The sequence below is a fragment of the Histomonas meleagridis genome, assembly GCF_020186115.1.
Source record: "Histomonas meleagridis strain 2922-C6/04-10x chromosome Unknown contig_20, whole genome shotgun sequence".
NCBI lineage: Eukaryota > Parabasalia > Tritrichomonadida > Dientamoebidae > Histomonas > Histomonas meleagridis.
In genome coordinates this window covers 2,665,536-2,904,602 of record NW_027150805.1, presented here as the reverse complement: position 1 = coordinate 2,904,602, position 239,067 = coordinate 2,665,536, and the positions used below count along the sequence as shown (strand labels likewise).

Here is a 239,067-nt window from a genome sequence, read left to right as displayed (position 1 = left end):
ATCGACTCTTTCCAATTTTTGTTCTTCCGTCAAATCATGGGGGACCCATTTCCTAGTGAAGCGCCTCAACCCCATGTCCTCATAAAGAACTTTTAATACAGTATTTGGAGTCACTGATAATTGCTTTGCAATTAAGCGGGCTGAAATAAATGGTTGCTTTTGAAGAATTTTTGAAATTGGATGAACAAGATCAGATGGGGGTCTCCCCGTACGTTCCTCATCAAGGCATGAAAAGTCACCATTTTTGAATTTTCTACACCACCTTTTGACTGTACTTATATGAACTGTATTATTTCCCAAGACAGTGAACATTTCTCTGTATATGGCTTTGTATCTTTTTTCCTGAGAGGAAGAGAAATTTAATAATGAATCTTTGTTCGACGGCATCCATGAAAAAAAAGTGACGGTTCTTCTCAAATTTTTTGCGTCACCAAAATTTAAATTAAATTTTTCTCGATATGCAATTAATCAAAAAATCACATATTTCACATATATAAGATCTTCATTAACTATATTTTAATATTATATGAATATTTTATTTATAAACTAATCACAGCCCATAATAGGAGGGGGGGTCAGGACTTTTTGAACACCCTATATTTTAATATCAAATATTATATTTGAGGATAAATCAGTTTGGAATATTAATCCTTATATCGAATTACTTGAAAATGAAAAAATACATTTAAACCAAATAATAAATACAATAACTAATCAAAATGAAGTTTTAAAACTTCAGCAAAAATTCTATAATCTTAGAAATGAATTAATGCAAATCAAAGTAAATAAATGTGATATAATTCGTCATCAAATTATAAACTATTTAAGTGAAATTTCTAAAAATAATCCAACCGAAGAACATTATAATTTGTGCTTACAAAAGGTTAATGAATTTTTAGATTATATCCAAAATATAAATTCTTCAAATCAATCTAATTCAATTAATTGGCCAATTAATTATTCAAAATATATCATAAGTAACATAAGTACAGATTCAATTAAAATCTATGATCATCTTATTTGGTATTCTAAAATTTCAAATATTTTCGAAAGAATTATAGACAAAAATAATACAAAAATAATCCATACGATACTTGATTTAAATGAATTCCCAGAAATAGAAAGTATATATAAATTGTTAATAAGTCGTATAATGAATAATCTATCAACAAATGAAATAGGACTTCAAGGAGATGATTATGATATTATGTATGCAACTTTAAACGCAGCTTTTATATACAAAATGCATCAAGATAAACTTGATAATTATATTTTTGAACTTGATGAATTGTTAAATCAATTAATGGAAAGAAATGAAAAAGGTCAAAATGAAATTATATGGGCTTATGATCATGCAAATAAATTTCATCCTAATTTCTCAATTACTTTACCAAAATTTAAACCTAAAGATTTTATATTTATGTTCATTAATCTTTCAGGAGATAATATAGCAAGAAATGGAATTTTTATAAAAAATTATGACTATCCTACTATTTTTAGTGAATTAAAGAATCTCAATTATAACTCAAGATTTAATACAATGTATGAATGCTCAATAGAAATTGCCAGAATAATATATCGAAATTTATATGATATAAAATATGATCCTACAACTCAATTAGAAGATATTAATGTATTAATTCAAAAAAAATATAAAGAAAAGAATGATAATAACAAAGAACTTTTATCTTCTATAATTTATATGCTTCAAATTGCAGAAAAATTTGATAAATTTAAATCACATGAACTTAAATATAACGATGTTGAATTCTTAAAATTAAATTGGAAAAACAATAATGAATTTATCAAAAGATATCCATCATTAGTTTATTGGTTGTGTAAAAATCATAAATGTGCTCAACAAATGCAAACCATTTATTCATCACAAATATTCGAGAAAGATAAACTACCTTTTTGGATTCTTATATTAAGAATTATTTCTTCAATTAATTTTGTTGTTTTCAATATTAATGAACATACATACATTAATCAAATTCTTAATGAGGAAATAAGTAATACAATTAAAGAAAAATTATTAAATAATGAAGATATAGGAACTAAATGGTTAAATCTTTTATTACCAACAGTACCACCTGAATTTGTTGATAAAAACACGAAATTAATGTATGGATTTTTATTTTCTTTATCTGAAGATAAAGAATTTGAAAATAATCGATTTATAACAAATAATTATATTCAATCATTTATTAAAGAAATTGTTAAATTAGTGTTTAATTCGAATTTAGAAGAAATATTTAATAAAAAACCCTCTGAATCAAATGTCTTACGATTTATTATTGACCCCAACAAATTTATTCATGATAAAATTCAATCACTTATTAAAGAAAATTGTAAAAAGGTTATAAATTCAGATGAAATAAAAGAACTAATAACATTTCTTGAAACAATGAAGAAAAAATATACAAATAATACCAATTTTTCTGAAATGATTAAAAATATCCAAACAAATAAAACAGATGAATATGTTAAAATTGAAATGGCAAAAAGTGAAATGACAAGAAAAGAAAAAATCAATGAATTAAAAATGATGATAGAAAAATATAAAAAATATATAAATGAGATCGAGAAAAATGAAAAAGTATCTGACAAAACATTAAAACAAATTGAGGAATATAAAAAATATTTTGAAGAAAATTATCCAAATCTGGATGAAAATAATTCAAAAATAATACAACGGAAAAAAGAAAATTCTTTTACACATGTTGAACTTATAAGTTATTCTAGTGATGTGAATATAAAATTTTATTTATTTCCTGATAATATTGATTTGGAAGAATTGATTTCAAATGAAGAAAAAAGATTTTATGAAAATAATGCACCAAAAATATTGTTTGGTAAACATTCTTCCGAAGAGTTCTTATCTTCACTCGATAAAATGTATACAAATCTTGATACAGGAATAAAGCTTATAATTAAAACATTAGAAAATTCAGATGATTTAAAACAAGAAATTTTTAAAATTCCTAAAGAATTATTGAAGGATATAACCAGTCTTCAAAACGATTTAACTCCAAAATTTACAGATGATTCAAGTTTTCCAGATAATAATGACATTTCTTATTTACCAAAAAACTTAGAAAATATAAAAAATTCTCTTGGAAAATTTAATTCTGAAATTAAAGATAATATTAAAAGCATTTGGAAGCAATATATCAATTTAAAAGAAAATCTATTTTCATATACATATAAAATTCCATATCCTTCAATAACACCAAAAAATTTGTATGATCTTCCATCATTTAGTCAAATAAATGATACAAATATCTTATCCACACCAATATTAAATATATCATCTGAAGGAGCTATTCAATGTTGTTATAAATCACTTTATTGTCCAATTGGTCCAATTATACCATCATTATATGAAGGAAATATTTCAATCAATTTTATTTCATTTATTGATGAACCATTTTCAATAGATATTAAAACAGAACAGGAAGAATATTTAAATATTTTTTATACTGAACATAATATTAATCCAGGTGATATTATCCAATTACTTGTTTCATTTCCGCCTATTTTAAATAATGACATTACTTTATTAAATATTTCAACACAAATTCATTTTACATCTCAATCATATAAAGAATTAATACTTCCATGTGAATTTAATTTCAAATTGATTCCATTATCATTACTTCTTGTATGTGAAGAATATAATTTATTATATGAAGATGGAATGTATAATTTATGTTGTCAAGAAATTTTATCAAAATCAACAATTACATTTAAACTTAAAAATTATTATATTAATGAAGATTTAAGGTTTATTACAGATATTATAAGTCTTGATGATAATGGATCCAATAAACCGCTTATGGATATATTCAATGATCGTGTGGTTATTAATATACCTTCGGTTGATGAAATGACTAGACTTCATTGTAATTTATGTTTAACATTCACGCCGAATTTCATGATTTTAATTCATATTGATACAAAAATATTACCATTCGATTTTAAATTTGAAATATATGATTTTTCAATAAAAAGCTTTACTAACAACGTAAATATTTATTATTCTGATCAGAAAAATGTATGGAAAGTTCCATTATATTTCAAAATACATGGAATCCCAGGAATTAAGAAACAACAGGCAAAAATTATTCAAAATTTACCAGTGAACTCAAAATTTATGGAAGATATAAATGAAATAAATATTCAAGAATATTATATATTCAAATTAACTCTTAAATTTGATTTGTTGTTTTGTGATTCAACTAAAAATTATTCAATTCAAATTGTTTCAAATAATTTGATTAAAAAGGTTAGTATTAATTTTATCAAAATAAATTTACAACATGCAAATTCATATCCTATTATGATTTTTAATTATTCAACAAATAATTGGGAAAGGTATGAAATAAATTCAACTGACATAAAAACTACATTAGTTACTTTAGCTACTCCATTTAATTTTGTTGAAGCATCAGATAAAGTTTTTTATGAAGAAAATACAATTAATATACATAACCGAAGTGTGAAGTATATATCTGGATGTGAAAATGGAGAGTTTAATATAGTGAATGATATACCATTGTGTTATACTTCCAACAATTCAAATGATTCTCAATATTATATACCAATAATAGGAATTTTTGAAGATGACCAATGGTTTCCTGCATTTTCAATATATCCAGAAATTGATGTTGATAAATTCAATGAATTAGAAATCACAAATCAAAATATTAAATGTGCTAAAGATAATATAAATTGTATATGTAGTACTTCTTCTTATGATATAAAACATAGTAATGATCGAGATTTTATGCTTTTCGTTTTACTGTTAAGTAATGACATAGTAATTATAAAAATTAAAGATTTAATTAATATTTTACCACAAGAACTCCAAGATAAAACAAAAGATTTAATTCCAAATGATGAGATTAAAATTGATGATCCAATATTAGGTATTTATAAATATAATATTATTATTAGGTTTTACAAATTATTTAAACAAAATTATAATTATTTAAATATTTCTTCAATGAAACAAAATGAAATATCATCACAAGCGAAAATGAAAGAATTATATGAAGAATACATCCAATTTGATAAAAATAAATATAAGAGAAAAACAGATGAAACCACGAATAGAAAAGACAAAGAAAACTTTGAAAATTTAAAAAAGCAAACTCAAAATGATCCTAATGAAAAAGGTTCAAAATGTTATCTCATAAATGAATTCAAGCAACCAAAGAAAAAGGATTATTTTACTAAGCAAAAAATTATTAAACAAGAGAATATTAAACGAGATATATCACCTGATTCAATTAATTTTAATTTTGATTTATTTTCAATATTAATTCCAGAAGAACCTCAAAAAGAATCTATTTCATCATTAATTCAATTTTATTCTTTATGTATTCAAGGCACAAGAGTACTTCCTATTTATATTCATAATTTGATTATTTCTAAACAAAGTTTTAAACCAGCAGAAGAATATTATTCAAAATTACTTCAAATATATCGTATATTACCTAATGATGATCATTCATTTTTATCTACTTATATAAATTCATTTTGTAAATCATTTAAATTACTCACAAGTAAATTAAATAAAGCAGGTGTTGATTTTAATGGTTTAAAATTACCAATTATTATTTCTCAAAAACTATATGAAGATTTCATTCAAATTCCTCATGTATGTAATATATATTCACAAAATAAGAATTGGAAAACAATTCATGATGAAAATAATGTGAAACCTAATCAATATGAATTATTTAATCAATCGAATAATCAAATTCTTTCAAATGATCTTTTTGAAAATGTTAATGATCAATTACCTTATATTCCAAAAGAAAAAGAAACTGAAGAAACTCAAATAGTCATTGAGCAACACCATATCAATAAAATTGATGAAGTACTATATCGAAATACAGTTACAAATATGCAAAATATTATTCAAAATGAAAATGAAATTGAAAATGAAGTTGATGACAATGAAGAAAAACCTCTTTTATTAACTAAAGATGAAGCTTTAATAGTTCAAGTTAATAATAAACAATTTGATGGAATTATATCTGAATTTACTGAATTTGATGGAATTAAAAGAGCAATTCAACGTATGAAAGAAATGGGTTATAGAAAAGATGATAATATAATATTAAAACAAGAAGGATATACAATTGACCGCAAAATAAGCAAACCAAACACAAACAATTTCCCAATTACAAAACTCATTCAACAAAGCTATTGTCTTAGTGCATCATTTATTAAAGTTGCTACAAATTCAACTGTTCCATATTCTAATATTTGTTCATGTATTTTAGTTGATTGTAGTTCATTTATTTCAGATGAAAATAAAATGTTTAATATGTTAATAATTTGTGCTCTAACTTATGCACTTTCTTCATTAGAAATTCCTTATTCAGTATTATTAATTGCTGATGAAAGATTTAAATGTATTATTAAACCTTTTGAAGAAGAACATTCATATATTGTATTACAAAGAATTCTTGATTGTTTATTAATTAAAAGATATAGAACTAATTTATTACATTCAATAAAATTTGCAATGGATTCAATTCCTGAATCTATTTTAAAAATTAGACCAAATGTTTCATTTTTCACATTTACTGATGGGTTAGATGAAAATTTAATACGAACACAAGTATGGTCAAATCTTTTAACTAATCCTCATTATTCATTTGGATTTATATTTATTAAATCTAATAAATTAATTGAAGAAAACTTAACATTTGTTGAAAATGTATGGAATAATTTTGAATCTGAAGTAAAACAACTTGGAGCCAAGTCAATCATAAATGTATCATCAATTCAAGCAGAAATTAATAACCAAACAACTAAAACTCTTATTGAAATGTTTAGAAATATAATTAAACGTGAAGAAAATCAAGATTTATTACCACAATACAAAGAAATTACACTTGCAGAATTTTCAGAAAATATACCAAAAATTAATAAATTAAAATACTTTAAAGAAATTCTGAAATTAAATTATAGTCATTTTAAAGGTATTTATTCAGGAAGAACAAATGTTTTAAGCACTATATCTAATTCTAATCGATCAAGTAAATTAGAAATGTTACATTATCGTAATAAAATAAATAAAATTAATTCGAATATTAGAAAAAATGAGAATCAAGAATTAGAAATATTTATTCATACATTTATTCAAAATAAAAAGAATTTTAATTTTAATTCTTCTTTAGATACAATATTTAAGCCAAATAAAGCATCACAAACAATATTATCATCAACAGGTACTAATTTTGATATTACTGCATTAATATTAAACATATTAAATCCAGTACCAGATCCTCTGATTTATTTAGCAGAAAAAGGAGGATTAATACGTAATTATGGTGTAACAATTATTATTGATCCATCAATTTCATGTTTTAATGAACTTTCTTCAGCTCATTCACTTCAAACAATTCAAAATCTTTTATCTGTTTTTACAATTTTAGATTTACCAAGTTTTGATTTAATTATTGCAGGTTCGCCAACGCCAAATATATTATGTTCTGGTATCAATACATTTAAAGCATTAAGTGCGAAATCAACACTTTGGGAATCTTTATTTGGGTTTTTACAAAATCAAGAAACTAATGTTGATTTAGCTTCAGCTATCCATACAGCTTTAGATCTAAAAAGAATAAGGTCAACAGATTATTCAAATATTTTGTTTGTGATTACAGATGGTTTATATCAAAAAAATGAACAAAAGCGTATTCTTGAGCAAGTTAATTCATGTGTTCAATATGGTATAAATACAATTGGTATTGGCGTTGGTATTTATCCAAAAGGAATTATCAATTTATTCCCACAAGTTGTTTATTCACCAAATCCTTCGTATTTAATTAATGGTATTGCATCCATTTTTGGTGATGATATATCTGGAAAACTTGATGAAATTCCTTTAATTCAAAATCCAGCGCCAAATTTAGAAACATTAAATAAAATATTTAAAGAATTAATATTAAATCAAAATAACCCAACATTTATTGATCTTAAAAACGAATTACATAATATCCCTCCATCACTTGATGCATTTTCTGATTTTTATAATGAAGAACAAGATGTAGGAAGTATCGAAAAAGAATTTGTTAATCCAAGTGGAAAAAACACAGAAATGTATACAAAAGATTTCTTAAAAGGTCAAAAAATATTAATTGTCATGTTATGGACATGTGAATTAAGTAATAATGAATCTGAATTTGTTCATCCTGATTATATATTTAAATCAAATGAACCAGGTCATACAGAATGTATTAAAACTGCTGTTGATCATTTCGGTATCGAAATCAAAGTTGTTTTAAATTATTATGATGCAAATTAATTCATTTTAACAAAACAAACTAAACAAAATTATTGTGATTATTATTCTACATGGATAATGTGCGGTCCACCATATGAAATTTTACCTAAACAAGATAATCCTCATGCAGATCCAAATCTGATTGGACAGTTCATTGAAGTATTAATCCAATATTGGCAAAATGGTGGCTCAATTGTATTTTGGGCTGAAGGCGATCCACTTTTTTATCAAGTTAATTTATTCCTCGAAAAAGCTCCTTTTAAAGAACTCGGAAATAAATGTTCTGAGTTAAGAATATGTGGAGATCATAAAGGAGAAAATATATTATTAGGAGATGAAACAGGAAATTTATTAAAGCCAAAAACTTTTAATCGGAAAAAACAAAAATTTGATAAATGCCAAAGAACTTCTCTTTCTCATAATCTTGGGAAAATTTTCGAAGGAATTACAATATCATATGCACAAAACCCGGATAAAATGAAACCATTTATACCTTTTTCTCGTGATTCAGAAGGTGGTATTAGTTCAATGTATTATCCAAGTGATACTACAAATGGTGATATAATAATTGATTGTGGTTATTCCAAATGTTTTACACAAATGAGAAAAGATGGAACTTTTAGATATGTACAAAACATTGCTGCATGGACTGCACGACCTGAAGTCCATAAATGGATCGATAAATATGATAAACCGAATGAATGGCGTCCTAAAGCTATAAAATATGAAATCCAATTAGGTATTAAGTGGAATAATTTTTTGGAGCAACCTATTCATATTAGGAACAGAGTATTTGCTATTGATACTTCTGGATCTGTAAGTGGTAAATATTATTATTATAAAGAAGTTGATAAAATAATTAAAAAATTTTATAAACCTGGTGACAAAATTTTTACATGGAGTTCAGATTATAAAGAACAAACTTATGAAGAAATGATGGAAATAATTTCAGAAAGACATGGAGAAGGAATTACAGCATCTGATCTTATTGCTGATATTTCTCGAAAAGTAGGTGAAAAACTTCATGATCATTTAATCATAATAACAGATGGAATGGTTGGTTTTAAAACAGTTAATGATAGTGATAAAAAAATGGAAAATTATAATATTAAATATAAATATGTTACAACATTTGTTATTAATGATACTGATACTACTGTTGATTTATCTGTTGGCGCTGCTTATAGTAGAGGTTGCCCAAATGAAACTTATCATATTACTCCCCTAGAAACAAAAAAAGTTAGTGTTTTGTTCCCAAAAGATTTAGTAGCTTTATGTAAAATTAAATTAATTGAAACATTAGAACAATTTAATAAAAATTATCAAGCTCTTGAAAGAGCTGTTCAAGCAAAAACGATTGGTACTGTCGGTGATGAACTTTTGAAGGATGATTTGTTAAAAATGAAAAAGAAAATCAACAATGATAATAATAATGATTTCTTACAGAAATGGAATGTTTTGTACAAATTGGCTTCTGGAGCTCTAAAGTATACATTTAAATTTAACGATATTGCTGCAGCTAAAAAAGAGGTTGCCCAAAGATTTGCATTGAATAGTATTTAATTCAACTTTTTTGTTCATGAAATTTTTGAAAATCTTTTACAGAGGTTGACAATTGGAAAGCGATTAAAGGGGCCCGTTCTAATAAACTACTCAATTAAATTTTTGTCACTTTTTATTCTGCTAACAATTTTAATGAAAATAATGAACTGGATCGAAGAAATATATTTATTAGATTTGTCATCATATCGAATTGTCCGTTGAAAATAATTCGACCAAATATATATTGAATTTTAAAGAAACAATATCTTAAATTTCAGTCGGTTGAGTTTTTTAATTGATAAATTTAGTCGAAGTTAGTATGTATATCAAATTTGATTCTATTAGGATTAAAAAAAATAGCGAATTTTGAGAAAAAAAAAATGATTTTTATTATTCCATATATTTTTTAACGGTTTTTAACTATGAATTAAGCCTCAGTATTACTTTTAGTTTCTTTTTCCTTAATTAATAATTCAACTATTTCCGTATGCCCATTTTTATATGCAAATTTACGTGCCGTATAAAATAATCTGAATAATTACCAAATATTATTTTGAAATACCAAATTATTAAAATAAATTTTAAATAAAATAAATAAATAGTATTAGCATTAATATCAATTCCTTTTTGTTCAAGAAGTAATTTAACTATTTCTTTATGACCTTTTTCAGATGCATAAATAAGTGCTGTTTTAAATAATTTATATAATTTCCAAATATTATTTTGATATTAAAAATTATTTATATGAATATCATATAAAATAAATCAACATCTTTAGCATTAATATCAATTCCTTCATGTTCAAGAAGTAATTTAACAATTTCTGTATAGCCAAAATAAGATGCTTCCATAAGTGAAGTTTCAAATATTTTAAATAATTTCCAAATATTATATTGAAATACTACATAATTAAAATAAAATATAAATAAAACATATAAATATCTTTAGAATTAATATCGATTTCTTTATGATCAAGAAGTAATTTAACTATATCTGTATAACCATTTTCAGATGCTAAAACAAGAGCTGTACCAAATATTAAAAATAATTACTAAATATTATTTTTTAACAAAAAATTGTAAAAACAAAATATAAATAAAACAAATAAATAGTTTTAACATTTACATCAATTCCTTTTTGTTCAAGAAGTAACTTAACTATTTCTCTTTGTCCATTTTTAGATGCTTTCATAAGGGCTGTTTCAAATGACTTTTATTAATTCCATATTTTATTTTGGAATTTTAATAAATTAAAATAAAGTTTAAATAAAATAAATAAATATCTTTGGCATTAATGTTAATCTCTTTACGTTCAAGAAGTAATTTAACGATTTCTATGTGACCTTTTTTAGATGCATGATTAAGTATGATAATAAATATTTTAAATAATTTCCAAACATTATTTTAAAATATCAAATTTTCAATATAAAATAGAAAAAATAAATATCTTTAGCAGTAATATCAATATCTTTTTGTTCAAGAAGTAATTCAATAATTTCTGGATGACCATTTTTAGTTGCTGAAATTAGTGCTGTTTCAAATTATTTAAATAATTTTCAAATATTATTTTAAAACATCAAATTATCAATATAAATATAAAAAAGAACAAAAAAATATCCTCAGCATTAATATCAATATCTTTTTGTTCAAGAAGTAATTTAACTATTTCTGTATGTCCTTTTTCAGAACCAATTATAAGTGGCGTTTTAAATATTTTAAATAATTTCCAAATATCAATTTGAAATTAGAAAATATTAAAATAAAATACAAATAAAACAAATAAATAGTTTTAGCATTGATATTAATTTTTTCTTTTTGCTCAAAAATATATTTAACAAGTTCAAAATTTCCTGATCTTGAAGAGAAAATCAAAATATTTTCAGGAAGATGATTAAATATATGGATGTATTTGAGGAGAAATATATTTCCTATGCTTGCTGATTTCTTAATATGAGATTCATCAATTTTCATTCCACCTTTTTGTAAGAATGTGAAAATTTCATAATTATGATATAAAATACATTTCTTTCCTAATTCACTTAAATTATTTTGCGGAACTTTCATTTCATAAAGATATTTAAAGATATCATTTCGATGGAATTCAATTGCTATTTCATATACATCTTCAAATGTTGAATGATTTTGTTCACATAAATGAATTATCTCAAGATTTCCACCTGCAACAGCATATTTACCAACATTTACTAATCTTGCATTATTCATAAGCAAATATTTGAAACATTTAACAGATCCGAAATATGATGCATAAGCAATTAACGAAACATTTTCTTTATTAATAAATGAACATCTTTCATAAAGTGATGGTTCAATTGTTTGATTAAAATCAAATTTTGTTGGTGATGATATTTCTTGAAGTTTTTCAATATCATCATTTCGAATTATTTTGGCAATTTCATTTGGATTAACTCCTTCTTTAATTAATTGCTTATGAAGTTTCCAATCATTTTTTGAAAGTTCTTTATAATATTCTATGGATAAATTAAGTTTTTGCTGTGTACTTTTTTCTTTTCCCAAATAATGTGCAAAATATTGTTTTGCTTTGAGATTTAATTTCATTTCATTGAGAAATTTTGGATCTATATATTTATCGTCAATCATTTTAGCAATAAGATAATTCGATTCATTTGTGTTCTTTCTTAAAATAAAACATTTGAAAACATCAAACATTTCAAATTTCTTCATAAAATTAAAATATGTTTCATAATCGTGATTACATATAATAAATGATAAATATACCATTTGGCAAACAATTAATTTAAATGAATATTGATGTTCATTAATATCTTGAATAAACATATTCATTACTTTTTGAGCGCAATGTGAAATGTTTTCCTTATTTATATCAAAAATTATTTTTTGAATTTTTTTGATTGTTTCAAGATCTTTAAGGATTTTTTCACTCATTATTTGAAGTGACTTAACGTCTTTTTGCATTGAAAAAACAACCCTCGAATAATCGAAGAAATTTCTTATAATCATGAAAAAAAATGATCTAATGATATATAAACAAAATTTAAAAAATTCTTTGTATGGACGTAAGCAATGAAGCAAGTAAAGGAATTGAATAAATTATATAAATCCCGAATTCATCTTATGAATTTTAATTAAAATAAACACCTTGAGTGTAAGGAACATGTTTCAAACAGTAATATGCTATGTATACATATAAATAACTGATTTACAAAAAAAATTGAAATTTCGAATCAAATTGTCATTTTTGTCACGTTATGGTGATAAAAAAAATTATCTTTGAAATATTACTAATTAACATCTTAAATAACCAAAACATATTCATCAATATTATTCATCAAAAATGAAACTATAAAAAATTAATCACATATGAAGGTCAACCTCCAAAAAAAACATTTCCGTTGTTTTGGTTAAAGACGATAGTTATTCAAAACAGGTCATTCAAAAGAGTGATAATTCAATAGTTAACTCAAAAAACGACAAGAAATTTGAAATCACTTGATTGCATCGTAAAGCTTTTAAATTCTTGTCGTTGGCTATCTTAAATGTTTTTTGCTTTGTTTTCTCTTGTAATTTCAGATGTTTGCGAAGATTTGGGCGAAACTAATTGCCCATTGTGTCTTTACACACAAGGGTGTGGATACTGCAGAGATGATAAGCGTTGTTACAACTCAACATCAAGTAATTTCATTAGGTGCAAAGATAAATCATCTAAAAAGGATGTTAAATGTGTTAGAGACCTAGGAGGTGATGCAATACCCATGAAACGATATATTATAGGTGCTGTTATAATTGTTCTTACAATTATTATTGATTTATCAGTAAGATGTTCATGTAAAGGTTGTATGAGACAGCAACCGATTCCTTTCGGTGGAACCAATGGAGCTGTTTGGGAACAACAAAATGAAGAAAACAATAAGGCTGCAGCAGATAATTATACATAAACTCGTTTATGAATAAACTCTCATTATTATAAGCAAACAAGCTGGCATTCGAACTTAGAGCTCATTGCAATCAAAATTTAAGAATATTTTTTATAATGATAGTTAAATTCATGCTTACCTCATTATAAATGGAATATGTCACATGTTCAAATTAACTTTTTACCGCTTATATATGCACTTTACAAAAATAGTAATGAATAGTAATATTTTTCTTAAAACTCTTACCATTCAAGAGAGCTCCATTTTTCGTAATTTCGCTTTTTCTCCAAAACGCACAGAAGAAAACACAAAAAATGTGTTCATAGATATATAGGTTTTTCTCTATCTACTGTAGAAGTTTCGAGAAATTTTTTTTGACAGCAAAACATGAAAAAAATTGAAAGAAAAAATCATTGGCAAAAATAATTATGAGAAAATAAAGCGTCAAATAAAAAGACGATTTATAAAGGATCTTCTGTCCCACAAGTTGATTTATTCTCGATTTCTGATGAACACATTTCTTTTATAAGTGAAGGCGAAGAACAAGATATTGAATCTATATGCCTTCCAATCTCAGCACTTAGTTATAATTTTTCAAAAATGTCAGATTTACAGCATTTACTTCATGTTCTAAAAACAAACCCATTTGTTATACTCGACACCGAAGTTGTTTTAGGTGATTTCATAAATAACATTTTGGAATCAGCCATGATTGATCCTGTTTATTGTTCATTATCCATGTCAATTTTATTATTTATTCACATTCAAATTCCTCAAGCTAATTATTTTTTAATAAACCAAATTCCAAAAATCATGATTGTATTTCAAAAGTTTAATCATATCTCTAAAACGATTGAATTAATCTCTTCAATTATATTAATTAATCCTTTTACTATTTCCCATTTTCTCGGGTGTGGTCTTACTCAAGTTCTTCATCGTACAATTGAATATCTTCGACAGCCACAAATCATAATTTCGATTTCCAATTTATTATTATTCATATCAATGCATTCTATGTGTTATGCTGACATTACATTTAATATGTTTTATAAGTTTTTTAATAATTCCAAAGTTAATTTAACGTTATTACAAGCGCTTGAAAATTTACTTAAATTTAATGATGAAAACATCGAAAACGAATTTGTTAATAAATGTCTTCAACCATTACTTATATTACTTTTACATCAACAACGAATTGTTGAAGTATTTAAACTATTTAACCAAATAATAAATCCGAATTTTATTTTAGTTTTGGAAGAATTACAATTTCCAAATGTAATCGACGAGTTATTAAATGAAGAAATTTCATTATGTTATCCATCGATATTGTTCCTATATAATCAAATATTAATGAACCCAAACATAATACATGACTATTTCCCTTTTGTTGAAAGAATTTTCGAGAAAACGATAAACGCGAATTTCGAGTATAAAAAAATTGGTTTGGATTTGTTTAGTCAATGTTTGATGTATTGTTTCGATGATGTGCGGTATAAAGAATATTTCGATGTTATGTTTTTGGATTCGATTGAGTTGTGCGAATGTTTTGATGAGCCTGAAATAGTTTTTTTGTTGAGTTGTATAAGAAATAATTTGGAATCATTGGCCGAATTGTTTATGCAAAATGATGACGCTGTGGATACTTTAAACGCATTGGCTAATGAAAGTACAAATGAAGATATACAAATGCTTTCTATGAGCATCGTAGAGGCTATAGAAGGTGGTAAATAAAATGTTTTTTATCGTAATGAATTTGTATGTAAATTAAAAAGTTTAAAACAAAAATTTTTTTGTAAATTTCAAATATAGGGTGTTCCACCCCTACCGTAGTATCTCTTTATATAGAATAGATACAATAATATTTTATATATAAATAAAAACACTAAATTTAATGGGTTTTGTTTTTTATTTAAAAATAATTTTTGTCAAGTCTATCATTAACTAATAATCGATTTTTCTTTAATTGAATGCAAAAAAAATGACGTTTAAAATTTTTACCCCTCCATTATGGAGCTTGATCAAAAATCAATCACAATATATCTCGCGATAAAGGGAATGTCAGCAAAAGCGATTCATACCGAAATGGAGATCATATTGGGCGAAAAATGTATTTCATATTCAACAGTATGTAAATACCTCAGACAAAGAAGTTTTAATCAAACAATGTCACCTAACATTAGTGAACCGATTACCCCTATTGACGAAAATGTTGATTTAAAAATTTCGAAAATTTTAGATAAATTTCCATATTTTTCGATAAGACAAATAGCTAAGTTAACAGAGATTCCAAACACTACTGTATATAGGCATCTTACTCAAAAGCTTGGCTATGAAAATAAACTTTTAAAGTGGGTTCCACATTTACTGACGGAAGATATTAAAAAACAAAGAGTCACTAAATCAATTCAACTTTTAAAGACATTAGAGATTGCAAGACATAACAGTTATAAATATTTTATAACAGGTGGCGAGTCCTGGTTTATTTATGATTATTATTATGTTCGACAATGGATACCACGAGGAACACCACGAGGTACAATAAGCAAAAGGACTATTACGCAAAAAAAAGTAATGTTGACGGTTTTTTGGAATACCCACGGATTTAAAGTTATTGACTTTCTTTCAAAGGGAGAAACATTTAATTCACAATATTATGTAAAATATATTTTATCAAAACTTTCCAAAAAGAATGGTACAAATCTTAAAAATGACACAAGAAAAATAACTGTACATGCCGACAATGCAAAACCGCATACGTCGAGATATACAATCTTATACATGGACTCCAACAAGCTCAAAATAGCACCTCATCCCCCCTACTCCCCAGATATAGCTCCTTCAGACTTTTTCCTATTTGGGTATGTAAAAGGAATAATGGAAGGATTTCAATATGAGAGTAGAGAAAAGGTTGAAGAAAAAGTGACTTCAATATTATTAAATATACCGAAAGAAAATTTGCAAAGCGTTTTTGACGTATTGGAAAAAGACTTAAAAAAGTTATCGAAACAAATGGAGAGTATATTTAATAAACATTTCATTTTTATTAATAAATTTAAAAAAACTTAAAAAATGAGTGAGATACTACAGTTGGGGTGGAACACCCTATATTAACAATTGTTCGTTTTAAATTAATGAATTTCTTTATTTTATTGCTACTTGAGCAAAATATTTATTGCAGTTATCTATTTAGATCATCATGTTACACAGATTATTCGATGATTTAATAAAAAAGAAATCCAAAAACTGCACATTTTATTCATCAAATATTATTTTCAGGAATTTATCAAAATAAATTGCCATTTTGTTTGCATGCTCGCTTCCATTCTCTTTTGCCTTTTCTAAGAACTGGAATCCGCGTTGTCTCTTATCTGTATCATTTGTTCCACTTGAAACGATATCAAACAACAACGAAATTCCTAAATCGATGATTGCCTCGTCAGAACCGTTTTCAGCCGCCGCCGTTAGCACTTTTTGATAGTTTTTCTGGCCTAAAATAAACATAAAAGTGCCACAAATTGTTATGGATTCAAGTGTTCCAATTTGAGCCAAAGTTTCGAAGTTTTCAGTCAAATTCTTGTTTTTATAACATCCCAAAACAACCTTAAGTTGATCTTTGATTGTAGTTTTTGGACCTCGTAAAATTTTGGATTCGTTTAAAAGAATATAAAAATGATACTTAAAGAATCGTGATAAAATATATTCATTGACAGAACAAACAAGCTTATAACGAATTGGGCTTAAAGAATTAAGAGTGAATTTGTTGACACTAGAAGCAAAATTACGAACAAGACAATTTGTAAGACCACTAACAAGCTGTGGAGGTGTAAGCTCAATTCGATACCTTCGGGAGAAATGGAATAAACTGCTGAGTGCAGATGATAGTTCTTCATAATTTGAAATATCTTCCTTCTGGATAAATCTTGCAAATTGAATGTTTCGCTTCTCGCAAATATATTTCATAATAGCGACAAGAGACTGTATATCTGTTTTTGGATCTTCTTCTTTGATGAATGGCCGTATTAGGTTAATACCAAATCCTGTGATATATGGATCTCTTGAAAGTGATAATAACTTGTCAATAGTTAAATCTCCATGTTCTATGCCATACGTGGTATTCATTCTTTTGAGAACAGATACAAGTTCAAAAAATATATTTCGAATTCTGAACTCTCGAATGTTATTAGAACAGATATCTTTTGTAAATGGCAGGTATACTCCTTCTTTTCGATTCAAATTTGTACATGTGATAAAAAGTGGGCAAATTGGATCTGGGATTATTGTCCATGATGAAATTGGTATAACATATTCGCATTCAAATGTTAATATACGGATTGCTTTTGACATTGCAATAGAAAATGCTTCGAGTATTGAAGGTTGAAATATTTTCTTTTTTAATCTAATTATGTTATAGAGTACGTTTTCGTTCTCTACATACACAGTTCCTTCTTTGTTGTTGGTGTAAATTTCGGTAAAATTACTTGGATCTTTGTAAAAAGGAAGAGAACAAGAGAACATCCGTTTTGCTGAACTGTAAATTCTGAAAAAGTTAACAGACTGACGGTTTTTATTGCGCCATTTTTTTAACGTTCGACATCGAAGCCGTTTAAATGACCACAATTCCAATGTTCATTCTTTTTATTCATTTCCTTACTGCAATTAATCAATCCCCATACTATGATTCTGGAATTTATTACACAGAAAACGAACTCACAATTTCAGGAACAATTGTACATCTTTCTTATTCTTCTCTCCAAAACCTTCAGTTTAAATATAAAAAATGTACCAAAGTTACAGTAATGGAAGGAGTTGAAACAATTGGTCCTAAAACATTTCTTGGTTGCAAGAATCTTTTTTCAATTTCACTCCCTTCTTCTATTTTTTCAATCAATTCAAGTGCTTTTATCGGATGCAAACGACTTTCATTTATTCATGTTAACCCCAACAATCCCAATTATTCCAATTTTAATTCTGATGGAATTCTTTATTCAAAAGATCTCAAGATATTATATATTCTTCCACCAGGCAAAGGTTCTAAATATACATTGCCATCATTTGTGGAATCAATTTCCCAATATGCTTTTATCATCTCCAAATTATCTTCATTTCAAGTTGATCCAAATAATCAAAATTTCACATCTTCTGATGGCATTCTTTATAGCAAAGATCAATCCATTCTTGTATCATGTCCACAAAGACATAAAGGCGATTTTTATGTTTCTTCACAAGTTCGATCGCTTTCAAATTTCTCTTTTTATAACTGTCGACGACTTGAATCCATAAATCTTCCAACTTTTTTACAATCCATTGGAGATTATTCCTTTTATAGTTGTGTTCGTCTTACATCTATTGTTCTTCCATCATCAATTTCTATTATTCCCAAATATTTATTTGCGAAATGTGTTCGATTACAAACAATTTCTATTCCTTCATCCATAACAACCATTGGTTCATATTCATTTTCTGAATGTACGTCACTTAATTCTATTAACATTCCAACATATGTAAAATATATTGAAGATAATGCATTCGAATTCACAGGATTAAAAACAATTCGACTTCCAAATCGAATTATTACAATTGGAAAAAATATATTTTCTAATTGTAATAATTTGGAATCGATAATTGTTGATCTTAACAATGAGAAATTTTCTAATTATGAAAAAGATGGAATCCTTTATGATAAGGAATGTAAAACACTTATCAAATATCCATGTGGAAGAGTTGGTAATTTTACAGTTCCATCGACAGTAAGTACAATTCATGAAAACGCATTTGAAAATGCAAATAAACTGACATATATATCACTTAAAAACGTGAAAAGAATTAATGGAATTGCTCCATTTAAAAACTGTTTATCACTTGAAGCAATCCAAATTTCATTTAGTTTTAGTTTCTCTGATTTAAAGGGATCCGGAGTACTCTTTAATAATGATAAAACTATTTTAATTTCTTATCCTTGTGCTAAGAAAGATGTAAATTATACAGTCCCAAACTCCGTGAAAAAAATAGCTCCTTTCGCTTTCTATAGATGTAATAAGTTAAGGAAAATTGTTTTCCCTTCGTCTTTAAGCATTATAGATAAAGAAGCTTTCGCTTATTGTAACTCGTTACAAAAAGTGAAGTTTCAGCCTTCTTTAAGTGTTATTGAAGAAAAGGCTTTCTATAATTGCATAAAATTAAACTCAATCGTTATCCCTTCATCAATTGAAAAAATTGGTACGGAAGCTTTCGCTAATTGTAATGATATTAGAAAGTTCGTCTTTTGCGGAATGAAAGACTTCAACGATAGGTCGATTTTGATCGGCGCTAAAAGAAATTTGAACGTTTCAGTGAATTTTGAATATGATTCGGCTGTTTTTTCAGGGTACCCCGTCGAACGTTTAGATATTTCAAATAAATGTCCAAGATCATTCATAAAGACAAAAGATGAATCAACAAATGGTTCATACCTTTTAATGATCACAATCGCACTTGTAATTGGTATCAATGTTGGATTATTGTTTATTAAATAAATTATAATTTATATTTAAATTTCATATTAAAAAAAATCTTGTAAGAAGAATTAGAAGCTCACAACAATAATAAGTATTTCCGAAGTCATATGGCCATGTCCTTAAATACTTAGAGAAAAACAAAGAATGGGTTTTTGGTTAACCAAAGTTTCCGAAAAAAAATTAAAAATTTTGGTTCCACCAGGAGTCGAACCTGGGTCTCGGGATTCAGAGTCCCAAGTGATAGCCGTTACACTATGGAACCTTTTGTAATTAATTCAATTATAGTATATTAAATATTATTTTATATTACAATCTTAAAATTTTAATGATTCCTAATTTAATAATGTTTTGGCAAATCTTTGCATTTTGTTGTTAGATTTATATATAAATCTATTTATATAAAGATTTTATTTATCGGAGTTTAAACGGTTTCTTATCTGTTTGGTCAGTCAAGCAAAATTTTAGAACTGCTTTTTCGCAATCATGTTATTTCGTAAAAAAAATCAACTAACTACGAACCAACTCCACCTTTTTGAAATTTTTAGTAATATTTTTTCAAACCCTTTTTAATGATATTGGTATCTTCGAAAAATTTATCAATGAGTTGACATCAAAAAACCGCATTTGATAACACTAATCAGTGCTCAAACATTTATTAAGCATGATAAATGAATTATGTTATACTATTGAATTTTATTGTTAGATTTATATATAAATCTATTTATATAAAGATTTTATTTATTAACATTTATTCATTCATGCATTTCATATAATAATCTTGCAACTGCATCTTGTGTAGTTTGATTTTCTCCTGCATGCAATAATCTTCTAATAGTTCGATTCGTTTCTTCAAGTGTTTGAAGATTTGCTTTGACTGTTAAAATAAGTTCTTTGAATAATTTCTCATTAATTTGTTCCCCTGGACGATAATAACCTCGAAATGCTTCAATTGTAAATGAATATAAATTAGAAATTCGTTTTTGGATATTGTTCTTTTCTTCTTCAAGTTTGTTTTGAAATTCTGTTTCCATTGTTATACTTTTCGTTTTAATAATACTATTACTTAATGATTTTTCTCGTTCAAGCATTTCTTGGAGTGTTCGATTTTGTTTCTTAAGTTTATGTTGTTGTGATTTCATTTTATTAATAATGTTCCGAAATTCTTCATTCTTTTTTTCTGTTTCTGTAAGTTGGTTCATGAGTTCTTCCATATCTTTCCTCGTGGTTTCACTTGATTTTTGAAGTTCATTAATCGTTTCATTATATGTATTGATAATTCGTTCTTTTTCATTAGAATTCTTCTTTTGATATCGTTTCTCAAGGTCATCCTTCGCTTGTAAAAGTTCTTGATATTCTTTGTTTTGTTTGTTTTGTTCACTACGTTGATGTATTAATAAATTCCTTGTTTGTGTAAGTTGTGTAGAACATTTTTCATATTCTTTTCGAAGTTTTTCATATTCATTTTGAAGTGTTTGAAGTTGAGTTTTATATTGTTCAATGATATTCGAAATATCTTCTTTAGTTTCTTCATCATAAATAGAAAATTGTGTTTTGGTATTATAACTTTTATTAAATATGGAATCAATTCGTTCTTGAAGTTGTGAATTTTCTTCTTGAAGTGTTTTAATAATATTATTTAATTCATTATTATCTGCTTCAAGTATTGATATTTGTTTTTGTTTTGTTTCATTTTCTTCTTGATAATTTTCTTTTTTACGTTGATAATGATTTTTAAGCGTTTTAATAATATTTTGTGATTTTTTAAGTTTTTTATTGTTTTCTTGATGATTATTAATAAGATTTTTAATATGTTTAAATATATTTTGAAGAGTTTCTTTGTTAGTATTTAACGCTTTGATTTCAAGAATTTCACTAATTTCTTTAAGAATTATTTTGATTTGTTCTTCTTCTTTTTCATATTTATTCATTTTAAAAATTATATTAGAAATTTGACTTAATATATTATTTTGAATTTCTTCTTCTTGAATAAATTCTTTAATCGTAATGAGATTTTTATCATTTTGAAGATTAATCATTAAATCATTCAAAAATTCTTGGATTTTTATGAAAATTTTGTTGTTTTCTTTCGTTTCTTGTTCGCGTTCTTTGTGATTTTCGTTAATTTTATTTTCATAAAATTCTTGAATTATTTGATATATCTTTTGAAGTTTAAATGTTTTATGAAGAACTTCATTATTCGCAATATTACTGATTTTTGGTATTAAAATTTGGTTACCTTTAAATATTAAATCTTCATTAGTAATTTCTTGTTCTTTGTCTTTTTGCTTTTCTTGAAGTTTAATTTCATGTCGTTGTTGAATTATTTCATTTTGAAGATTTTCTATTTCTTCTTCTTTATCATTTAATTTCTTTTTAAGTTCACAATTTTCTTTGTTTTGTTTATCTTTTATTTCTTCTAATGTATTATTCTTTTGTTGAAGTTCTTGAAGACGTTGTTGATATATTTCTTTTTGATTTTTGTTCTTATTTTGCTTTTTGGATTTTTTGATTCATTTCTTCGTTTTCTTTAGGTTCAATGTTTTGTTTTTTCTTTAAGAATTTTGCGAAGACTGTCAAGTTGTAATTGTGCTTCTTTATAAAGAAAATCAATAGATTCATTTTGTTGTTTTAATTTATCATTCTCTTCTTTTAAGTTTTCTTCATTATTTTCAATCTCTTGAATTCGTTGTTGAAGTTTCTCTCGTGTACTTTCTAAATATGAATTTCGATTTTTAAGTTCATGTATTTTTTCATGAAAATGAACTTCTAAATTATTTTGTTCATTCGTTTTAGGTTGTTGAATAATAATTCGTGGAATATCATTTGATTCTGATTTAATATTTGGTTCATTCTTAAAATTTGAATTTTCTTTATTTAATTGTTTGATTTTATCTTCTAAATTTTGAATTTTATTTTCATAATCTTTAGTCATTTGTTCTTTTTCTTGTGAAAGTATTAAATATTGTTTGGAATTCATTTCTTCTTGTTTTTCATGTTTTTGTTGAATTTCTTTGATTTCTCTTTTGACTTTATTGAATTCATTCACGTAATTGTTCATTTTTAATTTTCATACTTTTTGATTTTGTTTTTATATTTCTTTAAAAAGATTTCGTTGAATTTCTTTCGAGTTATCTTTGTCTTTCATTATTTGATGTGTTTCTTGTGTTAATTTATCTTTTGGTTGTTCAAGAAATGTGATTAATTCTTCAATATTTTGAAATCTTATATTAAAATATATGTTTGAATTAGAAAGAACTCGTTCAATTTTGTTATTAATGACTTTTGTTGAAATAGAAAGTTTATTGTTGTTTTCTTTTTCTTCTTGAAGTGCTTGTTTTAATATTTTGTCTTCTTCTTGATGTTTTTTTGAAAGTTTATCAAGTTCTTCTTGAAATTGTAAATTCGTTTGATGAAGTTGTTCTTCATATAAATGTTTTTCTTTTCGTTTTTCTTCTTTGATTTCTTCAACAGTTTGTAAACTAAGTTCAAGACGTCGTGAAAGATCTTCTTTCTCTGCTTGTAAATTCCTTATGTTTGCTTTAAGTTGATTGTTTTGTGAATGTAATGTTTCAACTTGTTCTGAAAGTAAAATCGTTTTATCTAATTGTTCTTTAAGATATGAATTTTCTTCCTTAAGTTCTTCATTTTTCTGCTCGAAGGTTTTGTTGAACTTCATCAATTTCACTTTGAAAGCTTGAATCTGAATCAAGCATGAAAATTTTTTATTTATTGACTTTTGGCGGGATATATAACCGTTAAAATTAACGTATCGTTCTCAAAATATCGTCACTTTTCTTCTTTTTGATTTATGTAAAAAAAGATATTTTCCTTTTACTTGGTGATTGAAATATTTTAAAATTTAAAATTTAAAAAATCATGAATATATATTTTAATTAAACATGAGAAATTAAAAAAAAAAAAATTATTTAATCATTTTTAGTTTTTTGAATCTTTTCTTGAAATGCATAATGAAAGATTTTATCTGAAAATTCTGAATAATCAATATTCGAACTTAAACATTTGACGAATTCGAGTAATTCGTTGAATTTAATTTTAGACTTATAAATACTTAAATCACCATAACTAAATCCAAGAAGTAATCCTTTATCTTCACCTTCTGCTATTTCATAAATAGGTGTTGAACTATCTGTCCCCTCCCAAATAATACCGATCGGAAACGCTTTTTTACCAACAATTTCTTCATAATTTTCATAATCATATTCATCTTTTGAAAATGTATGAAGTTGACCAACATCACTCACAGCAACTCCTAAAGATTCAATAAAACCTGAACCAACATTTTTCCAAAAATTAATAAGTTCTTCTGATGGTTGGATTTCAAGATTTTTGAGAATCTCATTTAACTTCTCTTCAGATATTGGTGCATTAACCTTAAGGCTTTTATCTTTGAATGCATCATAAATTGTTTTTGATGACATGAGAAATGAAAAAATTTAAACGGACAATACGATTATCGATGATTTTAGCAACTTTTTGGTCAAATCTCATTCATTCTACCGAAACCAAAAAAATTTCTATGAAACCAGCAATCAAAATAGCGTTTGTTTTTGTTTTCAAAGAAATAATTACATTATTGTAATTGATCATTTATAATAATGATCATTGGATGTAATTAATATTTTTTATCGAAAAAATGAATAGGAAATATAGGCTCTAAACTTCATTATAAGGTGTTGAAGAAATTAGATGGATTTCTTTATTTATTCAGAGATTTTTGGAAGAAAGTAACTACATAGCCAGACAACTTTGTAATGTTCTGAATTTTCTATCGTATAGTAAAAATGGAACTGGAAACAGCTTTTGGGACAAAATATCAAGTAAATATTCCCAAAGAGCAATCATCGGCTCTCTACACAGATTCAACTCCAATTTATGTTGCGCCAAATGGTGATGTTTTGTCTAAATTTTATGATGTTTTACAAGAACACTCGAGTGTTCAAAGACAAAAAATCCCAAATCCAATAGACTATAATTCAAAACAAGAATATGAAAATGCTACATGGGATTATTACTTTCAGTTTTCTGATTTAACAGAATCACGTCTTCTTCCTGTCCCTGTTGGGTTTTCTTTTCAAAGGCCTTCAAATTGTCATGTTCCAACAATTCAAGAAAAAACACCCAAAACATATGAAAATAGACTTGCTGCAAAAACATTTTCTATTATTAATACACCTCTTTATCCGCAAAATCACCTTGCTCTTTGTTCCTCTCTTATATCTGGCGCTCACATCACAGATGAATATTTTCCTTCAAAGGGCCCCCGAGGAGAGAATATTCCAATCAAATATCATTTTCAAGAAGAAGTTCCTTGGAAAAGCAAGCTAATTCCTCAAAAACCATTGCCACAATTATTCAAAACTTATGATGAATATGCCTATGCTATGCGAAAATGGTATGAAATTTCATCAAAGTATATCACCATACCACTCCATTCGAGAGACCTAGAGCAAATCATCAACATCGATGCGGCGCCTCCTATACCCATAGAAGCCATTCAACCCGTTGAACAACCAAATCTCATTAAATTTGATTTCTCGGAAAAAACTTTTGCTGAAAAGAAACTCAAAGAAACCACTGAAATGCTTCTCAAAGAGTATACTGCCTTTACACAGCCTTCACTAGGCGATAGAACTGATCAACATTTTCCACAATTCTTCGAATCATGTCTTATGGTTGTTGTTAATTGCATTGACTATGGCATTGAAGAGCCACTTCATAACAATATGCTATATAAAGGCCTTTCTTTATTCAATTTCGACGAGGTGCCCCAAGAAATCATGAATCTATCGTTGTCAAAACCGCGCCTTGAAATTCTTATTGAAACATGTGAGTCATCCAACTCATTTGAAATACGGTATTTTTCTTTTTGTGCTTTATCCAAGTTATTTTCTCAGGGCAATTCATTTGTTGATTCTATTCTTAATGACCTTCCACTTTTATACCGTATTTACATCATCTTTTCGGAATTTACAGATTCTTGTAAAGACATTGTTCCATATTATATCATTAATAAGAATACATTTGGTGAACATTCTGACTTTTTATCTACTGTGCAAAACATTTTTATGAGTTTTCATGTTTGTTCACATTTGAAAGCAGTTTATGATAATCCAATTTTTGAGACCAAAAACGCGTTAAATTTTTTTGAGCACCATTTAACATTATTAACTAATTCCATGCAAACGTTTTTAAAAACAAATTCGAGGAAAATCCCACAAATACTTTCAGACATCGAGAACGACGAATTTCTATGTGACATTTTGTATTTAATATTATCATCTGGTATCAAAGAAGCTATGAACATATTAAATGAGTTCACTCCACCGATTTTTATATATTTTTGTCGACTATATAAACGATCACGAAAAACATTTATTAAGATCACAAATAAAATTATCGAAAGTTCATCATTAAAACTTTTGTTTTTCGAACAATTCACGCGAACTGTTGCGAAAATCCGATTTTCGGACATGAACAACTTAAACTATATTCGTTTTTTAGAGAATTTATTACTTATTAAAGTTAATCCTAACTCAACAACGAATGACATTAATTGGATTTTATTTTTTGTTTCTAATACAATTAATAACATTTCGAATTGTATTAACTTGTTACAATTGTTTCCATTAGTTTTTAAGTTCTGTAAAACGATTTTAATATCACATCCAACAATAAATTATAAAAATGAAATATCACAACTTGAATCAGTTGTATTTTCATCATTATTCATTACGCATAATGTTAATGATAAAGTTTATATACTTAAAAGCTTAAAACAATTAATATTTCATAATTCTTCAATTCTCTTTCTAAATGAATATTTAAGTGTTATTCCAATATTAACAAATTTAATCGATAAAGATATCGATATAAAAGTCCAATTAGCTTCATTTAGATTATTACGAAATATTATCATTTATCACCCAAATATTTTCGCTAAAATTGTTAATGATCAATCAACTTTAGGTCCTATGGCTAAAATATTAATTACAAGAAATTGGGAAATGTTAATACAAATATTTAAACTCATTTTGTACTTCTTTAAGTTAAATAAAGACTCAACAAATTTGGAAATATTATTCTACGCAGCAAACTTCAAAATAAATTTATCATTAAAACTTTGTCAAAGAAATACCGATAATAGACATCAGCACATATTGAATAACATGGAAAAGTTCTTAAACCAAAGAAATTCTCCGGCTGCGTTCTTGATTCGATTAGAAAAAGGTGAAAAAAGAAGATTTTCTTCATTTAGGAATCTGAGAAACTTAACTGTTTTTGATACTGTTTAATCATTTAATCCTGTAATAAAATAAGTTGCGAATATATTATTTTTTCTATTTCTTTTGGTATATTTGGTTTTTTATATTTTGAAAATTTTAAATTTTTTTTTTGTTTCGCATCATTTTTTCGAGCGAAAATCTTTCAATTTTGAATACTTTACAGAATGATTATTACTTCGACGGTTATCGACTCAAAATATAAAAAACCGTTGGCAATAATTGTTAATGTCTTTTATTAAAGGAAAGGTTGCTTTCGTTGGAGATACTAATGTCGGTAAAACAAGCTTAATCTATAAATATAATAACTGTACTGAAACAATTGAAAATACAATTGCTTCAACTTCAATTCCTTGTACAGTTGATTACAAAGGAACACCTGTTACATTTAATGTATGGGATACTGCTGGCCAAGATGATTACCGTTGCCTTGTTCCAATGTTTGTCAAAGGAGCTCAAATTGCTGTTATTGTATTTGATATTACAAATCCGACATCATTTGAACATGTAAATGACTGGCTGGGATTTCTTGATGAAAATTGTAATGTAAACAAAATTTTTTTGGTTTCCAATAAGGTTGATTTACCTTCAAATGTTTCTCTAGAAACAATTACTGAATATGCAAAAGAACACCAAATGAAGCACTTCATGACGTCTGCACTAAATGGGCAAAATGTGGATGTTCTCTTTTATTCCATTGCTGAACAAATTCAAACTGGAAATCAACCACAACCAAGTCCTGATCAGAAACAAGATGCGCAAGTTGAAATCAAACCTGCTAATACTGAAAAAAAGCATTGCAGCTGCTAATTTTATCAATTGCATTTTCATCAAAAATAAATCGTCTTATTTTTTTATCAAACTTATTTACCATAAAATGCCGAATTCCTTTGATAAGTTTTTCACGATATAAGTATCATAGATTACTTTTAATCATTTCTTGAATGTAATTCGTTGGATTTATATTTCATATAAAGATTTGTGTCATGAAGGAATTTAAGTCCAATAAGATAAAAGTAAACAAAGTATATGTGACTTTGGATCTAAAAGTCAAAATTTTCAAATTTGAATATGCAATATAGAAGAATTTAATTTCATTGAAAGCAATAAAATGAATTTTGATTTAATTCCGAATTTTCATAAAAATATACATGAAACATAAGACAAAAAAGTTGATCTTCTTCATTTAGCCATACGTTTACAAATTGAATCAATTTTTATCGTTTTTGTACGTTATTTGCAGAATGAAAAGTAGATCATGCAAAATCAACAAGGAAAGTCTTCAAGATAACGCTGGTCCTCGTGATATATGTGGTGTCGACATCAATGATCCAATTGGTAATCATCTTGTTAATTTTACTTTTCAGATAATTGCAAAAGAAGATCCAACAAAACCTTATGATGGCGATGTTGATTTAATTTTACCACACTCTCTTCCAAGAGCAGCTAAACCACCAAAGGTTGAAATAACAAATCCAGAAACAAATTGGTCTTCAAAATTAACAATTCAAATTGATGATTCGTTCATTAATAATATACGCGAAAAGCAACTTATTTATCGCATTGAGTTTTCGTCTAAATCTACTACATCAGGAAGAGGGAAAGTTGGAACAAAAAGATCTGTTTCTATTCCAAACCATATATTTTTTGTTGATGCTTCCTGTTTACTTGTTCGTGGTGGTAAATTTACAAAATTTTTATCATATTCTGCTTCATGTAAGCCACCAGGATTTTCTGAATTTTCATTTAATATTTCAATTGATCATCCTTTACTTAGCGATTCGCAAATATATCGTCACCGCCCATTTGTTTGTTTTATAAAAAGTATTCATCAAATCCCAGAAACTAATAATGAATCTTATATAGCACCATATCTAAATATTATTGTTGACACACAAAAATATACGACAATTCCTCAAGGAAAGTCAAGTGATCTCAAAATTAATTCAGCTCTTGTTTTGTTCAACACAAAAATTGAAGAAATTCAAGTTGAACTTCATGACCAAGAAACAGATCCTCCAGATTTAAGTAAAACCATTGGTTCTGGGCTTGTGGATTTATCTTTCCAAAAACAGATAAAACATGAACAAATTTCAATCGATCAAATTCTTGGAATTCAGGGCACCTCGAGTCGACCGTTTGGCAAAGCGACCGTTAAATTGGAATCATCTCGATGTAACACATTTTTCCAAGCAATAAATCCAAGAAATTCACTTTCCTCCGGTAATTATACTGAAAATGGTACATATGCAAGTTTTGTACTTGAAAATCTTAGTGATTTTGTATCACCACCAAAAGAAATTTTCACACGAACAAGTACACCTGCAACACCTAAACGATCTAGTATCAATCAACAATTACCTGTTGAAGCAGCTCCACCTATGTATTTCAATAGATATGTAATTTATGGTTATTATTCTGATTTACATGATCTTGAAAAGAGTTTTATTGAAAGTTTACTTAATCAAATTAACATTATAAACTCAGAGGTATTTGGTGTTGATGATTTAAATATTGTTACTACATTAAAAGTTGAAAGTGATGATTCATCAGCCATTTCAGGGTTTTATCTCATTAGTTCAGACATACATATTATGGTATTCGAAGTTATCAAAGGTTCTAATTCGCAAATATCACTTGATAAATTTCTTTCTACACAAGTTGGTACACATTTAAAAATTCTTTCTGATCAAACTGTATTATATCCTTCACCACGCTTATATAAAAACTTCGATAGTGCAATAAAGCGAATTCATTTAAGCGAATCATTAAGTTCTCTTATATGTGAACCACAACTTTATGTAAAACATTCGACAACATCAAATCTAAGTAAAGTATTGAATCAGCTTCACTTGATGACAAAAGTGACGAATTTTAACGAAATGAATACAAATGAATTATGGCCTCATTCACATGATCTTGAAATCCTTAATATCAAGAAAGGAATTCAACCACAAAACAATGTGAATGAAACCAAATCACAAACAAATTATAATAATAATGATAATACAACAAATAATGAAATACCAAAAACTAAAATAAATAATAATTTTATATATGTACCAATTTCTAATAATAATAAAAATGTTAATAATAATAATAAAATAAAAAATTTTAATTATTACCAAAAGCGTAATAAAAAAATTATAAAAAATCTCGAAAATAAAAAACATATAAATCGAAATATAATTCATTCTGATAATGAATATGAAATATGGTATACAAATGATCCGAATTCACTTCGTGATAAAGAATGGACAATTGAATATCCCGAAGAAAACTATAATACATTAGCTGAACTTGTCAGTGATAACATGAACTTAAAACGTTTCCGTGAAGAAAATGGGAAAGAAATCAAAAATGGAAAACGTTTTAATTGTAATGTAACTAATAAAACATATTTAGAGCCATTACTCGAATTAAAATCGGGTAAAAATAATGTTCCTTGGAACAACAAAGACTTATCATTAGCAAATGCTAGTGAAAGATGGCTTAAAGAATCTCGTGGGCCTATTTATAGTAAATATAATTCAAGTGTTCACCCAAATGAAACATTTGATCAAGTAAAGCCTATTTTTATTGATGAGGAATATAATGACCCAATTCCTTTAAGTAAAATGATCGAAAAGAAATATTATAATAACAATATAAAAAATGATGTTATAAAGGAAAATGAAAATGTTTCGTTAAGAATTCAGGAGCCTTATAAAGATTTAATAAAAATGAAAAACGAAAGATTGGAGCCTTCTGTAAAAGGTAAGCCTTTGTTTCATACAATGTTTCAAACAAGTGTGAAAAAAGGTTATACTGATAGTGAAACAGTAAAAAAGTTAACTACAACTTTCCCTGGACAAACAGAGATGAAATGAAATCTTATAACAGTTACTTAATAAAATGTTTTTATATGTGTGAAAATTTCTATTTTTAAATATTCGACTTGATAATTTTATAATTATTTATCTTATAATTTCATTAGCTATATTTTAGAAATGGATATTCTATTTAGATATGGAAATTCATATCATATATATGTTAAAAAAAATTAAAAAAACTGAACAGAAGAGATAAACGGTAACTCATTTCACTTTTTACGCTATATTATTTGATGGGAGGAATTCAAAGTCACACAAGAAAAAATAAATATAAGGAAAATCTCCAAATGTTGCAAGAGCTTAAACAATTTATTTTTGATTTAAACGAAGAAAATCTAGAACAAACAGTTAAAACTCTACTAAATTACTTTTCTGTCGAATATTCATATTCATTATTTTATATCATTTGCAGAATTATTTATTCATATTTTATTTCCAAAGATGATGAAAAATTATGTTTAGAATTTTTACAAAAAATTGAAATAAAATCTAATAATAATGTTATCGATATGTTTATCCAATTTTTATTAAATATTAATAGTCAAGGATCATATTACCTTGTTGACAAAATTATTGAAAATGAAATAGTGAAGCAAAAATAAACAAAAGTAAAATGATTCCTTATTTAGCACATTATGCACATATAACAAAAAAACAAATTACATGTTTAATAGCTGATATTTCTCCCAGATTAATGGAACAACTCCAAGAAAATTATGATGAACTTTCAAAAGATAATTGGGAGCTTCATAAACATTTAATTAAAGAAGGTGTTAACCCAAATAAACTAGCGAAAACAATACGAAATGATGAATCAGATAAACTTCAAGAAATATCATCACAAACAAATTTTAATTTTAACCAAACAATAGAAAAAGGGAATTAATGTTAATACTAAAAATGTTTATTTATTCGATTTAGAATTTATTTTAATAATTTTATATTTCAAAATAATAATTGGAAATTGAAAAATATAGTTTATCAGAGATAGACGCTTTGAATCAGGTTTTCTTACTAATTTTAATATAAATTTTTAAAACATATTTTTTTTATGATAGTAATATATTAGATAAATATGAATCAATATAAAATTTTATATTTAAAAAATAGAATTCTATTATCATTCTGACTGACGAGTGAAACTATTAAGAGATAGTTTAAACCAATAATTTTGGTTTTTTTTAATTATAATTTTTTTTATTATGAAAATAATTTATCATTTTCAATTTTGCTGAAAAAAAGATTTCAATAAAACGTTTATTTCTATACAAACAAACAAATTAAATATTTTTGTTATTAAATTTAGACAACCTGTATGTAACGAGTGCATATGTATCTTCCATTCCAAGTTCATTAAATATCATTTGTGACTCTTTATAATATTTAATTGCTTTTTCATTTTCACTTAATTCATCGGCAACCTTAGCCATTTCGAAAAGTATATGACCGCATTCAATGCAGCATTTGTTTTGTTTTATTTTAATCAATTCATTATATGCCATTTCGTACATTTTTAGCGATTCTTCAAATTTCCTTTTTGTTGCTAAAACTTTGGCAACAACATAATCACGCTTATAACTTAACTCAAGATCTTCTATATTAACATTTAATATGAGCTGCATTTCTTCACTCGCTTTGGCAATCGTTTTTTGTGCTTCAACTCGATCTTCTTTATTTCGAAGAATAAGATAAGAATTAATCATCTCAATAGAAATTGAAATTCTTTCAGAAGAAGTGATGTTAATATTATCTTGGATGGCCTTTGCTTTGGTTAAATGACGAAGAGCACTTTCTGGTCGATTATTTTCATTATAAAAAAGACCAAGATCGTAATGCGATTGAAGTGCTTCATAGGATTCAGTTCCGTAAGCAATTTCAACAAGAGTCATCTTTTGTAAAAGTGCTTTGTATTTTTCTTGTATGTCAAGATCAAAGTTTTGAAGTTGATAATTAATATCATAAAGTTTTTCTTCTGGAGAGCGGAGGTCAAGAGAAATATTTGGATTAGCTTTGAAATATGCTTTAGCAAAATCTTCATCATTCGTCTGATTTGAAAAAAACTGTTTTTTTGGTTGTGAAAGCCTGCGTGCAGAAGATTCGATTTGATTTCGTGAAAAGCGCGTTTGGTTCGTAAAACGCTTTTGGCTTTCCATTTGGAGAAAAAACGTTTTTTTACTTTGTTGAAGTTTCGAGTTCAAAGGAAATAAATCATGAAAACTAAAAACCAGCACGAGCGATTAGGGAGAAATTTATTCACAAAAGCTTATATCATTTTCACAAAGTTTTAAGTGTAATGCTCATGTCAAATGTATTTTATATTATGAATTTGCAAACAAATCAATAGATTATTTTAATTTTTCATCCTTATTATATTTTTTGATAGTGAAGTTTCTAAAGTATATCTTTTTATATTATTTGCTCATTGAATGATAAAATAAAATGTCATTATGCAGACAGCAAAATCAAAAGAAAAAAATTAAATAGTTGTAATCTTATTCACTGACACTTTTCGTGTTAAAATTTTCGCGGGTTTTTTTCCAGAATTTGTATCGTTGGAAATAACCTCTTTGTGGGTATGGTTCCTCCACTTTTTTGTTTAGGTGAAAAACCGAAATTTCTGTTGAAAAAGCACTAGAAGGAAAATGGACAGAAGGCAAAGCGACTACAGCGAGGCGCCTGCGATTGGGCGCGCTGTTGAAACTGATTCCAAAAGCTATGATCGTGTATATGGAATGCTCCTTGGTATTCGCGTTCATGTTAGTAGAATATCTGCACAACCTCTTGCTAAACTACAAGGTTTCCATTTTAATGAATATGAAAAAATTGATATCCCACGTGAAGGTAATCACTATGCTCCTGCTCATCATGGTAATTACGATTATAAATTCAAAACATACGCACCAGTTGTTTTCATGCATTTGCGCCATCTTTTTGGAATAACTGATGATGAATATCTTGTTTCTCTTACAGCTGATTATATGATGTCCGAATTAAAAACAATTGGCCGAAGTGGCGCTATGTTTTTCTATACCTGGGATGGCCGCTATGTACTCAAGACATTAACCAAAGATGAATTAGCGGTTCTACGTCGAATTTTACCAAAGTATTATCAATATGTTTCTACTCATCCAGATACTCTAGTTAATCAATTCTTTGGAGTTTACCGTTCACAAACATCCATGGGCCGTCCGATCCGGTTTGTTATTATGAACAATGTTTTTCCAATTGGATTCCAACTTAAATATAAATTTGATCTTAAAGGCTCAACTGTTAATCGGCATGTAGCACCAGAGAAGAAAGATAAGCCTGGAGTCACCATGAAAGATACGGAATTTGCTGAGAAGCGATATCTTTCGATCGGCCCACGCGATTGGACTCTTTTACGTACCCAATTACTTGATGACACCAACTTCTTATCATCCTGTGGCCTAATGGACTATTCTTTACTTATTGGAATTCATCAATTTAATCCCGATTCACCGATTATGCATCCAGCTCCTGGCGAAAAGATCGAAATCTTAAGTATCTTCACTCCGAACATTTCCAGCCAGTCACGTTATAATGGTAACTCAGTTATTGTCCGAAAGAAATTACAAAAGCATGGCGCCAAAAAGAAGAAACTGGAGCCGACAGTCAAAGGTGTTGTCAGCATTGCCGAAAGCTCCAAACAAACGTTAGCAGTTATGCCATTTGCCCCTACAGATAAGCAAAAATTATTATCATATTGCGGCGGCTTACGAGGAAGTACTGAGTTAGACGAGCCGATCTCAGAGGTCTATTTCATCGGTATCATCGACTTCTTACAGAGCTATAACTCTCGTAAAAAGGCTGAGCATGCGTTCAAATCAATTGTTTATGCGCATGATCAAATGAGCTGTGTTCCACCCGATCGATATGCTGCACGAATGTTCGATTATTTAGTGCAAACAATTGGACCAGAAGTGCCGCTAACACAAGAGCAAGAGATGAAAATGTTACGAAGAAGAGAACGTCTTAAAGAAATGGCGAAACCTGTGCAACATTCCATTAACTCTGTCTCGTTAGATCAGCCGATTCGTTTCAATGACGTAATGCGATATTCGAATCCGAACGAACTTAAAAACGAGAACGAAAACGAAAACAAAAGAAAGGCGCCTTTGCCGAAGCCGCCAATGAAGGTAACGTCAAAGAAAGAAAAAAGTGGAAGCGACACAAGCGATGAGTCATCGTCGAAGAACAAGAAGAAGAAAGTACCGATTCCAAAGCCTCCAACGCCAAAGAAGGAAAACAGTGAAAGCAGCGACACAAGTGATGAGTCGTCAAAGAAGAAGAAAGTACCGATTCCAAAGCCTCCAACGCCAAAGAAGGAAAACAGCGAAAGCAGCGACACAAGTGATGAGTCGTCAAATAATAAGAATAAGAAACAAACGAATGATAAGTCATCGTCCGATAATGAGGAAATGTCAAAGAGCGAAAGCGCCGAAACAAGTAGCGAAACGCCGGAGAGAAAGAAGCCGCTGAAGTCGCCTACGCCAAAGAAGGAGAGCAGCGAAACAAGTAGCGATGCGTCATCGTCGAAGAAAATGGAAGCGACGACTGCACTACCGCCGACGCTAAAGAGCGAAAGTAGCGAAACAAGTGAAGGAGCATCTTCAGAAGAGAAGAAGGAGAATGAAGACAAGAAGAAAAGCGATTCGTCATCGTCAGATTCAAGCGAGTCAAGCGATACTTCGTATGAAACAGAGGCTGAGACTTCGTCAGTTTATTCAACTTCTTATGAAACTGAAACTGAAACATATGAAACTGATACATCGTCTGTATGAGCCGAATAAACGGTTTTGTTTGAAAATATTTCGCAACGTTTTGTTAACGGTTTCATTGTTCGCATCGCTGAGGAACGAAGTGTTCGAACACTTTGAGTTACAACGGTTCATTCAATTATTTCCATGTTTGTTTTTAGTTGTCCTTATTCTTTTAATATAGTTATAACAGTTATAACTATGACTTAATTTGAGTCATATTAAGTCAATTTATTTTTATCTGTATTGTTATGCAAAAGAATGATTTTGAAATATATTTAAATTTTATGAAAGAATTAAAGACATTTGTTCATTTTAATTGTTGTTAATATTTATGATTTAAAATTATATTGAATAATTATGCTTGCTTGTAAACAAAGTCATGTGGAAATAGTTAAATTATTTCATGAATAAAACAGAAATGATATTAATTCTAAAGAAACTTACTTTTTTTATTTAATAATTATTTTGTTGATATAATGTTTTAAAATAATATTTGGAAATTATTTAATTTATTTAAAACATCACATATGAAAGCATCTTTTAATGTTCATACAAAAATAATTAATTTTTTAGAAAATTAATGATCAAAAACACGAGGTAAGAGGGACGTTATTAGAAGCTTCCCCAAATGGTCATATACCCAATTTTCTTTTGTTTTAAAGGCAAACAAGCTTTGTAAACAATTGTTTCCCTAAACAAACATGATTTCATGATAAAAATGATAACATGCTATTAAAAATTCTTTCATATTGTTGTTTTAAAAGGCTATGAAGTATAAAAATTGTTAAAGTTAAATGAAATTCCGATTAATGACGACCGTTAAAAGACGTTAAATATGTTTTGTGATAAAATGCTTGGAAATGAAAAAAAGCCGAATCAAATTCAAGAAAAGCTAAACTCAAAATCAAACATTATCCAAGAAGATAAATCACAAGTTTCATCTTATATTTCACATGAAGTAATGATTGATTTATTGTCTCGATTAAATTTTGAAAAAAGTAATAAATATTATATATTGCTATCATTGCTCGATGGATTTTCACATGTTTTTCATATCATTCCTTTTTCTTACTTTGAACCATTTCTTATTCTTCTTGATCCCCAATCAGGACAATCACTTGATATTATACAGATTCTTTTACGTATTATTTACGAACTCGTTTCATATGGAGATTCAAATTATTATCTTGAGTTTTTTTCACAACCTCATTTTCTTCAATTAGTTTATTTTTATTTTGAAAATGAATTTTCACTTAAAATTCTCAAGCACATCATCAAATTAAAGCCTCATTATATTACATTATTACCAAATTTAACAGAACGAATCATATCTACCAAACCATCACATAATTTAATTGATTTCACAACCACTGTTCTTTTTATTAATCCTAATGCCATTGATTCAAATGCTTTTATTACCTTTCTTTTCAACATTATAACCAACGGAACAGATACCAATTTGTCCATTTCATCTATGGAATCATTAATTCAAATTATTCCTCAACTTCCACAGTTTCCAATTGAAATCATCCAATGTCTTTCGAATTATATACGTCCAAATCTCGATGATGTTGAAAAATATGTTCTTATGCATCTTCTTGTAGTTTGCATCAAAGGTCTTGGATCCTTTGAATTATTAACGAAAACACCTTTTTTAGAAATATTTTTTTATGCGTTGAAAAAAAATGATAAATATGCGTTTTTACTTTTAACATTTAATATTTCTGTTGAGCCATTTGTAAAAATGAGAGATTTTCACATGCTGTTGTTAAGTATTTTAGATAAATCTTCGTTTAAAAATAGGTTAATTGCTTTGAATCTTATTTGCAAATTGATTCTTTTCGCACCAAATGAAGTTCTGGGGTTTTTCTTGGAAAACAATATTTTAGAAATTTTTCCACTATTTTTTGAAGGTGGTTCTGCCTGCATACAATTAATGTTATTAAAGGTTGTAATATTATTACAACAAAATAAAGAATTTACATTTGAACAGACATTAATAAATTGCGTTCTCGATTTAACAATTTCAGAAAATGAAGAAATATCAAATCTCGCAAATGCAGCTGTTTCTAATTTCTCTGATGACTAAAATAAAATAATTGCACTTTATGTTAATAAAAAATTTAAAATATTGCAATTTTATTTATAATATCTGGTAAAATGATCGCCACCGCGCTTGTAAATTCGACATTTTGTGTTTGATTCCTTTGTCATTTAACAAAAGAATATTTTAAAAAGTTCCATTATATTATAATAATTATAATATTACCTCTACACTAATTACAATGTTTATTGAAAAAAAGGTTCTGCAACACTTGATGCATCAATGAACAAAATTATTACATTCGAAATTGAAACTACTAATTTACAAATTATAATAGCAAGGTTAAAAACTTCTAAATGTGGTTACAAATAAGAAATTTGACCATTGTTCAGCAAAGTTGAAAAATTATTTGAATGTTAAGATAGGACCGCACTTTTTAGTCATCTGCAACAAACTAATGGTTCTAATCTATCTTATTATTAGCTTTTACTTGATAATGTATGTTCTAAGGTTTATTTCAAATTTATTCACAATCAGATTTGTTCTTGTGATAAAAAGTGGTTTTGACAGTTTCTGTCAATTTTTTGAGATTCCGTACGTTTAGCATATGACGTTAATCAAAATGAATTTTGCAAGAACTTCTTCCTCTCCTATCCGCGGATCATTCCCACTTCCCCAATTTGACGAATCTCCTAGGCCACCAAGAAATATGCAAGAGATTTTGTTTGGTTCTCCTAATTCTCCAAGAAGACAACATTTCATTCCAACTCTTCCACATTCAGATGCTATCTTAAGGATCACTGGTGACACGCTTTGTGATCTTTTAGATGGTGTTTATGATAATTATTTCGATCAATTATACATAATTGATGCTCGATTTTCATATGAATATAATGGAGGTCATATTCAAGGAGCAATGAACGCAAATTCGCCAGAGATGATCATGAGTATGTTCTTCAACAAAATAATTCCAAATTCCGTCATAGTATTTCATTGCGAATTTTCTCATAATAGAGGACCAGAAGTAGCACAAATGTTCCGTGAAATAGACCGTAACATGAACATTCATCCTAATTTATTCTATCCACATATTTATGTTCTTGATGGTGGTTATCGTGGTTTTTACAGCCAACATCAAGAATATTGCGAAGGAGGATATGTTAGAATGCTTGATGATACTTACCGTAAAAATGGTGAGCTTGTCAGAGAAACTGCGCTGTATAAGCAAAATTTCGAAGAATTTAGAGCACGCCAAAGAGTCCTTCGTCCACTTCCAAACGCACTATCTAATGCTTCCTTGAAAAGCCCAACACCAAGTAAGGGTTATATGACTTATTCGCCAATGGTATCCAAAATGTTGAATTTTGTAACTCAACAATAAGAAATGATCATGTTTTTGCGTCATTGTGAATGAAGTAAACAAGTTAACTTTTGTTTTTCATCTGAACTTTTAAGTTAATCTTTAATAGTATGTGGGATCTCTGATTATATTTGAGGCAAAAAAAATGGATTTTAAAACAAAAAAAAATTGAAGTTAACTATTAATAGTATGAAACAAAACATTTGTTAAGCAAAATCTTAATTTTTTTGTTCAAACAAAGCTTCTCAAATAAAACAAAAATTTTTTTCAGTTGTTGCACACCACAAATAAAAACGATTGGTTCAAAGATGTTTTTGGTTTTACCGAAACACTTGAAAATATTGACAAATGGCTGCTTGATCAAGAAGAAGAAGAAAATGTAATGATCATTTTTAAATCAACAAATTTTCAAATACAAGCTGGTATATTTAAAGAAAGAACACTATCATCATTTCAAGGACTAGCTATTAGAGGAAATGGATCATTTAACATTGTTAAAAATAGCTCACTCAAAACAAACAATTTAAATTTATCAAACATTACGATTCTTCAATCAATGAAAGAATTTCAAGGAGCAACATTCCAAATTGATTCTCAGTTTAATTGTCTTCACTTCATAAGCCCATCTCAAAGTGCAGTAAATGGAATTTCATGTTATTCATATGACAAACTTCGTGGAACCCAAGCCTCTCTTTCTACATGTGCATCATTACTTTATCGTAATTACTATGTTCACTCAGCAGGCCAACTTGGAGAAGAAATTAATTTGTTATCCAATACACCAATCCGAGTTCAACATGGGTATGCATTTATCGATGAAGCAGAATCCAAAGATTTTGAAAATACTGAGTTTAATTGGGGTGATCTTGATAATTATCAAGTTGGTGTTCATCAAAATTGTCAAGTTATTTTAAAATCCATAAAAAATGGCTATTTGTTTTTGGATCAACCACAGTTTGTACACCATGTTTTTGCATCAGCTTTTTCATTTCAAGATAATGTTGTTTCAAATAATTTCACATTTCAACTTTCCCAGTTCCTACTTTCAGCAGAATACAAAGCAACCATTCTAGCAGCTTGGGAAAACTCTGTTTTGTTTCCTGGATACGACGGTTCAAATGTTTGTTTTCTTACTCTATTGGGAAGCGGCACTTTTTGTAATCCGAAGCAAATTATTTTTGATGCAATTTTATCAGCAGAAAAAGAAATTGTTGAATCGGGTTTGACTGTGTATTTAATTGTTGAGGATGATATTGATTTTTCTCATGCATGTGGTAAGCTTAGAGGGATGGTTGAAAGAACACAAGGAAGAATAATTACTGATCCAAGCCAATTACTGAGTTAACTTAAATTTCAAAACGAAAAATGCTTAATCGTTTTCAACAATGTGTTAATAAATAAACATAAAATAAATTTTTATTTTTCCATTTGTTAAATGGAAACCTTTAAATAATGCCATAATTAATTTTTAAGAAAATTGTTGGCATAAAAAGTTTCTGAATTTAAAATTTTTTATTGAATTTTATGTAAGAGCTTGATAGCTTTCGCCTTTTATGTAGAAAACGCCTTCAACTAAAACAAACAAAATAAAGCAAGTGACTGAAAGTCCAAGAACGATTTCTCCTGCATCATGAAGCCTGTTATTAAAGTAAGTTAGGCAAGATTTTCTTCTTTCAAGATCACTTGTAGCAAGTTCATACTTTGTTGCCTCTTTAAAGTAATCGGTTCGAGATTCTTTTGGATGGGTTGAAGCATATGTCATTGCTTTTTCATAATATTTATCAAAAACTTGAGAACCTGCGAAACTTACTGCGTATGATATTGATAACACTAATATTATAACTGCAAATACAGAAAATCCGATCAATCCATAAACTTTGTATTGGCCAAACTTAAATGCATAAATTGGATACAGAATGCAAATAAGAAGTAAAAAGATTGTTATTGTTATAGCAATGTTTCTTGGTGTTCCAGTACATGCAACTGGGAAAAATACATCATTTACCATAACATCAAGAATAATCAGATATATAAGGAAAGCTCCTGAAATAATTCCACAAACTATTTTCAGAAAGAATGTTGGTTTCAAGTACCATGAAGAAATCCCAAAGTCAGGATCGAAAACCATTTTTAGCTGAAAGGGTGTTTTGGGCTATAGGCAGTAGCGTTTCAGTCACATCACATCAAAAAACGGGGTGCACCGCAATTGAATACTTTATAAATAAACAGAAGTTAAAGTCCAAATTTGTTTTATTGCTTGTTCTGTTTGGCTTCGGCACGTTGCTTCAAGAAAAATGGAACACGGACATGACGAAGGTTGGCATTACGAACACGAACGATACGACGATGGCAAGCACATGAAACACAATAGAAGCACTTTTGGTATGTCTTTGGGAATTCGTATTCCTTGTAAATGGAAGCATCCATAACATCTTTGGCAGATGAACTATCAACCATATTCTTTGTCAAAAAACGTTTGATGGCCTTATCACGTGGAACCATACGACCGCAGTTCATGCAGTTAACAATCTTCTTGCGACCGGCGTTCATCTTTGAACGTCCACAGTTCCTTCTTTTTTGAGGCATTCACTAAAAGGCCAAAACAAACCTTCTCAATTTTCTATATCGCATTTTGAGCGCTTTACTTAGTTCAATTTTCCCCTATCGTCTATTTCAGTTATTTCATGCGTGTGTTTGTGTGATTCTACAGTTTTTGCGAAAAACTAAAGCACTTGAAAAATTAAGTAAGATTATGTGCTGTTTAAAGATTTTATATAAGAGGATTATTTAATCCATTTTAATTATTGGTTAAACATTTTTACATATCTATAATGATACATATATCAAATAAACACTCATGCAATAAATTTGTTTTAATGGTGCTACAGTAATCAATTTTTTTTTTTTTAAATTTTACTTAAAATATCTATTGATTAAAGGAAGTTAAGGTTACAAATGCAAAAACAAACAACAAATTTTCAGTTTATTTCGAATAATCAAAAAAGTTATCCCCTTAAAATAATTTATAGATTTATTAATAAATGAAATAAATAAAATATATTTAACTAAATGTATTAAAGAATTTTTATGATTTGGGTGAAAATTGTTTTCTTTTTTGTTATTTTCATTGATAAATTGAAATAATAAAAGTATGTGTATTTTTAATTAACTTTTTTTTTAATTCATGATATCAAAAATGATTTTTAATAAAATACGATTTTATTTAATGAAATGCTTCAGTTTGTTTAAGTTTTTAGAAAGTAATTTTATCTTGGAAATAGAACGAAGAATAAATTTAATCGAATTATTTATGATATGGACATTGTTCTATTTTATTACATCCAACACAATTTATGATGCATTCAAAGATAAAAGCCTTAAGGTTAATGCACCAATATCTGAAGAGAAGTTAAATGAGATTCTCAAAAATCTTGAAATCCAACCATCAGAAGAACTTATTAATTTTTGGAAAAATGTTGGTTCAGGTTTTATTGAATCTTTAGGAGTTGCTGTGAGTGATGTTGGTCAACTTCATACATTTTCAAAAGATGAATATGATTATGAAAATTATGAAGAAAATGAAGAAAAAAAAGCGTTTCCGATCGGTATTATTTGGGAGGGGGACAGATAGTTCAACACCTATTTATGAAATAGCAGAAGGTGAAGATAAAGGATTACTTCTTGGATTTAGTTATGGTGATTTAAGTATTTATAAGTCTAAAATTAAATTCAACGAATTACTCGAATTCGTCAAATGTTTAAGTTCGAATATTGATTATTCAGAATTTTCAGATAAAATCTTTCATTATGCATTTCAAGAAAAGATTCAAAAAACTAAAAATGATTAAATAATAATTTCTCATGTTTAATTAAAATATATGTTCATGATTTTTTAAATTTTAAATTTTAAAATATTTCAATGACCAAGTAAAAGGAAAATATCTTTTTTTTTTTTTTTCAAAAAGAAGAAAAGTGACGATATTTTGAGAACGATACGTTAATTTTAACGGTTATATATCCCGCCAAAAGTCAATAAATAAAAAATTTTCATGCTTGATTCAGATTCAAGCTTTCAAAGTGAAATTGATGAAGTTCAACAAAACCTTCGAGCAGAAAATGAAGAACTTAAGGAAGAAAATTCATATCTTAAAGAACAATTAGATAAAACGATTTTACTTTCAGAACAAGTTGAAACATTACATTCACAAAACAATCAACTTAAAGCAAACATAAGGAATTTACAAGCAGAGAAAGAAGATCTTTCACGACGTCTTGAACTTAGTTTACAAACTGTTGAAGAAATCAAAGAAGAAAAAACGAAAAGAAAAACATTTATATGAAGAACAACTTCATCAAACGAATTTACAATTTCAAGAAGAACTTGATAAACTTTCAAAAAAACATCAAGAAGAAGACAAAATATTAAAACAAGCACTTCAAGAAGAAAAAGAAAACAACAATAAACTTTCTATTTCAACAAAAGTCATTAATAACAAAATTGAACGAGTTCTTTCTAATTCAAACATATATTTTAATATAAGATTTCAAAATATTGAAGAATTAATCACATTTCTTGAACAACCAAAAGATAAATTAACACAAGAAACACATCAAATAATGAAAGACAAAGATAACTCGAAAGAAATTCAACGAAATCTTTTAAAGAAATATAAAAACAAAATCAAAAGTATGAAAATTAAAAATGAAGAATTACGGAATGAATTCAATAAAGTCAAAAGAGAAATCAAAGAAATTCAACAAAAACATGAAAAACAAGAAGAAATGAATTCCAAACAATATTTAATACTTTCACAAGAAAAAGAACAAATGACTAAAGATTATGAAAATAAAATTCAAAATTTAGAAGATAAAATCAAACAATTAAATAAAGAAAATTCAAATTTTAAGAATGAACCAAATATTAAATCAGAATCAAATGATATTCCACGAATTATTATTCAACAACCTAAAACGAATGAACAAAATAATTTAGAAGTTCATTTTCATGAAAAAATACATGAACTTAAAAATCGAAATTCATATTTAGAAAGTACACGAGAGAAACTTCAACAACGAATTCAAGAGATTGAAAATAATGAAGAAAACTTAAAAGAAGAGAATGATAAATTAAAACAACAAAATGAATCTATTGATTTTCTTTATAAAGAAGCACAATTACAACTTGACAGTCTTCGCAAAATTCTTAAAGAAAAACAAAACATTGAACCTAAAGAAAACGAAGAAATGAATCAAAAATCCAAAAAGCAAAATAAGAACAAAAATCAAAAAGAAATATATCAACAACGTCTTCAAGAACTTCAACAAAAGAATAATACATTAGAAGAAATAAAAGATAAACAAAACAAAGAAAATTGTGAACTTAAAAAGAAATTAAATGATAAAGAAGAAGAAATAGAAAATCTTCAAAATGAAATAATTCAACAACGACATGAAATTAAACTTCAAGAAAAGCAAAAAGACAAAGAACAAGAAATTACTAATGAAGATTTAATATTTAAAGGTAACCAAATTTTAATACCAAAAATCAGTAATATTGCGAATAATGAAGTTCTTCATAAAACATTTAAACTTCAAAAGATATATCAAATAATTCAAGAATTTTATGAAAATAAAATTAACGAAAATCACAAAGAACGCGAACAAGAAACGAAAGAAAACAACAAAATTTTCATAAAAAATCCAAGAATTTTTTGAATGATTTAATGATTAATCTTCAAAATGATAAAAAATCTCATTACGATTAAAGAATTTATTCAAGAAGAAGAAATTCAAAATAATATATTAAGTCAAATTTCTAATATAATTTTTAAAATGAATAAATATGAAAAAAGAAGAAGAACAAATCAAAATAATTCTTAAAGAAATTAGTGAAATTCTTGAAATCAAAGCGTTAAATACTAACAAAGAAACTCTTCAAAATATATTTAAACATATTAAAAATCTTATTAATAATCATCAAGAAAACAATAAAAAAATTCAAAAATCACAAAATATTATTAAAACGCTTAAAAATCATTATCAACGTAAAAAAGAAAATTATCAAGAAGAAAATGAAACAAAACAAAAACAAATATCAATACTTGAAGCAGATAATAATGAATTAAATAATATTATTAAAACACTTCAAGAAGAAAATTCACAACTTCAAGAACGAATTGATTCCATATTTAATAAAAGTTATAATACCAAAACACAATTTTCTATTTATGATGAAGAAACTAAAGAAGATATTTCGAATATCATTGAACAATATAAAACTCAACTTCAAACACTTCAAAATGAATATGAAAAACTTCGAAAAGAATATGAAAAATGTTCTACACAACTTACACAAACAAGGAATTTATTAATACATCAACGTAGTGAACAAAACAAACAAAACAAAGAATATCAAGAACTTTTACAAGCGAAGGATGACCTTGAGAAACGATATCAAAAGAAGAATTCTAATGAAAAAGAACGAATTATCAATACATATAATGAAACGATTAATGAACTTCAAAAATCAAGTGAAACCACGAGGAAAGATATGGAAGAACTCATGAACCAACTTACAGAAACAGAAAAAAAAAGAATGAAGAATTTCGGAACATTATTAATAAAATGAAATCACAACAACATAAACTTAAGAAACAAAATCGAACACTCCAAGAAATGCTTGAACGAGAAAAAATCATTAAGTAATAGTATTATTAAAACGAAAAGTATAACAATGGAAACAGAATTTCAAAACAAACTTGAAGAAGAAAAGAACAATATCCAAAAACGAATTTCTAATTTATATTCATTTACTAATTGAAAGCATTTTCGAGGTTATTATCGTCCAGGGGAACAAATTAATGAGAAATTATTCAAAGAACTTATTTTAACAGTCAAAGCAAATCTTCAAACACTTGAAGAAACGAATCGAACTATTAGAAGATTATTGCATGAAGGAGAAAAATCAAACTACACAAGATGCAGTTGCAAGATTATTATATGAAATGCATGAATGAATAAATGTTAATAAATAAAAATCTTTATATAAATAGATTTATATATAAATCTAACAATAAAATTCAATAGTATAACATAATTCATTTATCATGCTTAATAAATGTTTGAGCACTGATTAGTGTTATCAAATGCGGTTTTTTGATGTCAACTCATTGATAAATTTTTCGAAGATACCAATATCATTACATAGGGTTTGAAAAAATATTACTAAAAATTTCAAAAAGGTGGAGTTGGTTCGTAGTTAGTTGATTTTTTTTACGAAATAACATGATTGCGAAAAAGCAGTTCTAAAATTTTGCTTGACTGACCAAACAGATAAGAAACCGTTTAAACTCCGATCACACCCATTGCTTTTTGAACTTGATGATCTGTAAAATCCTTGCAATCGCAATTTAAAAAGCTGATTTGTTTGGCCATAATTTTTTGTATGACAAACAAAATTTATTTCTAAGTTCCCGGTGGAACATAACCGTTTGCTCATTGAATTTCATTCATTTTTTTGAATTGGTTAAAGCCCAAAATGCTTTCAAATTATGATTCCATTTCGAGCAATCGTGTTTTTTTGCAATAAAACATAATTATCTTTATAACTACATATTGTTTAAATAAATTAATTAATATTTATCTATAATAAATGAATTGTAATATAAATATATAATAGATTTATAATAAAATAGAAAATATATAAATATATTTATATTTTTTTGATTTATGGGTTCAAAATGATTTTCGTTTTCCTTTTTGCGATTCTTGGATCATCAATAGAGATCGTAGATGTGATTGGTTTTCTTACAAGGGAAGATACTATTTCTAATTTTATTGATTTTACAACGAAAAATTACACTATTGATGAATTTGTCAGCATGGTAAATTCATTTGCAGCTGATAATCGAAATCTAATTCCTACAACTCTTTTCAAGCAAACGCAATCTTCTATGTTGATAGCGTCAATGTTTTTAGGAGGTATTCCTTTAAATCTTGAATCAATGATTGGATTTCCTATTCAAGGACTCATATTGGACATTGTTTCTCCAATAGTAAAAGAGGTTCTTGATGGCGAAACAGAAAAATATGTGAATGATCTTTTGATTTATTTATACAATAATTTTGATTCATTGAACATACAAGATTTTGTCGATTTTGCTTTAGGGTTCCACATGCCGCTCGACAACATCGTTCATTTATTATCACTATTTTCGAATCCATCATATACATTCAAACAATTTCACCAAGATTTAGGAATTCCCCAACAAATAATTGATCAAATCTGTTACCATGCATCCATATTTACTAAAGATACTGTTATTGATTATCAATCAATAATGATTGTATTAACTTCTGGATATGCATCACAATTATTACAAAAATTCTTAGGTCCTTATGCTGATGCAATTTATAACAAGATCCAACTTGTCAAAGCTGATCTTGAATTTAGGAACATGACAATTCAAGATGATTTGAACATTGCACATTCTGAATTTTATGCGTTCACCTCCATGCTTGAGTTTTATAAGGATGTTCTCTTATTTGTTGCTAACCTCATTCCAAACGACAGTGCCAAATTAGCTTTACAATTCTTTATTTACTTCCTAACAGACTCATTCAATTTTGGCAGTTATTTAGAAAAAGTTGGTGTTCCATCATCTCTTACTAAAGCATATCTCGGGAACATTACTGAAATCCTTGATGTCAAGAATTCAATTAGTGAAATTGTAAGGATCTCATCTGTCATGGAAAGAAATGAATCAATATATGAACAATACCAAAGAGTTGTTCAGACTATCCAAGAATTCGCTGATGATTTTAACAATGGAAGTACTAATGTGGATGAATTATTTAATAAGATACTCGATATCTTTGGAATTGATCTATTCGGCTTAAATTTAACAACAATTTTAGGCTTATTACAATTGCTTACTCTCGATATTCTTGAAGGATTTTTAACAGGAGGATATTTTGTTACTGTTGGTTCATATTATAATCAAGATGTTCAATATCGTGAATTTTTGAATTATTTAAGCATTAGTGAAACTGAATATAAAGAAATTAATATAACTAAAATTGATTCTATAATCAATGATCCATTCCAAACTATAATGAAAGAATCAATTAACTTAAACTTATTAAATGATATCTTAAATTCTACAGCAAATACATTAACAAAATGGGTCAATAAAATAAATTCGACAGAATCAAAATTAAAGAATTTCTTAAACTCAACAAAAGAAATACTTATAAAACTTCAAACAGAAGATTATACAATTTCTAATTTATTTGATGATATTGTCTCTAATTCATCACTAATTTTAACAGTATTTAGAAATATTTCTGTTAAATTAAATGAAGGATGTCCATTACGAGAAATAGCTGAAAGTGTTGATCCAAACTTTTGGGATCTTAATACTTCACTTTATAACTTATATAACTTAACAGCACCAAATCCACCAATTACACAATTTTTGACACATCTTGATACTTTCTTTATTGTTTCTGATACACATTATGATTATAGTGTATATGGAATTAGTCAATCATTAAAGAATTTTGGTGAAATAATGAATGAAACATTCATACAACTTACATTAGGTTTTAATAATATCAGTGGATTATCATTATTTAATAGTATTTCACCAACAATTGCTAAAGTACTTTATAAGGTTGTTGAATTATTAGATTGTTCACCATATGATATAATATATAATTTAACCAGTGGATTAATTGATCTTAATAATTTATATAACAAATTACATGATTTATCAGTTAAATGTTATAATGATGAAGATATTGGAATTACGGATTTAATCCAATTATTATTTAATAAAGAAATTCCAGAATATAAACATTACTTTAATATACCAATTGGTTTAATATTAGGAAAATTAACATTAACAGATATATTAAGAATGAATACAACTGAATTTACTCTTGAACAATTTATTGATTTAATACATTCATTTGCTAGTGAAACAGAGAATTTAATACCTAATTTCATACCAGAAAATGATAAACTTGGTACACAATATGCAATATCGAATCTTACAAATGAAATTAATTTAGGAAGTACATTAGGATTACCAGATTTAAGTAGTATGATAACAATTATTTCACCAATTATTAATAATCTTATTAATGATGATTTAACTATAATCTTTAATTGGAATTCAGAAACAGTTAAAAATGTAATAAATTATTTCTTGGGACATTTAAATAACTTCAAAATTACTGATCTATTTTCAACACTTGGAATTAATATAGATTTTTCAAATATTGTTAATTTACTTAATTTATTAATTAATACACAATATCCAATTAATAGTTTTAATAAAGATATTGGTGTAGAAGATGTATATTATCAAACAATTAAAGTTTTAGCTCAAACATTTAATGAAAACACTAAATTCGATAAAGATTTAATATTACCAATATTAACATCAGGTTATATAACAGAAGTAATTGATCAATTTATTAAACCTTATATATTACCAATTCAACAAGTAATACAAATCATAATGAAATTCCTTGATTTTAATGAAGCACCACCATATTTAAGAATTGAAAAAGCACAAACTAATTTAATGAATTTAATTAATTCTATAATACGTATGTTACCAGCAGATATTCAATCAATTGTTAATATTATTTCATCAATATTAGGTGATAAAATGAATTTATATACTGTACTTGAACAATATAATATCCCAAGAACTTATACAGAATCAATAATGAAAATCTTTTCTACATGTTTCGAAGGTTCACTTGATAATGTTATCAATGTAGCATCACAACTTCAAATGGCTAATTATACATTATATTTACAAATTAAAATGACATTACTTGAATTAACTCAAACAATACCAACACAATCATTAACAGGTTTAATTGAGAATTTATTATCACAATTTGATTTATCAATTAATGTTAAATCTATTTTAGATTCAGTATTATCATTACTTGTCAATAATACACAATTTTTATCATTAATTGATTCAATTACAAATATTATAACATCATTAAAGATATTATATGAAACTGAATTACCACTTAAAGATATATATGAAGCTGATTGGAATGTTTATACATTAGTATCACAAATGATACAAAATTTACCATTCCAACAAATATTAACACAAGTTCAGTTATCAAATGCATTTAATTCAGCATTAGAACTTGTATATAATTTAATAAATATCTTTAATCAAATTATTCCAGAAGATAAACTTCAACAAATTAATTCGAATATTGAAAAACTTCAAAGTCAAACAACAAAACTTTCGGAAGTATTTGAAATGATAACAATTGGTTCATCAAAGATATTAGATATATATCAAAAAGCAATTAATGATATTAATCAAGGCGAATCATTTAAGACAATTATTAATAATATTGATAAACAATTTTGGAATGCAACTTATACATTAGAGAAAATCTTTTATGATGAATTATCATTTACTTCATTTTCACAAATATTTATTACTAATGATGAACCATATTCATTTAGTATAATTAATATGACTAAAGTATTATATGTTATCTCTGATTATTTAATTAAATTATATGAACAAAGTTCTACTAATTATACAATACAAAACTTACCATATTATGAAAAGTTTGTACCATTTATTACAATGATACAACAAGTATTAGGTAATACTATGATGACAGTTCAAGATTTACTTAATTATATTACATCATATAAATATCAATATAATATCGAAGGTATTCGTATAGCTGTATATCGAATTGTTAATCAACTTGGTATTGGATTAACAGATTTATCGAATATATTAAGTGGAGAAATATTATATCGACCAACAGATCAAATCATTACATTAAATAAACAATATGAAACTAATACAATCGAATTAGCAAATACTTCTACAAAGACAATTTTATCAATTAAAGATAATAATAATAATGAAGTACCAATATTAACAAATCATTTAATAGTTAGAAGACAAGCTAAAGTTGAAACAGTTCAATTAAATATCTTAAATACATTAAAATTAGAACCTTCTTCTACATTATCACCAAGAGATACAACTGATAGTATAACATTAAATGAAAATGTTAATATTAATATGGAAGTATCATCATTAGGTATACCATTACTTAACTTAGGTAATGTTGGTAATACTCCAAATCAATTAAATGTTACTGTCGATGCAAATGGTATTGAATCACTTGGTAATATGTTCGCTGGAGGTATTGTAATTGTTAACGCTTCATCTATGAATGTTAATGATTGGAATGTTAACTTACAAATAATTAACTTGAACGTTACTAATGATATTAATGAAACAAATGATAACGAAATTTTCATCGTAAAAGGTAATAATAGTATTTTAATATCGTCAAACGTATTGCCTTCAAGTACAAATACTTCAACTTCGGCTACTGGTGATGAAGATAATAGTCATTCGTTGGGAACTGGACCAATCGTAGGTATAGTAATTGCATGCGTTTTGGTGGTTGTCGGCGTTGTGTTGTTGGTTATCTTCATGGTGAAGCGTAATAAGAGGAACCAGTTCACTAGCGATGATAGCCAGAAGAAGGAAGCGAAATACAATATAGAAGGCTCTGATGATGATGTATTTGTCTAGACAATAAAAATTTAATCTTTTCCAAAATTTATCCTATTAATATGGCAAAAGTATTGATACGATTCTTTAATTGCATGCAGCGGTCAAACGCTTCGTATGAGTGTGATAGCTTCAAATTGTAATAATAGGAAATGATAAAGAAATCAGAAATTTTACAAATCATTTGATAGAAAAAAATGATTATCTTTTTCTTAAATATTGAATCTCTAGTTAAAAAAAAATCATTAATAATAAAAAAATTTGGGAACAATAATTAAATTCTCTGTAAATAATTTGGAGTAATCGTGCTTTAGCATCACGATAATTTTCTCTTCTTTGGTGGAAACAAGTGTTCTTTAACTTCATTCATAAGTTGGATATTTAAAATGATAAAGCAGTAAGCTTACTCTACATGAGAACGTTAATTTTTATAGGATAGTAACTCTAAAATATTAATTAATCGGAAATACAAGGAAACTTTCTGGATAAAAAATTCGAATCAATATAATATTAATTAACATATATTTTAATTATATAATTTTATAGTAGAATGATGTTATAAACGATTTAAAATTATGACAATCTTTTTTTTCATTTTTATGAATCATATATTTTAATTTGTTGTTCATTTTTGCTGGCTTCTTAGAAAGATCCAACAGAATCTTACAATTTGATTCAAGAAGTATAAGGACAGTTCCTTCATACGTACATGAAAATTCTCAAAAATCATTCAATTTTGATGTAAATTATTCAATCACATTCCAACCCACCCCTGCGCCTGTGATCGTATTTTACTGAAAAAGCCCGGCGGGGCCATTATCCCCCTTCGCGAAGGATCCGTGCGAAGAGAAATAGCAAGTTCCAATTGATAAGTTTTATAAATATGATTGGTGACCGTTAATAATAGGACAGAAATTTCCGGCTGATGGACATATTTTCGTGTACATTACTGTATTAAAAAAATAAAAATAACAATTTTTTGGAAATTTTCTGAATTTTTTTCATTTAATGAGAATTTTCGGGATTGATAAGGTTTATCCAAATGTCATCCACATTGACATTTCCCCATGAAATATCATCATTTGTTTTTAGCATTATTATCAATTCCTTCTTGTTCATGAAGTAATTTAAATTTCTGTACGACCATTTCTAGGTGCTAATATAAGTGTTGTTTTAAATAATGAAAATAATTTCCAAATATTATTTTAAAACTTCAAATTATTAAAATAAATTTCAAATATAATAATTAAATATTTTTAGCATTAATATCAATTCCTTTTTGTTTAAGAAGTACTTTAACAATTTCTGTTTGACCAATATCAGATGCAAACATAAGAGCTGTTTTAAATAATTTAAATAATTTCCAAATATTATTTTGAAATACTAAATTATTAAAATAAATATCAAATAAAACAAATAAATACTTTTAGCATTAATATCAATTCCTTCTTGTTCAAGAAGTAATTTAACTATTTCTGTACGACCATTTAAAGATGCTTTCATAAGTGGTGTATTAAATATTTAAAATTATTTCCAAATATTATTTTGAATGATATTCAAACCAATCCGAACAGACATGCTGAATTTTTAGTACCACCCGCAAGAGGGCAAAAAATTAGCCCAAAATTCGGCTTCTCAACTGATGAAAATTTTCAAATCTCTGACGGTTATATAAAAGTGCCAACATTCGAAATGTCTCTCCTTACTGCAACAGTAGCAATTCCAAGGCAACAACCAAATGATGAAGCAAAAGCTTTAATTAGCAGGCAACTCGAACAATCTGTCGCAGAAGTGTTGATGGCAAAAACAGGACCAGTCAAAAAGAATGGTGGAATCACAACGATTAAATATCATAATAACGAAAAAGAAGAATACGTAGTACGAGTTGCTGAGAAAAGAGTTGATCCTCTTGATCCATCTCGATTCAGGAACCGTAAACCAATTTCACTTCAAAAAGAAGATCCTGCTCCAATATTAACAGCGCCCACTGAAAAACTTACAGAAGATGAACAGCGTTATTGGGCCATTCCAGTTTGTGTTTCCAATTGGAGAAACCCAGAAGGTTATGTTATCCCTATGGATAAACGTGTTGGTGCCGATGCACGTCGATTTGAGCAACCTCAAATGTCTGACAAGTTCACGGTTTTCACTAAAGCCCTTGAAGCTGCATCAATGTCAATCAATGAATCAATTGCTCAACGAAATCTTGCTCAACGACAACTTGCTCAAAAGCTCCAACGTGAAGAAGAAGAAAAAATGGTTGAAGAAGCGCGTCGTCTTAACGAAGAGAAGCGCCAAATTAATCGCAGTAAAACATCCGAAGAAAAAAGAGTAGATCGAATTCTCGAAGAAACTAAAGAACAACGCCGTAGAATGAAAAGGCAAAGACAAGGATTGGCTCATCGCGATACTGCAGCGCAAGCGGCGCTTGGACTTCCGATTTTGGCGCAAACCGTCGATGATGAATTTGATCCACAATTATTCAACAAAAGCAGTGGAGTTGACACAGGATATGGCACAGAGGATTCATATGATGTATACGATCGTCCTATCACTGGAATGGGAGCAACTGATAATTATGTTCCATTTGCTGGTGATCGTGCCTTCAGTAGCGCTTCATACTCTGTTGCTGTTGAGGGTGGAAAGACGCTTTCTGATAGAGGAAGTGGATATACTGTTAAGTTTAAGCCTGGAGAGAAACAAATGCCAGACCAAAGAAGTGGTTTATATTTCCCGAACAAAGCGGACGCTTCTGATTCAGATTGAAAAGGTATTGTTACTTTTAAAAGTTTTTATTCAAAAAAAAATTAATTATAATTTTGTGGCAAGATATATTGGAAATCCAAGAACAAAAGCTGAGGTACCTATAACCCAAAGAGCTTCTGTGGCAACGCGTTTTGCCTTTTGGAGTTTTGTTTCTTTGCTTTGCATAGCACCAATGTTCATCTGCATTTGTTAATTTGGTCATGGAGACCGTTAATCTGATGATTTTGATTGAAATTTGGAATTGTGTGTTCTCATAGAAAATATTAAATTGAACGTGTCATTTTATAAACGGAAATTTTGTTTGATTTTTCAGTACTAATAAAATTTTATTTGAGAAAAACCGTTTTGTCGTTTCGTTCATCTGACCAAAATTTTATAATGAGTGCAAGTGAATTCTTCGAAGAACACATTAACAAATGCATCGAAAACATCGAATTAAATTTAAAGCAATACAATGAAAATGAATCAATGTCAAAACTTCATAATGCAGAAGATCAATTAGATTCTGCAAAAGTTGCATATGAAGAATTAGAAAGATGCTTGTTTTTATTACCAACAAATGAGCAATCAGCAGTTAAAAGAAAATATCAAAAAATTAAAGAAAAAATTTCAGATTTAGAATTAGAAATAATATCAGTCAAAAAAGAGCAACTAGTTGGCATGAAAACGATACCAAAAACATCTGTTGATACAGATATATCACTTCTTGAGGCACATAAAAATTGTGAAGAATCTGTTTCAATTGGAATTGAAATTCTGAAAAATTTGGCTTCACAAAAAGAAAGCCTTCAGCATGCAAGCAAGAACGTGAATTTGATTCACTCATCTGTTGAAAACTCGACATCAATAGTCGGAAAAATGAGGCAAATCCAAATTAATAATAAGTTAATCAGCTATGCTATTTCAGGGCTTTTAGTTATTGCAATATTAATTGTGTTGTACATTAAAATTTTTTGAAACTTTTATTCTTAAAAAATATTTCTTTCCGCAAAAGATTTTTTTTTCTTTTTTTGTATCCAAGTTTTCATAAAGACTTTGGTTTATTGTTAAGTAACAATGTAAATTTGGAATATTCCAAAATGTATTTTAAATGTTATTGTTAAATTTTCAAGTGGCAATATTAAGTAATCAGATTTTTATACTCTTTGTTGAATTTTGATCATCCCTTCACCTGTTTGCCGCAGAAGAATAACCCCTTTTTTATATGAACGTTTAAAATTATTTGATAAGTTTATTTACAGTAAAATGACTGTGGGAGGTTAAATATTGATATAAAAGCACCCACGTCAAAGTTTTATGTAAATCTAATACTTACTTTGACCAACTAATGAATAAGGATGAAAAGCATATTGCGATAACATCTAAAAAATATCAACAAATTTAAAAAAAGAACTTTTCAGCAATCCGATATTAATTTTGACTTTTTGAGCTTTTGAATTCTTTCATATGAATCACAAAAAAGTTAACTGTTCTTATCAAAAATTAAATAAAACCGTCTTGAGCGAAGACCTGGCGACCCAGAAAGTTTTTGAGCCCAGTTGTAATGAACCGTTATTTCTGAAAATATCTGTGTGTAAGCTATTCAAAAATTCAATGAAAAACACCTTCACAACCCTCCACCAAATGTTCAATCGATTCCGAAAAATTCATGCAATCATTAAACTATCATTTGACCACGTTTCTATAGGCAGAAATATCACTAGTAACTTTAGCCTTTCCTATTCTAGAGGAAATCAAAATGGAACTACAAAATTGATGAAGCCAAATGAAAAAGGCATAATCAATTTTAATAGTTCTTTTGAGATAAAGTCAACGTTTTACATCTCTAAATCAGATGAAACTCCACGTCCAAAACTCATACAGATTAAACTTCATCGATACCAAAAAGATCAAACTCCAAAAATTTACGGAAAAATTGCCATAGATGCATCAGAACACCTTAGTAGTGTAGGTCCTGTGACTAGAGATCTTGAAATGGAAAGTGGACGATCAATTTTTCCAGTTTTAACATTATCAATTACTGTTAACAAAATTAGTAACACAGTTGACACCTCTTCAGACTCTAGTGATGGTCCTTCGATTGATGAAGAACTACAAAAAGATTCATTTTCAGATTGGGATCAATCATCCGAAATCAGTCAAAATACTGCAAGTAGTTCTCCACCAGATTCACCTAAGCAAAAGCCACAAGAGATTAAACGACGTCATAAATCCAAAGTACGTCGTTCTCCACATCGAAAAAATCTTGGACTTCCACATTCATCATCTACTGACATCAAATCCATTCCACTTGTTGTTATGGACGATGAGCCACTACAAAACTTTTCCAATATATGTAGTGAAAGTAATGGCAGTACATTTTCAGATGAAGATATTCCGGAACTTGAAGAGTCGCAATTTGCCCAACAAATGCGTTTAATGAGCAGTATTATGACCACCGACTTCAAGCAAAAGCGAGAAGTTCCATTTGTATGTAATAATTATGAATTTCCATCATCGATATTTCCGATTTATGGCTTTATTCTTCATTCGGAGTTTCTCTCCAGCAAAACTCTGTCAACAGATTTTGATGAATTTTTAGCTGAATTTATCACTAATTATGAAACTTCACCATTTTACACCAAAATTACCACCGAAAACAAATTCATCACAACGATAATTCTATATTCACTTATCAAATCGAATCCTAAGAAAGCTAATCAAAGCACAAAATACAAAACAACATTTCTCGAACGATTACTTAAAATCATAAGCAAATTATCCAAAGAAATACTTTCGCCATTTATCCGAAACTTTGATATATTACGTAATCGATTTCTTTCATCGAAATTTGAAGTTGATGATTTGATATTAGATTTCCAACAATTATTTTCTGTTGTTAAAATCAGTTTACAATTTCCCGAATCGATCAATAATTTCCTTATCAATGAATTCATAAATGATTTAGACGTAAAGATTTCAAATCGTATTTTATCGAACACGAATAATTTCGTGTTCATGAAAGCGATTTTATGGAATTCATTTCTTTCGACACTTGAACAAACAGATGGAATTCGATTTAAACATTTACGAGAAATTGTTTTAGTGATTTTAATGTCTCCGAACATATCTAAGGCGGAAGATAAAGTCGAAATGATAAATGGAATCGCGCCTGATTTGGATAAACAATTAGTGATGTACATATTACAAAACATTAAACCAGACGAATTAATGCCTGACGCAATTGATGTGGAATCAATTACAAAGGCATTGGAAAATGATTTGGGCAAAAATAAAGAGAAAAAACAATTGGAAGAACAAAAGCTGAAGTCATTGGATATACCAAAAAATGATATAAAATTGGACTTATGGAATAAGGTGTTCGTGGCTGAAACTGTAAGGAAATTCCCCTTCTTGAGAACTTACATAACAAGAGAAAAACAAAAGTAAAAATGAAAAAATAAAAAACAAAACTATCGAATGTTTTAATGATTTGTATAATAGTTTAAACATTAAATGTAAAATATTTTAATTAAATTTGATGTTTGTTATTTATGTTTCTAAGTGTTCTTAAGATTTAAAAAATGTATCAAATCAAATGAAATTTAAAATATCAATTTTCACATCGCAGAATTGTAAATAATAATATTACAAAATTATGATGTTTGATATTTGGTCAATTACTTCATATTATGTTTCTAAATGTTCTTAAGATTTAATAAATGTGTCAAATCAAATGAAATTTTTGTTTTATCTGTTAATAATCAATTTTTGCATTGCAGAATTGTAAAAAACTCTTTAAAAGAAATTGATACTTAAATATTTGGAAACTATTGTTCCATATCATTTTATAGAAAATAAATGCAACAAAACGAATGAACTTGTTGTTTAATAACGAATTTGATCAAATTTTGGAACTTATAACCCATTTAATTTTAGAAAAAAAATACAAAATTTAAATGTTTAGAATATATTGTTCAATGTTATTTTTGTTTTTTACTAAAGCAAATCAAATGAGAAAATGTGATTTGACTTAGGCGTTAGGAAAAGTGCAGTGCCGGTGGGGATTGAAAGGCCATTCAATATTGAATTTTATGAAAACCGACAGTTTATGGAACGATAACACTGCAGTGCTTTGAAAAAGTTATTGGTTTGTAAATAACCGATGATTACACTTGAAAACGGTCAAAAGTTTTAATGGCAGGAGCAATACCTTTAATTGCTTTCACTGTTGCTGTTGTTCTTGGAACAGTCATGTACATAGTCGGGTGCTCCCTTACGAATAATTGGTACCCAATGTTTGTCATTTTCCCGGCTTTACTTATAATATTCTTTGCATACATGTTTATCAGAAGAATTGACGAGGATAATATGGTGGAAGGAGGATGGGGATCAGCAGATGCTTGGCTGTTCTTATCTGTTTTCGCACTCGCTTCATTCATTGCACTGCCCCTGGTGTTCTTCCATTGTGATATAATTAATGGGACAGGGCTTGGATGTCATTTTGCGGGTGATGTCTTGTTTGGAATTGGCTTCGGTCTTTTCATTTGGTTAAGCAGAAGAGAATCATCAATATAAAACAATTTCTCACTTAAATAAACAATCCCATTGGAAAAGATAAGTATGGAAGGTCTTGAGTTTGGATTAAATTTTTTTTATGTGTTAATTGAGAAGATAATTAATTTCAAAAATAATTTGAATCTTTTTTTTATATTATATTCATATTATAAAAGAAGAAGTGTTTTTAATTTGTGTTAAAAAAAGAATCTTCACTGATCTTTGATAAGATACAAGAAAAACTAAAATAGAGACCGTTAACAGTAATTTGACACTTTGGCGGTTAAAATAATTTTATTGATTCAATGAGCTGTTTCTTTCTTCCAACAGGTTTCAGCGCTGAATCATTAAGTGCTGCTTTAACTGATATTTTTGGTGATCCCTCATCAACAACAAAAGAACCAGAATTAAATCCTGATTATTCAACGCCACCATTATTTGTCGATCCACTACCATTCAATAAAATCACCATTTCTTCCAATGACAATATCGAAGATAAATATTTCCTTTCATTCTATACCAGTTCTAAACGAAAGCATCATGAACTTGAGAAACAAGTTTATGAATTTCGTGATACCTTTGAGCCATCAATATTTGATAGCTCTAGTTCTAGCATCTCCCAAAGTGGACAAAAGAAGAAGATTATGCGTGCGCCAATGCTGAATCCTCCACCTGTTCAAAAGCCTGTTCATGCCAAAACCATGCAACCTAAAGAAACCACAGCTTCCTCTAAGCCATCTGCTCCATCTGCCTCAACTTCCGCAAAATCTCCAACTCCTTCAAAACCTTCAAAAGCCGAAACGTCAACGAAGCAACCAGAGAAACAACACTCACACAAGTCAACAACGAAGGCTCCAACGAAAGTCGCCAAAGCTCCGCCCAAAGTCACCATTCAGCAGCCTCCTTCGAAGCTTGCGCAAAAACCGGCGCCAACTTCACCGGTGAAACCGACCGCATCAAAAGTTGTCGGAAAGTTGTCGAGCGACAGGCTGAGTATGCTGAGTGGCCTCCAAGTCGGCGCACCGATGCCAGTGCGTACACGTCCCGTCAGAGTGCAGAACACGGAATACACTGCGCCACAAATGCAACAGCAACAAGAAGAACAAACACAAGTCACAAGGCCGCCACAACAAATCACAAGATGCACAAGAAAGAAAGGCGCAAGGCCGCCATCAAGAGCAACGCAGCCGCTTTAGTAAAGAGAATGAATTTTATGATTTTGTTAAGGTGCAAACGTAACGGATTGGAATCTTCTTTATGTATATTGTGTTATTAGTGACAAAGCAAATGACGCATAAAGATTTATTAATGTCAGAAATTATTTGATATCATTTAAAAAAATATATTTTCTCTTGGTATAACCAATGTTAAATGAACATTGTTTCAATTTTAGTCTTCGGATTTGGGATTCTTTAAAGAATTTAGGGATAAAAAATAATGGAAGTTTCAGTCAAGTTTTCAACAAACACAACTACTGATATTTTGAAGCACGAATTCGTTCCAATAGAATGATAATTTCTTTAAAAATCTCGTTGATATAAATTTTTTTATATTTTATTTTTGGTATCCATAGTAAGCTTTGAAATTTTACTTAATTTCAAATATTATAGATTTTTTATTCATAGATATGATCATAGATGATTTTAATTTATTGGAAAAAAATCTGATTTCCACAATTTAAAAAAGAAATGTGACGTGAAACATTGCATAAAAAATGGCTATCGGAGCTCGTTGAAAAAATGAAATTCTCTTTCAATTTTTCTATCGTTGGCACATTCAAATTACGACAAAATAACTTCACTTCATTTCTAAATAAAATCAGTTTATTTATACGAAGTTCTTATTGCATCTTAATTGTCTGTAATTGCACTATCAAATGATCCTTTTCCTTATCTAGTTCTTGATCTTGATTGCTTTGTAGTAAATCGTGGATATATTCAATCAGCTTGTCAGCATTTGTACGAAGAATTCTTATAATTGCTTCTGTTTTATGATCATAGAGAACAAACAACTTAAACACATTAAATGCCTCAAGTGAAATGTTTTGATATGTTGAAGACATGAGTTTCATGATCTTAATGAGATTTTGATCATTTGATAGATATGTATTTTTGAAACTGTCATACTCATTCACAAGTTCGCCAATGAGTTTAAGGCATTGGCGACATGTGGCGTAATTTGTTTCGTCCAAAACTTTATGAAGCCGATCAATAATATTTTGACAATTTTTTTGTAAATATTCTTTAGCTTGTGGGGCTTTCAACATAAGCTCCCTAAAGGTTGCAAACGAATCGGCAGAAACATCGAAATGCGAAACGGAGAAGAATGAAAATAATGTATTCAAACATTCATCTGTTAGAAGGTGATTGGCTAATGGCTCATATCTTACACATAGCCTAAGCATTTCGCCTGCACATATAGCAAGTTCAGGATGTTGATAGAAATCAATGAGAAGTTTTAATGTTTTAGGTTTTCGTTGAATCCAAACTACTAGTGGATAATCTGAACCCGTTTGATGAGTAATTGAACCGGTAAATATAATTGTAAATTGTTTTCTTTCTTCTACAGGCAAATTAATCATACATTTTAAACCCAGTGTTATAAAGTTTGTATGAGTAATGTCAACAACAAGTTGTAATGCTCTGGCACTAGCTTCATCTCCTTCTTTCTTTTTATAAAGTATTTCTGTCATTCTTGTAAAATTTTTATTGATGATTTTTAAAATTTCTTCATGTTTTGCTTCTGTTTGTTGAGGCTTACGAAACTCTTTAAGTGCGTTAATTGCTTTTGAGACAATTACTGAAGGACGCATCTTCCCAAAGAAACTCATTTGGGTGTGAATGTTAACCGTTTACGAAACATCACTTTTCCGCAAAACCATTCTTTAGCAAAACACCAAAAGCATAAAAAATATAAAAGCATAACCAGTAAATAATGAAAGAATCTATACGAGCTAATCTAAATTTTGGCTATAAAACAAAAATTTTAAATTAGAAATGAAATGTTTAAATTTCTATGTTTTTAACATTCAACAAGGGATACAAACTGGAAATACTGGATATCCTATGTTGATGTAATTTAAATTTTGATTCATATATCATCCTTGTTGTTTTGTCTGTAAATGTTACAGGCTGTTTTTATATTTTGTGTAGAACAATTTCAACATATTGAAAAAGTTATTATTTCTGAACATTATTCAACAATAATAATGAGCCAAAACTGTGTTTGTATCACAAAGCTAAAAGATTCAACAAAAACTTACAGTCTAGATACAATCACAGGCAAAACAGTCGAAGAACTCGATAAAATGCTTGTTAAACAAAGTCGAAAAACAGAATCAGAAATCCTTTCAATTTCAACACCAGAATATCGTATGGCCCTTCAACCCAATGACAAGCCACTTGAATTGTTTCCACAACTTGTCAAAGAGAAAAAGCCTATGAAATATGGACGTCCTGATTACTTTATTGCAATTGTAGATAAAACAGAAAAAGATAAAGTCTTTTATTATGTAGATGCAAGCGTTCAGGAAGGTAGCGAAGTTCCATATTGGGAACTTCAGGTAATACCTCAAGATTTTGCAAATAAAACTGCTTCAGATTTACTCCAATACATGAGTCAAAACTTTCCATATGAACACGAAGAAGGATCAGTATCTTTAGTTTGTGATGGAAACACCATTACCAATGGTTCTGCCCAAGAAATTCTTGAAGACATGAAAAAACACAGATATACATTCAAGTGTACTTTAACAGACAAAGCAATCAAAAAGATGAACCTAAGAAGTCAAATTGTTCAAGAAGTTATTTCAACAGAGAAAACATATCTCGATGGATTAAATGAACTAATCACATTTTGGAAACCAAACCTAATTTCCGAGAAAATCTTAAACGAGGAAGAAGCTATCTTTGTTTTCCGTGACTTTTCCAATATTGTTCCATGCCATACAAATTTCCTAACAGAAATCGAAAAAAGAGGCGATTCCATTACAGCAACTCTTTCTGATGTATTTTTAGACTTCAGTGCTTTCTTTAAAGTTTCTAATCTTTACATTTCCAATTATGCAAATATCATTCAAATTATACAACAAAAGAGCAAAGATGCATCTGTTAGTGAAAAGCTTAAGAAACTCCAATTTTCTACACCAAGCAATTCAAATCGTGATATCTTTTCATATCTGATTACACCTGTCCAAAGAATGCCTCGTTATATCCTTTTCATTCGTGAACTTATTAAGCATACTCCTGATGGTCATCCAGACAAGCGTATGTTAGAATATGCGGCAGATCAAATTCAACTTGTTACACATCAAATTGATGAGTCCACACAAAAATCAGAAAGTATGGCAAAGTTGGTTTCCATTCGTAATAATCTTACCAACAAATTTGACCTTCTGATCCCAACTCGTACTTACATCAGAGAGGCCAAAGTTAACGTTCTCAAGCCAGTTAACGGTCCCGGTATATTTTACATGTTTAATGATATTCTTTTTTTAACAACAATCGAACGTAGAGGTGAAACGTATATATTTGATAAAAAGATTGAAGAATTTCGATATTGGGATGGAATGCCAACTAATGATTGCATTACATTTATCTCGAAACCTGTTGCAAAGTCATTCTTTTCATCATCACGAAAACAAGAAATAACAATTTCATTTAATGATAAGAATGAAAAGTCTGTCTTTTTAAGTAATATTGAACAATGTCAATTTTCATCAATACAAAATAACAAAGAAGATGAAATATTCCTATTCCAAAACCATCAAATTAAGAAACCTTTTCCATCAACATTTCTTAATGATTTTGTATTTTGTAATCAAAATGCTTATGCATATGGAGGTAAAGTTAATGGTGCTCCTTCTTCAATAACAAGTATTTATAGAATATCGAAAGGTACTTCTGCAAATATTAGTAACAGTGCACCAGGTGAACGTTATGGTCATACATTAACCGTAGTCGATAGCAAAATTTATTTGTTCGGTGGATCAAATGGAAGTGAATGTTTCAATGATTTATGGTCATTTGACACTACATCAAATACAAACCGTTGGGAAAAGGAAAACGCTGAGGACCCCCCTGAACCAAGGGCGGGCCATTCGACCGTTTACTTTGAAGGAAAACTTTTTGTTTTTGGAGGTCGTAATAAGAAGAAAACAATACTGAATGATATTGCCGTTTATACATTTTCAAATGAAAGATGGACAACTCTTACATTACCACAAACACCTAAAGGTAGATATTATCATACTGCCTCATTATTTGGACCATTAATGCTAATTTTCGGAGGAAAAGAAAGAGGTCCTTTGAATGACATTGCTGTATTTGATCTATTAAAGTTATTATGGCTTCCAACTCCCAAACTTAACTTTAATGATCCATCTATCAAAGAATTTAAACCTCGTTATGGTCATCGATCCATATTTATAGGTGGTTGGGTCATTATACTTGGAGGTAAGACCAACAAATCAATGCTTCCAGTCGACCCAATAGCATTACATATCCGTAACTATTATAACTCCAAATGTTCAGATCCCATTGACATCTATTCCTTTGTCACTGGTGGTAATGATCCATCATCATTATTCCAATTTGGTTTTTCATATGAATCCGGATCACATTTCCTTGTATATGGTGGGAAAGAAATTGAAACTAAAATTGGCACGTGTTCGTTATTCTCCGTAATCCTTCCAAAAGTTATCACAACAAATCTATGCGATGATTTCAACAAGCCAACATCGCGCAAGCCTAAGACAGAAGCACTTTCGACAATGATCAAAGAAATGCCAGTGAACAAGGCGCCAAACAAGCCCGTAGCGCCTGCATTAGGGCGCGCAATGGGCAAGAACTTACGCAGTGTCAAGACAATGGGCTCCGTCAAAATCAAGCCCAAGTCCATATCTGAGGCAGAAGAAGCAGAGCAGCCGCCGAAGCAAGTTCAATCGATGCCTGCGAAGAGCGAGCCAGAGCCACCACTTGAGCAACTACAGTCAGTTCCATTACCGGAAGAAGCCGAGCAGCCGCCGGAGCAAGAGAAGCCAGCTCCAGCTCCAGCTCCACAAGCTCAACCAAAGCCAATAGTGAAGCCAATGACAGCGCAAACAGCGCAAGCGCCAATGAAGGTGCAGCTGAAGCCCGTTCCAGCGCCCGCGCCAACAGCATCGCAAGTGCAAAAGCCGCAGCTGAAGCCCGTCCAACAGAAGGCAGTGCCGGCACCTGCAGCGCCGCCGAAGCCGCAAGTGCAGCTGAAGCCAGTTGCGCCACCTGCGCAGCCTAAGCTCACTCCGGCTCCTCCAGCGCCATCTAAACCAGCGCCGCCAGCGCCAGCGAAGCCGACACTTACACCGGCGCCGACAGCAGCACAAACGAAGCCCGCGCCGCCAGCGCCATCTAAACCAGCGCCACAAGCAAAGCCCGCACCAGCGCCAGCACAACAACCAGCACAGACTCCTGACGCGCAACAAGCGCAGACACTGCTCGCAGCATACGACGAGGACGCGTTCATTTCGGAACTTCATCTGGACGTGTCGCGCGTCGTTGCATTCCAAAAGAAAATACTTTCGCGTAACCTGCGCAAGCTATATGACCTTATGTTAGAGAACGCGGAACTTACGAAGCAGTTGACCGAGACGAAGAATACCAATGGAAATGATAGCGACGCAAGTGCTGTAGCTGATTCATTCATTAAGGTTAAGGATAAAAGAACAAACAAATGTATAATATTCGACGCTGCACAACTGCAATCATTTGCTGATTTGGAAAGTCAAATAACAAAAGTATTAAGAAGAAAACCACGAATGACAGTGGGCAACACAACAGTGAATGCAAGTAACTACGATAAAATTGTGCGTGGAAATGTCGACTTTCACATTACATTTGATGCATTCTAAAGGCTTTGATAATAATTTTTTTTGTTTATTTTGAGCCCCGGAAATTAGTGCAATTAATTCTTAATGAAAATGAATTTGTTAATGCAAAAAATAAATGAAATTACTTTAATGATTTGAAGGGTTTTGTTATTCGGAAGGATTTTCAAAAATTTTAGATCGAGATCTCAAAATTCAGCAGTTGGATTTGCTTAAAAATTTATATTTAAACTCAACCCCCGAAGTTGTTTATATATTTTTGATTTTCAACGAGAAACTATTGTGGAATTTAGAGTTGAAATAGCTCTTGATTTGATACAAACAGAAAGAGAACAATTATAAAAAGTGGCAATATGGCGCGTGAATTATCGTAAAAAAGTGACATACCTAAGATAAATATACCATATCATCTCCCACAACAAGTTCGGCCTCCTACAGTCGAAGAAAAGCTTGAAGAAAAATGCTTATATTGTACTTTCAATGCTAACGAGATTATTGAATGCTTTCATCAAGTTATGGTGACAAATCTCAAATCCCAAAAAATGAGAGACAGAATCATACAGGAAATTACAAACGAACTTATTAGACATGTTTGGGAAATTCGTATGAACCAAATTATTAATTCCATCCAAAAAGCTGCCTCAGTTCCAAACGATACTATGAAGAAAACATCAGAAACTCAAAAGAACGAAGATGAAAATGACGTTTTTCGTGATATTATTTCACTTTTACAAATGCTTGGAGGTATCAATCCCGAAGGTGCAGCAGAATTTAAAATCAGACATGATTTTAAATCAGCCATTAGCTTTCTTAGCACAATGGTTCGACAAATTGTCAAACAATGGAATCGATTAAATACAAATAATTCAGTTCGTTTAGCCCGGAGTCGAATATTAACCAAATGTTTTGAAACCTTAGCAGAAATAATGAATGCCAACATACAATATTTTGACTCGGTTGATTCTGTTCATAGTTGTTTACTTCCAACCATTGATATCGAGAATGGAATTATTGGAAATAAGTTATCATCAGATTTACAACAAGTATATGATTTTATGGTTATTGACACATATAAATCGAAACTCATGCCGTCTTTGCTTGGCTTAGCGTTAAAAGCATCCAAACGTTTAAACATTGACATCAAAGATACACTTCCATATCTTCCCAACCACCCTCGCAAATATGCCATTTTATCACAGTATACCAAAATTGATGAAGATTTCATTCCGTATGCAGTTAAATGTGCCACTGAATCGAATGATGTTGATACAATTGTTCATTGTTTAATGACATTTCCTGACTCAAAAAACACCGAATTAAAATCACACTATTTTAATGTGTTAGCTGAGGTCCTTAGTACATGGCTAAATGAATTTCTCCTTGCACATTCGCCAGGAGGACAAATCATGACAAACGAACAAAATCTGGCCAAAGCATATCAAAACTTCCAAAAGTGCATCAAACCATTTTCAAACGAAAATGATCGTAAAAAGCTGTTTTCTATCGTCGGGGGTACCGACGTTGGACAAGCATTGTTCTCTTTGGTGAAAAGAGGAACAATCGACTTAAATAGAGATGAACCAATGATGAATGACTTGAGGGAAATTCTTTCACATTTTTATTAAGTTAATAAATAAAAAAATGTAAATGTAAATTATAGTGAAATGATTTGTTGTTTAAAATATGGATTACGAATTATTATAAATGTTTTGATATTATTTGTTGAATTTTTGTTATGTAATTAACAAGAAATATTTTAGTGAGCTGATGATAAAATAAACTATCGAAATTTTAACGGTTTTGTTCCATTAATGAATGAAGCTATAAGAAAAACAAAAAATGATTTTACATATCAACCTGTATATATAAAAACACTTGTTACATTAGAAAAAATAATATTTAATTTAGACGAAGAAAATATTGATTTAGCAGTCCAACAAACAATAAAATTATATGATTCATATCCATATTCATTCAATAATGTAATAAACAATTTAATTTACTTTGCTTTTTGCTCACGAAAAACTATAATTGAAATTTACTTAAAATATTTAGAAACAATACAAACAAAAGAAAATGAAATCACTAAAAGTAATATCCAAAATATTTTATTTTTTATAAATTATGTTTCTAAAATTAATTCACAAGAATCACATTATTTAATTGATAAAATGATTAAGCTAAATATAATTAAAGGAAATATTACGGAAAACATTCCGTCATATTATTTTGCTCATTACAAAACAAAAAAAGAAAATATCAATGATCAATTTTCCCAATATTTTACTGAAAATTATGATGACCTTTCAAAGAATGATTGGGAACTTCATAAACAATTAATTGAAAATGGAGTAAATCCAAATAAGATCTCAAGTATAATTCGAAATGATAACATTAAAAAACTTCAAGAAATATCATCACAAAATGATTTTGATTTTAACAAGAAAATTGAGCCATCACTTTATGAAAGATGTTCATTTATTAATGAAGAAAATGTTACATTAATTGATTATGCAGCATTTTTTTCTTCAGTTAAATGTTTTAAATATTTACTTATGAATGGAGCAAAAGTAGTAAATACAGCCAAATTTGCAATTGCAGGTGGAAATGCAGAAATTATTTATTTATGTGAACAATATCATTCATCATTTGAAGGTGCATATGAGTCAGCAATTGAATTCCATCGAAATGATATTTTTAAATATATTTATGAAAACAGAATTAAAAAATTGGATGATAACATTAATGATTTGGTATATAAATGTATCAAATGCGGAAATTATGAAATACTTTGGTTTTTGGAAGAAGAAGTTATTGAAATCAATAAATCTTTTATTAATGAATCAGCAAAACATGGAAACTTATATCTTGTTAAGCATTTTCTTCAATAATCATATTCCTAAAGATATATTATGTATTGCTTCAGCTTCAGGAAATTATGAACTTGTTGAATACATTCTTGAACAGGAAGAAGTTTCTGTTAATTATAAAGATGTTTATTTGTTTTATTTGATAATTTTTTTAATAATTTGAAATTATAACATAATATTTGGAAATTATTTATATTATTTGAAACAGCACTCATGCACGCATCTCATAATGGGCACGTAGAAATAGTTAAATTACTTCTTAAACAAAAAGAAATAAATGTTAATTCCAAAAGTTTTTGTTTATGTGATTTAATATTTTGTTTGATATTATGAAATTTCAAAATTGTGTTTGGAAATTGTTTAAATTATTTGAAACAGCACTTATTTATGCATCTCATAATGGAAACATAGAAACAGTTAAGTTACTTCTTGAACAAGAAGGAATCAATATTAATGCTAAAGATATTTATTTGTTTTGTATGATATTTTTTATAATCTTTTTATATTATAATATAATATACGGAAATTACTTAAGTAATTTAGAACTGCACTTATGATTGGATCTTTTTATGGTCATACAGAAATAGTTAAATTACTTCTCGAACAAAAAGGAATTAATTACAATGTTAAAACTGTTGATTTGTTTTGTTTTATATTTAATATTATAATTTAGGATTTGCAAATAATTCTTAATAATAATTTCAATTACTTAAAACAGCGCTTATTTATGCATCTCAAAATGGCCATATAGACATAGTTAAATTACTTCTTAAACAAAAAGAAATTGATCTTAATGTTCAATCTTATGGTATTTATTTTTAAAATTTAGTATTTTAATTAATTTTTTGGAAATTATTCAAATCATTTTTGACAGCACTTGCGAATGCATTTCAAAATGGAAACATTGAAATTGTTAAATTACTTCTTAAACAAAAAGCAATAATGATCAATACCAAAGATGTATAAATATTTTAATCGGTATATACTTTAATAATTTGCAATTTTATACTATTTTTTGGTGATTATTTTTGTAACTTCACTCAATATTTTTTTCAGCAATCATAAAATGCGAAATAGAAATGGTAAAATTACTTCTAGAACAAAAAGGAATTAATATAAATGTAAAAAATATTTAAATATTTTATTTGAAATTATTTCTTATATTGATTTGATATTTCAAAATAATATTTGGAAATCATTGAAAATATTTGATACACCACTAATATATGCATCTGATAAAGGTAGCATTGAATTAGTCAAATTGCTTCTCAAACAAAAAGGAATTTTTATTAATTCTCGAAATATTTGTTTGTTTTGTTTAATGTTTGCTTTGACAATTTAATATTTCTAAGTGATATTTGGAAATTATTCAAATCATTTCAAACAGCGCTTATTCGTGCATGTATAAATAATCACATTGAAATAGTTAAATTACTTCTCGAACAGAAAGGAATTGATATTAATATTAAAGACATTTGTTTCGATTGTTTACTATTTATTTCAATTATTTCGGTATGTTTTATATCAATATTCAAAATTTATACAAAATATTTTGTACTGCAATTATTTATGCATCTATAAAAGGTAATGTAGAAATAGTTAAATTACTTCTTGAACATAAAGGAATTGATATTAATGCTAAAAATATTTATTTGTTTTATTTAATATTTATTTTAATAATTTTATATTTCCAAATAATAATTGGAAATTATTTAAATTATTTAGAACAGCACTTATTAAAGCATCTATATATGGTCATACAGAAATAGTTAAATTACTTCTTGAACAAGAAGGAATTGATATTAATGCTAAAAATATTTATTTGTTTTATTTAATATTTATTTTAATAATTTTATATTTCAAAGTAATATTTGGAAATTATTTAAATTATTTGAAACAGCACTTACTTGGGCATCACAAAAAGGTTATACAGAAATAGTTAAAATACTTCTTGAACAAGAAGGAATTGATAGTGATACTGGAAATTCATATAAATAAATTGAAATAACGTTTTAAATTTATATGTGCATATTGTTATTATTTAATAATAATAATAATAAAAAATTATGAAGAAATATTTTATTCATGAATAATTAAATAAATATGATTAACAACAAATATTTTATCCAAGAAGTTTATCAAGCCATTCATCAAGACTTTTTTCTTGTTTTATTTCTTCTTGTTGAGTGTTTATTTCTTCTTGTCAATATTTTTAATTTGATGAAGCTTGTATCAAAGTTTAGTTAAATTTTAACAATAATTTCAGAATTTTGTGTTCGGCAGAACTTGTGTCTTAACTAACATTTGCATAGTTAGAAGAATTAAATCACAACCTACATAGAGTTGAAAACAAAAATTTCTCCAGAGGATTTGTCACTTTTCCAGCCAATTTTTGAAACGCCATTATTAAAGCTATATTAATTGATGGGAGGAATTCAAAGTCACACAAGAAAAAATAAATATAAGGAAAATCTTCAAGTGTTACAAGAGCTTGAACAATTTATTTTTGATTTAAACGAAGAAAATCTAGAACAAACAGTAGAAACTTTACTAAATTCCTTTTCTGTCGAATATTCATATTCATTTTTTTATATCATTTGCAGAATTATTTATTCATATTTTATTTCCAAAGGTGATGAAAAATTATGTTTAGAATTTTTACAAAAAATTGAAATAAAATCTAATAATAATGTTATTGATATGTTTACCCAATTTTTATTAAATATTAATAGTCAAGAATCATATTACCTTGTTGAAAAAATGATTGAAAATGAATTAATCGAAGAAAAAATATTCAAAAGTAAAATGATTCCTTATTTTGCACATTATGCACATATAACAAAAAAACAAATTACATGTTTAATATCTGATATTTCTCCCAGATTAATGGAACAACTCCAAGAAAATTATGATGAACTTTCAAAAGATAATTGGGAGCTTCATAAACATTTAATTAAAGAAGGTGTTAACCCAAATAAACTAGCGAAAATAATACGAAATGATGAAATAGAAAAACTTCAAGAAATATCATCACAAAATGATTTTAAATTTAATCAATATATTATACCATCACTTTATGAAAGATGTTCTTTTATTAATAAAGAAAATGTTACATTAATTGATTATGCAGCATTTTTTGGATCAGTTAAATGTTTTAAATATTTACTTATAAATGGTGCAAAAGTAAATAACACAGGTAAATATGCAATTGCAGGTGGAAATGAAGAAATCGTTCATTTATGTGAACAGAATCATTCATCATTTGAAGGTGCATATAAAACAGCAATTGAGTTTCATCGAAACGATGTCTTTAAATATGTTTATGAAAATAAATTCGAAGAAATTTATAGATTAGATTTATCAGGAAGAATGTGTATAACATATTATAACTTTGAAATTTTTGAATATTTGATAAAAGAAGGAATGACAATTGATAATTTCATTGTTATCGAAGCAGCACGAATGGGAAATATATACTTAATAAAACATTTTTTAGAAGATAATTATCAAGTTCCATCTTATTTTTTAGTTTTTGCAACAGAGTCAGGAAATATTGAACTTGTTAATTACATTTTAGAACAAAAGGGAATTGATGTCAATGGAAGATATTTCAATTGTAATCATTTGATATATCAAAATGTTATTTGGAATTTGCTTTAAACATTTAGAACACCACTTACAATTGCATCCGAACATGGATACATAAAAATAGTTAAGTTACTTCTTGAGCAAAAAGGAATTGACATTAATATTAGAGATGTTTCCTTTGTTTTATTTAATGAATGATTCTATAATTTTGGTATATTTTAAAATAATATTTAGAATTTTTTTAACACTTATAGTTCAGCTATTATAAATGCAACTTTGAATGGTCACGTTGAAATGGTAAAATTACTTTTAGATCAAAATGGAATCGATATTAATATGAATAATTTTTATTTGTTTTATTTAATGTTTTTTTTAAAGCATTTAAAGTTTCATAATATTATTTACAATTTATTCTATTTATATAAAACTTCTCTTATTATCGCTTCTTCAAAAGGTTATACTGAAATAGTGAAATTACTTCTTGAAAAAAGGGGAATTGATATCAATTATAAAACTTTTGTTTAATTGCTTTATTTCATATTCTTCAAATTTATTTAAGGTTTTGAAAGAATACTTGAAATTTATTCTAAATTTATAAAACAGCACTAATGATAGCATCTAAAAAAGGATATACTAAAATAGTGAAATTACTTCTAAAACAAGAAGAAATTATTGTCAATGATAAAGATATTTTTTATTTATTTTTTACGTTTTTAAGTATAATTCAATGTACAAAAATAATATTTGGAAAATATTTATAAAATTTTGGACAGCTCTTATATATGCATCTAAAAATAACAGAAAAGATATAGTCAAATTACTTCTTAATCAAAAAGGAATCGATATTAATATAATTAATATATAAACATTTTATTTAAAATATGTTCAAATCAAATAAAATTCAAAAATGATATTTGGAAATTATTTAAATTATGTGAAACAGCACTTACTTTGGCATCCAATTTTGATCACACTGAAATAGTTCATTTGTTAAATCATTCATTAGAATAATCTTCATGTTATGTTAATTAAAACACATATCAACATTTTTTATGTGATGATAAAAAAGCTTTTTATGAAGTTTGCTATTTTAATATATATATATATATATATATATAATTATCTTTTAATTGCTAAATTTATTGAATAATTAATAGTTTTTCAATTTTTTTGTAAAAAATTCTGAAAGTTGTTTAACAAGATATTCGTTGTCTTTTCTGGTTTTTGATTTTTGAAGTGCATTAATTATTTTATGATCAAAAAGTATGTAGTAAGACAAAAATGGTCAAAACAAATTGATCTTCGGAAATTGGTGGGAACTAGCGCCTCTCCTCTTAGGAACATTAAGGACTCCAAGTCAGCTTGAGCTTAGGTATCTCCTTGTAATCAATTTCATTTACGCATCGAACTATAGATCTATTTCCTCCTCTTCTAATTTATCCCCTCCTTTATTATCTTCTATTGAAGAACTTACGATTAAATTAGGGATATTTTCCCAAGTATCAATTGGTTTATTACCAAAGGTTAATTTAACTTCATTATTAATTAGGAATATTTTATTAAAATATTTTTTTTCTGGTCCTTGATGTAATTCAAATAAATGTTTAATAGTTAAAAATCTTCGAGTTTTTGAATGTGAATGATATAGATTATTAAGTTTTTCTGGTGAATTTAATTCTTCTGTAAAGAATTGGACCCAATATTGATATAATAATATTAATTTATTTTTATCATCTTGAATTAAATTTTTAAAGAAATTAATAAAGAATATGGCATTTTCCCATGACATAGATATGCCATTAAATATTAATTTTAGATGTTCTGGGATATTTTTTGGTAGCCATTTATTAATTTCTTTATTATTTTCCAAATACTCTTTATTCATTTCAAATAAACTTTGAATATCATAATTTTCAATATTAATCATAAAATATCTTTCATTATAGCCTTCTAATAATTGAGGACTAAATTCTGGAATAATTTCTAAATAATTTGAATAAATAGTATTTGTTAATAAATTTTGAATAAAATAATTTTTATCATTCGTGTTATATAAAACAAATTTTAAATTATATTGAATCTTTGTATATTTATTTCTAGTAATAATTATTTTAGGCATTACTGAAGGTTGTTTAATAATTATTTTATTTTTATTTGGATCATAATAATAATCTTTATTAATTTTAAATAATTTAGAATCAATTTTTTGTTCTGCTTCAATTGTACATTTATAATATAAAAATAAAAAAATTTTAAAAATATGGACAAATAATGCATCTGTATCATAATATAATTCTTTTAATTCATCAGGAATATCTTCATCATCTTGTTTATTTTTATCAAAATTTAGAATTATTTTAATTGAAGGTTCTTCTTTCATATACCCTAAGTAATAATTAAACCAATCTTGAAATAATGAAATTAAATAATTCTTATCATACCCATTTAAAGTTTTAAGGTAAAAATTCAAATAAAACAAAGTCAATCTATAATCATATGTTATATTATTAAATATATCAAAAATATAAAATGGATAATTTTTCTTGGCATCAACGAAATTTAAATTAAGAAATCCATTAATTTTATTATTATCATTTCGAATAAAATCTAAATAATCATACTCTTTTTCTTCATTTTTCTTATAAATATTAAAACCTATAAATAATCTTTCATTTTCAGGTATTATTAATTTGTTTTGATCAGGTAAATATTGTTCTTTTAACATTTCTTGGTCAGTTAAATAACCAATATATTTTGAATCTTCTAATGATTCTTTTAATTTGAGCATAAAATCTTTGTGTTCATAATCGATATTTGTTATACCTTTTTCTATATATCCATTATCATATCTTCTAACATACTTATAATTAATTAGATTATATTTGAATATTGTAATCTCTTTTTTGATTTTATTATTTTTTTCTTTATTTTTTCGCTCTTTTATATTTATAAACATTTGTAAATGTTTATTTGTTTTATATATTTTTTTATTATAATTTTTCATAATTTTACGATTTGGGATTATTGTTATTTTGAAATATACTTCAGGATAATCTTGTTTTAATATCCCGATACGTGTTTCCATTGGGTTTAATAAATCATATTGATTTTCATCTTCTGAATTGAAATAAATTTGTTTATTAACTAAAAATATTATAGATAAATAACAATCCAATACTGTTAAAAATACATTTTTAGAAGGAGTATCGTTAAATATTATTTTCTTATCAATGTAATGTCTACACCATTCAATTAAAATATTAATCAAATATATTTTATCTTTCTCTGATTATTCATCAAAATAATTAACAATAAATAAAGCAATTCTAAAATCTTTCCCAATCCCATTAACAATATTATAAATATAATTGGGATAATAATTTTTTACATAATTAATTAATAATTGTTGATGAAATAAAATTTGATAATGTTTTTTCAATAATTGATTTATATCTATTTGGAATTGTAATATGAAATTTGTACTATTTGATTGTCGTCTTAAGGAAGGGAAATATTTATTATTTTCTTCTTGATTTATAATTTTTTCATAATGAGAATTTTTAAAAATAAATGTTTTTTCTTTTTCGAATAAAATATCAGAAAGATGAATATCATATAAATTATTTTTATCTTCATTTAAATAAAAAATTAAATCATAATAAGTTTTTTGATCATTTGTTTGATTTTTGGTTTCTGTTCTTGAAACCTTACCGGGTTGAATTTTTGAGGGTTCTTTGTACCCTGTTTTAGATTTGAAGTCAGTCTCCATTTATAAAATGAAGTGAAAAAATAACTGTCTAACATTATATCAAAATATTCTGTGAAAAATGTTTAAGTCAATTTTGATAATATTTTAAGGATTAAATTATATCAAATAAGTTTGCCACAGAGGTTTTAGTCAAAATTTGATAATATTTTATAAATATAAATGTTTATTTAATAACCGTCTGGTGTACCATTAGCATGGTATTTCAAACCATTGTGTAAATCTAATGTAAAATAAGTATCACGACAAATGAATAATTGTGGTGGTGGTGGATGATTTCCAGCATCATCAACATTATAATATGTATCATTAGCTTGTGTATAAATAGGTTGACCTTTAATTTGTATTGGTATATTTTGTCCATTAGAATCTAAACCATCAAATACGTAACCACCACGTGAACGTTCACATTGTATATTAAGCATAAATGAAGTAGCATCACTTAATGTATTATTATATCTTGTACCATTTGAAGCATTCCTATCCATAGTTAAAGAATCTTCAAATTCTTTAGTACATTGTATACCACCATCTAAATCAGAAGCAACTAATTGATATTGTAAAAATCTAGCACCTAAAGTACTTACTGGTTCATCAGGATAATTTTGACCTGCAATAGTTAATTGTACATTATTATAAATAGGATTATCAAAACAAGTATAATCATTAGCATGTTTTGGAAATACAACTGTAATAGTTGTAACATTAAATAAAGGCATATTAATAGTAGACTGTATACCAGATTCTGTAGCAGCTAAAGCAAATGCATTATAATCTAATTGTTGTGAAGGAATTACTAAACCTCCAGGTTGTTGAAGTATTTGAGCTATTTTATTTAAAGTTTCTTCTTTAACTCCAAATCCAAACATATTAGATTTACATGAAACTACTGTTAAACCTGTACAATATAAAGAAACATTCTCAGTTGCAGTATCAATAGTATGATTAGTTTCAGTATCACATTTAAATGTAGTAGTTATATTAGCAGAATTACCAATTTGAGTAAAACCATGAGTAAATAAAGGTAAATTATTAAATGTAGCATTAATAGAAGAATCTTCTAAAAATTCTTTAACTTCTTTAATTTTACGTGGATCTACTTGACACCAAACTAAACCATTTTGTTTAACATAAAACTTTAATTCAATATCACCAACTAATCTATTTGGATATAAATCAAATGCTTGTAAAGCTAATATATCTTCAAATGGAAGATTCATTTCAAATTCGATATCATGTTTATTTCCATCTGCAATTGTATTTAAATCAACATAAGTACCACAAACAGATTGAGAATATTCTGAAACATTTTCATATAAAGAATGTGTATATTTCCTAGTTTTCTTTTCAGCATAGGGTTTAATTGTAGAATAACAATAACCTTCTCGACAACATTCATTTTGTTGATAACCAGTAGAAATATTATTAGACATAATTTGTAATTGATCTAATAATTGATTAGAACTCTTAAAACCTATACATATTTTAACTAAATTTTCAGGATCTTGTAAATTACCAGATGAAATAGCTTTTGATAATTGTACAGTTATTCTAAGTTTAAAATTAATAAAACCTTCAGTTATTTGTGAAATCATATGATCACCATGAGTAATTCTTAATCTAGTTTCTTGTGATTGATTAAAATGTGCATTTTGATCATGACAATCTTCAGTTCTTAAAATAAAAGAACGAGTACCATCATTTTTAGCAATTAAATCTTTAAGACGATTAAAATAAGCTCCAACATTACCTTGATCATTTTGTTCATTTTTAGATTGGGTATTATTATAATACATTAATAAAAATGAAAAATATTTTTCATAATTTGGGGGTTGTGGAATAAATTTAAAAACGGTATAAAGAAAATAGGACTTTTACTTAAAAAAGTGAAAGAAGGATTCGCAAAAATTAGTCCTCATATTGCAAAAGGTTATGAATTTGCAAAACAACATAAAGAAGATATTAAAAAGATAGGACCTTTAAAGAAATTACCTGTAGATAAAATATTTGAAGTAGGTGATAGAATAGCTCCTATATTCAAACCAGTAGGTATGGAAGCAAATGATAAGATCCTGTCTAATTTACATCCTGCATATTATAAATAAAGAAATAATTATTTATTTTTATTATTATTTATGGCGTGAAGTCTTTGGAACAAAATTAAAAATGGATTTAAAAAAGCTGGTGCTTGGATTAAAAATAAAATTATTAAACCAGTCGGAAGATTTATTGGTAATGTATGGAATAAAGTAGCTAAACCTGTTGTAAATACAGTAGGTAAAATACCTGGAATTGAAAATTAACCTGGTCTTGCAGGTGCTATTGCAAAAGGAATTAAAATAGCAGATAAATTCTCACCTGTTATAGATGGTGTAGCAAATGCACTAGTTGGTCAAAAGAAATAATAAAATATTATTTATATATATTGTTTTGAATTTTTTTGAAACTAAACTATGCCAAATCCCAGGCGTCCTTTAAGGACGCCTGCGTCCCATTTGTCATAGTTTAGTTTCAAAAATTCATTGTAATTTAATAAAATTTAAATCATTTTTATAAATGTCGAATTATAAACCTGAGGTTATAGAAACCTATTACAACAAAAATAGGTTAGATATTCCTGAAATTACAAATTTAAAAGATATAGTAAAATAGAGAAGAGTATCATTTACGAATGCAATTATATTTGAGAAACCAATACCATTTTCAGCTTTAAGACAAAATAGTGAAATATATGTTATACCTTATGAAAAAGAAAATAAATAAAATAAACATTATTTATTTGTTTATTTAATTTATTAACATTTTGTTCTACTGACCATAATGAAGAAAAAACATTAGTAACATAAATTGTCTTTTTCGTATTGCTTTGCACAATGTCATTAGATGAAGTGTCAAAATTATTAAAATAATCATTATAGAAATCGAATGTAAAAAGAAATTCATCCTCAGACATTAAAAAAATGAAGTGATTATTGTTTTTTATTCAAACTAGAGCTTTAAAATTATCAGGATCGATTGAATTCATGTCAAATACTGTTTGGAATTCATTATTATCAGGTATTTTATTTGAAATGAGTATATTATTAACTTCAGTGTTCGTTGATTCATATAGAAATGCATGATACCATCTTCCAAAAATTACTCTCTAATAGAGTTAAATGAATCTCTAAATAATGAATATTATTAGTAAGTGGTGGCTTTTTGTTATCAGTTATTGGTACTGAAACTTTGATATTTCTTTGTTTGAAGAATTCGATCAACTCTTCATGAACAAAATAAAAAATCTTGGAAATTTCTATGTTTGATGATCATGCCAATTGGCTTGATTATAAAATTGTTAAAATTACCAAGTTTGTCATCTTTGGGTTCAAAAAATAAAGCAACCGCTGTAGCATCTGGATCTTTTTCTTTCATAAAATCTGCAAGTTTTGTAACTGAATAGTAATCTGTATTCATACAGAGTGAAGTGATGATGTGACATTCTTATAATTGTGTATACTGACCATTGGTGTATTGAAATAAGTTTGCCATGCGACCAAACAATACCCGTCACTTTTTGATAACTAACCTCCGACCAAAGATAAATTGAATAGGATATTTGTCCGACCGAACATAACCGGGGACAATTCGTGTTGGTTATACGAGGTTTTTGATGGGTTTATGTGAAAAGTGGCGTGAAAAGTGCTATCGTTCCTCTCAAAAAGTTTCGTGTTATCTCAAAATTGAATGCTCATTCAAATTTTCAGATAAACAGGGTACCCCAAAAGTACAGCCGATGCCACTTTTTGAGGCTACTCAAAAAGTGGTATCGGCCCGTTTTCATGTGACGACATTAATATATATCTCGAAGTGCAAGCAACACAGATACGATAAGCCGAACTCAAACCTAGAAATCAAGCAATCATTGGGCATATTGATACTGAGCTTAAAATATACGATATTATCATTCGTAAAAAAATTAAATTATATGAGATGTAATTATTTAATCATCTCAATATCAGCGTCTTGTTGACCTGAATATTTAACCATGCTATTCAATGCTTCACATGGAGTGGTCTTTTGATGAGTTAATATTTTTAAACTGCGATGAGGCCAAAAGTTATTATATACATAAACGAGTTCGCTTATTTTCAGAAGGCTCCAAGGAACATTTGGACCTTTAGCTCGTTCAATCGTAAGCCAAAATCTTTCGATCTTCCCATTTTGCTGTGGGGTATTTGGATGGGTACGAAATTGTTCGATTTGGTATGATGAAAGAACTTGCTGAAATGATTCTCCCACGAACTTTCCTCCATTGTCAATCGTCAGCATCTTTGGTCGAATTGGTACCTTGTTCAGTGCTCGTATCAATACCATACCGCAGAGATCAGAGGTTTTCATTGGAAGTACCTCATAGTGCAAAAGTAAGCGTGAACGATCATCAATGAAACCTAGGAGGTAGTACTGAGCTTCATCAATTGTGACATAATGAATATCGGCGTGCCAAAGTTGCCCAGCATAACGTGCAACAAACAGATGGGGGTGTGGATTGGGCTTCTTCTTTGGTTTGGCGAAGCAAAACAGTTTTTGTTCCATGAAAGCTCTTTTCATCTTTTATTCGATTGTGAATACGCCTTTTCTAATAGCAGCCTCTGCAGCCCTTTGATAACCAACATTGAACTTGGCCCTGTAGTCCTGACTAATCTGAAGAGTAGCTAGCGAGGTTTCCTTCGTAGGTCCTCCCCGTGCCCTAATGTCAATTCCTTCCAATTGACAAATAGCCTTGAATTGTTTGCGACCCATAAAAAATGTTCTCATTGTTTCTTCGGCTTTTTGTTCCTGAACTGACTGCCGAAATGCAGCTAAATCGATTCCATCTCTTGGATCTTGAGGTCTTCGTATCATCAAATGTGAGGTAAACCTATGAAAAAGCCACGCCCACTTTTTGACTGAGCTCATACAAAAAATTCTTATATTTATTTTATGACCCACTTTTTGTTAAATCTCATACATAAAATTCTTATATTTATTTAATTACCCACTTTTTGATAGATGTCATACAAAAAATTGTTTCGATCATTGTTAAATCCACTTTTTGTATTAGCTTATACAATATATTCTATGAGTTCATTCAAAAAGTGGGGAAAGTGAAGTCATACGGATTTCCTCGTGCAACAGATTTCTTATTGAATGTTCTCTCATAAAAGTAGATATTAATCAAAAAAATTCCATAAACCGAACAAGTTATTCCCAAAAAATTCATGTTTATTTTGGTAAATTCCAATATTATACCAAGATCACAAAGGAAAGTGTAATAGGATGATTAGAATTTGATTGTGGTATTAAAATTAGGTAAAATTCAAAAGTGTACATCAGGAAAAATAACTGATAAAGATTGAGTTTTATAGATTGAGCAGTATATTCGGTATTTTAGTTCAAATATTCCTTATATACGTAAAGTAGTCATTATTATATTTAAAAATTTAAAAAACTACCTAATCAATTTTTAGATTTTTACTTTTCGTATGCATCTTCATGTGTACATGCAGTTTAAAACTTTTTGAATATAATTTGATCAAATATTTAACTTTTTGGATATTACAGTACCGGACACCAAAATCGTGGTGTGCATTAAGAATGGATAAATATATATTTATAATAAGGTTTTCCTATATTTAATATATATTATAAAATCGAAATAAGATGTTTATTAATCAGAAAAAAATTGTGTATCACAAAGGGATATGTGAAATTTTCATTACATAATCAAACGATAAATTTTTTGATGAAATTAAAATATAGATTTCATGTCCTATATATGTCTGTTAAAATTATATGAAAAAAATTGGGAGTTAGGTTCCTTTTTGGGAATTGACATCCTTATTCAGGGAATAAGTTCTAATTGATATATTCCCAAAAATTAATAGGATATGTCTAAAACATTTTTTCCCCATCCATTACAAATAAAAATTATATCAAGTTGTTGATAACACATGCCATCTTTTAATATATTAAAAGATCCGAATCAATACTCAAATGAGAGCGCTTTAGGTTAATGGTATTGCATTACTGGTGATTGTTAAATTTACAATGATGAAGTTAAAAATTTTGTGCTGAATGTGTACATGTGGTTGCATGTGATGTTTACATGTTTAAATGTTTTCGATATAAAAATGTTCGTTGAAATCTTTTTCAAATGGATCTACTTCAATATCTTTGAAGTTAATAAGATTATTATTACTCATCGTTTCTATTTCTTTGCTGACACTTCCTTCTTTCGTATTGTCTTCTTTAATACTTTCTTCTATTATACTATCTTCTTTATTATGTTTATGATGAATACGAATAATTAAAATTATCAGAATTATGATAATAATAATTATAATAGCACAAACACATATAATAATGATTGTATTTATTTTGTTGTCGTTATTATTATTATTTGTCTCATTTTGATTAAGAATTGTATAAAATCCAGTATAATATGATATATATGAGAAATATTTTATGGTTATATATTCATAATAAATAAATATTGTTTCTGTATAATAATATAATGAATCAAATATAGAAAGAGTAATGCTATTAGTGAAAATAGATTTATGGATAATTGTTTGAGTAATTGATTGTGTAAAAATTATGGTATTAATATATGTAACACTTGGTTGTATTGCATTTGTAAATGTAGTTAAAGGTTTGTCAATTTGCGTGAATGTATTTGAAAGTGTATTTGCCTCAGCATGTGTATTACTTTGTGTAAATGTGTTTGATTTGGAATATGTATTATTTTGTGTATATAAATTCGATTGTGTAAATGTAAGTGTTGGCCATAAATATATGTCACATTCTTTAACCAAATTATACGAAACATTAAGAGAGCCAAATGTTGTGTCGTGATGTAAATATGATGTCATAACATATTTCGTGCCAATATCAGAAAATGCTGTTGAACTTATATATACAGGTGATTCAATACCTTTGAAATAAATACATTTAAGTTTGGTACATGATTGAAACGCAGAATCTCCAATCGTTGCAACATTCCCTCCAATAATAACTGTTTCTAAATAATTACATTGATAAAATGCTGAATTCCCAATCATTTCGACTTTTTCTCCAATAATAACTGTTTCTAAATCATAACATTGATAAAATGTATAATTTCCAATTGATGTAACTGAATTCGGAATTGTAATATTTTTCAATGATGAACATGAATAAAATGCATGATCACCAATTTTTTCGACTTTTTCTCCAATAATAACTGTTGTTAAATTTTTACATTGATAAAATGCATAATTTCCAATTGATGTAATTGAATTCGGAATTGTAATATTTTTCAATGATGAACATAAATAAAATGAATATTGATCAATCGTTGTTACATTTTCTCCAATAATAACTGTTTCTAAATCATAACATTGATAAAATGTATAATTTCCAATTGATGTAACTGAATTCGGAATTGTAATATTTTTCAATGATGAACATAAATAAAATGCATGATCACCAATTTTTTCGACTTTTTCTCCAATAATAACTGTTGTTAAATTTTTACATGAATAAAATGCTGAATTTCCAATTGATGTAACTGAATTCGGAATTGTAATATTTTTTAATGATGAACATAAATAAAATGTATAATCAAGAATTTCTCCTAAATTTTCAGAAATATTAATTGTTTCTAAATTACGACATGATTCAAATGCATGTGTTCCAATCATTGTAACTGAATTCGGAATTATAATGTTTTTTAATGATAAACATGAATAAAATCCATAACTTTCAATACTTATAATTGATGTTAAAAGTTCAATAGTTTCATTCGGCATTTTTGAAGGATAACAAATAATTTTAGTACAAGTTTTATCATAAAGAATTCCATCTTTTCCGAAATAATTCACATTTTCTGTTGAAACTTGAATATATTCAAGATTTTTACACATACTAAATACTCCTTTTCCTATTGTTATAACTGATTTTGGAATCATGATATTTATTAATGATGAACATGATTGAAATGCATATTCTTCAATTGATGTAACTGAATTAGGAATTGTAATGTTTTTTAATGATAAACAAAAATAAAACGTATAACTGCTAATTGATTCTACATTTTCACTAAGAATAATCGTTGTTAAATTATCACATGAATTAAATGCAGAAGTACCAATCGTTGTAACTGAATTCGGAATCGTAATATTTTTCAATGATGAACATGCTCGAAATGCAGAAGTACCAATCGTTGTTACACTTTCACCGAGAAGAACCGTCGCTAAATTTCGACATGATGAAAACGCATATTCCCCAATACTCATAATCGTTGAACCAATTTCAACTGAAATCATTGATTCCCATGAACTAAAATCATATGAATTCGATTGAAGTAATCCCTTCATGAATAATAATATATTTCGCTTGATATTTATATTCATCTTTATTTGAATATTCACTAGAATTATTGATAATAAGAGTTCCTGTATTAAAATTAAATATTTCATTCGTTTCCATAAAAAAGATAATAATAAAAAATGAAATAATTTTGTAATCAATTTTTTTTAGATGATGACATTTTGAGTTTATTAATGAATAAAATATTTTAAGAAAAAACAAAAGAATTAAAATATTTTTATATATAAAAATTAAGATAATAGAAAAAATTAACATAATAATTTCAAAAATTTTAATAAAATTAAATGAAAAATAATGAAATTCAAAGAATCGTACATTCATGATTTTTTGTTGTAAAATGTTTATAAAAAAAGTTGAATTAAGAAAAGATGGTGAAGTATTTCGTTTTAACTTCGAAAATGAAGGAATAAAATGAATGAAGTTTAAATGGTTTGAAAAGATGAGATTTAAGAAATCTTTAATATGAAATAACATGAAATCTTCGATACAAGACAAATTTTTTTCATGAAACATGCCTGGTTTAATATTTTTGTATGATTGAAAAATATATTTGGTCATTGTTACTTCTTATGACCACGCACGTTTATACTAACAAAAAACGAAGAGAAATTTTGTTTCTATTGTTTATATTATTTTTTGATGAAATTTCAATGCGCGCCAAAAAAAAGGAAAGAAATTTAACCACTAAATTAAATTTTATAACTGCAATGAATTGAATCGTCATGACAAAATAACTTTTTAAAAAGTTATACCGGTCCATCTAAAGGCGCTTTCTTGGAGAAGTAAAAAAACGCTTACAAATTATATTGAAGTAAAACGACATTTATTATATGTGGACATTTAAATAATCAAAAAGTCAAAACTAGAAATTAGTCTAATTTCACTGAGTTTGTTTGTTAATGCCTATCATTTTTAGATCTCTGCTGGTGCTATAATTGGGCTTAAGAGCCAAAATTTTGTGGACTTAGATATATCTTTTAATACTATCGTTTAAATTTTTTCCTTATATATATTCAAATTAACTTTATAAATAATTTATTAATTCATTTTCCGATAAGCTTCATGAAACTCTAAAACAGATATAAGTTTTCTTCCTAACTGATTGGCAACATTATCAAATATTTCGTTTGCTTCGTCTGTCCTTAATCCAAGAGCAGCTACCATCACAGGTACCACATGTGCTTTATCTCTTAACTTCATGAAATCTTCATTTGTCAACCCCAAATTCTCATATCTTCCATTCCCAGAAAGAGGATTTGGGAAAGGATTTGGTTTTGTTGAAACTCCATGTGTAATGTGATCTGCTGGATTATAATCGCGCACTTTTGTATCGTAATTTTCTCCAAAAGAATCCATTGCGCCCATTCCAGCGAGTGTATCACCAACTGTAAATTCAGATGACACAGTAGAAATACCAGCCGGTGGTAATTCGCATGGGTCTCTACGTGTTCTGTAACGAGTGGAATTCATTTTGTATTCTTTCATGTTAGTATATGGATTTCCAGGATCAAAATCTGGTTGAATCGCATTGTTTTGGGCTCGGTCAACTGCAAGAGGAACAATACGAGGTGAATTATCATAGTTCATAATTTCGGTTAGATGATCAACGTTGCGCTGAGGTCCTGTTACACCAAAAGTATGCGTTACGGGATTTATTTTACCCCATTGATAGTTTCTACGTGTCTGATATCCAACACCTAATGTTTTGTCATTTGGAATGTCAGTCTTTGAATCTTGTATAACAGTTCCTGCTTTTTCTCCAAATCTAGTGCTTACACCAAAACCTCTCTTCTTGAGATCATCTGGAATTTTTGAAATAGGTTTTGGTCCATGTCCAAGTGGACATTTTGCTCTTTGATATTGCTCTTCCTGTTTATCCAAAAATTCCTGGTATACTTTTGAACAATTTGAAGGTACTTCATGAACACATTCATATGTACTTCCATTTTTTGCCCCCGAATGAATTCCAAAAGCAACGTTATCAGGGAATGTTGTTGGCATAATTCCAGGTGTATGAATTCTTTCACCAGGTTCTCCAAGATGATGACTCCGGAATAATTTTTGTCGCTCAGGCCCTTGATATTTTTCATCATATCTCATACAGCTTGCAACGCCGTCTCCTCCATGTGTTTTAATTCCAGCAGCCGGGACATTTGCAGCGTAATTTCTTGGAAACATTTGATGTAACGTACATTAACCGATAAAATTGTATGTAAGAGAACGTTTATTTTTCCATCACTTTTCAACAACCATTGCTCTTATCTTTGGTAAAGCCCTTTCGTAGACAAGGCGGAGACGGTCATTCAGAACATTTGAAACACGGACCTTGCCTTTTTGACAGATAAGAATTACACCTCCGGCACATGCTGGCGCAGATGGTAAAAATCGTTTATCATCAATTTTGACATTGAAGTCAATGGTTGGATTAAGCTTCTTTGCAATCTCAATGGCACCTGGAAGTATGTTTTCTGCAATTTTTTGGTCGGATTTACGGATCATTAAACGAACTCGTGATTCTTTCAACGTATTAAGTCCTTCAGCTATTAATTTTTTGAGCAACTCAGGATAATCTGGACCTTCTGAGAATTTGTTCAATTCACGAATGGCTTCTTTTAATGCTTCGTGAATTGCTTCTGTTTGTGACTTTAAAATTTCAAGTTTAACGTTGTTCTTGATTTGAGCTTCACGGATCAAGAGTTCTTTTTGAATTTCACTTTGTTCACGAGCAAATTCTTTTTCAAGTTTTTCATTAACATTCTTGATAGTTTTATTATAAAGTTCTTCGGCTCTGCTTTCTGCATTTTGACGTTTTTCTTCAGCTATTTCTTCGGCTAGTTCTTGGAACATTTCGGCCATTTGTTGAACACATTCCTCCGCAGTCAAAGTCATTTTTGGAATATAATTTTCACAGGCTTTGTGAAAAAATTGGCTAACATCATCATAAAAAGTGACAATCTTATCACCGGCCATAAGAAAGTATGGATAAAAAATTATAGATAAACTTTTTTTCATAAACAATATTTTATCCCGCCCCGGGGGTGCCCGATTCACTTTTTGAAATGTGAACAAATTGTTTTTATTGGCTGCATGCGTGTAGCCTACAAAAGTGATATAGTTCATCAAAAAAGATTTGTACTTTATGTGACACAATCAAAAACGCAACAAAAGGTAGTTGATTCATCTTCTTTTGATTATTTATATTATGCTTTATTTTCTAATTCTGAAAGTAGCATAATAAATTCCCTTGAATACTTTGCTAAGCTTTCCAAACAAGGTGGATATGATTTATTTTTTGAGAAAGGGCATTGTTATATAATTGATGATATTATTGATCTTTTTAAAGATGAATCATTTGATATTCTTTATGATATATTAATTTTTTTAAAATTCCTTACCAAATGCGATTTTAATCATATTCAGCAAATGCTTTCGCAACGTTTAATTAATTTTATCAAAGAAATTTACCGACAACCAAGAGCCCAATGCAATCAATGCCAAATATTTCGGATATACGCCAACTTAATGAGCAAGAGTGATGAAGTTGTTGATCAATTTTTGGATGATAATTTTGATAGCATTCTTAAAGATGTTTTTTATAAACATACTGAAGACATTTCCTTAATGACCACGGAAGATGTTTTAATTGCAAAATCAATTCTCAAAGTCTTAAGTAGTATTTTCACCAATTCGAAACTTGTTTTCCAAAAACGAAACGATTTTTTAGAAGAATCGCGTTCAATGATTTTCTCACTTTTATATACCGAAAATGAAGGACTTTTATTGTCATGTTTGAAATGTATTAAAAATGCGACGAGTGTTAATGATATTTCTATTATTCATATGTTTTTTTATGATCGATATTTTAATCGATATAATGAAATATGTATGAGCTCAAACTCATTAATTCGTTTTAATATGATTTCGATTTTGTGTAATTTTTGTGTTTTGGATAAATTAGATTTGAATCGATTTTTAGCTTCCGGATTTTTTGATTTGGATCTTGAAATCGAAAAATTATCTGATGAAGAACATGTTCAACTTTTGGTTTTAATGTATAATCTTGTTCAATTTGATCAAGAGTTTGCGTCGAATGTTATGAATTTGTTCATGTTCGGTTTGTTTTCAAGAAATATACCGAATTTAACTTTTAAGGAAAAGGAATTGTTTAATTTAATAAACGCAAAAATTCTTCGATACCCAAATTTGATTCCTAATTTAATACAATCATATCCTAATATTATACAAACATTGGCGGAAGATTTGGAATGTACTTCGCCGAGAAATCAAATTTTAATTGTTTTCGGATTTCAGTCACTTGCGGATTATGCAAACACAAACGAAAATTTGGATCAAAATGTAAAAGAAGTTTTGTACGATGAACAATTTTGTTATTCTCTTCACACATTAATGAATGACTCAACAAGCGAAAATTTGACCGAAGCAATAGAGAAACTATTGGAAACACTAAGTTCGGCAAATGAAGAACCTTTAGAAGAGTAATTTTTTAAATATAAAATAAATGTTTCTATAACATATATTAAATACTCTGACTTTTTAACAAATTCATTTATTCAAATACATTATCATTGCAAGACATCAACATATTTAAATTTTAATTCTAATTTCACATATTCGCTAACATATACATTTTTATATATTAATCCTACAGATACATATGTTTTAACATATATTGTTATGTATGATAATATAATTATTGGATATTCAACATATTTCAGTTATAATAGTGATTTCATAACTATAGATTTCACATATATTAATATTATTAATAATGGAATTGGCACCGGATTGTTTGCAAATGTGTAAGTTATTATTGGAATTGCTATTTGGATTGTTAAAAGTAAAAAAAGCAATAAAAATAATGAAGCAACCAAAAGAGTAAACTCATATTCTACAACATCAAGTTGAGGAAATTATTGAAAATATGGAGAAATGACTAAAGAAGATGATGATCATTAGATATAAAGGAACTTTCAAAGTATACTTTTTTCAAAAAATACTTTCAGCATGTGCTAATCTTGCTACAGTTTCATTTTCAGTTTTATTATGAAAGGAAATACGTGTAACAGCACTATAAATGAAAAAATTCTGTATCACAACTTTATCAAATATGAAAAAAATGAATTTTAAAAACATATTGTAAGCATTAAATTTATCATAGTATGAAATTTATCAAAAATATTAAAAATAATAACAAATTTTAGCATGAATATTATTCCCACTCTCATTTTAATGATGCATAGAAAAGAGGTATTTTTATCATCTTAATGAGAAACAATAATAATAAAGGCAGTTTGAGGGCAAACACGATTTTTGAGATCTAATTTTTGTATCATTAAAGTTTTATAAAAATTTCATATCTAATATATTTTCATACAATAATGAAGCCACAATTGGCATAAACTTTTGAGTAATGAAGCTCAAAAAGTTATATTGGTCAATACCGCGCTTTTCTCTTAATTAATTTGTGAGAAAAAGTGCAGTAATATTTTTTTTTCAGTTCAAAATTATGCGGGATCTTGAAATTTCAAATATTTGAATCCAATTCTTAGAAATTTTTTGCTTTTTCCTCACTTTCGAAAAATGGGCGATTGTTTTTGTGTAATAGCAAACCAATGTAGCACACTTAAAAATGCTATCATTAAAGGAGACAACTTAACATTTAGCTATATCATGGGAGTTACACAACATAATTTAGAAAATTGGAATCTTTTAAGAAGCCTTCAGCAAATTAATCAAAATAATGATCCAAATTTTAAGTTTGTTGTTGAAACATTTGAAAAAAAGGACGATATGTATAAACTATTACCATTATATGAGAAAGCTGGGTTTTTTGACCAAGCAACTCGATTTATTAATCCTAATTGGAAAGATAAATATGCAAAATACAAAAGTACACCAATACCTCCTCAACAAGCCTTTGAAATGTATCATCAAGTTATGAATGCTTTTAAGTTTTGTGATGATAATTTTTCACAACTAACATATCTTGATGATTCCACGCGTAAACGTTGTATGGAGAATAATGAATATATTATAAGCATTAAACCTCAACTTGAAGATTTTCTTGAATATTCTCATGTTATTGCAGCAGTAAATAAAATTGTTACAATCATAAAACAGCCATATGAAGCACTTAATCAACTTCTTTCCATGACAGATAAAAAAAATATTCGTGAAGTTTTTGATAAATTTAGAATTGCACGTGATAAAGCAATGATGACATCATTCTTTGAGCAAGCAAAAACAATTGAGCCGCTTAAAACTTTATATGAAAATTGTGAAAAATTATATCAAGAAATGACTCAAGGTAAACTTCAAGAAATTATTTATCAAAATGCTAAAGAACCTGTAATTAAGAAGTTAAAGGAAACATTATCAAAACCAAAGCTTGATATAAACACAATGGATCAAACATCAATATTTATATCAAATATATCAAACCCGGATGTATTGAAAGATTCCGAAGTTACTCAACTTATTTCTGAATTCGATGTAAAAGTACAAGAAGAAATCGAAATCATGAAACAAAATATAATTAATTCCAAAATCAAAGAACTTAGTTCTAGTTTTGAAGCTACGATAAAACCTGGAAATGATAAAAATGCTTGCATTAAATATGCTTCATATAAATGTTTAGATTCAAATAATTTTATTATTGATTATACTGAAATTCCTGAAATCCATAAAATAGCAATTGAAAAATATCCTGAAGTTTTTAAGTCAAGTATTATACCTGATTTTACTGATCAAAATTCTATAAATAATGTATTTAGATCATTTACATTTAGGTACAACACAATTATGGAAGCTATTAAAACAAGTTGTTTAACAAAATTTACAAGAGAAGTTGAAAATTTACTTGTAATTATAGAAAAATCAAATTATATTTCTAATTTTAATCAAAATCAACTTGAAAACCAACAGTTTACACAACTAATTAATATGTGCAATGATTATCAAAAGATGAAAGAACATGTTCCTTTATATGTTAAATATCAACAACTTTTATATAATTTTAATGGAGTTTATGAACAATTTCATAATTTACTCAATGATGGTTTACTTCTCGAAACTCAAGCATATCAATTAAGAATGAAATTTGAGGAATTTGGTCATTTGTATGATGAAAGATTTTTAGAAATGGAATATATTGAAAATGAGAAAAAAGAACAAATGAAAAATATTGGACCATTTGTAGCTAAAAATTTACTAATAATTAATGAAATTGTTTATAAAGCAAGACTTCGTTCTCTAGGAAATAGGATTGTTGGAGAAAGTGGAAATCTTTTAGATACACTTTATTCACTTGTAGATAATAATTGTTGGAAAAATATCTATAATGCATTTACTGATTATTTTAAGAAAAATTATGAACTTGTTTATCAACCTTATTTAGCTGAAGCAAGTTCTTTTGAACCATTTGCAACAATGGCAGAAAAAATCAGAACTTTAACAAAATTTATTAATGAAGATAATATTATGGTAAAACTTAGATGTGATGAAATATTAATGACTAATCTCTCTTTATTAATTGATTCAGTAAACAAAATAAAAAAGTTTGATTCAAGTATATTTTCAGATTTCTTTTCTAATCTTTCTAAAATTAAAATTTTGGGTTCAAAAATCCTTCAACATAAAGATGTTAAGAAATGGATTAAATGTTTTGATAAACATAAGCAAGAAATATTTAAGAAAACATTTGAAGAAGAATATTTAATTAAGCGTAATACATGTATTCAAGAATTTGATAGTATTCTTAATAGTACAAATAATATTCAATCTCGTATACAAAATATGAAAAACTTAAATCTAAAATGGTCATTTGCAAAAGTTTGTGATTTAATTATCGATTTTACTTTATGTGAAGAATTATCAAATATTTTAATTAAATTCCAAGAATTAACAGGAGAAGAAATTGAACATTATCATGAAGACAATATAATTAATATTTGGAAACCTGAAAATATTGATGAATTTGAAGAACATATTAAATTTTATCATTTTTATCTTCATCCAATTGCCAAAAGAATTGGAGATATTGTACAATTACCAATTACACAACAAATTCCAACCCTTTATGAATATGATATTCCTGAAACAGAAGATGAATCAATTCAAATTATAAAAGTTATTAAAACTGAATCAACAAATCATGAATCAACTTCTAAAGTCAATTCAAATATAAATATTGTTTATAACTCAATCAAACGAACATATAATTTATTACTTACTGCTATTCAAACTGGTAATGAAAAAACATTTGATACACAAATTACAAATATTGAAAAAGAATTAAAGAAGTGTGATATTTTTAATGAAAAGCTTGATGAAGAAAAAGAAAATGATGAAAACTATTTAAGAGTTATCGAAATATATAATGATCGTGATAATATTAAATCTCAATTACCATTATATATGAAAGCAGATAAATTTTATAAAGAATCGAATTTTATTAATGATAGATTGATTAATTCAGTAGAAAGTATGGAAATTAAACCATTAACAATTACAGCTTTACGTAATTTACTTCAGAAAATGAAAACATTAAAAGAAAATGATAATGATTTTTCAACACTTACATATCTTGATGAAAAGAAAATTCAACAAATTAATGTTGCTCAAGAGTTTCTCCATGAAAATTACCAAAAAATAGAAGAACAAGAAGATGAACAATGTAAAATTGAAGAAGCAACAATTTTAATTAGGGCTGGAAAAAATGAGTTAGAAAATTTGGAGAAAGAAATTAATTTTCAAAGTGTTTCACCACTTATTGAAAAATATCATATTTTCGAAAAGATGGTTAATACACTTAAAAATCATAAAGATTTTGAACATTGTAAAGAATCACAACCTATGAAAGAATTTCTTGAACGCATTTCTAACATAAATCATAAATTATTTGAAGAAAATTTATTACAAATTTCAATGAATAGATTTGAAGCAGAAAAAATCACTAAATCACTTAAAAATGATTTAGATCTTTTCGAACGAACAGGGAATATGAATTCATATAAAACGATTGAAGATGAATTAGCAAAAGTTAAAGAAAACTCAGAAATAATGGATACACCAGAAATTAAACAATTCCAACAACAATATGAACAAGCAGTTCGTAAGCAAACAAATGAAAAAGCAAAAATTGAACTTAAAAATCGTATTGATGAAACTTATCGACATTTGTATAGAGGAGATCATGAATTTTCAAGGAGTGAACATGATTATTTAATTAAAGAATTAGAAAGAAGAAAACATGTTAATATAATGGGTAAAGAATATGATGTTACAGCTAATGACCAAATACAATATGTTTATAATAATTTCATAAATCAATTTAAAACATATGCAATTACAAAATTTGCAAATAAAAACATTACAATCGAACGAAACATTCAAAATAATTTTAAAACATATAATGAGTTTAGAAAAAGTTTCGATAAATATTATACGGGAAATAGTTATCAAGAAAAATTACAAATGCTTGCAACAAAATATATATTAATGAAACAAGAAGTATATCAAAATGGAAATGTTTCTCCACAATTTGCAAATGAAATGAAAGAATATAAAGAAAAAATCAACGAAGTTTTCATTAAAGAAGCATTACCAAGTTTCAAAAAAGATTTTGAACATGCATTAAAACTTTCAAAGAAACAAAAATCTAGATTAGCTGAATGTAAAATGATTGTTGATTTTGTATCATTTTGGTCTGAAGAAGAAGCTGATAAATTATATAATCAAATCAAAGATAAAAATTTCGAACAATATGAAGAATATGAACCGCCAAAAGTTACAGTATCATCAAATTATATAAATGATATTAAATATATGATTGAATTGGGTGATAAATATATAAAAGAACAAAATAATACTGAAGATCCTGATTATGCTATTATTAAAGCAACGGCACTTTATATAGGTTCTAGAGAAGCATTATTAAATCGTTATCAAGATGAAGATTTAATGGAAAAAGTTAATCAAAAAATTTCAGAAATAAAAGATCAATGTATACAATCTGCTGAAAAACAAATTATATATGAGTATAATTTAGTTAAATTAACTATGGAAGCTTTACAAACACCAGAGAAGTATCACTCACTATTAGATAAAGTTAAAACAGAAGTTATATTAACGAGTGTATTTTCTAATGCAATTTCAGCTTTTGCACCATTTGAAATAATTTCTGGAGGTAAGTTTAAACCATATCATGAAATGCTTGAATTATATTCAAATAACTATCAAAAAATAACAATAACAGAAGGACAAAAACAAATTTTAGAAGAAGCCGAAAGTTATATTGATAAAAATATAATACTTTCATCAAAGATTATTCAAGGGTTATTTATGAATTATTGTATTGTTGATGAAATTAGAGAACGATGTATGAAAATATATAATATTTTATATCAAAAAACTTCAAGATTACCATTTTCGGAATTATTTGCACCATGCTATGTCCAATCAAGTGAGAAATCTGCAAGTATTATATCAATACCTTTATATCCATGTGATTATAAAAACATTTTTTATAATCATAATTTATATGATGGTACACAAATGAGTGTATTTGTCGGAAGATCATTATATATATGCCTAATTTCCAACAAAATCGAAATGATTTATTAAAAGAAATTATGGAATCAAAAACATTAATTATACATCCGATATATTATAATCCAAACTTATTTATGAATCCTTATAATCAAAATTTAAGTAGTCACAAAATTCCTCAAAAAGCTTTTGCAAATATAATTCCTATTGCGAAGGAATTTATTGAGAAAGTTTATGAACATCCGAATTATAATCCAATGAATCCACAAGCTACTTTAATTAATGATATCATTTCAAAGAGAGATGATTCGAAAAATTTCTTCTTATTTGAGTTTATTAGTAAAGCTACTTATGGTTTCAAAATATTACCTTATATTAGGGACAATCTTTACCAAATTTATGAATCATTTTATCCAATTTATAAGACTATTACAAAAAGAAAAAACATTCTTGATGTAACACCTGATGAAGAACTTGAAACAATTGTTTTAAATGTTGTGAATAAATTATATCCAATTCCAAGTTTAACAAATAATTTATTTTATGCAAATAAATTTAATTATATTAATGTAATAGAAATATTAAGATATATTAAAGAAATGAATGAAAAATGTGATTTTAATGATCAACGTGCTATTATTCATCTTAATGAACGTATTAATAATGAATTAGAATTTAACAAAAAAACAATACATCAAATAGTATATCTACTTTTTGATTTTCTTTCTAAATATGTTATACCTAATTTTGTTGATAATGAATCAAATTCATTAAATAATTTACTTAAATATAATGGATATTTTAGTGATGAAGTTAAAATCTTTACACAAAAAGTGATGGATATAATTGAAAAACGACGAAATGAAAATATTGAAAAAGCACTTAAAATTACAGCAAAACGTGTAGAATATTTAAAGAATAAATATATCCGATCAATTAAAGATGGAACTAAAATTACAATTCAAAAAACTACATATGTTGCATCACATCCTAAACCTGATGTTGTATTATTTAAAGGTAAAAATATGGCAATAAAAATAAAATGTTCAGAAAAAGAAGTTGATGCACAAAGTATTATAATTTCATATGATCCTTCATGTTGGTGAATTATTTGCTGCTATTATGAATTACTTTAATCATATAAAAACTTATGATAAGGAAAATCAGCCATATGAAGATGAAGAAAATAGAAGAAAAGATATTGATTATGCCATACGGATGATGAAACATAAATAAAATAATTGAAATTAATTCTTTTTTATTTAATATTTTATCATAAGTTGATGAAATTTGATTATTTTTTACTTTTTACACCTTTAGCAGGAAAAAATTTGAGTATTTCAGTATATCCTTTTTGTGACGCAATCATAAATGCTGTTTGAAATAATGTTTTGAGTTTTTAATTATTATTTTGGAATTCGATATGATTAAATTATATTTTATTTTTCTCATTAATATTAATACCTTTGAATTGAAGAAGTAATTTAACAATTTCTATGCGACAATTTTCAGTTGCTAATGTAAGTGCTGTATCAAATAATTTGAATGATTCCCAAATGTTATTGTAGATCATCAAATCATTTTAACAATTTTTAAGCATTTCGATTAAATATTTTTTGCATTAATATAAATTTTTTTGTTTTCTAGAAGTAATTTAACAATTTCTATATAACCCTTTGCTGATGCAATCATTAATGAATTCCAAAACATTAAAAATAATATTCAAATATATTTATGAAATTTGAAATTATTAATTAAAATAAAAAACAAATAAATAAAATATTATTAGCATTAATATTTATTCCATTTTGTTGAAGAAGTAATTTAACAATTTCTATATTTTTAGACATAGTTGCAATGATAAGAGCTGTTTCAATTGATATACATAATTTTTATATTTTATTTTGAAATATAAAACAATTGAATTAAATTATAAATATACTAAAAATATATTTTTAGCATTAACATTAATTCTTTTTTGTTTAAGAAGCAATTCAACCACTTCTGTATTATTTTCTGATGCAAGCTTCCACCTGCAACTGCATATTTACCTGTGTTATTTACTTTTGCATTATTCATAAGTAAATATTTAAAACATTTAACTGATCCAAAAAATACTGCATAATCAATTAATGTAACATTTTCTTTATTAATAAATGAACATCTTTCATAAAGTGATGGTATAATATATTGATTAAATTTAAAATCATTTTGTGATGATATTTCGGAATATTCAAAAAGCATCAAACCAAAAGCCGACCAAATGCACCAGGTGAAGAGCAACTTTTAGAGTTATTAGAGCAAACTATTTTTAATTTAAATGAAAAAAACTTTGATGCTTCAATTGAATCAATCACTAACTTATACAAATCAGAACCTGATTCGCCCTATTCTTTTAATCTTGTTTTATGCAAACTTATTTATTCTGCATTTGTATCAAGTCTGAAAAAGCCAGGTCTTTTTATTAATTTTATTGTTTCACTTATGAGCAAAGAGGAAAATGATCAATTAATTTCGATTTTAAGTAAATATCTTTTGAAATTAGAATCTCAAGAATCATATTACCTTCTTGAAAAAATGATTAAGCGAGGATTAATTGAACAATATTTCATTAAAAACAAAAGGACATTATATTTTTCACATTATAAAACAAAAAAGCAAATTGATGAATTAATATCATCGAATCCATTTGATACCTTTTTTGTTAAAAATATTGATAATATATCAAAGAATGATTGGGAACTTCATAAACAATTAATTAAAGAAGGACATAATCCAAATGAAATTGCGAAAATAATTCGAAAGTTTATCGATTTCATCATTTCGAATTATTTTAGCAATTTCATTTGGATTATGTCCTTCCTTAATTAATTGTTTATGAAGCTCCCAATCATTCTTTGAAAGTTCTTCATCGTTATCTGTAAATAATTTATTGATTAAGTCATATTCAGTTTCATTCTCAATTCTAGTTATTCTATGTGCAAAATATTTTGATTGAAATCTTTTAACAATGTTTACATCAATTAAGTTTAATTCGATCATTTTCTCTATTATATAATATGTTTCTTGTGTTTTGAATTTAGAAATATGTTTACAGAAAATATTTATAATTTTTGGTATATCTTTGTTTATTTCTTCTTCTTTGATTTGGATAGATTCCAAATAATTCAAATAAATATTTATATTGTTTTTCCGAGTTGAAAATGATTTATAGACAAGATTACTAATGATACCATTAAATGAATATGGATAATTTATATCAAATAATTTAATTGTTTTTTGAATTGATAAATCATAATTATCTTCATTTAAATTAAAAACGATTTGCTCTAATTCAATACTAGTAGATAAGCAACTAGGGATTTCTTCTTTGTCAGTAGAACAGGTAAATTTTTGGTTTTGTGCGGAAAGCATGTTAAAATAGCACTTTTATGTGACATATCATGTGAAAATTTTTTGGTTCCTACCAAATACGTGTCAACATTTTCATAAACTAGTTAAATATACAAATTGAATGAAACTGGGCCTTTATGTAACAAAATGCTTCGCGAATGGGATGCAATTGAAGTATGCTACAAATATGATGAATACAACGAATTATCAGAAGCCAAAAAAATAGGTGATGAAATGCTGCATGAATGTTTGAATCAAAAGTATTTAGAAAATATGCCATATATTCCTTCAACGGGAATAATTACACAAAAGTCACTGTTTTCATTTTGCTCATCACAAGAAGATTTGTCGAAAGCAATAGTTCCACTTAATTATAATTCTGAAAGATGTGTTGACGTAACAAACGAGGAAGAGGAAGAAATTCACGGCTGGGGATGGGAACCTCCAGCAAAACCTATTATTGAAGAACAGGATTAAGTTTCGTTGAAAAACAAGTCTGTTTAAATTAATAATTTTTTATTTTAAATGAAACATTAAAAGCAAAGCTCGGGAGAACAATAAATTTTAAATGTATGTAACAATCAAAACTTATTTAATATAGATAAAAAAATTGAATGATTCAATAAAAAAAATTAAAATATATTTTATTACAAAAGCAAAGTGTGTAACAAAAGCTGAAAATTTTAAGTTTACATGAATGCTGTTAAACTTCATTATAAATTGATTTTTATTCATCAATTGTTGAAGCTAAAGTCATTCTATCTCTGCTTTACAATAAAAGTGCTACAGCAAAATTTGAATTGAAATTTGTATCGGCAAATTTCTCATGAGTCAGCCAAACATCGATCCAAGCTTAATCCGATTAGTAGAGCCATGCGTTTATGAAATACCAATTGGATTTGTTCCAAATATGCGTGTTCCAGGAAGGTTTTATGCCACACCAGAGATGGCTGAACTTGCATTTAAAGAACTACAAGACTGGATTTCAAATCCTACAACCGGCCTCCCATCAATAGTTCAGATTGCTTATGTTGCAACTTTACCAGGTATTACTGATGCTTCAATTGGGATGCCAGATATGCATTCTGGCTACGGTTTCCCAATTGGTGGTGTAGCTGCTTTTGATACCAGTGATCCTTCTAGCATCATCTCACCAGGTGGTGTTGGTTATGATATTAATTGTGGTGTTCGTTCTATTTCTACAAATCTTACACTTTCTGATGTTACACCAGTTCTCAAGGAACTTATTGATGCCATTAATCGTAACATTCCTACTGGTGTTGGAGGTAAACGGAAGAAATTTATCACCAAATCCGATATTCCCGATATTCTTACACAAGGTTCAAAATGGGCTGTTTCACATGGATATGGTGTCCAAGAAGATCTAGACAATTGTGAAGAAGGTGGATGTGTTTCATATGCAGATGCAAGTTTAATCACAGATCGAGCCAAACTTCGAGGTCTTGATCAACTTGGCACCTTAGGCGCTGGCAACCATTATGTTGAAGTCCAAGTTGTGGACACGATTTATAATGAAACCGCCGCAAATGTTATGGGGTTATTTAAAGGCCAAGTCGTTGTAATGATACACACAGGCTCTCGTGGCTTAGGGTATCAAGTGGCCGACGAATTTATCAAGGAGATGGAGTATAAATTTAAAGATTCAAATCTTCCAGATCGTCAACTTTGTTCAGCGCCATTACAAAGCGAAGTTGGCCAACGATATCTTCATTCCATGGGTGCAGCCGCTAACTTTGCGTGGTGTAATCGCCAAATCATAACACATTTTGTACGTTTAGCATTTAATGAGATCTTTCAACGGAACGATCTTCAACTTAATTTGATATACGACGTTGCTCATAACATTGCTAAGATCGAAAAACATGTCATAGATGGCGTAGAAAAGGAATTTATTGTCCATCGTAAAGGTGCGACCAGATCATTCGGACCAAGTCGAACAGAAATACCAACGAAATATCGACAAATAGGACAGCCAGTCTTAATCGGAGGCTCGCTCGGTACTTCTTCTTACATATTGGTTGGATCTGATGAGAATAAATCATTTGGATCAACTTGTCATGGAGCAGGAAGAACGATGTCGCGGTCAAAGGCAAACAGAGAAATCAGCGCCGACAAGATCAAGAACGAGCTGGAGCAAAAGGGTATCGAGCTGAGAGCGGCCAACGCTAAAACGGTGACAGAAGAGGCGCCGGAAACATACAAAGACATCGAGCAGGTGGTGGAGGCTTGCGAAGCCGTGGGGCTGTCAAGCAGAGTGGCGAAGTTGGTGCCAATCGGCGTGATCAAAGGCTAGAAAAAAATAATAAAATGTAATAGAGAATGAAGTAAAAACTTATAGACAAACAACTTTCGTTTTTACTTATGGAGTGCAGACTCAAAATTTGCCAAAAGATTTTTATCGATTATGTAAAATTTGGTGATGATTTATAATGCTAAGTGTGAAAATCATCATGACTTTTTATCATGAATGTTTTATATGTGTATTGCTATAAATTGGTTTCTTATTGACTGTATTAAGTCAATGATGTTATTGCAAAATAAATCGTTTTAAGAAGAGGATGTTGATCTTTTACTTAAATTGTTTAATGCCCAGAACTTCGGCTGATTTAAGCCATTTCAAAAACATGGGAATAAAAGATGATAATAAAATTCAGAAAACAATATTTATATTAACTAATGATAAAAATTTAAATCGTTCTGAAGTTTCCGATTTATGATCGAAAAGAAAAATATTACTGAACTTTTATTTATAAGATGAATATGCAAAATCCTTTTAACTTTGCAACATCATCATCATGAAATGTTTTGCATGAATGTCGCCGCCATTCCTCGGTAGCTCGGGTTATTAAGCAATTGCCTAAAGTATCTATCTAATCCGTATTGCTTCATAATTGGTGCGCAATCTTTGTAATTGCTTATTAAAGTCAGCACTTGTATGATCGAAGGTGTTAATTCCGGGTTTGTCGACATCATATTTGTCAATTTTGGAATAAACATTTTATAAGAAGACGAATTAATTATTCTTACGAACATATCTATGAACACTATACAAGATTGCAATAGGTCAGCTCTTGTTTCAGTGTACATATACTTTAAATATGTATATATGAAATTAGCTTTTTCTAATTTCGTTGCTAATTCATTATCAACATTACATCTTCTTAATATTGTTGTGATTGTCGCAATAATAAATTGGTTTTTAGTTTCAATAAATTTAGTTAACATTTGTGGGAAATTAAGACTTTTAATAATGTCATTACGTAATGAATTATAACTAAATAATATTAATAAAAGTTTATACGTATGGACATATGTCGGTAAACCTGTTTTAGTCCAATTATCAATTAACGTTATAAATGTCGAAGCTGTTTCTACACGAGAAGAAGCAAAGTTTAATAAAACATTTGTCCATTTCGAATCAATCATTGATAAGTTAATTAATTCATAACATAATCGTTTAGATGGTGGAAATGCTATAACTCGAAGCATTAATGGATATAATGAATCACTTAAATTCTTATTCTTTAAATGATTAATGATCGCTTCGAAATCTAATGGACATTTTTCATTATAAACATATGCTAAACCTTTATAAACAACTCTTAAACATGATTCATCTGTAGATGATTGCATAATACAAAATGCTTCTTGAACAGATGAAAATCGTAATTTAGAAAATCCTTTTTCATTATTAATTAAATATAAGAATAATGTTATAAATTTAGAACAATTAAATGATGCAAATACATCAGAAAGTTCTAAAAATTTATCATAAATTACTATCGCAAATGATAATGAAGGATTTAATAATGTAAAATGTGATAATATATTAATCATTTCATCGGGGCGATAACGAATAGCAAAGAACATTTGTGAAAGAATTCGATCATCTTTAGAGATAACTCGAGGTTTATATTTAAATAAAATAGAATAAATCCGTATAATAGTATCATAATGTTCTAAATTATCAAGTGGAATATTATAAAACATTCGTTTCTTTAATGCTATTTCTAAAAAAGCTGGATCTCTTTCACATAAGATAACAATTGCTTTAAACACTGTGAAAACAGTTTCTTCAGGACTATTATTAATATAATGAAAACACATATCACTAAAAGGCTCATAAAAATTACTCGAAATCTTTTCAGCTAATTCGATTATATATTGATTAAATTGTGGATGTAATGTATTAAGTAAGATATCAAGATTTAAATTGAAACCTGCTTCATCAACTGATTTAGTGAAATCTAATTTACTTGCATTATAATTATAATTAGCTCTAAACTTTAATTCTTTCTTTTCTGGAAATATATCCATATTACTTCTTCGCTTTGGTAATTCTGCGGGTGTAAATGTCTTATGTTGAACTGTCGTTTCAGTTAAAAATTCGGGTTTAGATACTTGTTGTGTTGATGTTAATTCATTGTTAGTAGCAAATGGTGACGCAATGCTATTTGGTAATGTTACTTGTGACATTTGATTGTTCATTTGTGCGATTCGAACATTACGTGTAGCTGCAGATAATGTAATCTTTGGTATCGGCTTAAATTCGGGTTCATTCTTCTTTTCTTCTGGTTCTTCTTTCTTCTCTTCTTTCTTCTCTTGTTGTTCTGCGACATGTTGTGCATTAGCATTTACTTGTTGAATTTTCATACGTGTCGAAAAGTTTTTATATAAATTGGACTCTAAAAATTCTTTTTTGCCTTCTTTCTCATATTTCGCTAATAATTTATCAATGTTAATTCGACCATTTGGTTTCTTCTTTCCTTCAGCTGCTCGTTTTTCATCATCTTTTAATAGGTTTTCAGCATATGCTTTGACTTTGGAGGTCTTAGTGCCATCAAAGGAATATTTACCTTTTGCAAACTTAGCAAATAATTTTTCAAATGTCGGACGGTTTTCCGGTTTAGCTGACCAACATTTTTTGATGAGACGACGCATAGAGAATGACGTTTTGCTGAACTCAGGGCGCATATCAGGATTTTCTTGAACTGCTGAAGGTAAATCATGGATACGACTTGTCGCATAAATCGGATGTTCTTCAGCCATTTCATAAAGTAACATCCCAAATGAATACACATCATTGGGAAGCCCATAGTCTTTGGATAAAAGATTTTCTGGTGACATGTAGATGGTCGTTCCAACTCGACTTGTTAAAACACGTCCTGGCGCACAAATACATGCAGAGGATAAATTGTTGATACGAGGTAGCATTTTCTTGTCCATAGATATTGTTTGTGTACGAAGATCTCGATGAGCAACATGACGACTATGAAGATATTTCATGGCATGACAAATTGCAAGAGCAACAATGGTCTTGCGAGTGGATGAAAGTGTACAAATTTGTTCTTCGTATTGTGGAAAAGCATAATTCCTAAGATTTCCATTTGGTGAAAATTCTGTGATAATACAATATGGTGGTTCAACAGTATAGCCAACAAGAGGAGATACAAAGTGGGTGTTAGAACGAGCAAGGATGTAAACTTCTCTTGCATAATAAATCTCTTCTTTACCTTCAAATTCAGATGCTTTGACTTGTCTAATAAATACTTGTTTGCCAGTCTTTGATTCTGTTCCTGTCCAGGTGAGAAGATTTGGATCTTCTGTAATTTGTTGAGATAAATTGAAATTCGTAATATAACAAGCATATTCAGGGTAAAGCTCAAGAAGGTCATAAAGTGTCTTTGGGGTGTAGTAATTAAGGTCGCCGGAATTTTGCTGAGACATTTTGCCTTTTTTGCTTAAAAAAATTGAAGTATAACCGTTTATATCGTGGAGGTTTATTTTAAATTATGATTTACTAATTTACGAAAAATAAAATATTAATATCACATTATTTTCGTGACAACGGTATTATATATAATATATATTTCGAATTAATAATGAATTAATATCAATGAAAACGATAAATTTTTAGTTTTTCAGCAAAAACGAATAATAACGATAATAAATTCAATCATTTCTATTCAATTTTTCTGATAAAATATTGTGTGGTGGTTGAGGCAAACAGTGGCCACAAAATTTCCATCATTGAATATTTCAAAGCATGGCGCCAAAATTTAAACATCTTTATCTCATTAAATATGCAATATTTAATCAAAATATAATATTATCAGGTGTTAAATCATGTATATTAATTATGCTCTCACATAAATTATTAGAGATCATGAACGAATTTTCGAAAACTGTATGGAAAAATTGTAAATTTTTTTGCTGTCACTTTCATTTACTGTCATTTTTTTCCATGCATTTAAATAGTGTTTTTAAATAGTGATTCACTACATTTTGAATGAGATTTACCATAAAGTACACAAAAACCTGTTTTATGACAGCGGTTATTCTGAAAAAAATTAACTACATAATATTTTCATCATGGGAATGATGTTGAAAGAATTTTTTCTGAAAATATTTCGAATAATTAGATTCGCATCTGGTGGTTAATGATGGAGTTTGGTCAGAGATCAATACGTTTTCAAATGAATTTTTTATCAATTAATGTGTTTTAGTATTTCTATAAATTCATTCCAATTATCATATAATAAAGAGCAAGGACAACCCCCGCATTCTTTTTTGGTAATATTTTTATTACAAAAAAATACGAATTTAGATAAATGACAATAATTGTTTGCAAAAAAACAAAAAATTCACCTTCGACGGGATTCGAACCCGCAACCCCAGGATTAAAAGTCCTATGCTCTAACCGTTGAGCTACGAAGGTATTCGTACTTATTAAAATCAATTTATATGTAAATTGAAATATAAGAAAGAAACACAAAACAATCTTTTTCTTAATTGTATGATACTTACATAATAAAACATATATCATATTTATTTCTTATAATATATTCTACGCCCTCCTCTTCCGTAATAAAAACCTTCTTCCTTACATTTAATTTCTGATTTTGATAAAAGCAAATCCAACATATCTCCTCTCCTTAAATGAATTGCAAGCATTCTTGGCGTCATTCCATTTTTGTCTCTTAACACTTTATTTGCACCTGCTGCTAAAAGAATCTTTAAAACTCCTAAATTCTCTGATAGAACAGCAATATGTAGCGCAGTTCTTTTGAAATAAATGAATAAACATTAATAAATTTTAACAAACATTTTAAAAAATAAAGAAACATCTCTAACATCAAGATTAACATTTGTTGAAACTAAGTATTGCATGACTTCTTCATTTCCTTTATCGGCTGCTATATGAATTGCATTCCAAAAAACAAAAAATAAATTGAAATTCAAATAAAAAAACATCAAAAAAATGAAAAGAAACATTACCACAAATCAAAGGATTTGCACCTTTTTTTAAAAGAAATTTTACAATTTTTGGATGGCTTTTCATAACAGCAAAAATTAAAGGAGTTTGATTTGAAGTTGTTTTTACATCAACATCATCGATATCTTTAATGCATAACTTTAACATTTTCTTATTTCCATTATAACTAGCATAATGTAAAGGAAGTTCAAAAACATTAAATAAACATTAAATAATAAAAATTAAACATGAAATAAATTCCATAAAAATCATTACAAGATTTCCAATCACCTCCATGATTTATAAGCATTTCGAATATTTCTGTGTGATTATGTTTTGCCGCAAGTAAAATTGGTGTCCATCCTTTGATGTTTGGTGTTTGCTCAACAATTTTATTCGCTAATAAATAACTAACAAAATTAATATCACCAGATTCAACTGCGAAATGAAGTGGAGTGAAATTTTCGTTATCGTTCATATTGAGATTAAAATGTTTCGCTAATATCCATTGAAATAATGATAAGTTATCAAAGCATGCTGCATAATGAAGAATATTTCGCCCTTTATTATCTACTGATTGCATATTAGCTCCTTCTTTTTCAAAAAGTTCAAGAGTATCGATCTGATCAAAAGCTGCCGCAAAATGAATTGGTCCACGCCCTTTATTATCTTTTATATTAAGATTTGATTTGTAAATTAAAAGAGATGAAATGCATTTTTTTGAATTAAGATAAATTGCAATTGATATTAATGGTGGAGAATTACTAAGAACTGGTGGAACTTCCAATGTAGCTAACGATGGCCTAAAATCTGTTGCATTATTTAGTTCTAAAAGTGCCATTAATGATTCAGAATCATCTCTTACTAAAGAAGATAAGATTCTTTTTTCATTTGCATCCATCCCTAAGTATTTTTTTAACAGTGCTTGTTAAATATTTCACAGATAAAACTAAAACAAGATAAAAAATAAAATTTGGCAACAACAAATATCTCTAAGATATATTGATTTTTCTTGCTTGATTTTTTTAATATTAACAAGAAAATTTGACAAATTTATAGTTTATTTGGCAAACAAATTATTTTGCAAATAATCTATTCTTTTAAAAGAATCTTATCATATTTATTTCTAACCTGCAACTTCTGACCTTAACATGAAGAACTAAAAATATGTTTTTCAATTTTACGTTTCAAATTATATGTCCTAAAAATAATGACTTTTAGGTAAAAATTTTACTTAACTCAAAGAAGCCACCGAATGACGTAACCTTTTATTATTTTGGCAATTCAGAACCGTATATTGTCATCAGTTATTACATATTTAACAATATTTGGACATTTCTAGTGAATAATGAATATGCTGTGGTGCGTGTTCACCAATTTCAACACATTCATTTACAAAATCGAATACATTTTCAATTTCTAATTCATTTACGCAACCACACACAGTCACAAAATTTTTATTTTTTATGAGCTGAAGTATTTTTTCTTATTTTTGTTTTCTATAATATTAATTGACATTCTTCACATTATTATATTAAAAGCATTATTAAAGAATTAGACGAATTTTTAGTTATTCAAAAATATATTTCGAAATTTATGGAAACCCATCAAAAGCTAAAGAGAATAACTTTACAAAGCGAAGTATTGCTCCTGACCAAAACGATTGATATTGTCCACACAATAGTCGTCGTTAAGGTAATAAACTCAATAAATGTTTTTAGCAAAACGCGATTTATAAAGACAAAGAACAAATCTAAACAATACCTAAATTTGGTGAGCGAGTCTTGCAGTTTTGTAGCAACGCTTTTCGAAATCATCTTTACCAACAAACACCCTTGTATGTTTTGCTGTTCCCACAATCCCTTTTTCGTCAGATGCTTAATTTTCAAAATGAATACCATCTTTATCAATATCAACAATTCTTGATATAACAGAAACATTAGAGCCTAACCTTGAAATTCTTTGATAAAACAATTTCATTTTTGCGCTTATTGATGTTTGTCCACTAATAAGGCATGCAATCTCTACTGCTTTGCATGATGCTTCCTCCATTAACGATGAAACCACAGCAGTTGATAAAGCGTTTACAAAGCCGGCCTTTAGGTTTGTTGCAAGGTATACGTTTTTCACCTGAATTGTTACTTTTCCTGTAGAATCAGCCATATTTTAACGATTTGCGTCAATATCATATAATTACAATTAATTTAGAAGTATTTAGATATGGACATTAATACTTACACACATACATTAATATATTTCATTTAAAAATATGATATATCTTGAAGGAAATGTTTAATATGTCATTAAAAATTCATACCTCTTGAAATTAATGAAATTTAATAACTTAAAACATGTTTACCACCAACAAAGATGTCTCATTACGACCACCAGACTCAGTTTTATCGCGTTCATTCATTATATTATTTAAAAGTGACTTTATAATCATTTAAAGTGCCACCTTTTGTAGGCGCCTTTAATTATTGAAATAAAATTTCAGGTTAAATTGAAAAACCTCAAAAAAACAACAACAAATTTCTTATATATTAACCGTGTGATTTTTAACTTTTGTATTAGCCGATGTGTATTTGGTTAAGGCCTTCGACTATATCAGGTCTTGAATCATGAGAATTCTTCATTTGCTGCTCGTTTCGTCCATTACAAAGCAATTTAGTAACAGTAATATACCAGAAAGCCCATTCTTTACGACTATAAAAATATCAAATATGAAAAAGAGCCTTTGCAAAGAAGGACTTGCGCATGGGCACAATGCAGAAGATCCATTCGTTGAGATTCATAACCAGAATTTTGATATATTTAACAAGAATTCTATTTTCTTTAAACCAGTTTATTTCCAGATTTCTTGGCTCGTACAGAGAACACATTAGTTGTGCTTCAAATATTTAATGTCAAATTAAAATTATCAGTATCATATTTTACAATTACCCAAAATAAATCCTTTATAGCCAGTATGCTGACTGAAGGTAATACTTTTTTCAATGATATTAGTGGTTTATGTCAATATTTTTCAGAAAAAACCACTTTTTCTTCAGAAATTTTTGTTGACCAATTACGAATTGAAAACATGCGAAAAGAAAAAACATAAAAACGTTTTAATTTTTGTTATATTTTTCATAAATTCCTTTCAAATATTATATGATAATAATTCAACATTAATAATAACAAATTTAAATGATTTTACTGAAATTGATCAATATAAAAGTATCACGAAATTTGTAAACATTAGTGAAGGAATTTATTCGATTCCAGGTGGTGCATTTTCAGGATGGCCATTAGTTATTTCAGTTAATTTTGGTAATTCTATCTCAGATATTGGAGGTTATGTGTTTTCGTCATGTTCTAATTTAGAAAGGATTATATTTGGCGGAAATGTTACAACAATTAGTGGTTCAGCATTTTCATTGTGTTCATCAATCGACAGCATTACAATTCCAAATTCAGTCACAAAAATTGGGAGTTCAGCATTTTCATCATGTTCTAATTTCAGAATATTAACACTTGGGTTTGGAATAAGAGAAATTGGAGAATCAGCATTTGGTAATTGTAATTCACTTGAATGCATTTATTATTATGGAGATACAGAACCAAGTTTTGGAGATAATACATTTTATAATGTTACAGCAAGTGTTATCACATATCCAACATATGTAGGATGTAGATTTGGAAATTTAGATGTTTACAAAGACAATGCAGAAGGAAACTGCAGCCCGATTGCAACAATTTCATTTTCTTCATCACACACATTCAGTCGAAGTAATACATTTTCTGATTCAAATACATTTTCGGCTCCGCATTCATTCAGTAGTAATAATACATATTCAAAATCGAATACATTTACTGAATCATTTCAAGATGATTTAACGAAATCTTTTTCATACTTATTAACGGTCACATTATCTATTACACATTCGTTTACTTATTATGAAATGCAAACGAAATCGCTTTCACTAATTGCAATTAATTCTTCGTATATTTATATTGAAACAGAATTTATATATTATGATTACACAGTTATTATTTATTCGACATATTATATTTATTATTCGAACTTCTTTACATTTATTTATAATAACGAATTTCAAACAAATGACAACAAAACAACAATTATCATAATAATCGTTTGCGTTATTGTTGTTGTTATTATTATTATAATTTCATTATTAATTATATTATTGATTCGAATTAAAAATAAAAAAGAAGAAATTGCCGAAAATGAAATTTCAGAACAACAAAATGATAATAACCAAACAACAAACACATTCACAACAGGAATATCTATATCAAATATTGAAGAAGATCCTTTTGCAGATGACTTCAAAGAAGATAAATTTATTGTGCAAATGTAATTAAGATAAATAAATAATAAAATATTGTGTGTTCTAAAGTAAATAATTTTTAGTTTCGTGTTTTTTGTTTTTAAAAAACTTCTGAAATCAGATGGTGAGTACCACTAACACAAACATGTTTTTTCGAAAGTATTGAAAAAATTGATTTTGATCGTACCCCTTAAAACTCCCAAAACATATGTTAGTTTTAGAAAATTTAAGTTTATGAGTATTTGCGCTCATTTAATTAAATTCAATGATGCTTCGATTGAACTCATTATTACATTTATACTAAAATATCATTTACAAAATCAAACACATTTTAATATTTATTTATATTATTTAATTGTAATCACTTTCATCAATGTTACACAATAATTTCGCTGTTTTCTTTATCCAACTAGTTAATGATGACTCGCTCATTATATTTTTAAAAATTTTCGGTCTTACATCATTTTGCCCCCACATTGCAACCATTGGAAATTCATCATTATTTGGCGCATATTCCGGCATACTATTTAATGATGCATCGATTTCATAGAATCTCAAGTTCTTAGTTAAGAGCATTTTCGCTACTTTTGCATAAGTATTTAAAGCAAATGGATTTGAAACAGATCTAAAATTCGACATATAAAGAACAGAACATTTGTCGCCGGGAATTTTCAATGGAAATTGTGTAGCATTTAATGGTATTATATGTCTAAACATTCTTTTTGTACTATTTACATGAATAATTGTGTCATATTTGTCTCCTTGAACATTGGATATAAATTGTTGTAAAAGTTTAATGGAAACAACATCATCATCAACAAATAAATAACAACGTTTGTTCGGTTTGAGAATCACATAACTTTGATTGTTTGGTGATGTTCGGCATAGCTTAAGAAACTCATGGTCACGATACCAATTAGCATATCCTAAAACATAATTCGGTGGAAGTAAATATGAAATTTGATCAAGAATTTCTTCATTAGATTGAGTAGTATAACCGTCGGAAACCGATAGGAAAAGTGGAGAATTTGGAGAATGGAAAGGAAACGGAGGCGTGATGCCAATTTTAGCTTTAGTCCAATCTAAAATGGATTCTGGAGAACCAAAAAAACGTGAAATTTCACGTTTTTTGTTGTTAACTAATGAAACAGAATATCGCCCTATAGAATGAACTAGAGAAATAGGGTCGTCACGAAGCTTAAATGCTAAGGTTGGTATAACTTTGTCGTTGACATCATTGTTTTGATAAATAAGTGTGTAATTTTTCTGGAAATAACTACGATTTTTGATTTCTTCTGGTTTATCAATTTTATAATAAATAGGATTTAGTAGTGAATTAAGAATAGAAGTAAGATCTTTATACGTGAGGTTTCCTGTTATTAAGGAAACAAAGAAACCATTTTGAAATAAAGCAAAATTCGGATATTCATATTTCAATTGTCGTCTGATTAGTTTAATTACTTTTTGCCCTTGGCTTATGCAAATTGATGTATGACTTGGTAAATGTGACTTCATTTCATTGAACATATTATTATAATGTGAAAAATATGTATTTTTCATTCTTGAAATCAGTACAATTGCAGCTTTACTGGATGCAGCTTCTCCATAACAGCCAAATACAGAATATATAAGGAAAATGATGGGAAACATAAGATTCTTCCATAAAAATTAGGCTTCAGATTGAAAGTTTTCAGTTTTTTTTGTTTCTTTATTGAATTTCATTCGAAAACATAAGATAACTTAATCACACGACATATTTGCTTTTTAAAACTATAATGTTTATGAAATTAAATTCCAAGAAAACATTTTTATTATTCATTGATAACAAATATAAGTTCAAAAGCATTCAACTTATAATTAAAATCTTTTTATAATTTTAAATTATTTATTTGCAAATTTTCATTCATGTTTAAATCCATTTTACTCAAAAATATCTTTCAGATAAATTTTCATACTTTTCCACTTAGTATTTCGTTAGCACAATGTATGTATGCTTGTTCAGCCGCTGCCACCTTTCCATCTTTCACTACAGTCATTATTCCCTCTTTCACCAATTCCTTTACATAGTTATCTTCATTTAAATCGATTTTCACTTCTTTTTCTTTCATTACTTTTAACATTTCCAATGTATTTGTCACATTTTCTTTATCAACAACAAAATTCATAAAATTGTTTTTGACGTTCTCTTTCGTCATATTAAATGCGTCGTTAAATGTTTTCCCATTTCGCATTAACTCATGAACAAAAGCAAAGTGTTTCCCATTTCCCCCAAAGCGTTCAAACATTCGCTGTTCTTGTGCTGGCTTAAACATTGGTAAAAATGGAACACGCGCATCTTCAAGTTCAAATTCGCCAACTTTGAACAAACGGAAGTTCGTATTATGCTCCGAATAATATTTAAGTTGTTCCAAAAGATATAACTCGTCACTGACTTCAATGATAATTCCGTAATGCGTTGAGTCGTGTTGCGATTGTTGTAATGAACGTAGAAAACCTGAATAAATGGTGTTGGAAAGTGTTGTGTTGACTTTGAAAAGGTTTTCGGGTGAATTAATGATGATAATTGGTCGGAACGATTTGGATATCGCTTCAAATCCTTTGAACATAAAGTTGATGGAGATGTCTGGCTTGTCGGAAATGGGTGAAATAAGTCGGAGAATGGAGTTAAGACAGTGTAAAAGTTTGGTATCTTTGATTGAGTGTGATTCTAATTTGGAATTACGAACCTGAAAGACATGGGTAAGGGACTTGAGAAGATCAATTGACTCTTGGATACTTTTCTGACGATAAAGATGACCATCAAACTTTTGGAAGCTGTGGATAAGAGAATGTTTAATTAACTCAATAATATCGGAGTCTGTAGAGAAGTTGTGAAGCATTTGGAAATCAAAGTTGATGACAAGGCGATTCTCTGTTAAGACCTTATTGGAAAATTCTAATAATCCTCTTGATTTTCCAATGCCTTTGGGGCCATGTATAACAAGGATTTCGTTATGATTTTCTAGTGATTGGAAGGTATTAAGTGTATTTAAAAATTCTGTATTATAAATATATGGAAGTGGAAGATCACTTATTTCATCTTCTTTTTTGTTTCTAAATATGAGGTATAAAGCAATACCTATTATAATAAGTAAAATGGTAATCATAATCTTCTTAGGCTTAGAAATGCTTTTTTTCTTCATTTTGGTGTTTATTTCACATAACATGTCTCAATGCTGAAAATTGTAGTACAATTGCTACAAAAACCATGTTTTACAATAGAAATCTCAAAGGATTTAACTCTCGAACAACTCACTCAAGTTCTTGTTTCGCAGTATGGGTTTTCACCCGATTCTGATTACAAATTTATTTGCAATGGTTTGATTTTAAAAGATCCTAACCCTCTTTCAAATATACAAGAAAATTCAAGAATTGTTGTCTATGAAAAAAAGCGTCAGATAGAAGAAGAGAAAATTCCAAATGCACAGCAACCTATAATTTCAACAGAAGTAAAGGAAGAAACACCAAATTCACAGCCCATAATTTTAACAGAAATAAAGGAAGATGCACCAATGCTACCAGAAATACAAACACATCAAGAAGAAAATGAGATAGTTGAAAATCCACAAGAACAAAATGAACAAAATATTGAGAATTTACGGCAGCTCATTGATATCTTTGATGATAATTATGGCAGACTCCATTTAGATGCATTATACGACAAAGATCTTAATTGCTTTGCGCAACATAAAGAAATCCAACGTATATCAGAATTTATAGACATTAACCCAGCGCTACTAAGTGTTGTTCGAAAGAAAGCAGAAAAATCATATAAAAATGGATTTGATAATAATTTGCTTAATCTTGAAAACGCTTTTTTCCTTGCAGGCATTAGTCCATTTCTTTTTCAAGAGACAATTGATGATGATGATGCATCAATTGAATTGCTCACAAATGAAGAAAGAAAAGATTTTGATACATTAATGAGACAAGGGAAATCGAGGCATGATGCACTTAAAAAGGTTTTGAAAAAGAAAGAATAAAATAAAGAATTCATGTTAGAACATTTTCATAATAAAAATACATAAATCGAAATGTAAAAGATCTTTAATAATATTTAACAATGTTCTATGCATATTTTGACTTATATTAAAGTAAAAAATCAAAGAAACAAATAGATAATTTTAAAACATTCGCAATAAATATGAAATCAACATTTTTTTTTTCTTTTTTTTCCTGTAATATGCGAAATACATTAATTTTCTCTTATTTGTATTATTTTTATGTATTAGATTGTTTTCGATCATTTTATCAATAATATACTTCTTGTGATTTGATATCATAAATATATTTATTGAAAAATTCAATGATTACTGTGGTATTTTTATATGTTTCTTCTTCTGCTTGAATTGATTTCAAATAATTTATATGAATAGAACTTTTTGTGAACATAATGCAAAATAAATTAAACTAAAGAAGGAATTGATGTTAATGCAAAAACTATTTATTCGAATAATTTGGAATATGTTTTAATAATATTTGGCACAACAAAATGGCCACATAGAAATAATAAAATTACTTCTTAAAAAAAGTAATGACGAAAATTCTAATTCATATTTCTCTTCCTCTTCTATAGAAACATTAAATCTTAATTCTCAATAAGAAATGGAAATGAAGCGAGTATTTCTAATAATCAAAATCAACTCGAAGATCAAATGTTCGCAGAAAACAAAAGTTGATATAAATCAATTCAATTGGAATTTATAAAATTCTTATATCTTATAAATAAGTTGTTCCAATGAAATATTTACATTATGTTTTATTATAGCTTCACATCGATTTCATTCAGATATATTAGTTGAATAATCGAATATTTTTATTTTTATTGAAATTTTCTTTGAGTACAACTGTGAGCTGTTATAAAACCGTTTTTTGAAATAAACGATATAATTTTCTGAATAACCATTTTTATACTTTGAATTTTTCTATCGGTTGTCAAGCGCTAGGAAATTTCACGGTTTTGCCATAATGTTGTTTGCATTAGTTGCTTTAAGAAGCATCTTGCTTCCAAGACCAACGCCAATTGGTCCTTTCTCACTTCCAAGACAAATCAATGATGATATTGTCTATGATGATGGAGAAAACAAGATTAAATTCAAGAAGATCATCGAAAAAATCAAGAAAGTTGTTGACAAGACCAAACAAGTTGTTGATGTAATTGACGAAGTTACAAACGATGAAGAAGAAAACAAGCTCAAGGACATCCTTAAGAAGGTTGTTGACATTGTTGACAAAGCCGACAAGATTGTTGACATCATCACTGGTTCAAATGACGACGAAGAAAACAAGCTCAAAGATGTCCTTAAGAAGGTTGTTGACATTGTTGACAAAGCCGACAAGATTGTTGACATCATCACTGGTTCAAATGACGACGAAGAAAACAAGCTCAAAGATGTCCTTAAGAAGGTTGTTGATATCGTTGACAAGGCTGACAAGATTGTTGATATCATCAGTGGATCAAACGATGAAGATGAAAACAAGCTCAAAGATATCCTCAAGAAGGTTGTTGATATCGTTGACAAAGCCGACAAGATTGTTGACATCATCAGTGGATCAAGCAATGATGAAGAAGAAGACGGCTTAGAAGTCGAATACGTTCTCGAGGAAGCACCAGAACTCGGCGAGAACAAGTTCAGACTCAAGAAGATCTTCAAGAAGCTCGGCAAGGTTGTAAAGACTGTCGTCAAAGTCGTCAAGATCGGCAAGAAAGTCATCTCCGTACTCAACAACGAAGAAACAACAGGCCGCACATGCCGCAGGCTCTGCACATTCTCAATACCACCAAAGTGCCACGACGTTTGCATGTAAGCAACGCATGAATAAAAGTGATGGCTTGCACTAAATGATTGTGAAATGTTTTGGAATGCTGCAGCTCGAAATCTTTTGCATTTTTTTGTAGTAAAGAAGAAATTGGTTTGAATTGTGTTTGGACATTCGTAAGCAATTTGCATAAAAAAGTGAAAATTATTGATACAACTGAGGAAAAACCTGTTGGAAGGCATCTTAAAATAATTTTGACAAATATCATTGACATTATTCATCAAGGATAGATTGAATAATGGCCACATTATTGTACACTTGCTAAAAATAAAAAATAAGCGAGGCTTGTTTAAAGCTAGGATAACTTTTCATGAAAGAAATTACTTCTTGATGATGTTATTGAAAATTTAAAGTAAGTTTCGTTTGTCACTTTTTATTATTTTGTGCCCAAATTTTTAAACGTTCACTCCAAATAACGAATTTAGATGACTGAGGAGAAAAAACCAACAGCAACATCACGTCTAGCTTTTCTCCTTAAAAACTCAGATCTATTTCAAGTCGATTTCGATTATCAGTCAATTCGAGAAGCTTTTATCGAAATATCTAATCAAATTGAGGATTTTCAAAAAATATTATCAAAGTTCAAAAAAGCTGAATCAAATTTTGCAAGTGCTGACGACATCCACGAGGTTCGAAAAAACATAGAAAAATTAGGATCTCAAATAGAACAAAATTCTAATGAATTTTCATCCGAACTCCAAGAAACAAAATCATATCTTACCTACAAACTCAAAAACCTTCGCAAGAAACTTGATAATGCTCTTGCGCTTGATCTACGTTCACCTTCACGTCTTTCATTTAATCCAAGAATATCAGATAATCGTATATATGCGTCATCACACGATATCCCTCCTTCCAACAATGACACTGACAGTATTACTGAAAAAGATGAAGAGACAACATCACAAGAACATTTCACATCTGATAAGTTATCATCATTAGAAAGTGAAAATGATGAATTTGACATCAAATCAAATGATGGAACGCAAACCGCTGAGACTGGGAATACATATAATCGCTCTAAAAAGAGAAATATTGAGATCGATAACATGAGAAAACAAATTCGACAACTTCGTTCGAACCTTAGCGCACTTAATAAAAAGTTACATCGACTTACGCCATCACAAACCAAATCCAAAAATGACTCCAAAAATGCTTCAGAACAAAATAATTCCAAATCAGAAAGTGAAATTAGTGATGTTAATTCATATCAAACAGGCGAATATTATACCGAAGAAGAGTATGAAGAAGATGAAGAAAACACTGCAATGGAACAATTGAGGCAAAAGTTTTCGCAAATGGAAGAAGCGTTTAAGCAAGAAATAAAAAACTTAAAAGGCGAAATCGAAACATTAAAAAAAGGCGAAACGTTATCAATTGATACAAATAATGAATTCGAAAGAGAAAATGAAAATAATAATAATTCGTCTGATAGGAAAAGAAAAGATAAAAATAATAAAAATGAAATTATATCTAAACAAAATAATAATGAAATAACACAAAATGATAATAATGATAAAGTTAAGAAAAATAAAAAAATAAAAAATAAATCCGACGAAAATGAAATTAATGAAGAAAAGTCACAAAGTGAAAGTGATAAATCTGATAAAAATGATGAAGAAGAGGAACAAAGTGCTGAAGAAACAACAAACGAAGATGAAAGCGAAGAAACTAATGAAGAAAACAATGAAAATACTAAAAATAAAAGAAAAAAGAAAGAAAAAAACATAAAAAATGTAAAAGAACCAAAAGTTGAACTTTCGGATGCAAAAACAACAGAAAAATTCGGAGAAACAAATGAACCGACAAATGTAACTAACAATGGCTCAAAGAAATATGAAGTTATAGTTATTGCTGATTCACCGCCAACAAACGACATCAAAAATGAAATTAATGACAATAAAGTCGAAGAGAATATTCCAAATCAACATAAACAAATACGAAAACAACGAAAACGGAAACACAAAAAAATCAATAAACCAAAAATGACAACAGAATCGACACAAATTGGGAATGAAACAGAACAACAAATGAACAATTTTTATACCACAAACAATCAAGTTCAACATGAAATACAAACATATGATAATCCAAATGAAATTCATTATAATGAAAAGAAAAATGAACTCTTTATACAGCCAAGTGAAATATTCGAAGTTTGTCTCTTTGTATTAGATGATGAATATGAAGATATGAAACGTGATATAGCAAAACAAAACGAAGTATTGAAGAAAGTTATAAATCAAATATATGAAAATGGAAATGTACAAAGTGATTCATCAAAACCAAGTGAAATATTATTCGACATTGAAGATATGAAGAAGTTATGTTACGAAAACCAAAGAAAGATTGAAGGCGCAAGAACTACTATTGAAGGATTAGAGAAATCTATCGAAGAACTTAAGAGTAAACCAAATATTAAACCAAAAGAAATAAAACTGATACATACGCAATTCCCTTCATTACAAATTCTTCCCGAAGAAATAGTTATAAAATCGAAAAATGTAATAAAAGATAAAAATAGTAATAACAATAGTAATAATAACGACGAAGGTTCAGTTGCGTCAAAGAAATTAATAAAAAGAAGAAAAAGAAAGAAGGAGAAGAAAAATGATATAAAGTCTGAAGATGATGAAATAAAATCACAGAAATCATCTTCGGATATGCCAATCGTTGTCGCACGTGAACTTCCAAATGAAGAAAGTCCAAAGTCGAAAGATACGAAACAAAACGAAATGGAAAAACAAAATATCGAAAAAGAGAAAAATGAAAACGTAAAAATGACCGAAAACAATATCAACAAAATTGAAACTATAAGCCAAAAAGAAACACAAAAAGGAACTGAAAACATAAAAGAAAATGATAATAATAATAAAAATGAAACAAAAAGCGATAATAAGAAAGAAGTGGAAGTAGAAAAGGGAAATGAAGCTGAAAATCAAAACGAAAATTTAATTAAAACTGAAGAAGCAAATAATAATAATAATATTAGTAATAGTAATAGCAGTAATGAAAATATAATTGTAAGCGAAAACGGAACTAAGCAGGTTACCAAAGAAGGAAATGTTTTAAGAAATACTTCCGATGAGAGCAAACAAAACGAAGAAACAGTGCAAACAGAAGAAAGTATCGAAAAAACTGAAAACGTTCCGCAAAGCCAAAGAAACACACAAGAAGCGAATGAAGAGAATGCAAATAATGATAATGTTCAAGAAAGAGCACAAACAGAACAAAAATTATCAGGTAAAAACAAATCAAATGAAGCGACAAATTCTAAATCAAATGTAACAGAGCGAAACTTAAATGAACAAGAAAGCAAATCCAACAATTTAGAACGACGTAAGAATAATAATACAAATAAACGCAATACCGAAACACTCTTTGAGCAAAACGCCGAAATCGATGCTCAAGAGAAAGCTGCGTGGGAAACATTCACGAAAGAAACGCAGCGAAGACGTGAAACAAATCGCATCAACTTAAGCAAACGCAAAAACCCGAACATTGTCAGTACGGAAATTACTGAAACTGAAACCGAAGCAGGAAATGAAACAATAAGCGAAAACGAAAATGGAAATGAAACTTTAATACGTAATAACGAAGATGAAAATCATTCAACAACGCATAGTATACAAATTGCTTATTTTTCAGATGACAATGAAGAAGATACGAATGAATTAAATGATAAATATGCCGAAAAGTTCCATAAGATCAATGAAATATTTAATCAAAACAAAGAACATTTCCGTATATTACGTGAAGCTATAGTTGATTTACGATCTGATTTACAAGTGATTAAGATGGACATGAACGAGAAAACTATTACGAGCATTCCAATTATTGAATTTGGGTCACAAACATCAAAGAACAATGAAACAATGAACAAGAACAATAACAAAAATAATTCCGAAACAAATGATAACACAATACGTGTCTTAAGACAAAGATTTGATTCACAAATCAAAGATTATGATGAAAAGTTCGATATAATACAAAAAGATATACTTGAAATTAAAAAGCAACAAAGTGAAGCTCCGAAAATAATCGAAAAAATTATCGAATTTCAACAATCGCCACCACAAATCATTGAATCAAATGAAAACATAAGCTCAAAAGTTATAAATATCGATGAGTCAGAACCCGCAGAAAGAGAAAAGTCACAGCCAATATTAACAGTAACGCCAATTGAAGTACCTAAACTTCAAATCAAACCAAAAGTCCAAAAAGTTCCAATTGTTGATAAACTTTCACCCCATGAAAACATTAATAACATTAATAGTGGTAAAATCAATGAACCCATTAAATCACCGAATTTAATAAAACCAAAACATTCGAATTCAGCACGTCAACAACAACAACAACATAATGAAGAAGAAAATATAAATTCGCCAATTAATATACAACAACATAACGAAGATTATCGGCCGACATTTCATAATATTGTTCAACAACAAATCGAAGAATTACGCGTTCTAAGTGCTAATGATGAAGTTGAAAGTCGATTTCTTGACTTAATAATATGTTTAAGGTCACAATTCCAATTACAAATTGATGATAACATTAAACGATTAAATGAAATCGAGCCGAAGTTATATAATTTCATTGATAAGGAATACATACAAAAACTATTTAATAAGTTACGATTTACAATTAATGAAATCTCGGGAACAGTTACACAATTAAAGCAAGCGATGCCTGAACGAATCACAAGAGAAGAACTACAAAACGTTGCGGAAGAATTATATAAAGCATTAACAAGTGATAAAGAAACTTCGGGTGGAACACAATCATATAAATGTTTGTTATGTGGAAGACCAAAGGCTGCAATTACTGGAATGATAACAGATTCGTTTGTGTCCGACGCACTCGGTGAACCAACGCAATCATTGGCAAAAGGGAACGGACAAGGAAATAGAGGAGGAACTTTGATATATGGAGCAGATAAACAATTGTACAAAGGAAAAGGAAACTTCGGGAGAACAACTGTGGTCTCTAATGATAAGAAAAAATTGCCGGCACTTGGGCAAAAGTAATGTAAATGTATAAAATAAAAATTTTTTGTTTGGTTAAAGTTGTTTGATTTGACACAAAAAAATGGCAACGTAATATATATACTTCGGAAAGAATCATTATTGAGGCACGAGTTCTTAAAGTACATCTTTATAATATTAAGTTTTCGGTTCGTTACTCGATTGTGAGCTTTACTAACTAGATATCCTTTAATGTAATTTGATCGGTCTATATTTTTTATTCCCTATGACGACTTTCATTTAACATATTTGTAATTTGTGTTGTTTAATATCAGAATATGAGATATTGATTATTTATTTTTGAAGGTTAGAGTTGGAGCTACGCTTTCGCTGTGTGATAAAATTTAAAATAAAAAACAGTAAAAGTCAAAAACTGAGTCTATCGTGCTCAAGTGCACTTGTAAAAAGACCAGAGAAGGGGGCCGTTTGTCGGCATGTAGACCGTTTGAGATTAGGTCCAAAATAATGTATGGTTCTTATTCAAAAGAAGATTTTTTAAATATGAAAGTGAATCAGTCGTGCACGCGCGCCGCAATAGCCACAAATGGTGATACAAATACCAGAAAACAGATTGACATTTTTAATATTTTCGGTGAACAATTTACAAAACAATTCACAATTACTGTTGACGATACTATAACAGGTACTTGTTATGATCGTTTTGATTTTCTACCAAGCACATTTGGTGATAACCTACTTATTTTAACGGATATGAATATTCTTATATATTTTATACCAATTAAAAATGACGGCCAAGTTTCTGAGTTAAATAGTCCCAAAGTTGTTGAATTGCCAACAATTTTCGAAAATAAATTCATTCCACAGTATCTCAGAGTTTCACAATACAATCCTGAACTTTACTTTGGTTGGATTTATGAAGGATTTGTTATTATTAACTTTTTAGATCTTTCCACAGATAATCCTAGAATTCTTGAAATCAGAAGATATCAATGTCCAAATGGAAATTTCATTTGGTTTGACTTTGCTAACAGCCACAACATATATCTTTTATCCAAAGAATCACTTTGGATTCAGAATCTCTTTGAACAAAGCAATGAATTAAATCTTAAAGATAGCATCATCAAAGTCGATTCAATAAACCCAAAACAGAAAATGTTTATCTCAGCATCTGTTTCTCCTTCAGAAAGATCAACGATTGCAATATTATCCATGAGTGAAAATGATAAAGCTGTTGTTTCATTTCACTTAGTTGCTGGTGATCAAAAAAACAAAACGAGATCAATGGAATTCAAAGACGAAACAAAGCCAATAAGCATTCAATGGAGTAGCTATGGTTCATCCTTATACTTAAATGGAAGAAATACTTATGAGTTGTCAAATATTTTTGGCACTCAACTAATGGTGAAAGAAATTAATTAATAAAAAATAAATTTATTTTTACATTCAGATAAATATAAAATTAATAATGAAAATCTAAACATTAACACCAACCATTAAAAGTCAATTAAATTATTTGATTTCCTTCAAGAGATTATAGAATTTTCTGATGAAGAAAAAATCCTCTTCTAGAAATTTCTAGTTTTTCATTTTCAATGGTTTATCTCCACATGTAACATTTATAAGTGTTTGAATGGCACTTTTTGGATAAACTAAGGCTTTAGTTATTTCCATTGGAACGAATAAATATGAAATTAAGGAGGAAACACTGAACGTTTGAAGACGCATACGAAAAGTTAAAAAAAATTAACTTTAAGAAACAATTTATACATTTTGATTTTTTAACATTTTGATGGTTGACGGAAACTGCTTTCTGATTGTTTTCAAGTCCTCCTTTAGGAACTCTTCCTCGTCCTCCATCTCAGTAATGAGTTTAATTGCCGCTTCGAGTTTTGCCTTCTTTTGCATATACTCATTATGTCGCTCTCTCACTTCTTTGATCCTTTCCATTTGTTTAGCGTATTCCGCTTCGAGTACTTTTACTGATTCTTTAATCTCATCTTCATTCATTTGACTTGTTCCTACATCATTTTTCGGTAACTGACTTATACGAGCTTCCATTTGTTTAATTTTTTCGATTAGTTGTTCTGCCTCATTTCTATTTTCAGGTTCTTCTGATTTAATTTTATTTAATTCTTCATTTGCTTTATTTTGTTCATCAGTTATTTCTTTAAGCATTTTTTCATAATCATTATATTCCTTTTCTAATTTATTCTTCTCTTCCTTTAATGCGTTTTCTTGGTTACTTAATTCTTTGACTTCATTTGACTTTGAATTATTTAACCGTTTTTGCTTTTCAATTGAAACTTTGACATTTGCGATGTCACTTTTCAGCGTCTTTAAACGGTTTTTGGTCTCTTCGTATGATGCTTCCAACGTTTGATGTTGTTGCTTAATTCGTTGTTCATTCTCGTTGGATTTTTTGGACGCTTCATCAACCTTTTTACGCCATGAATCAAGTTCACGATTTAAAGGACCGATTACTTGTGGAATCGAAGATTCAACTTCTTCAATGTTTGATCGAATCGCATTATTTTGTTGCTTTAGATTAGATAATTGAAGCCTAAGATCACTCATTGTGACTTGATGTTGTTGTTTGGCTTCATCAATACTGGTTTGAATCTCAGTTAATGATTGTTTAAGTTTCGTAATTTTGGATGTCATCGAATCAATTTGTTCTTTATAAACAGGAGTCAAATCGTCAATGTCCACAGTTTCTGGTGGTAAATCAATTTCTGTTACATTGGCTTGACTAAGTTGCTTTTGAAGATCTTCAGATTCTTTTTGCAGATTAGCGATTGGAATACTCTCAATAAGAGACTTTGTTTCCTTAATAGACGTCTTGTACTTAAAAATTGAGGTTTTGAGCTGATTGAGTTGATTTTGGAGAGTATTTTCATCATCTTTTTGTTGATTGTATTTTTGACTTGTGGAGTTTAGTTGCTTTTGAGCGTCTTCAAAGTCTGCTTTCTGTTTTTCTAATTCTTTTTTTCTTTCAGATAACTTATCTTGTTTTATTGATATTCGTTGACTAATAATTTCAATATCTTTGCTTGTGGATTCAATAGAATCTTTTACATTACTCATATTTCGCATTGTTTCATTGGCAGTTAATGAAATTTGTTCTGCTTTTTGACTTGCATCAACTAATTGTTGTTTTTCTGACCTTAGATCTTTGACTTGTTTGCGGAGTTCTAAAAGATCATTTTCTGCAGAAGCAAGTTTTTCGGTTAGAATATTTTGGAGATTTCGAAAGTCAGCATCTTTTCCACAAATCTCAATGATTGGACGAACTTCATCTGATTTTTGCTTTAGCAAAGTTCTTGATGTTTTAAGTTCATGTGTTCTTCGTTCTAATAGAACTTCAAGGGAAGAGAGCTCTGTTTTTTCTTGGGCATTTTCTCCCATTTGAAAAACTGGGAAAGTGTCACTTGGGGTGCCCCAAAGATAAACCAAAGCCAAAAAATGCAAATCGATCCTACTATTGATTGGGCAAATTCAAAACAATGGGAAAATGTTTATGCACCATCATCGGATACTTTTTTTCTATGTGACGGGATAAAAGAAATAGTTGATCAAATTCCAGATAAATCAATTATTTTAGAAGTTGGTTCTGGCTCAGGTTATGTAACAGCATATTGTAATAGGCTACTAAAATCAAAAGGTAAAAGTGTAATAAATATTACAACAGATTTTAATATGGAATGTTGTAAAAGAACAAAAGATATATGTTCATCAAATAATGTGTTAGTATTTCCAATTTGCGATAATTTTGCATATTCTTTTCGTGGTCCAATTGATGTAATAATTTTTAATCCACCATATGTTGATACTCCTGAAGAAGAATTGGAAGAAGCTATCCAAAAACGTGGAATTGAGGCTTCTTGGGCAGGTGGGGAAGATGGTGCCATTGTGATATACAACTTTTTGAAATTTATCCTAGAAAACATTAATCAATTTTCACCAAATTTCTTACTAATTATGTTGATTACCCAAACAAACAGACCTAAAAAGATTGAACGCTTTTGTAAGAAAAATGGTCTTTCATTCAATATTATTCTCTCTCGGAATTGCCAAGGAGAAGCATTGAGGATAGTTACTATTTCGAAAGTACAAACTTCTCTAAACCCTTAGATGATATTTTTCGGAATCTCTTCATTGTGAGAATCTGTTTCCTTCCAAAAAATGATTTGAAGATTCACTTTTTATTAACTTTACTGCAAACATGTTTGAATAAAAGTCGTTTGAATAAACCTAACAAAAAATATCATGATTAACGTTCGCCTTTTTGCCCGTTAAATTCCAAATGCAATAACTCGTTGATAACCCAACTTATTTTAAATATTAAACCTACCTTATATAAGAAATAATATTACATGATTTCAGATGTTTCTTAAACTATCATTTATTTTTGAATATTTGATAATAATTTCAACAGTTAAAATTAATCTAATATAAATTTTAGTTTTCACTATTAACGAATTATTATTTATATATTCATCACGTGTGGTTTGGGTTATAACTAAACATTTATTTATTTTGAACATAGTTACCACTAGTGGAGATAAGTTAATAGAAAAATTATTTATTGAAATGTTTGAATATATTACATGTTTATTCGATTTTTATAGATGTTTACTCCCAGGTTTATAATTATTGCAATAAGCAACCCTGGAGGGATCCTGGAACGCCCCAAAAATTAACATCTCAAAATTCAATATACTTTGCACTGAATTATCGGAAACATGATTTTACCCCAAATATATTCAAAATTGAAAAGCATCCAAAAATAAAATGAATACATTTTTGTACAAAAAAACAATCGATTAAAATGATGGATATTCTTTTTTTTTTCCATACCTTTTACTCTTCTTTTTGTACCATCACATGAAGCATTCTCGGAAGGAACACTTGAAATTAACATATCAAGTGAATTTGGTACACAATATAAGAACGAAACTACCTATGTTATTATTGGAGGTGACGTAACCACAATTCCATCGCATGCTTTTTCAGAATGGCCTCAGTTAAAAAATGTTAAAATTTTAAGTTCTGTTATTACAATAAATTTGAATTCATTTTATAAATGTCCAGAATTAGAAACAGTCAACATTGGGGATAATGTTGCGACAATTGGATCATATGCTTTTAGCGAATGTATAAAGTTATCAACATTTAATAATGGATATTCTATTAAAACAATTGAAAGTCATGCATTTTTTAAATGTTCTTCATTAAGTTCATTCAGATTTGGAAATTATATTGAAACAATCAGAGAATATGCATTTTCAGAATGTTCTTCATTACAAAGTATTTCAATTCCTCATTCAACAAATATTGAAAATTATGCATTTTCACGATGTTCAACATTAGAAACAATTGAACTTAAAGGAGAAGAAACCACAATTGAAACTCAAACATTTTATGAATGTTTAAATCTTAAATCTATTAAAGTATCAAATGAAAATGAATATTATTCAAATTACAATGATGATGGAATTCTTTATAATAAAAACATAACTACAGTTATTTGTTATCCAGCAAAGAATTCGAATACAATATTTAATATTCCTTCTTCAGTTACTAAAATTGAAGATTATTCATTCTTTTATAGTTTTTTATCTCAGTTAAAATTGGAGATAATGTTGCAACAATTGGTAAATATGCATTTGAAGATTGTATTGGTCTTTATTGTATTTATTATAATGGAGAAAAAGAACCAATGATTGGTGTTGAAATATTCCGTTTAATACCTGCAACTTCTGTCATTGTACTTTCTTCTTATCAAGGTGCAACATTCGGTTCACTTCCAATAACATATGAACAAGAATGTAAACCACCAAGTGATAAAAATAATACACTCGCGATTGCATTGGGGATTTGTATACCTATAGTGGTTTAGATTATTGTCGGATTGGTTATATTTTTTGTTCTTCGATCAAGAAAGAAGAAACAATTTGATGCATTTCCATAAACACTAAATATCGACTTTTTTTTAAGTTTTTATTTTGTGTTATATCAAATATGATCATTAGTTGATTTATTTTCGTTTGATTGTAAAGAAATTTTTTAAGGATTTGAATTTCATTTTCTTTGATTATTTTTGATATTAAAAAAATCATGTTATGAATGAATGTGATTGATAATAATGAAAAAATCATTGTCCAATTAAGAAAAAATATTGAATATTATTTTAAGATAAATATATCTATTCTTTATATATAATGTAGCATGATTAAAATTTAAAATATGCTTTAAAATAAATCATGCTTTCATGTAATGAGATGCAAATTGATAATAAGTATTTAAATGATAAATTTCTATGAAAGACAAAATTCAGGTTAATTCAAGAAATGATTTATAGTTAAGCAAAGAGTTAAAATAATGATTTAATAACTTATAAGTCATAAATTTATAAATAATGAATGATGAATATATTTTCGGTTTCCGGAAACAAAAGCCAAAAGATGATTTTCCAATTTTTTTTAGCCAGAAACAATATGGAGCAAGCACATAAAATAGATTTACTATTAGACAGCAACCATGTTGAATTACTTCCTGAACAAGAAAGAACTGTTGTTAAACAAACTAAAACCTAAAGATATTTATTTAGCTTATTTGATATTTTTTTTGATAATTAAGAATTCCTAAATAATATAAGTATATCGATATATGATTTGCAACACCTCTAATTGCATCTAGTTAAATAAATTTAACAATTGTTAAATAATTTAATTAAAAAAAATCAACAGCAAAGATAAACCAGTATGAATAAAATAAAATCCACAACAAAATAAAAAGAAATTTTCAATAAAATTAATAAAAATTTATGAAACATGTTGTTGGTCATGAATAGATATAAACATGAATTTGTTTGTTTAGTTAAAAATTTTAATATTTCATAATTATACGAATGAAATAAACTCATCAGTTTTCAAAAACACAGTCGATGTGGAGTTCGTTGCATTTTTCTTTGATCAAGTTTCTGAGTGCTTCGTTTCTGCGGCGGAGATCTCGAGTTGCCCGCCATACATCTTGATCAGTACTAATGTCATCAATAGGATGCAATGGCCCAAAAGATCGCAGATCGTAAAGGACTGCTTCGTTGTGTGCGAATGGAGCAAATTCAGAACGATGCTCTTTGAAATATATTGTTTCGAGAACAGCAGAACTTTCGAGTTTTGTATCATTAGGATCCTCTTGTTCGTGTGTTTCTTCTTCTTCAGTCTTTAAGAATAAGTTATTAGATTTCCTTTTTGCCATGATTTCTGCAATTTGCTGATCTTGCCTTGTAAGCTTTGTATGATTTAAAACAAGAAGTTGTGGCCCTACAGTAGCTAATGCCAGGTACTTGAAGTTATTTTCTTGTGAGAGAGGAGAATTTTCAATATTTAATTCTTTGAGAGATTTTTGTTCTGAAAGACCATTAAGGTAGTGGATAGGACAATTTTCAGCATTGATTATTGCAAGATTTGGTTGAGGTCTTAAATATGAAAAGTTTTCGATATTTGTATTTGAAATATTTAATACTTGCAAATTAGGGAGGATACCTATTCTGCCAAGATCTGAGTCAACAATGTTTTGATCTGATAAGTCTAATACACCATCACGTATTAAAGAAAAGGATGATTTTGAAGAAACAGACATTTAGCACTTTTTAGAAAAGAAATTTCTTTCATTTGTCCAAAGAAATATATTACTACCAAAGAAAAACAAAAACAAAATCAACATGAGTTTTGTATTTTATTGCAAACAATTTTATTTGTTTTTTTGATAATTATTAATGGTAATGTCTTTTCTTATTTTTTTGTTTTTCATATTTACGAAGGAGCTCAGTTATCTCTGCTTTGATTGAATTTAGAGATTCAATAGATTTGGAAGTTAAAGCATTCCAATTTTCAAGATTTAAATCTGTTTGTGTATATTGTGCCTGTGTTTTAGGGATATCTTGTACAACTGTAATCGCAACAGAAGTAGAAATTTCGAGAGAACATTTTTGTGGATCTTGTATTTTCAATGAAGTTTCTTGTTCAAAAATACATTTTGTTAATGGTAAATTACATTTGGAAAGTGCTGCCCTTGCTTCTTCAAGTCTTATTTCAGGTGTTTGACTTCTGTTTTGACACATTAAAAAATCGTCAATTTGATGAGCAAGCGCTTCTCGTTTATTTTTTGTTGTTTTCGGTAAATCCTTTTCGAAGTCATAAATTATTTGTTGTAATCTTTTGGATGTTTTCATTTCTTTTTCTTATTTTAACGTCTAATATCATTGATAAACGTTCTCTTGCAAAGGGTATGGATGAAGTCTTATTAGAAATACAAAGAATTTCATCAGGAAAACGAATGGCAAAATCAGAACATGCTATAATGCAAGTTTTAGTTTCTTTAGATTTTGATTTATTACAAAATTCAACAAATTCATTAAAGATTCTTGAAAAATCATTAATTAACTTATATAAAATTAATGACGGAGAATTAAGTGTTCAATGTTCATTATGCATAACAAAAGTTTTATGTAAAGTTTATCATTTAATTGAAAATCCATCAATATCATCGACTTTTTTAGACTTTTCCAAGAATTTGACTCCATCAACCATTATTGGAATTGGTGAGCTTTCACATCAATATCCATCTGCATGTTCAATACATTTTCAAAACATCATAAATTCTTTATTAGGGATTATCAACACAAAATCTCTTACTTTTCAAGTTATTTTTTCATTGCGTCTTATTTTCAATACCAAGCATTCGACATTATCACGATATGTAAAACTTATCCTGAAATATCTGAAAAAAATCCATGAAAATGGGATCGAATCCTCATTAATAATGAGTGTCAAACTTATGAAATCACTAATTTCATATGATTCCAGTATTATTCCAACCGTTCTTTCACTCATTGATGAGCTTCTTACTAAAAATCCTACTCTTTTTGTTATAAATGAAATATGTCGAATAATTTCGCAAATATCTATAATTTATTTTGAGACCAGCGCACCAGAAAATTCATTTACATTAATTAAAAAATATCCACAATTTTCATCTAATATAATTCAACGCTTTTTTGAGATTATTTCGCCAACATTAATCCACAAACATTACAACAAATTATTTGATTTTCTTAAAAATTATTCACCAAATGATATTGATGAGCTTATAATATATGGAAAACAAAAACTAAATCAAGAAATATTTAATAAGTTATTCATAGAGAAGCCAACGTATCAACAATTATTAACAATGATTAAGTTATCTAATAGTAAAGATGACATTATATCACTTTGTAGTATTTGTTCTATTTTGTTTGGTTCTAATTCTCAATTAGGCCAATATTATTCACATGAATTCTTTCTGAAAGTACCGAAAGTTTCATTTGAAATTTCCATTGAGTTTCTTAAATCATCGATTTTAACATTAATAAATGATAAAAATAATAATAACGTTACGTATAGTAATGGATTAATTGCTTTGTCATTACTTAATGGCGAACCATTACTTTCTAATTCGATTAAAGACATTTTTAATATTTATCTAAATAAAATTATCGATGATAATAATATTGATTCTTATCGATTTATATATTTTTGGGGAATTAGTTCATATTTTGATGAAAATGTTTTAATGGATAATAAAAACTTCATTGAAAATTCTTTAAAGAAAATTAATAATTATTTTATGAATTTAAAAGTTATTGATGGGAAACAAAAATTATTTTTAAATAATATTTTACTTTTTTATACAAAACATTATAAACATTTGAATGAATATTCGAAAAATATTTATGAATTCATTATACAAAGAATTGATAATATAACTTATTTAACTTTAAGTTATTTCATTGATTTCATTATTAATTGTATTAATGATTGTAATAAAGTTATAACAATTCTATTAAATAAATGTAATAAATTAAATCCTGGAAAAGAATTTTTACGGAATTTAATCGAAAGACCTATGATAGTCTCAGAAGATATATTAATAAAAAAGAAATCACAACCATTAAATGAACGTAAGAAATTTACTCAAAAACTTATAAATAATTTTCCACAAATTCTTATAAAATGTAATAAAGAAACAAAAGAAACAACAATTACAAATTTAACACAACAATTAACTTATACATCGCAATCGATTTTATTAAAACTTCTTCAAAGTGGATTATTTAATGATATATTACCACATGGATTTATTGGCTCATTATTAAAGTCATTAATTGGAAATGATTATTTACGTATACAAATAACATGTGAAACTATTTCATATTCAATATTAACTAAAAAAGAATTAATAAATGGTTTAATAAAATTCATCGAAATGAATAAAAGATCCGCTTCTTGTTTATTAGCTTCATCTGTATTAAGTAAAATACATTTGGATGAAAGTTCCCTTTCACGTATTTTATTATTTTTGGATAAACAAGTGTTTGTTAATAATTCGACTCCTTTTGTTTTACATGCGTTATCTACAATGTATTTAACACATGGAAATGAAATTAAATCATTTTACTTGAATCAAATTGATATTTTCCTTCAGTTATTACATCGCTCTAATTCATTACATCCTTTAGTTTTATATTTGATTTATAATGCTTTTATCGATTTAATTAATTGTTTTAATGAAAATGAAATTGTTGATAAAACTATACGAAATTCCGCTTTATCGATTTTGTTATCTTTTTATTCAACTCCTTTTATTATTGCAAAAGGAATTTCATATAAAATTTTGGTTGAACTTGTGAATAAATCAAATTCTTTTATAAAGAAATGTTTTAACTTAATAAATCCACATTTAACTAAAAACATTTCTCATTCGATACTTTTAACTTCTGTTGAAGCGTTTTCATTTGAACAAAACACTGAAAAAATAATTTGTTTTAATAAATTTTTACCAAAAGTTTTACTTTTAATTAAGAAATTAAATGATGAAAATAACATAAAAGTTTTTGTTAATTTATTATCTAATTGTAATATTGATATAATAATTGATTTAATATATGATGTATTTAAAAATAATTTAATTCCTGAGATTGAAGTTGAACCAAATTTATTAATAAAAATCGTTCTATTAAAAGTTTTAGAAAAAATCGTTTTGAAACTTGAAATAAAACATATATATAAAGTCGTTGTATCTCTTTGTATATCAATTTGTAGTAATATTATACAACTACAAAACATTAGTTTTCCAATATTAACAAAAATTAATGAATTGTTCGAATTGAGTTCATTTAATAAACAATTCGAAGCATTAATTGAAATTGCATTTGATTTCGATTTATCAATTTCAGCAAAATTCATTTCATCAATAATAACTAATAATAACATAAACATTTGTGTGAATAAAATTTCGAATTATTCCGATTTTAATATGAATTTGATTCCAATTTTAACTAAAATTATTGAAATTGGAAAAAATAATAAAAATTTAATAAAACAATTTACTGGTAATAATTATGACAAATTAATAACTTTAATTAATAAAGTAAAAACTAATTTTAATAAAGAAAATTCGAAATTTTTATTGGAATTTTTAGAATTACAAAATTTCGTTAATAAAAAAGATATTTCTGTGAATGAAATAATTCAAATTTTCATAAACGAAATAACAAATTCCAATTTAGAAAAAGAAATTAATGAAATTATTAACAACTTAATAATAATTATAAATAAATATCAAAATGAAATAACAAATGATATAATAAAAGATATATTAAATAAATTAATTGTGAAATCAAAATCATTTAATATAAATGAAACGATTTCAAACCTTTGTTTAATTATATTACGAAATAAAAATGAAATCGAAAACGAAATTTTGGAAATCATTTTAAACATAATAATAAAAATTGATTTTAAGTTCGAATCTGTTGCATTACTTTTTGAGAAAGTTGAAACATCTTTAATTGATGAAAACATTAATGATATCATTAATTCATTATTAAGAAAGCAACAAAATAAAGAAAACGAAAAATTTATTGTTTCATTATTTATTCTTTTAAATAAGAAAAATAACGAAAATGCACTAAAAGTTATTAATTATATCATTAACAATAATTTAAATTCGGAATTTGATTTCGAGTTATTATATATATTATTAAATGAACAAAAATTCAAAAATATTAATTTCGATGAAATTTTAAACTTCTCATTAAAGAACCTTCAAAATGGAGGCGCGAAATTAATCGGAAGAATAATTTGTAATAATGAGATTAAATTTGATTTTAATTACATTGAAATGATAAATGAAATCATTTTAAATGTTAAAAATAATGCGAAAAATTCAAAAATTTGTTTCGAGTTAATTGTCCTTTGTTTGAAAAATATTAATGATAACGAAAATGTTTTAAAACATGTTTTAAGTGAAATATTAAAAATGTTTTCGTGTTTACCAAAGGAAACAATCGATGTATGTGTTGGAATATTTAAACATTTTGTGTCTAATGAAGAATATCTTCATGAAATTTATGATGAATTAGATGATAGTACTAAAGAATCAATAATAAAATGCTTAAATAATAAAAAATAATATTAAAGTAATTCTAAATTTTTTTTGTTTTCATTTCAGTTTAATAAAAAAACGTTAAAAAATTTGGTCGAATACACAAAAAATAAAAAATGAAAAAAATTCCACAACCTCCATTCAAGAATAAAGCTCAAACAATTGCATTTCTTAAGAAGCTTTCAAATAAGAATAATTGCTTAAGAGTTATTGCTTGGTTAAATTATTTTGATCTAATTGATTTAAAATCTTTATCTCAATCAATTTATTTTTTATATGATAATTATAATGACACCATACTAAAATGTATCAGTGACATTCAAAATCCAGTTAATAGCTTACCTCGAAAAGATGAACGTTATTTGATAAATGTTGATACACAGCGATCACAATTCTGGTTTAAAAAATTAATAGAAGAAGCTGGTTTAGATCCATGCCAAGCGCCAACAAATATGGTTAATATCCAAAGAATATTAGTTGCACTTCGACTTACAGATGATTTTTATGAATATGTTCAAGGATTTGATCGTTACGTCTGTATTACAATGATCCTTAGCTTAGAGTTTTCATCCCAAATTGATGAATCAATTGACTTTGCTGAATCAATTTCATTTTATTTATGTCAAAAAATTCTTCGAATTGTTGACTTAGGCAAATATTCCAAAGACGTCAAGTTAGCAAGTAAACACTTTTCAGCCATCGATAAAAGGGTTATGGCAACTCATCCCGAAGAATATGAATATTTGTTAAGTATGAACACTACATCGATATATTATGCAATGAAATGGGAATTACTTTCGTTTGCCGATGTATATAATTATAATGATTTGTTACTTCTTTGGGACCAAATAATTTTGCATAAATCAGATTACATGGATTTCATACTTGAGCTTTGCGTGGCGCACATTGAAACAATAAAGTTCGATGACCCGAGTTCCGCGATTGAAACTATACAGGATAAAAGTGATTGGGATGTAATAAAAATAATTAAAATTACAAATGAAAATATAAAAAAGCGCCTCATAAGAAAAGTAATGTTTTACTCATTGTTTGTAATTATTTTTATATTAATTATAATAAAGTATCTAAAATAAGTAATAAAAATTGTTATAATTTCATGTTTTTAAATATAGAAAATAGTACTTGTTTTTGCTTCTAAAAATGGTCATATTGAAATAATTAAATATTGGATAATAATATTTATATATTTATTGTCTTGTTCTTGCATTTGAAAATGATAAATGTCAGTTTATATTTGTGAGGATTTTAACAGATTAAAATGGAAGAAGAAACAGATTTTTGTTGTGAAATCTCTTTAGCAGGTGAAAGCGCAGTTGGCAAAACCAGCTTTATGATGCGTCTTCATAAAGATACATTTGGAGATCAATTTATTTATACAATTCAACCTGATTTTATAAAGAAAGATTTAGAAATCGAAGGTAAACACATAAAAGTACGAATTTGGGATATGAATGGACAAGAAAAACATGTGTACATCAAATCTCAATCGTATAACGATGCAAAAGGAGTAATTCTTCTCTACGATATTACAAGAAGAACTACATTTCAAGCTATCTCATATTGGCTAAATCTTATTTCTAAAGAAGCTGGAAATGGAGTTATCATAATTCTTATTGGATCAAAATGCGATCTTGATGACATGCGAGAAATTTCAATTGAAGAAGGAATAGAACTCAGCAAAAGCAAGAACCTTATTTTTTATGAAACGTCAGCACTTAAAAATATTAACATTAATGAAGTATTTGCAACATTAGTCAAAAAATTGCTTCTAAAACACAAAAACGAACAAAGGCCAGAACCAAATAACAACGGTAGGATGTGTAATATATCATAATGCTGAAAAAAATTAATATTTGATTATGTTAAATTTTAGAAATTTGTTATCTCTTTGCCGTTTGAAGCTCACTTAATGTAAATAATCAAATTTTTAATAAAAAATCACATGAAACATTAATTGATTTTCTCAATGATATTTTGAATATAAACACAATATAATACAATATCATTAAATAACAATAACTAGATAAATTACGCAAAGAATAAAATAGAATAATTCAAAAAATTTATTTATATAATGTTTATTAACAATGAATGATATTATTTCTGCTTTTTTGCTTTCAGCATCGTAAAGTATCCAAAAAGTTTATTCAAAATCATTCAAAAAGCTGAAATTTGAATAGAAATTAAGTTTTGAAGAATGGACGATAAGGTTTGCCAAGTGCGGCGGGAAAGAAGTCGTTCTGTTGGTATAATTTGGCATTACCGACAACCAAGACAAATGCGAAAGTTCTCTTACCGACGACAACAATATCTTATTTGGGTCTTCACCACTTTTTGGCAAGTAATAAGAAACTATATAAGGCTGATGATTTTTAGCAACAACGAAGCAAGAAGCCAAAGGCTTTTCCAAGTACCCGGTGGTAGGGAGTGCTTGCTCGTGTTGAGTTATCAGACAAATATCGTCATTAGTATTAATTTTTGTATTTATCTGAACATGCAAAGCTGGCGATATCGTAAACACTTTAACAAAGTTTAATCTCGAGAAGGACGCGACGTTATCATGCGTTATCCCCTCACCCAAAACGAACAATGTAATTTCAATTTTAATATTGGAATATTTATTTCTCAGTTCGTCGAAGACATTATCCATTTGTACGACGTCATTCACGTTAAACTTCGATAACACAGAGCCAATGTCATCCATCCAAATCGAAACCTTCGTTTCTGTGTCCCAACAAACGCTCATTTTAAGCACATTTTCATTTTGTCTTTTTAATATGAATATTGGCTGATATCTAAACCCGAAGAACATATTATCTATTTTAATGTCTGTCTTGTTTACACTTTGAAGGTTAATAAATCCTTCTGGATGTTCGAAATATAATCGAATTCTTGAATAAAGCATAAATGCTAAAGATTTGATTTTTTTTGAAGCAAAAAAATGAATCATTGAACTATTAATATAAAAGAAATTCATGTGAAATTGATCAAGTCGAATGTCATAAGAATTGTTGATGTAAATTCCAACCGTTTGGTACTTTGAAAATTCAATGGATTTATTTTCCTTACAAAAAGTCGAAATTGTATTAAAAAGTTCTTTCGATTGAGAGGTATACAAATTTTGGTTTCGCGGAAATTCTTTTAATTCGCCAAATCCATATTTCGAATAATAATGCGCAAGTTGTCTCATAAAGTTCTTTATCGAACTTGTTTTATTCGACAACTCTGCAAAGATAACATAATAAACAGATTTTTTTCCAGAAATAGGCAAATATTTCATTGAATCCCAATTACCAATGATCTTGTCTGCTGAAACTTCAATGAGTCGGTCACCTTGTCGAACAACTAAAAATGGAATTCCCAATTTTAAAAAATTGGTATCAGTAATTCCGGTTAAATTTCGAGTGAAAAACGGCGCAATAACACATGACTTCTTTGTTAGTAACTCATAAAACGTAAGGTTTTGTTGCCTCTTAATTTGTATATTGTGCTTTGTGGATGGCATTATTGGATGTTCTCCAAGTGAATAAAAGACTTTTTCAAGTATAGTTTCATCAGTGATTTCTTCATTAAGAATATCTTTAAATGATAAAGAAGTATTAGAATTAATATATGATGTGACTTGCGTTGGCTTTTTTGGTGGCGTGAAGAATCTGAAGTCGCAAAGAAAGTTAAACTTACTGAAGTCTTGTTGCTTAGAAGAAAGAACAAGTTCTTGTATGAAAATTTCAGTAAGTGTTTGGGATGGATGAAGAAGCACGAAAAATTGAATTTGTGACCGAACAAACTCAAATCGTTTGAAGGTTACATCAAGAACAACGATCTTGTCTTTGCTTGATTCGACAACATAAAAGGGATCATCATATGGAGATATTAAAATGTAACTACCAGATTTGACATCGTTACATTCAAATTGGATATCAATTTTGTTGTGAATTATTGTTCGATAACATAAATTAATTCCTTTAAAAATGGGAATTTGTTTGAAAATAAATGGAACACCTATCCCATTGGTTCCCCTGAAAAGTAAAAAAGAGGAAAAGTAAATAGGTTTTAAGTCAAAATATAAATAATATAAATACAAATTTAATGAACGCTGAAAATCATTAACAATATCAGGTGGGAAATGCATGCCAATGTTCCACGTAAAAGTTGAGCTATCTAAATAATTTGGTATTGGGAAATTTTGATATTTTTGAAAAAGATCAAAACTAACAACAATTGGGTTATCTGATTTTAGTGGATAATAAGAGGGAGTTTGAGGTAAGTATATAGAAGGAATTTCTGAATTTGCAAGAAGATGTGAAAAAGCAAGTAATCTATAATCTTCATCCTTTTTCCGGACACCAGTTATATTTGGCACAAATTGGAATATAATAACAGCAATTCTATTCTGTGATGTGCTTGTAAGATTCCATTGGCCATTTTCCATTTCCACTTTTCAATTGGATTCTTCACTTTTTGAATCACCTCATACAATCTCCACGACATGTCGTTGTATGAATTTTACGTTAAAAACGAACGTTTAAATCAACATGAGAGCATCGAATTACATATCAAAACCGAGTCAAATTGTCCAAGAAAGAATCAACGAAATTGCAGAACAAAGAGTTAGATTTATTATTGATCCAAAAGGACCCTCAAAATTTATTGTTAAACCAATTGAAAATAAAAAAGAATCATTTACAGTTAGTATAGGAACAAATCAAATATGCACCTGTAATGACCATGAAATATGTATTCATATCCTCTATGTTATGATCCGTTATTTTGGAGTTCCTAAAGAAAATGATATTCTTTGGCAAAAATCTCTCACTGACTATGAAATTGATAATGTTCTCAATGGTCGGGTAAGACGAATTGCCACTGTTAAACCTCAACCTCTTTACAGAACAAAATCTGGAAAGTCTAAAGTTAAAAGATTACCAATTGGTGACGAAGATGTTTGTCCTATATGTTATGATTCCCTCAAAGATTGTGATAAAAATAAGATTGCATGGTGTCGTCGAGGATGTGGAGGAAATTTCCATCGTAAATGTGTAAAAGCTTGGATTGATTCACGTAAAGCCTATGGCGAACAAGCCACCTGTCCTTTGTGTCGCCAGCCTCTTGATGTTCTTGGCTTAAATCCTCCGCCAAAAAAGCCACCACCAGATACACCACCTCCACTTACACAAGAAGAAATTCGTGATTTAATGACACGGGAACTATCACCTGATGACTATGATTTACTTCTTCGCCTTGATCAACATCAACATACGCATCTGAATCCACCACTGCATCACCAGGTTCGACCTAAAAGTAATATAAAACGCACAAAAGTACAAATTATTTCTCCGCGAACAAAAACTAAAGTTAATTTGGATTTACAAATAACTGGAAAAAGATTAACACAAGAACAAAATGATATAAATAGAAAAGTATTTGCTCCAAATCATTTAATTAGTAAAGAACATCAAAATCATCAAATAACAAAACCATTTTCAGGAGAAATAAAAGGAATAAAAATGATGAAACTTAATGAAAAAGAAGAAAATGTTGAAAGAAGACATCCAAACGCATTAATTGTTAACCCTGGAGCTAATGGAAGAAGAAGAATTATACCGCCAAAAAAGCAGATGAAAGAAGTAAAAAAGATCGACAGAAATGAGGAAATAGAATTAATCGTTGCCACAAATAGTAATATATTTTAATAATATGCGGCTTTATTAAATATTTGTATGAATTTATTTTTATTTATTTTGAAAAAATACACATGAATAAAATGCAATTTTTTTTATTATTTTTATTTAAATAAATTTAAATTCGAAAATTTAATTGATCTTTGAGCGGCATTCGACATTTTCGCCAAGCTTAATGCGGCCTCCAGTAGGATATGCAAGGGTAACACCACATTCTTCGCAGATGACGGGAGTGTTTGAGTGTGAGAAGGCTGTTGTGATGTTCATGCAGCTTGGGCAACGAAGAGAAAGGAATTCTGAGCGAGGGTTTGGAATGAGTGTCTTCTTCTTGTTTGTATGCATTTCTTGCTCAACAGTAGGATGGAGTATGTCACAATCGAGAGTAGACATTAATAAATAATGATATCATTTGAGAGTTAATTCAAATGCTCTCTTTTTTGCACAGCAAAGCAAGAGAATTTGAATGCAAAATTTTTGGAAATGAAGCATTCAATTCTTGGCCAACCGAAAAAATAATACAAAAAGTTAACATATCATTTACGCGTGTGAAGTGATCTTCTTGTTCAATTGTTTCTAACCAAAGAACTCATTTAATTCATAAAATAGCAGAATATCACATGAACATACCCAATATTAAATATCTAATTCAAATAATTCCAAGTTCTATTTAAATAATTTCAAATGCAAAGTTTTAAATGAGTTTAAAAATAAAAACTTAAGTCAAACAATACAAAAATAATAAAAAAGGAAATTACATTTAAGAACATCATAAGTTAATTCTTTGACTTTTTTTCTCTCAGCTTACATAGATACGAATAAATTCGCGGGTCAATATAAAAGTCGTTTCCCTTAAATCCTCCGACTGTTCTCTTTATTGCTGCGACTGTTTCCTTGTCGATCACTCCGCTTGTTGGATGCGTTTTTGGTAAAATTCCTTTGTCCAAAAGCACCTTTTGTATCACAAGAACTTTCTCATATAGAAAGCATTTAGTGTCAATTAATGGATTCACTCTCCAAAGCTCTTCAAAATTCCGTAACATTTCAGGAAGCATTGAGATTCGAAATTTCCTAAATCGATTATATGTCATTAAAATCAAATTTGAAAACAAGTTAACGTCTTCGATAAGATCCACAAACTTAGAGATGTCGATTAATATCATTTCTTTTTCTTTCATTTCTTCTGCTTGGATGTGCATTAACGTTCCCCGTATCGTCGGTATCGCTTGGAAATTCTGAACAACCGTCGACAAGGTCTTTTTCGTAAACGATTGAACAGATCTGAACCTGTAAACGGGCGCCGACTTTGTCATGTCTCCAGTGTAATATATGAGCGCAGGGAAAGGATTACTCAAGAAGGAAGGGAACGCATACACTTCAAATCCGGGGAGTTCTATTTCTTCTTCTGATTCAAGTATTATGTCTTCAATCTCGCTTGACTTAAATGGGAATAAAAGATATGGAGGTACTCTTAGAGGTCTTGTTTGTATGAACTCATATGAGATTCCAAGTTGTGTAACCAAGAAATTTGTTTTTGATGTTTTAAGAGAATTGATAGAATAATTTTCAAGAATAAAAATTATTGATGGCAAAATATATATACGCGCTTCGGAAAGAGCAGCTACAAAGAACTGAAAACTTTCATCAGCGCCAATCGGTGAGTTATCAACAGACAGAACTGAGTTGAGATACTCAACGGCATTGAGGAGAACGTTAGTCATCAATGTAACCGTCGGCTGCGTTGTCAGCTTCCGGAGCTCGAGGATGACGTGGCGAATAGCAGGGATGATGAACGAATCATCGTCGTCAAAGAGAGGAGGTAGGGAGGATGAGTTTGGAAGATCTTTGAAATTAAAATTAAATTTAGCATCGGAATTTTTGTTCTTGGATATGCGAGTTAGGAATTCTTCTTTGATTTTAAGAGAGGTAAGTTTGTCATTAACTAAAAGTCGACAGTTTTCGGTAAATTGGAAATCAGCAAGTGGATTAGAAAAGGATTTACGCATGGTATTGAATGTAAAAAAAGAAAGAATCATTTCGCTGATGGCTATGGAAGCATTCTTTTCGAGTTTCTGTGGCTTGAGAAGATTATGAATTTGAAAAACTGATTGTTTGTGATTGGCTGGATTGTATTGTATTGCAATTTTTAATATCGATGTTATGAAGGATGAGTCGTTGGAAAAAAGAGGAAAAATTATGTCATAAGGAAATAGATAAGAAAGCATTTTCATGAGATCTTCAATTGATGATTCACTATCAAATGTACCAACGCCCATTAACTCTTTAGCAGCAATTTGGTGGCCGTAGATTTCGTCAAGATATTTTGAAAGAGGAAACTTGCTCATTACAAAGATATGACATGAAACTGCTGCTTTCATGGGACATACTTTTAGATATACTTTGCTTAGCTCTTCCAAGTAAGCCACATACATTTGGTGTAATATTGAGAATATTCTGATTTTAAAAATTAAAATATTGATTTCATTTTCTTCAACATTTTTCAATAGCGACATTGCACTAACCTGTCCGGTCATTAGCTTGTATTCACATTCAATTTGACAAATTCTGTTTTTTACTGCTTCATTAATTAAATCCAAAGCATTGATCATATGATGACCGTTAATTAATTGAGTAACCGTTTGAATTTATGATGATTACCGAAATCTGTTTCGAGATCTTTATATTCAGTATTAAAATATGAATTCCGAAATATAATCACAAAACAATTAATATATATTTAGGTAATTTTTTTTTTTTTTTTTTTTTTACTTTTATTTTATTTTATTTGAAATTTTGATTCATGTGGTTTTATATTGTTCATGTGATTTCATACAAAGCAAGAATTTGGATTTATATTATGCTGAAATCAAAATCAAGTCTAAAGTATACTTATCTCATCAAAAAGCTTATAGTGTTTTTTCTTTTGGGCAAGGTGCCCCTAACGATAGGAGTTGAATAAGTGCCACTTTTAGAACAGGATCTTGTAAATGAAGTCTAATAAAAGAGCAATTATGATCAAAAAAATTGATTAAACATCTCTACATAAAACATATTTGGTTATATTTAAATATCATTAAAATCTAAATTGTATTTGATTGTTTGAGCTGATATGAAAGTTTTGTCTCATAAGTTGATTTAAAAATTTACAAATAATGTTTAAAAATTGTCTATCCAAATGTTCAATTTCCTTTATACTCAAGAAGCAAATTCACTATTTCTGTATGTTCATTTAGAGATGCCATTTCAAGTGCTGTATATTGTGAAATAAAAAATTCTTAAATATTAATTTAAAATGTTAAATTATTTTAATCAATATTCAATAAACTAAATTAATTTTTTTAACATTAACATCTATGTCTTTTTGTTTAAGAAGTAATTTTACTATATCTATGTAACCTTCTTCAGCTGCCCACATAAGTGCTGTATAAAATAATTTAAATTATTTTCAAGTATTATTTTTATATATCAAAATAATAAAATAAACAGAAAATAAAATAAATAAATATTAACAGCATTAATATCAATTCCTTCTTGTTCAAGAAGTAATTTAACTATTTCTGTATAACCATATCCAGATGCTTCAATAAGTGCCGTATCATACAATATAAAATATTTCTAAATATTACTTTGAAATAATAAATAATTAAAACAGCCTTTAAACAATCGAAACAAATATCTTTAACATTAATATCAATTCCTTTTTGTTCAAGAAGTAATTTAACTATTTCTGTATAACCACATGAAGATGCCAAAATAAGTGCTGTTCTGAATAATTTAAATAATTTCCAAATATTATTTTGAAATATAAAATTATTATAATAAATAATATCTTTAGCATTAATATCAATTTCTTCTTGTTCAAGAAGTAATTTAACGATTTCTATGTGATTTTCCTCACATGCTTTTATAATAGCTGTTTTAAATAATTTAATTAATTTCCAAATATTTTTATTAAAACATCAATTTATTAAAATAAATATTAAACAAAACAAATAAATATCTTGTTCATTGATATTAATTGATCTTTGTTCAAGAAGTAATTTAACTATATCAATATGATTAAATTCAGATGCCCATATAAGTAATGTATAAAATAATTTATATAATTTCCAAATGTTATTTATAAATATTAAAATATCAAAATAAGTATCAAATATTATAAATCATCTAATTTTTTTATTTTAGTTCCTTTATGCACAATAAGTAATTTAATTATATCTGTATAACCAAATAGATAAGCAACATAAAGTGCTGTTTGAAATAAATTAAATAATTTCCAAATATTATTTTGAAATATTAAATTATTAAAATAAATTTCAAATAAAACTATTCAATATTTTCAGCATTTGTATCAATTTCTTCATGTTCAAGAAGTAATTTAACTATATCTGTATAACCAAATGCGGTTGCTTTTATAAGTGCTGTTTCAAATAATTTTAACAAATTCCAAATATTATTTAGAAAGATAAAATCATAAAAATAAATTTCAAATAAAATAAATGAATACTTTTAGCATTAACATCAATTCCTTCTTGTTTAATAAGTAAAATAACTATATCTTTATAATTATTTTGTGCTGCAAGGAAAAGTGCTGTATCAAATAAATTAAATAATTTCCAAATATTATTTTGAAATATAAAATTATTAAAATAAATATCAAATAAAACAAATAAATATTTTTAGCATTAACATCAATTCCTTCATGTTCTAAAACATATTTAATAAGCTCAATATTATTTGAATTTGCGGAAAAAGCCAAAATATTTATAGGGATTTGATTTTCTTTCAGAAAATATTTAACAAGATATAAGTTACCATATCTTGCTGCGTTATTAATAACATTGTTGTTTATTTTCATTCCTTCTTCAAGTAGAAAATTAAAAATTTCATAATTATGATAACAAATACATACTCCACTTAGTGTTTCTAATTTTTTGATTTTTTCGAATTTATTTTCATAAAGATATTTAAAGATATCATTTTGATGGAATTTTATTGCTGTTTCATATGCACCTTCAAATGATGAATGATTTTGTACACATAAATGAATAATTTCTTCATTTCCACCTGCAACTGCATATTTGCCTGTGTTATTTACATCGGCATTATTCATAAGCAAATATTTAAAACATTTAATAGATCCAAAAAATGCAGCATAATCAATTAACGAAACTTTTATATATTCCCAACCAACAAAAGAACATCTTTCATAAGGAGATAGTTTAATGTATTGATTAAAATCAAAATTGGTTTGTGATGATATTTCTTGAAGTTGTTTGATTTCATCATTTCGAATTATTTTTGCAATTTTATTTGGATTAACTCCTTCTTCAATTAATTTCTTATGAAGTTCCCAATCATTCTTTGATAGTTCATCATAATTTTTAAGTATTTGTTTCATAAATTTATTAAATTTTAATGCTTTAATTTCTTTTTTTGACATGTAATGTGAAAAATATGGATTCGATTTGTTTTCTTCAAGATTTGGTTCAAAAAGTTTTTGTTTGTTCATATAATAAAGAAGATAATTTGCTTCTTGTATTTGTTTGGACAAAAGGTAACTTATAAATTCATCAATTATATTTATTTTGCTCCCATTTTTCTCTTCTAATGCTTTGATTTCTTTCAAAAAGTTTAAATATATATCAGGGTTGTTATTTTTCAGTACAAACTGTGTGTATATCATTTGATTTATAATTAAATTAAAAGAAATTGGGTAATTTTCATCGAATTTGTTAAATATAGTATTCGCTGATTGTGTAAAATTTACTTCATTTAAACTAAAGATTATCTGTTTTAGAAACAAAATTGTTTCAAATTCACTTTGATTTTCCATTTTTTCGTCATTTAATCTTTCTGATGACATACGATGCAACTTAATGGCACATTTTTGATAAACTTTTTGAGTGGGAAATGACGATTAAAATATACTGATTTTTTTTTTTTTTTTTTTTCAAAAATACAACAAAAATATATTGAGCAAAAATGAATATATGCTTTTAACAAATATGACTAGTATATGAACTTATAATCATACAATAATGCCAATAATAATTTCAACAATTTTTTACAAGTGAATGTATATTACTACGTTTTTCTAATTCTAGGAAATCATTCCCATTCATTTAAGAAATCAGTGTTCACAAAAAACTATAATGAAATTATCTTCAATTTTCTAACAAATTACAAATTGTGATTAATAATTTAATAAATTCATCAATCACCAATGAAAACATTTAGAAATTTCATCAAAAAATCTAAAACAACCGTTTCTATCTTTATTCATTGGGTTTCTTCGACCAAATTGGTATGACAGTTGGCTTAGGTACAGGTGAATGCACCAACTTTGATGACATTGCATGTTTACTCTTATCATCTGCTTTATTACATTGTAACTTTGTCATTGGTTCGGATTTTTCTGTTGATGAATCTGTTTCAATTTCTTGATTATTCTTTTTAAAGTACGCCAATAAGTCTGAAGATGAATATGACTCAGAAGATGTTTCAGATGAGCTTGATGATGTTGTGGTTTCAGTCGATATTGTTGACGATGAAAATGTATCTGATGAATCTTTGGGTAAATCATTAACGGCGGACATTTGAACTTGAACTTTCATTGAGTTTAGGTTACTCTTAAGTGATAAACCAGCACGACTAAAGCTTGGATGAATGGATTCTTTAGTTTCTTGAGGCGAAGGTTCTCTGAACGATAGGCCTCTAAACGGTCGCGATGCTGGTGGTCGTGGCGCTTTTCCTGTTTGTGTGAATCTACGCTCTCTTCGAAACCCAATGGTAGGTGTGGAAGACCAATCATATTTGTAATCGTAGATATAGCCTTTTCGAATGAATAAATCTCGAAACATTTGGCGATATCGTGAATATTCTGGTTCTTCAGTAAAGTCTAGATGACGAACTAATCGAAGGTATTCAGCAAACTCGGATGGAAGACCTTCACATACACGAGATAATGGAATATTTTCTTTGTAATCACAAATCATTTCGAATTTTGTTTTCAATTTGTCACCACTGAGACCAATCCATGGAAGTGTGCCTTTGAGTAAATAAACAAATACATATCCAAGTGATTCCATATCATCTCGTCTAGATTGTTCAAGTCCTTTAAGTGCATTAATAGATGCATATCGGGCCGTGCCAGTGAGGTTTTTGCCTTCAACTAAAGGAATATGTTCATATGTTGATAAATCTCGATATCTTTTGGAAAGTCCAAAATCAATGATATAAACTTGAGAAGCATTTTTTCCAAGACCCATAACAAAATTATCTGGTTTTATATCTCTGTGTATAAAAGATCTTTTGTGGATATATTCAACACTTGATATCATTTGATCAGCAAGCATTAAAACTGTCTTAAGTGTAAGCCTTTGAGGTCCACGGAAGAGAGCTTCTATTGACTTACCAAATAAGTCAATTACCATTATATCATTGGTTGCTTGAGTTCCAAACCAATGAAGTTTTCCTATATTGACAGCGCCTGAAAATATATTATAAAGCTTTGCTTCATATTTGAGTTGAGGATACTTTGTCCTATTATCTTCAAATTTCGCAGCATATTTATTACCATCTTTATCTTGACATACAAATATTTGGCCAAAGCTTCCTGCCCCAATTTTATTAAGAAGGGTATATTTGCTTTTTATTGATATAGGTTGTGTTCTCATGAAATATTGTTGGCCCTGATAAAAATTCCCAAAGTATTCAAAATATTTTGTTTGGGAAAATAGAGCGATAGAATGTTTTGAATCGAAACCCATCGTTTCACATATTGAAAAATGTCACCTGCTCTTAACGTTCGATTCTACGATAGGAAATGCTGTAGGCAGCGGCTTGTATAAACTGTCATCTGTTTTGTGGTTTTAACCTTTAGTAAACGGCTTTTGGCGGCGAAAATCATCGGCACCTCAAAACACGTTCTCCGTTGCTGGTATTTTACACGTGTTTCTAACAAATGAATAAGAAAGCTTTCATCATTTTTTGTTAATTCCTAGATTTTTTGGGATTAAAACCAATTTTTTATTGGGTTTTTGTTGAAAGAAATGAATACTGTCTTAACGATGACGATTAATATCAACACAAAATCGAACAGACATTGTCACAAGCACCCGACCATTTACTTATTCAATTCAAAATAAACATTTATTTTGGCTTTTTTTATTATGAACATTTACACAAAAACGGTTGTTGTCAAAAAGCTTGTCAGGAATTTATAAAAGCAGCTTTTTCAATTGGTTATTTGCGACACTTTTTGTTTAGGCCTTGACACCCCCTTTATAAATTCTGAGAGTGCATAGAAATATTTAACGGCTAATTGAAAGGGAAAACTGGCCGCCTCAAAAAATAAAATGTCTCTTGTGCAACAAGCTGTCGAAGCAATCATCAGACCTCCAAGGAGGGAATACAACAACGTAGATATCCCATTAGTTTACAGGGATGAGCGTAAAATTTCTTACAAACGACATCCAGTCAACTATACGAATGAACGTAACCAAAAGATTGTAGGTTCAATTTATGTTCGTGAAGACAAAGATCCTATGGATGGTGGTCCATGTGTTATTTATCTTCATGGAAACTCTTCAAACCAATTCGAAGGTCAATTCTTAATCTCAAACATTTGCTCACTTGGTATAGCGCTGTATCTCTTTGATTTCGCTGGCTGTGGCGATAGCGATGGTGATTATATCTCTCTTGGTTATTACGAGATCAAAGATCTTAACTTTTTGATTTCACAACTTAACTCAACATTTGGTTTTGATAAATTTGCTCTCTGGGGACGCTCTATGGGAGCAGCCACAGCTGTTTTATGCCGTAATCCATTAGTTGTATGCAAAGTTGTTGACTCAACATACAGTTCACTCTATGAAGAAGTCAAAGCTATGGCTTCAAATCTCGGTGTTCCTGGTTTTCTTTCTCCCAGTATTATATGGATTTTAAGTCATCTTATTTCCAACAAATCAGACTTCGACCTCTACAGCGTAGAGCCACTCGAAGAAGCAAAGAAGCCAGGAAACTGCCCAATGATCATGTGTCATGCTACAGACGACAAACTTGTTCCTTTTGAACAAGGAAAACAAGTTTTCGATGCATATTCAAACCCAGACAAAATCTTCGTAAAGGTTTCACACGGCCACAATGGACGACGTGGAAGCGCATGGATCTCACGCGCGCTTGGCTTCATACTTGATAAATTTGGCATTCAACATACAGATAAGTTATATGTCGAAACGTCATGTCACTTGAAGCCAGTTCAACACTTTAAGGATATCAGAGACTTAATGGGCGCACAGAAGGTGTGTACAACTGCTTGTTTGTGAATTTTATCAAATCGGACTTAGTTTGTGGAATTTTTCCAATAACACTATATAAAATATATGTTATTTTTGTAATAACTTTGTTTTTAATTGTTTTGATTTGACTTTTATTTAGTCAAAAATATTTTAATTTGATTTGTGAACATATTTGAACGTGTGAATGTTCGCTTGGTTTTGGTGGTGAGTTTAGTTAAATTGACATTAGTAATTGATATAACTCGGATTGATACATTGTTGCATGACATATAATAAATTTTTAGGTGATATATTGATTAACTCTGATGCAAAATTGCTAAGCCCCTGTTGGGTAACCAGTTGCCCCGAATGATTTGGGATGGATAAGCTTCTTCAATATTTGGTTGTGAAATTGATCTAAAAGTTAACGTACGTGTTAAACGGTTTCAAATGAATTACAAAAAAGAAGCGAAAAGAAAAAACGAAGGAAAAGTGATAGTCCCAAATGGAAAAATTGGGAAAGATGACAGGATTCAGTTTATATTTACTCAGCTAACATCAACATGTAATGAGGAAAATTTTGATACATTGCTTGAATTAATTGATGAGTTAGGTCTAGAACTTAAACTTGAACCTTCCATTGCAAACCAAGTTGTGAGGAATTGTTTTGAAATAATAAATTCAGGTCAATTGGATTTTTTATATAAGGTTTTATCTGTTGCAAGTTATGCCTTTCAATTTACAGAAACGCCACAAGAACTTTTCCAACAATTACAAATATGGAATACATTTAAAAACGTTCTAAATCCAACCATAGGAATTCCATTTCTTTTAAAAATTATTGACTTTATTGACTATTTTCTTGAAAAAATATCCAAATACGACATCAGTGTGCAATGGCTCGAAGAAGCATTCTTTATTTTTCATAAATTTTCTATTTTAGATGATGTTAATTTCTTTCAACTTCGATCAACTTTTTTGGAACTTACCTCCAAGATTATACCCAAAGCTCTTTTAACTGAAGATCAAGTTCATGAAGGTTATTCTTTTTATTTTTCTAATCTTGAACATTTTAATCCAAATTTTGATTTTGTTTATGTTTTTTCTTCTATATATTCACTTCTTTCCAAGTATCCCTTTTTATACGAAACATTTATTAACCTTCATCACTTTGAGATTACATTTAGTCTCTTTACGTCATCTAATCCTGAGCTTGTTACCAAATGCATTTCGATTTTCACTCCAATTGTTTCTAACGATATCATAATTGAATACTTTATTCAAAATCACTTCATAAGTATTGTTGTCCAACAAATCAGATATTGTATAAATGATGTAAAAGCAAAACTCATAAAGTTTACATATGAATTAGCTGAGGTGAGTCCTATTTTATCACAAGAAGTCATTGATACTGAATTACTTAAAATTGCTGATTTATATGTGAATAACTTCGAATTAGAGGTGTATACATTACGTTTAGTAAGATGTGTACTCACTCGGCAGCAACTACCACCAGATGAATATATTTATAATTATTCTCTCATGAAATCAATTGCATTTTTATCCACTGATGATCCAACAATAATTGCAGACTCTGCAAAAATAATTATGATGTTACATACCCAAATCAAACAAATATCAGACGAAACTACACAAGAAATTGTCGAAGAGGCAGAAGCCCTCAGAAACAATGAGGCGCAAGATGTTGCCGAAGCTATGGATGAGCTCATCGCCGTTTTATGTACCGATGAAGAAACAGATTTTTGAACCGAATTTAATCGTTGGACATGTGATGTAAAATGAATAAAAATTCTATAAAATTCAAAGATGTTATTTTAGTTGAGCTTTGCTATTGGCGTTTATCCAAGAAAGACCGGCTCGGCACCATCGTTAACTTCTTCTGGTGCTTCTTCCTCATAGAATGGTTCATCAGCAATTCTGTAGATTTCGTTTTCGTCATAGTCATCATTGGAAACTTCGAGAGCTGGAGCTGTGCCGTCTCCTTCTAATTCAATAGCAACACCATTGCCTTCTTCGATGTAGAGTGGTTCATCATCTTGTATAATTTCGTCGTAGACTGGGACTTCGATGGCTGGAACAGTTCCATCACCTTCTAATTCAACGGCAACTGCATTACCTTCAGCTTCTTCTTCGTCATAGAATGGTTCATCAGCAATTCTGTAGATTTCATTTTCATCATCATTAGCAACTTCGAGAGCTGGAGCTGTGCCGTCTCCTTCTAATTCAATAGCAACACCATTGCCTTCTTCGATGTAGAGTGGTTCATCATCTTGTATAATTTCGTCGTAGACTGGGACTTCGATGGCTGGAACAGTTCCATCACCTTCTAATTCAACGGCAACTGCATTACCTTCAGCTTCTTCTTCGTCATAGAATGGTTCATCAGCAATTCTGTAGATTTCATTTTCATCATCATTAGCAACTTCGAGAGCTGGAGCTGTGCCGTCTCCTTCTAATTCAATAGCAACACCATTGCCTTCTTCGATGTAGAGTGGTTCATCATCTTGTACAATTTCGTCGTAGACTGGGACTTCGATAGCTGGAGCGGTGCCATCACCTTCTAATTCAACGGCAACTGCATTACCTGGGATTATGTATTGGTGTGATTCTTCATCATCTTCATAGCTAACGTATCCGTTTTCTGGTATGTATTTTCCGTCATAATTGTATTCGCCTTCTTGTTCACCATCATAAAGGTTATAACCTTCACTTTGGAGATCTTCTTCGTAAGCTGGGGCATCATTGGTGTATTCTTTGTCGTATTCAGCGTAATATGGTTCTTCTGCTGCGTCAACAACGTAGTATTGGGAAACGCAGAAAGCTGTTAAAAGCAAAAACATTTTGTCGCCGGTTAGGAAACCGTTGGCATTTGACAATACAATTTGAATGATGTTCGTTTCAATTAATTGAATTCGTGGAAAATTAAAAGAAACCGTAATGCGCGTAAAGCATTAAAATAAATTCACAGAGTATCGTTTCCATATTGAACCGCCTCCTTTTAATTTTGAATTATATCGGCGAAATTACCCCATTGAAAGTCATTTTCCTAAATGATGCTAGGTATCAGTTAAATGATATCTTCCTTCGATGCTTTCATGTTATAACTGTTTTTTTCTTTTTTGGCGCAATATTTATCATTTGTTTTTTAATGGACTTATAAATGTGTACTTGAACTGTAACATTTATTTGTCACTTTTTCGATTTTTGGTATTTGATCACTTTATAAAAAGTGAACGATAAAAATCAATTGAATGATCAAGCAGTTTTATTCATATTATTTTAGTTGCGAATTTTATTTTTTTTCGAAAATCCATGAATAGCTTGTTTAAAAAAATTCTGTTTGGATGAGAAAAAAATATTAATTTAATGATATTGACATAAAAATTTTATGTTTTTTTACATGATTAACCTTTTTGAAGGTATTTTTATTGTCCATGTCTTGGACTCCACGATGATAAAAAAGAATTCATATTTTTCAACAATAAATGATAAATTTGAAATCAAACAATAAAAAATATGCTATTAAAAGCAAAGCATCAAGATAACATTAACACAACAGTTTCATTCATCAATTGATTCACTTTATCTCGATAAAAATCAATAAATTAAATCTAATTTACAAAAACAAACATATTACAAACATAAGTATTTTTTCTCTTTTTCATCAACAACTTGTAAGACATTGTTTACAATGTTAAAACAATTCGATTTCGCCTTTTCCATTATTTCTTTAAATTTATTGAAATCAGATGCAATATTCCAATTACATTTTGACCATTTCTTTGCTATTTTTTCAACAAGTCCAATGTAAAACAAAATAATAATTTTCCAAAGCATTGTTTTATCAGATGACCCTCGAACGAGATTACTATCAGTAATTGTTTCAAATGTGCAATTAACGCAAACAATCAAAATTAACATCATCGGAAATTGTCGCTTTGGAGAAAAAGCTGCATCGAGAATATCTTTAGATATACGATTAAATTTGCTAAAAAGAATAAGTGGGAAGAAAAGTCCAAGAAGTCCTGTTCCCCTAAGATCTGTCGTAGGATTAAATCCTTGAAATCCAAGTACAGTCCATTGAGGACCTTTTAATGGTGGATATTTTGGACATTTCGTTATAGAAAAATGAAGAGCAAAAAGAAGTTTACGATGTAATTCATTACTTTCTGTAAATTTAATTTTGGTGAGTTTAAATATGTTTTTTAGGAGTTCTTTAGATTCTGAGTCAAGCTCATTAAAATATGAAATTTTTTGAGTAAAATTTGTAGTGACAATTGATGATGATTCACATTCTTTATATAAAGATTGCTGAATTTCATTGACAACTTCATCTATTGATTGATTAAAAGATCCTTCTTCTGTTTCCATCCCAAGAAAAAACGGCAAAAAATATATAGTCAAAAAATTAACAATAGCTGTCAATTTGTCCTTATCATCAACCATTTAATGATTTTCTTCTTGTTCTCGTTCTCATTATCAGCTCTATTTGGAATTGATTTTGGTTCTGAGTACATTAAAGTTGGGATGGCACTCCCTGGGAAGAGTGTTCATGTTGTTTTGAATCAGCAATCAAAAAGGATTTCTCCATCTTATTTTGCTATATGGAATATCTCAAATCCAAAAGCAACAAATCCTCCAGCGCATTGGGCTTTTAAAGATTTAAATCAATTAAATTGGGCCTTTTTGGATGCAGCAAAAATTCATACAAATCGCTTTCCAAAGAATGGAATCAAAGGAATTCCACCACTTCTAGGAGAAAAGAATGGACTTACAGGACGCGAAATTTATGCATTAATGCTTCGACACCTTATAAGTACGGTTGATGACGAAAAATGGAAACCAGAAACAGCAACAGTTGTTCTTAGTGTTGAGCCTAACTTTCCTTTTGAAGAAAGGATTGCTTTAACTGAGGCAGCCAAGATTGCCAGAATTAATTTAGTATCAATTATTGATTCTCCAACAGCTGCCGCCAATGTATATGCATTAGAGAAACACACGCTTTATGCAAACTCACCAAAAACAGTCATATTCCTTGATTTAGGCGCAAAACATACCTGGGCAGCAATCTACAAATTCATCAAAAAAGGCGAAAACCCAATAGTTGAGCAGCTTGCAGTTTCGTCAAATTACTCTCTTGGAGGCAATCTTATGGATGTGAAAATATCCAATTTATTAATGAACAAATTTTATGAAACTCATGGAATAAAGGTTGAAAGTGATCGAGTACAACGTCGTTTCCTTGAAGAATCACGAAGAGCTAAAGAACTTCTTTCATTGAATGATAAGTCAGAAGTCAAAATTGATGATGTTGTTGACGATCTTGGCATATCTTATATCCTAACACGTCAAGAGTTTGAATCCCTAATATCCGAGTTCAATACATCTCTCTGTTCATTAGTTGACGACGTTATCAAAAAGGCCGGCTTAACGGTCACCGATGTTAACTCCATTGAACTCATTGGCGGCGCTACACGAGTACCATATGTTATGCAAGTTCTTATGGAGCATGCAGGTATGAGCAAACTTAATCGTACCATGAATAGTGATGAAGCTATCGCAATTGGTTCCACATATATTGGAGCCTCAATGTCCAGCTCATTCATTGTTAAGTCTATCAAAGCCAACTCAGCTATTGGTATTAATGTATCTTTGATAACGCCCACAGGAGGGAAAAAGGTTTTATTCACAGAAGATTCTGACATCAATGAAAAACCGCAATTTTTGTGTAAGGTCGGTGAACTTGGCACTTTTACCATCGTTTCCGGTTTTAACGATACGGAAATTTTACTGTTTGAAGTTGTTGTACCAAAAGAATCCTTTTTGAGCGATGAAGTAGAGATTGTTTTTGGTCTTAACAACTTCCTTGTTCCTACTGTTGTCAATGCAACCATCAATAGTAAGTTCCGTGCAAAAGTCAAATCGACATCTCCAGAATTTGTAATTGATGAAGATGAAACAGATCGAAGTTCGAAGTTCATCCGCAAGATGGAAAAGGTCATGAAAGAACGTCTCAAGCAACAACAATTAAGAAGTGATTTTGAAAGTTATATGTACAAGATCAGAGACAAAATCGAATACAATGAAGACTTCAAGAAAGTATTAACAGAGGACGAAATGAACGAGATAAAGGAAACCCTTAAAACTAATCAACAATGGTATGAAGCGACAGATAAGCCAAAATCATATGAACTTAAGAAGAGATTTTCACAACTACAAAAAATGATGAAAGCGCCTGACACAAGATTTGATCAATTATCGAAAAGAGATAAAGCATTTGATAAGTTGAACAAAACATTACGAACTGTGTTCAACTCAATCAATGAATCATGGCCAATCTTTCGCAGTTGGATTCCAGAAGAAAAAATGAACGCATTATGGGAACTATATAATGCCACTAAAGATTGGATGGATGAAAAGGAAGGACTTGTTAAGCAAGCAAAGGCTACAGATGACCCAATAGTGATGGACTACGAAATCGACGCGAAAACAAAAACTTTGGAAAGGCTTTACAACCAAACCGCAGCCATCAAACAACCGACGCAACCGCCAAAAGCAGTCAAAAAGGAAACATCAAAAGAAGATGATGCGCAAACCGAAAAACCGTCGAATGCTGAGACAGAAAATGAAAACGAAAGAGAAAATATAAAAGAAGAGCAAAAACCAAAGAATATGAAAAAGAAAGGAAAGCAAAAGAAGGTGAAACAACCAAAGATTCTTAAATCTAATCGAGAAAATCTTAATGAGTTAGAAAGAGAAAAACAATTGCAAAAGGATATTAATGAATATAATAGAGAAATAACAAAAGAATTAGAAAGAGAGAACAAAATGCAAAAAGAAGTTAATCCTATTGATATGAACAACAAAGAATTACAATCCAAAGATGCATCTAATGGAGAAGTTGATGACGTCATCAAAATCGTAAGAGAAGAAAATGTCGATGATGATAAAATAGTTCGGAAAATGGAGAAAGAAAGAATTGTCTCTGGAAAAGACTTCCAAGGAATCGAATATGAAGTCGAAAAGGAAGAAATAATAATTGATAACGAATCAGACACAAACCAGAAGAAAAAGAACGAACTTTGAGGATTATGTGAAGTGAATAAAGTCATACAAATACAAAACGGTTTTATTTAAAATACAACTTTTTGATAATTCTTTTCTTAGTAATTGAGCTGTAATTTGGCCGACTGAAATCTCTTGTCAAATTGCAAATTCAGAGAAACAAATTTGTATAAACTATTTAGACCGAGGGGTATGATGAATGGTGCTCCGGATTTGAAAGGAATGCAACGATACGAATTGTTGATTGAAAATTGAATTAATTCAATTCCCTCGTCATAATATTAAGAATTTTCATAGCCATTCAAATTTTTGTTGTATCGTATATGTCATTTTTCATTTCCATAGAATATTTTAGTCGAAATTATTTTTATTGAAACACAATTGAATGAGCAAATATTTTCTCATGTTTTGCATGGTTCACAAAATCGAAAAATCCGATACGTTCAATTCCTTTCAAATCCGGGAGCACCATTCATCACACCCGACAGAGGGCCATTTCCAAAATCTTTTCACGTATGACAACATTCTTTTTTTCATATCACAATTCCTTCAGATATACAAAAGTGCTATTTTTTTAAGAATAAAACAAACAATTTCCAACATGTTATCGTTCGGTTTTGACTAAGTTTGTTCCCATATTGAATACGTGCTTGCAACATTTTTAGAATTTAAAATTGCAATGAAAGAGTTTATATTTGTCTCAGCAACGAGTTTCAAAGGTATGAAGTGTGGACAGAAATCAAATTTTTACATATATTACATGAATAATTTAATTATTTCGTTCAAATATTTTGCCTGAGCAATATAACGCACATAAAATTTTTGCTTCTGTACTTAAATTTGTATGTTCTCCAAGTTTGGTTATGTACGAACAATAACGATTTTCTTGATCTGATGTTTCTACAATCATACCAAAAAGTATATATGTCTCTAATGTTATGGATTCATGAAAAGCTGAAATAACTTGTGACTTTTCATCAAACTTACTTGTGTTCCATGAAAAAATCCGTTCACATACATGACTAAACGTATCCTGGGTAACCCCGAGGGGTACCCCAACCGATAGGGGGACGTTATTGAAATTAATTGGGTTTTCAGATGTTTCATCAACTGCAAAACATATGAGGTCTGGCGCATCAAGAAGCGGAAGTGAGTGTAAAATCTGTATTTGAAAGGGTTCTTTTGTACATGGAGTATATAAGTGTAAAAATGGCTGCGCATCATTGAGTCTTCTGCTGTAGAAAAATCTACCTATAAAGTTTTTTGTAAATGCTTTTATGGCTTTTTCGGGCAATGGAATGTATGGCCTTGAATTTGCATCATCAATAATATTGATCATATTTTGGAGAAAATTTGGAATAGAATCATTTTTTTGATTTCGAAAATAATTGTAAGTAACCCCTTCCGGGTTGTTCATGCTTTGAAGTGCAGAACGAAATCTGAGTGCAGTACTTAATTTTTCGGCGTAATTTTCCATGTTTTGCTCGCAAATCAATGACATAATTTCCATTTCATCCTTATCTGGTATTTCAAGCTCAAGATCAGCAGCACCAGGGTATTGCATAATAATTGAAAAAAATAAAGAAATTTTGGATGATGAAGAATCTAATAATTCAAATCCAATATCACCTATTTTTAACTTCCATTCGTTGAGCGAGGAAAGAATAATATCAGGAGTAATTTCTTTGGGAGCAAGCGAATTGAGTTCAGTTTTCATCGCTTCTTCTATTAAACGATTAAAATGAATTCAAACAAATTCATCTTTGTAAGTTATCAAGAAATTCATGATTCTTAGTAAATAAAATCGAATATTATAAACATCCTAAATGCATATTGCATATATTTCAATTTTCCAAAATTTGTAATCATTGAAAAATTTCGATTTAAACTAAAATCTTTCATGAATTCTTTTTAATTCATATTGCTGAGTTTCCTAAATTACCACCATCATGTTTGTATAACTTTACAGTTTATTTTGGTCTCTTTTAATGTATATACGCGTGCCTATACAATAATAAGCATGCTTTATTGAGTTAACATTTCTTGTTAAAGAAGCATGAATTTTGCATAGTGCCAAAAATTACAATTTTAATTCTAATTAAATTTTATTAAATATACATTTTTAAATATTTTCTTTATCAGTAATATAACAATATTCTCTCTAATTATTCTAAAATCCCTATCTACATGTTTTCATCGTTGGAATTTTATTTTTTATCAGATAATAGATGATAAGATGACCATTATTTAATGCTATTATAAGTGCAGTTTCAAATAAAAAATATAATTTCCAAATATTATATTGTATTTTTAAATCATTAAATTAAATTATAATCTAAACAATTAAATATTTTTAGCATTGATATCAATACCTTTTTGTTCAAGAAGTAATTTAACTATTTCTGTATGACCTTTTTCAGATGCTTCAATAAGTGCTGTTTCAAATAATTTATATAATTTCCAAATATTATTTCAAAATAGGAAATTATTTAAATAAATTCCAAATAAAATAAATAAATATCTTTAGCATTAATATTATATTATATTTTCATATTATTAAAATGAATTTTGTATAAAATAAAAAAATATTTTTATTATCAATATCAATACCTTTTTGTGCTATAAGTAATTTAACTATTTCTGTATGACCTTTTTCAGATGCACATATAAGTGTTGTTCTAAAAAAATTCAATAATTTCTAAAAATTATTTTAAAATATCAAATTATTAAAATAAATTCCAAATAAAATAAATAAATATCGTTAACATTAATTTCAGTTCTTTTTTTTTGCTAAAATTAACTTTACGATTTCTATGTAACCATTTTCAGATGCTCTAATAAGTGCTGTCCAAAATAATATTAAAAAAATTTCCAAATATTATTTCAAAATATCAAATTATTAAAATAATTATCATACAATACAAACAAACATCTTTTGCATTAACACCCCATTTTCTTTTTTCAAGAATCATTTTGCATATTTCAATATTTTCAGAACATACAAAAGGAATTAAAATATTTATTGGAATGAAATAATCATCAATAAAATATTTTACCAGAAATAAATTACCAATCCGTGCTGATTCATAAACATTAGATTCTATGAATTTAGAATCTTCTTTTTTCATTAAAAACTTAAGAAGTTTATATGAATCATGTGAAATACATTTCATTTCTAAATCTTTTATATCTAATGTTTTAATAATTTTATTTTCATAAAGATATTTAAAGATTTCATTTCGATGAAATTCAATTGCTGTTTCATAGGCATCTTTAAATGATAAATGTTTTTGTTCACATAAATGAATGATTTCTATATTTCCTCCTGCATCTGCATATTTACCTGTATTATATACATTGGCTTTATTCATAAGTAAATATCTAAAACATTTAATTGATCCAAAAAATGCTGCATAATCAATTAATTTAACATTTTGTGTATTAATAAAAGAAAATCTTTCATAAAGTGATGGTTCAATTGTTTGATCAAAATCAAATTTTGGTTGTGCTGAAATTTATTGAAGTTTTTCTACTTCATCATTTCGTATTATTTTCGCAATTTCATTTGGATTATGTCCTTCTTCAATCAACTTTTTATGAAGTTCCCAATCATTCTTTGATAGTTCTTCATAATTATTTAAAAAAGTTTCCTCAAGTGGATCATAGTGGAACCAATTTCTTTTGCTATTCTCTTCTTTTGTTTTAGTTTATTACTGCAAAATATTTTGTTTCAGTATTTTTGGTAATTTTTGGATCAATTAAATTTTGTTTAATCATACTCTCAATTAAGTAATATGATTCTTGTGATCTTAATGGTAAAAGATAATAAACTAAAACAACAAATATATTGTTATTATTGTTTTCAAATTTCTTTTTATCCAACGCGTTAAAAAAGTTAAAATAAATATTAATATCTTTTTGTTGCGAAATAAATGACGAATAAACCAATCTACATATTATATAGAAAAATGAATAAGAATAATTGTTGTCATATAAATTAAGAATTGATTCTACTGATTCTTTAATATTTTCATTTTCTGAAATAAAAATAATTTTTTCAAGTGAAGTTAGCATTGGCGGATATCCATTTGTTTGAATTTTTCCTTTGATCATAGTTCTTTTGAATTTGGAGATCTAAATTTGGAAATTCTGTTTTCTCAACAATTAATTACGTTTTGATTGTCAACTTTTTGAATATACTTAAGTATCAATTAAACATATTGTAAAGACACAAACCCTATCACTTATATAAATACATTGAAAATAAAATCATGTCGCCACTCCGATATATAAGAATTCATTTGAATTAACATTGAAATGTTCGATTTTTTCACATATTTCCACTTTTTCTCCAAATATTGAATAACAACCAAGAAATAATTTTGGATATTTACATAGGAGACCTTGAAGGCTTTTATTTTTCCAAATGATTTCTGAAAATTTTAGAAAAAAGAGAAAAATTAATCAGATCGAGATCGCAAAATTCAGCAGTCGAAATTGCCTAGAAATTTATTTTAACTCAATACCAGAAATTACTCATACATTTCGATTTTCAACGAAAAACTATTGATAAATTTAGAGTTGAAGTACCTCTAAAAATCATTAATTTCATAAATGAAACTTTTCATACTAATAAAGTTGTCAATATTGAATGATGATTCATGTAAAGAATAAATATCAGAAAAAATAACCAAAAATTTCTAGAACAAAAACTGGAAGCCGCTTCGATAGATGAAATTGAATTGTTTTTTGAGAAGAAATTACGGTTAAAGTTTTCAGGCATCGAGTTAATATAAACATCGGCAGTTATAATTCAAATATATGTACAAAAATAGGGGTCAATTTAATTACAAACATTATAGGAAAAAAAACTTTTATTCACGATTTATTTTTACACTCTAGGTGACACATTAAAGCAATCTTTCTTGCAATTTTATGGATTTTTGAATTTGTCAAATATTTTGATGCCAAATTGCATGCTGAAAGCAAATCAGGATGAATTTCCATTGACTTGCATGTAATAGGTGAAGGTCTTGGCAAATCAAATTCGATTGCTTTCATTTTTTTCTCAAAATTCTCTTGTATACATATAATTTTAAAATTGCCAAAGGAAATAGGATTTTTGTAGAGAGAAAAATTGGATTTATAATTTTTCAATTTTTTGAACTTATCTGAAGATATCATAAATATCGAAATAAAAAATATACAATTATAATGGTATATTGTGAATATTATTATTTATATTATATTAATGTTTATTCAAATACGCATTTTGACTGCAGATATAAGTACTGTTAACTTTATTTTTTAATATTAAAATTTGAAATTAAAGTTGAAACTAACGGGACTCGGGGAACATACCTGAGAAAGCCCATTGTGGTTTGAACCTTTTTCACTTCGTAATTGTTTTATTTCTTTGAAATCTAACTGTTGCGCAATTTCAATATAAAGTGCTGTTTCAAATTATTAAAACATACATCAAATTATTAAAACATATTACAAATTATTAAAATGAATATTTATTACATTAACATCAATTCCTTTATCTAAAAGTAATTTTACTATTTCTATATTATTATTTCTAACTGCAATATGAAGTGCTGTTTCAAATTATTAAAACATATTTCAAATTATTAAAACATATATAAAATTATTCAAATGAATATTTTTTGCATTAACATCAATTCCTTTGTCTAAAAGTAATTTCACTATTTCTATATTATTATTTCTAACTGCTATATGAAGTGCTGTTTCAAATTATTAAAACATATTTTAAATTATTAAAACATATTCCAAATTATTAAAACATTTTCCAAATTATTCAAATGAATTAATTTTGCATTAACATCAATTCCTTTATCCAAAAGTAATTTGACTATTTCTATATTTCCTGATTTAACTGAATATGGTAAAATTGTTTTTGGAATTTGTTGTCTTTCTATCTCACTTTCTATTATGAATGTGTTTCCTTTTGATGCTATTTCTTCTATAATTTCATTATTCATTTTCATTCCTTCTTTTTCTAAAAACGTGAAGATTTCAAAATTATTAAATTCTATGCATTTTTTCCCAAGATATATTAAATTTTCTTCACTTAAATTACAATTATCTTGATTTTCGATATTGGAATTCGATTTTGTAAAAGAAAACATTGAAAATGAATTTTTTCTGTCATTAGAAATTTTCCCAATTTTATTTTCATAAAGATAACAAAAAACTTCATTTTGATGAATTTCTATTGCTGTTTCATATGCTTCTGTAAATGATGAATTATTTTGTTCACATAAATGAATAATTTCTAAGTTTCCTTTGGCTTCCGTGTAATAGTTATTCATTTGTATGGAAATTATATTGTTTTTTTAATCATCGTATAGAAATATTATTATTAATTTTATCATTTAACGCACATATAACAAATACATTATATTGGTACAAAATTGACAACTTATCAATTTCATTTCATTTTAAATAAAATATAGATTCGGAAAGAGTTCTTTATAGATTTTTTCAAGTCTGTGTCAATTTTTTGCTTCACCAAGGTATGGAATTCAAAAAAAATGATTTTTATTCGAAATTTTTGTTTTCGAATTTTTTTAAAAAATATTGTAATTCTCAAAAAACAAAAAAAATTGAATGTATCGTTCATACAAAAAGTTGTAAGAACGATTGTTTTTAGTTCAAAAAAATCACAGCTGTACCCCTACCCATGGATATGACGCCATTTTTTAAAAATCATTTAATATTGTATTTATTGATAATATGATTAAAAATAATTTCATAAATCATTTTCCTTATGCTTTTATCGAACTTTTCTCTCTTATAATTTAAAAAACAATAAGTAGAACATTAAAAAAAGAAAAAATTATATTTGATGAAAATATTTTGACATTTATGACGGCTATGTTCTCAATTTTGAATACATTCAATTTTCAGAGCTGGGAAAATGTCATTCATAAAACACCAATTTTTTATTTTCGTTTTCAATCACTGGGCCCAGAAACAGAGATTTTGTTATTCGTGTAAACATATTAAAATTTGGGGTTAACTCGATTGAAAAGCTTGCTTGCTTGCTGAAAATTATGTAAGCCTTAATCAAAATAAACAAATACTGCACATTCATTCAAAAACAGAAGGATGCACAAATATTTTTTTAGATCTAAGTTTGCAAGAAACAGAAAAATTAGAGTTTTCGTTTTTTATATGTGAAGTTTTGAACGGTTTTGTGTGTTGGTCGAGCATACATATTGAAAGCATGTATACTTTTAGCGCCATTTTTGAGCTTTTTGATATGAATTGAGAGATTTAATTTGAAAGGTTGAAAACGACACCTTCTCTTCACCAAATGGGTTGGCCTTATATTCCTTTCACCCCTATTTGCTGCTTCATCCTCGCAATGGGTGGAGTCACAATGGGTGTTTCTTTATCTTATTGCTCACCAGCACTTCCTCAAATTCAAGAAGAATTCCATCTTAGTTCAACAGAAGCAACATGTTTTAATGTTATGAGTCCTGTATGCGGGATGATTGGTTGTATTATATGTTCTTTCCTTACTGGCCGCATTGGAAGAAGATGGTGCACATTTATTTGCGCTGTTTTCACATTTCTTACATGGATTTTCCTTGCACTTCCAAAAGTATTCTGGCTTCTTATGCTCTTACGTTGCTTGAATGGTTTTTCACTTGGTTTCTTCTCAAGTGTTACACCCATTTTTATTGTTGAAGTTGCACCCCCAAGATATACTGGTCTTTTTGGTTATATGCATCAACTTGGCACAGCATTCGGTTATTGGTATCCTAATCTTGTTGGTAACACAGTTTCAGCGTGGCGTGATGTCACATATATTTGTTCAATTCCATCTGGCATTCTTATGCTTGGCTCTCTCTTTATTTCAGATCGTGTTGGCCCTACCAAAGGTGCATCTTATGGCAAAGTATTTAAGTATAAGAAACAAATGTTAATTGCCATGTTCATTCTTCTTATTCAACAATTTTCAGGTATCAATGCTCTCCAATCCAATCTTAGGACTATTCTTAGCGAAGCACGAATCAGCAATGCTAGCATCATCGAAACAATGGCAACTGTTTGTCAGATTTTAACAACCATTGCCGCATCATTTATTGTCGACAGATGGGGACGAAGGAATTGTTGGATTCTTTCCACTGTTCTTCAATTCATTGCTTTCCTTCTTCTTGCAATACAACAAATTGCGCAAACTAACGGCGCACTTTTTATTGTTGGTCTTTTTGTTGAGCAATTAAGTTACGGCTTTGGTATGGGACCGATTCCATTTCTTGTTGTTGCTGAATTATATCCAGAAGAAGTCCGTTCTGCTTCCATGGCATTAATGACTGTCACATGTTGGCTGTTTGCTGCCGTCGTTATGCTGATATGGCCAGTGATGGAAGAAAGTTTAACAGTTGGATATTGCTTCCTTGTCTTCTCAATCATATCAATTGTCGCGTTATTGTTCGGTATTTCCCAAATAGACAATAAAAAGGCACCGAAAAAGGAAGAAGAAGATCTGATTGCAAATGAAGAAGAGGAAAAGGAATCAAGCGAAACTGCAAAAGCTTTGAAAGAGATATAACTTTTTGTGGAATGATTAAAATTAGTTTGAAGGTGTATATTCTTTACAAAATAAATATATTAAGTTGCTCTTTTTTGTTATTATTAAATATCTTAAAACAATAATAGATTTGTTGTGTTGAATTCCACTAAGAGAATTTTAAAATTTTAAGATAAATTTATCTTATTAATCATTAAAAAACACAATTTTATAAACTTATATTTATTATATATATTTCATTTATTAATAACTATAATTCATCTAAATAAAAATTGAAAATTTGAAAATCAACTTGCGAATCAGCTGATTTACTGAAAAATTGCTTTCCAGAAAATTGGTAAGAACAATTTTAACAAAACCTTGATATGACATTTATATCAATATAGAATGCTTATATTTTGGATAAATTTTGGTGTTTGTATATTATACTTAGTTTTTTTACATTATTTTGATTAATAAAATTGTTTTAGCACAATAATAAAAATCAAAATATTAACTTACATGAAAATAAATACTGAAGGGGTTTTTTTTAAAATATTTGTGTGTAATACAGTAAAATTACAGAACATATGAAATTAAATGTTTTTTTTACAGTTCCAAAATTTTTTTTTAGAGAAAAGTGACTAAAATTAAATGATGAACGTTTAGATTTTTTAAAGATGAATGCGAACAACAGTAATGCAATTTATGTTATCAAAGTTGATGATGAAAAAAAGAATCAAAAAAAGATAATAATTCCAAATAGTATGAGCTCATTAAAAAAAGCAGTTCAAAATGCATTTAATGAAAAAAATCCTGCAATTGAACTCCAAAATGAAAGAGGAGAAAAAATAGTTAACATTAAAAATGCGCATAATGCAACAAAGTTATTTGCGTTCTTTAAAATATCGTCTTTAAAGAAAAAACAAAAGCTAAATTCAATTATAACAAAAGATGAAGAACCAATTTTATTGTCACTTCGTAACATAAATGGAGTAAATAGAAAGCCAAATGGCAATTCTAGAAAATCTTCAGTAAGTGTAAAATTTAATGATAATTCTTCAAGTTTTCTGGATGGTAGTTCATCTAAAAATTTGTCAACATGTTCAAGTCCATTTGTTACCTCTGAAATAAAGTTTGATTCACAAATGAGTGACTTTTCAGAGATAAGCTCAAATCAATTTTTTGATGAAACCTATTCAAACTCTAATGTTTTACTTGATTCTCAAAGAGATTTTTCTAGCAGCTCCAAAAATAAAGGTTTACCTAAAAAATCAATGTCAGAGGTTTCAAAAGATTCACAACAAAAAAGAAAAAGGTCAAATGCTTCGTCTATTCTTTCAAGTGTATCTTTTTCATCAGCTGCTAAATCCGTAATTCCAATGAATAAAACAAACACATTAGTTCCAAAGAAATCTCAGCAGCGTGCAAATTCATCGGCATCTATGAAAAAATCAGAAGATTCCCAATCGGAATATAACATTAAAAATGTTTCAAATTCTTTTTATAAACAAAAAAATAATATCAATGAAGAGGTAAATGAATCGAAACTTCATCCTGTAAAAAGTTCCGATTTACAAAACTTAAGTGAATCCTCTTCTTATCAATCAGATGATGAAGATTATCAAAAACTTAATTCTTCTAAAGATTTATTAAGTGAAAACGAAGAATCATATAAAGAAAATGAAGAATTGCCTGAATATAACAGTAGTAGTAAAACAAAAGAATCTAGTGAATCATTAAACTCACTAGAAGAAGAAACAGATGAAATTCCAATTGAGAAATTAATTGGTGAATATGTTCCTCAATTGAAAGGAAATAATTCATTTATAGAATCATATAATAAATTAAAGAAAAATGAAAAAGAATTTATTGATAAACTTGTTTATTTAGAAGATCAAGAAAAACGTATGTTTTATAACGAAATGATTTCTATGTTAAAAAGTGAAGGAATGTATTATGAACGTAATGATTTATTTCAATATGATTCTTATTTAAATTACTCGGAAAAATTCATTTCATCACATCGAAATTCTATTTCACCAATTGGAACTAATTATTTCTTCCAAAATGTAATTGTTGGACCTAATACACAAACACGAAATATATTAATAAGTATAATTAGTCAACAACTTCTTATTGATTTAATTACGACAGATACATGGAAACAAACATTTTTATGTATAATCAATATGAAAAATCTTATGAATAATATTTCAGATTTAACAGTTTTTTATTCAGATTTTATTCAACATCTTTTCGCACTTCTTCATATACAACTTCCATCAATGCGACAAATTCTTCCAGGAATTAAAAAATCATTTTTATCAATTATTCAAAATTCGAAACAAGAAAATGTTTTATTTCCAGCACAAATAACGAAAAATATTCAATATAAACAACTTTATAATGATTTAAAAACTATTACATCAACATTATCAAATTGTTGGTTTGACTCGACATGTTTATCAGAATGGTTAATGAATATATTTCTTCTTCCAAAGAACTTAAGCAAAACTTTCGGCTTTAAGAAAATTATTTTTATAATAAATGAATTTGATAAAAGTAAAATTGATATCTCAGGAAGTTATCCATTTGAAGGATCAGAAAATACTTATGCGATTATTAGTGAATATTTAAAATATGCGATTTCGAAATCTTCATTTATAATTTCATGTCCAATTAATGAAATATATCAAATGATGAAACCAATTGATGAAGAAAGTATCGATTTATATTCAACAATAGAATATTTAAATGCATTAGATATTATTAAAGATATAAATAATATTCCTTATAAAGATTATGAACTTATTATCGAATTTGAGAATAAAAATTATTGTAAAATGAAAATGAAAATTGAAGATTTAGGAGGAGATCCAATATTAATCGAAAAATGGGTAAAAATTAATGAAATGATCGATGATATAGAAAAAGATGGAAACGAAAACATTGAAGAAGAAGAAATGTGTAATTTATCAATAGAAACAAAAAATTTATTTGATCTTATTTTTATATCAAATGAACATAATGAAGAAATTTCAATTCGAAGTGTGTGTAGGAAAAGTAAACAAACAGAAAAATAAATTGTAAATATGAATACAATTTAATTATTATTTATTACAAATAAACATGAAATAGAAATAATTTTATAATATTTTTGATTTAAATCCTAATTTTTTTCATGAATGATTCATTAAGTTTTTTATGAATCATCAACAATTTAATTATTTCAAACATTAAAAATTATTTTATTGATCCAATTTCCAATAAAACGCATTGCATTATTCGCAATTTTTTTTTATTCATTAGAATTACATTCTTAATATTATTTATGATTATGTTCAAACATTATACATTAAAAAAGATAAAAATTTTCGAAAATTTTGTAGCATTAAAAAAAGTCAAATGAATAAAAATATATTCATTTGTATATTTTGATTTTATATCAAGTTTTTTTATATAAATTCAAATATTCGTAACAAATGCTTGTTCATTAAAATCATTTGCAAATGGGTCTTCTTCAATAACTTTAAATGTCATTACAGAACAATTTTTGATTTCTTGCATCTCATTTTCAATTTCATCATCTTGATCATTTTCATCTTCATGATTAGTTTTTTGATTTCGTCGGATAATAATAATAATCGTAACAATTATCACAGCGAAAACAATTATTCCAATAACAATTCCAATAATTAAAAATATATTCGTATCTTTCCCTGTTTCATTTTGTTGATCGTCATTACCACCATAAACATTCATAAAATAAAAATCGAAATAATATGAAATATAAGTTGAATACATTATAACTGTATAATCATAATAAATAATTTCAGTGATAATATATGTGTAATCATTCGATAATTGTGTGAAAATCATTGAGATTGAACTATATACATTATGAATTGAAATTGTATTTATTAATGTTAAAGAATTCGTTAAAGTATTTGATAATGTAATTCCATATGAATATGAATTTGTTTTTGCTTGTATTTCAGTATTTTTGATATGAATGTTTTTGTGTTTTTATTTCTGTTGATATTAAATGTGATCGTGAAGGTGTTGGATGTGGTGATTGAGATAATGTTGGAGATTTTGAAACAGATGCTGATGCTGATATTGATGGTGATCGTGAAGGTGATCTTGTAGGTGATTCTGTTGGTGATTTTGTAGGTGACCGTGATGGTGGAGGTGATGCTGTTGGTGATGGTGATCGTGATCGTGATGGTGTTGCATCTGGAATTTTAAAATAACTTTTTGAAAGGATTGTGAACAGCATTATAAAATGAATATTTTTGGATGGTGAGAAAAATATATGCAATATAGAGAAACTGAACAAAGTCCCCTAGTGAAATGCCTTTAGTTTTTCTAGTAAAGACGTGATCTCATCCGGTGGTGATGGAATTAAGCTTAATTTTAGCCAAATCCAAACCAAACCAGAAAAGTTTTTTGAATATGTTCTCAAATTAAAACAATAACATAACCGCTGGCATCTGACAATGCATATTCAATTTTTTTGACTAACAAAACTTTTTTTTTTTTTTTTTTTGTATGAAAACCGTAAACTTTAACGGAGAGAAAAAATGAATATGACACCAACCGCATGCAAAACTATCAACAAAATAGAAATAAGCAGACACTTGTAAATGTCAGAATTAAAAATTGTTAGGTTTAACCTCGTCAAGTAATCCATTTTAATTAATTTAAACCTTGAACAAAACATTCAAAAATTTTCGGCATTAATATTAGTTCCTTCTTTTTCGATAAGTATTTTAACAATATCTTTATGACCATTTTTTGAGGCCCAAATTAATGGTATTTCAAATTATATAATAAAACTTTAAATTTTGGCTTAAAAACCAAAGTAACTCTAAATAATATCGATTATAGTAAATAAAAATCATCTATAACATTTAAAGCAATTCTTTTATGTTCCAAAAGTAATTTAACTATTTCTAAATTACCATCTCTAGATGCAAAAATAAGTGCTGTTTTAAATATTTTTTGTAATTTCCAAAAATTATTTTGAAATATCAAATTATTAATATAAATTTTAAATATAACAAATAAATATTTTTTGCATTAACATCAATTCCTTCTTGTTCAAGAAGTAATTTAACTATTTCTGTATGACCACTTTCAGATGCAATCATAAGTGCTGTTTGAAATAATTTAAATAATTTTTAAATATTATTTTGAAAAATCAAATTATTAAAATAAATTTTAAATCAAACATATGAATATCTTTCGCATTGATATCAATTCCTTTTTGTTTAACAAGTAATTTTACTATTTCTGTATTACCTTTTTCAGCAACATATATCAAAGGTGTTCTAAATAATTTAATAAACCATTATTAAATATTATATGAAAACATTGAAATTTTACAAAAAATATTTACAGAATTAAAATTGATTCCTTTTCTGTGCTTAAGAATGATATATTCCACAACTTCAACATTCTCTGATTTAATAGAATAAATCAAAATATTTTTTGGTTTTTTCTTATTATTATGAAGAAAATACATGAGTAGATATATATTACCAATTTCTGCTGATTTTTTGATAATAGATTCATTGATTTAGTTCCTTCTCCTTCTAAAAATGATAGGATTTCATAATTCCCACTCATAACACAAAATTTTATTAAATCAATATCAAGAAAATTTTATGAGGCTTTGTATCATGTTCCTTACACAAATTATCCATTTTATTTTCATAAAGATAAAGAAAAATATCATTTCGATGAGATTTAATTGCTATTTCATAACCCTATAAATGATGAACCATTTTGTTCACATAAATTAATTATTTCTTCATTTCCATCTACAACTGCATATTTACCTGCATTTCCTAATTTTGCACCATTCATAAGTAAATATTTGAAACATTTAACAGTTGAAAAAAAAATGCTGCATAATCAATTAATGTAACATTTTTTTGATTAATAAATGAATATCTTTCATAAAGTGATGGTTCAATTATTTGATTAAAATCAAAATTTGTTTGTGATGATTTTTCTTGAAGTTTTTCTATTTCATCATTTCGAATGATTTTTTGCAATTTCATTTGGATTATGTCCTTCTTTAATATATTTTTTTATGAAGTTCAATATAGTTCCAAAATCGATCACTGGGGATATGTTTTTTGTTTTCATTTGTAGTTTTGTAATGAGCAAAATATTTTGAAGGAATTATCTTTGTAATATTTGCATCAATTAAATTTTGTCTTATCATTTCCTCAATTAGATATAAAGCTTCTTGAGAATTATTCCTTATGATATAATTAAGGAATATTTCAATAATATTGTATTTAGAATTAATTTTTTCCTCTTCTTTCTTTTGAATTATTTCTAAAAATTTAAAATACGTAGTACACTTATTTCTTTGTGATAAAAATGCATAATAAATTAAATTACTTATCACAAGATTAAATGAATATGGTAAATTAAAATCAAATAATTTTATTGTATGTTTAGCTGACAAATATATATTTCTTTCTTTTTAGATTCATTATTATTTGTTCAAGCTCAGAGAATAATTCTAGTTCTATGTTTTGGAGATATTTTTTTTTTCTTTTTTACTTGCATTTGTTTTGCGTTTTCGCATATTTTATGTGGTTTAAGTCAATGCGATTTACAAAATTTGACCCTAAACCAAACCAGAGCTGCAGTCAAAATAAATTTCATGATGGAATTTCTCGAAACTTCTACCATAGAAAGAGGAATATACCTATATATATATGAACACCTATTTTTGTGATTTCTTTTGTACGTTTTGGAGAAAAAGTGATATTACGAAAAATGAAGATCTCGAAACAGGTAAGAGTTTTTATAAAAATATTAATATTTTTATAAAGTACATATATATGTGATAAAAAGTTAATTTGAATGTATCTTGATAAATCCTATTCATAATGAGATAAACATCAATTTATCTCCAACATCAATTTCCTTAATTTCAAAGTCTGAAATAAAAAGGTGCGATACTCTTGTTTTCTATATATTTATATTATTTATGATCTGAAAAATTATTTATTTATAGAACTTATTAAAAAATATAATATAGATAAAATAATATTTTGATTTTTATTTATGGTGACGTGATTTTTTTATAAAACAGACCTAGTCAAATCATGCTGTTTTCAAGGAAAATTAGATTATTTCCTCTATATTATTGATATTATTTGCCAAAAAATTATTTTTTTTATACTACATTAAGTACACCACAATTCTATAGATTTGGAAGAAAAAAGAAAGAATTTTAGATCAAAAACAAAAAAACCCACCACATTCAGAAAATTCATCATCTCCAATATTCAACATTATTTCCGATAATTAAAGATTCTGTAAATTTTGAACATAATGCAAATGTATAATGATTAATAATCGTTACTTTATCTGGAATTATTAATGACCTGCAAAATTACAATTTCAATAAGTGAATTAGGTAAAACTAATGATTAACTTAATGAACGACATCCTAAAAATGCATATGATGATGTAATTACTAATTTCGTATTAGTAATATCTAAAATACAATTAGCAAATGCATTAGATCCAATAGAAATAAGATTAGTAGGTATAAATAATGAAATGGTAATTCCTGTACATCCTGAAAATGATTCTCGTCATATTAATTAGTCTTTCTGGCAATCGTGATGCTAATTCAAATGTATGATTCTTCCATAATGCTTCTTAAATTATTCCCTTATCATCAAGATCAAGAAATTATGAACATTGTTCAATAAAATGTGAACTAATTCTTGTAACTCTAGGTGCAATTCGAATATACTTTAATGTGTTTGAGCCGGGAATTGCATAAGAGGGTATAACTGTTATTGTAAATATAAATTTGATAACAAGAATCTTGAAATGCATAATATTCCATTGATAAAATATTTGAACATTTATCGAAAGCACAATATTTAATTTCAACAATTCATGATTATTCATCAATGTTAATATATATCTATATATTATCATTATGCAAATTTGATTCAGCATCTCTAAAGTGATGGAAAATCAAAAAATGTGTTTTCAAAGATATAATGATCAATGTCTAAAGTAATTTCTTTAAGTTTTGGACACTTACATATTGAAATAATGTTTTCATAGCCAGTTCCACTAATATTGTGACCATCAAATGATAACTGTTCGAAGAGAATCACAATTTATTAAAGCCTTATCAAGAATACTTCTTTTATCATTTCCTTCAATTTCAACTGTCTGCAAAGATGAACACCAATAAAATGCATATTCTTTATCAAAATGAAATTCTGTAAATCCTTTACATAATAAAAATGCATTTCGTCCAAATTCCTTCAATCTAATAGACATAAAATGTATATTCTATAATAATTTCATTACCATAGAGAACAAATTTGTTATAACGTGTACACATAGCAAAACCTCTATCTCCAATTCATATTGCATTTATAAGGCCTGTATTTTTGGTACACTTATAAACTCTTAAGTGCAATACCATTATAGGAAATATTCCAAGATTCCTCAAAAAGCATGGTCGAAACCGAATCGAATTTCGAAAAATTGATCATTTGAAATTTCTGAACAACATTTTTGTCACATCTCAGCACTCTTGATTTTAAAACAACTCATATAAAGCATAGTAATAAAAAAAATATTATGAACACTTTATTTATTAAGTAGGCATAAAGTAAAAATGCCCCTTTATTTTAATACATTATAAAATAAAAATTTAAATATTAGTAACAAATGCTTGTTCATTAAAATCATTTGCAAATGGGTCTTCTTCAATATCTTTAAATGATAATCCAGAATAATTATTGATTTCTCGCGTTTCATTTGAGTTTCCGATGTCAATATCAATTTCATCATCTTGATCATTTTCATCTTCATAATTAGTTTTTTGATTTCGTCGGATAATAATAATAATCGTAACAATTATCACAGCGAAAACAATTATTCCAATAACAATTCCAATAATTAAAAATATATTCGTATCTTTCCCTGTTTCATTTTGTTGATCGTCATTACCACCATAAACATTCATAAAATAAAAATCGAAATAATATGAAATATAAGTTGAATACATTATAACTGTATAATCATAATAAATAATTTCAGTGATAATATATGTGTAATCATTCGATAATTGTGTGAAAATCATTGAGATTGAACTATATACATTATGAATTGAAATTGTATTTATTAATGTTAAAGAATTCGTTAAAGTATTTGATAATGTAATTCCATATGAATATGAATTTGTTTTTGCTTGTATTTCAGTATTTTGATATGAATGTTTTTGTGTTTTTATTTCTGTTGATATTAAATGTGATCGTGAAGGTGTTGGATGTGGTGATTGAGATAATGTTGGAGATTTTGAAACAGATGCTGATGCTGATATTGATGGTGATCGTGAAGGTGATCTTGTAGGTGATTCTGTTGGTGATTTTGTAGGTGATCGTGATGGTGATTTCGAAGGTGTTGCATCCGGAATTGGAATAGTTAAACTTGTAATGTTACCAATATTTCCTGCACCATCAACTGCTGCAACAAAGACATTCATTCCATTGGTAACTTGTTTTGAATTAAGATAAATGTAATCGTCTTTTGTTGCACTTGTTAAAGCATCAATAGTAACACTTTGATCATTTGTAACTGTGTAAATGTAATGATCAACTCCTGTTGTAACAGTAACTTCAACTGGTTCAGATTCTGCATAAACATCATCATTCGATTTTAAAAGTGCTTGAACTTTGAATCTGTATTTAGTTCCTTTGTCAATACTATCAATATGAACTCTATATGATTTTTCTTCATATCTAAGATTAACTGTTGGCGATTCATAATCTTGTGATGAATGATCTTCTGCAAATGTTTCAGAAGTCCTTTGATTTAAATAATAAATCGTATTCGCAATAATTTTCCTTTCATCTTCTGTCGATTCGCAATTACTATGACCTGTTTGAATCATTGCTGTGTTATTTTTAGTTGTAAGATAGAAATTGTGTTGAAGACCTGCACTATCTGTTTGTGTATTTGCATTGGTTCCTAATGCCATCCAAACATCACCTGTCGTGGCATGTGAATTTGTATGTGTTGTTGGGATTGTGAGAACAGTTCCAATGTCACCAATTTGATATGGATAATTTGTTAACAAACCTTTGCGAACAATGGTAATAGTTTGTTGTGTAATAAATTGATATTGAATATTTACACCATTATAAGAACTATCAACAGATTGAGATTTAATCCCAAAAAGATCTCTGATTGAAAGTAAACTTGTTGCAACACCATTAATATAGAAGCTGTATACGATTGAATCATGTCCTGCCAAAAATCCATACCCTTTGTTGATATATCTTGTCACTGCACCTTTAGCTGTTTCTGTTGAGATTCCATAACCAGTACTGGCATCCCATGTTCCAAAAACAATAACACTATAATTGTATAGAAATTCGTCATCATTTGCTTTTTCTTCAAAATCATTAATTGAGATGGGTGTGACAGAAATCAGTTGTTCACCTGTAGAAGTATCAATGCCATAAGGTTCGAAGGTGGTTCTGGATCCATCACTATCTATCATGATACCTCCTTCCATCCAAACTTTTTAATGAGGCTGATTTCGGCAGTGTATGCCAGACATCAGAACCTTCTTCATTTTTATATTGAAAATTGACATTATAAGTGTTATAACTCCCAGCCCATGATGAACCTTGTCCTTTATTTCCATCAGTTTGACTTGGATAGATGTTTAATATATTAAGATGTGTACCTGATTTATATGTACTTATTTGTTTCCAGGTAGTATCATACTCATCAGCATCTGTGTCATAACTTTGTTGGAAAACTTTATAATATATTTCTTGATTTTCAATTTTTGACCAACTTAAATATGCACCACCTTTACCAGATGCATACGAAGTATTAACCTGCACATTTAAGCTTATGGATTGACTTGATTGACAATGAGCGAAGAAGAAAGACAAAACAAACATTTTTGGGAGGGATAAATTGACTCGTGGTTTGAATGCAATTGCAAAAGTTATTCGTAGAATTCAGTTGATCTATTGATTCCCACACAAATTGACTCTTTTCAAAACAACTTTTTGAAATAAACGTTACTTCGTAATAAAATATGTTTCTTGTTGGATTGTGCACGCTGAGATAAAATTTAGAATAACTCAGCATAAAATTCTGAAGGCCTTCATTCAATATATTTTATTTTTGGAATATACAAAGGGATTGATTTCTTGTTGTTTTAAAATCAAAGAAGGGCAAGGATCTTAGTATCGTAACGATAAACGGTTATTAACAATTCTCTCAATATCAAAACAACCACAACCAATTTCAACAGTTAACCGTTTTCATTCGATAAGTATTCAATTTGAATGTATCGTTGGTTCAAACGCTACCGGTTCGAACGTTAAGCCCAAACAACATGAACTTTTGTGCAAAAGTGTGAACTGGGTAAAAAAGGGTAAATTCCGATTGCCATTTTTTGAAGAAGAATTTTTCTATTTAACGTTTTTAAGTTGTTGGGCAAAATGATAGATATTAAGATTCGACTCCGATTGTAAAATATTGTAAGTTAAGACATTCTCAAATTTCTGAGGTTTATTTTGAATGTTTGGAATTTTAATTCTTCTTGTTTCTGTATCTCTAGATATTAATGGTTCTAGGAAATAAAAAATAATTTCCCCTATATCTTCATTTATGATATTACTTTTTGGCATATTAAAATTTTGATTATATATAATATAGAGTGAGAATGACTGGATCCTTTTTTAAATTGAACCACAAACGTAAAAATGAATCTACAAAAAAAATTATAAAAAATGTATAGCAAAAAAAAAATCGACCAAATGCTAGAACAATACTTGAAATATTTTATTCGAAAAAATAATTGTTTGATCAAACAAGCAACAAATAAGTATCCATTAACTCAAAATCATTACTAAATAAAAGGATCCAATGAGTTTTCATAAATATTTGAGATTTTTTAAATTTTATGCTATCATAAATTCAATATAAATCGATCAAAAGTTTGTGCCAATATTATCGGGCCACCCTAATAATAAAATGCCATATGTAAAAAGTGATATGACCATCTAACCCAAATTTTGAACGAAAATTTTCGTGTGAGTGCTCACTTCATTTTTATCGAATGCAAATCTTCGTCAAGACCCTCACAGGTAAGCACATCACACTTGAAGTTGAACCAACTGATCGTATTGAAGATGTCAAATCCAAGATTCAAGACAAGGAAGGTATCCCACCAGATCAACAACGTTTAATTTTCGCTGGTAAGCAACTCGAAGATGGCAACACACTCCAAGACTATTCCATCCAAAAGGACTCCACACTTCACTTAGTTCTTCGTCTTCGTGGCGGTATGCAAATCTTTGTTAAGACCCTCACAGGTAAGCACATCACACTTGAAGTTGAACCAACTGACCGCATTGAAGATGTCAAATCCAAAATTCAAGACAAGGAAGGTATCCCACCAGATCAACAACGTTTAATTTTCGCTGGTAAGCAACTCGAAGATGGCAACACACTCCAAGACTATTCCATCCAAAAGGACTCCACACTTCACTTAGTTCTTCGTCTTCGTGGCGGTAATTAAAGCAATAAACATTTCAGATTTAAATCTTGCTTTTAATTTTATGTTTTAAATTCATCACTCAAAACATATTTCACAATCTTTTTTACTTCCATTTTAGAAATAACATATAATATTTTAAAGGATTATTTAACAATAATTTTATGATACATTTTTACTTTATTTGACATTTTTAGATTGTATATAACATTAGTTCAGCTTCCCTTTCCCTTAACATCACCATTATAACAATAGCATCCTTGTATACAATTCCGTCTATTTCCACGTCAACAGGCGCTTGTCCCTTAGCTGCCGCCAAATTAATTTTATTTGCGGCTGCTTCTTTTTTCTCAGTCGATTTCGTAACTGTTGGACCAGTCCATTTCGCAATTAACCGAACCCTATCCAAAGTTATCGATAAAGCGTTAAATCTCAATGTACTTGTTTTACTTTTAGTTTCAGTGAAAGTCACCTTCATTTGAACGTTTGTCGACTGTTTGCCGATACGCAACGATACGAGCATCGGTATCACAAATTGATCGGTGTTTGATGTGATGACGACGTTGGCCACGCTGAAGCTAACAGGTGTCAATGGCGACTTGAGGAGAAGATCGAGCTTAGATGCGATGGTTGATGACGCGTTTTGAACTTCGGAATCCTCAAGAAAGATAGAGAACCAATTTTTGCTTAAAAAGTTTTCGGCATATTTGGTGGACTTCTCGGACAGCTTTCGTGCAAAACTACAACGACGTCCATCTGTAAGTGGTATGCAAATGAAGTTAAAGATGTGAGATGAGAATATCCCTCTATCACGCATTTCAACATATTGTTTAAGTACTTGGGAAATAAAGTCATCATCACCAGCAATGATGAAGCGGAATGGTGTTTTAGAGTTAGGCTTTAATAATTTACTTGAAATGTCAAAAATAAATTGAATGAGATTTTGATCTCGAACTGGAAGCACAAAGTTGTTTTGGCCAGTGCCTCCCATAAAGATTTGGCCTTGAGGAGTGTCTGCATCAAACACAAGAATATTTTTGGAAAGAATAATATCTTTGACTTTTTTCTCGATTTGTGTTGTGATCGATGGAATAGATTCACTGTCACTTTCGCTAAGTATTGATGGGCTTATGCTGTTTGTGGATAATGGAGAACTTTTGAGAATGGTAATTGAATGTAATTCAATCTTAAGCGAAGCAGTTGTAGTGTTATCCTTACGTAATATTAATGTGGTTGATATTGGCGCTTGAATGGCGTTGGAAAGATCAATGCTGGCTGCTCCTATGGATTTGGAGCGTGGTAATTTTTGAGGTATTTCAATATCTATGTCAAGATTGCTTTGATGTCCAAAGCGGACATCATGTTTATATTCGAATAAAACTGTTATATCAACAGGAAGTTCTGTAAGTCCGGCAGCATTTTGTGAGGATTGAATATAATTCATTAATTCATCATCAATTAAAATGGTGGATGTGCGAACAACACGATAGCTATTTGGTACTGAAAATCGTATCCTTATTTTCTGATTTTTTTCAACACTTGCAGGTCTAATTTGAAATGATGTAACATGCAACCAACAATTCCTTGGAACAAGATAAAGCTCTTGGGATTGCTGTTGTGCTGGGCTTTCAAGCTTTTCTGAAATTAAACAGCGAGGTCGCTTTATATTTTGGGTCATTGAGTTTTATAAAATTCTTGTAAAGAGTATTTTGAATGAACTCATAGAAATTATTGAGAATCAAAAACTGATTTAATCAAATAATTATTAAAAAGTGACTATCAAAAAAACACTTTTACAAGTTTGATATCATCTATTTTATGTAAAAACAATTATATTTCATCATCATGGGCAAAGCCTTAGTTGAAAGGGATTGCTTGCTTACTACCTACACAAATAACATTTTCTATACAAAAGCAGAGTTTTTTTCTAAGGTCATGCTTGAGTTTTAAGATCTATAATTTAATTATATTCAAATTCTATAATTTTGGCTGATGTTGTTGAACTGAAAAATTTTTCTACATTACCTATATCTGCAGATCTGTATGATACAACAAAATTTTTCATAATTTATTAAAAGATGCATCTTAATAATTTTTAACACTTTTTTTCAAATTAATGTAAAAATTATCCTTAAACCAAAACTTATATAACAGAAAAAATGAAATTCCTTCACACAACCAAAACATTACGCATTTCATTTACTTATTATTTATTATCAAATTGATTTCGAAGCCGGCGGCCTAATTTTCTTTAAGAAATTCGGGTCGTTGAAGTTGAACGGCTCCTGCGGGAACTTTGTCTTCAGCCCTCCGTTTGCTATCGCCCTTTTTATTTGGTCCTGCTGGTTACCGAATCGGGGAATCTCAGAGTTCACGATGAATCCCTCGTTGACTTTGAACTGTTTCAACTTCGCCAACATGTACGCAGTCACCTGATACGCAATGAAAGCTTCGTGTGCCACTTCTTCAGTCGGCTGTTTTCGCAACAAAGAAATGACTTTATCGATGTGATCCATAAATAGTTTCACCGAATCAATGCATATCGGCGGCTGACCAATTGGTATTGGGTTCGCTTTATGCTGTAACATGAAATTCGTCAGTGCGAAGTTACCTTCGAACTGCGGATAATTCGTTGTGATTTGTTTCCGTGATTCGAATATGGCATTCATCGGCCCGTCGAAATGTGGAAACGAATGAATGATCGCGGTGACATGTGTACCACTTAAGTGCAAAAAGTTTAAGAAAAATGATGAATTAGGTTTGAAAGTGTATACACTAAATAACGCAGCGCTCAATGAGGACTCTGGTAATGTGACTAAGTCGCGCATGAACAACAGCGGCTCTGTGTCCGAGCGATGCGGATCTAACTTAGGATCTGTGGTAGAAGTGAGCGAAATGTGTTGGAACTCATTCGTTTGCTTTGGCGAATCATCAAGTTCAATGAGATCAGCTGAGTTTGGCTGCGGAGTAGCGACGGGCATTGTAATTAAACTAGATGTTTGCTTCGGAAATGGATCAAATGTATTATTACTTGTGCTTTGTGCGAATTGTTTTGTTGGTCTGTTTGTATTTGTTTGCTTCGGAAACGGATCAAATGTTTTGTTCGTATTCGTTTGCTGTGCGAACGGATCAAATGTTTTGTTGGTGTTTGTTTGCTGTGAAAATGGATCAAACGTATTATTTGTGTTTGTTTGCTGTGAAAATGGATCAAATGTTTTGTTGGTGTTTGTTTGCTGTGAAAATGGATCAAACGTATTATTTGTGTTTGTTTGCTGTGAAAATGGATCAAATGTTTCATTAGAATTCGTTTGCTGTGAAAATGGATCAAATGTATCGTTCGAATTAACTTTTTCTGCATATGGAATGAAGGTATTTGAATTAGATGAGCTATTAGTGTTCGTCTGATCGGAATATGGATTGAATGGCTCTTGCGAATTGTTTGCGTTGCCCTGATTTGACCATTTGGGGTCAACCCAATCAGGAAACTGCCTGTAAAGTTCAGAAAGAACTTCTCTCGCAGTTGGTCGTTTGGATGGGTCTGGATTGAAGATGAATTTCACCATTTCTTTGAATTTGGGATTAACCGTTTTGTTCGATGGCCATTGGTATTTGAGATTGAGAATTTGGAGATTTGATCCGTCTGGAAAAGCATCTTTAAATGTGCAGAGCTTGAAAAGAACACAACCAAGTGCCCATATGTCTGATTTAGGTCCAATTGGTTGACGCCTATATAAATCACACATTTCTGGTGCACGATAAAGAGCTGTTGTATTTTTCTCGAGATCATCTGCAGCTTCATTCCTTTCACTGGCAGTTGTTAATGTGTAAACCCGTTTTGTGGCTGAGCCAAAATCACATAATTTCCATTTACCTTCATGGAAAAGAACATTTTCTGGTTTAAGATCACGATGAATAATAGGGGGATTTTGAGAGTGAATGAAATCAACTGCTTCTACAACTTGTGTAAATATTTCAACAATTGTCGAATCACTAAAGCCTTGATTGAAAACTTGATTCATACGATTAACAAGGTTGTCTGGACAATATTCCATTAAAATTGTTGCTTGACGTGTGCTTTGATTTGAAGTCATTCCATAAACTTTAACAATATTTGGATGTGAAGCGCATTGTTTGTGAATTGAAAATTCGTTCATGATTTGTTGGTAGTGCTCTTCGTCTGGTGCTTGAAGTGCTTTAAGTGCATATGTTTTGCCTGAACCTTCTGCTAGATAAATCATTCCAAATCCACCATCTGCAATTTTATTTCCTACAGTTACATTAATGCCGCCAATTGACATTTCTGTACCACTGAGCCTGTCTCCACTTACACCTTGTTGGATTGTTGATTTGATCCTGTTTACAAAATTCATGGTTGTATAACTACCAAAACCGATTTGAGGGTAAAATACATTGAATTCCACACAGGGGTACCCCCAATCTGAATTTTGACATATCTGTTTTATAAACTATTTAAAAAGAATCACAAAATAAAATCGCTATTTTATTATTTTTTTGATAAATTACCATTTTGAAGGACTGATATATGAAACTACTAATATCATATAAAGCTTTTTCTATTGTGTAAGTACAATAGAAAAATCAAAAACATCGAAAAAAATGAACTTTAAAAACCATAACTCTAAATTAGACAGCTTGTATCAATATCTTAAGAAATAAAAAAGTAAAATTCTATCATTTGTGAATATATTATCCGAATGAGAATCATGTTTGAATAAGATGCAATATCATTATTATTTATTAAATTTATCGGATGAAACAACATTTATTTAATGAATAATCAGAATTATTGTTGATTTTAGGTAATGACATGTTATATAATCGAAAACAAGTATCAAACGCATAAGATTCACAATGTGTTAGATTTGGTAATTCTAAGCTTACTAAATTAAAGCGTATAGCAAATGTATGATAGCGACAGTGTTTTAATTTTGGAAGATGAACATTTTCGAAAGATGACTACCAATAAATACGCCGTTTCCAATATCAAAACAAATTGTTTTACAAATGTTATGCTCCTCATTTTTTCATGTTTTTTAGTGTACAGAAAAATATATACTTTTCAAATTAGGTTATGTTAGATCCATAAATCTTTTTCATTTTCTAATAATTCTCCAATTACTTTATCGGGTTTTTCTGTACTTTCTATAACAAATCCATCATCACCTCCAACACTTTTTGATGATTGCTTTTCAATTTTAATATTTTTCTTTCTTATAAGGAAAAATACAATTCCAATGATAATGAAAACAATTGCTACAGCGCCACATATAATGCCAATCAAGAAACTTTTGCTAATTACATTTCTCTCATTTATTTCGTTCTGTATATAAGGAGCAAAGAATCCAGAATAAAAGCTAAAATAAGTAGGATACTTAATTACTGAATATTTATAAAAAATATATTTCGAGTGTAATATAGTATATTCAGAGTTTAATCTTGATAAAATAAATGAATTTGATATCAATGAATTAAAGGTGATTGTTTCTGTAAATGATAAGAAATAAATCAATGTATATGAAAATGTTAATGAATCATCAATATGTGAATATGATTCGATGAATGTTGAATTTGAGACTGTTAATGAATTTGAGGAAATAAATGAATTTGATAATGTAATTCCATATGAATATGAATTTGTTTTTGCTTGTATTTCAGTATTTTGATATGAATGTTTTTGTGTTTTTATTTCTGTTGATATTAAATGTGATCGTGAAGGTGTTGGATGTGGTGATTGAGATAATGTTGGAGATTTTGAAACAGATGCTGATGCTGATATTGATGGTGATCGTGATGCTGATGCTGATATTGATGGTGATCGTGATGCTGATGCTGATATTGATGGTGATCGTGATGCTGATGCTGATATTGATGGTGATCGTGATGCTGATGCTGATATTGATGGTGATCGTGATGGTGATGGTGATTTCGAAGGTGTTGCATCCGGAATTGGAATAGTTAAACTTGTAATGTTACCAATATTTCCTGCACCATCAACTGCTGCAACAAAGACATTCATTCCATTGGTAACTTGTTTTGAATTAAGATAAATGTAATCGTCTTTTGTTGAACTTGCTAAAGCATCAATAGTAACACTTTGATCATTTGTAACTGTGTAAATGTAATGATCAACTCCTGTTGTAACAGTAACTTCAACTGGTTCAGATTCTGCATAAACATCATCATTCGATTTTAAAAGTGCTTGAACTTTGAATCTGTATTTAGTTCCTTTGTCAATACTATCAATATGAACTCTATATGATTTTTCTTCATATCTAAGATTAACTGTTGGAGATTCATAATCTTGTGATGAATGATCTTCTGCAAATGTTTCAGAAGTCCTTTGATTTAAATAATAAATCGTATTCACAATAATTTTCCTTTCTTCGATTGTCGATTCACAATTACTATGACCTGTTTGAATCATTGCTGTGTTATCTTTCGTTGTAAGATAGAAATTGTGTTGAAGACCTGCACTATCTGTTTGTGGATTTGCATTGGTTCCTAATGTCATCCAAACATCGCCTGTCGTGGCATGTGAATATGTATGTGTTGTTGGGATTGTGAGAACAGTTCCAATGTCACCAATTTGATATGGATAATTTGTTAACAAACCTTTGCGAACAATGGTAACGGTACTTTCTTGAATATACTTGTAATTAATATTTTTACCATTATAAGTATTATCTGTATAATTAGATTTAATTCCAAAAAGATCTCTGATTGAAAGTAAACTTGTTGCCTGATTATTAATATAGAAGCTGTATACGATTGAATCATGTCCTGCCAAAAATCCATACCCTTTGTTGATATATCTTGTCACTGCACCTTTAGCTGTTTCTGTTGAGATTCCATAACCAGTACTGGCATCCCATGTTCCAAAAACAATAACACTATAATTGTATAGAAATTCGTCATCATTTGCTTTTTCTTCAAAATCATTAATTGAGATGGGTGTGACAGAAATCAGTTGTTCACCTGTAGAAGTATCAATGCCATAAGGTTCGAAGGTGGTTCTGGATCCATCACTATCTATCATGATACCTCCTTCCATCCAAACTTTTAATGAGGCTGATTTCGGCAGTGTATGCCAGACATCAGAACCTTCTTCATTTTTATATTGAAAATTGACATTATAAGTGTTATAACTCCCAGCCCATGATGAACCTTGTCCTTTATTTCCATCAGTTTGACTTGGATAGATGTTTAATACATTAACATGCGTACCTGATTTATATGTACTTATTTGTTTCCAGGTAGTATCATACTCATCAGCATCTGTGTCATAACTTTGTTGGAAAACTTTATAATATATTTCTTGATTTTCAATTTTTGACCAACTTAAATATGCACCACCTTTACCAGATGCATACGAAGTATTAACCTGCACATTTAAGCTTATGGATTGACTTGATTGACAATGAGCGAAGAAGAAAGACAAAACAAACATTTTGGGAAACTGCATCATCTTAAAATAACTTTTTGAAAGGATTGTGAACAGCATTATAAAATGAATATTTTTGGATGGTAAGAAAAATATATGCAATATAGAGAAACTGAACAAAGTCCCCTAGTGAAATGCCTTTAGTTTTTCTAGAAAAGACGTGATCTCATCCGGTGGTGATAAAATTGAGCTTAATTTTAGCCAAATTTGGCACACCACAAAAGTGTTGGCACACCCAAAGAAAAGTTTTTTGAATATGCTCTCAAATTAAAACAATAACATAACCGCTGGCATCTGACAATGCATATTCAATTTTTTTGACTAACAAAACTTTTTTTTTTTTTTTGTATGAAAACCGTAAACTTTAACGGAGAGAAAAAATGAATATGACACCAATCGCATGCAAAACTATCAACAAAATAGAAATAAGCAGACACTTGTAAATGTCAGAATTAAAAATTGTTAGGTTTAACATCGTCAAGTAATCATATTATTATTTACTTTGAAAAACAAAAACTATTAAAATGAATTTAAGTGATCACCAAAATGAATAGAAGGATAATTTCATTCAAAATTTGAAAATCTGAAAAAAAATTGAAATTTTAAAATGTAAATTTCAATGAAAACGATTGGAAACATTAATGTATATAAGAGATTTCCAATAATGGATTGAACTACCATAATTCTTAAAATATCAAATTATAATAATAAATATCAAATAAAACAACAAAAATTCATCTTTAGCATTAATCTCAATTCCTTTTTGTTCAAGAAGTAATTTAAAGATTTCTGTATAACCACATGAAGATGCACAAATAAGTACTGTTCTAAATAATTTAAATTATTTCCTAATATTATTTTGAAATATCAAATTATTAAAATAAATATTATATAAAACATATGAATATCTTTCGCATTGATATCAATTCCTTTTTGTTTAACAAGTAATTTTACTATTTCTGTATTACCTTTTTCAGCAACATATATCAAAGGTGTTCTAAATAATTTAATAAACCATTATTAAATATTATATGAAAACATTGAAATTTTACAAAAAAATATTTACAGAATTAAAATTGATTCCTTTTCTGTGCTTAAGAATGATATATTCCACAACTTCAACATTCTCTGATTTAATAGAATAAATCAAAATATTTTTTGGTTTTTTCTTATTATTATGAAGAAAATACATGAGTAGATATATATTACCAATTTCTGCTGATTTTTTGATAATAGATTCATTGAATTTAGTTCCTTCTCCTTCTAAAAATGATAGGATTTCATAATTCCCACTCATAACACAAAATTTTATTAAATCAATATCAAAAAATTTTTATGAGGCTTTGTATCATGTTCCTTACACAAATTATCCATTTTATTTTCATGAAGATAAAGAAAAATATCATTTCGATGAGATTTAATTGCTATTTCATAACCCTATAAATGATGAACCATTTTGTTCACATAAATTAATTATTTCTTCATTTCCATCTACAACTGCATATTTACCTGCATTTCCTAATTTTGCACCATTCATAAGTAAATATTTGAAACATTTAACAGTTGAAAAAAAAATGCTGCATAATCAATTAATGTAACATTTTTTTGATTAATAAATGAATATCTTTCATAAAGTGATGGTTCAATTATTTGATTAAAATCAAAATTTGTTTGTGATGATTTTTCTTGAAGTTTTTCTATTTCATCATTTCGAATGATTTTTGCAATTTCATTTGGATTATGTCCTTCTTTAATATATTTTTTATGAAGTTCAATATAGTTCTTTGAAAGTTGGTCATAATTTTTTAAAAAAGTAGAGCAAAATCGATCACTGGGGATATGTTTTTTGTTTTCATTTGTAGTTTTGTAATGAGCAAAATATTTTGAAGGAATTATCTTTGTAATATTTGCATCAATTAAATTTTGTCTTATCATTTCCTCAATTAGATATAAAGCTTCTTGAGAATGAGATCATTAACTTTTACTGCATTTTGGATAGTTAGAATGATTATATATAGGTACTTACCTTGTTCTTGTGAAATTTTCGTAGCTCAATGGAAGGGCTTTTTTTATGAAACAATGGTGACTGCGTTTGAGTCAAATGGCATACTTTTTTTGACATTTTTAGTTTTATCAAATGAACTTTGAACAAGGCTGCATTTACCTTCAATTAGGTTTAAGACAGAATTATCTCAATACTGTATTTCACAAGCAATTGTCTGTTTTAAAATTTCCAGGTTTTCCCTATTTATCATATTTCGATATTACAATATTTATTCAAAATTTACCATTATTTATTACATGTAAAAAGCACACCATTAGACAAAATAATGATATTAATTTTTCGATATCATGTTCCAAATGTGATCAAATAATTTTCAAATTGCATCTACAAAAAACCTCTGAAACAGGAACAATAGGCTGCCGAATTCTTTGCGAACATGTAATCGACCTTCTTCATGAAGAAACAGATAATTCTTCCAGAAAGTTTATATTTGTGTTTCCATTGGATGAAGAAATAATAAACAATCATAAAAAAGATTTCAGAATAATTCATCCGCTTCAGATGATTGGTAAAATAATATATAAAAATACTTCGAATGGAATTTTAAAACATTTTTTGAGGCAAATTATTTTTTCAAATTGTTGGTATTATAAACTTTCGAATCAAAAAACAAAATGTTCAAGTTTGGAAGAAATTATTTCTTCAAAAAGTGGTTTTTTCTTTTTTATATTTATATGAAAAATCAGATATTAAAAAATTTATTAGTATATGATAATAAACCAGTTCAATGCTTCATTTGGATTTCTCCTGGAATTTTAGAATTTCTATCTATCGATGGTGGTAGTCTTTATATTCAAATGGATGCTTCGTTTTATGCTTTACGTCCTTATGTGTATTCAATACCACTTTTAATATTCAATAATGCATCGATTCCTTTAGAATTAATTTTAGATCCATCGGAATCTGAAAATTTATATTCACTTATTTATCAATGTATCAAAAAAATTACTAATTCTGATCGTTTAAATAATTTACCAGTATTATCTGATGAAGGGAGTGCTATTGAATCTTTTGTTAATCATGAAAATTTAGAACAATTTTTATGTCATAGGCATTTAATTGAGAAAATTGGTTCGGGGTCTTTTATTGCACAAATTGTCAAAATATTATTATTTCAACCTAATATTGATAGTTATGAGGTTCAATAAGTTCAATCTATTGCAGATGTTAATGAACTAATTATTAATAAAGAAATCGATTCAAAAACGATTATGAAATTTGCGAAAATATTTGATTTACGAAAATTAAATGGTAAACTTATTGCAAAAAGTAGTAATAATCGAAATGGTTTATGGAATAGACAGACATTAGGAATCTCAACATGCTCAAATCACATTGAAAGTTTGCACAAAAAAATGAATGTGGATGTTTTCCGATTTTACAAAATTAATCGAAAATTACAAATTGTTTTAGATACAATTTTTGATATTTATAATAATTTTGAAATAAATTCAAGAAAACAAACTCATAGATTACTTTGCAATTTAAAGTGAGATGCACAACAATCTTCAATCGTTCAATGTGAAACATGTTATATGAATTGTGGATGGGGTAATATATATTCAAATAGATTCGGAATTAATGATTTTCCTTGCATACATACTATAAAATGCTCAAGTTTATATTTTGAAAATCTTGAACTTCCAGTATTTAATAATGACATAAATTTTGTTGAAATACATCCATCATTTGGTTCTTGGTCGTTTTCTTCAATAGCACCTGTATACTCTTTTGAAAAAACATATGATGAATATAATTATTTCCAACAAAATATTAAAGAATGTGATTTTATATATGAATTAGCCAAAGATATATATTACATTAAAGGATGCTTATTAGATTTAAGAGAAACTTTTATGGAAGTTTCTAAACTATGGGGTGTCGAAACTAATAATAATAAGGAAAATATGAATAATGTGAACTTCAAAGCAAAATTTAAATATAAAGCATATAAAAAAAATGAGTATTAAACCATGAATTATGCTTCAAAATAATTGAGTAAACATATTTTAATAATTTTAAATTAATGCTGAATTTTTATAATAATGAAAAAAGAATAATAGGGTATTATAAATATTTATTAGAAATAATAAATTAAATAATAATGTGTTTTGAATGATTTTTGTATCAAATTAATTTTGGAGTTTATATTTTAAATCTTGAGAATAATTGTGGCAATATAGAAAATGAATATCAATAAATTGCATATAATTGTAAAATAAAAATATATTTATATTTTCTTATTGTATAATTTTTTGGAGTAATCTGAATGTTAATGAAAAATTGATTTCAAAAAATATGCATAAATATTTTAAAAATATTTTTCTAAATTATGAATTTCTTTTTCAGAGAATGGTCTTTGAAAAACAAATATTTAAAAATAAAAAATTCGAAGAAATTGCATAAATTATCGCTAATTTTCTATAAAAAACTAACAACCATAATAATTTTTACCTTATCATGAATATGTCAAACTAAATTATAATACATTATGATATAAACAATGGAAAAGTATAATTGATCTTCATCTCACAACATGATTTTTTTGCCTATGTCTGTTCGCATTTTTTATCAAATTTCATATCGTCATTGAATTTCTTTAATACAAAAAAAAGAATATTTTTATTATTTATCTAAGTATTTAAATAATTTCAAACATTTTATGATTTACCTAATTATTTTGTTATTATTTTTAGAATATGAAAAAAAATAAGCATTTAGTAAAAAAAAAGTCAAAAAAATATAGAATTATTGAATCGAACCATTGGAATACAAAATGAAAAACAGTAATTCTTCAAATAAGTTACATGAAATTCAAATACGTACAAAATTTATATATAATCATACTAACTTTCGAAAATGCAATAAAAATTTTCACTCCCGAAACGAATATTATAGATAAAATGAAATAAATCACATAAAAATATTTAATATAACAATAAAAATAAAGTAATAGATGGATATTGTAAATATATTGAAATCGCAGATTATTAAAACCATTTTTAACAATATTCATATTTAATTCATTTTTTATAAAATACGTATATATTCGATTTAATTTATTATTCGTAAATTAAAATAAATTAATATTATTACGAGATAAATATGTTTAGAAACCGATTTTCTTGTTTTAACTTTTAAGGTTTTTTCTATGCATTTTGATCGTAAAATTCGATTTTAAATCGTAAAATTCGCGGTATATTAGTTGTAATATTGACTTTTTTATCTCCTTATTCATTTTCACAGACAAGTTTATTAATATCAACAAAATCAACAATAACATATGCAAATACAAAGGAAGGAATAGAATGATAGACCTTAATTTATATTCTACGAAGTGTTATGTGTAATATTACAGAAACTGAGACGTCAACATTCAATAATTTAAATACAAACAGTTTCTCCTTCTTATATTGAAAGTTCATATCAATCTGTTATAACAAAAGTTTCATCAACTTCATCACTTACATATAAACAAATATCAACACAAATTTTAACAAGTATGCTATCTCCAACCATTTCTTTTGTTGCATCTCTTTTGCCATATTTAATATTATCTTCAACAGATAATTGAAATAGTATTGGCTCTTGTGATACAAGACTAATTTTTTGATGGAGCCAATGTGGATCAAGTGTTTTAATATCTTTACCATCAAGTAAAATTTTACCATCTGTAGCATCATAAAATCTTTCTAAGAGTTGAATACAAGTCGATTTTCCTGATCCTGAATGACCTACAAGAGCTCCCATTTCTCCAGGTTTAATTTCAAATGAAACATTTTTTTTAATACATAAACATCACGAGATGGATATTTAAATGAAACATCCTTAAATTCAATGTGTCCTTTAAAGTTTTCAATTATATCACCTCCATCAAATGGAATAGATGGTTCTTGATCTAAAATAGCAAAAAGAAGCATTCCTGAAATTAATGCACGGTCTTCTTCTTGGAAAAGCATTTGAAACATTATAATTCCCATAAAACCAAAAAATATGAAACCGAAAAGTGATATTAAATCACTTGATATAATTTCTCCTTTGTCAACTAATTGAGCACCATAATACATATTACCAATAACAACGACCCAAACACTTAAATCAATCAAAGTATTTAAACAAAACAGGAAAAATCCTGATTTTTGATCTTCTTTAACAGCCATTTTTGTTGCATCCATGAATCTTTTACATTCGGATTCTTCATGATTAAATCCTCGAACTGTTCGAATTGATGATAATGTCTCATCTGCAATAGTGATTGATATTCCAGTATACATATAAAGAAGATTATAATGCTGACCCATTAACATTCCAAAAACAATGATTAAAATTATAAAATATGGTAATGTACATGTTGCAATTAATGCAATTTTCCAACAATAAAAGTATGAAAGAATAATTCCTAACAAAAATTGCCCTATATATTGAAGTTCTTTTCCTTTCGTTTGTCCAAATGTAGCTTGAACAAATTCGGTTTCTTGACCAAGCAATGTTAACATATCACCAATAGAACTTTGATCAAAGAATGAAATATCACTCTTCATAATTTTCTCAAAAACACTTGATTTCAGATTATTCGTAAATTCTGAACCAACTTTCGGCCATAAAAATTCATCAAGAAATTTACAAATCCCTGTAATTATCGCAATAATTGTTAAATAAAGCGCATTGTTTTTGATTTCATTAAAATCATAAATTTGAGATGATTCAAAATCACTAATAACTTTAATTATTCTTCCAACGAATAAAAATGTTATAATAGGGACCGCACCAACAAAAATTGAAGGAATTATTCCAATTAATGCTTTAGGATATTTAAATAACATTTTATATAATCTAACTCTTGTCCCGAAAAGTTGTTTCACATCAAAATCATTTGGTCCACCTTGTTGATTTGCATCCATGTTTGACTCTTCTGTGGGCCTTTGATGTTGAGAATCTTCAAAGTCCATTAAAATGTGATGTGATTTGAACAAGGCTCAACATTCTGTGGAACGACTATTGAATATTTCAATGTAAATTTTTGATTTGGTCGTCAAATTTCAATCAAAAACTCTATTAAGTATTGAAATCACAAACTTAACCCAAAAACTTCCTTTATGAAAAATTGTGTGAAAATTTTTGGAATTTACACATCACTATTATATGGAAAAACCATTGGAAGGAAATCAGAACAGTAGAAAAGGAGGAGAATACTTCAAAATCATGAGCTATGTTAAAAACAAATGGGCAGTTGTATTGACAATTATTCTTCATTTTGTTGTTGGAGCATTACCAGTTATAATGACAATTTTACTCGGAGATATGGTTAATGTTTTTTCTAGTGAAAATTTTTTTGATGATTTCGTTCCTGTAGTTTTAAATATGATATATTATGTTATTGGAATGTTTTTAGCATCAGTTATTTCATATGCAATTAGAATATGGTGTAACTCAACATTTCCAAGAGATTTAAGAGAAAGAGTTTATTGTAATTTAGTTGAACAAGGAATTGATTTCTTTGATCGAACTCCTACAGGTGTTCTCATTGGAAGATTATCTCAAGAAATTACAATGATGCAGGAAACTTATTATCAAAAATTACTTAATTCTGTTCAAAAAACTGGTGAATCCATTGCAGGAATAATTGTTGCTTTTATCAAATGTTGGAGACTTGCTCTTCCTGGTGGAATAGTAATTTTGTTATGTCTTATAATTTATATTATAGGTGATAAAATAATTGAAAACATTTGGTTTAAATATAATGAATGTTTATCAGCAGCAAACAATAAAGCAGAAGAAGCAATTACATCATTTAGAACTATAAAATCATTCGATAATGAGCTTTACGAAGCAGCAAAATATAAAAAGCAATTAGATACTGTTGATAATGTATGTTTGAAAACAAGTCTTACTCAAGGAACAAAAGATGGAATTATTTACATACTTTCAAATCTAATGGTTGCAGCTATTTGTTATTATGGTGGAGATTTAGCAATTCACAAGCCATATTATGGGTACCATAGTGGTGATGTTTTTATTGTTTTCTTTTCCAATGATTATGGCTGTTGATGGTTTAACACAAGCAATATCAATTTCCAATGATATGAACAAATCAGCAGTATCAGCTCAAAAAATTATTGAACTTATTGAGATGAAACCTGAAGTTGATCGTAAAGAAGGTGGGGAACTTAAAAATGTGAAAGGAAAAATTGAATTTCGAAATGTTTCTTTCAAATATCAAAATTCAGAAAAATATGCCGTCCAAAACCTGAGTTTTGTAATTAATACAGGACAAACAGTTGCGTTTGTTGGTGAAAGTGGATGTGGTAAATCGACAACACTTCAATTACTTCAACGATTTTACGAAATTGAAAGTGGACAAATATTGATTGACGATCAAGATATATCTAAAATATCAGCTGTTAATCTTCGATCTTATATTTCAGCTGTTCCTCAAACACCTGTACTTTTTTCAACTTCAATTTTCGATAACATTCAATATTCAAAAGAAGATGCAAATATGGACGAGGTTATTAAAGCAGCTCAAATTGGTAACGCGCATGATTTCATAACACAATTGCCAGATGGTTATCAATCAATTGTTCACCAAACGAGTTTAAGTGGTGGACAAAAACAAAGAATTTGTATATCAAGAGCAATTTTAGCTAATTCACCAATATTATTGTTGGATGAAGCTACGTCTGGACTTGATACAGAAAGTGAAAGATTAATACATGAATCTCTTGAAAAGTTTAGAAAGGATAGAACAGTGATTTTGGTGGCTCATAGGTTAGCAACAGTTATGAATGCAGACAAAATTTTACTCTTTAAAGATGGACAAGTAATTGAAGAAGGAACACATCAAGAACTAATGGCAAGAAATGGCTTTTATGCTAATCTTGTCAAATACCAACTTCAATAAATATAACACATCAAAATATGAGTTAAAATCGATATTTTTTATGTTTAGCATTAATACGAACCTTTTTAAATTTCCACTAAGGATATTTAAATAAGTGTCTTATTTAAAATGTGATATTTTTAATATATATTTCCAAGTTTATGAACATATACGTCAAATCGAAATTTAAACCAGAAAAAAATTGTATGTTTGAGAATCGATTTTTTTATTGGATTTTTTTATTATTCATTATATAAATCTAACAATGAAAAAATGGATTTATTTGTCTAGCAAGAGGGCTTTTCCTGTAAATTTTACGTGGTTCCTTGTTTTCAATTGTTTGGATGCAAATTACAACAGATGGTTCAGTGCCTGTGTTCTTATATGCCCGGCTGGTACCAGTGCCAACACGTATAACTGATCCTTCTTCAATTGGAAATACTTTGTCGTCAACTTGGTATTCACCTTTACCTTTGATAACAATGTAAACTTCTTCATTTTCTTTATGAGAATGGAAGAAAGGTGATTGTACGGCTGGTAGATCCATATGAAATTTCGGATCCTGTTAGGAAGAGCATTTCCGATGAAAACTTTTCCTTGAAACTTTTTGCCAAAGGCTTCTAAAGTGTAGTTGCTAATTTCTGATGCTGGACCAACATTGATGGCAGTATAATTTGTTCCTTCAGAAATTGTTTTAAGCGACATTAATATAAAGTGAACTTCAATGTTTAATCGTTAATTCCACACACTTTACACTTATACATACGCATAATTAAGAAATGAGTGAAGCCATTTTATGACCAATATCCCAAATATGATTGGCCCATGTTCGATTTTGTTCGGATTCATATTAACAAAATGAACATTTCGCGTGCATATTAACTAAATGAATATTTAGTATGAATATTAACTAAATGAATATTTAGTATGAATATTAACTAAATGAATATTTTGCATACATATTAACTAAATGAATATTTTGCATGCATATTAACTAAATGAACATTTCGCATGCATATTCACAAAGTGATAATTTCGCGTGCATATTCACAAAGTGATAATTTCGCGTGCATATTCACAAAGTGATGCGGGTGTTCACTGTTTCGTGAGTTAACTCTTTTTCCAATGAAAGCGACAAATTTCGAAACAAAATTCACGAAAAGTCAAATTTATTAAACTTTGAACATTTAATTTAATATTTCTTTGGTGGGTCGAAGAAAAGCGGCTCGTCGTTCTTTGAAGCGATAGTTTCTGTTTCGATTACTCTTACAGTTTCCGAAAGTTTAAATTCGGAGTATATTGTAGTTACGAGCCATGGCGGCGTAATGTTTAGCAACACTATTGTCAGGAGTATCAACAACGTATTTATATTGTTAAATACTTCACCGAAGAATCCGATCCATTCCTTTGTGTATTGTGTTAATGTTATACCCGATTCGACGATTGAAGAAGTTGCGATTAATAGCAACAGGTTTCCGACTTGTAATATGATACTATAGAATGTGAATGTGCTATTTTTGGAGATTATATAAAATGTACACGTGAAGACTAACGCAAAGAATACCATAATGGAAATGAAACTTTTGCCAAAGTCTGCGCCATATGGATTCATAAATGATTCGCCAATCAATAGATATGTCGTAAAGATTGTGACGACTCCTTGATATAATGCAATGTAAAACCATTGGACATTCGATGGAACAATTGTTAATGGGTTACGTAACTTCTTATATAGATATGATAACTTAAATAAGAAGCCATCACTTATGTCCTTATCAAAGATAATAGAGATTAATGGTATAAGTGTCCATACATAATTATATGTGACAAGTGAAAACTGATCGAAAAATGATTGCGCTGTACCATCAGTCCATATTTGATAGATCGCTTGACAGATAGCTATTAAGACAACTTTATAAAAACTGAAATTAACTATTAAGACAGATCGATGTAATGACTGATGTCCATGAATTAATAATAACCGTAATATACATCTAAAGCCGGGGACTGCAAAATCACATCCTGTAAATGAACGTCCACCATTTTTGCCTATAATACCTATGCCTACGTTCGAACAACTTAATAATGCGCTATCGTTGTAGCCGTCTCCGATAGCGAGGACACGTTTACCGTTGTTTTGTAAGGCTATTGAAATGTCAGCTTTCGTTAACGGCTTACAACGATAGAATATTACACAACGACTTCTTAATAAAGCGTTAACAAAGTTATTTGATTGTAATACTTCTCTAATTAACTTATCATTTTCAGCGTCTATTAAAGTTGAGAACGAACCTTCTTCGACATCCAAAGCTTTTTTTGAAAACAAATAATTATCATTTGGATTTCTAATTTCAGATAATAAATTATCATTTGTTAAATTAACAACATTTTGACTTTCTACTAAATGTAATAAAGCAGCAGTAACTAAAGTGTTACGACAAGCATCGCCAGTAGCAATCCAAAACTTAATACCTGCTTGTGATAATATATCAATTGATATTTGTGTATCCGTTTGTAATGTATCTTCAATAGCTATTGTCCCTAAATATTCATGATCACTTTCGAGTTGTTCTGCTTGTGTTCCGATGACAAAATCTGGTATTTCTTTATATGACACTGATAATGTACGGAATCCTTTCGATTGATATGACTTATAATCACTTTCCATCTTCTGTATATCTCCTGATTTACATTGCGAGATGACTTTCTCAGATGCACCTTTCATGAAACAATATATCTTTTCTCCATGCTTAACAACAACTGACATTCGCATTCGATTTCGATCAAATTTGTTGGTATGTAATACTTCAAAAGTATAATCCCCAAATGGCGCTTTAAAGGTCATTGCGTTTTGGTGTTTGTGTGGATGGAATTCCCATCCGAGTTGTATAAGACAATTCAAAATCGCTAGTTCATCTGCTGATGACCCATCAAGCTCTTGACTTTCCTTGATATGATAGGAATGACAGATGGATAATGCTTGGAACATTAAGGTGAGTTTCTCATCAAGAGTCTCCTTAAGTGCTTGTTGAATATTATCTTCATATAACGTCGCTGCTTGTCGATTATCTCCAAACTTTTTATCTCCGATTATCATTGACACAAGTTTTAATTCGTTCTTTGTTAATGTTCCTGTTTTATCTGACACAATGACATCAATACCTCCTAAGTTCTCAGTAACATTAGTAGAGAGTGCATCTGCTTTGAGTTTAGTTGTATCATCAATGAAATTCTTGTCATAACTAATAAAGAGCCCATATATAAATCGTGCCACTGGTAATAAGATTTTGATGGAGACTGGAATCATACTGCATAATACAAAGTTACGAGCGATCAAGACAATGAGTTTATATTCCCCTCTTGGATTATCTAACGCTATACTTGGAATATACTTGGGTCGATGTTTGATGTAAGAATAATAACCATAACCACCGATGACGCAGGAAATGACAACTTGTACACAAAACAAAAACATCGAAATTTTCTCGATGTATTGGTCAATAAGAGTCTTACGGACTGACAAAAATGTGGACGAGGATGCGGATTTACAATTTTTGCCTGTTAAAATGGCAAGTAAAAGAAAATTACCTTCTGATTCAATAATTGTACCACGCTCAATAAAGTTGTCCGTGTCAAATTCAAGGGATTCATTAAGATCTTGTACAATTTCTTGGGCTTCAAGTTCTTCTTCAGTCTTCAATAAGAGAAATGTTCCATGGATCCCATTTTGAAGTTGATCTATCTGAACTTGACCACGCGCTTTTTGTAGATATCCTTCACTGTATCGATTTAATGGTAAAGCAGCTTTATTTTTCGCTTCGGTTTCACCATCGATTTTGGATGTGTTCACCAAGACATTACGTTCCGTGGAACGAAGAAGAATACAGTCACATGGAACAGGTGTTGTATCATGAATATCAATAATATCACCAGGAACTATGGCTTTTGATTTCCTTCGTTTTGTTTCCCCACCACGCGTAACATTAAAGTGTGTAGAATCACTTCCACTGAAGGATTTCTGTGACCGTTTTAAATCTATTGCTTGAAATACATATTCAAGAGAAATAATTAAAAGAATTGGTAAAAGGGTAATCCACGGAGTGGTGACTGACATTTCTGGAATAAACTCAAGAAGGCTTAACGTTATTAAATATAAGGAAAAGAATGTTGTAAGTTCACTCCAAATGACGTTCCATAAAACTTTAAGATAACCGATTATTGATATTCCCATCTTGTTGGTAGGAAGTTTGCTGTAATCAATTGTAGAAAATCCGAATTGAATAGGCTCAAATGCCTCGGGCTTCATTCAAATGATATTTGACACATTTAACGGTCATTAATGGTGTTGTCAACGAGAACGTTAAGGGGAAGTGTTTGTTTGAAATAAAACGGGTGTTAAAGAATTCGATAAATGTTTATTTTTTATTAATTCTTATTTCAATTGAATATAGTATGTGAGACCACAAAATTTTCGCTTTTAAGCCCAAATTAATCCCCAACAAACCCCAAAAAGCAATAAACACAATGATTAGAAAGGTACCCCGAATAGCCTCATTCTTTATTCAATATTTTCTATGAGGTCTCGCAACCAAATCTCAATCAAACAAACAACATATTTTCTGAGAAAAGGTAAAATTTTGATAATATTTACCATCATATTCGCTTCTATCGGCACTTATCGTTGCTATTATCGTTCAATATAAACCATGAAAAAGTCGATTATTGGCACTTTCTGGAATGAAAAAATAAATTTATCTTGTGTTGATCAATTATTCATTTGAATAATTTAATATGTTTTAATAATTCGGAATATGTTTTAATAATTTAGAATATGTCATAATGATTTGGTACCAACAATTTGAATTGTACAACAAAAAAGTTACACAGAAATGGTAAATTTACTTCGTGAAAGTACGAACGAAAATTCAAAATGTCTTTTTCTATAAACATGTTGTTTTTTGTCATATTGGATGACATTATAAATGAATGAAATTGGAATATGAAGTATTTAAATTATGGTAATTAATTCGCAATCAATATATATATTTTTGAATTTTTCAATAATTTAAATTTGGAGATGATTAATTAATAATAATTTGAAGAAATTACAACATCTATCGGAAATTTTAATTTAACAAGTTATTAATTTCACTTTGTCATTATTTGAGATCTCAACTTTTTATTTGGTGTAATTATACCGATGAAAATGAATAAGTATTTAAAAACACATTTTATTATTTTTTTAAGGGAAAGTCAACGTTACAATTTTAGCTCTCGTTTGTGTATCTCCTCTTAGTCCTGCTATATATCTTACAGTTCTAGGCATTTCTACACCTGAATCTACCATTGTCTGTTCATTTTTATCTCTTTTTTCCACAGTTTGCACCTCATTATCTCTTCTATAATGAGAAATATCTGTTTGAGCGCTTTTAGTTCTTTTATTTTGTAATCTTTTTACAATTTTTTTCCTATTCATTAATTCCCATTGATTCCAATGATAAGTTTTATCAATGAAAGAATAATTCTCTGTTGGATGTGTTGAAGTATTTACTCCAGTGTTTCTATATTTCGAGTCGATTTTTAAAGGTGTTTTATTTCTTAATGGGATAACAGGCGCATTTAGATTTGGAAATAAATTTTGTAGCCCTAATAATGATATTAATTCTGGATGTTGCCGTATTACATTAATAGCTTCTTTATATAAACTTTCGGGATTTTCCATAAATTCTTTTTGTTTGTTTTTGTCGACAAATAAAAAATATTTTCGTTCCCATTTAACACATCCAATAAAGATATCGCCAGGTAATAATAATCCATCACGTTCGATAATTGTCATAGGACAAAACCCATTAAATTCAAATTCTTTATTCGAATCACATTGTATTATAATTGGTGTAGAATCATCATTCGATACATTAATTTCATTTTCTTTCGGTAATATTATATTATTATTTTTTGTCTTTTCATTTGTTATGTTTTCATTGCGTTGTATTAATATACTTTCTTTTTCTGATATAGAAAGTTGGAATGTATCTCTATGCTTACGTAAACGTGATAGTAAAAATTCATAATCTTTAAGAATTAATTCATTGTTATTAAATGTGATCCATGTGTTAGAAAGTGATATAAATAGAGGAAACGATTTCGGCGTTAATGTCGAATCATTTAAATTAACAAAACTTCGAAGATTATTAAGAAGTTGATCATATTCATTACAACTTTGTTCTGTCTTAGAAATGGTATCATTAAGACGAGAAAGTATTAAATCATAAAAATATAAAAATTGTTGGCGATTAGATAATTCTTCAGAAAGGCGCTTTTCATCTTTTGGTTTGCTTTCAGTAAGAATCCTATTGTAGTTATAAATAATGGAATGAATACTATCAATAGACGTTTGAATTCGTGTTTGAAGTTCTTGAAGCTTTTTGGGTACTTCAACTCGGAGATTTGGAGTTGGACTCGTGATGTCACCACCAAAAGCTTGAAATACTCGAACGCCTAACACAAGTTTGGACAATTCTTGAAGCTTCTTCCTTTTTTCTTCGGGTGATTTGTTGATAAATTTAGATATCTCTTTCTCTGGAAAAACTTGTTCTAATGCTGCAGTGGATTGACGGACACATTGGGGATCATTAGGTGAACCCCATTTGGAAGAAATAATGGTATATGATACAATTTTTCGATATAAAGAATCAAGTGCTGCAGTGGAACGAACACGTGTTGTTATTAACTCTTGTTCGATAGCTGATAGATGTTCTTGTTCACGCTCTTCTTTTTGCTTCTGACGACGTTCTACTTGCGCTAATCCCGTATCCATATCAACTTGCATTCGAATTGTCTTCATTGGGATAGAGTCTTGGTCGTTAAGTAATTCCATTGTTTCTTTATGTAGCACTGATAATTTTTCTGGTTCAATGCTTTTTGAACTATCAATTTGAAATTCGTCATTTCTTGATGATATCAAAGAACGTACTGTATACGCTATTAAAGCAGGAGATGCTTCTATATTTTTAGCATTGCATTCATCAGTAATTGCGCTGATGAGCGCCACAACAGAATCTTCCATTTTTGTACGTTATTTTAATTGACAGTACTAGTGAAAAATTTCACACATCTTCATCATGAACTTGCTCTAATAATAAATTCGAATATTAAACAAAATATTTCAGTTCGAACCTTTATATTCAAATCTGTACTAATGCAAATTGTTGGACATGCGATGAATTAAATATTGAATAACAAATTTATATATATACCATAATATACACTTTTATTAAAACTTTATAATCATTTCCTATTCGCATAGCATTGTTATCACAACTCTTCCAAGATATCTCCTTCCAGCTAAGTGTTGCTGTGCCAGAGCTGCCGCTTCTTCCTTTTGGAATGTTACAATTGCAACTCCATATCCACCGCAGCTTCCAAATTTACTTTCATTTGTTAATTTACATTCTACGACATTTCCATATTTTTTACATTCTCCAGCGATATCATATATTAATATTTGTGATTCTTCTCTATCAGACAATGCTGAAATTGGCACAACGTTTAAAATATGTAATTTTTTCCCGGAGCTTAATAATGTATCTGATGCTGTTGTTATTTGAGTTCGTGGTTGAATTATTTGTTGAAGATTAACACCATCACATAGCACTGAAAACTCACCATATTTTTCGATATCTTTCCGTGGTACAACTGATCGTAATGCGCGCGCTATAATTCGGGTCTCCCCAAATTGGACACCATCAATTATTAAGGCGGCGGCTTCGGGCGCTATCGGCGGACAGACATCAAACAAAACGCAGTCTTTAATGTTGGGAAGAATGAGGAAGCCATCGATCTTAAAGAACTGTGAGAGGAAGAGGTCGAATTGTGCTGCCTCGGTATCAACATTCATAGCAATGACGCGACGTGGATGTTGTGATATTAAATTGATTGGTGGAAGTGGTAAATCACTAGGCTTTTGAAAAGGACGGATATCAAGAGCTATTCCTTTGAATGAAATCTTGAAGGTTTGGGAAAGAACAGATTGTGTATCTTCTTCAGTAGGAAATACAAGAACAAAAATAGAGGTATCAGGAAATGTGTTGATGATTGGCTTAAACTCAGATGAGATGGCCCCACGAGCTATAAGAGAGTCAACAAGATAATTTGCTACAACTATTGAAGGTGAATCCTCTGGTGAATTCCAAATAACAACACTTCTTTTGTTATAAATTTGACATGAAATTCCTTCTGGGTACTGTGATATTAAACCACCTGCTTCAAAAATATTGGAAAGTACTTGTACTTGTGATGTCTTTGTGCCTGGTAACCCTGGTGGAAGACCTGGTGTGTATCCCATTTGTCGGTATTCGTCAGGTGATACATTCCAACCTCCACGAAGCCTTTGTGTATCGCGAAAAGCTAGTTCAACATTCATTAAAAGTGGCTTAGTAGTTGTCACTTTTTAATATAGGAGGAAAGAACGTTTATATATTTTGTTGATAGGTATATCAATTATTTATATTAAATTTATTGTTAATGATCCATGACGCAAAATTAGAGCATATTAAAATAAATAGTAGATCACTCTGACTCTTGTTATTTGAAAAAAATGACTTAAAAAAAAATTGATATTTTTTAATTTCAATTTTATTCTTATCTGATAAAAATAACCAATTATATTATAAAATAAAATTTTGCTGTTTCATATGCATCTTTAAATGATAAATGATATTGTTCATAGAAATGAATGATTTCTTCATTTCCAATTAATGAAACATTTTTTTGATTAATAAATGAACATTTTGCATAAAGTGATGGCTCAATGATTTGATTAAAATCAAAATCATTTTGTGATGATATTTCTTGAAGTTTTGCTATTTCATCATTTCGAATTATTTTCGCAATTTTATTTGGATTATGTCCTTCTTTAATATATTTCTTGTGGAGTTCCCAATCATTCTTTGAAAGTTCTTCATAATGATCTCTAAAGAAAGATCTGAACAATTTTCATGAAAATTTTATAATGGTTATACTGTATCGTAAAACTTCTTGAAGAAAGGTTTGATATTAGCACCAAAAAATAAAATATTTATTAAATTTATTTTAACAAATTTGCAAATTAAAATATAAGTGATTTAAAATTTCATGGAAAACCATATCAATTCAATGATAAAAATGATTTTAATATATTCAAAAAATAATTGGGTAGAGTAAAACAACTTGCCTTTTGTGCAAGATCTTATCCATATAAAATCTCAAAACATAGAATTTAATAAAAATATAATATACATATTAAATTTTATTATCAACTAAATAATAACAAATTTATATAAATACTATTAACAATTTATTTAAATATATGAGCTTCTTATTGAATAATCAGGTTAATTCTTTCATATAACGCTTTGTTTATTTTACAAAGTGCTCCAACAAGTCCATTCCATGTTCTTTGATTTGCTTTTAAATTCTTCATAAACGATCTAAAAGCGGATGTTTCGAATATTTCTTCATTTTCTCCAATTATTTCTAGGAAATCGACAACTTGTATAACATCATATAGTTCATTTGTTCCATCTTTATAATATGTTAATGTCACAAACAAGTTAAGCATGGCATCAATTAACTCAAAATCTTTTTTTGATATCACAAAATATAATCTTGAAACGAAACTTTTAATTCTTTTTTTCCGATATAAAACTCTTCTTACAACATCTGAATTTATCAATGTAGTGATCAAAAGTATTAATTCTTTATTAGAATGATTAATGCTGTCAAATGTCTCTAATATTATATCTAACATTGATTCATTATTAATTTCATAAGTAAATGTCGATTGGACTTTAATGTTTCGTGATGTTAAACATAATAAAAATCGAATAATTGAAGGAATTGGTTCATAAATATCAAATAAAATTTCTCGCGGCCATTTCTCTATAAGTTCATTTTGTCCTTTTTCATATCTATATAAATAATATGAACATGTATTCAATACAAGATTAAAATGTTCTTTATTATTTCTTGAAACTTTTATTTCATCTAAAATTAATAAGAGAAAATTGGATTCGAGTGCTATATCTTTTGATTCTTCAGATTTGACAAATATTTGTGTAAGAACTAAATGTAAAATTGATGAACAACATTGCGCGTCTAAAAATGATTTATAAAGTTCAATTAGATTTTTTATTATTTTTGGATCAAATTCAATATTTTCTATAAGTAAATGATTAAGACAAATTAGTGCTAAGTTCAAATTACAATATGATAATGTTGAACAAATTGAATCATATATATTAGATGAAAAATATTGAAGTGAACCAATTGATAAATTGCTTATAACATGTAAAACATCATCAGTATATTCTTTGATTGTAAGAAGTCTTAATAAAGAATTTGATAATATAATATCATCACATGAATTAATACAATAAAGAGCTGCTTTAATAAATATTGGATTACAATTTTGTTGAAGAAATGGAATAACAAAATCATTAATTTTTGTTATTTGTTTTCTTATTGATGGATTTGTTAACAATATTAATAATTGTAGTGAAAAAAGATTTTCACCAGTATTAGAATAATATAACGCAGATATATTACTTGACGGAGCTGAATTTTCTTTACAATATTGATTTAATATTTCAAGCGAACTTGCTCTTGAACAAATTGCTTCTTTTTCATTAGAAGCACATAATAAAGCTAAACCTGCATTTTCTGTTGTAGGTTTAAGTAAATGAAATCCAATAGATTTAATAATTACGTCATGTTGTTGTATTAATCGATCACCAATTTCATTAATAATATTATTATTATAAAATAAAATTGCTCCAATTTGTCTTTTAATATTAATTGGTTGTTTTTCATTTAATAAATTTTGGATTAAAGAAAAATCAATGATATCAATTGGTTTTTTATATTTTATATGTGTAATAATTGTAGATAATGCTGAACGACGATAGTTTATATCCATTATATAATCATTTATCTTTGATGGAAGTTTACAATTACCACCAAATTCTATAATTACTTGATTAAGTTTCAGTCCAATGTTTGGTACTTGTTCAATATATTCTTCACATATTTTTGTCGCTGCATTTGAAGATTTTTTTGTTGTTAAAATACATATTAAAAGTAAATACATTATATCATAAGGTGTTCCAGACGAAATAAGTTTAGCTAATGCTTTTTCATCATTATCAATTTGATCTAATATTGAATTTGCAAGATCTTTATTACACATTGATAATTGTATATAATACTTAAGATTAAAACTTTTAGAAATTGGTAAATTTGATTTATTCGAAAATCGAATCCATTCAGAGATTATTGGTGCAAGTGGAATTATCTCTGTTTGCTTGTAATATTTTGGTTGGAAATAACCATCACTTCCTTTAACATCAAATTTCTCTTCTAAGAATAAAGGCAAACGAAGCAAATTCGAATTATCACTTTCAATATTTAATAATGGACTAAATATAACACGTGATAATAATGGAAGTAAATGTATTGAGTTATCTTCATTAATTAATTTAACTAATTCAAATAATTTTTGTGTTTTATCGATTTTATAATTCCCATCACGAATCGAGATTGCATGTAAAAGATCAGGAAAATCAATAAATGAAAGATTATATAGTTTTGGAATTATATTTCTTAAATCTTGATAAGGATCAAGTATTAAATCAACTAAACGTGTAGCTGAAATTTGTTTGATATCTATCGGTTGATCATCAGATATAATAATTTCAAGTAAAGATTCTGCAATTGTATTAGAAGAGAATTGTGTTGATGATTTTAATTTGTTTAAAAATGTTTCTACATAAAAATCTTTTTGAGGTTGGTTAAATACATTTAATTGGAAATCAAATTGAAATATATCGGAAAGAATTGTTTTCGCTTCATCACGAACCCATTGTTCTTTGTGATACATGAAACGTAACCATGAGCAAACAAGTGTAAAATCATCAGAAGCATCGATAACGTCTGTAATTGATTGGAAAAGTGCTGAATTTTTAGACATTGGAATACATTGAAGATGGGCAATTTGTCGATTTGTGAGATGTACAGCTGTAAGAGATGGAAATTGTGACGCAACAAGCTCAAGTGCAATGTTTTTAACAGCAGGATCAAAAAGTCCCGCACAAAGAAGAGGATCAAGAAAATCTAAAATGTTGAGATTATGTTCAAGAGCATATGTGTAGAATGATTTCCGAACTGATTCACATGGATGTGATGCAAAAACAATACTAGATTCGCGATTAACTATTTTGGAAAAGTCGCAAAATTCAATTAGATTACGATCAACAGGTAACTCACCATTGTTGATTGAGTTGATTTGTGACGTTATGGACATTACTGTTTTGATCTCTTTACGCGTTTCATCTGTCGAAATTTTTGATAATTTTTGATGTAATAAAGGATGTTGAAGTGCAAGAATTGGATCAAGAAGAGGAAGACCAACAACTTCAAAATCAGCCATTGATATCAATTCTAGAAGTGGTATTTTCATTGGTATAACATGAAGATAATTCATTGCAGCATTGACAATAGTTTTTGTTGCTGGAATTCCAGAAACTTTAAGAAGATCAATACAAAGTGCACATGAAAGAGGCAAAAGATCAGGAATTTTAAAAAATGGTAAAATTTTTTCTGCTAAAGATAAACATGTTGGTGAAATAAATTTTTGAATTTCTATTGCGCTTCCAAACTTAAGACGAGAATCTTCCTCAAGTTTTAGACGTACGAACATTTTTCGGCACCATGCTCTTAGAACCATAAATAAATGGAAAATTGGTATTACTTCTCCTTGTCGTATTGTATTAAAAATTCGTTCCATAATTACCTTATCTTGAAGAATAATTTCTGGCATTGAATCTTCTAGAAATTCTGCAAGCTTTGCATAAAAATCAACATCATTCATTATTCCATATTTCTAAACGTACATATGAATAAACGTTTTTTTACAATTCAAAAATAACCGTTTTTACAGCGGTTTTGGCCGACCTTTTTTGCGATGTCAATAGTTATTGATGGTAAAGGTCATGTCTCTGGACGCTTAGCAGGTGTTATTGCCAAGCAATTACTCAATGGAAGGAAAATCGTTGTTGTTCGTGCCGAAAGTATCGTTACAACTGGTGACCATCGCTTCAATTATCACAAGTATCGCCGTTTCTTAAGAAAGACAACAAACTCCAACCCACGTCACGGTCCTTTCCATGAACGCGCACCAGCTGAAATCTTCGCTCGTACAGTTCGTGGAATGGTTAACTATAAGACAGCTCGCGGTGCTGCTGCTTTCGCTAGACTTAAGGTTTACGAAGGCATCCCAGAGAAGTACGAAGGAGTCAAGAAACTTGTTGTTCCAACTGCTCTTCGTGTTGTCGCAATTCGTACTGATCGCCCAGTTACAACCCTCGGAAAGATCTCAACAACATTCGGATGGAAGTATGGTCATGTTGTCAAAGCTCTTGAAGAAAAGAGAATTGCAAAGGCAGCTGAATTACACGAAGCCAAGAAAGCTGAAAAGGAAAAGAAGCAACGTGCAATTGCCGCTGCTAACAAGCAATTAGGCGCTGCAGCTGTTAAGTTCCTCGAAACATACGTCGAGTAAACATTTTGCTTTTTGAAAACGATCATTTTTTATTCAAATAAATTTAGTAAAAGATTTCATACAAAAGAAACAACTCATTACAGATGACAAAATCCTTCATTTTCGTTCATTGTGAATTGTTTAAGAATAAGGATTTATTGTTTTAAGCCAAAGATTTTGAAAATAGGGCTTTTAATACTGTATTGAGCATTAATCAGAAAATTTTATCATTTACAAATTTATCTTAACTTATAACATGACCACGTCATTTGTACAAATATCCTTTCTAGACAAAAATTTGAAATTTAAATTTAAATAATCAAATTAATAAAAAATATCCTGATTTTGAAATAAGAAATGCGTTTATAAACTAATATGCACTTTGGAAATTATTTTCACTCCGGAACGCCATCAGGCACTGTCAATCCCATTACAGTCATATCAGTGTAAAATGCGTGATAAATGGTTGTCCAAGAACCTAAAATAAACATTGCAACCCAGAATAAAATGATGCATTTTTTGCTAAGTTTCTTAAGAAATTCACTTTCATGACTTCTTTTATTTGCATAAACCCAGCACATTAGCCAAGCTAAAGGCATCAATCCGAACCCTACATAATACATAATTTTTGCGTTTTTTTCATATTTATCTAGAGGTTCTTTGCGATTTGGATCCATTTTATGCGGGGGTTTTCACAGACTCTGTTTGATTTTCGATTTATTTTGTTTTGAATCAGAATTCGACCATTTAAAGATGATGAGGGATGCACAGAGAATTCTTAGGGAACTGAAGAAAGCAAAAAGAGAGAACAACGATGAAATCTTTTTAAAAACAAAGACCGATAATTTTCGTGAATGGTTTGCAATGATTAAAGCTCCTGATGGCACTCCATTTGAAGGACATTACTTCGAACTTCAAATCGATATACCAGAAAGTTACCCAATAGAACCACCTAGAGCTAAATTTATCACTCCTATTTTCCATCCAAACATAAAATTTAAGAATGGTGAAATTTGTTTGGATATCTTAAAAACAGAATGGACTCCAGCGTGGGGTATTCAAACTATGTGTACAGCAATTCAACTCCTTATGGGTGAGCCTGTTCCAGATAGTCCACTTAATACTTTGGCAGGAAATCTACTCAGATTAGGAGATAATGTTGGATATTATTCAATGGGTTCAATGTATGCAAGAAGGTATGCTCCTACAAAAAATATCTTTCTTGAAGAAGCAAATAATTCGGAATCATAAGAAATGATTTTTTTTAGAAACTCATTTTCATAACGATACAAGTAAATAATTCATTTTTCGAACAGACTTAGTGAAAATTGTGATATTTTGTTTAAGAAATTATATTATGAGTTTTACTTGCCCTTCTTTCCTTTGTTCTCAGCAGCAGCTTTCTTTTCTGCAGCAGCCTTCCTTTCAGCAGCTGCTCTAGCTTCTTCTTCCATGAATGCATTGATAATTCTTTCTTTAACAACAGATGCACAATAAACGCCTCCATATGGACGGGAAACTGTGCGCTTGTGCTTTGGTAATCTGGCGAGCTTCTTTGTTGGTAAGTGTTTGATACCTGGGAGTGGTTTTCCGGTTTCACCACAGATCATGCCCTTCACTCTCTTTTTGATATAGTGGGCGACAAGCCTGTTTCCTGGTGTACGAACTGGAACAACACGGTTGCGGAGTGTATGGTAAGGATTGCTGCGACGTAATGTGTATCTGTTATCACCCATTCCAAAAGGTCGGCCAAAACATCAAACCGAAAAAACCTTAAAATATATTCAATTTTTAAATAGTTTACATGCTTTCTGGATGTTGGAGAAAGAAAGCATCAAAAAATGAAAACCATTTCTTTTGAATTATTTTATTATTTTGTTTGCTAGCTATATATATTGAAAACAATGTTGGTTGAAGAAAATATGATTTTACATTGGTTTACAAAATTTTTTGATGAACATTCAATGTAATCCTGCTTTTTAATTATGTTTTTCTTTTCTTCTCCTTGTGCTGTTGATGTAGCAGTGGTATCTTCTGGAGATTCTTGATGTATATATCATTTCGAAGATGAAAAAATCGGAGCAGGATTTGTACATCAAGCTTCAATTTTTCTAATTTCAATACATGATTCAATATTTTCTATGAAGTCTCACAATCCCCAAATTTCAATTGGATGTCAACCACAAAACGATCAATGTCACTTTTTTGAACTCCACATAATATTGAACCACAAATTCTTCTTTTAAAAATCAATGTATTATTCAAAATATCTCTGAATTCACAGCGATAGAAGAACAGAATTTGTGCAAAAAGAAATAATGGCTATACTTCATTGTCTGCATATACATGATAAAAAATGGGAATGGGGATATTATTTTTTGATTGGGCTATACTTTATTTGTTTTCTTTATGGCTTAATTCCTCTGATAAGACATCGAAAAGAATTTCTAAATCTACCAAAATTAAACATTGCGACTAGAATTACATTCACCGTTGTTCTGTTTATCAAATTTGCTTTTGATTTATGTTCAATTTTTATTAGTCAAGAGGATTATTCACCTCGAAGCCTTACTATTTTCGGTCTTATATTTCTCGAACTTCCAGCACATTTTGTTTCCACGTCATACACTCTTGTTCTTGTATTTTGGTTATCGATATGTCATCAAATTCTTCCGACACAATATTTCAAAATCTTTCGAAACATGAAAATTGTTTTGATCATATACAATGTTATCTTTTATCTTCTTTATGTCTCAGGCGTTGTTATCCAAATAAATCCAAAAGATTATTTTCATTCACATTTTGCTTTTGCGTGGAGTGGAATTGTAGCTATTTCGCGTGATGTAATTTTAGCCATCATTTTTGTGATCTTTATAATTTTCTTTAAGGCCGGTCTTCGAAATGATCCATTTGCCGAAGAAACACAAGATGAGAAAAAATTACTTGTGTACACCATTATCCTTTCGATCTTTCTTCTTTGTCGTGGTACGATTACTCTTGTACAAGGAATAGCGTTTAATATACCGCGCGATTGCGTTGCCGGGATGTTTACGATTTTCATAATCAGCGAAATTTTGTTCGAGGCGCTTCCCCTTACGTTCTTCTTATACTCGAACAATGGGTATCTTATGCAACAGAACAATTCAAGAAGAAACTCCGAATTACTTAATCCATCCAGATTGATTAGCTCATTTAGTAGCACATAAAAAACAAAAATTGTTTATAAATCACACTTTCTTACTGACGGGTTTTGGTTTTGAATGTTCTTTCTTAACACTACGTGGTGCTGTACGACGTATCGGTTTAGATTCAGCATTTTTGGTTGATGCTTTAGAATCAATTGGTTTGGTTTGAACTGGATTCTTGGATAAATATTCAGCTGCTCGTTGTGTATCACCTCCAAAATCAGTAATAAGCATTTTAAGAGGCATTTTTCTGACTGATTCAGGGATTGCAAGAAGTGTAAGTTCAAGTGATGATTGTAAATTGGCGCATATGTTTTCCGCATTAGCACGGATAAGCTCACATCTACTTGCAACTTCTTTGTCGAAGTCTGCGAGAAGAGTTTCTTGGTCCATTTAAAATCTAAACGGAAAAAATAAAAAGTGCCAAACAAGTGTATTTTCTTTTGCAAAATGGTGTACACCATTTAAATTAAGTTACCGATTATAACAATTCCACTTTTTGTTGTATTTACATTGTTTTGAAAACAATTTGATCCAGAAGTTGAAACATTACAATGCAAAAGACCGAAAATAATAGTCCACATGATGAAAAACCAAAGTGGCCAAAGCCAAAAGTTGGTGGCAATCTTAGACATAAATTCTCAAAACAAGAAGATGAAACATTAAAAAGAATTGTTCAACAACATGGAGAAGGAAACTGGTCAGTAATTGCCTCTTGCATGAAAAATAGAACTGCACGTCAATGTCGTGAAAGGTACAAAAACTATCTTTCTCCAAATATAAAAAACGATCCATGGACACAAGAAGAGGAAATTCTTCTCGAAAAAAAGTATGCTGAGTTGGGCCCCAGGTGGGCAAAGATCGCTCTCTTTTTCGAAAGTCGTTCCGATGTAAATGTAAAAAATCATTGGACAGCAATGATGAACAGACAAAGCCGCGAAAAGCTTCTTAATCAAGAGCGAATGGATGTTAGACAAAAATATGAATCGCCACTTGTTCCTATGATTCCATTATATCCAGCCAATGCAATGATAGCGATTCCACATGCAACAATATACCACCAAGTACCAATGCAACAAATCCAAACCATTCCCATTAACACATATGGCCAAATGGCGCCAATTGGAATTCCACATACGTTATATCAATATCCACCAAATATGTTTCCACAAAACGCTGTTCAACCTACCATGCAGCCGCCCATTAGCCAATACAATGGAGTCAATGTTGGAACAAATTCTATTAATTTTCAGCCAAATCAAAACCATTTAAATTACATTGACTCTTCAATCCAAACAGAAAATCCAATAAAAACTGAGGAGATACAAATAAAGGATGAATTGCAAGATAGCAGTGATGGAATCAGTGATATTGATCCTTCATTTAAATATGATACATCTTTTGACGCTTCGTTTGACTTGTTTGATTTTTAGTTCAGATTTTTTTGTTGTAAAAAATTTTTAATATAGCAAAAATCTTTCACTGCAATGGTCTTTAACAAAAATGAATTGTTTAATAAAGCTTGTTTCCATGTGGTTGAACTTTATATTTTGTTTTACTGATCAAAATGTTTTTTATATTATTGAAAATCAAAAGAAGATTCAAAAAACAAATAAAAAAGCCACCGGCGGGACTCGAACCCGCAACCCCAAGATTAAGAGTCTTATGCTCTAGCCGATTGAGCTACGATGGCATCCGTATATGCAAAATATATATAATATTTATTAATTCAAAATGATTAACGATTTTTTAAGTTGAGGCAGCTATAAAATTTGGATAATTTTCACTGGTATTACAATGGAACAGAGGTTAACAAATGAAGAACAAGTGAAATGCCTTCAAGGCCTTGTGTTAATTCAAAAAATCATACGAGAATTGAATTTTACAAATATCGAGGAGTCAGTAGCAAGGATTTTAAGTTCGTTTAGTAGTAATTCAATAAATTACACCTTATGCAATTTAACATACAGATATTTTGTAGCAAGAATACTTGACTTTGATATATGTTTAAATTTTATAAAAGTTATTAATAAACAAAAAAAGACCATACTATTACAGATCTTTTTACACAATTACTTCTCGATTTAGGTACACAAGAATCAAATTTTTTACTTGAAAAGTTGATCGAAAAAGAAGTGATAAACCCAAATGTAGTTAAAAACAAGAAAACATTATATTTTATACATTATAAAACTCAAAATGAAATTGAATCATCCCATTTTAATTTTGATCAATTTAATGATGAGATAAAATGTAATATTGAAAAGCTATCAAAGAATAATTGGGAACTTCATAAGCAATTAATTAAAGAAGGAGTTAATCCGAATGAAATTGCGAAAATAATTCGAAAAGATGAAATAGAAAAACTTCAAGAAATATCATCACAACCAAATTTTGATTTTAGTCAACTAATTAAGCCATCACTTTATGAAAGATATTCATATATTAATCAAAATGCAGTTACATTAATTGATTATGCAGCATTTTTCGGATCAATTAAATGTTTTAAGTATTTATTATTAAATAATGCAAGGTTAATGAATGCGGGGAAATATGCAGTTGCAGGTGGAAATCTTGAAATTATTCATTTATGTGAACAAAACCATTCATCATTCTCAAATTCACTTGAAAATGTAATAGAATTTCATCGAAATGATATCTTTGATTATATTTATGAAAATAAAATTTTTGGTACTCCAAATTTTAATCAGTTGGCAAAAAAATGTATTATTTGCAGTAATTATGAATTGTTTTTGTTTTTTAAAGAAAACGAAAATATAAAATTAGATGGAATTTCTTCTGATATAATAAAAAGTCGTAATATTCTTTTAACCAAATGCTTCCTTGAAAATATTGATCTTGAAAAAGCATTTGTTGCTTCTTCTGAAATTGGCAATATAGAAATATTTAAATTACTTCTTGAACAAAAAGGAATTGATATCAATGCTAAAGATATTTATTTGTTTTATTTAAAATTTATTTTAATAATTTAATATTTCAAAATAATATTTGGAAATTATTTAAATTATTTTATACAGCACTTATGTACGCATCTGAAAAAGGTCATACAGAAATAGTTAAATTACTTCTTGAACAAAAAAGAATTGATATTAATGCTAAAGACATTTATTTGTTTTATTTAAAATTTATTTTAATAATTTTATATTTTTAAATAATATTTGGAAATTATTTAAATTATTTAAAACAGCACTTATTTGTGCATCTGAAAAAGGTCATACAGAAATAGTTAAATTACTTCTTGAACAAAAAAGAATTAATATTAATACTAGAGATATTTATTTGTTTTATTTAATATTTATTTTAATAATTTTGGATTTCAAAATAATATTTGGAAATTATTTAAATTATTTAAAACAGCACTTATTTGTGCATCTGAAAAAGGTCATACAGAAATAGTTAAATTACTTCTTGAACAAAAAAGAATTAATATTAATACTAGAGATATTTATTTGTTTTATTTAAAATTTATTTTAATAATTTTATATTTTTAAATAATATTTGGAAATTATTTAAAATATTTAAAACAGCACTTATATACTCATCACAAAAAGGCCATACAGAAATAGTTAAATTACTTCTTGAACAAAAAGGAATTGATATTAATGCTAAAGATATTTATTTGTTTTATTTAATATTTATTTTAATAATTTTGGATTTCAAAATAATATTTGGAAATTATTTAAATTATTTAAAACAGCACTTATTTGTGCATCTGAAAAAGGTCATACAGAAATAGTTAAATTACTTCTTGAACAAAAAAGAATTAATATTAATACTAGAGATATTTATTTGTTTTATTTAATATTTATTTTAATAATTTTGGATTTCAAAATAATATTTGGAAATTATTTAAATTATTTAAAACAGCACTTATTTGTGCATCTGAAAAAGGTCATACAGAAATAGTTAAATTACTTCTTGAACAAAAAAGAATTAATATTAATACTAGAGATATTTATTTGTTTTATTTAATATTTATTTTAATAATTTTGGATTTCAAAATAATATTTGGAAATTATTTAAATTATTTAAAACAGCACTTATTTGTGCATCTGAAAAAGGTCATACAGAAATAGTTAAATTACTTCTTGAACAAAAAAGAATTAATATTAATACTAGAGATATTTATTTGTTTTATTTAATATTTATTTTAATAATTTTGGATTTCAAAATAATATTTGGAAATAATTTAAATTATTTTGGACAGCACTTATGTATGCATCTAAAAATGATCATACAGAAGTAGTTAAATTACTTAAACAAAAAGAAAATGACAACAACACGAAAAAAATTAATTTATCATTATTAAATATATAAATAAAAGATAAACCTTAACAATATTTCAAATAGTAAAAGTAAATTTTTGTAATCATTTTTTTCATATTATTATATTTTTGATTTAAATAATCATTAAAAATTATTGTTCATTATCTTATGAAATAAGGAAATTAAACTAATCAATGAGGCATATTTGGGGCATCCTGATACAGTTTCCTCAACTTTTTAAATTGATATTATCCGTTTCACAACACAAACAATGTTCAAATCTTCATGCAACAAAACGACATACAATCCACTCGCCCAAATTCGTAATTTTATGAGAGGTGGTGATATGTTCCAACTGAACGGTTTTTACTCCTAAATTAAAAGATATAAAGCTGCAAGTCTTTTATGGCTCCTTCAGTAATTTTAGTTGAAATGTGTTAATTCTTTTTAATCAGTTTCTAGCCAAAATATTAACTTCATAAATATAAACATTCATTTAATAACGCATCACAAAAAGGTTATACAAAAATAGTTAAATTACTTCTTGAACAAATAGGAATTGATATTAATGCTGAAAATAATATTTATATGTTTTATTTAAAATTACAAGATAAAATTTGGAAATTATTTAAAATATTTTTGACAGCATTTAATATTGTTATCGATAACTAAAAGATATTTTAATAAAACTTTTATATTATATAATAGTCTTATATGTGTAGAATATTTTATCTATATAAATATTTTTTCTTATGTGAATGTATAATGAGTTATGTACGTTTAAAATTTTATACGTCATTTTTTTCCTAAAAATCAAAACAGAAATTCGAACGGTATTTCATTATTGCTTTCTTCGTGGATTATCAGTTGAAGATACATATCATGAAATGATCATATTTCATGGCCATAAGTTTCCTCAACCCAGAACAATTAAGAAATGGTTCGAGAGATTTGAAGAGAAATCAGAAAGCATCGAAGATTCACCCCTTACGGGGAGACCCAAAAAGGGGTTAGATTCCAAAATCCTCGATATTCTTAACAATGAACCATTTTCTTCAGCCAGGTACATAGCAGATATATTAGACGAACCAAAAACAACAATATAACGTGTTTTACATGAACAATTAAAGTCCAAAAAATTTAATTGTAAATAAATCCCTCATCAACTAACGAATTCAAACAAACTTAGTCGAGTTGAGATGGGGAAAGAAATGTTATCAATTTTACTCGGCAACAAATATTCATGGATCAACATATTTACTAGTGATGAATCTTGGTTTTATCGGATATCTAATTATACCTTTCAATGGCTTACTTTTTATTCACAGCGTCCAGAAAATCCGAAACAATTAATTAATACTCGAAAAACGATGATCAGTATTTTTTTTCTACGGAGGGGTTTATTTTGATACAGACTTTACCTAAAGGAAAAAAAATTTGATTCCACATCTATGAATGAGGTTGTTCTTAAAAACATTTATAAGAAGGTAAGAGAAAGGAGACCTGTAACTGGTACAAAAGGCTGCATGATTCATATGGACAATGCACTATTTCATAACTCCGATAGTGTATCAAATGAAATCAAAAAATATGGACTTGCACGCATGCCACACCCACCCTACTCTCCAGATATTGCTCCTTGTGACTTCTGGCTATATGGGTTTTTAAAAAAAAAGTTGAAAAATTACCAGTTCAATGGGGAGGAGGCCTTGATTCAAAAAATCGTCGAAATTTTGAGCACGATAAAAAAGTCAATATTACAACTAATATACCGCGAATGGTGTCTCCGTCTTAAATGGGTAATTAACAACGGAGGGGAGTACTATTGGAATATATAAATAAAAAAAATCTAATTATTATTTATTCAGAAAAAGGCATGTTGCACGAACTTTTGGACCATCCGATATAAGAAAAAAATATTAGGAACAGGATTCATTTTATCATCAAATAAAATTATAATGAATAACTTACTTAAATATTTAATTTCATAATAAAACAAGATCAAAAAAGCTTTCTATTACATTATTAACATTTTGATTCTATAAATGGTTATTAATAATCTATTATTAATGAAATTGATTCGATATTTAGTCGTTCATGAGTTCAATTCATTTGAAGATCAAAAAATGAGTTTTTTTTATATTTTGATATTATAATTAACATTTCACATCCAAATGATTTCCAATGTTTGAGCTATTAATTAATGTTATTTTCCGAGATAAATATGTTTAAAATCGAATTTTACGATCAAAATGCATAGAAAAAACCTTAAAAGTTAAAACAAGAAAATCGGTTTCTAAACATATTTATCTCGTAATAATATTAATTTATTTTAATTTACGAATAATAAAATAAATAGAATATATACGTATTTTATAAAAAATGAATTAAATATGAATATTGTTAAAAATGGTTTTAATAATCTGCGATTTCAATATATTTACAATATCCATCTATTACTTTATTTTTATTGTTTTATTAGATATTTTTATGTGATTTATTTCATTTTATCTATAATATTCGTTTCGGGAGTGAAAATTTTTATTGCATTTTCGAAAGTTAATATGATTATATATAAATTTTGTACGTATTTGAATTTCATGTAACTTATTTGAAGAATTACTGTTTTTCATTTTGTATTCCAATGGTTCGATTCAATGATTCTATATTTTTTTGACTTTTTTTTACTAAATGCTTATTTTTTTTCATATTCTAAAAATAATAACAAAATAATTAGGTAAATCATAAAATGTTTGAAATTATTTAAATACTTAGATAAATAATAAAAATATTCTTATTTTTGTATTAAAGAAATTCAATGACGATATGAAATTTGATAAAAAATGCGAACAGACATAGGCAAAAAAATCATGTTGTGAGATGAAGATCAATTATACTTTTCCATTGTTTATATCATAATGTATTTTAATTTAGTTTGACATATTTATGATAAGGTAAAAATTATTATGGTTGTTAGTTTTTTATAGAAACTTAGCGATAATTTATGCAATTTCTTCATATTTTTCATTATTAAATATTTGTTTTTCAAAGACCATTCTCTGAAAAAGAAATTCATAATTTAGAAAAATATTTTTGAAATATTTATGCATATTTTTTGAAATCAATTTTTCATTAACATTCAGATTATCTCAAAAAATTATACAATAAGAAAATATAAATATTTATTTATCTTACAATTATATGCAATTTATTGATATTCATTTTCTACATTGCCACAATTATTTTCAAGATTTATTATATAAACTCCAAAATTAATTTGATACGAAAATCATTCAAAACACATTATTATCTAATTTATTATTTCTAATATATATCTATACAATAATACCCTATTATTCGTTTTTCATTATTCAGCATTTATTTAAAATTATTAAAATATGTTGTGCAACTCTCTTTAAATTGCAAAGTAATCTATGAGTTAGTTTTATTGAATTTATTTCAAAATTATTATAAATATCAAAAATTGTATCTAAAACAATTTGTAATCTTCGATTAATTTTGTAAAATCGGAAAACATTCACAGTCATTTTTTTGTGCAAACTTTCAATGTGATTTGAGCATGTTGAGATTCCTAATGTCTGTCTATTCCATAAACCATTTCGATTATTACTACTTTTTGCAATAAGTTTACCATTTAATTTTCGTAAATCAAATATTTTCGCAAATTTCATAATCGTTTTTGAATCGATTTCTTTATTAATAATTAGTTCATTAACATCTGCAATAGATTGAACTTATTGAACCTCATAACTATCAATATTAGGTTGAAATAATAATATTTTGACAATTTGTGCAATAAAAGACCCCGAACCAATTTTTCTCAATTAAATGCCTATAACATAAAAATTGTTCTAAATTTTCATGATTAACAAAAGATTCAATAGCACTCCCTTCATCAGATAATACTGGTAAATTATTTAAACGATCAGAATTAGTAATTTTTTTGATACATTGATAAATAAGTGAATATAAATTTTCAGATTCCGATGGACCTAAAATTAATTCTAAAGGAATCGATGCATTATTGAATATTAAAAGTGGTATTGAATACACATAAGGACGTAAAGCATAAAACGAAGCATCCATTTGAATATAAAGACTACCACCATCGATAGATAGAAATTCTAAAATTCCAGGAGAAATCCAAATGAAGCATTGAACTGGTTTATTATCATATACTAATAAATTTTTAATATCTGATTTTTCATATAAATATAAAAAGAAAAAACCACTTTTTGAAGAAATAATTTCTTCCAAACTTGAACATTTTGTTTTTTGATTCGAAAGTTTATAATACCAACAATTTGAAAAAATAATTTGCCTCAAAAAATGTTTTAAAATTCCATTCGAAGTATTTTTATATATTATTTTACCAATCATCTGAAGCGGATGAATTATTCTGAAATCTTTTTTATGATTGTTTATTATTTCTTCATCCAATGGAAACACAAATATAAACTTTCTGGAAGAATTATCTGTTTCTTCATGAAGAAGGTCGATTACATGTTCGCAAAGAATTCGGCAGCCTATTGTTCCTGTTTCAGAGGTTTTTTGTAGATGCAATTTGAAAATTATTTGATCACATTTGGAACATGATATCGAAAAATTAATATCATTATTTTGTCTAATGGTGTGCTTTTTACATGTAATAAATAATGGTAAATTTTGAATAAATATTGTAATATCGAATATGATAAATAGGGAAAACCTGGAAATTTTAAAACAGACAATTGCTTGTGAAATACAGTATTGAGATAATTCTGTCTTAAACCTAATTGAAGGTAAATGCAGCCTTGTTCAAAGTTCATTTGATAAAACTAAAAATGTCAAAAAAAGTATGCCATTTGACTCAAACGCAGTCACCATTGTTTCATAAAAAAAGCCCTTCCATTGAGCTACGAAAATTTCACAAGAACAAGGTAATTACCTATATATAATCATTAGATGCAGTAAAAGTTAATGGTCTCAACTTTTTATTCAGAAATGTTCCTAAAATCTAATATCATGATAATGTTTAAAAATCATTTTAATTATTAACTACAACACAATATATTTGTTTTTAATTGAAGTTCAAGTTATTTCAAACATTAAAAAATACATCTAGTATATGCTCTATGTTCACAATTTTTTTTAATTTTGAGTATCACATATTGAATAACTTTATGTCGAGTGTATATTACAAATAAACTCTTTGTTACAGGAAAAAAATAATAATTACAAACAAACTTAAAAAATCATATCAAAAGCACTATTTTTTATGAAAACTCCAAATCACCGTGGAACAATAGGTTTAGTTCGTGAGGCTCATAACCTCAAGGTTGGAAGTTCGAGTCTTCCCGGTGGTCTTTTTAATTTTTTTCATTTTACGCGGGTATCAAAGATTGCATCAACAAATTTTTCGTAATAAGAACAAAAACAAAACAAACAGTCCATTAAAAAATCAATGAAATTTGAATCATATTACATAAAATAAATTAATTTTATTTAATGAACATTAACTATATTGCTTAGTTAGTAAGAAATAAGTTGTTTATAAAGTTCTTCTATTTGATCCTTTATCACTTTTGTCGAAGCATATTTTGGAGGATTTGCTATGAAAATTGTCGAAATTATTTTTTGAACTTTATCTTCTGGCATTTTATATTTAGAACAAATATAACAAACAATTAAAAGCGCTGCAAATGAAACACATTGGAAAGTTATTCCTTCAATTTGTTTTTGGTCCGGACGAATTTTTGACTGAAGTATTTCATCTTTCGGAAACAAAACATCACTATGACTGACAACATGACTCTGTGCAAGTGAAATAACCTTTTCAAGAATCCAATCGACAGTGACTTCTTGTGATTTCGCATCTTTCATGAAGTCAATATCAATTTGTGGCTTTGGATTTAATTGAAATAAAAACTCACTTGGTACAAAACATGGAGAATAATCACTGATGAAAAACGCAACAAGAAAAAACTTAACATTATTCTGCATACGACTCCCAAGAACGCGACAAACTTGTGCTGAACCTAGAGAAGAGTGTAGAATTACTGCTAACGACCCTATCTCTGGATCAACATGGTCTTGTTTGTGCTTTGCAACAGCTGGAGGTGGCGTTGAAAGTAATGGAAGTTGGAAAATAATGTTTTTGGGTTGTGGTGATCTTGAACTTGGTGGCGTTTGTAATATGTTTTGATTGATTTTCTTTTGGCGGAGCTTTGGCGGAAGTTGACATGTATTAATGACAGGTGATTGTTGATTATTTATATTTGATAATCGTGGACTCCTTCGTGGTGACTCTGTTTTTGTGTTGAACATCTCGCAGAGTTGTTCTACTGATACAGATGTGTTTTGTATTGAATGGAAGTATCTTTGGATTAGTTTTCTCGTTTCTTTGGGATCATGTTCTGAGACTTCTTGAATCGCCTTATCATCTGGATTGTTTGGCTCAAGCCCGGTTTGAAGAATTAGGTGTCGTATTGAAGCAAGTTGAGCCTCAGTGTAAGGCGAACCCATGATAAAGCGGACGTTTAATAAATGTAAACGGTCGTTTGATGTGATGATATTTCCTTCAATATGCAGTTTAACATAAGGATTACCACAAAAATATTTTCCACTCTCGATTGCCAATCGAACATTACATTATCTTCTGAATATAATGAATTTATTTTAGTTTTTCGGATGTTTTAAATTTTTGGCGAACGTTAACTTTTAGTCAGATAACTTTTCAACCGAATTTTCTTCTCAAAAATCCCGCTAAAAATAATAAACATTTCAATTTGGCTAAACGTACGAAAGACGTTTAAAATCAACAATCAAAAACAAAAATTATAGAAAAAAAAGAGTTTAAAAAAAAGAGTATGGCGCAGATGCCAGAAAATAAGAAAGGTGTATAGTTCCAGAACGTTATCACGAAGATAAACGTATTGGAAAGATACAAAAATAAAAAAAAATTCAAGAAAATCTACACGAAGTAGAGTATTTTTTTGGCTACACAAGCCGACGAAATATAAATTTTGTTGATGCAACAACAAAAAATTAGGGATTTTTTGATTACATATTGTATGGCGCGAAGCCTACAGTAATCATTGGAGGAGGAACAATCCTCTGTGGTCGCAATAGCTTTGGTGAGTGGTTCAGTTTATAGGAATTGCATTCAAGATAAGAAATTTTGCTCAATTGTTGCATAAAGGAATCTGATGAATTAATGTCAAATGGTGTTTCATCAGTAAAGAATGGATGAGATAAGATCTCTGCAACAGTGGGACGCTTAGATGGATCGAGACTGAGCATCTTCTCGATCAAGTCAATAATACAATAAAATTGTTTTGGTAAGTTATCTTCTAAATACTCGTGGAGAATGGGCTCGCAGTTGCACAAGCTGCTCATAAAAATGTTTGAGTTTGGATAATTAGCAAATTCGGGCCAATTATCATTATTTGGTGATCCGCAAATGTTGAAAATTGACATTAGACGTGAGACTTCATTTGAACTAGTAGAGTTAAAGAGAATTTTGCCTGTTATAAGAGTATAGAGTAAGCAGCCGAGGCTCCATATATCTATGGAAGTTGTATAATGATTGTCATGCATAAGAAGCTCCGGTGCGCGATAGCTCATAGTAACCACATTGTATGTCAGTGGTTTAATTGTGTGGTCAAGATTTCGAGCAAGCCCGAAATCTGCAAGTTTAATTTTCCCTTCCGAATCAATGAGAACATTGGAAGGCTTAATGTCTCTGTGGGCAATGTTCTTTGAGTGCATATAGCCTAAAGCATTTAATATTTGAAGCATGTATTGCTTGACATTTTTATAGTTAAGACCATGCCCTTCTTTTATAAGAGAATTTAAATCGCACTCGCAACATTCCAAAACTAAGTAAATTTGATGGTTCTCATGACAGTTGAATATTTTTTTGAGAGAGATAATATTTTCATGAGAATTGTTCATTAAAAATTTTGATTCTCTGTAATAGGCCATTGGGAGGCCTTGCATTTTATCAAATATTTTTACCTTTTTTAAAGCGACGATTTCTCCTGAAATTTTATCTCTCGCTTTATAAACAGTGCTATAGCACCCTGAACCTAATTCCTGAATTAGGTCATAGTGTGCTTCGATTGTCCCTCCTCCAGGATCAGGAGTCTGGGAATCCATTGACGAAAATGTTTTTCAAACCGCCGACCAAACAGAACCTCACACAAATAAAACGGTTATTTACAAAACCAACAAGTACAAAAACGTTGGGTTATGAAAAAGTGAATACGATTAAGGCGAAAACCGCTATAAATGGAATGTGTTGGACACATTCGAAGATACATCCAAATGACCAAATAAGCCAAACAGAAGCATACCAAAAAAAATTTAATTTTAAGTTAATCGTAAGACAGATGAATTTAGTACAAAATTCTTTTTAAATGATATTTCGATTTTAGGTAAAATCAATCAATAAAATTAAGCATACTTTGATACAAATAATTTATAAAATGTTATCTCTATGCCAAGAACTAAATGTTTTTAATTAAACAAATTTGTTATTGTCTTAGATGAAACAACATTTATTCGAATAAATTATCTTTTGGGCAAAATACTTAATAATAATTTATGTTGAATAAACATGTGTTTGTTTTCTTTACTATGTCAACAAAATATTTTTTTCTAAGACAAGGATATAACATGTGTTGAGGATAATAATCAAAAATTTATCTTATTATTTTTGAAAAATAATTATATTTAATTTTGTTTAAACTTTTTATTAATAAAGTATTATGAATTTATAGAAATTAATTTTGATATCAAAAAATTTACATTATGTATATTTTCCATCATCAAGGAATTATCTGATTTTTTTGGAATGTTTTATTTTTATATACATAACATATCTTTGTATAGCACGAATTTTTAATTTTTTTTTTTTTTCATTGTCTATCGGCTTTATAACTCTTCGTCCAACCGACTCTCTGGATTCAAAAAATGACAATCAGTTGACGGTTTTTCTGACTTAAATTTGTATGTCGTAAACTTATCGATCAGCTGCCACCGAAAATCTTTGAATAGAATGAAAACGAATTTTTGAAAAAAACCGACGAATCATTCGGCGTATGGGAGGCTCTTCTTCAGGCACGAAGCAAGATGAAATGCTTGTGGCACGTAAAAATTTGCCATATTCCAAACCAGCAGATTTTGTTCATTATCTAGAAAAAACAATTTCCATTTTTTACTTTTATAGTCCTGTTGAACAAGAATATATTCATAAAGGTTCGGATTTATGTCGACTTCTTCTAGGTTTTTATAATCAAATTAATGATAAAAACAAAGTTATTGAGAAAATAATTCAATCAGAAACGGATACCAAATCTGAAACATTATATAATCTTGATTTCCTTCATGATGCTTTCGTAACGTCAGCACAAGAACGACAAGACAACTATTTTTCTGTTACTGCTCTTAAATTCTATTCTTTTCAACAAAATTTCGGACCATTTTTACCATCCAAAGGTAAAATTGAAGGACTTGTTCGTCCAGACATAGGGATTGTTATGGACGCAATTGAAGCCTCATTTCAAAATGTTTTTGTTAGTAAAGTCAAAAAAGGATTTCAATATAATGCATATACAGAAATCACCAATTTCTTATGGATGTCAGATCCAGTCTCAGCATTTACTCCACCCACGGTAGCCTTTTTACCAAAGTTTACTCCACCACGACCATTTAATGCAACCTCAATTTGTACTCATGGTGTTTCCTCCAATGGTAAAATGTTGTTTGTTCTTTGTGGTTCTAATCAACTTCAAGTATTTCCATTAATGAACAATGGTGCAATTCAAAATCCGATAACTGTCGATTTGAATACTTTATTCAACAGTCCATTACCACAATTTGATCAAGGCACATCATTAGTAGCCTTTAAAGACAACATTAAGATTTATTATCATGATCCTACCAAATATCTTAATTATTATATTGAAATGCCAATTTCACGATTAGTCTCATTTGGCGATAAACTTAGTGTTAAATCTGTTCAATCACAAAACAATTTATTATGTGTATTAAGTGATGGGATTACACTTGTTGAATTATTTAAAGATTTCTGGGTTAATGTATATGAGATTAAAGAAAAAAGACAAGCATTAATTCGAAGAGTAAAATTAGCACCAGGTAATGCACCATTATATCAAAATATTCCAACATTATTCCCTAATACGAATTATGAATTAATTCCAATTGAAATCAATGGTAATTGTATAGCATTTACATATATAGTTGATCGAACTCAGAAACAATCATTATATCGAGTGTTTAGTTTAACAACAGGACGACATATATTAGATGAAATATTTCAATCTCCTTCAAGTATATTTGGAGCTTGTATTGATCATTTTAATGCATGTCATTGGACAATATCATTTAAGATGCGACGTTTTAATGTAACAAAAATATTATATCGAGGTTCAATTGATCCATTAATTATTGGGTATAAGAAACATGAAGTTAATCCAGGAAGAAAGATTAAACCTAAAGAAGTATTTCCATATTTAATTACATTATTAAATGATCATATTCCTTATTCATTAGGATCACAAATTATTAGTCCAATGTATTTATCACGAGATATTAAAATGATTCATCGATTATTAGATATGTTATTAACATTATTAACATTACCTAAAGAAAAGAATTCACAAATTAAAATTAAAGTAATGAATTCAGCTTTACAAGTATTAACATTTTATTTAGATTGTAATTTAACATTTATACAAAGTAATAAACCAGATATTGATATAGTTAATAAGACATTTGAAGTTATTATGAAATTACCTACAAATTTAGCCGGCTTTTTATTCTTTAATCATTTAGATTACTTTATTAATGATATTAGTGAATATCAATTAAGTGTATTTGTTGAATTATTTAAGACAATTGAAAATGAAAACTTATTAATGTATATATATAATAAAATATCAGAATCTACAGTAATACATAAAATACCATTTAATAAACCAAATTCATTTTCAGATTTAATACCACAAACTATAGATGTAACAATTGATAATGTATCAAATAAAATCATTACATTATTAATCATTCATCAACGTAATTTATTTATGAGAGGATATAATTATATTAAGAATGAATCTAATGCACAAATTAGTTATTCAGCTAAACAAGAAAATAAAACAAATTTAGATTTCTTAGGTGAATATGTATTAAATGTTATTAATAAGTTTGATTTAGCTATTTCAAATTGTAAGTCATATTATGAGTTAAATAATTCATTAATATATTGTTTATTTATGAATTTAATACGATTAATATCACCATTTGTAAATTATCATACATTTGCACAAATAGCTGCGCCTTATATTATTATCCCATTTGATAAATTATTAAAACTTTCAAATGATTCATCATTTTCACATTTACAATATTTAATTTATGTATTTGGTGAATTAGCAGCAGAATTAGTTAGAGGTGGTACAATATCAGATTTTGAAGAGAAATATCTATGGTTATTAAAATCAAATTATCGATTAAGTAGTAATGATTCAATTATGAATGTATTAGATTCTGATGAACCTATAGGTTTTAATGATGTCCGAATTCCTGAGTTTTTAAGTAAAGATGATTTATTAAATACAATATATAAGAAATTTAGACCTCAATTTAATAAACCTGCAATCTTAACACCAGAAGTAAGGAAAATGGATCGACTTAGTTTATTAGCATTTTCAAAACATTTGGATTGTTTTGATGAATTAATTGATTCAAATGAAAAGAAACAAATATCACCACAATTAAAGAAAGCTTGTGAACAAATGATGAAGATTCGTAATACATATCGAAAATTAGTTAAAGATGGTGAACCTACTGATGATATGTATACTAAGTTAATGATGTTATTACGTTTAAATCCTTCATATAATATAAATGAAATTGATCCAAATTCTTTAAGTGATTTTGTAACTTCTAATTATTCACCTACAAAAATAACTAATTTTATTAAGATACAACAAAATAGAATTAAAATTACTCCAACAGGTTTTGCTTTAATTGATAAAGTTATTAATGTAAATTTAGCATTTGGTGAAATCTTAAGTTATACATTAAGTAAAATTGATAAATTTGAAGGATTAAAATATATATTACAAATTGTTGATTTCTCAGAAACTCAACAACAAAAAGTAGATGAATTCTTTTGTCAAATAGCAAAAATATTAGAAACTTATCCTAATAATAATGTTATTTTAATGGCTTATCGATTCTTTAGAGATGTAGAAAACTTAGAAACAATTCAAAACAATTTCTTATATAAGATTTATGATTTACATCAAAAATTCCCTCGTAATTATGCATTAATAGCATTAGCATTAAGTTTATCAAATAAATTAAACTTTGTACCATTACAAATTTATTCTGATTATGATGTAAAGAATTCATTTGATTGGTTATTAATATCAGAAGCTTCACAACATATGAAACCACCAACAGAATTTGTAGATAATATATTAAGATCAATAGAATTAATACAACCAAATCGTATTCATTTTGTATTAAATACATTATATTTCTTTTTGCCTTATATTTCAGATAAAGAATTAGAAGAATTATTTATGAAATTATTACAATTTAATTTTGATTTAACTTCAGATCCAATTATATCATCTGAAATTATACAATTCCTTCGACATATATTATCTAAAACTTCACCATTTAAAGAGAAAATTGAAAATATTATTTTGAATTTAGATTTAACTAAAGAACAAGAACGAATTATGATTGGAATCTTTTCTATTTTTGGTTTATCTATGGAAAATGAACGACCATTTTCATTAATTAGGAAAAATATTAATCGTACAACAGTCGAATTTTATTATACAGTTCCAAGTGATAATAATATGTTATATTATTCAGCACCATTTAAATTAAATACACCATCAAAATTATTAGAAAATGATAATAAATTAACTTATACAGTATCATTATATGAACCTGATTTTAAACATTATGATTATTTCTTAAAATATTTTAATCTTTGTGTATCTGAAAAAACTGTTACTTCAATTACTTCAACAATGTATATGCAAGCATTTGCATATTTTTGTCAATTCCCAGATTTTGTAACTAAATTAACACCAGAAATAATGAAAATATTATGTGATCAACCTATACCATTTTCAGATTTATATGGAGTTGTCGATGCAATTAAACATTATTCAAGTCGAAAACCATTAAAAGACTTAAAATTCTTTAGTCCATTACAATTTAAGAATCAAGATTTTATATCATATTTAACACCACAAATTAAACTTGATTCAGACGAATTCCGAATTACTTTTGTTAAAACAGAAGGAGATTTTAAAGGTTATTTTGGTATAGTATCTGATTCTATTGATGGATTTGCTACAAGATATACATTAGTACAATTTCCAGAAGGTAAAGTTTATCCAGTTATAGATCCTAATTTTAGAATTCCTATACAACAAAGTCGGAATTTACAAATATATATTAATCCTCGAACTCGAATTTTTAAGATTAATAATAATCCAATACCATTTCCATTAACTAATTCATTTCGATTTATCATTACAGTTAAAATAGGAACTGAATTTACACTTAATGTTAGTAATGAAAATGTATTTACTAATTCATATTTCTCTAATTATTCTGGTTATCAACCACGTTATGAAGCTTATCAAGATATCTTAAATGAAGTTACAGAATTTAAGAATATTAATCCCGAATTAATTGATATACAAACTATTAAACCTATTTATAAAGGTATATCAGATATACCAATTCATGATAAATTAAGACTTAACTTTATTATACCACCAGATTTTATACCAGTCCATATCAGTTTTTCAACAGAATCAGGTCAAGAAATTACATTATCAATGATTAATGGACTTTATTATCGATTAATGAAACAATGGGAAACTATATCATTAATGAGAATTACTAATATTAATATAGAATTAGTACAACCCGTAATTTTTAAGTTATTTTCTATTTTTGTAGTACAATTAGAAAGTTTTGTACCTTCATTATTAACTAATAATTCATTTCCATTTTCATTAAAAGAACCTATATGGAGTGATAATGCAGAAGTTAATCATATTTATGGATCATTTGAAAAAGAAATGATATCAGCATTAAAATGTATTATCTCTAAAGAAGAATATTTAGATTTAATATCATTAGGTATTAAAGCTATGGTTAATTCTAAACAATTACATTTATTAGCTTATCCTAATAAAGCACATAAATTTATTATACCATTTAATCCTAATACTATTTTTAAAGATCGGAATGCAATAATAACTTATAATGATTTCTTAGGTGTACAAAAAGGTGCAGCCACAGTTAATGGTAATGGAGTTTCATTTCCTTATATCTTAGCTAAAAGTACAAATGAAATTAAAGTACATTTTAATGACATGTCTAAATATATCTCAATATTATCATTTGATCAAAGTAATTCTTGGGTATTTGGTAGTGGATTTGAATTATTATTATTATTAAAGAATTTTATATTTATGATCAAAAATCAAAAAGAAAAAATCATTGCAAAAAATGTATTTTTAGATTGTTATATAATTCATTCACCATTTATACAAATATTTTTACCACAATTTTATGAATTTATTCGAATGCAATTACCTACATCACCTATTGATCAAGATAAAGAATATTTACAACGTTTAATATTAATGGCTTCTATAGCTAAATGCCGTAATGAGTTTTATTTCATCAATTGTTATAATAGTGAATATGATATATTAACAAATAAAAATGCTATTCAACTTACTCCATTCTTCCCTGAATTCTTCTTTGGTAAACTTGAACCACCTAAAAGTAAAACTTGTATAATCCCTTATACACCTATTGATCCAGTATTATTAAATGGGGATTATAATAAAATATTACAAACTATTCGAATATTAAATAAGGAATATAATACATTATCATCATTTCCATTTTGGTTAATTATATCATATTGGTTTAGAATTAGTGAATTTTGGCATGGACAAAAAGAATTTATTCATCCTACAGTCGATCGATATGATCCAACTAAATATGTTATCCGTAATTCTAATCAAATGAATATTACTGTAAAAATCACATTAAATAATCCACGAACACAAATTCCTTATGATTTAATATGTACATATTCACAAAGTGAAACATTCGAAGATGGAGAATTCTTACAAGGAGCACAAATATTACGACCTTTTGTAGTAGGACAAGGTAATACATTTATATCATTAATTGGACAAGGTAATACTGATCCATGGAAATTATTTACTATTAAATTAGAATATCCAGAACAAAGAACTATTGTTGATAAATCACCTTATCAAGTTAACATAGATGAAATTCATGATGTATTTATTAGTGATATGCAACAATTTGCTTGTAAATGGAAAGAATCACATACAGAAGAATTATTACAATTATTTTCACGTACACAATTACAATCGCCTACATTTGGAGATGTTGAATCTATTGCTAAATCATCATCATTATGTTCACAATTCTCACCAAATGTTGTAATATTACGAGCATTATTAATACATTATTATAATTATATTCGTTATAAACATAGAAACAATTTAAATAAACAAATTTTAGATTCATTACGTAAATTAATCTCTATAGATGAAGCAGCTAGTGGTATTATTGAATCAATTATTACACCTAAAGAATGTATGATTACGTCACCAAGATATGCACCTCAAATGGTATTTAATCGACATGCAGCACAACGTATTATATTGGATGGTAAAGGAGAAACTAAATGGTCAATGGTATCACAATTAACACAATACGTTCAAAAGTATAAAGCAGAAGGTTTACGTTATAAATATTTCCCTTGGCATATCCAATTCGAAGGTGAAAGTGCTATTGATGCAGGAGGACCAGGACGAGAAGTTGTTGTCGAAGTAGCTACATCTATCTTTGAGCCTACAACTAAATTAATGGTCCAATTAACACAATCGAATACATTTGTTCCAGATGAAGAATCGACGACACGTTTAAATGATTATTATACTATTGGAGTATATTTAGGTATTATAGTTCGTAATGGCTTTAGTCAAGATTTACCATTTGCAAATATTGTTTGGAAATATTTAGCAGGAGAAAAAATCACAAAGAAAGATATAATGAATGAAGACTCAACTTTAGGTACTTTATTCAAGAACTTAAATGAAGATTTAATCACTACAAATTGGATAATCACTGGTTGGAATCAAAAGAAAATACTTTTGCCAAATCATAAAGATGTTAAAGTAGAAAAAGATGATATTGATCAATATATCGATGAATTTATTAATTATCGAATTAATTCGATATTACCAATGTTGGAACAAATGAGAAATGGGTTTAGAGATAACATCGGATTTAAACATCATAACTTATTGTCCGGTTGTACATTATCAAGGTTAGCACAAGGAAGCGGAGCGATCTCTGTACAATATTTGAAGTCGATTACTACTGTGACAGGTTTCTCGGATGGAATGCAAAACCCAATCATACAAAGGTTTTGGAGAGCTGTCGAAAGATTGAATCAGGAACAATTGAAGTTGTTGCTCAAGTTTATTACGACGTTCACAAGATTACCAAACTCTGTGATAGCTCCAAACTTTAAGCTGAAAATAGATAATAACGTGAACGTAAGCGGTGACCCGAATCAGCTGCTGCCAAGCGCTTCAACATGCTTCAACTTGTTGCATTTGCCGTCCTATACTGACGATGAGGCAGCGTACGAAAAAATAGTTTACGCTATAACATACTGCCAAACAATGGAAAATAAGTAAAAAGGAAAATAACTCTTCATTTCACTTGTACGTTAATGTCTTTCGAGAAGTAATTGAACTGTTTCTGAAAGTGGAAATAAGCGCAGTGTGATATATAAAATAAAACATATAAATATCCTTTGTATAAACATCAGTTCCTTCGTGTTCAGGAAGTAATTGAACTATTTTTGGGTTAACAAATGAAGATGTAATCACAAGTGCTGTTTAATATGGTTTAATAAAGTTTCAAATAAAACATATAAATATTTTTGCATAAACATCAATAGCTTCTTGTTCAAGAGGTAATTGAACTGTTTCTGTGAAACCATTTTCAAATGCTAAAATAAGTGCTGTCCAAAATAATTTAAATAATATCCAAATATTATTTTCCAAAATAAACAGAAAATAAACAAACCACCCTCAAACCAACCCAAACAAAGAAAGAACTTAGAGAAAGCAATCCATGAAATTATTGATAAATCTACAGAACAAATGCAGCAAAAATAATTTATAAGTGTTGTAACTTATATTTTTATTTGAATAAACAAACTAATTTATTTAAACCAAATAACCACACGTTCATTGAACATGTTTATTCGAGTGATAACATAATAAACACGCACTATATGTAAAGCACTCAATATGCTATAGTTCTTTATCAATTTCTGTATCGTCGTTGACACTTTTGCCATTTTGTTCTTCTTTTCCATTGTCATCTGCGCCCGAGCGATCACTCTCCTCATCAATTTTTTCCGTATTATTATCTTTGGACGCATCCTCTGTGTTATTGATTTGCACATTTTCCATATTATTGTTTTGAGCATTTTCTGTGTTACCATTTTCGTTGTTTGTAATTTCTTCTGCATTTTCTGTGTTTTCACTTTGAGTATTTTCATTGTTAATATTTTGAGTATTTACATTTTCTGTGTTATTATTTTGCGTATTTACATTTTCATTATTAATATTTTGAGTATTTGTATTATTAATGTTACTATTTTCATTACTTAAACTTTCTTCTGTATTTTCATTGTTAATATTTTGTGTATTTCCATTTTCATTATTATTATTTTGTGTGTTCAAGCTTTCTTCACTTTCTGAGTTATTACCATTATTCTGCGCATTTCCGTTCTCTATATCCAATCCGGGCTTTGCCAATATCATTACAGATTCCACGACTGTGCAATCAGCCCAAGAGGACGCATGCAACACCGGCGGCGGCACATCTTCAGTGATAAATTTCATTATTCTCTCTGCGTCTTCTCTGGATAGAGGAACCTTTCTATTCACGCGTGGAACATTATAAATTATTTCTCTTCGTAAGTCATCATTATTTTTTTCTCTTGTGACGCAGCATCCCGCAAGTTCTTCAGCGTCTTTAATTTCATCCTTTAAATTTGCCCTATCGAAGTTATTACAATAAAAACTTTCTTTCCACCATTTCGGATCACTAAACACGAAAATCGGAGTAAATTTTACAGGATCTTTAAAACGTTTCCTTAATACTTTTATTTCAGGACTTGTTCTTTTCTTATAAAATAATATATAACATTGACTATTAAGTACCGTCTTTAAATCGACTTTAGTAACATTATCATCGTTATATAAATACCATTGATTATGAGTTTTGGCATAACATTGATAATGGCCGACATTCATTAAGCCAACATGAAATATAACGGCGACAAGATCATATACAGTCCTTGTGCATGTAATGTTCATTGGTAAAAAATGTGAAAAGTCAACGTTTTCATGTGGAAATGATACGTTTTGATGCATCTTCCCAATGCCAAACCATCGCCTCCCATAACGTGTAACTTGGATTGTAAATATTTCGGGAAGTTCTTCTAATACTTGGAACATTTCACAATCATTTGACGAACATTGTTCACATTCACATTGCGTAGATATGAACAATGATTGTAACCCTTTTTCCATTTGGATCGATTCAGATGTTCCATGATTTAATACGGAAACAAATGAGCTCCCAAATGTCCCATTCGCTTCCGACCTAAATACATCATCTGTACATCCATATGATCGACACATGTATTCCGATGTACGTGGTAATCCTTCCCATCCTTCAGTACGTATTGGCACTGATAAGAATGAGAATTCATCAGAGAATTCGCGATGGTTTCCACATTTATGACAGACAATATGCGTTTTGGTTTTGCCAACAAGAATTTTCTTAAGTAATGGATCTTGAGTCATGGAACCAGTTAATAATACATAAAACTCAGAGGCATCTTGATGAACAGTTGGACTTAGTTCTGTGATTAATTGATGAATGATTTTATTAAATGAACTACTCTGATTACATGCAATGGAAAAGGTACGGCATAAGGGGAGGTGTGAAAGTGATGATGCAATAACAACTGGTCGACAATTGGAAAGGGCGGCAAAAACTGAATTCGCATAACAACTACTCCCTAAATTTTTGAAACCACAATGAAGCTTCTGAGCAGGAATAGAGGGAACAGCTAGACATGTAGTAAGTATGAACTTTTTGGGACATTCAAAACGTTTTTTACATTCAAAACATAAAATGTTAAAAGGATAAACAAAGTAATAAAGATAGTGTGAAGTATTCTTATAATGTTCTTGAACACTCTTTTTGTTTGCAAATATATTATAACAATTAAGACATATGCAATAAGATGAATTAACTCCTGTTTGAATTTGTAGCTTCCAAAAATCTGAAAGAACACCAGAAAGATACAAATCAGCTAAAACGCTGTCTGATTTGATTTTATGAATGCATTTTCCTTCCATGACAACTTATTTTAGCAATAGTCACTTTTTTCTGAAAATGAAAAAAAAAACGATAGGATGTTTGAATTACATATTGCCATTTTGAGCCTCAAATATTTGTATTAAATCATGTCATTCAAAAATCCGACCCCAGGATCCTATCGGCACATTACTTTTTACTGTGGAGATAACCGACCGTTAAAACCCCGCCAAAATAACCGTAAAAGTGGTAGCTCTAAAATGTCACTTTTCTTTAGGCCCAAAAATTTTTCATAAGAGCAAACGGTCATTTTGTGGACTTTCTGTGAAAAATCAGAGCCGTTTCGATTTAAATATCGCGATATTCATGAATTTTCAAATAAACCGTATCGCGAAATAGTGTTTTTCTCCTTGCAATGGGAAACAACGAAAGCAATCCGCCACAACTCATTAGTAATCCAGAATTAAGACAAATAAAATGTCAAAATCCAGAATATATGCAAAGGTTACTATATCTTGAATATTATCTCTTTAATCTCAATGACAATAATTTTGAAGATACTGCCTGTAAGGTCCTAGCTTATTTTGATCCAACTTATAGTTTTACTTGGACAGCCATTGTTTTTAATTTAATTTTTACGTGCTTTCATTCAAATCACGGAAATGATTTCAAAATTTATGTTAACTTTATAATAAACCTTACTGAAAAAATTGGAGACGATCTTCAAATGATGGAACGTTTTGTACAATTTCTTTGTGATACAGCACGTTACAAACAAGAAGCAAAATATTTTCTTCAGATGTTAATTGAAAGTGATATTATTAAACCAGAAAAAGTTTTAAGAATAAGAACGTTATATTTTTCGCATTATAAAACAGAAGCTGCTATTAAAAGATGTGCTAAAGATGTTCCTTTTTATGAGCAATTCTTTAAATCATTTGATGAACTTAAGAAAGATAATTGGAAACTACATAAAAACCTTGTTCATGACGGAGTTAATCCCTCCCAAATAGCATTAATTATTCGAAATGACAATATTGAAAAACTTCAAGAAATGTCTACACAAGCCAATTTTGACTTTAATCAAAAAATAGAACCATCTCTTTATGAAAGATGTTCTCTTGTTAATCAAAAAAGTGTATCACTTATTAATTATTCTGCATTTTTCGGATCCGTTAAATGTTTCAAGTTTTTATTGCAAAATGATTGTGATACATCTGATGCATGTAAATATGCTATTGCAGGAGGAAACTTCGAAATATTACAACTTTGTGAGCAATATCATTTATCGTTTGATAATACAATAGAAACAGCAATTGAATATCATCGGAATCAAATGATTAAATATCTTTATGAAAATAAAATCGTTATATGTAATGATCTTTCTCAAATAGGATTTTTATGCGTTATTCATAGAAATTATGAAATTCTTGCATATTTAGAAAGCTATGGAATGCTTATAAATGATAAAATTATGAATAAGGCAGCTATTATAGGGAATTTATATCTTGTTAAACACTTTGTAGAAGGGAATAAAATACCAAAAGATATTTTACCATATGCTGCATTTAGTAGAAATGTTGAAGTTGTAAGATATGTTCTTACATTTGAAGAAATTGATCTAAATGCAAAAGATATTTATTTGTTTCGCCTGATGTTTTCTTATAGTTTTTAATATTTTTATTTTCCACTTGGAAATTATTTTAATTATTTTATCCTGCATTAATAAATTCTCAAAGCAGATATAATAAAGAAATTTTTAGTTTGCTTCTAAATCAATATACAATTGATGTTAATATTAGAGATATATTTTTGTATTATATGTAATTTGTTTGAATGAATTAATATTTTAATTAATATTTATGAAATTTATTCATTTTATTTTATACACCATTTGTTTTTGCTGCTTCTTCAGGTAACACTGAAGCTCTTAGATTAATTCTTCAAAAGGAAAATGTAAATGTTAATGCAAAAAATGTTTATTTTGATTCATCAAAGTTTAATATTATAACTTTTAATTTCCTTATATAATTTGGAATTTCTTTATATAATTACATACAGCGTTATTCCGTGCTTGTTTAAATGGATATCCTGATATCGTAAAAATACTTCTTAATGAATGTAAAATCGATATAAGAATCAAAAGTATTAAATTTTTTTATTTAATGTTAGTTTTTATGATTTGATATCACTAAAGATTATTTGGATGTTATTTTATTGATTTAAAACTGCACTTTTCATTGCTGTAGAAATGGGGAGAAATGAAATTGTTGATTTACTTCTTGAACATGGAGGATTTGATGTAAATAGCAGAGATATAAATTAGCTTTATTTAATATTTAAAATAATAAATTCTAATTTCATTAAAATATGTGGTGTTTTTTTAATTCTTCTGATTTCCCACTTTACCATGCATGTAATAAAGGATATCTCCAAATTACCAAAACACTTCTTCAACAAAAGGGAATTAATATTAATGCTAAAAATATTTATTTGTTTAATTTAAAGTTTATTATCAAAAAATAAGGTATTTATTTGATATTTTTAGGAAATTGTTTATGATATTTATTACACCACTTATAGCTGCAGCTACACATGGTTATTATGAAATAATTCAATTACTTCTTGAACAAAAAGGAATTGATGTTAATGCTAAAGATATTTATTTAAATTTATATGATGTTTTTTACAAAACCTTATAGTTAAAATGAATTATAAAATGTTAAATAAAAATATTTGAAACAGCATTAATGACTGCAGCTTATAATGGTTTATTAAAAACTACAACAATACTTCTTCAACATAAAGGTATTAATCTAAATGCAAAAATTTGTTTATTTAATATGATATTTTTTTGGGAATTATGATGTTTAAATATGTTATAACTTGTTTTTTTAAATTAAATAATTCAACAGCACTAATTATAGCAGCTAAAAAAGGTTATTTTGAATTAGTTAAATTACTTCTTGAACAAAAAGGAATTAATACCAAAATTAAAAATACCGTTACTATTGATAATTTTACATTTCATAACAATATTTGGTGTTTATTTTAATCATTTAACACAGCATTTATGGAAGCAGTTGCTCATAATTGGTTGGTAACAGTCAAAATATTCTTAGAAAATAGTAATGTAGATATTAATGACAAAGGAATTTTAGTTCTTTATTTGAAATTTCTTATAATAATTTCATATTTCAAAATAATGTATAAAATTTATTTTTATTATTTGAAACAGCACTTCATAAAGCAATTACAGTACATAATTACGATATGGTTAATCTATTTCTTCAAAGAGGAATTAATATTAATGCGAAAGATGTTTATAAATTTTATTTGAAATTAATAAAAATTATATCTTGTTTCATAGAAATAATTGGAATTTAATCAATTTTTTTGAGACTGCTCTATTCAAAGCAATTCGTTTAAATGAAGTAAAGATTGCTAACTTACTTCTTCAACAAAATAATATTGAAATAAATGTAAAAAATAACGATTTATTTTTTATGATATTTGATTCAATAATTTGAAGTTTCAAAATGATATTTGGAATTTTATTATAAAATAAAACACACCTCTTATGATAGCTGCTTACACTGACAATATAGACATCGTTCAGATGCTTCTTGATAAAGGTGCTAATAAATATGAGAAAAATTTATATTCTTTTAGTATAAAGATTATTTAACTCATTTAAAATTTCATAAAAATTTTTGGAATATCTTCAATTTTTTTGAAACAGCACTCAACATTGCTCTTAGTAAAGGGCACAATGATATTGTTAAATTAATCAATAACTAACAAATCAAAAATAAATCACGGATAACTTCAATAGTAAATATTTCGTTGATTATGTCGGTAAATTTTATTAATCTGTATTTTAAAACTATTTTTCATCAAAATAGCAAATTTTACACTTTTCGACATTTTTTTATGTTGATATTTTTACATTATTTTAATACTAACTATTTTTCATATTTTAGATTGACTTTCCACTTTAATACTATTCGTGAATTGTCATAATACAAATATTATTTAAAAACTTTTTTATTTACAACTCCTCTATAAATTTATGTACAAATGCCGCGGACTTTTTCAACTTATCATTTGTATCTTGCTTCAATCCCTCGTTTATTAAGTTTTGTATGTATGTCTTACTTAGTCTTACATTTACTTTTTCTTGCAGTGCATCTCCGATTTTATATATTAAACAGTACACCTCAGACAAAACATTCTCATTAAATAACTTATGATCCCAAATAATTTTTAACACATTAAGCACAAAACCACATTTCTGCTCAAGTTCTTCAGGTGGGAAAAACGAAAATATAAATGAATAAGCTCTACAAGTGACAATCAAAAACAATAAAAGTGTTGATCGCTCAGAATTAATATCAATCACATTAAAAGAGTAACTTATTAATTGTTCCAAGTTATTAATTGATTGAGGTGTTGGCTCATTTGTTGATTCGAGTATTAAAACCATTGCACGTATTGCATCAGGTAACATTTCTTTTAGACCTGGTTGATTTTCATTTTCTTGGACACAGCTAAAAATAGTAGAAATAACATTCTCACATTCATTTAATATTTTTTGTCCAGCAAAATGAAACAAATTCCCAAAACATAAAAACAAAATTTTCAATGAAAACGGACTGTATTCAAAAATTGAATAGCCCTTATATAAAGTTTGCAAAACATTGCCAGAGTATTCAAAAACTTCAGAACCGGCAACTTTCAATAGAGTCGATACGGTTAATAACGTCTCCTCCCACAATCTCGAATCTTGAATATCTTCAATCATTTTGATAAGTAATTGAAGAACAAAAGGACTTGTCGACATAATAAATTGACGACTAGCCTTATTAATTATTGTCATCAAGGTTGAGCAATAACCTATCTTAGTATTTAAAGGAACTAATAGAATTGCTCTATAAATAAATTCATAAAGTGATTGAATGTTTTCTTCAATTGC

The 239,067-nt window shown here is 28.3% G+C and overlaps 60 protein-coding genes across 60 annotated transcripts; 28 read left to right on the top strand and 32 right to left on the bottom strand.

Moving 5' to 3' along the window:
* Positions 1-13,385: 13,385 nt before the first annotated feature.
* On the top strand, positions 13,386-13,784 carry GO595_003392 (uncharacterized protein; the record flags this gene model as incomplete). The annotated part of the gene is made up of 1 exon (XM_067916407.1): positions 13,386-13,784. One exon carries the CDS (start codon positions 13,386-13,388, stop codon positions 13,782-13,784), a length of 399 nt encoding a protein of 132 aa, XP_067777193.1.
* A 3,231-nt stretch (positions 13,785-17,015) lies between these two features.
* On the bottom strand, positions 17,016-18,278 carry GO595_003391 (uncharacterized protein; the record flags this gene model as incomplete). Its single annotated transcript, XM_067916406.1, has 1 exon — positions 17,016-18,278. One exon carries the CDS (start codon positions 18,276-18,278, stop codon positions 17,016-17,018), a length of 1,263 nt encoding a protein of 420 aa, XP_067777192.1.
* A 5,905-nt stretch (positions 18,279-24,183) lies between these two features.
* GO595_003390 (uncharacterized protein) lies at positions 24,184-24,696 on the bottom strand (the record flags this gene model as incomplete). The annotated part of the gene is made up of 1 exon (XM_067916405.1): positions 24,184-24,696. One exon carries the CDS (start codon positions 24,694-24,696, stop codon positions 24,184-24,186), a length of 513 nt encoding a protein of 170 aa, XP_067777191.1.
* A 363-nt stretch (positions 24,697-25,059) lies between these two features.
* GO595_003389 (uncharacterized protein) lies at positions 25,060-26,189 on the top strand (the record flags this gene model as incomplete). Its single annotated transcript, XM_067916404.1, has 2 exons — positions 25,060-26,104; positions 26,173-26,189. 2 exons carry the CDS (start codon positions 25,060-25,062, stop codon positions 26,187-26,189), a joined length of 1,062 nt encoding a protein of 353 aa, XP_067777190.1.
* A 1,597-nt stretch (positions 26,190-27,786) lies between these two features.
* GO595_003388 (Ras family protein) lies at positions 27,787-28,368 on the top strand (the record flags this gene model as incomplete). The annotated part of the gene is made up of 1 exon (XM_067916403.1): positions 27,787-28,368. One exon carries the CDS (start codon positions 27,787-27,789, stop codon positions 28,366-28,368), a length of 582 nt encoding a protein of 193 aa, XP_067777189.1.
* Positions 28,369-32,710: 4,342 nt separating this feature from the next.
* On the bottom strand, positions 32,711-33,583 carry GO595_003387 (uncharacterized protein; the record flags this gene model as incomplete). Its single annotated transcript, XM_067916402.1, has 1 exon — positions 32,711-33,583. The coding sequence occupies one exon, from the start codon at positions 33,581-33,583 to the stop codon at positions 32,711-32,713; it is 873 nt and encodes a 290-aa protein (XP_067777188.1).
* Positions 33,584-34,072: 489 nt separating this feature from the next.
* Positions 34,073-36,232, top strand: GO595_003386 (1-phosphatidylinositol-4-phosphate 5-kinase Its3; the record flags this gene model as incomplete). Its single annotated transcript, XM_067916401.1, has 1 exon — positions 34,073-36,232. One exon carries the CDS (start codon positions 34,073-34,075, stop codon positions 36,230-36,232), a length of 2,160 nt encoding a protein of 719 aa, XP_067777187.1.
* A 2,645-nt stretch (positions 36,233-38,877) lies between these two features.
* GO595_003385 (Rhodanese-like domain containing protein) lies at positions 38,878-39,636 on the top strand (the record flags this gene model as incomplete). The annotated part of the gene is made up of 1 exon (XM_067916399.1): positions 38,878-39,636. The coding sequence occupies one exon, from the start codon at positions 38,878-38,880 to the stop codon at positions 39,634-39,636; it is 759 nt and encodes a 252-aa protein (XP_067777186.1).
* Positions 39,637-41,137: 1,501 nt separating this feature from the next.
* Positions 41,138-41,743, bottom strand: GO595_003384 (uncharacterized protein; the record flags this gene model as incomplete). The annotated part of the gene is made up of 1 exon (XM_067916398.1): positions 41,138-41,743. One exon carries the CDS (start codon positions 41,741-41,743, stop codon positions 41,138-41,140), a length of 606 nt encoding a protein of 201 aa, XP_067777185.1.
* A 122-nt stretch (positions 41,744-41,865) lies between these two features.
* Positions 41,866-42,201, bottom strand: GO595_003383 (40S ribosomal protein S26; the record flags this gene model as incomplete). The annotated part of the gene is made up of 1 exon (XM_067916397.1): positions 41,866-42,201. The coding sequence occupies one exon, from the start codon at positions 42,199-42,201 to the stop codon at positions 41,866-41,868; it is 336 nt and encodes a 111-aa protein (XP_067777184.1).
* Positions 42,202-47,567: 5,366 nt separating this feature from the next.
* On the top strand, positions 47,568-52,232 carry GO595_003382 (uncharacterized protein; the record flags this gene model as incomplete). The annotated part of the gene is made up of 2 exons (XM_067916396.1): positions 47,568-49,716; positions 49,960-52,232. 2 exons carry the CDS (start codon positions 47,568-47,570, stop codon positions 52,230-52,232), a joined length of 4,422 nt encoding a protein of 1,473 aa, XP_067777183.1.
* A 1,671-nt stretch (positions 52,233-53,903) lies between these two features.
* On the top strand, positions 53,904-54,977 carry GO595_003381 (puff-specific protein Bx42; the record flags this gene model as incomplete). Its single annotated transcript, XM_067916395.1, has 1 exon — positions 53,904-54,977. One exon carries the CDS (start codon positions 53,904-53,906, stop codon positions 54,975-54,977), a length of 1,074 nt encoding a protein of 357 aa, XP_067777182.1.
* Positions 54,978-56,600: 1,623 nt separating this feature from the next.
* GO595_003380 (uncharacterized protein) lies at positions 56,601-58,406 on the top strand (the record flags this gene model as incomplete). Its single annotated transcript, XM_067916394.1, has 1 exon — positions 56,601-58,406. One exon carries the CDS (start codon positions 56,601-56,603, stop codon positions 58,404-58,406), a length of 1,806 nt encoding a protein of 601 aa, XP_067777181.1.
* Positions 58,407-59,153: 747 nt separating this feature from the next.
* GO595_003379 (vacuolar protein sorting-associated protein 55-like) lies at positions 59,154-59,534 on the top strand (the record flags this gene model as incomplete). Its single annotated transcript, XM_067916393.1, has 1 exon — positions 59,154-59,534. One exon carries the CDS (start codon positions 59,154-59,156, stop codon positions 59,532-59,534), a length of 381 nt encoding a protein of 126 aa, XP_067777180.1.
* A 284-nt stretch (positions 59,535-59,818) lies between these two features.
* Positions 59,819-60,709, top strand: GO595_003378 (uncharacterized protein; the record flags this gene model as incomplete). The annotated part of the gene is made up of 1 exon (XM_067916392.1): positions 59,819-60,709. One exon carries the CDS (start codon positions 59,819-59,821, stop codon positions 60,707-60,709), a length of 891 nt encoding a protein of 296 aa, XP_067777179.1.
* Positions 60,710-61,353: 644 nt separating this feature from the next.
* On the bottom strand, positions 61,354-62,343 carry GO595_003377 (protein Mo25; the record flags this gene model as incomplete). The annotated part of the gene is made up of 1 exon (XM_067916391.1): positions 61,354-62,343. One exon carries the CDS (start codon positions 62,341-62,343, stop codon positions 61,354-61,356), a length of 990 nt encoding a protein of 329 aa, XP_067777178.1.
* Positions 62,344-62,721: 378 nt separating this feature from the next.
* Positions 62,722-66,402, top strand: GO595_003376 (Kelch motif family protein; the record flags this gene model as incomplete). Its single annotated transcript, XM_067916390.1, has 1 exon — positions 62,722-66,402. The coding sequence occupies one exon, from the start codon at positions 62,722-62,724 to the stop codon at positions 66,400-66,402; it is 3,681 nt and encodes a 1,226-aa protein (XP_067777177.1).
* Positions 66,403-66,983: 581 nt separating this feature from the next.
* Positions 66,984-68,003, top strand: GO595_003375 (uncharacterized protein; the record flags this gene model as incomplete). Its single annotated transcript, XM_067916388.1, has 1 exon — positions 66,984-68,003. One exon carries the CDS (start codon positions 66,984-66,986, stop codon positions 68,001-68,003), a length of 1,020 nt encoding a protein of 339 aa, XP_067777176.1.
* Positions 68,004-76,772: 8,769 nt separating this feature from the next.
* On the bottom strand, positions 76,773-77,822 carry GO595_003374 (uncharacterized protein; the record flags this gene model as incomplete). Its single annotated transcript, XM_067916387.1, has 1 exon — positions 76,773-77,822. One exon carries the CDS (start codon positions 77,820-77,822, stop codon positions 76,773-76,775), a length of 1,050 nt encoding a protein of 349 aa, XP_067777175.1.
* A 2,758-nt stretch (positions 77,823-80,580) lies between these two features.
* Positions 80,581-81,177, bottom strand: GO595_003373 (Integrase core domain containing protein; the record flags this gene model as incomplete). The annotated part of the gene is made up of 1 exon (XM_067916386.1): positions 80,581-81,177. One exon carries the CDS (start codon positions 81,175-81,177, stop codon positions 80,581-80,583), a length of 597 nt encoding a protein of 198 aa, XP_067777174.1.
* A 4,854-nt stretch (positions 81,178-86,031) lies between these two features.
* On the bottom strand, positions 86,032-87,171 carry GO595_003372 (uncharacterized protein; the record flags this gene model as incomplete). Its single annotated transcript, XM_067916385.1, has 1 exon — positions 86,032-87,171. The coding sequence occupies one exon, from the start codon at positions 87,169-87,171 to the stop codon at positions 86,032-86,034; it is 1,140 nt and encodes a 379-aa protein (XP_067777173.1).
* A 57-nt stretch (positions 87,172-87,228) lies between these two features.
* Positions 87,229-87,882, bottom strand: GO595_003371 (putative vacuolar ATP synthase subunit E; the record flags this gene model as incomplete). The annotated part of the gene is made up of 1 exon (XM_067916384.1): positions 87,229-87,882. One exon carries the CDS (start codon positions 87,880-87,882, stop codon positions 87,229-87,231), a length of 654 nt encoding a protein of 217 aa, XP_067777172.1.
* Positions 87,883-99,102: 11,220 nt separating this feature from the next.
* GO595_003370 (uncharacterized protein) lies at positions 99,103-99,432 on the top strand (the record flags this gene model as incomplete). The annotated part of the gene is made up of 1 exon (XM_067916383.1): positions 99,103-99,432. One exon carries the CDS (start codon positions 99,103-99,105, stop codon positions 99,430-99,432), a length of 330 nt encoding a protein of 109 aa, XP_067777171.1.
* A 349-nt stretch (positions 99,433-99,781) lies between these two features.
* Positions 99,782-101,269, top strand: GO595_003369 (RtcB family protein; the record flags this gene model as incomplete). The annotated part of the gene is made up of 1 exon (XM_067916382.1): positions 99,782-101,269. One exon carries the CDS (start codon positions 99,782-99,784, stop codon positions 101,267-101,269), a length of 1,488 nt encoding a protein of 495 aa, XP_067777170.1.
* A 500-nt stretch (positions 101,270-101,769) lies between these two features.
* GO595_003368 (TKL family protein kinase) lies at positions 101,770-104,703 on the bottom strand (the record flags this gene model as incomplete). Its single annotated transcript, XM_067916381.1, has 1 exon — positions 101,770-104,703. The coding sequence occupies one exon, from the start codon at positions 104,701-104,703 to the stop codon at positions 101,770-101,772; it is 2,934 nt and encodes a 977-aa protein (XP_067777169.1).
* Positions 104,704-112,514: 7,811 nt separating this feature from the next.
* GO595_003367 (uncharacterized protein) lies at positions 112,515-113,711 on the bottom strand (the record flags this gene model as incomplete). Its single annotated transcript, XM_067916380.1, has 1 exon — positions 112,515-113,711. One exon carries the CDS (start codon positions 113,709-113,711, stop codon positions 112,515-112,517), a length of 1,197 nt encoding a protein of 398 aa, XP_067777168.1.
* A 66-nt stretch (positions 113,712-113,777) lies between these two features.
* On the top strand, positions 113,778-114,587 carry GO595_003366 (uncharacterized protein; the record flags this gene model as incomplete). The annotated part of the gene is made up of 1 exon (XM_067916379.1): positions 113,778-114,587. The coding sequence occupies one exon, from the start codon at positions 113,778-113,780 to the stop codon at positions 114,585-114,587; it is 810 nt and encodes a 269-aa protein (XP_067777167.1).
* A 985-nt stretch (positions 114,588-115,572) lies between these two features.
* Positions 115,573-116,412, top strand: GO595_003365 (orf1ab polyprotein; the record flags this gene model as incomplete). The annotated part of the gene is made up of 1 exon (XM_067916377.1): positions 115,573-116,412. One exon carries the CDS (start codon positions 115,573-115,575, stop codon positions 116,410-116,412), a length of 840 nt encoding a protein of 279 aa, XP_067777166.1.
* A 437-nt stretch (positions 116,413-116,849) lies between these two features.
* Positions 116,850-121,454, top strand: GO595_003364 (uncharacterized protein; the record flags this gene model as incomplete). Its single annotated transcript, XM_067916376.1, has 1 exon — positions 116,850-121,454. The coding sequence occupies one exon, from the start codon at positions 116,850-116,852 to the stop codon at positions 121,452-121,454; it is 4,605 nt and encodes a 1,534-aa protein (XP_067777165.1).
* A 1,719-nt stretch (positions 121,455-123,173) lies between these two features.
* On the bottom strand, positions 123,174-124,817 carry GO595_003363 (uncharacterized protein; the record flags this gene model as incomplete). Its single annotated transcript, XM_067916375.1, has 1 exon — positions 123,174-124,817. One exon carries the CDS (start codon positions 124,815-124,817, stop codon positions 123,174-123,176), a length of 1,644 nt encoding a protein of 547 aa, XP_067777164.1.
* A 3,519-nt stretch (positions 124,818-128,336) lies between these two features.
* GO595_003362 (Leucine Rich Repeat family protein) lies at positions 128,337-129,056 on the bottom strand (the record flags this gene model as incomplete). The annotated part of the gene is made up of 1 exon (XM_067916374.1): positions 128,337-129,056. One exon carries the CDS (start codon positions 129,054-129,056, stop codon positions 128,337-128,339), a length of 720 nt encoding a protein of 239 aa, XP_067777163.1.
* Positions 129,057-138,460: 9,404 nt separating this feature from the next.
* On the top strand, positions 138,461-139,618 carry GO595_003361 (SWIM zinc finger family protein; the record flags this gene model as incomplete). Its single annotated transcript, XM_067916373.1, has 1 exon — positions 138,461-139,618. One exon carries the CDS (start codon positions 138,461-138,463, stop codon positions 139,616-139,618), a length of 1,158 nt encoding a protein of 385 aa, XP_067777162.1.
* Positions 139,619-139,738: 120 nt separating this feature from the next.
* GO595_003360 (ribosomal protein S27) lies at positions 139,739-139,996 on the bottom strand (the record flags this gene model as incomplete). Its single annotated transcript, XM_067916372.1, has 1 exon — positions 139,739-139,996. The coding sequence occupies one exon, from the start codon at positions 139,994-139,996 to the stop codon at positions 139,739-139,741; it is 258 nt and encodes an 85-aa protein (XP_067777161.1).
* Positions 139,997-140,379: 383 nt separating this feature from the next.
* Positions 140,380-141,948, bottom strand: GO595_003359 (uncharacterized protein; the record flags this gene model as incomplete). The annotated part of the gene is made up of 1 exon (XM_067916371.1): positions 140,380-141,948. The coding sequence occupies one exon, from the start codon at positions 141,946-141,948 to the stop codon at positions 140,380-140,382; it is 1,569 nt and encodes a 522-aa protein (XP_067777160.1).
* A 3,933-nt stretch (positions 141,949-145,881) lies between these two features.
* GO595_003358 (CK1 family protein kinase) lies at positions 145,882-147,282 on the bottom strand (the record flags this gene model as incomplete). Its single annotated transcript, XM_067916370.1, has 1 exon — positions 145,882-147,282. One exon carries the CDS (start codon positions 147,280-147,282, stop codon positions 145,882-145,884), a length of 1,401 nt encoding a protein of 466 aa, XP_067777159.1.
* Positions 147,283-147,963: 681 nt separating this feature from the next.
* Positions 147,964-148,932, top strand: GO595_003357 (Clan SC, family S9, unassigned serine peptidase; the record flags this gene model as incomplete). The annotated part of the gene is made up of 1 exon (XM_067916369.1): positions 147,964-148,932. One exon carries the CDS (start codon positions 147,964-147,966, stop codon positions 148,930-148,932), a length of 969 nt encoding a protein of 322 aa, XP_067777158.1.
* A 1,494-nt stretch (positions 148,933-150,426) lies between these two features.
* On the top strand, positions 150,427-150,651 carry GO595_003356 (uncharacterized protein; the record flags this gene model as incomplete). Its single annotated transcript, XM_067916368.1, has 1 exon — positions 150,427-150,651. The coding sequence occupies one exon, from the start codon at positions 150,427-150,429 to the stop codon at positions 150,649-150,651; it is 225 nt and encodes a 74-aa protein (XP_067777157.1).
* Positions 150,652-150,743: 92 nt separating this feature from the next.
* On the bottom strand, positions 150,744-151,745 carry GO595_003355 (uncharacterized protein; the record flags this gene model as incomplete). The annotated part of the gene is made up of 1 exon (XM_067916366.1): positions 150,744-151,745. One exon carries the CDS (start codon positions 151,743-151,745, stop codon positions 150,744-150,746), a length of 1,002 nt encoding a protein of 333 aa, XP_067777156.1.
* A 1,609-nt stretch (positions 151,746-153,354) lies between these two features.
* On the top strand, positions 153,355-155,991 carry GO595_003354 (dnaK protein; the record flags this gene model as incomplete). The annotated part of the gene is made up of 1 exon (XM_067916365.1): positions 153,355-155,991. One exon carries the CDS (start codon positions 153,355-153,357, stop codon positions 155,989-155,991), a length of 2,637 nt encoding a protein of 878 aa, XP_067777155.1.
* Positions 155,992-163,312: 7,321 nt separating this feature from the next.
* On the top strand, positions 163,313-164,557 carry GO595_003353 (major facilitator superfamily transporter; the record flags this gene model as incomplete). The annotated part of the gene is made up of 1 exon (XM_067916364.1): positions 163,313-164,557. The coding sequence occupies one exon, from the start codon at positions 163,313-163,315 to the stop codon at positions 164,555-164,557; it is 1,245 nt and encodes a 414-aa protein (XP_067777154.1).
* Positions 164,558-173,234: 8,677 nt separating this feature from the next.
* GO595_003352 (DUF5057 domain-containing protein) lies at positions 173,235-175,103 on the bottom strand (the record flags this gene model as incomplete). The annotated part of the gene is made up of 1 exon (XM_067916363.1): positions 173,235-175,103. The coding sequence occupies one exon, from the start codon at positions 175,101-175,103 to the stop codon at positions 173,235-173,237; it is 1,869 nt and encodes a 622-aa protein (XP_067777153.1).
* A 1,566-nt stretch (positions 175,104-176,669) lies between these two features.
* On the top strand, positions 176,670-177,131 carry GO595_003351 (polyubiquitin; the record flags this gene model as incomplete). The annotated part of the gene is made up of 1 exon (XM_067916362.1): positions 176,670-177,131. One exon carries the CDS (start codon positions 176,670-176,672, stop codon positions 177,129-177,131), a length of 462 nt encoding a protein of 153 aa, XP_067777152.1.
* Positions 177,132-177,300: 169 nt separating this feature from the next.
* On the bottom strand, positions 177,301-178,785 carry GO595_003350 (phosphofurin acidic cluster sorting protein 2; the record flags this gene model as incomplete). The annotated part of the gene is made up of 1 exon (XM_067916361.1): positions 177,301-178,785. The coding sequence occupies one exon, from the start codon at positions 178,783-178,785 to the stop codon at positions 177,301-177,303; it is 1,485 nt and encodes a 494-aa protein (XP_067777151.1).
* Positions 178,786-179,323: 538 nt separating this feature from the next.
* Positions 179,324-181,477, bottom strand: GO595_003349 (CAMK family protein kinase; the record flags this gene model as incomplete). The annotated part of the gene is made up of 1 exon (XM_067916360.1): positions 179,324-181,477. The coding sequence occupies one exon, from the start codon at positions 181,475-181,477 to the stop codon at positions 179,324-179,326; it is 2,154 nt and encodes a 717-aa protein (XP_067777150.1).
* A 725-nt stretch (positions 181,478-182,202) lies between these two features.
* GO595_003348 (DUF5057 domain-containing protein) lies at positions 182,203-184,593 on the bottom strand (the record flags this gene model as incomplete). Its single annotated transcript, XM_067916359.1, has 1 exon — positions 182,203-184,593. One exon carries the CDS (start codon positions 184,591-184,593, stop codon positions 182,203-182,205), a length of 2,391 nt encoding a protein of 796 aa, XP_067777149.1.
* An 8,078-nt stretch (positions 184,594-192,671) lies between these two features.
* GO595_003347 (ABC transporter family protein) lies at positions 192,672-193,535 on the top strand (the record flags this gene model as incomplete). The annotated part of the gene is made up of 1 exon (XM_067916358.1): positions 192,672-193,535. The coding sequence occupies one exon, from the start codon at positions 192,672-192,674 to the stop codon at positions 193,533-193,535; it is 864 nt and encodes a 287-aa protein (XP_067777148.1).
* A 238-nt stretch (positions 193,536-193,773) lies between these two features.
* On the bottom strand, positions 193,774-194,061 carry GO595_003346 (cupin domain-containing protein; the record flags this gene model as incomplete). Its single annotated transcript, XM_067916357.1, has 1 exon — positions 193,774-194,061. One exon carries the CDS (start codon positions 194,059-194,061, stop codon positions 193,774-193,776), a length of 288 nt encoding a protein of 95 aa, XP_067777147.1.
* A 645-nt stretch (positions 194,062-194,706) lies between these two features.
* GO595_003345 (Phospholipid-transporting ATPase 2) lies at positions 194,707-197,820 on the bottom strand (the record flags this gene model as incomplete). Its single annotated transcript, XM_067916355.1, has 1 exon — positions 194,707-197,820. One exon carries the CDS (start codon positions 197,818-197,820, stop codon positions 194,707-194,709), a length of 3,114 nt encoding a protein of 1,037 aa, XP_067777146.1.
* Positions 197,821-198,756: 936 nt separating this feature from the next.
* Positions 198,757-200,580, bottom strand: GO595_003344 (cilia- and flagella-associated protein; the record flags this gene model as incomplete). The annotated part of the gene is made up of 1 exon (XM_067916354.1): positions 198,757-200,580. The coding sequence occupies one exon, from the start codon at positions 200,578-200,580 to the stop codon at positions 198,757-198,759; it is 1,824 nt and encodes a 607-aa protein (XP_067777145.1).
* A 228-nt stretch (positions 200,581-200,808) lies between these two features.
* On the bottom strand, positions 200,809-201,936 carry GO595_003343 (splicing factor u2af large subunit; the record flags this gene model as incomplete). The annotated part of the gene is made up of 1 exon (XM_067916353.1): positions 200,809-201,936. One exon carries the CDS (start codon positions 201,934-201,936, stop codon positions 200,809-200,811), a length of 1,128 nt encoding a protein of 375 aa, XP_067777144.1.
* Positions 201,937-204,895: 2,959 nt separating this feature from the next.
* On the bottom strand, positions 204,896-206,274 carry GO595_003342 (uncharacterized protein; the record flags this gene model as incomplete). Its single annotated transcript, XM_067916352.1, has 2 exons — positions 204,896-204,903; positions 204,969-206,274. 2 exons carry the CDS (start codon positions 206,272-206,274, stop codon positions 204,896-204,898), a joined length of 1,314 nt encoding a protein of 437 aa, XP_067777143.1.
* Positions 206,275-206,511: 237 nt separating this feature from the next.
* Positions 206,512-207,108, top strand: GO595_003341 (Rpl16ap; the record flags this gene model as incomplete). Its single annotated transcript, XM_067916351.1, has 1 exon — positions 206,512-207,108. One exon carries the CDS (start codon positions 206,512-206,514, stop codon positions 207,106-207,108), a length of 597 nt encoding a protein of 198 aa, XP_067777142.1.
* Positions 207,109-207,840: 732 nt separating this feature from the next.
* Positions 207,841-208,338, top strand: GO595_003340 (protein PEROXIN-4; the record flags this gene model as incomplete). Its single annotated transcript, XM_067916350.1, has 1 exon — positions 207,841-208,338. The coding sequence occupies one exon, from the start codon at positions 207,841-207,843 to the stop codon at positions 208,336-208,338; it is 498 nt and encodes a 165-aa protein (XP_067777141.1).
* Positions 208,339-208,451: 113 nt separating this feature from the next.
* On the bottom strand, positions 208,452-208,823 carry GO595_003339 (ribosomal protein L34e; the record flags this gene model as incomplete). Its single annotated transcript, XM_067916349.1, has 1 exon — positions 208,452-208,823. The coding sequence occupies one exon, from the start codon at positions 208,821-208,823 to the stop codon at positions 208,452-208,454; it is 372 nt and encodes a 123-aa protein (XP_067777140.1).
* A 1,491-nt stretch (positions 208,824-210,314) lies between these two features.
* Positions 210,315-210,665, bottom strand: GO595_003338 (uncharacterized protein; the record flags this gene model as incomplete). The annotated part of the gene is made up of 1 exon (XM_067916348.1): positions 210,315-210,665. One exon carries the CDS (start codon positions 210,663-210,665, stop codon positions 210,315-210,317), a length of 351 nt encoding a protein of 116 aa, XP_067777139.1.
* Positions 210,666-210,826: 161 nt separating this feature from the next.
* On the top strand, positions 210,827-211,705 carry GO595_003337 (Myb-like DNA-binding domain containing protein; the record flags this gene model as incomplete). The annotated part of the gene is made up of 1 exon (XM_067916347.1): positions 210,827-211,705. One exon carries the CDS (start codon positions 210,827-210,829, stop codon positions 211,703-211,705), a length of 879 nt encoding a protein of 292 aa, XP_067777138.1.
* An 8,386-nt stretch (positions 211,706-220,091) lies between these two features.
* On the bottom strand, positions 220,092-221,084 carry GO595_003336 (uncharacterized protein; the record flags this gene model as incomplete). Its single annotated transcript, XM_067916346.1, has 1 exon — positions 220,092-221,084. The coding sequence occupies one exon, from the start codon at positions 221,082-221,084 to the stop codon at positions 220,092-220,094; it is 993 nt and encodes a 330-aa protein (XP_067777137.1).
* A 537-nt stretch (positions 221,085-221,621) lies between these two features.
* Positions 221,622-222,719, bottom strand: GO595_003335 (CMGC family protein kinase; the record flags this gene model as incomplete). The annotated part of the gene is made up of 1 exon (XM_067916344.1): positions 221,622-222,719. The coding sequence occupies one exon, from the start codon at positions 222,717-222,719 to the stop codon at positions 221,622-221,624; it is 1,098 nt and encodes a 365-aa protein (XP_067777136.1).
* A 6,944-nt stretch (positions 222,720-229,663) lies between these two features.
* GO595_003334 (E3 ubiquitin-protein ligase HERC2-like protein) lies at positions 229,664-231,382 on the top strand (the record flags this gene model as incomplete). Its single annotated transcript, XM_067916343.1, has 1 exon — positions 229,664-231,382. The coding sequence occupies one exon, from the start codon at positions 229,664-229,666 to the stop codon at positions 231,380-231,382; it is 1,719 nt and encodes a 572-aa protein (XP_067777135.1).
* Positions 231,383-232,006: 624 nt separating this feature from the next.
* GO595_003333 (Clan CA, family C19, ubiquitin hydrolase-like cysteine peptidase) lies at positions 232,007-233,572 on the bottom strand (the record flags this gene model as incomplete). The annotated part of the gene is made up of 1 exon (XM_067916342.1): positions 232,007-233,572. One exon carries the CDS (start codon positions 233,570-233,572, stop codon positions 232,007-232,009), a length of 1,566 nt encoding a protein of 521 aa, XP_067777134.1.
* Between the last annotated feature and the right edge of the window lie 5,495 nt (positions 233,573-239,067).